The sequence below is a fragment of the Crocodylus siamensis genome, chromosome 1 (assembly GCF_052110815.1).
Source record: "Crocodylus siamensis isolate JL-2025a chromosome 1, ASM5211081v1, whole genome shotgun sequence".
NCBI classification, from domain to species: Eukaryota; Metazoa; Chordata; order Crocodylia; family Crocodylidae; genus Crocodylus; species Crocodylus siamensis.
This window is the reverse complement of record NC_143395.1, coordinates 74,697,904-74,986,261: the sequence shown is the minus strand read 5'-3', so window position 1 is coordinate 74,986,261 and position 288,358 is coordinate 74,697,904. Positions and strand designations below refer to the sequence as shown.

The 288,358-nt window shown below is 40.7% G+C and overlaps 1 protein-coding gene across 2 annotated transcripts; it reads left to right on the top strand.

Moving 5' to 3' along the window:
• Positions 1–58,815: 58,815 nt before the first annotated feature.
• EPHA7 (EPH receptor A7) lies at positions 58,816–268,567 on the top strand. 2 transcript variants are annotated; one of them, XM_090036938.1, is made up of 17 exons: positions 58,816–59,243; positions 63,595–63,659; positions 67,981–68,650; positions 130,294–130,449; positions 131,351–131,686; positions 221,648–221,772; positions 225,375–225,543; positions 240,467–240,575; positions 241,298–241,353; positions 244,879–244,992; positions 250,813–250,998; positions 251,563–251,624; positions 252,564–252,773; positions 254,200–254,349; positions 261,581–261,774; positions 264,536–264,691; positions 266,188–268,567. In XM_090036938.1, the coding sequence occupies exons 1-17, from the start codon at positions 59,123–59,125 to the stop codon at positions 266,300–266,302; spliced, it is 2,994 nt and encodes a 997-aa protein (XP_089893064.1). In that variant the 5' UTR covers positions 58,816–59,122; the 3' UTR covers positions 266,303–268,567. The 2 variants fall into 2 exon arrangements, with proteins under 2 accessions (XP_089893064.1, XP_089893054.1); XM_090036928.1 differs by having other exon boundaries at positions 58,818–59,243; positions 244,867–244,992.
• The last annotated feature ends 19,791 nt before the right edge of the window (positions 268,568–288,358 follow it).

The window sequence follows — 288,358 nt, the reverse complement described above, 5'->3', positions numbered from 1 at the left end:
ATCTGCTCCCCCCTTCACAAACTTGCCTGCTGTGTGCTGTTCCACACACTACCGGGCTGTATTCCTGGCCACCCTCAGGCTGTGGCTGATTGTCTGTGTTTGTGTGCTCCCCTCCCCTCCCCAATGCAGCTGCCCGAAGCCCACACTGGGGTTGCCCTGTGGTCTTTTATGCTGCTACTGCTGCCCCACAGGGAGCAGAGGCCAGATGCAGGCTCCAAAGTCACGTGCATGATTAACACATTAATAAAATTAATATGAACAATGATTAATGTGTTAATTGCACACATTAACCACAATTAATTGACAGCCCTAGTTTGAACCCATGTGTCTGCCTTCCTAACCCATGTGTATCTGCCACCCTGCAAGGCAATGCCCATCTTCTAAAATGTGGGAGGACTCTTCATTCTCTGGTTACAGTTTAGAGACTTATACACCCATTAAGCTACACCATATCTGTAGCTGTGTGCCTGCCCAGACATGGTGTAGCTTAATGACCATATACACTAGCTATGTGAACACTTGTGTCTACACACAGGTAATATTAGATAATAGAATTATAAACTGTGTTACCATAACAAAAACACCACTTACCATATAACACATAAAGGGTAACAGAAATACAGACCATATAAAAGTCTTCCAATTTTTCTTCCATTCCTAAGCCTTCTAGCAGAGCAAAAAATCTAACCTAAGAACAATGCTAAGGATTTCTGTGGGATTCATTCCATAGTAATTTTAGAAAATTATTTTGTAAGGTTCTGATCCAATGTCTACAGAAGTCAGTGAAAATACTGTTTCTCAGTTCACCATCTTATATAAAAAAGGGCTTAGTCTATCCATAATGGTCTTGGAGCACTCTGATTGGTTAGAGAAATAACCACCATGATGGTGGGGATGGAGCGGGGCGGGGGGCAAGGCCAGCAGCACTGGCTCCCCCCCCAACCTCAGCCCTAGTCCTTGGAAGTGGCAGAGTGCCACCATGATGGAGGGGATGGAAAGAACGGAGGAGATGTAGTGGGAGGGCAAGGCCAGCAGCACTGGCCTGCATCCCCACCCCTTGCTCTGTCCCCACCATCATGGTGACACTCCACCACCTCCAAAGATCAGGACTAGCAGGGGTGAGGCCAGCAGCACTGGAGGCAGTGGTGGCATGGGGTGCTGGCAGATGGGAAAAGAGGGGATGGTGAGGCAAGCTTCCCCCCAGCCCCTTCCTCACTCCTAGGAGGCAGTGGCAGCATGGCGTGGTGGGTGGTGGTGCTCCGTCCCTGCCCACCCTCCCCCCCAGTCATTCTTGATGGGCAATTGGCTAGTCATTTAGATAAGGATGTAAGTGCAGGGATGTTATCTCTACTTAGGTTACTTTAGCACACTGCAGAAGATGACTCCTTTTGAATGGTACAGTGCTGGTAGACTAAAGACAGAGCTTTATCTTGAAAAGGTTTGTTCAATTGAATAATTGTTAGTCACCTGAGCAGTGCCACTGACTTCAAAGATGAATTCATATAATAGTTGAGCCCTAAGGTGTGCAGAATTCAGTGTTTGGTTTGCTTTTAGATTGGATGAGGACAGTGAGGCAGTTGCTACAAAGTGATCACTGCCCTTTCTCTGGACTCAGTCCTATGGGCTGTCTGAGAATTTTTTGGAGATCCGCTGTCACTGGTATTTAATTGAGAGTTAAGGATGTTCAATATCTCACTCTAAAATGTAGGATATTAGTCATGTTATATAGCAACCAGGTACATTGATTTTAGCACTTCATTCATGTGCTAAATTATCTGCCATCTCCTGCACAAAAACTCCTTCCACAAGGAAGTTCTCCTGGGCCTTCTAGGGGAGGCCACTAAAGATACTCTGTGTTATTTAGCACCTTAAGTAGATGGTAACTTGGCTGAAGAAAGAAATAGCCAGTGTTTTATTCACCATTAAACACAGACACCTCTTAAACTGTTCACAGTGCATTTTTATTAAACAAAAGCATATTATTGGCTCAAAGCCATTTTACATAAATATTTCTTGGTCAAGATCTAATAATGTAGAACATCCTGAGCAACATTAAAAGAACTACGTAACAAGATGTGTATGTCAGATTATATAAAAAAGAAACATTTAATGTAGATTAGCTGAAAATCATTGTAGTATACAAACAGAATCTTGCTGAAATATATAAAAGTAAACTATGAATATATATGCAGAGGTTATCTATCTGTTCCAGATGTATAGCTTTCTTTTTAGTGCTTATGCTTTCCTTCTATTGAACTCAGTCAGTTTTTTCAGATGCTGGAAGAGGGAAGGAAGGTTGCACCTCAGCAGACGTCTAACCATTATGTAATCGATATCATTCTGTCTATTCTTTTGTTATTTTTTATCCCTTCCTATGAGCTGTGGGAGGCCTGTACATATAAAATAGATATACACGGAGAAGCAATGACCATGATTGGGCTCATGCTGTAGTTTAAAAACCTGTTAAAATAGGGTCTTAAATTCGTTCAGTTTAAAGTGATTTGTTTTGATTAATCTGCAGCAGAACACGCCCAAGTTAAAAACAAATATGGAAACAAGAGACCAATATTAACATCAAAAGCTGGATACAGATTGGCAATTAAACACTTCAACAGGACGTAAGTGGTATTTAGGCATCTACATCAAAAAAATCTATTCAAAATACCCCTACAGTTGATGAAGCATATCAATTCATTAGAAGCACATTTAAGTCTGCAAGGTCCCCAAGCACATAAAATCTGGCTTCTAAAGATTCACAGAAACACTTCAGTCTGAAAAGCTAGGTGCCTAGTACCAACCTGAACTCTTCTTGCAATCCAGATAGAAGGTAGAAGAGCACCAAAACTGCTCCCCAGAGGAGGTGGATCCAGCAAGTGTGCTCTAAGCATGTCTAAGAAACACCAACAGCATTGAGTTCACTACAAAGCAGCCACTTGTCACTTCCTAAAAAGGCTGTGCTACCCCCTTTTATATAATAGCTTATTGGTTGGAACACTTACCTAGAAAATGGCTCTAGGCCCTCCTTTCAGATTATGGATATTCAAACCCACATCTACATTCCCCAACAGAGCAACTACCAGCATACAAACAAATCGGGTGCTTAGGTCACCATCCATCTTTCCTACTGAAGTCTGGCCACTGTGCAGACAAGAATGTCAGTTCATGGTACCAAACTGAAAACAAGCTAAGGGAATATGACATTGTAGCCTGATGTTCAGGTAGAAGACAGAAGTTCTGGATTCCAGTCCCTACTCTTAGGATCATTTCGGGGCGGGGGGAGAAGGGGATAACCCCTCCAATGATCATCTAATATTAAGTACGTAAATAGTCCTGAAAACAGAGACTCAGGCTTTCTCCTTCCCCTGGTGAGTGCCTTTATTGTTAAGCCATAACAATTGTTAAGCCTGCTTCTGCTTGCTTGCTTTTTTCCCCTCGCCTATAGCTCCTATATTCTCAGTGGCCCACTGTAGCAGGAGGGGCATCCTAGGGTCGCCATGCTCTCCCCTAGCACCCCTTATCATGTCCAGTTGGTCTACAAAGTTGGTCCCCTTAATTCTCGCCCACCACGTCTTTGATGTCACATGTATATGGTAGGGAGGCTGCCTCTTCGTCTCCCTGGACATGGTTTTCCTCCTGTACATTAGCCCTTTTTCGTTAATGGGTGTTCCTGCGTACCCCAGCCTTATGGGCTATGCGTGGCTCCAACCATCCCTGTACCACGCCCTAAGTTTCACAGATGTACCGGACATTCTTTAGTCTTACTCAACACCTCACTTTCACAGGGGCTTTCCACACCCCGATCTCTCTCGCCGCACCTCACTGGGCACTCGGGCTCTCAGTGACCTTGTCACTCTCTGCCTTACTCGGCACTCAAAGTTGGCACACGCCCAATACTGTACCCTTTTGGCACTCAGGGTTGGCACACTCAAATACTGCACCCTTTTGGCATTTGGGATCAGCCCACTCCCTATGTTTCCGTTCTGGCTTTCGTTGGTTGCTGCCCCCTCTCTGGGGGCTTTCCTCGCTGCCTCCTCTCTGGGGCTGGGGTTTCCCACACTGCTGCGGGTCCCCTATGAGGCCTCCTCCAACCTCTAACAGCTGTGTAATTGGTCACCAGGGCCTGTGAATTTGGTAGGTCCCTAGTTATGACATCTAACTCAGATGTACCTAAAGAACCAGTTAGGATTTAATCCTGCAATTTCTTGATGACTCTTCAGTGTGTGCTCTAAGGTAGTGTTGGAAGTGGAGCTAAAATGGAAGGAAATGTAGTGATGCTGTAGTGATGCTTACACAGGGTCCCTCAGGAATGGTAAGTTAAGACAATGAATGACTTGTGTACATGAGGAAAATTAATGAGCAGTAACCTGGGATGTGACTGGGCAGTGCACTAACTACTCTACACCAATTCCCCAGGTGGACATTTTAAATATGTATAGGCATTCTTTTGTTTTAAGTAGGTTTATAAGTGAAGGAGGTTACCCCACACTTAATATGCATCAAAATATCCCCAAGAGGCATTAGTGTGGAATAACTAGCATACTGTAAATTCACACTTTAGTTTATTGTGCAGTAGCTTCCATGTCTACACAAGCCCTAAAGCTGTAAAATGAATGCGTGTAACTAAATCCCCATGTAGAACATCTCACTGAGGAGCAAGATGATAAGCTATAGACCAAGCATTATTCTTCAGAGTTATTCAGGGAATAATTAAGCAAATTCTTAAAAATAGTGATATCCTCACTAACAATTTCTTAACATAAAAAGTGAAACTCATCCAATAAATTACTCATGACAAATTTTTCTCCTACTCTAGTTATTAATGACTCATTGTCAAGTTGGCAGAAGATATTAAGTTAGGTCTCAGAGGGGTCTATTCTGGCTTTAGTATTGTTCAATATTTTCATTAATGACTTGGAAACTGGAGTGCAGAATATGCTAATTGCAATTGTGAATAAATACAATGTTAAAAGCAATAAAAAATATTTTGGCAGGATAAGATTAAAATATGTTTTGATGTTCCTAAATTGTAAATTCTCTGGTGTAAGGACTTTGTCTACCTTTGTGTGAGCAGAGACTCTAGCACAAAGACGTGCCAAACTTATCTAAGGACTCTGGATATGACCTTACTATAAATATGATAATTATCGTAAGGATGTTCAATTGGAGAAAATGACTGAAATAAATAAGAATCAATAAAGACAATAAAATACTTCAGATATAAAGGAATAATCCAATGCGTAAGTATAAAATATAATTATCACTAACTTAGAAGTAGAGAGAAGGCCATATGCATTTTAGTGGCTGATGAACTAAATGAGGCAATCATATAGCAGTTGAAAAGTGCTAAACACAGTTTGGATTTTATTAATAGAAGTATTGTGTAAAGCAAGGTAAGCAATTATCTATATAGACAAACAGTAGCATAACTGAGGGAAGCAACTAGGCCAGTGGCCCTGTGAGCCACCTTGGCTGGTGGGGGAGGAAGGGAAGCACAAAGTAGCTGCCACCACAGCAGCAGCTGACCACACTACTCCAGTTGATATGGCAGCAGCCAGCACTGCCCTATGCATCACAGTTGGCCTAGCTGCAAAGCTGCCCTGCTTTGGCTCTATAAACAGACATATTTTGTAGCGGTTTTAAAAATGGGTAGGAGTTCCTGCTTGGGAGCATACAGTAACTGTTAGAATAAAATGGTTACATCCACATCATCCTATAGCCATATGAGTTAGCCAATGTTCCTAACTTTGACCCCCTGAAAAAAACAGAGTTAAAGTTGGATTGGTTTTGCTGTACTTGCATTGCAACAGAATCATGAAGATACAGTTGTTGCTTCATAATAGATCTTATTGGTATCCTTTGAAATCTATAAAACTGTTATATGTGTCCATAGTCTGTGTTGCATTACTTAGTGTTACTTAAGCCTAGAATAGATGTTTTTAGTTCTGCTTGCCTCCCAAAAAGGTGCACACACAGACAAACACACACAAATAAAGTTAAAGGGAAGCAACAATTTAATTAAGTTTGGAAACTAATACTGAATTGGAAGTTTGGGAAATAGGGCATTTTCAGTATGAAAAAATGTACTCTGGAGTATGTAGATACCATAAATGTTAAGTTACATAAATGAATCCTCCAAAGTTGATATATCTTCACAAGTTAATCAGGACTACACAGAAAGTGATAGGGTTAAAACAGAAATTTTAGCTTAAACATTGTGGAAAATGCTAACTGTGAAAACTGACAAAGGAAACAGCTGCCAATAGAGATAATCGAAATAGCATTCTTAGAGATATTCAAGGCTAGATTAAATACATTCCTTGTAAGGATAGTTAGGGAGTAATAAAACAGAATTATACAGGAGGAAAGGGACTCTGTCAATTTATAGAAAATGCTCATATGATCTATTAAATGTGGATTGGTGAACCTGAACTCATTTCTTTGGTGGTCATTAAAGACTATAAAAAGATCCTGCAAAATATTTGTGTACAACCAGATCTTACCAAATAAGAATTCCACTCATATAGAGAAGTTTTTAATTTATATTTATTGTTCCATCTAGTTTTTACTGTGTGTATGTATGTGGGTGATCAGCAGTGTTAAAGAACACAAATATGGATTCATGATTCTCAGGCTGCCCTTATACTGATGATGATGATGATAGGTGATCACTCACAAACAAGTAAGATTGTCTTCTAGGGTCTTAATAGTGAGTCCACAGATGGCTTCATAGCCCAATTCTAAATCCATGTGTCTTGTTGCAGTGAGGATAGATGTTTCCAGGAGGGGTGGGCACTGTGTTGCTGTGTTGGATGTTCTGATGTTCTTTTCACCTGTTCTTTTCCTCTTCTGCAGCAAGACTTGAATAGGTGAACATGGGCGGGCAGTGTGGGGAGGCAGTCAGGAAGGCCAACTGTACCTTGTCATGCATCCACAGATGCATCTCGAGCAGGTCCAAAGAGGTGATCCTCCCCCTCTATGCGGCACCGGTCAGGCCACAGTTGGAGTACTGCGTCCAGTTCTGGGCGCCGCACTTCAAGAGGGATGTGGACAGCATGGAGAGGGTCCAGAGGAGGGCCACTCGCATGATCAGGGGACAGCAGGGCAGGCCCTATGAGGAGAGGCTATGGGACCTTAACCTTTTCAGCCTCCACAAGAGAATCTAGTGGCCTGTTATAAGCTAGTCAGGGGGGATCATCAGGCACTGGGGCCCTGTTCCCCCGAGCACCGCCAGGAGTGACCAGGAATAACGGTCAAAAGCTGTCAGAGGGTAGATTTAGGCTAGATATCAGGAGGCGCTACTTCACTGTCAGGGTGGCTAGGATCTGGAACCAACTTCCAACAGAAGTGGTGCTGGCTCCTACTCTGGGGGTTTTTAAGAGGAGGTTAGATGAACAACTTGCTGGGGTCGTTTGACCTCAGTACTCTTTCCTGCCATGGCAGGGGGTCAGACTAGATGATCTACTCAGGTCCCTTCTGACCCTAGAAACTATGAAACTAGGTTACAGGGGTGGGCTAGCAAAAACAGGATGCACTTCAATACTGACAAGTGCAGGGTGCTGCACTTGGGCAGTAGTAACCAGCAGCACACTTATAAGATGGGAAACACCCTTCTTGAGAGCACGGAGGCAGAAAGGGATCTTGGAGTCATTACTGACTCCAAGATGAACATAAGTTGACAATGTGAGGTAATGGTTGGAAGGGCTAACCGAACCTTGTCGTGCATCCACAAGTGCATCTCAAGCAGGGCCAAGGAGGTGATCCTCCCCCTCTATGCAACACTGGTCAGGCCACAGCTGGAGTACTGTGTCCAGTTCTGTGTGCCCCACTTCGGGAGGGACCTAGTGACAGTCTATAAACTCACTAGGGGGGATCAAAAGGGTTTGGGAGATACCTTGTTTCCCCTAACACCCCCTGGCATAACAAGGAATAACAGCCACAAGTTGTTGAAGAGTAGGTTTAGATTAGACATCTGTAAGAACTACTTCACAGTTAGGGCGGCTAGGATCTGGAACCAACTTCCAAGGGAAGTGGTGCTGGCTCCTACCCTGGGCGTCTTTAAGAGGAGGCTTGATGCCTACCTAGCTGGGATCATTTGAGCCCAGTTTTTTCTCCTGCCCAGGCAAAGGATCGGACTTGAAGATCTACAAGGTCCCTTCCAACCCTACTTCTATGATTCTGCTTGTCAACAAGCTATTTTAAAGGGTTAAGGTCCCTCCCAAAGAGCCTTCATCCATTTTGATTGGTCCTGAGCAAGGGTCTCCCAAGTGTTGATGTTGATGTTACACGTATTCATGTTTGCTTTCAAGGTGTCTTTGAAGCACTTTCTTTGCCCTTTGCTACTTCACTGACCTTCTTTCAGCTGTGGGAAAAAGATTCTCCTTGGAAGGCAGGAGTCAGGCATGTGAACAACGTGACTTGTCCAGCGAAGTTGCTTTTAGATGATCATGGCCTCAGTGCTGTTGGAATTTGCTTTCGCCATGACACTGATGTTTGTGTGTCTATCCTCCAAGCTAATCTGAAGGATCTTGCAAAGGCACCATTGGTGGTATGTTTCCAAGCTCTTGAGATGTCTTCTGTATGTGGGCCAAGTTTCCAAGCCATACAGCAAAGTTGGAGTGACAGTGGCTCTATAAACCAAGAGCTTTGTTTCAGTAAGGATGTCATGATTTAAGAATGCTCTTTTACTCAGATGTCCAAAGACTGTCCTCATACACCTCAAGGGGTGTTTTATGTCCACATCAATGTCTGCCTTTGATGAAAGATGGCTTCCAAGAGAGGTGAAGTGATCCACATTCTCCAGCCATTCTCCATTGATTTGAATGGGGGTGGGGGAGGGTTTTTTCCTCCATTTGGAGCAAGTTGGTAAAGGACCTGCATTTTCCTGATGTTTAGAGTTAGGCCAATACTCTTATTGACTTCCAAGAATATATTAAGAATGGTTTGGAGGATCATTTCAGATTAAATAACAACAGCATTGTCATCCACATACTAGAGCTTCATTATGGATGTTGTTTTGGTCTTCATTTTGGACTTGAGTCTGTTGAGTTTGAAGAATCTTCTGTCCATCCTATACACAATTTAAATTCCAGGTGGGAGCTTTCTGTTGACAAGGTGCATTATGGTGGAGATGAAGATGGAAAACAAAGTTGGAGTGATAACGCAAACTTGCTTCACTCCAGTTTTCACCTCAAATTGTTCTGTTTGATTCCCATTGCTGAGAAGGCTTGATGACATGTTGTTGTGGAGAAGTCTCAGAACACTGATGAACTTGTTTGGGCAGCCAATTTTGGACAGGAGTTTCATTGGGCGTTGCGGTTTATAGAATCGATGGCTTTAGAGTGGTCAATGAAGGCCAAATAGAGAGGTCAGTTTTGCTCACGACACTTCTCCTGGATTTGATGTGCTGTAAAGATCATGTCCACAGTTCCTCAAGATGGTTTGAAGCAGTTTTGAGATTCTGGAAGAATTTTTTCTGCAAGTGGGAGAAGGTGATTAGTGAGGACACAGGCGAGGACTTCTTGTGCGTGACTTCTTTTAGTGTGACGATGTTTTTGCATGTCAACAAACACACGGTCCTTGACAGATAGTGATCTAAGTCCAATGGCATGGAATCTAAGATAACTGGAGACCCTTGATCTGCTGAAGCCTTCATCTGCCTTCATAGCCGCTGAAAAGAGGGTTACACTTTTCTTCCACATGGTCTGCAGTTAAGGTCTTCTTGGATTGCTCTTAGTCAGGAACCTTCCCCTTGACCTTGCTGCCATAGGTGACCATACCAGAAGCATAAAGCTCCCAACAGCCTTGCTCTCAGGATCATTGGAACTCACACACCTCTCCAAGGTGGCGATCCCCAGAGAGGGGCCCTTATATTAGCGCTAGACCAGGCCCTAACATATTAAAGACAATGTGTAATGATTCCAAACTATGATAACCAACATCAAAACGGGGGGTAATCTTACATATGAAAATAGGCAGTGTGGTAGTTCCCAGTCACATTTTGTCCTGACCAACGATACCAACCTCCATTTCCATAATTTGCTTCTCTTGCAGGCATTTTCCATCCTTCTTCTAGGCTGTTCTCAGCATAGAGTACCCTGTTGAGGCCTGAAATTTGCTACAATGTATAGTTTTCCAGTTGGCATATGGAATATTCCTACATGAGAAATTACATTTTTTAATTAATGCAAAAGGGAATTACATGCATAACTCCCACATAGATTTAGACTCAGTTTAATGTAGAGCTGAAGGTTTTCTGGCCATTTGTCTTATTACTAAGTAACTAGTTTAAGGACAGAAGAAAGGGAAAGAAAGGGTTTGACATTTCTCTAGAACATGCTTTTTCACTGTACTTGTTATCAAATATTTAATGATTTGATTATGTTCTTAATGCAAATCATAGAAAATTCTGCTTGTGCAAGGACTGTCTCGTTTGGGTTTGGTGTGGTGTAGCTTCAGTTTGGAGCCATTTTGCAGGGTTGCTTGGGGGGAAGAGAAGGTCTTTAAGCAAATGATGGAAGCTGCCAAATTGCAGGACCTGGCTGTATTAGGACACTTTGGTAATCAGGACATCTGCTGGAGGGGAAACAGTGGTGCACAGGAAGTCCAAAAAATTCTTAGAATGTGTTGGGGATAACTTTTTGTTAGAGCTAGCAGAGTCTCCAAATAGAAGAAAACTCTTCTCAACTTGCTGCTGACAAGCAGGGATGAATTGCTTGAGAATGTGCAGATGGAAGATAATATGGGTTACAGTGACAACAAAATGAAAAACATCACGATCCTAAGGGAAGGAGGGAAGGAAAGCAGCAGAATAAAGATGCCCGCTTCAGAAAAGGAGACTTCTGGAACTGGTAGAAGAATCCCCTGGGAGGCAAGTCTGAGAGGAAAAATCCAGGAGAATTGGCTGTACTTTAAGGAGGCCCTTTTAAAGGGTGTAAGAGCAAGATATACTAATGAAACAGAAGAATAGGAAGTGCAACAGGAGATCTGTCATGCTCCAACAGAGCATACAGGCTAGTGGGTAGAACCTGGAGTGGGTCTGGGGCTTGCAGAGGTAGGAGCCATAGAATCATAGAAAATTAGGCTTGGAACCACCCTTCAGGTATTTGAAGGCTGCTATTAAATCTTCCCTCAGTTTTCTCTTCTCCAGATAAATAAGTACAGTTCTCTCAGCCTCTCCTCATAAGTCATGTGCCCCAGCCCCCAATTTTCATTGCCCTCCTCTGGACTCTCTCCAATTTGTCCACATCTGTTCTGTAGTGAAGGGACCAAAATTAGACACAGGACTCCAGATGTGGCTTCACCAGTGTCAAATAGAAGGGAAGAATCACTTCCCGTGAACTGCTGGCAATGCTCCTACTAATGCGGTCCAGAATGCCATTAGCCTTATTCACAATAAGGGCACATTCTTGGCTCATATTCATTTTATTGTCCACTGTCTCCCCCAAGTCCTTTTCTGCAGAGCTGTGGCCCATCCAGTCAGTCCCCAGCCTGTAATGCTGCATGGGATTATTCCATCCTAAATGCAGGACTTTGCACTTTTCCTTGCTGAACTTCATGAGATTTCTTTTGGTCTAATCCTCCAATTTGTCGAGGTCTCTCTGAATCCTACCCCTACCCTCCAATGTATCTACTACTTCCCCCAGCTTAGTGTCATCTGTAAACTTGCTGAGGGCGCACTCTATCCCATCTTTCAGGTCATTGGTGAAAATATTGAACAAAACCAGACCCAGGACTGATTCCTGGGGCACTCCATTAGAGATCAGCTGCCAACTAAACATTGAGCCATTGACTATTACCTTCTGAGCTCAGTAGTCAGAAGCCAAGTGTCAGGAACCAAATACCAAGACAGGGGACTATCTAAAATCAGGGGTCAGGCAGGAAACCAAGGTCAGGACAAAGCCTGGGGGCCTGGATGCACAATCATGAATATCAAGTCAGAAGCCAGAGAAGTTAGCAGGACAGAATTTAAAATAGAAGTGCATTTTAAATACCATATTTATTGAGTGCTCTAAAATTATTTTGTAGTTTCAGGAGAACACTTTCAGAAGAAAATTGAAGTTATGTCAGAAAGAAAAGTGTGGAGGGTAAATAGAAATAGACTAGTAAAACTAAGATGTAAAGTTAAATGCTCACAAGCAAAGTGGAGAAGGAAAATAATAATTCCAATTCAGAAAGGTTTTCAAGTAACACTTCAACTACAAATTTTGTAATCTTTTCTGGTTGAACACACCTCAAAATCTTTTTCTTAGCAGCCATTTACAGCTGTCAGCTTCTATAAGTAACCTTTTTCAGGTGTGTCCCATGTACCATAAAAAGCAAGATTTGGTAATATCACATAAAAGCTCAAACCTAAAACCTCATAAGTACATCACTAACTTTACACAATAGTCCCAATGAAGGTGTTTAATAGAAGATATGTAAGTGTCAGGCTCCAATTGAATACATAAAAATGAAAGGATTGGAATTTTCAAGCACTAATTACTCTTGTTTCTAATGCCAATTGTTTAATATGTAATATTTTATTGAACTGATTTGGAAACTCCATTGTTAGTGGACAATATAAAAAGGACTTGAAAATGAAGTGTGTTGTTTTAAAAGAGAATTTCACCACAAAAGCTCACTGAAGTTGATAGCTGTTACGTGGCTAAAGAAAGGACTTTTACAAAAGAACACAGTTGTATTGATAAACAGTGTCCACAGAAATCTGTATATGGATAGGATCACAGACTCTAAAATTAAGTTTTCTAAGTTATGCTTTTATGACAGTAGCTACTTTCATAATTAGCAGCAAGTTTTTACAATGCTTGAAAAGCACACTTCATGGGTCACTATTTCTAAATCAGAATTCAAGGTTATTCAAGTCACCTTGAATCACAGGATTAGAAGGCTGTCACATCATAAATCCTGTTGTATCCATAACTAGTATAAACAGTATTCTGCTCCAGCATTACACAACTCTTGATTTTTTTATGGGGAAAAGGAAGTATACATTCCAGAAGTGTTGCAGTGTTAGGAATTTTAAGAGGGTGGCTTTATTGTGTTAACAGTATGATACACATAGAAGTTAAACTACCTATTGCTTCATAAACTGCTTGAGTGTAACCTAAAAGGACATTAAGGACCACTGTTTATTCCATCTATTAGTTGATTAAGTGGATTTAGGCATTTGGGGAACTTGTACACACCACAAAATTGGCCTCTAAAGTGGCTTAAATGCTCTTTCACACCGCTTTAATCTCATTGCTGCTTGCACACTCACTGCCGTTGAAGAGGCAGGTAAGAATCGGACCCCCACCCTTGAGTACATGCCACAGGGGTTTAGTTTGGTTTAATTCTCCCTAAATTGAAGCAGTGTTTTGAAAACCCCACCATTTCAATTTAGGGATAAATAAACCAAATTAAAGTCCCATGGTGTGTACAAGCAGCCCTAGGTGCAATCCTATTTCACTCTGCTAAAGTCCCTGAAAAAATGTTAATATAAAAGGTAGGTGGGTTCTCCTCACTGCTTTTGTGTAACTGAGCTTTAAGGGTCAAGCAATGGCATGTTACAAAAAGTAGATGTATTCATAGATTCTGAGGGATTTTAAAAAGGTTTTACTTGTACTTAAAATTGAACTTAGGCACCTAAGTCTATTTAGATACCTAATAGGTGGAATAGAGCTCTATCAGTAGATAGAGAAGAAAGCTTGTTTTTGGTGACTACATGTTGAGGGCTAAACTCTGCTTGCCTTATTGATCAAAACTGTTCTTGTAAGCAGCTAAACCAAAACAAAAACCATAGTTAGCCACCAGCAAACTTGTTTTCCAGGGAAAAAAATATCTTTGTGTAAAGAAAGAAGACAAACCAACCCATGAATGGCATGTGACCCTGGCGGCTGGAGGGGCACAGCTGTGCCGGAGGTGGCAGGAGCCTGGTGGTAGTGAGCAGGGAGCTCCCGCAGACACTGCCAGTGCTGTCAGTAGTGGGGGGGAGGTAGCAAGTGCTTGCCATGTGTTGGTGACCACCTGCAGGCACCACCAGCAGCAGCGGCAGTGGCCAGGTGTGATCAGGGATCTCCTGCAGATGCCACCACGGTGCCAGCAGTGGGGTGGCAAGCAATGACCGCCCACAGGTACCACTCACAGTGTTGGTGGTGCCTTTTTGCAGGGGGTGCCCCACCACGTGCAGGGGGTGCACATGCACCCCCTATGTGTCACCCCTGAACCAACCACAGGTTTTCTTACCAAGAGACAAAGTTCTGAGTTCAGAGAACATTCTTCTTCTAGGCAGTCACCTCCCTCCTTAGTCTTAAATCAGCTCCTTTTCGATCCCTTCCTTAGAATATCTCAATTGTTATTAACTCCTCATTTGCCAGGGACAGGGTTGGCGTCCCATTGGCAGCAAGTCAGTTCACTAGCAGGAGCAAAATTATAAAGATTCTTAATAGTTTCGTAGTTGGTAGGGTTGGAAGGGACCTGAGCAGATCATCAAGTCTGACCCCCTCCCATGGCAGCAAAAAGTACTGGGGTCAAACGACCCCCAACAAGGTGTTCATCTAGCCTCCTCTTAAAGACCCCCAGGGTCTTCTTAATCATGTGTTGTTTTCAAATTCTTAACCATGTGTTGTTTTCAAATGTGATTTAGACACCAAGAAGCCTAATATCTGTTGACTATCAAACATGTTCATGGAACCAAGGTCTGATTTTTATAGATACCGGATACGTAATTCACCTTAAACTGGGATTTTTTGATGTGTCTGAATGAATTCAATGGTTCTGGAGGTCTCTTCCAATTGTTTCATACAATGTTGCTATATAAGGAATCCCTTCAGATACTTAGCATGTAAAGTCTTAACTGATAAGATAAAACTGGTTTTCACATAATTTTTTTGTAATAAACATTTTTCAGGCTTCAGCTAAGAAAAAGTAAAGTAACCTCTGCCAGTTTCAGAAGCGTCTTTCTCCTCTTCCAACTAAACTTTGAAAAGCACATATACCCCGAAAACAGCTGTGATTTTTATAATGAAATTTTTCAAGCAATTAGCCCATAATGTAGAATAATTACTTTAGTAATTTAAATTGGACAAGATGTTGAGGTTTTAAAGCAGCTACTGCGCACTCTCAGAAATTGCTTTCCATTGGGATGTTTACTGTGCACTAAGTATTGCAGGTTCATAATATGCAATCTGTACTATTATTGCAACACAGCATGTCCATGCTCAAAGGAGCTATTACTGCCGTGTTGTGCAGTAACAAAAGTAGTGATTACTTGTTGTATTTACAAAACATAAGAGATAGTGATGTTCACTTTGCATTTGGTAATGTTGAGCCACCACAGCCATTGCAGATCATTGTACATACACATTCACAATCAGCATGGTAACAGCTCCTGGGAAAATGTGGAAAATTCAGCTATATATTAGTCAATATGGCACATGGGAAGAAGATTGAAAACAGGGTTTCCACCCACCTTGCTTTTTTTTTTAACGATAGTTGGTTCAGTGTGCACAATGCACCACTCATTTTCATGCTTTGTTTTTACTGGTAGCCATTATTATTGTACCCATTGTAAAAATTTAAGCCAATTAAACTCACTAAAATAAAGGAATTAAGAATTAAGCTTTCATCCTGAGTGCTACTCTGGAGTAATGCCAGCAGACTAGAAAGCAGCTACCATGTTATGGCATCCCAATTTCAAATAAAGCTGGCATAGTCAGCTGCTATACCATCCCTGCTGTGGCTTCAGTGCAGGAGTCATAGAGAAGGATGCAAAGAGAGAGAATGACCTTAGTTTAGCAGTGAAAGTAAAAGAGGCATAGCATGTTTTAGAGCAATTTGAACACTGTTGTTAATTATTCTGGAGACAAACCATCCCATAATGAGGTATGAATGGCTTCTAACTCCCCCTCCCCATTCCCTGTTCCCTTGTCCCCCAGTGCTTTGTTCCATGGAATGGAACATACAATATACTAGTGTTTCAAGGCCACTTCAATACCTAGTCACAATAATGTGAGATCATCGTTTATATAGCATTGTTTACCCCAAAGGACCCTAAATCTCTTTAAAATATAGATAGAGGCATCACTGGCTTGCAGTCTTCAGTTCTAGCATGAACTTTAACATTCCCGGCTTTAGTGGGTTAAGTTAACACTAGTTTAACAGAATTCTTTAACTAAGTGATTTAATAATGTACGGGGTCTTCAGCTTAAAAATTGGTAACAGATGGTAAGGCAGGATTCATTCCCAGCCCTGATGAGCACTTTACTATACTTTCTTCTCTCTAAAAGTGATTCAGAACACATTCCAGAAATATAGGTGTGCAGATTGCTTCTCATGGGGAAAGATTGGTTTGTGCAGAATCCCTTTAACCATTGCTTCGCCTCACTACTTTTCAATATGTAAACCTAATCAACAGTGGAGCTCTGGATGAAAATTAAAGAGAAGACTTCAGAAACAGTACATAGTCCTGTATTCTGATATACTTCATCTCAGCAGCATAAATTCTTAATACAGTCACAGGACTTTGTAAAAACTACTTTGATAAATTGGTATAATTTTTTTTAAAGCTTTATAAGTAGTAATATATGTATATGAATGGGAGCATCAGCATTGGCTATGTTTCTGTGTGGGTTTTTTTGTTTGTTTGCTTCCTTTTATTTATTTAGCATCTGGCACTGGCCAGTTTGGTTTTTTTTTCTTGTTTTGTTTTTTTCCTCATTTCCTTTGTCCCCAAAATCCCCTAGTATTGTTCATGGTGTCATATGAGAGAAACATGGCTAGCTCTTAGAATCATGAGAAAGTAGGGCTGAAAGGAACAAGGTAACACAATCATCTAATCCTGCTTAAGGCAGAATCATCCCCAGCAAAACCACAACAGCCAAGTGTCTGTAAGAGCTGCTTTTGAAAACTACCAAGGTGAAGATGACAGTTTTTCATGGGAACCTGTTCCAATGCTTGACCACCCCTTATCACCAGGAAGTTCCTTCTAATCCCCCAACCTAAATTTCCCCTGCTAAAGTTTTAGGTCATTGTTCCCAGTCCTGTCCCCTACCACCACAGAGAAAAGCACCTTTCCATCCTCTCTGTGCTCACCCTTCAGATATTTAGAGACTGATATCAAATGCACGCTGTCCCGAGGAGACGGGGCGGAGCTTGCCCGTGGAGGGGGCGGAGCCCGAGCGGGACATCCGCCACTTGTTTGCACCGGAAGCCGGTGCCCGTGCCGGCGGCCGGGAGCCGGCAATAAAAATGGCCGGCTGGAACAGACGGGGCAGGAGTCGGGAGAGGGGACTCGCTGCCGCGGAGACAGAGGCTCCAGGAGGGGAGCCGGTAGGCGGCTCCGCACCAGGCGGGAGCACGGACCCCGGCGGGGAGTGGCCGCCTGCCCCGGCGGAGGGAAGGACAGCAGCAGCAGCCAGACCCAGGACCCCGAGCAGGGAGTGGCGGATTGGCCCGGAGGACAAGGACTCCAGTGACGGGGAGTACTGGGACTGTGCCCCGCCTGCTCACAGAGCTTACAGGTCTGGAGTTGGTGTGGGGGCCCGGGAGGGCACCGACGAGGCACCGTGAGCGCCTGGACCGGTGCCAGACACCAGCGGCCAGGAACCTGGTGGGGAGTATCCCCCGGAAGGACCCAGGTCGAAAGCTTGGTGCTAGCCGGCTAGGTTTCTTGCCTCGGATGAGGAATCCGGTGAGGAGCATCACTGGGAAAGTCCGGGAGAGGGCAGGGGCCTCAAGTACAAGAGGACCCAAGCGGGTGTGAGGCCAGGGTGTTAGGGGGTGGCGGAGCCCCGCAACGTGTCCATCGGGGACCCCGGGCTATGGAGAACCAGGAGCCGTCCCACTGAACCTTACAACAAGTCGTGGCGGGCGAGAACCAGGGCGGGAACCTGATGACCCTACATCTGCTCCGGACCAACGGCGTCCCAGGGGAATAGCGTCACTCTTCCACCATGAGCCGCTATTCTGAAGGGGGTTCACCCTCCCCCTCCTCTAGCCCGACGGTCACACACGCCTCCCTCCCCCGCCAGTCTTCTTATCTCCAGATTATATAACCCTGGGTTTCATAGAATCATAGAAGTTGGGTCGGAAGGGACCTTGTAGATCTTCAAGCCCGATCCCCCACCTGGGCGGTAGAAAAACTGGATTCAAATGAGTCCAGCCAGGTAGGCATCAAGCCTCTTCTTAAAGATCACCAGGGTAGAAGCCAGCACCACTTCCCTTGGAAGTTGGTTCCATATCCTAGACGCCCTAACTGTGAAGTAGTTCTTGCAGATGTCTAATCTAAATCTACTCTCTAATAATTTGTGTTCATTATTCCTTGTCATGCCAGGGGGCGCTAGGGGAAACAGTGTCTCCCCCAAACCCTTCTGGTCCCCCCTAGTGAGTTTATAGACAGTCAGCAGGTCCCCCCTCAGCCTTCTCTTGTGAAGGCTGAACACTTTTAGGTCCCACAGTCTTTCATTGTAGGGTCTGCCCTGTTGTCCCCAGATCATGCGGGTGGCCCTCCTCTGGACCCTTTCAGTGTTGTCCACATCCCTCCTGAAATGGGGCATACAGAACTGGATGCAGTACTGCAGCTGTGGCCCGACCAGCATCACATAGAGTGGGAGGATCACCTCCTTGTCCCTGCTTGAGATGCACTTGCGAATGCATGACAAGGTCCGGTTAGCCCTGCCAGCCTCACATTGTCGGCCCATGTTCATGTTGGAGTCAATAATGACTCCGAGATCCCTTTCTGCCTCTGTGCTCTCAAGAAGGGAGTTTCCCATTCTATAAGTGTGCTGCTGGTTCTACTGCCCAAGTGCAGCACCCTGTACTTGTCAGTATTGAAACGCATCCTCTTTATGTCAGCCCACTCCTATAACCTATCCAGATCTTGCTGCAATCTTTCCCTCCCTACTAGCATGCTCACCGCACCCCAAATTTTGGTATCATCAATGAATTTAAACGGGTTGCATTTCACCCCATCGTCCAAATTGTTGATGAAGAAATTGAACAGCACAGGCCCAAGGACCGAGCCCTGGGGGACTCCGCTGCCCACTTCTCTTCAGGTTGAATATGATCCATCCACCACCACCCTCTGAGTATGACCCTTGAGCCAATCTGCAACCCATCTGACTGTGCAGGCATCAGTGCCACAGTCGCCCAATTTTTTAATGAGGATGAGCTGGGAGATGGTGTCAAAGGCCTTGCTGAAGTCCAGAAAGACTACATCCATGGCAACACCTGCATCCAATGCTTTTGTGACCTGATCATAAAAGACAACCAGGTTGGTCTGATTTGACCTGCCCCTAATGAAACCATGCTGGTTGCCCTTAAGCATCATCCCTGAGGCCGGCCCATCACAGATGTGCTCCATGATGATCTTCTCAAAGAGTTTCCCTAGGATTGAGGTAAGACTGATGGGCCTATAGTTGCCTGGGTCCTCCCTCCTCTCTTTTTTAAAGATGGGGACCACGTTGGCTATCTTCCCATCATCTGGCACCTGGCCTGAACATCATGAGCGCTAGTAAAGCCATGCCAAGGGCCCTAAAATAACCCCTGCTAGCTCCCTCAACACCCTGGGGTGAAGAGCAGCTGGACCCGCTGATTTGAACACGTCCAGCCCCTCCAGAAGCTCTCTAACCCAGTCCTTCCCAACCTGAGGTCTGGAGGTGTTCCCCTTGAGTCCGTCTTGCATCACAGTGGAGAAGTCCCGGTCCCTGCACAAGAAAATGGAGGTGAAAAATTGGTTAAAGAGGTCTGCTTTCTCCTCTGGTGCAACCACCAGATTGCCCAGAGGATCTTGCAGGGGTCCCACATTTCCTGGTGCTTTCTTCATCCGTCCTATATATTTGAAAAAGGACTTTTTATTATCTTTGATTTTGAACGCAAGTCCTAGTTCTATATCCACCTTAGCTTTCCTGACAGCCCCCCTACAGGCCTGAGCAAAGGAGGTGTAGTCTTCTTTGGAGATAGCACTCCCCTTCCACCAGTTGTATTACACATTTTTGGCAATCAGGCATTCCCTTACACCCTTGGTGAGCCAGGGGAACTTTCAGTCACTCTTGCTCCCCTTGCTTTTTGTTGGGATGGTCACCCCTTGAGCCCTGAGTATCATCTCCTTAAGGAACGACCACTCATCTTGGGCACCGAGCTCCCCTGTTCTCAAGAACCCCAGTGCCTCTCCCACTAATCTCCTCAACTCATTGAAGTTGGCCCTCTTGAAGTCTAGGGCTACCGCCTTGCTGAAGGCCCTTGACACCCTGCGCTGGATTGTTACTAACTAGGCATAATTTTTTAGTCACATCTTTATAGGGTGCAAAATAAGGGGGAGCTGGGTGGGGGCTGAGCTCCACTATAAGAGATGAGAGCCCCCCTGTAAGACTTCAAAGCCATAACCTGGGAGGCGTCTCCAATCAAATTGCTCCTTCACTTAGGTGGACTTGTCAATCAATGAACGGGTTTAATTTTTTGCTGGCCCTCCCCTCCTCCCCCCTCAAAATCAAAGTGCAATTTGAACCCTGGATCTTTCTCTAGATCATCATGTCTAGGCTATGTCTAAATCCTGAAGCTTATTTCTGTATAATACCTCCAAACTCTGGCCTTGAAACATATAAACAGACTTTTCCTACTCAAATGCATTCCCCCATCCTCTCCATTGCATCAACCAGAAGTTATACAGCCCATCCCTACTCCATTTAGTCTCCTTTATTCAGTATTGAGATGTCTCTAATTAGCCTACCAGTTCAATTTTCAAATAACATCTATACTTTGCTTTACACTTTCTCCCTTGCTTCCCTCCTTTTATGCTTCAGAGGAACTCCACATTAGGGCTGTGCGAAATGGCACGCTTCCATTTCAACTTGCATTTTGATGGAACAGTGTTTTGTTTCAAATTTCATTTTGATTTGAAACCGCTGTTCCGTTTTGTTCCATCAAAACACTTTCACTGTTTTGACACTGTTTTAATGCTGTTTCGACGTTTCTTCCATAAGCTATAGTGGGGAAGCTCAAAACAGCCTACAACTTTGTCATTTCTTGCCTGATTTTGATGAAATTTGCAGGAATAGTATCCCCTTCTGAGGGCATGAAGCCTACCAAGCTTCAAAGAGATGGGTGCAGGGATTTTAGAGAACTGCACCTCAACTCTTGAAAGTGAAAAACTCATGTCATGTGTACATGTTAAGCCACAGCAAGGGTCAAAACTGCAGGCTTGCTAGCACCTGCTGAGGTAACAAAGTCTGCCAAGTGTCAAGGAGATAGGTACAGAGGTTTGGGGGAAACTGCACCTCAAGCTGTGGACAAGCAAAACTCATGACATGGGTGACACTGTGTGTGTTAAGGTGCAGCAGGGCGAAAGTTGCAGGCTGCTAGCCCCTGGTGAGGCCACAAAGCCTGCCAGTTTTCAAGAAAATGGGTGCAGGGGCGTCTGGGTTCTGGGGCTCTGCACCTCTGACTGCTGACAGGCAAAATTCATGATATGGGTGCTTGTGGGACTGTGTCTGTCTTGGGGCAGAGATGAAAACTGCAGGCCTGCTAGACTCTGCTGTGGCCACAGACCCATCCAGCTGTTGAGGTGATAGGTGCACAGGGAGTGTGGGTTCTGGGCCCTGCACCTCTAGCTGCTGACAGGCAACACTCGTGACATGGGTGGGTGACACTGTGTGTGTTATGGTGCACCCTTACTCAGCTGACACCAAGGCAGAAAGCAGGGCAGTTCAAACAATGCTGCCTTTTGTATAGTTTTTCTCTCCCTCACCCAGAGCACTGGGATTGGAAGGGACCTCAGGGAAGGATGACAGTCACTGGCCAGGTACACAGTCAATATGAGAGCACTCCTTCCCCCTTCCCGCTCCCTTTCCTTACTTTAGTTTCTGTTCCTTGCAGGCAAGCCCAGATTGAGCTTTGAAACTCAAAACGTTTAAAAAATTTTGAAACGTTTTGACTTCCCTCGTTTCATTCTGAGGCTGATTTCAAGCTCTCTGTTTCATTTTCATTTCGCTGTTTCAAGCTCAAAATGAGTCAAAACAGCGTCAAAATGAAACAGCCAGCAACAATTTGCATAACCCTAATAAACATCTGCAAAACTAATTCAGTATCCTCCTTTAAATCCATCCTTAAAGTTTTCCTTTGCTTGATATCTAGAAGCGCTTGACAATGTTCAGGCTGCTGGTATGCTGATAACATTGCTTTTGATGCTGCCCAGTGTTAGCTTGCTGTTTTCACATAGTTTGTTGTAATAATTGAAGCCTACTGGGGTCTGAATTGTGAGTTACCCTAACTGTGGAAGAGGTGAGGATTCATGCACTGTTACAATTTTGTAACAATATTCCAGTACTCTGACAATCTACACTATAAAGATACAAAAAGACTGACTACTCCAAAAATGAAGAGCTTTTAATAAAACTCATGGATGTATGAAGATCATGTCTGGTAAAGAAAATGAGTGTGGGACTGGAATTCAATGAAGCAAACAAATGAGTCAGAAATTAAGCCTAATTGATGAACAAAATAATGAGCTATAGCCTATTTTTCCAACCACCTTTTTCAAGGCTTTAAAAAGTAAGATTTGGAGGCGGGGGGAGGGAGGGAGGGGGCAGGGAGAATGGGAGAAATATTTCTTTACCAGTGGTGATAGTTGATCATTACTGTTGGACTAGAGAGGACCCCTACCTGATACATATAAAAGGATGCTGTTTGCCCTCCCCTTCTGTTTTCCTCACTTATTTCTTCCTGATTCATCATGTTCTATTTTTCTGTCAACTTTCTGTCTAATCTTGAAACTAGTTGCATCATACAATGCTAGCAGGGTGGGCAGAGATGGCTCAACAAGCTCTGCCCCTCCTGAGAGACCAGTGAAAGAGAAACACTTAACCAGACTACCAAACCAAAGTCTCAAGCTTAGGAATTAAGCCAAGGGCAACAGCTGTCATAGTTTACCTGCCAACCCAAAACATCAGCTCATGACTAACCACTTTGTATCCTCGGAACATCAACAGAAGCCATATTTCCTCCACTTTTTACTATCTTGTTGCCCTCTCACTTTTTACTTCTCTATCTTGTTAAGTTCAAGAAAGTAACAACTATTCTCATACTGATAAATTCAAAATTCAGCAATGGAATTAATGTTTTCTTTCCCTTCAAAAAGGACTGATTGACAGAATGTGCCTGTATCTGCATATTGTCTTTTTAGCAGAGAAAATCTATGCAGTTTAAATTTTGTCCTACATAACCTTCAATTTCAAATGGCTGATCTTTGGTTTTGACTCTCTTCCTCTTGGGCATCTCAAACAATACAGTGCTGAACTTTGGCTTGGATTTTCTAATGTGTCTTCCAAGAGATTAAGCAGAGACCTCTCTGTATGCAAAACCTCAAGACACCTATAACTGCTATATGTTATATGGGAGCAGGGTTATGTTAACTCTTTTGACTCTATGAGCTCACATATTCTTTTGAAACTCCTTCCCATCTGTTGTCTCAGGTTTTATACTTAGGCTGTTAGCTCATGGGCAAGAGGCTGTCTTTTCTTCTGTGCTGGCACAGAGCCAAGCACAACACTGGTCTTGGTGCACAGTGCTACATTAATATGAATAATTATTAACTATAATATTGTTTGAGATAAATATTTCTGTTGTTAGCATTTACGTGCATTGTAGGAGTGACTTCTTCTAGGATCAGCAACCAATTGTGTTTGGTTCTTCATGAATATCTATAAAATTTACTCACAGCGCAGAGCCCTTTTTAACAGCAAGAAAGTTCCATTCCCCATTCCCATTAGTCACACACATACACACATGAGTACATAGCTGTAAAGGAACAAACTGAAATACCTCTCTTGGGCCCTGCAGCCCCAGGTTAGGGGACAGGTGTTTCCAAGAATTAGGAGTTTGGGACTGTAGGAAGAGATGAGCTCATTTCCATGTAGAGAACTTGCCCCCAGGCAGTTCTGTAACTTACTGTTCCAAGTTTTCTTGGGGACTAGCCATCTGTCTTAGGTTGACCTATACTCTGAATAGGTCAGGCTGCCACAGAGCTATTGTCTGTGGCCTTTAAAGTCTTGTATGGGCCAGAAAATCATTGGCATATCAAGCTTATTATTCCTTTTCTTATGAGATATAAAGTTGTCTTCAACATTCATAGATCAAGGTTACGACAAATAACAATTAGAATAGACACCAGTGTTTAATACGATAGAATTTTGCAAAAGCATTCTTCTAGAAAATTAAGTTGTGTAAACCTATTAAGCATCTCTTTGAACACAGCTATGATACTAGATTTATCACATAATCCAATTGTTAAAATGTGTTGGATATTACCAAAAAAAAGCTTGCATGGTTAATCCTGGGTAATAAAACCAAGTATCAGGGATGACAGACCCTTGAACATTTCCAGGGCTCCCCACTTGACTTTCTTTCCCTCCTGGCTTCCCCACTATCCTAGAATTACTCCTTTAATTCCCAATTCCACTAATTTTTCCTGTAAATTCACTCATAAAGTCCTAGGCAGAGCTGTTGTCTCATGCTGGTGTGAAAGTATAGTGTATTTGCCTAGGTTATCACTCTTTGGCAACATGGGTGACATGGCAAGTAGAAACCACCTCCACACAATCATTAAACTGCCACCAGACTGTGGACACAACCAACTCAGAGGTAGATGAAGAACATGCTATCCGTCTTCCAAGCTTTGAAAGCAGAAAGAATAGAAAATTATCTTCTTTCCTCCTACCTTCATATATTTAAAGATGCTACTTATCTAATTATGTTTGGTGTTTTGAATGTGCCTATCACCTTGGTAATAAGTAGAACTGTGTGTATAATTGATTTTTTAGTTCAGTGGCTAAACCAAAAAAAAGAAAAGAATTAATCAGGTTGACCTGAAATGAACATATTTGGGAAGGGAAGGGGAGGGTTTCCACAGAATTATTTTTTTTTCCTGGACTTTTTTAAAAGAAGTGAAAAAAAATGGAAACAAGAAGTTTGATTCATAAATGGACTGAGCTACTGAGAAGACATTTAGCCCCCTTTTCCCCAGTTCATTAGTGATGCAGACCTTCACTTGAGATATGGGTGATTTGTAGACTGTAGTGACTGTGTAATTATAATATATTATAGCATTTGCTTGCATCCACTTGACCAGATTTTGGTAAGAGAATAGGCAAAGAAAATGAGCAGGCAAGAAAATGTCATAGGTAAGAAGAGTTCAGAAGGCATGAGAAAGACAGGTTAAGAGAATTCTGTTCAGGTTCACTTAGAGTTTATTTAGTGTTTTTATACCAGTTGGATCTAGTTTAAGGTAGATGCAGCTTTAAATAAGTGATTAAAATAGGGATTTGTGCTTGACAAGAAGCACATTAGTCAGAAGGCATATTAATATTAATAATGAAATAAACTATTAGATACATCTCTATAGTTTCCAGCCTCATTTAGCAAGCTTTTAAAATTGGGTCAGGCATGACAATCCAGGTTCACCTCAGAATCTTTGTTCTTCAGCCTTGAAATACTGTTCATACAGCATTGTCCATCTGCAAATGAACCAATATAAGGGCTTCTTTGAAATTTTAAACTTGACTTCCTGTTAGAGGCTTTTAAGACTTTAGAACTGAGTAAATCCAAGATTATTCTCTTTTTGTTTAAAATATTAAAATTATGTCATTTTGAATATGTGATTATTTAATTCTCTCTGCTTTACTTATACTGACATATTCATATACTGTTTTGATATCAATATTAAAATGTATATCAAAATCTGCTTAAAATTAGTTATGTGCTTCATTTTGGTGGAATAGTGTCACAGGGGCCTGGTTCCTAATTGTAGGATGCAGAGGCTGACTGCAGAGTTATAAGCCTGCTTCTGGAGAGGCATGCAGCAGGTAAGAGGAGCATGAGTTACAGGGCAGTAGAGCTTCAGTCTGCAGCAAAACACCAAATTGCTCACATGATACCATCAACATGTACAACTAAAGAAAATGTCACTTTGTGTGGCTTAATGGCTTCATAGTGTACATGTGCAATACTTTTGGGGGTTTAAAATGACTTTGCATTATTGCAAACTATACTACATCCAGATGTAGTTGAGTTTGCAATGTTGCAAATTGCAACAATGCAGCTGTCAGCTTGCCTCCCAGTGGGAGAGGCAAGCTGAGTCCACAGAAAAAAAAAAGATAGGGCCCCCTGCCACTTCTGCCTTCAGCAGGCTCCTGCTGAAGGAAGAAGCGATGAAAGGCCAATTTTTTTTTTTTTTTTTAGCAGAGCCTGCTTGCCTTTCCTGTAGCTTGGGAGTGAGCTGCTGGTGGATTGAACAGCCCTTAAGCTGTGAGAGGCCCCAGTCCTTCCCTCTGTGGTGGTGGCACTCCCCCTTCCCCCTGGGACTGCCTGGGCAGGCTGGTAGTGGGCTAGGTGCTGCCCCAGCTCAGGATTGGGGTAGAGTTGAATCAGGCCAGGTGCTGCCTCTGAGTTGGAGCAGCACCTAGCCCACAAGCAGCCCACCAGGTAGACTTGGGGGGCATCACCATCGTGGAAGGAAAGACTGGGGCCTCTTGCAGCTCAGGAGCCACTCAGCCTGCTGGCAGCTCACCCCTGGCTGTGGGAGTGGCAGGTGGGCTCCACTGAAAAAAAGTGTTGGGTCCCTCAATGCTTTTGCCTTCATCAGATGACTGATCCTTTTTATTTCCAGCAGAGCCTGCCCATGGCTGGAGGCAAGCTGCCAGTGGGCTGAGCAGCACCTTAGCTGTGGGGGAGCCCTGGTCCTTCTCTCCACAGTGACAGCACCCCCTGGGACCACCCAGGCAGGCTGCTAGCAAGCCTGGTGTTGCCCCAGCTTGGAGGCAGCATCTGGCTTAATACAACTGTTCCCTGAGCCTGCCCACTGGAAGCCCGCTAGGAGCTGTTACCCAGGCAGGCTTGGGGAAGAGTTGAATCAACTCAGGTGCTGCCTCAGAGTTAGGGCAGCACCTGGCCCACAGCAGCATGTTCAGGCAGCACCAGAGGGTGCTGCCACTGTGAAGAGAAGGACCAGCAGCTCACCTTCTGGCTGCAGACAGGCTCCAGATCTGACCAAAAAAAAAAAAAGAATCAAGCACCTCACCATAATGTGATGGAAAACTGAAATAGTAGGTTTCAATTAAAAACCCACTGTTTCAATTTAGGGAGCATAGAATAAAACCTTGGGGATTAAACCCCCATCATGTGTACAAGCGCCGTAGGTGGTTAGGAGGTCTCTTCTGCAGGGGAGAAAGGATCAGGTGACCAGGAGAGGGCAGAGTCAATTTGCACTAAACAATTTGCTCAGTTTTAAGAGAAATAACTCCTTGGCATGAGCTAAGCTGAAGGGTTATTGTTATTAGGTGCTCAGCAGTCCCTCATTTAGAACAGGTTCTAAACTTTAGGCTAGGTCCCAATGTTCCAAAGGATCTCCATTAATTATGCAGTCAGCTGTATTAACTTTCAGAGTGTCATATCCTGTGCTCCAGTTTAATATATACTGCAAGGAAGGCAGGGCTTGTGAAGGGGAGAATCTCTAATTTAAAGGCAACATTTTTAATACATTTCATTTTATTAATTTATTGTATTTAACTTAGCAACCTAAACACTTAGTTACATTGCTGTTCACAGATAACAAGAAGTAAAGTTGTTTTTTCCTTTCCTTTTTTGTAAAATCTAGTTAAACAAATAGTACTTTCCCTGTCATGGCTGAGAACCCTGCTCAATGAAACAGATGAACTTAAACTATTTGAAAGGGAGCATGAGCTTTTGTTGGGATCTAGCTGACAGTCATTGCTTAGTGGAAGGCAAGATTGCTCTGCTTTACCACAAAAACTTTACAAGGCAAGGAACTTTAAAGAAGGATGACAGCAAAAACTGTTAGAAGATTAATGAGGATCCCCACAGCCTAGTCTTTTATGGATCGCCAGCTTCTCTTTCATCAGCTATATTTACTGGGCAAGTAAATCTATTGCTAAAAAAAATATGAAAGGCTCTCCCACAAGCCTGCTTAAAGGTAAGAGACCCTAAACAAAAGGGTTAACAGCATTCTACCAACAATGAAAAGAGTTAAAAAAAAACAAACTCGGAGAAGTTTCATTGTGCCTGCCAATTAGTCTTTTTGCTATTCAGCTCCTGAACCATTTTTTTCACAAACATAAAGAGAGCAACATAGGATAGTTAATCATATTATTGCAATGGTCTTGTTATTAAACAATATGCTGAACCCCTAAGATTGTTCATAAAATTACAATGAATTTATGACATACAGCATTTAAATGTAGAGATATGACTCAGGTATTGTAAAACACTAAACACTAATGAGATAAGCTGAGACTATTCAAACTTAAAATTTAGGATGGAAAAATGTATGTTTTACAAGTTTTTAACCTCTTTTTTAGGTCCTGACATTAATTTATAATAAATTATATTTTGTAACTTGCTGCAACAGATGCTATTCGTAACATAATATATTTGTCAAGGGAGACCTAATTATATTACAGAGTTTTTCATTTCAGTATGTTACTTCCTTATGTCTTCCTTGACAATGAAGAAGTTCCTATACAGATAAAATGATAGTTGTGGGTTCAGTACTGGCCTCCCTCCACTGTCTCTCTCTTTACCAGTGGGCCCCAATACAGAGGCATTATAGTGGATGTACCTCTACATGAGCACCTCATCCAATCATTGAGGACCCAGTTCTGCAATATTGAAGCATGTGCCATATTTTAAATATATGGATGGTCTTATTGAAACCAGTGAAACTATTGACATACTTCATTTAAGCTATATGCCAAAGCACTCTGGTTCACCAGTGTCTAATTACACATCTGCATCTCTATGTGAGGCTTTTATATTGTTGATATAGTACGTACAGTTGATTCCTAGAGAGAGGGCTTAACTTGCTTTGGTCCCTCAGACTATCCCAACAAAATCAAGTATTCTAAAGAGATGGTTATAAAAACAATGTAATAAAGCTCTTAACCTGAAAATGCTGAAGGTGAGTATAGAACTATACAATACCAGTGATTCATAACAGAGTTATTACAATTACAACCAATCAAATGTTCTTAATTTTGAAAAAAAGATGGTTTCAGATGATAACATAATTAAAACCTGAAAGGTTACAAATGATTAAAAAGGTTACAAACCTGAAAAAATTACAAATGATAAAATGATTAGGAACCCTCAAAAAGGTTACAAATGATAAAATGATTAGAAACCTGAAAGAAAAAAAAAGTGTTACAAAATTGAAATAGAAAGAGAGTTATCTTAATACCTTAAACTAGCACAGTTCTAAAGTTTTAAAATCATTAAGAGGAGTCTGGCTTGATAGGGTAAGCTGCTTACCCAAGTTTCAGAGACTAAGTCCTTTAAGCTAACTATAATAGGACCCTTATGCCATCACTAAGAAAAGGGGCATGGGCTTTATAAAACAGACTGTTTTGCATGGGGACTAGAAGAGGTGAACCTAAGGACCTTGTTAAACAGTAATTTTGGGCAGTTTCTGGAGCTCTTAACACCTGGACTGTCCACATCTGAACTAGTTTTAAGCACTTGTTATGTGGTTTAAAGTTATGCCACTCCAGGGCAGGATTATCGCTGATAGGTCTTACCCAGCTCATGTTACACTAGTGTGTAACTACTCTAGCCTACACTTTAGTGTAAACACCCTACCCACCCCTCCTTCCCTGCTGGCCCAGATTGGGTCCACTGACCCCCTGCCCAGCACTCCAGATCACTGCTCCCAGGGATCCTGGTTTTCCCTGGTTTATTGAAGAAAAAAATGGATTTTCCCTTTGAGCAGAGAAACCTGCAGATTTCTCTCTTTTGTAAAGAGCTCTGGAGGCTGGCAGAGTTCTAGGGGGAAGGGCGGGCTAAGGCTCTCAGTCAGACAAGGCTTGGCTCAGCTCAAGCTGACTCTTTGCTCCTGGAACCTGAGGTAAGTGGGGCTTGCAGAGGGCTGGGGGTCCCCTCTGGCAGGGCTGTGGGGTTGCAAGTCATGGTTGGGGGCACCGGCAGGTCAGGAGCCACCTCCTGCCCTAAGCCCACAGCGGACAGCAGCAGTGGGGGAGCAGGCTCCTACTCCTTCTGCTGCAGCGACTGCTGCCTTCTGTTGGAAGCAGGGGGCTGCAGACCTGGGGCCAAGGCCCCACAGCCCTGGCACCTGGGGGAGCCCTCTGGCAGGGCTGGGGGGCAGGGGCTATGTGTGAGGGAGAGGGGGCATGATCAGAGCTGGGGGGGGGGGCACCAGTAGGGCTGAGGGGAGTGAAGGACATGAGTAGGGCTGGAGGGGCCTTTGAGGGAGAAGGAGGGGCACCAGCAGGGTGGGGGGGTTTCGGGGGGAAGGAGGGGCACCAGCAGGGCTGGAGGAGCTTTGGAGGGAAGGAGGGGCACCAGCAGGGCTGGGGGGCATTAGGGAGGAAGGAGGGGCACAATCAGGGAAGGAGGAGTTGTGGGGGGGCTTTTAATTTTAATCACAGTATTGGAGGGAATTATCAGAGAATTTTTTTTTTTTAATCGGGGAAAACCAGGATCCCTGCTGCTCATTCCCCCTTCCTCCCAACTGTTTACTTGTGGCTACCCAGACTGTCTCTCCCAGGGAAACATGCAAGGAAGGGCTAACCTGCCTACCCAGCTGCCACTGCTACTGCTGCTCTCTGGACTGGATTAACCCTTTCCTTAGGACAGACAGCACAAGTAAGCAGGAGAGAGGATGGTGGAGGTGGGGGAGGATGGAACAGGGGAGCCCTGGGGGCCAGTGGGGAAGACTGGAGTGGGGGGATTCTTACATTTGAGCCCTTCCAGATTCTACTGGCCTGAATACTTGAATGGTCCAAACTCAAGCTAGCACTAAACACCAATCAACATTTCAGCAGGTCACAGTGTAACATGTAACAAGGCCCTAAGGCACACAAGTCCAGCTCCAGTGCAATGAATGGCTCCGGGTCTCCCAGGTGAGAGGAACTCTGGTGGAAATTAGGAGATGCTGGGAGTAAGCTGGCTACAGGCTACATCTGTGATTAACAAGTGAGAACAAGTGAAAGGCTCAGAAGGAAACATGTCTTCAAAGAGGATGTTGTTAGTTTGGAGGACTTCATTGTTATCATTTGTCCTGACCCATAGAAACCTGGTGGGATTCACCCCATGACTGGGCAGTTAACATTAGGGGCTATAGACTATACAGGTGGGATAGAATGGGGAGGAAAGGCGGGGATGTGGTGTTCTATGTCAAAGAGCAATACACATCCTCAACCAGCAGGATGGGGTTTGAGGAGGGGCAGGCTGAAGTGCTCCGGGTCAGGATACAGGGGGGTCGTGGGGAAAGGGACTTAGTGGTAGAGGTCTACTACAGACCTCCCAACCATGGGGAAGAGCTGGACTGGGAATTCTTGGGTCAGCTCGTGAAGGCACTTAAGGCAAGGGATGTAGTTGTCATGGGTGATCTAAATAACCCAGACATCTGCTGGGAGGAGCAGCCAGCCAGGTCTGACTGCTCACAAAGTTTCATTGCCGAAATACAGGACCTCCACTTAACCCAGGAGGTGCAAGGTCCCACCAGGAGGAATGCCCTGCTGGACCTGGTCCTGGCCACAGGCGATGACCTGGTGAGGGGACTCCAGGTCCTCAACCACCTGGGCGATAGCAATCATCGCTTGCTGGATTTCACCGTCCAGCGCAGGGTGTCAAGGACCAGCAGCAAGGCAGTAGCCCTTGACTTCAAGAGGGCCAACTTCAATGAGTTGAGGAGATTAGTGGGAGAGGCACTGGTGTCTTGGAGAGTAGGGGAACTGGGTGCCCAAGATGAGTGGTCGCTCCCTAAGGAGACAATACTCAGAGCCCAAGGGGTGACAATCCCAACAAGAAGCAAAGGGGGCAAGACTGCCCAAAAGTCCCCCTGGCACACCAAGGGCATTTGGGAATGCCTGATTGCCAAAAAGGAGGCATACACCCAGTGGAAGAGAGGGGCTATCACCAAAGAGGAGTATATCTCCACTGCTTGGGTCGGTAGGAGGGGCTGTTAAGAAAGCTAAGGCAGATACAGAACTAGGGCTAGCATCAAGGATAACAAAAAGGTTTTTTTTTAAATACATAGGGAGTATGAAGAAGGCACTGGGTAATGTGGGGCCCCTGCAGGTTATGCTTGGCAATCTAGTGGTTGCACCAGAGGAGAAAGCAGACCTCTTTAACAATTTCTTTGCCTCTATTTTCTTGTACAGCAACTGGGACTCCCCTACCGAGATCCAGGATGGACTCAGGAGAAACTCTGCCAGGCCTAAGGTCAGGAAGGACTGAATTAGGGAACTTCTGGAGGGACTGGACATGTTCAAATCAGCAGGTCCAGATGCTCTCCACCCCAAGGTGTTGAGGGAATTGGCAGGGGTTATCGCAGGGCCCCTGGCATGGCTTTACAAGCACTTGTGGTGCTCAGGCCAGGTGCCAGATGACTAGAAGAAGGCCAATGTGGTCCCCATCTTTAAAAAAGGGAATAGGGAGGACACAGGCAATTATAGGCCCGTTAGTCTTATTTCAATCCTGGGGAAGCTCTTTGAGAAGATTATCAAGGAGTACATCTGTGATGGGCCAGCAGCAGGGATGATGCTCAAGGGCAACCAGAATGGTTTCATTAGGGGTAGGTCCTGTCACACCAACCTGATTGCCTTCTATGATCAGGTCACAAAATCATTGGATGCAGGTGTCATGGTGGATGTAATCTTTCTGGACTTCAGGAAGGCCTTTGACACTGTCCCTCACCCCATTCTCATTAAAAAGTTAGGTGACTGTGGCATTGATACTTACACAGGCAGATGGATTGCAAATTGGCTGAGAGGTCGTACTCAGAGAGTGGTGGTGGATGGCTCATGTTCGACCTGGAGGGAAGTGGGCAGTGTCCCCCAAGGCTTGGTCCTTGGGCCTGCACTTTTCAATGTCTTTATTAGCGACTTGGACAGGGTGAAAAGCACCCTGTTTAAATTGGCAGATGACACCAAGATTTGGAGTGAGATGCGCATGCTAGAAGGGAAGGACAGATTATAGCAGGACCTGGACAGGTTACAGGGGTGGGCAAATGAAAATAGGATGGAATTCAATATTGACAAGTGCAGGGTGCTGCACTTAGGCAGTAGGAACCAGCAGCATACCTTAAGGCTGGGGAACTCCCTTCTTGAAAGCACAGTGGCAGAAAGAGATTTTGGAGTCATTACTGACTCCAAGATGAACATGGGCTGACAATGCGAGGACACAGTCAGTAGGGCTAACTGTACCTTGTCCTAGGGCTAACTGTACCTTGTCCTGCATCCACAGATGCATCACAAGCAGGGCCAAGGAGGTGATACTCCCCCTCTAAGCGACACTGGTCAGGCCGCAGCTGGAGTACTGCATCTAGTTCTGGTGCCGCACTTCAGGAGGGATGTGTACAGCATTGAGATGGTACAAAGGAGGGCCACTTGCATGATCCAGGGACAGCAGGGCAGGCCCTATGAAGAGAGGGTATGGGACCTGAACCTGTTCAGCCTTTGCAAGAGAAGGCTGAGGGGGGATATGGTGGCCATCTACAAACTTACTAGGGGGGACCAGCAGGGATTGGGAGACAGCTTGTTCCCCTGAGCACCTCCTGGAGTAACAAGGAATAATGGTCTTAAGTTGTTAGAGAGGGCAGGGATTGGACTACATCTACAAGGTCCCTTCTGACCCTACATCTATGAATCCTAGAGGAGGAAGGAGTTTAGTTGGACTCTTTGGAGAGCTAAGTGGATTTTGTGTTATATAGTTGTCTGTCTGTCGAGTTGTGTTAATTGGGGAACCAAGTTATGGCTATGGGGGAGGTTTGGAGACCATGCAGCAGGATACCAAGGGGGAGCTTTGTGTTAAACCCTGTATAGGCCAGAGAGACAGTGTGGCGGGGGCCAGGGAACTGAAGCCGTTGACAGTGGGCCAGGGCTGATGCCCTCAGCAAGAGGAAAGGGGCTAAGGCCAGAAGAATGCTGAGGCTTCGTGAAAGAGATTAAGGCCCAAGGGGTAGAGAGTGCAGACACAGCTGGGAAGACCCATGAAAATAATGTTGGAATGATACTTGTGAGGTATGGGTGTGGCTATGGGTTTGGCTGGAGGTCACAGTTAATGCCGCGAAAGAGAGTTAGTGCCTAAGGGCTTAGTTAGGGCTTGTAGAGCTCAATCATCTAGCTTATGGTATACACTCAGGGTTTTTGGAACATAGCTTCCCAATATAAAATACAATTTCCATTCAAGCATGGCAGGTGAGACGGTAAGGAAACTTCTCGGAGTAGCTGTGGTAGTTCAGCCACAGCAACCCTTGGGGTCCAGTCCTGTCACAGTGCCACTGAAGTACCACTGGCAGCCCAATGTTGCTTCATGGAAACTGTCACACCCTGTGATCTGCTTCCTGTTTACAGGACAGGTTACCCAGAAGGCAAAAAGTGCCCTAGGAACTTGCTTTGCCAGCAATTGCTAGCAAGAGGAGCTGCTGGCAGGAACTATCAGCCTACCTCCATGTGCTGCTAATGAGGAGAGAGATCTGAGCTCTCCCTGGGTGAAGGAACTGATCCCCTAAGACAAAAGTAGCAGGGCTCATGCCCTCTCAGACCACCTTATAAAGTGCTTTTGTGTATGTGCTTTTCTTTTCTCTATCTCTCCCTCTCTATTTTGTCTCCATTGGCAGCTATCCAAACAAATTCCCTCCCCCTCTCTCCAATTACTATTGAGTGTATGTAAAGCATGTTTTGTTGAGTGTCTGTTTACATTGCTTCTCAGAAGAAGAGGTGCTAATGACTCCTTAAAGAAGCAACTTGGAAAGCTGTTTGGGCTGAAGCACCCTGGGGCAGCAGAGCTCAGCATGAATGCTAGGGTGCAGACAGAAGTGCAGCTCCCCACTGTAACTGAGAACACTGTTCCAGGAGATGGTTGCAACTGAGAATGCTTCCTGCAAACAGAAGTTCACTGTTGGTTCCAGGGGAATCTAGCTGCTGGCTCAGAGCCTGCAGCTGGTTTCCCCTAGCAATGGCTGCTCCTCTCTCCCAGTCTGTCCCTGTTTCAGAATGGGAGGGGGAAAGGGGAACAGAGGGAACTCATTTTAGGGGTTCCCCAGCTGGTGGTGAAGGGTGAGGTGGATGAATTGGAACCCTCCAACCTTGGGAGGGCTCCAATACATCCACCCCACCCTCTAACAAGGGCTGAAAACCCCCCAGACTGAACTCCCTTCACTCCCTTTCCCACCTCCCATTCTGAAAACAGTGACAGGCTGACAGGCAGCGCAGACAAAAGTTACAGAAGATGGTCTGCATTGAAGCACCTTCTTCTGAACCATCAGCTTTTCACCCAACTGGCCATTTTTTAAGCTGTCTACAGCTGTGCATTTGTGTTTGGTCATGGATACAATCTTTGGCCAGACTGGGCAAAAATTATCACTTCTGTCTGCACCCACTGAGTCCCCCATTCTCTTGTAGGAATGGGGAATGGAAGAGAGAACAACTTAGCCTGGGACGCTGAAGGACCTGTCTAAATGCTATCATTCTATGTATGATATACCACAGTTTCAAATTAAAGCTAGATAGAAACCAGTTAGATATATGTGCTACGCCTTTCAGTTAACACTCTCCTGACTGGTTGGCCAGTTTTATTTTGAAATATTTACTTTACATATGTAGCATGTCTAAAGTTATTGTGAAATTAACCAGTAGTTTGTACAATAATGTATCGTGTATCGGGGACCTAGTTATCTAATGTTTTCCCACTTCCTCTACATCTAGAAATGTCAGACAAGTTCTACCACTTCCTAGAAGGCTTCCATTTACTTCAGCACTTAGAATAACTAGCAGCATACACGAATAATGGATGTATCCGTTCAACTGTTTGTTTGTATTATGGCCACTCTCACTTGAGTAAACGTGAGGGTAGCTTACTCAAGTTTACTGCAGTGAATGCAGACAAGTTACTCTGTCTTCTTGACGCACTGCACAGCTCAGGCTGCTAGTTAACAAGTCAAGTCTATTAATGTCTAAATGTCTGTATTTTGGGGGGGGTCCTCTTTTTTGGCTTGTGGGGGGGGAAGTTGGGCTTTTTTTTTTTACTTTGATTTTTTTCTCCACTAGAGGATCACCAAATCTTTCTGTCATAGTCAGAATGGAGAATTTTCTGTCTATAGTTATTCATAAATTGGTCACCTTGAATAGAAAACAGTGATACTCACTCATTCATTAGCCACCTGACCACAATATTGATTCTATTCCCTGTTTGTATGACTGAAGCATTTAAAACAATGAATAAAATAAGATGACAAGCATAATTATTCTAAATACTTATTTGTGTTGTCATTTCCAGAATTCCACAAATGCTGAGTACCTCCACAAATAGATGCTTTCTGACACAAAACAAATAATAGGATTTCACAAATCATAATGAACTGGATTTAGAACACATTTACATGAATATATTCATGAAACAGGGCTTGAGGCTTTACTATTTGACAAATTCTACTCCCAGTTCTCTGCCAATGTACAAAATTAATCTATGGGTCACTGAAACCAAGCTACTACTCCACTTTTGACATGTATTACAGTTCTTACACCTGGATTCCCCATTCCCCATTCATTCCCCAAGCTCTCCATTCATTCCCCCTACCCCCATTGTTCCCCCTGCCCCCATTCATTCCCCCAGCTCCCCATTCATTCCACCCACCTCCCGTTGGTTCCCCCAGCATGCCCCCACTCTCCCAGCTGCTGCCCTCCCCCACACTCACCGGCAGTAGTAGAGAAGGAGCAGAAGGTTGGAGAGAGCAAGCCAGCTCATTTCAGGGGCTTGTCTCCAGCCTCCTGCCCATTCTCCTGCTTGTTTCCAGCCTAAGGAGGCTGGAGTTGAGCAGGGGGCTGGAGACAAGCAGGGGAATGAGCAGGATATCTGGAGACAGCTCCTGGAGATGAACTGCAGACATTCCCCTGCTGTCTCCAGCCTCCTGCTCATTCTCTGCTACTCCCAATGAGTGTGGGGGGACTGGGAGAGCAAGCAGGGAGCTGGGGGGAATTAACAGGGAGTGGGGAAGATTAAAGGGGAGTGGGGAACAAATGGGGGATGGAGGGAATGAGCAGGGGATGGGGGGCAGGGAGAATGAGCTTCCTGCTCATTCTCCTATTCTCTCCAGCCTCCTCCTTGTTCTTTTGCTCATCTCCAACTTCCAGAGTGTGGCAGTGCACCCCCTCAGAAAAGGTACCACCTACACTGTCAGCAGTGCCGGGGGCAGTCACTGCTTGCCACCTCCCACCCCCACTGGCAGTGGCATTTGTGGGTAGTCAGCAATTGCTGGTGGCCGCAGCTGATACTGCTGGCAGCATCTGTGGGTGGTCGCTGACTTCCACTGCTGCCAGCGCCACCATGCCCCCAGCCACAGGGGGCACATGGCATTTATGCAGGGGACCAACCCCTCCTAAGCAGCCCCCACACCCACAGTCCCCCCACACCTACCCACATACTGACTCACATCCCTTCACAGGTGCTGGTTCCAGGCTCTAGCTCCCCCTGGCTGCAGATCTGAAAGGAGCCAGGCAGGGTTATTTTGCCCCAAGTGGCACAATTTGCTCCCTAACAAAGTGCATGTCCAAGCACGTGCGTGGAGGCAAAAAGCCCTGGCTCTAATTTGCACCGCTTCTATTTGGGCACCCATGAGGTTCAACAAAGACAAGTGCAAATTCTTGCATTTAGGATGAAACAATCCCATGTGCTAATACAGGCTGAGATCTGTTTGACTGGGCAGCAGTTCTACAGAAAAGGACCTGGGGGTTACAATAAACTGAGTATGAACCAGCAGTGTGCCCTTGTTGCCAAAAAGGCTAACAGCATACTGGGCTGCACTGGTAGGTGCGTTGCCAGTAGGTCAAGGGAAGCGATTATTCCCCTCTATTCAGCACTGGTAAGCCCCCTCTGGAGTACTGTATTAAGGTTTGGGCCCCCCACTACAGAAAAGTTACGGGCATATTGGAGAGAGTCCAGCAGAGGGCAACAAAAATGGTGAGGGGGCTGGGACACATGACTTATGAGGAAAGACTGAGGGAACTGGGCTTATTTAGTCTAAACAAAAGCAAACTGAGAGGGGACTTAATAGCAGCCTTCAACTACCTGAAGCAGGGTTCAAAAGAAGATGGAGCTAGACTATTCTCAGAGGTGGCAGATGACAAAACAATGAGCAATGGTCTCAAGTTGCAGCAAGGGAAGTTTAAGGTAGATATTAGGGAGAATTTTCTCACTAGGAGGGTAGTAAAACATATTGGAACAGGTTACCCATCCTTGGAGATTTTCAAAACCTGACTAGACAAAGCTTTGGTTCATAGATTCATAGATGTTAGGGTCGGAAAGGACTTCAATAGATCATCAATTCCGACCCCCTGCATAGGCAGGAAAGAGTGCTGGGTTCAGATGACCCCAGCCAGATGCCTATCTAACCTCTTCTTGAAGACCCCCAGGGTAAGGGAGAGCACCACCTCCCTTGGAAGCCCATTCCAGATTTTGGCCACTCTAACTGTGAAGAAGTTCTTCCTAATGTCCAGTCTAAATCTGCTCTCTGCTACCCTATGGCCATTATTTCTTGTGACCCCCCAGGGGCCCCTTCATGAGCAGAGCATCCAATTCCCTTCTGCACCCCCATGATGAATTTATAGGCAGCCACGAGGTCGCCTCTCAACCTTATCTTGCGGGGGCTGAAGAGGTCCAGGTGCCCTAGTCTCTCCTTGTAGGGCTTGGCTTGCAAGCCCTTAATCATATGATCAGCCCTTCTCTGGACCCTCTCCAGGTTATCCACATCCCTCTTGAAGTGTGGTGCCCAAAACTGCACACAGTATTCCAGCTGTGGTTTGACCAGTGCCCAATAGAGAGGAAGTATCACCTCCTTGGTTCTGTTTTTCATGCATCTGCTCATGCATGATGAAGTGTAGTTAGCTTTGCTGATGACTTTGTCACATTGACAACTCATGTTCATCTTGGAGTCCACAGGACTCTGAGATCCCTTTCTACTTCCTTGCTACCGAGCAGGTCATTTCCTAGGCAGTAGATGTGCTGGACATTTTTCCTCCCTAGGTGCAGCACTTTGCATTTCTCCTTGTTAAATTGCATTCTATTGTTTTCTGTCCATTTGTCCAACTGTCCAGGTCTGCCCGTAGTTGTTCCCTGCCCTCCGGTGTGTCAACTTCTCCCCACAGTTTTGTATCATCCACAAACCTGGACAGAGTACACTTCACTCCCTCATCCAGGTCACCAAAGAAGACACTGAAGAGTATTGGTCCAAGGACTGAGCCTTGCGGGACCCCACTGCCCATGTCCTTCCAGGTTGATACCGACACATCCACTACTACTCTCTGGGTACAACCCTCTAGCCAACTTGCCACCCACCGGACTGTATAATCATCCAAGTCACAGCCTTTTAACTTGTTCACCAGTATGGGGTGAAATACCGTATCGAAGGCCTTCCTGAAGTCTAAGTAAACAGTATCTACCCCTACCCCTGTGTCCAGGTGTTTTGTAACCTGGTCATAAAAAGTAACTAGATTAGTCAGGCTTAATCTACCTGCTATGAACCCATGCTGGTTTCCCCTCAGCATAATTTTTCCAGCTGGGCTGTCACATATATAAGCCTTAGTAATCTTTTCAAAGACGTTGCCAAGGATGGAGGTAAGACTGACTGGCCGATAGTTGCCTGGATCCTCCTTCTTCCCCTTCTTGAAAATAGGGACTACATTGGCCCTTTTCCAGTCCTCCGGGACCTGGCCCATGTGCCACGAGTGCTCAAATATTCTTGCCAGTGGCTGTGTAATGACATCAGCCAGTGCCTTCAGTACCCTTGGATGGAGCTCATCCAGGCCTGCCGACTTAAACGCATCCAGTCCATCCAAGTGACTCTGCACCATCTTAGGGTCAACACTTGGTAGTCTGGTACCCAGCCATTGTCTTTCTACCATCTCATTGTGAACACTGAGGCAAAGAACCCATTGAGGAGTTCAGCCTTATCCCCCTTGTCTGTCACCAATTGCTTTTGCCCATTCAGTAGTGGTCTTACACTACCCTGAGCCTTCCTTTTATTCCCTATATATCTGGTTGGGATGATTTAGTTGGGGGTGGTCCTGCTTTGATCAGGGTTGAACTCAGATGACCTGCTGAGGTCCCTTCCAACCCTAACTTTCTATGATTCTATACTTCATAGGTGCTGGATCCAGAGCCAGACATGGTCTCCACTCCTGGAAGTACCCTGCCTCTGCCTCTGCCTCTGCCTCTGCCTCTCTCAGTCAGGAAGCCAGGGGAAGCTGCCTAGGCTCACCATAGCCCAGCAAGGACCAAACCCAAGGGATGACCACATCCTAGTAAGAAGACTGCCTGGAGAATGCCAGGCATAGCTCTGATAGTCCATCTGGGACCAGACCTACTTGCTGTGACAGGCAATATGTACCAGAACAGAAGGGCCAGCCAGCCTGCAAGATCACAAAGCCCAGAATGACAAAGGTCATATGGGGATGGGAGGGAGTATTCCAGAAGGTCCTAAGGGCACCCAACAAGAGTGAAACCTGGATGGATGGCCCACCACACCCAAACCTGCCTGCAACCCAACCACGCACCTGAAATGCACCGTCAGGGGACATCAACCACATTTGGCCACAAGTGAGCCCAGTGGGGAATGCACAAAGCCCCTGGGAGACCTGGCCAAGAGACCACCAGAAAAAGCCCCAGGGAAAAAGAGGCCAAGTAAAACAGGGGAAAGGAAGGGTTGGGCCTTATGCCTGAGCACTTGATATCGAGCAGCTCAGCATGGAGGCAATGGTGCCCCGCCCACTGCTCAGGATGATTCATGTTGAGATGCATTGTTTCTTGTGTTAGCTTTTTTCTCACAGCATGACAGAACCATGGGAATTCTTGTGATATTTGAGCTTTGTCCCACTGGTGCATAAAACAACCTGTGATGTAATCAAGGTCTGGCCTGGTATCTGTAACACCTGAGTGGAAAGGGGTGGGGTGTAGGAGAGGAGACGCCGCACAGAAGATGTACCAAGGAAGGTGCTCCTGAGCTGGTAAGAACTACTGAGAAACTTCACAGAGGTACTGGGAATACCAAAGTCAGGGCAGATGAGTAGGCTCAGAAGCAGTTCTTCCCTAGGTGGTAGGGTAAGGGCCTGTCACAATCCTCTTCCTCAAATTCTATTTCAGTTAAAACAATCACAATGTTAAATTGGCTTGAAGACAGGATGACATCTCTTAAATTAAAGTTGTATGAAATAGTCTTATGATTTTCTGGGGCACTCATGTTTATATATATATTTTTAGTTTGGTACCCTCAGACTTTATTCAAATGTCCCATTATCCCTAGAATGCCCCATACTGTACAGAGAAAATTTTGCAAGAAAATATACAGACTTTCAACAAAATAACATATTTTATCCTCCATTTGAAGATGGACAGTTTGTGTGTACTTGTTTTGTGCATATTGTGGGGGACGGGATTGTTTGGTTTTTTTCAATCTCTTGTTTCAAAACAAAACAGAAGGTTTTAATTCTTTATTCTCCACAGCATATTCAATATCAATTTGTTATATCATCAAACTGAGTTATAGCATGTACCTCTTACAAATATAAAGTCATCTAAGTAAACAGTTGAAATAAGAGATCATGTATTTTGCCATTCATATCCAGTATCTTTTAAGAAAAGACTATGAGATTCATAATTTGCAGCACAGCAATAATAATGTCATCAATAATAATGTTATTTGAGGCATCCTGTTTTAAACTTTCAGGCAGAAAAAGCTGCTAATCAAAAACAAACATTCTGTTTTCCTTGTGATCTTCATCAGTATGTACATTGATATTCTTTCTAGTAAGCTGTTAATAGTTTTCTGAGCAGTCTGAACATTTGTTTTATTTCAAATTTGACAGAGTTTGTGGCTGAGCCTCTATCTTTTTATGTCTGTGTGTTCGTTTCCATTTTTTGTAAGTTTTATTGTTAACATCTATTCACTTCCAGGCTCTTTAGAAGGGGTTAACTTTTATTATTTCATAGATTTCATAGATTTCATAGACATTAGGGCTGGAAGGGACCTTGGGAGATCATTGAGTCCAGCCCCCTACCCTAAGGGCAGGAAGTCAGCTGGGGTCATAGGATCCCAGCAAGATAAGCATCCAATTTACTCTTGAAGGTGTTCAATGTAGGTGCTTGAACCACCTCCACTGGCAGACTGTTCAAGGCCTTGGGGGCTCGGACAGTAAAGAAATTCTTCCTTATGTCCAGCTTGAAACGGTCTTGCAGGAGTTTGTGACCGTTTGACCTCGTCATCCCTTGGGGCGCTCTGGTGAACAAACGTTCCCCCAGATCCTGGTGGTCACCCCTGATAAACTTATCGGTGGCCATCAGATCACCCCTGAGCCTAAGCTTTTCCAGGCTAAAGAGTCCCATGGCTCTCAGCCTGTCATCGTAAGATCTGTTTTCCTGACCTCTGATCATGCGCGTGGCTCTCCTCTGGACTCTCTCAAGCTTCTCCACATCCTTTTTGAATTGTGGAGCCCAAAACTGGACGCAGTACTCCAGCTGCGGCCTCACCAAGGCCGAGTACAAGGGGAGAATGACGTCCCGGGATTTGCTCGAGAAGCATTTATGGATGCAAGCCAGCGTTTTGGTCGCTTTACTAGCCGTAGCATCGCATTGGTCAATGATGACCCCCAAGTCTCTTTCTTCTGTAGTGCTAACCAACGTAGCACTGCCGAGCCTATAAGGGTGCTGCAGGTTTTTCCTCCCAAGGTGGAGAACCTTGCATTTTTCGGTGTTAAACACCATCAGGTTCTCGTCCACCCATTTGCCGAGCTTGTCCAGGTCAGCCTGGATCACCCGCCTATTTTCTGGCGTGGATGCTTTGCCCCAAAGTTTGGTGTCATCGGCGAACTTGGCCAGTCCACTCCTGACTCCAATGTCCACATCATTAATGAAGATGTTGAACAGGATGGGTCCCAGGACAGAGCCTTGAGGGCGCACCATGATGAGTGACTGCCATCGATTACAACCCTCTGGGTCCAACCACGGAGCCAGTTTCCCAGCCAGCGGATCGTGGTGGAGCCAAGGCCACAACTGGCCAGTTTGGCCAAGAGGTGATCATGGGATACCAGATCAAAGGCTTTTTTGATGTCAAGATATATGACATCAATCTCTTCTCCCTTGTCCAGGTGATAGGTCACCTGGTCATAGAAAGAAATGAGATTAGTCAAACAAGACCAACCCGCAACAAACCCATGCTGGCTATCCCTTGAAATGTTAGCCTGGGCCAGTCCATCAAGGATGGCCTCCTTAATAAACTTTTCTAAGATCTTCCCCAGGATAGAAGTCAGGCTAATGGGCCTGTAGTTAGCCGGATCCACTCTCCTCCCTTTCTTGAAGATCGGCACCACATTGGCCTTCTTCCAGTCTCCGGGCACTACACCAGAGCGCCAGGAGTTTTCAAAGATCCATGCCAGGGGCTGGGCTATGATGCTCGCCAGCTCCTTGAGTACCCTGCGGTGCAGATTGTCAGGGCCGCCTGACTTGAAGGTATCCAGCATCTCAAGATGTTCCTTCACGAGGTCAGCATTTATGGGGGGTAGGGGATCCCCATCACCCAGATCTCCCTGTCCCATAGCAGGCATGGGCGTCCCATGGGACTGATGAAAGACTGATGCAAAGTACCTATTTAATAGGTTGGCTTTTTCCTGGGTGTCAGTTGTCAGTTGCCCCATCTGGTTTAGCAAGGGTCCAACATTGCCCTTGCTTTTCCTCCGGCTCCACACATATCTGAAAAAGGACTATTTGTTGTCCTTGATGCTTGAAGCTAGTTGGAGTTCAGTTGCAGCCTTGGCTTTCCTGGTTTTCTCCCTGCAAGACCGGACCAGTGCAGAATAATTCTCCTTGGAGGTGAATCCCATCCTCCATCCTTTGTAGGCTTTCCTTTTTAGCTGTAGGAGGTCCGCTAGGTCCCTAGAGAGCCAGGAGGGCTGCTGTGCCTTCTTGCTTCCTTTCCTCCGTGTTGGAATAGATTTAGCTTGTGCATTGAGGATCGCTTCTTTGAGAAGCAACCACTCTTCTTGAACTCCCATCTGCCTGGGGTCACGGTCCCTGAGGGCCTGACCGACAAGCCTCTTGAGCTTGTCAAAGTCAGCTTTTCTGAAGTCAAGGACTTCTGTGTTGCTGACTGACTTGCCAACTTTACGGTGGATGGTGAAGGTGATCAGCTCGTGGTCGCTGTCCCCCAGCTTTCTATCGATCACTAGGTTGCCGATTAGGTCGTCCCCCATAGCCAGTACCAGGTTGAGCAGCGCTTTGCCTCTCATTGGCCCATAGAATTCTTGAGTCAGGTAGAGGTCATCCACGCACCAGAGAAAGCTTTGTGACCACTCGGATTTTGCTGAGTGATCTTCCCACGAGATGTCCGGGTAATTGAAGTCACCCATGACAACCAAGGTCCTGGAGCAAGCGGCCTCAGTCAGTTCCCAGGAGAACTCCTGGTCAAGCTCAGGACTTTGAGTGGGAGGTCTGTAGTAGACTCCCACCGTTGTGTCCCCTGTGCCGTTTTTGCCACAAATTTTTACCCAGAGGGTCCCTAGCTGTCCATGCCGGTCGGCAACATCAGCTTGCAGGGACATGTAGCTTTCCTTCACATAGAGAGCTACACCCCCGCCCCTTTTGTCAACACGATCCCTCCTGTACAGGGTATAGCCCTCTATATCCGTGGTCCACCAGGTCTCCATTATCCCAATGATGTCATAATTCTTTGCACTGAGCAGGAGGACGAGCTCGTCCTCCTTGTTACCCAAGCTCCTGGCATTAGTGTACAGGAAGGCAAGTGTGCCCTTAGGGGCTCTTGCCTTGCCCACAGATTGTGCCAGGGCTGGGGCAGGGGTGGTCTCCCTTAAGTGCCTTGGTCCACTGGCTTTGCAGGGGTCACTCTGCAGGCGAGCAGTGGCAGTAGTCCCCCCATCCCCCAGCGGGCTTAGTTTAAAGCCCGGTGGAGCAGGTCAGCCAGCCTGGCCGAGAAGAGCCTCCTCCCCAGGGGAGAGAGGTGGAGGCCATCTCTTCCCAGCAGCTCGCTGCCTCTCTTGCCAAAGAGCGGGCTGTGGTCACGGAAGCCAAAGCCTTCCCGATGACACCAGCTCCGCAGTCTTTGGTTCACTGCGTGGATCCTCCTCTCCCTCCTCAGCCCGTAGCCCGAGACTGGGAGGATGGACGAAAACACCACCTGAGCTCCCAGACCCCTAAGCCCCGCTCCCAACTCCCTGTAGGGCCTCATGACCTGGCTGGGGGTGCTCCGAGCCATGTCATTGGTGCCCACATGAATAAGGAGCATGGGGTAGTGGTCTGTGGGCCAGAGGAGCTGTGGGATCCTCTCCGCAATGTCTCGAATGCGGGCCCCCCCCCCCCGCCCAGGCTTAAGCCTCCAAGGAATTGTAGGAAAACAGGACTGGAAGAGACTTCCAGGGACCATTTAGTCAAAAACCTCACCAGAGACAGAATTATCCCAATCCAAACCATCCTACACAAACCCTTTTGTCTAACCCATTAATAAAGCTACAGAGTCAGCATTTATTAATGCAGCCATGACACACCAGCAAGACATAATACCATAACCTGTCACAGGTAAAGCAGGGAGACAATGGTGGCCAATGTCATGCTACTACAAGGGTTCTTAAAATATGGTCTAACTATCCAAGGGAGAGGGCCAAGCCCCTTATATAAAGAAGGGCAAAATCCCCACAGTCTACCAATCTGACTCTGGGGTAACATTCTTTTCTGACCCCAAATATGGTAACTGAGCTGACCCTGAGAGGCAAGACTGTAGCCTAGCCAAGACCCTCCAGGTTTACATTCCAGCACATCGCAGTTAAAATCACCAGACTTGGTTGCAGCCAACCCCAATGTGCTTCTGAGGAAGGTCAGTGGGGGGAGGGAGAGGGGGCAGGAAGACGCAAGTAACAGCATGTAGGGGAAAAAATCCTTTCTGGCCCCATGTGGCAACCAGCAAAGTCCCGAAGCATGGGAACATAGAATCAAGCTTTCATTAATCTCTTGTATTTTGTTCTTTTTAGTCATAGAACTTTTCTTTAAATATTATACAAGCATAAGAGTTACACTAAACTTCTAACTTCTGATCTCTGCAGTTTTCTAACTCAAAAAAGGCAAAATGGAAGTTTTTACATATTTTTTGGAGGAAAAGATCATTCCAGACTGTACTATTAATACCAAATTTTAATTTGGGTTTAATTTTTATAACTCATATTTAAATCCCTGAAATATAGACTTGTAATGGAAATAGTGACATACCCTTAGTTATTTTGCTGCTGTAATAAAAGTTATGTCTTTTATGATTAATTGAAGATAGCTTTAAAACATCTGTTCTAAAATCATCTCCTTTCATTCTACTTAAAATTCTATATCTGGTATATTATAAAAATAATTTGCCCAATTTTGTCAAGTGTCAGAGACATTCTCATTGTTTGTCCGTAATGATTATCCAAGTTTCTGACATGTAATAATTTACTTCATGCCACTTCAATCAAACTGATTTCACTGAAACAGTGGTAGGAAACCATGCTTGATTTGTAATAATGTTTCTAACTGTTGTTAATCTGTAAAACATAATGGGACTCAACATGGACTTTTAAAAAAGGGATTTCCATTCTAAATGTTACATTTATTGCATTACCACATTGAGAATGCAGTTAGTTTGTTTTAGTGTAAAATGATTTGCTTGTTAATTTGCTATTTCCAAAAGGTGTTTGGAGATGCAGCTGCACATGCAAATAGGATCTTGTAATAATGAATATTGATGAAGTTCCAAATTTCCTTTTTCCCAAAGGAGCATTGAAATTTCATAACAAATCTTTAAGAAGAATCTGAATTTTACTTGTTTCATATGTAAGTGATGTAGGCTGTTTATTAATGAATGTTTAACAATGCAATTACAGCTGTTTTTAGTCTCATCAGATAACACAGATTAATAAATGACCTACAACTAGTGAAGTGTATAGAAAGGGTAATGAATGGTTTTCATCAGCACATTAATTTATTAGTAATAAACAAAGAGCAAGATGAATTAGGAGAATTTGTAGACTTTCTGAATATTGAAACAAAAATTTCCAGATGAAAGCTTTTAATCATACAGTTTTCATTCATTTATTTATCTTTGTGTATTATAATGAGTTGGGATTTGCCTTTTTGTGCTACATTAAACAGCCCATCTAGAGCTCTATGTCTATAGTTTATGCAGGTTCACATTGATCCATCTTGTATTGCTACGCATCAATTTTATTTACAAGTGAAGGTGGTATAAACTTTGATGTGAACTAATTAAACTCTTTCCCTTTAGAGAAGAACAGCTTAATGCAGCTCAGCAAAGCACTGCTGAATTAGCCTTGTCTCTCAAACTGGCCTTAACAGCATTGGATTCAGTGTGAAAATGACACTCAGTTGCAGGTAGAGGGAAGCAAGCAACTCTAGAAGTAGCGTGATTAATGTGATCTGCCTCTATCAGTTAAGCAGAGTTATCAAGCATATCTACATGCTACACAGACATAACAATTAAACCCATAAAAATATCATTTTGAAAAAAAAAGTCTTAGCATTATAGCCTTTTTACAAACTCCTCCAGCATTCAGTCATACGGATACAGACACTTTTTGTATTTAAAAACTGCATGTGAAAAGTGAAGTTTAAGTCTAACTAATTTTACATACTTGTGTCAGGTTTAAATAATTAGATAGCAATACAATGTGAGCTCCTCCACTGCTGTATATCAATATATACCTATTGTCTCTAGAGAGCTACATTGATTCATACTATGTGAGGATCTGGTTCACAAGCCTCAGACATGTGGAAGGAAGTTAGTTCCACCCAGAGCCTACAGTTATAGAACCAGTACTGAATCACACAAATCTCTTAGTGATTTCTATGACAGTTATGTCTATGTAATGAGTGCAAGGTCAGGTCTTAAAAGGGTCCAGTGGCAGATGCAGCACTTTGTGGGCATATCAGAAGATGATATTAGGCTCTTGCCTCACAATTCCCTGCTTCAAGGCTGTGAAAGCAGCAACGAACAGGGAGAGCAGAAGCCATGCATACCTAGAGAGGTACTGATTTCATTAAGTAATGAAATCATCATTACTTACAGAGTGCAAATACATGCCCCAAATCTAGCACAGTCATGATTTTGATATAACTACATTAAAAGACCTGCCCCTTTCTTTGTATATGAAAATATGTTTATGTAGCTGTATTCTGTTTAAGAACTAAGGGTTACAAAATGAAACTAGTAGGTAGTAAGTTTAAAACTAACAAAAGGAAGTTCTTTTTCATACAGCATTCAATTCAAATGTGGCACTCATTGCCACCAAATGTTGTAGAAGTTGATAGTTTAGTGAGATTCAAAAAGGGATCGGACAAATTCTTGGAGAAAAGGGGCATCAGTAACTATTGAGCATGGGAGTTAAGGATACAGCCTATGAATCAACACTTCCTAGCCATTAAACGCTAGAGGCTGCAAGTGAGAGAGGAACAGTAGAAAAAACCCTGGTCATACCTAACTCACTCTCCATTTCAGCATCCACTCACTGTTTGCCACTGTGTGACACAGGATACTGGGGAAGATGGACCTATGGTCTGACCCAGTAAATGACAGTTTTTAATGTCTCATGTAAGCCCTTACGATATAAATCATGTATAACAAAAGAAGATATTTTCAATTTGGAATTTTACGAAGACAGAACATTGTTCTCCCAAATGCTTTCAAAGTAAAAATAGATATGGAGGTGAGTTACGTGAGCACAGGCTCTGTAGATGATCTAAAATAAAGTCCAATACTGCTTCCTTTATTTATCCAAAATTCCTATTTAAGTTCTGTGGGAGTTATGCATGTGTATATAGACAGGTTATACATATACATGCATGGAAAGATTATACCCCAAAAGGGTACACTCTAGCACGTATTCTGAAAGAATAAGACTTTGGGTTCATTCCTAACAAATCCCAGGTTCTGATGAGACATCCACTTCTCTCAGGCTCTGACAGCCATAACTGACATGTACAGTAGAGGCAGTACCAACCTAGAGGTATCTACTGATTTCAGTGGGAAGTGATGTGACAAAAATGTCATTTTGCTGAGCTTGAATAAGTATCCCAAATCTAGCATAATTAAGCTATGACTGGCTGCATGCAATGAATAGCAGATGGCAGGATAAAAAGACTGGAGCAGTGTGAAAATTTCTAAAAGTACTGATTCTGTCAAGAGGAGGAAACCCCTGGCATAGGTATTATGGAGGATGGTCTTCAAAATAACCTCTGTGCATACTGGTCTAGGGGCATGCTAGGTATGGGGAGGGGTAAGAATAAGGATTCATAGATTGTAAGGCCGGAAAGGACCTTGGAAGATCATCGGGTCTAGCCCCCTGCACCAAGCAGGAAAGGAGAAGCATGCTGAGGGAAGATTTCAGCATATAAATGAGGTAACCCCAGGAGGCTGCCAAAACATGTCTAGCCCCTCAGAGCTATCTAAATTATGTTGACGGTCTCTTTCAGCTCTCTGAGCAGACCAGAATTGGGAGACCAACTGGGACAATTCACAACTTGAAGTGCCTTTAGCCTACTGTCCCCCTGCAAAATCCATGCTGCACTTCTAAGAGACATAGTACAGAACCTCATCACTAGTGATTTGTGTAAAAAGATAAAATGTGAAACTTCTGCCTGTTTAACAGGGAACAAGTATCACCTTTCTAAAAAGATGTTCAGAAAGAAACAGTTTAAAACTGAAGAGGGGACAGTAGTCTCTAGTTTTGCCCCCAAAAATCGAATATCAGATGTCTGGTGAAATGTTCCTGGTAAGATCCAGTGAGCTGTAAAATTCCATTAAAAAAATTATAAATATAAAAAATCCTGAAACTTCAATTAGGCTTCAAGTTCATCTCCTATTGCGGTGATAATTATTGTAACATATTGGTTATGTAAGTGTGCCCAGTAGTTTGGCACATAAATATACATACAAAAGACAAGGTCAAAATATTTCAGGTTATTCCAAGGTAGTTTAATTCTGAATTTTCTCCTTCTGTAGATTTCAGTCAGCCTGTTCAGAAAATATTCATTTATTTGTTGTGGTTTCATTTTATTTGAATGCTTTTGGTTGTATTTTAAAAAAGACACAAAGAACAAAAATCAAAACAACGTATAATAGAAGACACTGTTAATTCATTTGTTGTGGTTTCATTTTATTTAGCCATCTGAAGTCAGACAAAAGTCAGGGCAGGATAGCACCTTAGAGACTACCTTGTTTAGAAACACGTGAGCTTTTGTAGGCAACACCCTACATTATCAAACTATCTTGTCATAAAATCTGATGAAGTAGGCTGTCACTTATGAAACCGGTTAGTCTTTAAGGTGCCACCCTGCTCTCCTTTTAGATAAGTGACAGGGAGGCAAAGAGCATTTATGGTCCATTTAACTGTGGAAGCAGGTGTATCAAGGTAATGTACTCTGACTAGCATTGTTTAATATATTTATTGAAGACTGCAAAAAAAAAAGAACAGGTGGCAACATTTGTAGATGACATAAGATTATTCAATTTAGTCAAGACTAGAATTGGCTGTCAGGAACACTAGAAATCCTAACAAAATTAAGCAACTGGGCAACATGATGACAGATGAATACGGTGTAAACAGCTGCAAGACTGCATATTGGGAGGGGAGGAAGTCAACTATTATCACATTGACTGGCTTTACATTTATTGCAAATACTTAGGAGCTGGATCAAGTGAACAGTGCAAACACTACAGTTCAGTGACATCTGCTTACAGTGCCATCATATAGCAGAATTTATTAGATTGTATTAAGAAAGTGATATAGAATAATGCTGAACATATAAAACTTCCTATTAATCCAGAGTGCAACTTACACAAATAACTGTTTCAAATCTGATTAACTTTTTCTTAGTAAGTATATACCTGAAATAAAAAAGATCCAAAAGTGGACGTTGAAAATGACAAGTATCATGGAATGAATTCCATCTGATGAGGCATTTGTTTAAGGTGTGATTCTGTTTTTCTTACTAAGGCTGAGGAATACTTTGCCCCCATGGACCTTATTGCTGAAACTGGGATGACAACAAGGTCCTTATAGTGGAGATAAGAAAGAGGGAACATGATAGCAGTTGATATACAATAATGAGTAGAATAGGCACTCAAGTGGTTCTATTACTCTATGCTATAGGAGAAAATAATCACTGATATTAAGGTGAGCAAATGCAAAACTGAAAACACTTTTTCTTTACATAAAGCATTACTTATCTGTGGAATTCACTGTCACAAGATAATTTGAGTAATATAAATATCCACCATTAAAGTAGATAGAATAAGTTGTACCAGGGATATAAAAACTTCATGATTCAGGATATCTGGTAAATGATAAAATGTTTCATGCAGAATTGTTAGTAATCTGCCTAGTTCATCTAAAGTCTAGGAGATTGCTTTTTATGGAGAGGAGAAAATGGATTGTGTGGAAGAGGTCAGAACCGGTGGCGTATGATGCTGAAGAAGTGATGGGGTGTGGGAGTGATGAGGAGGACAAGAAAAAGGTAATTATGTAGTGGGGTAGTTTTCTTGTGGGAACTCATTGATAAATCATTTCACTTCTGAGAGAGAGAGAAAAGGATTTGCTTTAGCATGGAATTCAGAGACAACGAGGAGGAGGAAGAGATGAGTCATGAGAGGCACAAGAGAGGAGTTAGCTGTGAGTATTAGCATTATGTAAACTGCTTGCTACTGGTTCTTAAGCTTCTAAATGATGCAGGTGGCCCATGGGAGTGCACAGTGAAAAAGCAAACAGTTCTAGAAAGAGAGAACGGTTAGAGAGAGAAAGAGTGTGTTACAGGTGAATGGCTGCAGTTTCAGTGGAGAGTTTGATATTTGAAGACTGGGACAATGGCACTGTTTGAAAACATGGGTTGTTGGGGGGGGTTGCTGAAATGTTATTCTTAGTGAAATTCAAATTGTTGATGAAAATAAATCATGTAAGTTAGAAAACGTTTCCAACCATTTCTAGGAAAAGTCTGCAGTGAAGGCTAAAATGACCATTGGAAAAAACTATTTAGAGTACCATAGGCTACTGTAGTGTTTCCCAACTGTTTCCAGCACAAGGCACACTTACATTAATAAAAATTTTCCACAACACACCTGTTAAGGCATTCCCCATCCTTATACTTATGAGCTCATGGTAACTCATTTCCATGGCAAAATTCTGCGGCACAGCTCTTCAGAGGCTCATGAACTGTGCATCCCCCACAGCCAAAACATGCACAGTAGATTAATTTCCTTCTGCTTGGCTGGTTTTCTTTCTCACCCTGATAGCCAACACATGTGCAGGTCTTTTGTGAATATCTCATTGATGTGGCACTAGGCGCTAAGATCTGTTAGCACTTGGTGGCTGGAGAACTTTCTTCTCATTAGTCCAAAATTCTCACAGCACACGAGAGAGCTCTTTGCAGCACACCGGTTGAAAAGCACTGGGCTAGTGCATCCTTATTCCCTAGCTATGCATACAATATGTTTAAAAGGGGAAAAATACCCAGATAATAACAGTCACTAGAAGAGCTTTTTAGAGTAAGACAGACCAATTCACCAAAACTCATAAATATATTAAATTCTATACACACTTTAACCACCTTCATTAATTTCTCACATACTAATACCCTCAGAGTGGAACTTATGCACTAAATCACCTTATCTATTCACTACCGTACATTCAACCATGCCCCATCACACATTATTCAGATCACTCATCAATACCTTCCCCAACATATCTACAGAAGAGAACATCGCAACTCCTGTCACAGACTGGCTGAAAGAGGAAGCAACAAAAGGAACACAAGCTGTCCTGATGATATGGCCTTCACCTCTGCTGAGCTGGGTAGGAAGCTGGGAATGCCAGAGTGGGGAGGAATTACACAGAAGTAGTACTGACCTAGACAAGAGCAGACCACAACAATCATGTTATACCAGGTAAATCCCTGCAATCCACTAGGTGAATAACCAGTAGCTTTCATAGAAAAAAGGAATTACATTTCAATTGTAAATCAGGTTCCCTCCCCCAGCCTCTTATCCCATGCAGTGCAGGGGAAGCTCACGATTAAACATGAACAGAATTAACTACTCTAATTAACTACTTTTCTGCCATGCATAGTTCTACTTAAAGATTACATGCTTATAATCATTGAGATAATGGTTACAATATGACGAACAGACAACTTAATGCCCTATTTCAGACTGTTTATACAGTAATACTGAGGTCTATCATATGTCAGCCCCTGATCATCTTTCCTATAGCATTTTAGGACAAAATAATGAGGGTCATACATGTCCAGTAATTCACAGGTGAGAATTAAAAGGCGCCTCCTTTGAGTCTGACATCTTCAAAAACTAACCAGCTGGATGAGTACACGAGACACATGGTTTCCAAGAGGAGTTTTCTGGCATATTCAGATATACTGACAAACTTCTGAAAAGGGTGTTGACTCATAGAAGGGCAGCATATGCTCAAAAGACTTTCATGCCTGGGTAGAACAGCTTGTATATCTAGTTTTATCATGGTAAAAAAATCCCCCAGGTCACAGACTTAATTTTCCATTTTAAGATAATTTGTTATTTGGATTTAAAATACTGTTTTGGATTGTATTATAACATTTGATAAACAATTACTTGCAAAGGTAGGAAAATGGAAACAATAAAACTATAAAAAATGTAAAAGGGAATTTTTAAGGGCTAATATTAAATACATCCCATATACATATAACACATGCAATTTCTTACTGCTATCCCTCATGACTGGTGAAATGAACTCCAAGTCCAGATGCAATGAAAGTTCAGATCTTCCCAGCTCACATAGGCATTTCGAGTTGTATCTGGACAAGGAAGCTGCAGTGGTTAGGGTATTAGCCCAGAAAATGGAAGGCCCAAGTTTAAAATCTCTACTACACCTGAGACTTCTGAGGGATCTTGAGCACCTTGCTTAATCTCTGTCCCATAAAAAGTTGGGATAACTGTTGCAGCTGCATCCCTAGTAGCAATGAATGGGACATCTAGCATAAAGAGAATTCTTGAATGCTATTTGTATTATATTACGCCATCCTCTAACAGCTCAGAGCTGCAATGGTGATAGCACCTGTGGGAAAACTTGTGGGTGGGATGGAGAACTAAAGCACAGATAAGACTCTGGAGACTTCCCATGCACCATATGTGTTTTTAACTGTTTTAAAGTACAGAATACCACATTTGCTCCATACTGCTACTTGTGGACAGCATTTTTTAGTGCTGCTGGAAGAATACTTTTAAAAAGTATATCCTGAACTGAACTCTAATTAGAACATAATGTACCTTTGAAAACCAGGAAACAAAATGTTGGCACTGTATTGTGTTGCTACCATTTGAGATAGATACTACATGTTAATTTGGGAGTGTGAAGCTTTTACAGCATTATTTTGCAATTTGTTTAAATGAAAAACACCAACAATTTCTGGATTCTTTTTATATCAACTTACTTTACAAAGCAGTCATCTCCATTTGCTATAACCTCTAAATGAACTAGTACTGTTTATTTGTTCAATATTCATTATAACAGGATTTCAAATGGAAACTGAAAAGAAAATCTGTCTCTTACCAAGATTTGATATGCTAAGACTGACTTTTAAAAGCTAAATGCTACAGGGTTCGTTTGTTCATACACATGGTGGTTAGGTTGTACGCATTTTACATTAGAGTTAAAATATATGTTCTGTGCAGTTTGTATTTTTGTACAAAAGTTCTGTTAGTGCGTGCGCGCGTGTGTGTTTTCACAGTATGCCTATATGCTTATTATATATGCACATGTACATGAATATATGTGTAAATGAATAATTTTCTTCATGGTGAAAGGATTGTTTGCATTTGGACTAAAATCACAAATAAATCACAGTTTTCTACTTTTGCTGAATTGACACTGACTTCTAATTGTCTTCAGTATTTCAAAATATAAACCAGTTTCTTCTCATAATTGGTTTTATAGATGGTCATGTGGGCAGTCAAGGCCTGTGCTCAAAACTATATTTACAGGTTTGAAATTTGTTTAGTTTTATCAACAAGGGCAAAAAAGTGTGTCCAAGATCTGCTAAGAGAGGAAGTCTATGGGAACTGAATTTTGAAACTGTTTCAAATATGTATTTTTTTCCACATAAAATTGTGTAACCTTGGATCTTCCCTTATTTTTCCTACATATTTCTGCCACAAATTTAGAATGAATGATGTGGTAAATGTGCATTTACCCATTTATTATGGGGCTAATGCTCTGGTCAGTGGGTTGAATTCTGCTCAGGTGCATTGATGTCAATGAGCATAGCTCAGTCTCAGGACAATTGCTCTACATTCACACTGACATAAATGAGAACAGTATCTGGCTTAATACATATACAGTTTCAGTCAGCAAAAGGATTAGCTTAAAAAAATCCCTTTGATTTCATTGTTTCAGTTAACCATTTAATTTGACGGTGTCTGAATGTTAACACATTGAGTTGTATGAGGCTTCTAGTTGCTTTTTTTTTTCAGGGATTTCTATGTGAAAATTGATGATTATAGTCTATTCCTCTTGGGTATTTTAGTTTACTTGTAGGAAATATTTCCTCTTTTATAATCTGTTCTTGTTCACACATGGTAAATAGCAACTACTCAGCAGGATGAGACCAAAGAGACTCTGTACTGTTTACAGAATAAAATAAAGTTTTAAGAAACATTATCAAGAGGCAGGGGAGAAGGAAAAATTAAATTAGCATAACATTGTTTCAACTTTTGTGTATATTACATAAAGATTCCATGTGTTAGAAGCAGAGTAATCTAGATGTATTAATATCTTTCTTATCCATATGACCATAAAGAGGAGGAAAAAAAGCAGGAAAGCTTCAAGATATTTTACTGTTTTTGTTGATGTAACTATGAATAACTCCACTACTGTTTTCAGGATGTATCAGGTTCCTAAAATGTACAAAGGATTTCATGAAACTACTGGCTTTAGCTCAACTTCTGGTAATCAGACAGACAGATCATTTGAAAGTGGAGCTGCTCCAAGAAAAAAAAAAGAGGCATTTTTTTTTAGAAATACAGTAATTTCACTTTCTGTCTATTTCTCTCTCTCCTGCTTCATATACATACCTACACATGGCTACATGTAGTATTTCTGCTAAATTTTGAAATTATTGTACTTTAGCAATGTTCACATAATGAAATTGGCGTTATATATTTTACATATGTAATATAATATGAAAAACTGTAAAACATGAAACAAATGGTAATAAAAATAAGTTTTTAGTTGTATTACACCAAGGGCATGTATAAATCTAATTAGAATCCTATTCCTTAACATCAATTATTACTTTCCTCTTAAAAAGATTCCATCTTTAGCTAACTCAAGTTCTAGCTGCAATTTAGGTATCAGTTTCAAAAACAAACAAAAAAATCCCACAAACTCTGTAGGTGAAAGTTGCCTTTTTGACTTAAAGATATTGCAGTAAAATAGTACCAGTTCCACTAGGAAACTACAGAGGACTAACTAAGTTAAGGACTTTTTATATTTCACCTTGTTATTATTACAGCTTATGACATTTTGATGTTTCACGAAAACCAACTTTACTCATGAAAAATTGCAGGGAAATTACAAAATACCTGTGCATATAGATTTCAAATAAAACTGTCTAAAAAAATGTACAAGCAAATTCATTGTTACAACCTCTGTCGTGTATGTGTGTGTGTGTGTGTGTGTGTGCATGCGTGTGTGTGTGTGAGAGAGAGAGAGAGAGAGAGAGACAGAGACAGAGATGGAGGGAGGGAGAGACAGCAGAAAAACAGAACCAGATAGCAACCTTGCCTGTATTAATCATGGTATCTGCATATGCAAAAATACTGTATTAAAGAGTTTCTTGAATTTATTTAAGAAGTATTCACATTCTCATCAGTGAGTATTAGTTACTCAGTAGATGAAAGGGATGCAGTGAACTTTAAAGGCTACCTCTACCTCAGAAGTAATGAGGAGACCACTGGGAAAGTGCTGAAAGCCTGGAGGATTTGGTGGTTGCTTATCAGACAGTGTTTAATATATGATTTTTTTAACGCTGATTTTGTTTTATCTCCTTAAGAACCTAACTCCCCCCAAACAATCGTACATTTTAAATTTCTATTTATAACACATCATTTTCTCTATCAGCCATTTATTTAAGGATTGTTTCAGATTCTCATATAATCTTGTCAGTGAGTGACAATTACATTCCCTGTGTTTTCTTATCTTTATCCGCATCCAAGGCATAATCAGTCATCCAGTTTACATTTTCTTTATAACTTTTAGCAGGGCACAGCTATGATTTCTTGAAAAAAATCACACAGCTGATAGAGTATAACATGTTTCTTGCAGCATGGAAATTATGAAATTAAAAAAAAAAAAACAAGCTGAGAATTGCAGAGACAGGGAACGGCAGGAGAAGACCATTTCATTTCCTCTGGTGTCCTACTATAAGCTCCTATGAAAAGCCGAGACACTTTCCTCAATAACACAACTTTGTCTCTCACCATTGTTTGACAAAATACGATTGTGTATTCTACTCGGACAAAGGCCATGAGAGAGAACATCTCTACCGCAATTGTCAGCAACACTTCTGCTTTCTCAAGTCTCCCTTTAGGGGCAGGAACTTTTTTTCTGATGCCATCCTTTAAAGAAGCAAGGTATCTATACAGATGTATAGTAGAAGGAGAGTGTGGGAGGGTTGGGTGTCACCGATAATGGTTCATCTGCTTGGAAGAGCACTTCTCAAGTCAGTAGGGGTGAACTATGACAAACAAAGATTTGATGAGTTTCTTTCTTTCTTTACTTTCTTTCACTTTTCCTCTTATGCTTTTCTTTCTTTTAATTATCTCGTTGGATGCCCCTGGTTTCAGATTACACCCTTGGGGGGGTGGGGAATGTCTAAGAGCCACCCGGTTTATGTTCTCTTTAGCTAGTCCTTTATAGTTTTTAGGGACAAGGGCCAGAAAGCTGAAGATACAGCTCATTTTTGTGTGGCGCCTGCCCATGGTGATTTGTATTTATTTTTTTAAACAGACAGTTGTTTTAGTAAATAAAAGACAGCGAAGAAAGAAAGTTTGGATTTTTTTGGGGGGGGAGGGGGGGACAAAACATGTTCTTGCTCTTTGTAATGGACAGAGGCAGGGAAACATTTTGAAATATTACTGTAAGGCACCGGGGAAACAATGAAGGTATAATGCCGAGGGGGTTGGACTGGATACTTTTTTTTTCTCCTGTTCATTCTTTTGGAAGCTGGTTGTCAGCACTGATGCTGCTGCCATCGCTAGAGTTTGTTTGAAAATCCGAAGGTTGGGGTGCGGGGGGGGGCTTCTTTGTTGTCAGGAACTTTTCGGAAGGCTTTATCCACCCGCCAGCCTCCCGGGGAACTTCTCTGAGGGGAGGGGAGGCGCGGACACGCACACAGAAAAGAAATCCGGGGGACGGAGGAATGAGCAAAGTTAATGTCGAGGGAGGGGCGGAGCGGCACCGACTCGCTCCAAGCCGCGGGCAGCATGCTCGTCTATTTGCACCGGGGGGCTGCAGCGCTCTGCACCTCACCCCCGCCAGGGAGGCTGCGGGGGGAAGAGGGCGCTTAGCCTAAGCATCCTACAAACAACCTGAAGGGAATCCCGCACCCGCAGCAACCCGCGCACGGCCCCGGCCCCGGCCCCGGCCCATTGGGCGCCGCCGCCGGCCCCGCCTCCGCAGCCGGAGCGATTCATTCCCACCCGCAGCTCGGCCCCCGGCGGCGGGAGGCCGCTCCTCTTAGGCCGGCTGCGCCTGCCAGTCACTTTGAGGGACGGGCCGCCCTCCCCGTTCCGGGCCCGCCCCTTCCCCCCTCCCTCTCCCCAATTGATATTATTGGAGTGTGGCGCGAGCGGCCGGGCTGCAGTCGGAGCCTCGCAGGCTGCAAGCCCGGTGCGAGAGCGAATCGGGAGGCGAGGGGCGGCGGGCGAGCGAGGAGCGGAGCGCAGCTCCATGCAGACACAGGAGCCGGCAGCGAGCGGAGCAAACCCTCCAGCGGGTGGCGGTGCCCGGCGAGCGGCGGCGGCGATCGCGCGGTCTCCAGCCCCATGAAAGCAGCCGGCTCCCGCACCATGGTTGTCCGGCCCCGGCTCCCTCCGTGGATTATCGTCTGCTCCGTCTGGCTGCTCCGCTGGGCTCGCACGGGGGAGGCGCAGGCGGCGAAGGAAGGTGAGGGGCGGCCGGGCACAAACTTTGCGCGGCGTCGGGGGCTGCTCGCCAGCGGGCGCCCGCGGGGAGCGCGGGCGTGTGTGTGTGTGCGCGCGGGGTCGGGGCAGCGGCGCCTCATCGAGGGGAGCGGGAGGCTGCGGGGCATCAGCGCACGTGATGCAAAGCCGGGGGTGGGGGCAGAGGGGCTGCTCCCCCCCTCCCGGGGGCACCCGCTGGACTTGGTGCAGGGAGCACGCGAGCCGGGTACCACATGCCAGGCGGCAGCGGAGTTGCAGGACTCAGGACGCTCCCCCATGGGGTTAGGGACTCTCTTTTTTTTGCAACCATGGCTTGGTGGGGGCGGCTGATGAAGTCCACTTCCCCGCTGCCTCCCTCCCGGCCCGGGCCTAGGGCTCTCCAGAGCCCTGTGGGCTGAAGGGGGGCGTGAGGATGTGGGCTGCGGGGCAGAGGGGGCATCTGTGTGTCATGGCCATAGGGCCCTTGTCCTGCATGCATACGCTGTGCATATGCGTGTGTGTGTGTGTCTGTGCGTATGCGTGTGTATATGCATGTGTGTGTAGTGTATCTATATATGTGCGCGTGTATGTATATGCGTGTGTGCCTATCTGTATACGCGCGCGTGTCCCCGCGTGTGTTTGTGCGCATGGGTGTGCGTCTTTGTGTACGCGCAAAGTATGCGCGCGTGTGAGAGTGTGTGTGTGCGTGTGCGCGCAGCGTGCTCCTGTGTGTGTGTGCGTGCGTGCACACATGTGCGGAGCCGCGGGTATTTGTATACGCGGGGGGAGCCCGCGCTCTTCCCCGGCGCTGCCCGGCCATCTCTCCCGAGGCACCTCTGAATGGGGAGATGCGCGTGGCGGATATTTTTGCACCATCTGCGTATCGCAGACAGGGCATCGGAAATCACATCCAGCCAACGTGAATTTCTCTCTCTCTCTCACACGCATCCAGCAAGCAGATGCCTGGCCTGTGCTCTCCTTATGGACACAGCTCGGGCAGTTTTCCATCAGCGAGTCATTGACGCGACCCCCCTTCCCCCTCCACCCCACCCCCGCAAAGAAAAATCAGTTCCCTAAGTCAATGTGGGGATTATCCCCAGGGATAAAATCCTCTTCGCATCTGACAGCGGGAGAATAATGTCGGGGAGGGGGTGGGGAGGAAGGGAGAGGGTGATTTTTATTTCTATGTTATTATTTTGGGGTGCCCCCAACTAGATACGTCAGTGTTTCTTCCTCTTTTTTTTGATTTGCACCATTTATAGGCTGAGGTTTCAAAAAAGAGCCTTCAGAGAAGACCGGGGGGGGGGCACGCGTCCGTCCTCGGCAGCATTTCTAAAGTTGAGCTGAAGAGACTTTGGGGGAAAAAGCGGATAATCCAGTGGGGAAAGTGGGAGGGAGCCGGGAGCAGAGCCCCGCTGGCTGCCCCGCAGGGGAGCGGCCGGCGCGGGGGGAGCGGAGGCCGGCGCTCGCGGCCGCCCGGAGCTGCGACCTGCTGCCGGGTCCCGCGCTGCGCGGGCGGCCGGGGCTCGCGGGGCCGCGGGGGGTGGGAAGTTCCCCAGAGTTGCCCTCAGCAGCAGGCACGGGCTCCCTGCGAGCCCCGAGGGCGCTGCCGGCGGGGGCCGGGGGAGAAGAAGCAGCCCCGAGCGCGGCGCCAGCCCCCGCCTCGGGGCTCGGGGCTGGCCCGGGGCCGCCGCTGATGCCGCAAGGGGGAGCGAAGCCAGACCCCCCGCGCGAGCGCAGCCCCGAAGCAGAAGGCGCGCGGGCGGGGGGGGTGGGGGAATCCCGCGTCGGTCGCTTGGAGGCGAGATGCGGCTGCTTCATGGTCCTCTTGTGTCGGAGAGTCCGGGACAGGGAGAGGCTTCTCCCTCCCCGCGTCCCCTGCCGCATGCCTGAGGTGCCCCCCCGCAGCCGGCTCGGGGGTGGATGCAGAGTAGAGCCGAGGAAAGCAGCCCCCCCCTCCCCCCAAGTCCCACCTTTCCTTCCCCTTTCTTTGCATGATGCAGAAAGGTAAAGAAAACATCTTGGACTAAACTGGGGTAAAGATGAAGTATAGGACTCTGAGGGCTGACTGGGTGCTTCATGACACTGTTTGAGGGAAGTTACAGCCAGGCTGACTTTTGTCTGGCAAGCCCCTGCAGCTAGCGGGGCAGAAGTTGAGACACTCACCTCCTGCTCCCTCTGAGATCTGCCCAGTGAGCTCCAGGGTGGCCTAGTGGGCTTGGCCAGGTTCCATCATCTTGGGAAAGTCTCCTGAGCTCCACCCTGGCCTCTTTCTTTGTGTGTATGTGAGAGACTGCTCCTTCCCACCACAATCATTTCTCCACAGTACAAAAATGCCTATAACATTTTGGTAGTGGAAGAGCCACATTGTGGCCCTCATGGTCCAGAAGTGATGGCAGAGGCGAGGGTGAAGGCTTTTACTGGACCCGCTGTGTAGCTGGGACAAAGTTAGACATGCTTTTGAATGTAAGACTTTGGTTTTGCCCACCGAGAGCACGGAGGAAAACAAAATGTGCCCTTTCCCACTAACTTAATGCATTGAGGAGCACAATGCACACTTCTGGAATTGACATTCCTGTGTTTATTGCCCTCGGCTACTTTTTCAGCAAATGCTGCCAGATTTCCAAAATTTGTGGCCCTGGAATAGTGCAGCGGTGTGGGGAGGAAAGGGTTAAACTCACTAGGTACAAATTTTTTCAGCTTATCAGCCTTATCCTTGATTAGCAAGTGGACACACATGCTCCCATACCATCAATTCTTTTCTAGGTGGTGTTACTAGCTAAAGCCCCTGGATAGCTAGATTAATTAATTAATTAAGAAGTTAATCTATTTAAAGAGAGAATAGCAAACTTCTTGATTGACTGGCTTTAGTTCCTGTTGAAATACAGGAATGGCGTTTCTAGTTTTCTTTTCAACTCATGGTTTACAGTAGTACTTTCTTATGAACTCTTTATATTCACAAGAAAAAAGGTGTCCTGATAAATTTTAAAAGATTTAATAGATCATCTTTAAGAGTAAGGTCTGAATCAGAAGTAAAGACTTCACCCCAAAGACTTAACAAAAGTTAATTGTACTGAAATCCGATCAAGGAATTGAATGGACACACTAAGAGAGATGCAACTGTTAACACACATTTCTTTTACAGTGATGTACGTAAAATACTGAATACGTCTTAAAAATAAAATAATGTATTTTGAAATTTTTTTTGAAAACGGAGTGTAGTTCTCTTTTAAAAGTGGTGCTTTGATTCGTTATTTGGTGAATACGAGGTTTCAGGAAAATAAGTTTAAATCAAACATATATCTAGAATATTATTTGTTAATTGCGATTTAACAAGATAGTTCATGCAGTAGTTTAGAAATGTCAAGGTTAAATACCTAAGTGACATTTAGAAATTTTCTGGAAATGTATACAATTGTATGTTTTAAATAAGAATGATGTTCATAATTGAAAACAAGCACAAGGCTGTATTTAACAAAGCATCAATCTAATTTCATCCAATATTTAAGGAAGTGGACATTATATATATATTTACTAAACAATTTGTGTATTGGAGTAAGTTTCAGGAAAATGTGCATTAATTTGTTCTACCAGTAAATAGCGTCTGTATAACAGAGCTCTGTATGACAACTGAGAACTTCTTACAGGAAATCAATTTAATATGTATGTACATATTAAAATATGGAACCAAATCTTTCAATACAATTAATTGTATTTAATTAACCTGTATATATTGTCTCTTGAAAATATACATTGCTATACAAATGAAAGCCTTATTTTGTAGAATTCTGTTCATCATATATTAACTGTTTCAAATTAATCCATTAATCAATATTATTATACTTTCCTTTGAATATTCAAAAACTAGAGTTGACTTCAGAGTGGGACTTGCAGTAGATTGTATGGTCAAATGTGTCAGTATCAATTTGAACTAATGGTATAATTTCTAATGGTTTTTTTAAATCTGGCTTTTAATTACAGGTATATGGGAATTGAACTTCATAGGACAAAGACATTCCAGAAATATGGCTCCATGTAATTAAACCTTAAAATCTGGGTGAGCTTTTTGGTAATAAGATAAGCGTAACCATCTAGACAGTGATGCATACAGATGTTAAGATTACGTATTTCTGCTTAAGACAGATGGATGTCATCTCTTATATATGTTTTGAAAAAAAGTGACAAGCAGATATCCAGTGATAAACATAGGAACATTTTATTGAATGAAGAAACAAATAATTTTCACCGAGGGGAAGAAATCTAGTTCAGTTTACCACAAAGTTTTTATTTAGGCTTTTACTTTTTTATTCCTAAATTCTTTATTTAATACATAGTGGAAATTTTTTTTCTTGCAGTAATATTACTGGACTCTAAAGCACAACAGACAGAATTGGAATGGATTTCGTCTCCTCCTAATGGGGTAAGTACTCCAAAAAAACTCATAAAAACACTACTAAATATTTCACGTAGGCAAGTTTTCAATCTGCTTTAAAGTAGCTGGTATTCCCCCAAATTTCTCTCAGCAGTTGTAGCCAATATTTACATTTGTTCAGGTTTTACTCTGAAAAGAGGCATGCCTCAAGTTACAGTATCTACTACATATGAGAGCTAATTACAAGAAAAAACTCTTTTCATTACCTCACCTAAACCCGTTTTAGCTTTTTACAGTTTTACGTATTGTAAATCCTTTTTTGCCAAACCAGAAGTCTTTATGTATTTATGCCAAAGTAGTTTAAACATCTCTTTTTTTTAACCTTCTTGTTATTTATAAGTATTGAAGGCAGCAGATATTTGTTTGTGGAAAATGCCCGAGAAAACAGTTTCTGTTGGTAACTTATGTACAACATATTTGTTGTAATTCAAAAGTATAGGTTGAAGGGCTCTGAAATGTAAACATTTATGTTGAAGATAAGTCTGAACCAAAAACATACCCAGATTTTGAGAATTTTTGAAGCTTGCATCTCCATGCAAATTTTAGTGGTAAAGTTTACCTCCAGTATCTATACAGTTACTTTTACAACAGGCTCATTCTGAGACTCTCTGTGAATCACATCAGTGTACAAACACATCCTTAAAGTGATAAACTTACCATCTATAATATTATGAAGTTGTAAAATAACTAGCTTCCACCTTTATTTAGCAGTTGTTGGGGGGAAAACACATCTCTCATTTTTTTAGGAAGAATATTTCAAGAAAAGAGAATATACCTTATTGTGTTTACATTGTAACTTGGTAGTTATTGTACATGCAGGCAGTCTCACTGAATTCAGCAGGACTACTTGCATGAATAAGAACTTTTGGGATCAGGCCCTTAATCTTCAGCATATTAAGAAATCTGGAGCTAGAGGAGCGTGAAGTGTGAGTGGGGATATAAAAGTGTAACAAATCCTTTAAATAAGAAGAATGAAAATCTGAAAGTGTTTTAGTTTAAAAGCAAGATCGTAAAATCAATACAAGCAAAACTGGAAACAAGTCTAAAGACTTTTGAAAGTATGTAATATGAGCTGAATGCTTATGATGGGTAATAACTTTGGCATTAGCATTTTGCATCGACTGAAACCTTTTAATAGCGGTGTCTGAAAGATTAGTAAGAAAGGAATTACCGTAGTAGCATAGAGATAAATACACACCCTTAAATCAACATACTTAATGACGGAAGTTGACTAATATTCTACAAATGGCAAAAATGTTAGTTAATAAAGTTGGAAATACAATTTCAAAGGAAACTTGAGAACTCAACATCTGAATTATGGTCAGCAGGGTTGATTTAAAAAGTAGTTCTTTCTAAAATAACAGTAAGTGCAATTTAATAAGTGTTTGGAACAAAAAATACAACCCCATTTTTCTAAATTAATCTGCATTTAATTTTTGCCTTTCAAGGAAAAAAAAAATCAAGAAAAAGCACAAATGAAAGAAAAAGAACTCAAGAAAAATGCATCATGACTACTTACAGTATATCATCCTTGGTGGTTAAATTATATATTTCATATACAAATCTGTGTGGCACTAGAGATATTTTGGTGTACTATTATATATAATATTGGTAATGTAATACAGCAGTGAAAGAGAGCTGCTTGTTTTTTCACCCATATACAATATGAATAAAGCAAAAGCAAGAGATAATTTAGTCAAGTTAAGTGAGAAAAAAGTAAAATATAGGACTCAGATCATTTTTCGATTATTTAAGGAGGTATATATTCTCAAATATATGTTTGAGAATCAAGAAATACAACCATACCCTAAAATATTGATAGACACAAGTTATAAAACAAAAGATGTTTGCAGCCTGGCAGAGGGCTGACTGCTGCATAGAACTTGATTTCTATGGTTGTGACTATTGACATTTTTCATATAAACGTAACAATAATTGCATATAAACTGTTTCTGTTAGTTCCTCCATGGTTTTTGAAAGATGCGGAAGATTAGATGTTGAGTGTTAGCCTCAGATATGATTTTGATAAGAATTTATTTTTTGAGATAAGAGATACCTAAGTTATGTTAGGATTTTGTACTGGTATCCATGACTAGCGTCTGAGCATCTCCAGTATTAATTTAGTTGGTGTAGCACGCTCTTAACAAACTCTATGGAATTTCTGGTTCTTCTGTTTTGTATTATAGAAAACTCTGTGTAGGGTAGGGTTTTATTTGTTTATGATCAGTTTGGTTTTAGGGGAAAGGGAGGACAGAACACAGTTGGCTCTAGAACCTAATAGGTCAGATTCTGCTCTTGGTTACACTACAGTAACTCAATTGACTTTAAATGTGTTACGCTTTTGTAACTTTATGGTTTCTGGTGGCAGGATTTGGCTTAATAGTAGGAAAATTGCTTACATGAGATACATATATAATAGTCACTGTTTAACTGAGAATAAGATCAAGAAAGCTCAAAATCACGTGTCTTTTTGTTATTTTTTTCTTGCATTACTGTCATGCCAAAAGCCCCAATCAAGGCCCTCCTTTCCTGCCTTTTATTTTATTTTATTTTATTTATTTATTTCCCCCATTCTGTCATAACACTTCTCTCTACAGGGGAGAAACAGGTATCACTAATTCATATATCATAAATATATGACGATAGGTTTTTTTTTCTTTTTAAGATAATTTTAGATTTCAGTATGACAGTTCTGTTAAATACATTTCAGTATTTACAGCTTCTGTTCATTTCATCATTTATGACTGTAATATAAGTTGCAGTAATAACTTCCAGCATCAGTTCATCAGTATCTGCTTTCCCCTCAACACCTTATTGGAGCAACAGACCCAAATTAAAATGGCCTCATTTGCTGTCAAGTAGGCTTGTGAAGCACTGTATACTATATAAGTTATCATCTGGCAAAACAAATGTCTTAGTGTTTGCTTTTCCTGCCTGAATAACAGTGTAGGGAATAATCAGAAGGGGCCTGATCCTGCACGGTACTAACCGCTCTAACTGATTTCCATAAGGTATTTAATCATATGGTTAATGTTAAGCGCGTGGGTAGTATCCTTGATGTTAGGCATGTGCTTAAATACTTTGTTGAATGGGGAGCCAGAGTGTTAAAAGCTTTGCAGGTTTGATCCATAGTTGCCTTTGCCTTTAGATAAGGATAACACTTAATTTTATTTATAACTCTTAAAAAAGATTCCAGTAGTATTGAAGTTGCAACCTCTGCTAGTCATTGGGAATTGCTTGAAATTAATCATTACTGTAAGGGCCAGACACTGCTTCTAGTTTACAGCAGTGCAAATATGCCAATCCTAGCCCACTGATGGCAGTGGAAGTTTTGAGGTTGACTCTGTCCCTGGCATTTGTACTTAGCTTTGTTAAAGGCAGAACTACTCTACATTTACTGCTTTAGCACCTAGATACCATGGCAACAGAGGAACCAAAAAAGGGAAGAAAATGGGTCTTGAACATGTAAGGTCTTACTCCTGTGACTAGTCCTGACTCAGATATGTAACCCCACTCACTGCGTGGAGTCCATTGAATGAAATGATATTAAATCATTTAAACAATGGTCAACAGCAGTATTCATGTGAACATTGCGGGTTCAGGTCTGTGGACTGTAAAACAGACTAGAAGTGTTCCTAAGGAAATAAACTGATACAAATGGAATGCTTGTCTTTGTTATGTATATACATATATATATATTTTCTTTTAAAATGCCATTTTCTTGGTGAAACATCATGAGGACTGCAAGCGGAGTAATTAAGGTGCAAAGATCATAACTTCATAGGCAATTATAAATAAGGATTAAAGGCTTGGTTTTGTTTGTCTTGTGTACTCTTTGCCTGTGTGTTTGGTATTCAAGTACTACAGTATTAGGAGCTCACAGTTTCTAAGAGATATTCCTGTTTTTAGATTTATTTTTGATCCTGCTTCTTTAGTCTTTACACATGTAGAGTTTTCATTGACTCTGTAGAATGTATTATCAATTCCAACCATTAATCGATGTGTTGGTTTACTTTATGGAAATTTTCTAAAATTTGTAATATAACAGTAAATGATTTATACTATAAGAAAAATATTTTTGAAGTGTACTTGTTACATGACAAAGAAACAAATAGAGATCCACTAAAATCCATTTGCCTCTCATTTTGAAGGGAAAAAAACACATTTAAACAATACTTTGTTTCATGATGCTTCACTGTTAAAACAAGAAAGGAGGCCAGATCTGTGTGGCAGAATATTTTAAAATACGTGTTGATTTTTTGTATGTGTTAACATGTTAACTTTGTACCACTATTTCTTATTACTTTAGTGGGAAGAAATTAGTGGACTGGATGAAAACTATACTCCAATACGAACATACCAGGTATGCCAGGTCATGGAACCTAATCAAAACAACTGGCTTCGGACTAACTGGATTGCAAAAGGCAATGCTCAAAGGATTTTTGTAGAACTAAAATTCACTTTGAGGGATTGTAACAGTCTTCCTGGAGTACTGGGGACATGTAAAGAGACTTTTAACTTGTATTATTATGAAACAGACTACGACACTGGCAGGAATATCCGAGAAAATCTATATGTAAAAATAGACACTATTGCAGCAGACGAAAGTTTCACCCAAGGTGACCTTGGGGAGAGAAAAATGAAACTTAACACAGAAGTGAGAGAGATTGGACCTTTGTCCAAAAAAGGATTTTATCTTGCATTTCAGGATGTAGGGGCCTGCATTGCTTTGGTTTCTGTCAAAGTCTACTACAAGAAATGCTGGTCCATTATTGAGAATTTAGCTATTTTTCCTGATACAGTGACTGGTTCAGAGTTTTCCTCTCTAGTTGAGGTTCGAGGAACTTGTGTCAGCAGCGCTGAAGAGGAAGCTGAGAATTCTCCTAAGATGCACTGTAGTGCAGAAGGAGAATGGTTAGTGCCTATTGGAAAGTGTATCTGCAAGGCTGGGTACCAGCAAAAAGGAGACACATGTGAACGTGAGTAAACACACACATTTTTATAATCTCCTATATTATAGAGTATGTTTTTCAGTCTCATTTTTATTATTTTTGCACCAAAAATTGTTCATCTCATTCTAGTGGTTTGACCATCTGCATCTATAAATCCCACATTGGTTAACTTACATCAGTAAGTATCTCCTTTCCTTTCAAGGATAGAAGACAGCAATGGCATATTGTGTTCCCATATATAAACTATATAGGCAATTGACTGGTCAACATTTAATGTCCATAGAGCAGTTGTGTGTATGTAAATACAGTTGTAGGAATTACATTTGACAGAAAAAAAAACAGGTTAAAGATCACATTCTCCATAGTGCTTCATAACACTCCTGAGATCATATTTTGTGCAGAAGACCATATTAGAATTCTTGTGTGAGAGAATTACCTATGGAGTTTTTTACTTTATATGATTTGTGATGAAAAGTTATAAGAAAAATAAAACCAAGAGATAAGGCATATGAGATGAATCATACATTTGAACCAAATTACATTATAAAGTTCTGACTTTTCGTATTATTGTAATACAAATGTAATAGTTTTATTCTGGATGTTTCTTGCAAGCGTAATACATCAAAATGCCATAGCCAGAGCATTTTTCAGTCGATACTTTTTCTGTATAAAGTTGCTCAAACCAAGACCTTAACAATAGGACCTTTGAGTTGTCTATATGTTACACTGGTCTAGTTATATTATTCAGAAATCGACAACATGGAGAGCTCTTTTTTAGTTTCTTTTTTAACAGAATTTGTCACAATTACTCCTACTGAATAGAACAGTACTTTCCTCTTATACAAATAGCCCCCATCATTTAAAGGAGTTGTAAGAAGGAACCTTTTTGAGTGAATATTGGTGATCAAATCTGGATGCTTTTGTTTACTATAAAGGTCTGAGAACACCGGTTATTTTGTCTGGTGAGTTATACTTTCTCAACTGGAAACTGGTTTATCATCTGATTTTTTTTTTTTCTTTTAGCATATGGCAGAAGTGTTTGTAGCACCAAAAAGTTACAAAAATAAATGCGAAAGTGGGAAAACTTTGAAAACGAAATCATTATTTGTATTTAAAACCCAAATCAAGGGAGTAATTCAAGTAAAAAAAATATGACTGGTAGAAGGCAAAACCATATTATCACTGAATTTTTAAATGAGGGTTATGCCTATATAAGAACCAAGAAAAAGCCTGCTTTTGGGTTATGCTTATAGGAATAGAAAAAAAAAGCATCCCATAGTGTAACTTCAGTTACTGGTATAAGGAAATGCATATGATGACTTTCTGTAGGAGCTTATAGTAGAAAATTTGGTACTATTTGAAGTGAGTGGATTTGATCTTTCCAATACTTTTACCCATCTTCAGTATTGGGTGTGGGGAAGAGGGAAGGTTGGAGGGTGCAGAGAGTTTCCTCATTATGGAGGGTGATTTCATTAAAATTGTAATGTGAAAACCTGCCCACACAGATTAGTTCAATAGCTGTGTCTAGGCTCAGTTAAAAATATTAATCACTCTGTTCCCATCATTGCACATTCTGATATCTTGAAAGGTTTTCATGAGTGACTCTGACTTGTTTTTTAGCATCCTAGATAACTCACTTTTGATTATATGAAGTATGAATAGGTCTGTAACTATAATACTAATTTTATCTGACTTCCAATAAAGGGGGTAGAGTATCCAGAAAAATAGAAGCAAGGGAAAAAATCAGTTTGGTAATTGGAATTCAAGTAAATTGTTTAATAAACAGGCTTCTTAATTTCTAGCCACAGTGATGTTGACAAAGGAGTTAATTGATAACTTGTACTTGAGTATAGCCCTGTGTTCATTTGTAAGAACACTTCCCATTTTTGGCTTGCTTCCAAAGCACTAGCTAAGAGAATATGCTACTCTGGAAGCAGTCCAGAAGCTCGTTTATAGTATTTCTTCTCCTTTCTTTCAGTGATCCTGTTAAGAGTTTGAAAACAAACTTTGGCTCCAGATTGAGGCAACTTAATGTATTTGTGAGAAGGAGAAGATTGGAGTCAGCCACTTTCTAAATGAATGCTGTTTAGCAGCTTGAAGTTAAAATCTTCTAGGTGACTTGGTAGCTCTGTGTAATAGCTGCTGTCTGTGATACTTGTTAGGATTTTCTGAACTCAAGGATGTTAAGTATGATCAACTACGTAGTGACCGATAATACAGCTGGCATGCCGATACAGTGACTTTGTGACAGATATTGAAAGAAATTTATCTGAACATTGACACTAATGCAACTGGCTATCTGTTACTGTCAAGCTGTGTAACAGAGCAAGTTGAAGCAAGTTTGTACGTGCCTCCTTAACCCAAAGCTTTTATGGTCCTTCCTAAAGGCTTAGTCCTATGAAAACTCAGTATGTGACATTCTCATTTGATTTGTTTGGAAATATTCATAGTAGTCAGCATTGTACCTTTTGGCCTTGTCTTGATGGATAAAATACATAATATAACATATAAAAAGATAGATGTAATATTTTTATCATGGCAGCTCAGTCAAGGTAGCTTCACATGGCTGTAGACTTGTGCTAAGTTGTGGACTAACTCATTTGAAAATGCATTATTTGGCTCTGTTGAGGCTAGCTGAGAGCTTCACTGTGACCATATAATACTTTTCTAAATACGTTGGCCTGCAGCTTAATGGAAATATTGTGTTAAGCTAACTCAGTTAAGTTATGATTGAAAAAGACTTCCTTTTCACCCATCAATTAATCTCTGAGTAAGAATTTGCACTTTGATTCTAAAAATGACTTCTAGTTTTTAGTTTGGATTTACAGTAGATACTTTTTTGTATTCCAGATCTATTTTGGAGGTTATTTCCGAACACACTGTGGGTGCATCTACACTTGCTATTAAGGCACAGCAATAACCTCTAGCTCTGAGCTGGGGCAGAGCAGCCCCTGTGCTGGTACGGGCTTGGGGAGTCAGCCTCATGCTCCTGGTATCAGCATTGGGCAGCGAAGAGGCTAGCTGGGCACAAGAGTGCTAAAGTGCAGGGATAGGTGGCAGACAGCCTCTGCACTTCAGGACTCTCATGCCCCAGCCAGCCTTTTCTGCCATCTACATGTGTGTGTCAGTGCACATAATTACCCCACCATAATGTACTATACTGCAGAGGAGTTAATTTACTTTCCCAAATACCAGCACGTGTGTAGACAATGATGCTTTACTATAGAGCTAATTAGTTGGTGCTTCAATAAAATGCACATGTAGATGTACCCACTAACTTTCAGTAACTCAGTAGTATTAAAAAACTAGTTTATATAAGTTAAAAGTATGTAACCTCACTGCTACATATCCTTTGTTTTGAATCTTTCTGAGTTGGTTTAAAGTATATATATTAGTGTTGTTGTTATTATTACTGATCTAAATTTCAGTAGTGCTTAGAAGCCTATATCACCTCCTCCGTCTTTTATGGTATTGTACAAACAGAATGTTGAAAAAATATTTTCCACCCCAAAGTGTTTATAATTAGACTTTAAGGCAAAACATAACAGCTAGGTGGAACAAATAAATTGGAAGGACTGGTTAACAAGCTCATTTGAGCTTTCTGTTTCAGATTCTCAGCTTGTCACATACCTAACCATTACATCTGGTGTTACTGTGTGTAATACATAAGGTAATGTTGGGATAGGAAGGGTTAGTTTTGAGGGCTTGCTTCTGAGTGCTGCTCAGCAAATGTTGAGCCCCTGAACCATGACAGACTATACCTACTCCTGTAAATCCAATGAAATGTTAACACTACAAAGAACTCATTCCTTTAAGTCTCATTTTTGTGACACTCATAGGATACTTTAACTAAACAAGGACCGCACTGGGGACAATATTGGAATTATTGCTATTGGAAGTTAAAAAAAAAATCTTTGAAAAGTTGTAGTGTAATCCACTTTCCATATGTTTTGTGTTAATTGAGGAGAAACTATACCCATTTGCTCCTGAACAGGAGTATGATATTTCAGAAGGTAGGAAGCACCTTTCAACTTGAATGAACTGAGAAATATGTATGAAAGAGAGCTGGCACCAAGTCTGAGAATTCCGGCTTCTAGGGTAAGCCAAAGGGTACAGTTCACTGTTAACCATTTTATGACAGATTGAATATAAGAAGTTACTTTGTTGTGCTTTTTTATCCAGAAAAGAAAAAGATTATACCAATTTATAGATTTTTTTTGTCAGTTCAGTAAAAAGGATGCTACATATCTGATGTCTATGGTGCAACATGTTGCAAACTGCTGCTGTTCCTATATAATTCTTGTAGCTCAAACTTCTTTGACAGCTAATGTGACCTGATAGAAGATCCAGCAGAGAAGTTACGTTACATCTGGCATTTTGTGATATGGCATATTTTAGTTAAATTTTCAGGGTTACTCCATTTGTCTGCTCCAACTGAACTGAGCTGAAGCCCTAACTTACTGATAGAAGAGCCATCTGAAGGGGTTTTGAAAACTAACTATTGTCAGAGGTGCACCGATACATTGGTCTGATATAGAATCAGCTTTGATATAAAGAAAATTGTCTGTATCAGAAATTGGCCTGATGCGGCCAATAATTTCACTGATAAACACCCGTGCGTGCGTGCAGCCACAGCACAGCACATAGGCAGCGAGGAACACAGCCTGGCAGCTTGGAAAGCTACGTGCAGCTGGTAAGTTTATTGTGGTGGAAGGGGTGTGGGGAGGCAGATCAAGGCCCCCATGGTGAGGAAGGTGGTAGGGCAGGGGCTAAGGCAGGTGCTACCCGGGCAGGGCAGGGCACAGAACAGAGCTGCAGCTCATCTGGTGGGGTAGGGGATGTGTGCCTCCTGAATCTGCACAGGGTGGGGCGGGTGGGCTGCAGCTGTGGGTTGGAGCCGGGCCTGCGCTGGTCTCGGCAGGGTGGGAGGCGGCACTGCTGGGAGGGGGCCTACAGGGAGGGCTGCAGCCATGCCAAATTTTGCCCTAGCCCTGCCCAACCCCCTTCTCAGCAGTGCCGCTGCCTGCCTGGTGCAGCCCTGGCTCATCCCCCACCTCCACCCATGCACCAGGAAGAGTTGGGGCTGTGCCGGGCAGGTGGCGGTGGCACTGGGAGGAGGGTCTGTGTAGGGGGGTTATGGTGAAATTTTGTGTTGCTGCAGCCCCCCCCCACCTATAGCCCTGCCCCAGTGCTGTCATCGGCCACCCCGTGCCCAGCTCCCACCAAGAAGAGACCGGCACAGCCCCAGCTCCAGTCTGCAGCCCCTTCCCTCCCTCCCTCCTCTTCCACCACAACAGACTTAGCAGCTGGACACAGCTGTATCAGAAATTGGATCAGTATCGGCCAATATGCCTCCTTCAAAATCGGGTATTGGTATCTGCCCCCAGCATTTCTATTAGTACACGCCTAGCTATTGTACTTTTTATAAAAATAGGTTGTATTTGTCTCTAAATGTCTACCTCAAAAGTTGTGGTCAAAGTCCAGTTTGAAAAATTATCACCTTCGGAAGCAGCCATGCATATTCCAACTGAGTACAGAATAGATCACATACCAAGTGTTCCTCTTCCTCATTCTAACATACAGACCTTGCACCACACAGCAGAGCAAGATGCACAGGGTTCAGCTATATTCTGTACAGAACTATACATTTAACTGCAACAAAGACAATTAAGATGCTTTTGATTCTACTTATTCTGTCTAAATAGTGCTGTGGGTGAATATTTTCAATATGAAAATGCAAGAAATTTAGTCAGACTGGATATACTTGGAATGTCATATGTACATGTATTCTGTCTTCCCTTTTAATTGCAAGAGCAGGAATGATCTTGATTTTTTTATCTTCCATTCCAGAGCCTCACAGTTGGTGTTTATAGAGTGAGTTTGTGAATGTTTCTGGCTAACTACAGACATTCAAAGAGTCCAAGGTGGAATAGATCCAAGTTACACAGTTTTCTGTAAGTGGCATAGTTTAGATAGGTAGCAAACAGAACAAACATTTGCCCTTTGGTTGTGGGAAATGGATCTTATACTGGGTTCTGCCATTTTTAAGTCAGTCTATATGTGCCAAACTTCTTTTATGGGTCTAGACTGGTTTTGCATGCCAAACTTCTGTTCTCTTATGGGTATAAACCAGTTTCTGATCAGTCAGTAGAAGTATAATGTTTGTAACTGGCCTCTGCATCCTATACCTTGCATAAAAAGCATCTTAATTGCTCTGAAGAGGAGGGTCTCTGTGACATCAGCACTTCTATAGATCATTCTGGTATCTTTTAACTGCTTCACTATTGTCTCAATCCTCCAGCCTTTATCCTGTTGTGAATGGGGGGAGGGGGAGTATTTTATTTTATTTTGCTACCTTTCTCAGGCTCTTTTCTCCAATGCATACCTCCATTCTTGTGTTCGTTAAAGCTTAGTAACTTTAAAAAAAAATTGTCAGCTTCGTTGGTGGTCATAGGTTTAAAAAAAAATTCCCCAGAACCTTAAAGGAAAGCTTAATGAATAAATACAATTATTGTAAAAATAAATGAATAGATGCTTCAGGTTGACTTGCTTGCTTGGTTAAGTTCCCTATCTGTTTTTAAAGAGTTAATTTTTATGCACAATAGGCGCTATAAAAAAGTCAAGGACTCACCAAACTCAAACCATCCATTGGGTTAGCAAGCTTAAGGAACATCTGTTGCCAGGGGCAACAGCACAGAAAGAAATGATGTGTCCAGCATCACATTTAGATATGTTTGACTCCCTGTCCTGAATGACAGGTTGGGTTTAAAGCTGAATTAATGGGGGGGGGCAGCTTTAAACACAAGTACATACTTTGAACTCGTATTTCTAGAGCCATAGTAGGATGTCTTAGCTACTTTGCCATCACCTGCCAAATAGCAGGTACTATAGACATGTGCTGTTCATGTTGGTATATTCATGTCCTTCAAGTAAGTGTGTTCCTAATAGTGAAGACATGCAATATATTTGCAGGCAGAACAAATACTAGCTGTGTGGAAGCTAGGCTGGGAGATCTTTCTCAAGTATGCCGCAATTAACTGTAGACAAAGCTAAAGATTAGTCATTGACTGGAAGTTGGTCATGTGTTTAAGCCATTTAGATCCTCAAACCAATTCCATTGCTTTTTAATTTTGAGACTTACATTTTGGAACGTAAATATTTTTATGGGAAAGTAACTGATAAACAGTTCTTCCCTGATTTGCCTATAGAGATCTGAAGGAATGTGGAAACTAAATGAAAATATCTACAAGCCTAAAGGTGAACAACAGTCAACATGATCTAATGCAACACTTGGTTTGCATTACAAAAGGTAGAAGGCAACAAAAGTTACATGTGCAAAATATTTATGTAAGTGTTATGTAGGTAATATTTTGTTGTTTTAAGTACTTTTTTTGGATCCCCAAACTTGGACAGCTGTGCGAGATGAAATCATGTTCTCATTTTCCTCAAGCTGTCAGTTTATGTGTACAACTGAATCTATAGGAGTTGTAAGAATACCTGTATCTTGAGAAATACTGCAAGTTGTACTTTCTTTGGTCTTTATCTGGCCCTGCAGCTACTATCATATTTATTAGCACTTAGGATGATGGTGTGAAAATAAGTGATCAGGTCCTCACTTTAAACATTACTAATATGTGATCTCAATGTTTTCCTTCTGTTCCACAACCTGATATTACAATGGTATTTTAGTTGATTAAAAACAATAAAATATTCATAGAATATGGATAAGTTTTCAGTTAACCTGAAAAATTTGGAACTATTTTATTTCAAATTAATGTATCTGTAAAAGAAGCCCTGAAACTTTCTAAGTGGATTTACTTACTGAATTGTTTCATAAATTGGTCATAAATTGAGCATGGTTGTTTTACCTTTTATTTTTGTTCTGTAAATACTAGAATTCATGTTTTCTTAAATAATACATTCTACAGATACTTTATTAATCAGAACTCAAAGAATTAAACAAAAATGAAAACTGGATTTGTTAATTAAATGCATGAATTCAGGAATGTTTAGTAACTATGCATTGTAATTCTTGTAATTGGAAAAACTTCATCTTTGAAACAGTCTTTTTTGAGTGTTGTGATCAAGTCATTTATCAAGCAAAAGAAACAGAATGGCCAACTCTTATTTAATTCAGTATTACTCATCATAAACTCTGAGCAGTGTCCTGTTTGCAAGAGTTTGTTTACAAGATGGTGAACTTCCCAATATTTTTGGCCCTAGGCTTGTAGAATAATGACAGAAACAACCATCAAGATATTTCTAAGGTCTATATTGTTTTTAGTGTTACACACTTACCAAAATTGTAATTCTCATTGCAAACCCATTTAGCGCTCTCCATCACCAAAACCAGATTCAGTCCATCAGATCAGTAAAATGAAAAATGGAAAATGATCCATTTGGGTTTATGATGAGGGGGATGTGCATTTCTGCTGCAGAGATTCTATCTGTCCTGTAATTTATATCAGAAAGAGAAAGTATTCAGAATATCCAGGACCCCTTATTCAACTGCTTCTCCACAGATACATCTGTGCTTTGTGGGGTTCTTCTTGCAGTGAAGAAGAGTTTTTGACTGCTGAAATTCTTTGGTAGAAAATATCGACCCCTGCATTGTAAAATAATGTATTGTTGGAATGTAACACACATCTTTCTTTTTTTAAAAGTATTCTCCAATGGAAGTAAGTGCTTATACTCTATGAACAATAAGATTATTCAAACTAAAAACTTTAGGGATTGGGCCCAATTTTATTCTAATGTAACAGTAATGTAAATCAGAGCTAACAAAAGCAACAAATTGTGCAACTTGTGTGAGATCAAAGTTCAGCCCTGTTGTTACACCCTCCAGGGTGCTCATCTGAAAGTATTTTATGCTATATGTGACATGCCTTAGGCATGTACAAGTAGCACTGTTAACTTTAGATGCCTTGTAAATTAAGGCACACCTGTAAATAAGTGTGCATTGAAGGTAGTGCTAAGGAGTTTTTTCCTTTGGTCTTAAATCTACTGCAACTTTATTAACTCTCCACTATTTCCGTTTTGCAGTATGGCTGTATATCTTTTTTTGAAGGTAGAAAAATCTATTAAAATTAATACCAATGAGCCACTTTTAATCAGTTGATAATCATTAATTAACAAATTACCAATTTTCATATTTTCTGACACTTCATATTCAAAAGGTTAGGTTATTTCTGTATTTTGGTTTTACATGGAGTTTTTTTCTCATTTTGCATAAAAGGTATCTCAAAGGCTGTACTAACTGTGGGCTAAGTATTGTGGCCAGATTTTCAAAACTTGTATTTTAAGTGTCTATGCAGAGTTTCAAAGGCCCTTGCCATGGAATGGGTTGTTTATTTTACCCTTATAATATTAAAGTCTCCTTTTAAAAACTTTTAAAGACTTAAAAAAATGGTATAATTTACCATAAATGGTTTGTAGCTATGGTACACTTACTATTTTGGAGACATGTCTCTGGTTTTTTTGTAAGTAATGCTTGCAGACAATACACATTTTAAATCAAAGGGGCTATGAGCTATACAGGTCAACAGTAGGTCTGCCATTGATGTCAGTGGGAGTGGTCATGCTTATTATTTAAATACTATGAAGAAAAAGTGCTTAAGTTAAAGTCACATGTGACTTTAAGCACTCATGCAAGTCCTACTGGCCTCAATGTTAAGGGAAAGAATATATTTAAGTCATTATCTGAATTGAGGCTTGTGTGTTGTGACTTCCAGAGATGCCTCTTCCAGGCCTACAGGTGCAAGTTTGCCAGTAATCATAGAGCAGATAGCTTTTACTCACTGTCAGTTGGTCAGTCCAGTTGCTAGGGGAAATATGCCAGGGTACATACAAATGCAAAGCTCTCTAGAAAGCATGCATCTTTATACATGTAACCATCCAAACAAGCTAACACATGGGTGTACGCAACTAGCCTTTCTCTTGTCTATCACTGTATTGCCATTCCAGTTCACTTTCCACATTCCTTGACTGCCTGCCTGATTTCCATATCAGTCAGGCAGCTGCACGGTGATTGAGATGAGAGACTATTTGCAATCAGTTCTTAACAGCTTAAGGCTTTGGCACCTCCCAGTCCTCCCAGGGTCTTCACCACATTCTTATTACATTCCTAGGGAGTGTCCAATCATCAAGCAGTCTCTAGAGGGCTTTCCTAACACGTACACTGTGTAGGTAGAACAAGCGTATGGTGGTAAATGGTTACAGGACCAATTTGTGCAGTCACTGGATTCAGCCCGTGGATGTGGGACTTCAGTGGTGTTTGGCACCAGGGGCTTCATCTGTAGGTACTTTTCCTGTGTAGCCACAGGTAGACTCACTAGCTGCAAGCCTTATGCTGCTGAGGGGAGTGCCTGCTGTGAATGCTTTCCATGTGTAACTGGGGAGAACAGCACTGGCTATGGGCAAGTACAAGCACCTACCTGTATCTGACCTGTGGTAGATCTTTCTGGCTTACAGCTGGAAATGTTTGCCTACCTCTGCGCTAGGTCATATAGAGCATATCTACATGCGATATTAATGCACTGCAAGCTTACTGCACAGTAAAATGTGCAGTTAGCCTTCCCTGGAGAACATCTACACATGCGTCCCTTGGGAGCAAATTTACTCCTGATGGGAGAAGTTCAGTGCAGGACTACTTTTGCCATGCTCTGTCCCCCTGCAGCAGTCAGGGGGAGCTCTAGGCTCCCCTGAGTGGCAGGCCTGAGCTTGCAGGGGACACTGGGGTCACGCCTGGCTCCAGAGGACGGGGAGCGGGGGAGCTGTCCTACCTCAGGGGAAGCTGTTTTGCAGCCCCACATGCTGATCTGTCGATTGGAGCATGGGGCTGGGAAATAGGTGCCTGGGGGAGGGGACAGTTCTCCATCCCCCTGCTTCCTGGGCTGACTGGAAGCAATTTGCTCCTGGCCAGCTATCTACATGTCCACTACTGTGCAGTAGCTACTCTGTAGTTAATCTACCTGTATCTACAGGCAGTAGCCAGCCATGCATTAGATTAATGTACAGCATAGTAAATGTTGCACATATGTAGACTGTGACACTTCTAGACTACTGTGCAGTAAAGTGTCTCATGTAGATATGCCCGTAGTATTTATACAACCACATAGTTTTAAAAAAATATTGCTTTTTGACTTGATTTTTGTCATGTATCTCTTTTAAAAAAAGCTTCTTATGCAGTCCTTTCATCTGTTGTTGAATGTTAATGTATTTTGTAACTGGCTGATTAGTTATTGTCGAACATGGTCAGAAGCCCATTGATATTATATTAATGGTTATCTTTTTTGTTTACACCAGTTTTGTAATATGACCAGGGACCTTATAAACATTTAACTAAAATTGTATGATCAGTCATGGACATTGGATTTTTCAGGTTTCTGAAGGTCAACTTTTTTCCTGCTGAATTTTTAAATTTTGTCAAAAAATATTATTTAGATTACTGAAAAAGTTGGAACTGTTCTGTTGGTTGTAAGTTATCTTTGTGAATCTGGCTCTTGTGCAGTAGTAATGAATGTTGATTTGTGTGTGGGGGGCATGCACTATGGAAAAAAATACTGTGTTTCTTTATTTTTATGCTTTCTGTATGTGAAAAATAGACTTACCCAATGTACAGGTAGATGAAAAATATGATAAAGTGCCCATTTTTCCAGGCAGAAAAACCTTACACATTTTAGAATAACTCTGGTATCAAAAGAAAATGGGATCGTTTTAACTGTCAGCATATCCCGACACTCCTTACTGTCACTTAGTAATTAAGTCTGTTTGAGAATTCTACAAGTGAGTTAATGTACAGCCTGCTGCTCAGAGGCCTAAAAGCATCATAGACTTAAAAACATAAGCAAGATACTTTGCCACCATGGTCAGTTATGAATAGAAGATTACGCACATGAACCCTGCTTTTCTGTTTCTCTCATTTTGCTTCACCTTGTTTGCATAGTCTTTTAATTTGCTGATTTTGAAACCATATTCTTGGCCCTATAGGTATTTTTGTCTGTCTTGATATGTCAATTTAAAATAAGTTGGTTTCTCTTTCTGCCTCACCGAGAAGAAAATTTTGTCAGTGAGATTGTTGGTGAATTATGATGAGCAATGAAGGAGAGTGGAATAATGTTTTTTTAACACACTTTTTGGCTGTTTGTGAGAAGGGAGGAGGAGAGTATGACATTTCTCCTATTTGATCTTTAAGGATTTCCTGTCATATGTACAAAGTTGTATAGACACAGAATTGTCTGTTAGACTTGTAAAAATGCATATTCAGGAGTCTGAATGTTGTGCTCATATGCCATGGCTGAGACAAGGTTTGCTTGTTAGGAAATAAAACACTGATATTTAGAGTGGTTCAAATGAAACAAATCTTTCAGTACAGATTTTTTTCTTGCTACTCATACAGTGTGTAAGATGAAAATACAGTTCAAATTCCTCTGATTAAAATGCATTTAAAATTCCACCATTTAAAAAGATTTATGTGTATTTAAACAAAGACAAGTGGATTCATTATTCATTAACATTCAGTAGATAACTGACTGCCAGTTGCCAGTCAAAATGGAGTCTAGAAGAATATTGACATTGATTGATGTACATTCTCAGAGAATATGCACAAACAGGCTGGTCAGGTCATTTGATCACATAAAAACACCAGAGCTTGGCTCAACAGACACAAAAAGATTCTTTGCCTAAGCTTTCCTTTCCTCTAAAGTATCCCAGAGTATCTGTGATTCACTTGATTGATAAGGTAAACTGTAGTTTTCTAACACCATTGTCATCAATTAAGAAAAGTGTCTAGTTTCATTTGGTAAATAAGAGCAATGTGTATTCATGCTGCTTCTAGCTGTGAGTTCTCAGTATCTAGGGGGGATTTGGTGGTTAATCATTCAACGTGACACAGTCTCTTTATTTTTGGATGTTGCTTTTAATTGTGTATTATATGGAGGCCTAAAGATTGGCTTTTACCAGGATAAACAAAGGAACATACTATTCACTTCAGAGATGGAAGAGTACGGATGCTGATATTGCACCACACAATTTTATTTTCACTGCAGCCTTGAGCCTGTCAAATGGTACAAAAATGAACCATATAACTAGTTTTGTAGAGTCCCTGACTAGTTTGGGATAATAATATGAAGGACCAGATTGTGGCACTGCCCCAAGGCCAGGGTAAAGGACATTTTGGCGTTTGCGCTGTGTTAAGTGTGTAGTGTTAATCACAATGTGCAGTTTGATTTCTGATTCTTATTTATTCCAACAGGGAGGTAATCTGTTCTAGTCTTATACCTGGCACACATTACTTCTACTCAATGCTGGCTCAGCTGGGTGCTGAGGAAATGGAGCTCAGGCTTTGTTCACTCTGTTGTGCTGCATACCCACACTCATGTAGGGTTATGAGAAATGGTGTGATGGAGCCCCTGCACCATGACCTGTGATATGGTTGGCCAAAGTAGAGGAGCATGCCATCATGTTGCACCCTTTTACTACTTGTAGGTGACAGCTGTGCTTAGCCTGACTTGATACTGTGCACTCCATTATAAGAGCTAAATTATTATGCTTATTATTCTCTTTCTTCATCTTAACATTTAGAGGATACTTGCAAATCGATCATATTGACGGACATTAGTAGTTAAAGGTTAAACAGAAGGTGGACTATTCATTAAGATGGCAAAAGGGAATCCTTTGTACTAGAATATATCCAAATGATTACTATGGGAAAAGAGCCTTAATGTACATCTCGTGAGCATGTGGTGAACTGCATACCCACACTTTCAATCACATTCATTTGTGGGCCAAGACTCCATATGGAAGCCCTCTGCTTCCAATCTTATTCTGTGTTCCTACAGTCAGAGAGGGTTGCTCTTCTGGGACCTCCTTTCTCACTGGGGTTTCTGTAGCATGTAGAGCAATTCAGTGGAAGTAACCATAGTCAAACTTCACATCTACACTGCTGTCTTCACATCCACACTCTTCCATCTTCATGGTACCAAAATCTCCTGAAGCATCCCTTAGGGTTGGGCAAAGTATACTGCAGACACAGTATTCCCTACTTCTATAGTGGGGCAGGGGATCACAAACATTTTATACTAAAGCTACTTACTTTTCCCTTGGGAAAAATCCTGCTTGTTTTATTCATGCAAAGAATTAGTCCCATGGGCCTACATGTATGAATAAGAAGAATAGAGTTGGCCCCATGTCATAAGCATCTGTTCTTAACACACAGACCGAAGACCCAATCATACTGTCCTTTCTAATGCAAAACTCCCACTTCTAATTGGAGTTACTTTGAATATGAAAAATGCTGTTTTTCTTTTTAATGTAACTTTCTGTAAAGTGGTCAAAAAGGTGACTACCAGCATTGTGAATATGGGCAGAAAAATCACATAAACTTAATATGTTTTCAGTTGTAGCATGTTGCATAAAATGAACATTCTAATTTCAAGGAAATATGTATGGCAATATTTCTAGCAATTACTTTCGGTTTAGTCATGTATCCTTTTCCACAACAAAGCTGTATTAGATTACTGATTATAGTCATATACAGATTTCCTTTCCACTGAGGTAGACTTTTTTCCCAAATACAGTTGGTTGGAAAATGAGTGTTTTTATCTGTGGAAAATTTTGACGAAAAATAAAAAAATGAAATAGCTTGTTTAGAAATGCAGCCATGATTCCTCCTGGAATTGTAGTTTGTAGGGTCCCTCATGGAGGGTGGGCCCGCAGAATACAATAGGGTATTCAGGTTTTCAGTTTTGTTTTCATTTGTCTTTCCCCTAACCACAAAGTAATCTTTATTACTTTATAAGTAATCTTTATTTTTAAAAAATAATAATTAAAAATCAGTTTAAATGCAAAATGTTTTGATGGTTCTATTTTTAACTAATTAGGAATACATCACTGAAATAATTGAGATTAGATAAATAGCAGCTCAGATCTTTGGTTCTGATGAAGGGGTACTCACTACAGCTAACAGTTTTATGAGAGCTGTTCTAGCTTGTGCAGGCTGCAGAAAACACCAGTGTGCCAACAGGGCCCATGGATAGTGACAGGGTCTATCTTCTTATGGTTCTTTGCTCCTGGCTGTTCACTAATGTTGGCCACAGTATAGTGGCATATATAGTGTTCCACATTTTCAGTTTTTACTGAATTTCACTGGTAAATTACTGGATTTTTAATTGAAGTTATTCATTTTTTACTGATTTACACCTGTAAATTTACAGAGGAGAGTGACAGTGGCCAGGAGATGCTGGCGGGAACTGCTGCTTGGGGACAGAAGGCTCCTGGCTCTGACCCTGGGCCAGGTGGGAGGAACCATGGGATTCACTCCCATAGTGGGTGAGTCCCCAGGTGCACCTGGTGGCTCTGGCTGCAGCCCCGCCTGGGTGCTGAGAACTGTGAGCCCCGCCGGGGGGACAGGCAGGAGAGCCTGGCCCCACTCCCTGTGGCAGGCACTGCACCTGGCCTCTCTGCACAGGCCTGTGGGCTGCCCAGGGGCGTGGGGCTCCTGGCTCTGACCGTGGGCAGGGTGGGAAGGGTTGGTGCTGATGCTGGGGTCAGGGCCCCTCGCTTCTGGTCATGTGCCACTCACCCCCTCACCCCAAGCGCCAGGGCGGCCTGGTAGCAGGCTGCTGCACCAGGGGGGAGGGGCATGGCACAGCCTGTTCGCCACTCCTGCAGCTGCAGGGGGGGAAGCAAAGAGGGGGGGACCTGTCAGTGAGTGCGGGGCAAGGGGTCCGGGGTGCTGAGCTCTTGTTGCTGTGTGCCCCCTGGAAGGACTGCGGGCTGGGGGGCTGTGCCGGGCTCTTCCTGGTGGGCACATGCTCCTAGATCTGCACATGGGACAAGAACAGGATGTCACTGGTGACTTGGGCTGGTGGTGGCACTAGACTCTTCCCAGTGCTTGGGGCAGGAGGCAGCCTACTCTTGCTCCATGTGCAGATCTGGGGGCACACGCCCCCTGGGAAGAGCCCAGTGCAGCTCCCCAGCCTACAGCCCTCCCGGGGAGCATGTAGCACCAAGAGCCATGCTTCCCTGCCCCCACCACACACCCACTTACAGCTCCCCCCCAATTTGCTCCCTGCTGCTGCCCCAGGAGTGTATGATAGGCTGTGCTGCGCCCCTCCCCATGTCCCTTCGCTAGTCCCAGCCTTATTCCAGTCCTTCCCTCCCTCACTGCCGAGGGAACATATTATTGTTTTCCCTGCTTTAACTGATTTTTTTTTTTCTTCTTCCTTTTATCCCAATTTCAACTGATTTTTTAAGTTTGGAAGATAAACCCTGAAACATTCCCTGAATTTTTTTTGAAAATAAAAACTGAAAATGTGGAACACTATGCATCAAATTTGTTACACTTGATTTGACTGCGTGCCTCAAGAGGACCAATCTTGCTGTGGCCATCTATACTAGTTGTAGGATCCTCTTATGCTGTTATTGGATGCCCATACAAGTGCTTCAGGGCGGGGGTTGGGTGCGGGGGTAGTGCTTTAATCAGAGTGGCTCTCAGGACTCCTGCAGCTTTTTTAAAATGGTGGGGGTGCTTTAACAAAAGCTTGTTTGGTGAGTTTTCATTAAAGTGAAATTTCATTTCACTACCATTTTGAAATGTGGGGTGCTGAATACATGAGACACTATAGCACACTGGACCATTTTGATTAGTATGCTCCAGCAGACTTAATTGCTTGAGTCTGCTCTGGCACATTGTAATCCGAACACGTTGGAGCACATATACAAGTACCCAATATTGTGACTAACAACAGATGAAGCAGAGTCTAGAATGAGGGATAGGGTGTGAAAATTGTAGTGAGAGGCTAAGTGTTTCCATCCCATATTCAGGCACATAAAAAGGCTGCATTGGATCAGTCCAGTGATTTATTTATTATGTATTTCTGACTGTAGCGAACAGCAAATGTTTTGCAGCAGTGAATCTCAATGAGGGTGCCGTAAGATCTTTTTCAGGGTACCTCAGGTTGCCACAGTGTTAATACTGTTAGACATGCAAACACAGTTTATAAGATAATCATAGGTGTTGAAACATTATGACTTGTTGGGTCTTTGAGTTCTCTGTCATGGAAGAACTGCTCTATTATTTTTGTGTAATAAAAAAAAACCAGTGAAAACTAAGAACTGGCATTTTCTGAGGGGTGCCTCCAATCTAAAAAGGCTGAGAACCAATGATTTAGAGGAATGTGCAACAATGCAGGAATGAAGGGGGAAGGATTTTCCCCGCTTCATTCCTGAAGTGTTCTGTTTAACTCTAGCCTAGTTCTTGTACAATTTTACAACATTTAATCACCATGGTAGCCAAATGTTGAAGGATTTAAATCTCTTTGGATTTTTGTTTAATTCTATGTCATGTGGCTGGGAATATTCTTATCTATCTTTCTCATGACTCTTAAGTCGTGGCCTCATTTTATCATTTTTGTTATTTTTTTTTTCAGATTTCCACAGGCTGATTGTGTTGCATTAATTTTATCATTAAAACATCAGTTTTATGTTTATAGCCTTTCAAGTTAATTTCAAGTCTCTTTGATATTCTAGTATAAGAATGTAATTATTGTTCCTGTGCACAGACAAGTATGACTATTGAAGTCCTAGAAAGTCCCTCATTTATTGGGACTGCTTATCAGTGAAATTCATTTATCTAGCTAGTGGGATAGGTTGTTATCAAGAGAAACTTGTTTTTTTTATTATTATAGTAAAATTATAGCTGTTTTTTTCTCTGTTTAAAAGTTCTTTGATGTATGAAGGGGTTAAACTCTCCAGGCAAACAACATATCACTTTCCTTAAAATGCCATTGGGAAACTGAGATAAATGGTAAAGCATTTTCGGTGTTGACATGATGTTCGCCTGTCCGATTGCATCCTTCCCAACAGACAGCAGAGAAGCAATTACAAAAAAAGACATCTGTGCCAAGGTTTGGCTAGCCAAAGAGGGCAAGCTCTTGTGTTTAAAAGGTATAGAATCCAATCGATGAAAATGTCTGGACCTGTTAGCACCAATAAAGCTGAAGGCCATTGGGAAGCTCAGAGAGGGTCTTTTGTTGTGGAGATAGAAAAGAGGCTGAAACTGTGACACTTAGGGAGGAATAGGGTCAGCTAGTACGATCATCCATCTTCCTCCGTGGCAGCTTTCTGTCAGTTTCTAACCCTGCTCAGCAGAGGATCTAAACCTCTATTGTTGACACCAGCCAATTCTCAGCCAAGTGTAAATGAAGTTAATATTCACTGACCTTATGCATAGCCAATGAAGGCTCTTGATGTCATTTTGGAAATAATGTTATCTGACACTTCAAAAAGCAGATGCTGGCAGGTTGTGCCTGTGGGGGGGTTTTGGTTTTTTTTTTACTAACCAAGTAAGCAAATGTATATTGTTTAGCCACCTCACATTTTTAACCGATTCCCATAATAACTATGTGCATGCTTTTTTTAAGACTTTGAATCAACTTTGTTATATATTTTAGAGATCATTATATCCTGTCCACACAGCCTAAATAACCTGTGGTAAATGATCTAAGAGAGATAGCTGAGTTTACCATGGTACGATGCATAGGAGTCAGTGAACAAACTGTATACAAACTAATACACTAGTAGAAAATACATCAGATCTTTTCATAAAATCTACTTCTCTTGGTGGTACTTTTTTGAAATCCAATGACTTAAAATGTAGAACAGCACTGATTTGCTGATTACTGCTTCATATGCAACACAACCACAAACTTTTTTTTCTTTTTGTGAGACATTAAAATGAATTGTTTAAAGTATCTTTGTCTTAGTAAGGACTGTCATGACTGAACTTGTTGATCTAATAGTATTTTAATTACAGAGAGTCAAGAAATATTCACTGATCCTGATTTACCAAATATACATTTGAGAGAAAAATGCCAGCAAAAGCTTTCACAGAGGGACTTATATTTCAGTAAAATACAAGCTAATGAGTGGCCACAGAAGGCAATATACAAAAACTGCTTTTTTGAATATGTGCTTGTGAGTGTTGATGATCATGCTGATGATAACTATGTATTTATATAGTGCTTTTCGTCCAAATGGATCCCCAAACACCTCACAGACGTTTACTGACTGAATGCATACACACACTCTGTGTGTAAAAAACAACAACAACAACAAAAAACAACAACAACAAAACAAAAAAACAAAACAAAACAAAAAAAACAGTTGGAGAACAGCTACCATACGTCTGGGATGAAGCACTACAACTGTTCTTGAAGTACAGAAATGCTGCACCACAATCTATGACCCTGACTGAAGCAAGCATTTAAGCTTATGCATGAGCTTAAGTGAGTTCATAAATAGGGAGGCCTATCACAGGAGGTAAAGACTAGCTTAATAGAAATGTATACTGCCCCCCCGCCCCATTCCCTGGAGGTATGCCAGTTAACTACTGTCCCGTGTCAAGCAGGCTTACCTTACAGGGGCTTATGAGATCACAGCTTGTGGTAGCAAAGTTTAGCTGCAGGATGAGTATCTATTATTAATCAAGGATGTCCAATTGTATTCACCAGCAAACTTCGTACAGCAGCTTTTACTTTTGTGAACAGAAAGTAGCAGTAGATAACAGAATTATTTGTAAGTATGCCACCATAATAGTTCTTTTTCAAACATTCAGAAGAATGGTTATGCTATTATTTTCACTGTTCAGTGTATAATCCATAGCAGTCCCTTTAAGGAAGCAATCCAAAGCCCTGGTGCATCTGACAAAGAAGGGGTTAATGGCTGAACTGAGAGTGCTATAATCACAGGGGTTGCTGGTAGGTGATTATCTGACATGCTGGCTATTATGAGAATTACCAGAACAGATCTGCATCTAATTGACATCACTCAGATTTGATCTGAAAATAAACAGTCCTGGATTTTTTGGAAGGTATTTTATTGATTGTGTTCGCCTCATCAGTTTTGTTTATTTGTACTTATTAAAGACATGAACATGCTTCCTGTAATAACAGATTTACTTCGACAGCAGTTGATCAGCTAGAGGTTTCACTGTATACCTTTTGCTTGATATTAACTTAAATCAGATGGGGAGTTTCAAAAGAAAATGAGTGCAGCCATGTTCCTGGACTGAATTTTATGAAATCCCCAACTGAGTTTTGTTTAAAATATAAACTGTTTCAATTGCTTTTTTCTATTCATCTGCTGACCAAGATGCGTGCAGACTTTTTGATGGTTCAGACCAATAAAAGGTCCATTTTTACTTAATAGAAGTTCAGTTTGTACAGGTAAATTAATTAGAACAGGGTAGTTTCACTCTCAGTGATAGTTTCTATCTGAAAATAATTCTCAAGTTGCCTGGAGAAACAAGGGAATGACTGCTTTGTGCATTAGGGGCCTGACACATGATGGCTTAAGTCAATGGGGCATTTTAGTAGTTTTGTTGTTTTTTGGTTTTTTGTCAATACCAGGGATCCTGGTTTTCTCTATTAAAAATCCAGAATTCCCTGATAAAAAAGCTAAAATGCTTTGATTAAAACCCTCAAAATCTGTGTTTTTCCACAATTAAAAATGACATGCCACTGTATAAGTATCAGTTGAACACAATGTTTTATTGATATATTTACAATTTTAAAGCAATTTGGAAGCTTACCAGTGCCTCAATTATTATAATAAAATAAATTAATTCTAAATGCTTCAATATTTTGGCTTTTGATTATGGTTTGTTTGTTTTTTTATCATGGAAAATCAGAGCTCCCCCTATCCCCTTCATTCACCAGGATGTGGGTCCAGCTGTGGCTGTCACCTCTGCTGCTTTATGGTGCTGAACAGCCCAGCACAACCTGCAGGCAGAGCCAGCCTTATGGGTGGGCGGTGAAGGCAACTGCCCAGGGTACTGAGGTGGGGAGGGAGAGAGGGACATTATGGCACCCCAGGGCAGGCCCTGTTTCAGCTTGGGTAGGGGCAGAGCAAGCGGATGTGCTTTTCATTCCTGACCTGTAGCCACGAGCCCTGCTGGAGGGGCCCCCCAGCTTGCCCCTTGCCCAGGCCCTAGCCCCCTAGTATGTGGGGCAGCGGAGAGGGCATGTGGGGATTTCCTGAGCTTGACCTCTGCTCCCGTGGTGCAGGGCTGGTCCAGACTTGCTAGAGCTTGCCGTCTGATGGTCCAGAGTGGCCTTGCACCACTGGGGCTGTGTACCAGCACCCCTGTGCTATTGAGGGCCTCACTGATGGTGCAGGGCCAATTTGGGCTTGCCAGAGCTTGGCTCCTGGTGGCCCAGACCAGCCCTGCACCAGTGCAAGGGGGTGCAGGATCTGCATGTCTGCCTGCCCCCCATGCTTATTAGAGCGCTGCTGATGTGGAACGTGGTGGGGACCCTGAGGAACTGCAGCAGGCGTTGGAGGTGCTGCTGCAAAACACCTTTGTGCTGCCCTCTGCTCTGCACAGAGTATGAGGCTGTGAGTTGGGAATGAGGAGCACCCCTGGCTTGCTGCCTTCTCTGCCCTGAGGTGTGGCAGGGCCCTGGGTGATGGCTGTTGCTGCCTACCCTAAGGCCAGCTCTGTGTGCAGGGCTGGTGGTAGCAGAGCAGGGTGGTGCAGGTCATGCTGGGAGGGATGTGGCTTCAGAGTGAGGAGCACCAACATATCAGGACTTTTCAGTACCACAAGGCAGTGGGGAGGGGGGGCAGCTGCAGCTTGACCTGCGTCCTGGTGAGCGAAGGGGTTGCAGATGTGGGACTGCAGCAAGGTAGGAGGACACAACAGCACCAACAATGTCTCTTATAGTGCTTTTCTGCCCCTGCCCCTGGGCCCTGACCTTGGCCTCCTCTTCATTGTGGGCGATGGCTTATGCCAGGCTACAGCTCTGTGCCTTAATGTAGCATAGAAATCTAGGGGGCTAGATGCCCCTCCTGCACCCCCAGCATGTCACCAATGCAACCATGCATTATTTATGCCCTTTCCTGCCACCCCCAACTTACCTGCAGGCAGCTGTGGGACCTGCTCCCACCACCCTGCCTGGCTGTATTGCTGGGTGTTTTCCTCCTTTAAAGAGGAAAATCTGCATTTTTGTGTGGGAAACAGAAAACCCAGATCCTTGATCATGACATAAAACTTCAAATTACCACACGCAAGACTTTGCAAAGGATGTGTTTCTTGCATGGGCAAGATCCAGTATTGATTACATTCTGGGTCATATTCTGATCTTAGCTATATTTCGGTGAATCTATAAATTCCTGGCTCAGCTTTGATGTCCTGTTTCTTTGTCAGAAGAAGGTGTGTATAGCCAAAAACCAGACAACCAATCTTTTCAGTGTCATTTTCTATCAAATGACTGGATATTGGAATATGATACTTTGTTTCATATTTCCAGTGTGAGATTTGTTTCTTTTTGAGAGAGAAACTTGAATTTAGTCATGGGCAGATGGATTCATTTCCTCCTTTCGCTATTGAATAGTGGTCCTATTTTAGTTGAAGGTTTGCAGAATGTTAGTTTACAATGGGCAGGGAACTGGACAAGTGATCCAAAAATAATGTAAATTGAAAGTGTTTGGTTTAATGTTTTTCTGTTTGTTTTTTCACTGTTAAAAAACAAAAGCAAAAGATAGATCTTTGTACTAAATGTCAGTGGAAGATTTGCTAGGCCAATAGTAATGTTGCTAGCTGCATACTGTGGGTATGTGAAGAGATGGTTGCTTTCTCTTTGTTGTTGTCTGAAGGGAGAAATAAGCCTGGCAGTACCAACAGCTGGTTTAACGTTGTCACTCTGTCCAGCTGCTCCTGTGGAGGAAGCCAGGCAAAAGAGCATGCAGGGATGGGGAATATAATGCTCTCATTGGGAGCTAAGATGATTTTACTCTTGATTAATCTAATTTGTAGGGGGTAAGGACTTCAGAGGTAGGTTTTGGCTCATTTCTGTTATTCAGAATAATGGGTAATTTTCACCTCCTACCTTTGGGTCTCTGTAGAAATAGTCGGTATGGATCAGGGTTCATTTTGTATTGCACTGTCAGCATAGCTGTGATTTTCTTTGACAGTTACATCAGTGTGGATGAGAAGAAAGGAATTGGGCATGAAAAACCACTTTGTTCTTTGGAGTTCTCTAGATTTTGAAGCTGCGTCATATCTTCAGATGAATACAATTGTAAAGAATAAACATAATAGCACTAAAAATGTAATATTGCAGAACAAATTAAAGACTTGAAAGAACAGACAGAATATATTTATGGTGAGTAGCATACCTTATTCAATAAAAAACAGATTTATATTATCATAAACATATCTCTCTCATTGTTCCACAAGATCAAAAGGCAGGACAGCAGCAATGTGTTCTGTGCTTCCAGAAACATGTTTCTGGCAATCTCTGTGGTTCCTGAAGCTGCTTGGTGGTCCCAATCCCAGGACCACACTGGAGTGTCCTAGCTTTGCTTGCTTTGAGAGACACACTCCCAGCAATCTCCAGGGCAGGACTCTTGAAGCAGGAAACCCCAACGTTCCCTGCTTCCAGACTTGTGAAATGGAGATGGCTGGGGGTTATGGAAGTGGGGAAAGCTGGGCAGGCACTCCGGGGACTTGAAGGGACCTGGTCCTCTGCAGGAATTCCTGGGACATGCAGGACCGGGGCCCTTAAGACCCAGGAGCATCTGCCCAGGGCGGTAGGTGAGTGCAGATAGCTCTAGGCTGCTTTTGCTCTCCTGCCAAAAAGTAAATAGAAGTCTATCACAATAAAATGGCACAATTTATTACCATTTGTTGCAGCCACAGCATGGCCACAACAATATATAGTAATTTATTTGCTGTCAATTTATGCTGCCATAAGAACGTATATTCAAAGTTCTGAAAAAGGTCTGGCATGATCCACTCTCCCTCAGAATAAGAGGAAATCAGGTGTGCAGTAGCGTGTCTCAGAGAAAATTGTTGCTCACAGTTCAGTTCCTGATCTGCCTCCATGGCAGATGTAGTCCCCTTGTTCTATCAATCCAGGTCCCCATAACTGAATATTTAAAGATCAAGAATTGGTGGCTTTGGACAGTGATAGATGATTAACAAATACTGACATTTCTAAATTTGGATTTTTACCTGTATTTTTTAAATATTCCCATAATTTAAAGTATAATTACAAACATTCAAAACTCAAGTCCAGCCTCCAGATTGTGGTGACTAGCTTAAACCCCATGATTTAAAAAACAAAAAGAATCTTGTTATTTATCCTTTTACTTGGTGTCTTGGTTCTTAACTTTTAGAAAGCTGTCTGATCACATTTTCAGGTAGATTATCTCAAGATCATGTGACTCCAATTACTGGGCTTTATGGGGAGTACCAAGCAGTGAGATCACTGATGAAATCATAACTTAAAATATATTTTTATTCTGAAATTCTCAAATATAAATGGAACGTTCTTATTGAATGAAGAGCTCCCATGTTTATAGTCAGCTCATTGCCTTTTCCTGTGGTTTTTTTTTATTTGTAGAGCCAACACACTTTAGAATACTCAGCTTATTCTCCCTATTACATCTGATCTATCACTAAGCAGAATTATTTACTGACTTCCATTAGCTTATACTTGTGCAAACCCATTGAAGGAAATATGTTGTGGAGCGCTCAGTTAATCCAGTGTGGGTGCACAGATATAATTGAGGGCGTAGTTTAGCTTACAGGAGCTTCTTTACTACTGATGTCACATAAAATGGAAATCAGCTTCACTTTCAGAGTTCAGTAGTCCAAGTTGAGTTTGCATGGCTACCCTGCAGACCTTTAACAATACCACCTTTTACTTGCAAACTGAGCACATTTGACACCAAAGTTATTGAGAAACTGTAGACGTGGAGCTTCCTCATTATACTTTTCGAGGGTCTTTTAGAGTAAAACCAGTGTGTGCTGAATATGCCTGTGGATAATTTGCTGTTCAGTATATTATCATCTGAATCCTACAAGTGCTTTCAGGGTGAGCATGAGAAAGCTTGATGGTTGCATTCGAGTGCTCATGTAGTTAAGCAGTATTTTCTGCACTGAGCAGAAATAGATTTCAAATCCATGCACACCTCCTCCCTTGTGTTTAAGAGTTCAGGGTAAGAAAGGAAGAAATAACTGATGGAGAACATGTGGCAAAATCAGGTTAAACTAAGTAAGGTTGAAAGACATTTTTTGTTCTGAAATAAGTATGTACGCATGAATGTAATCAGGAATTGCTACCCAAGTATAAACAAGAGTGATCCTTAACTTTCAAATGCTTAGCTACATACTTTACCTGTTCAGCCTTACTCCTGCTGCTAATGGAATAAAATGGTAGCTATGTAGCAGCAGTCTCATCATTTAAGAACGATATGTGCTGTTTCTTCTGTCCTGGATATCATCATTTACTTCTGCTTATATACACAGATCACGCCCTATAAGTTTAGAATTTTTTTTTCTTGTTCTTAGATCTTCTAATATCCAGTCCTATTTGAATTGTCAACCTCAACATTGTACTGTCTGCTATGCCTATATTGATGACATCCCATCACTCAGTAAATTTTATTGGTACAGTAGGTGGCCTAGAAGAAATTTAATTTCTAACCCTACAGCTTCATTGACCATGATGTATCAAGTGCCTCTCGTTATACTAGGTGCCATTTTGACTGACTCAGAAAAGTCCGTTGTTGCCAGATTTTAGCATTTTATCATGCGTTTTGTGATACTTGGTGGTTTATGACCCCCTCTTCCTCTTTCCCCAAGCTTCAGTTCCTAGATTATAATCATCAACTTTCATGTCTCCTTTTTTTTTAAAGTAAAGTGTCTGGATTTCATGTTTATTGAGAAATACTAGAAAACGTGAATCCAGCATGTCCTCAAGTCTCAAACACCAGACGGCAAAGAAAAGAACTCCATGTTTATTGAAAAAGCTCATAATTTCTTGGCAGGGAGATCTGACTCATTTATTTTTAATAGGTATGACTTTCAGTACTGAATATTTCCTCTTATCCTTCCCTTGTATAGAGTTTTCTTTATCTTGCTAGTGTCTATCTGGTTCCTTTTGCTGAACATGAGCTCTTGGGATTGGATACCAACTGCACTAATTTCTTTGATTTCAACACAACGGGTGTGTCTACATGAAATGTTTGCTGCAGAACTGACTAATTAGCTCTGCAGTAAACTTGTCAGCATTTACATGTGTGCCCCTATTAGTGTGCAGGACACTAATAAACTCTGCAATAGGGTAATACCTGTAAATACAAATACTGCTGTACTACAGAGTTTTTTCATGCACAGCAGTGGATGTGTAGACACTGACAAGGCTGGCTGGGGCACAAGGGTGCTTCACTGTCGGGGGGTGGGGGTAGGTCTCTGCTGGCTAGCCCCATGCTGAAACACCCTTGTGCTCCAGCCAGCCCCTGGGCAGCATACTGAGCCCAGTCGGAGCAACTTGGGCTGCTAGGCTAACCCTCCAGAGCCCCTTGCCAGCTCCATTTTTGTTCTGTGAGTTTCCAAAAGGAATTCTCCTAGCTTGGAGGGAGAAGTAATTCTTTTTGGTTGGAGAAATAAAGCAGCTTTTGTTTCATGTGGACTGTCCTTCTCTTTTTGTTTGTAATCCTTAGCTTGTTACAGAGGTGGAGGTGATTCCTTGGAAAGGGAGGAAATGTTTTTTATTAATAACAAATAATGCATTTTATTTTTGCCTATCAGTAAGAGCATCAGAACTATCTGCACAGACCTATCCCCTTAAACTCATTAAAAACACAGAATAGGTTATTGCCACCACAATATGATAACGGCATGCAGAGCTATTAGTATTTGGCTATTGTACATTCGCAGTAAGTGCATTGCTAGGTCAGCACATATGTTACTTTTATGTGATAAATGAACAATATTAACATATAAGGGCAAGAACAGCTTAAAAATATTTAGTAGGTCAGCTTTTTATTTTACATTTCATTTATTTTTCTTGTTACTAAAACAATATGGTAAGTGCTAATTATATGTTATATTGTGGAGACATGTTTAATTTTAAATATTTTTATTTTTAATCTGAAAAAAGTGAAATATTTTTTCCAAATATGCAAAACAGAATTTTGTTTTTATATACGTAAAATAAGGCTTTACCTCTCTGCTGACCATACATCCTTTAATCCAGTTTCTTGGGCTTCTGAGGTTACAGGCTTAATATAGCCTGCTCAGCACTGTGCAAATAGTATTCAAATAAAGGTTCAGAGCAAGGCAGGGTGATTTGTAACTAAAGAACAAGCAAATAAGCTTTACATTTATTTGGAATGGCCCCATTTAATTTAGAAATTAAGACAGCTCATTGTTAAACTTACAGGAGTTATTGAAAAATATCACTTTAAAGATGGTAAAGTTTCCCACAGAAGCTCTGAAAAACAATCTGCAATCTGTTCCTATACACAGCGGAAAAAGGCATATATTTCTGCTCCTCTATTTTATTTTGAGTGGTGGGTTTGCTTACATTCTTTAATAAATTCAGGAAGAAACATGAAATCCAGACAAAATCCAAAGAACAAACAGAAAAAAACCCAGCTGTTCACTTGATTCAGTTTCCAAATATTTTTAAGAAAACTTGATCTCTGTTGCTCAAATCTCGATTGATTGTCTTCTTAGCTAAAGTTAATTGGTGAAATCTTGTCCATGGTAAACTTAATGGCAGAAGTCCTACTGATTTCAGTGAGGTTAGGATTTGACCTCACTACCACATAATCATCTCTATGATAATTAATTGTGATGTCACAGATGGTTTGCAATAGCAGGTAAGACACAGTAAGTAGAGATGAATTTCTAAATAATATATAGAACCTGTTCCATAAATATGTGTTTCTTACAGGAAAATAAAAATCAATGATATGTAAATCAAAAGTTTTTCACAGGTTTCCAAAATGAGTCAACAACTCATTATTATGTAAAGGAATATTGTATACTAGTATAATGAAGAACAAAACAAAAAAAATTGTCAACTTATGCTATATGTTGAAAAGTTGTTTTTTTTTTTAAGTGTTCCATAGTAACAAGAGAAGTGAACTTAATAAGAGATATGGCTTTGCTTTGCATCCATGCAGAAGGTTACCCATTGTAAAGGGTGGATTTGTGAATGAAACATTTGTTTTCGACTTCCTCATAATATTGAGTATGGTTGAGCCTGTTAGCTCAGTTGGAATAATATGCTGATTTTCTAAGGATAAAGAGAATGTTATCCCCTTTCCCCCTTTTAAGTTTTCCATTTGGTGTTTCCTTAGATTTCACAGTACCTGTCTGGTTTTAGCAGCTCTGATTTCAGTCTATCGCTTTCCCTGGCTGAAGTGTAAAAACTGATATGCTCTCCTCCTTGAAGGAGAATATTCAAGAAATGCAATCCTAGTGAGAGGGCTGTTTCCAGCAGCAGGGATCCTTTCTTCCTGTCATTTTCTTAATTCGGTCTCTGTTTCAAATCTTTATCAGCACCTGTCCTTTTAAGGAAACAGATTAAAATGTCTAGGGTTAAATGGAGGATTGATATGGTGTGAACATAGAGCTTCTGTGCTTTTACAATGCATGCAGTTATGAACAAGGGCACCACATGTTTTAACACTCTTATTGGTTCTGTGTAAGATCAGTTTGCCTTGCTTGTTCTTTTGCTTTTACCCGTGCTGCTTCTAGTTCTGCCCTGCACATTCGAGAGTTAAAATGATTGCTTTGAAAAAAAAAAAAGCAAACTGTTATTTTGGGGGGAGAAGACAGTTGTTTGTTAAAACGTTCAGTTGGCTAATTTTATCTATGTTATGAACAGTAATGAACAATGATGAAGTATACAAACATTAAAGACTAGGGCCAGATGGTTTATTCGAGATGAATAAAATTTATTTCAAGGTTAAAGAATTTATTGCCGCATGCTATACCTCCAAGTGTTCCAATGGCAGCATTTTTAGAAGTTAGAGATAAAAACAGTAGATATACATTCCCTCTCTTTCTCTTTCTCTGTCCCTTTTCTCATTTGATTTCAGTGTAATGGTGAGTCACATAGACATCAAGATTTATATGAGTCTAATAAATAGTTGGAACAGAGAGTTCTAGGGATGGTTGTAGCACTTGCTGGAATTCTGTTTCTCCTGACTTTGGTTGACATTGTAACTCTTGAGTGTTGCAGAAGCTGTAAATTAAAAGATGCTAAGAAGCCTGATTTAAAATTTGTATCTTATTCGTCAACATTTAACTAGTATAGAGAAAAAAGATGCATATATAGGTCGATTATTTTTCTAAATTACCAGACAGGAACAGTACTTCTTTGCACAATATTTCTCAGTGGAAATTTCCTGAATAAGTAGCAGTGTCCATCAATCAGAAAGTGATTTGGAGAAAATAATACATGAGCATCAATTTTGGAATATGGTTAGAGAGTTTCAAGCATCAGTTTTCAACTCAGAGGATTCCTTTCCATCAGTGATCACTGTCAAGTGGACAGGAGTAGATGAGTCTCCTTGATTCACATGGGAGGACTGTTTCAAGCACACTGTAAATGCTGATGGCACTAATGCTGACACAACAGATGCTGTGAAAGCGGCCACCTCTTTCTCTTGTTGATACCTCTGGAAATTCTTAAGAGGAACATCACAAGGACTTTTACAGTTGCTTTTGACTACAGAAGGAAAAAAGAAACCCTAAAGCCTGTTCCTGTGAAGTGTCAATTGTTTCTCTGATGCTGCTGGGAGCACTTATCTAACATGATTGGCAGTTGAAGACATTCAGTGTCTTGAGGATCACAATAAAAAAGTAGAGTGTAGAGAAGTATCTGACACACCTAAAATGTTTCATGATTTTGTGTGTCCGCATAGTCCCTGGAAGCTGCCATTTTAATGGTAACCCCAGAAAGAAACGTTTAATGATGACATGCAACTGTGGCAGTTAGGCACATAGGGCACTATATGTACTTAGAAACACAGGGGGACAGCAGGTAATTTCCAGTGCTCTGGATAGATAAGTCCGATCATTACATGAAAACAGGCCGACCCTCCCCTCCCCCCGATCCCCCCCCCCAAAACAAAAAAACCCCCAAAAACAAGTGAATACCACGTTCCTTTCTGTTTCATAGTTTCTAGGGTTAGAAGGGACCTGAGTAGGTCATCTAGTCCGACCCCTGCCATGGCAGGAAAGAGTACTGGGGTCAAACCCAGTACCCAGTCAGCAAGGTGTTCATCTAGCCTCCTCTTAAAGACCCCCAGGGTAGGAGCCATCCCTTGGAAGTTGGTTCCAGATCTAGCCGCCCTGACCGTGAAGTAGCACCTCCTGAATATCTAGCCTAAATCTTCCCTCTACCAGCTTGTGACCATTATTCCTGGTCACTCCTGGCAGTGCTCGGGGGAACAGGGACTTCCCCAGTGCCTGCTGGTCCCCTCTGACTAATTTGTAACAGGCCACTAGATCCCCCCTCAGCCTTCTCTTGTGGAGGCTGAACAGGTTCAGGTCCCGTAGCCTCTCCTCATAGGGCCTGCCCTGCTGCCCCCTGATTATACAAGGAGCCCTTCTCTGGACCCTCTCCATGTTGTCCACATACCTCTTGAAGTGTGGCGCCCAGAACTGGATGCAGTACTCCAGCTGCGGCCTGACCAGTGCCACATAGAGGGGGAGTATCACATCCTTGGACCTGCTTGAGATGTATCTGTGGATGCATGACAAGGTACAGTTGGCCTTCCTGGCTGCATCCCCACGGTGCCGGCCCATGTTCATCTTGGAGTCAGTGATGACTCCAAGATCCTTTTTTGCCTGTGTACTGACAAAAAAGGAGTTCCCTAACCTGTAGGTATGGTGCTGGTTGTTCCTCCCCAGGTGCATCACTTTGCACTTGTCGGTGTTGAATCCCATCCTATTCTCATCCGCCCGCCCTTGTAACCTGTCTAGGTCCGATTGCAGCCTATTCCTCCCTGCTAGCGTGCCCACATCCCCCCACATCTTAGTGTCATCAGCAAATTTGAACAGGATGCTTTTTACCCCCTCGTCCAAGTTGCTGATGAAGATGATGAACAGTGCGGACCCGAGGACCGAGCCCTGCGGAACCCCACTGCCCACATCCCTCCAGGTCTAAAATGACCCATCCACTACCATTCTCTGGGTGCGGCCCTCCAGCCAGTTGGCGACCCATTTGACTGTGTGGGTGTCGACACCACAGCCCCCCAGTTTCTTAATGAGAACAGGGTGAGAGACAGTGTTGAAGGCCTTCTGAACGTCCAGGAAGACTATGTCCACTGCTACCCCTGCACCTAAGGATTTGGTGGCTTGGTTGTAGAAGGCCACCAGGTTGGTCTGACAGGACCTGCTGCTAATGAACCCGTGTTGGTTGCCCTTAAGCATAATCTCCCCTGCTGGCCCCTCATGGATATGCACCAGAATAATTTTCTCAAAAAGCTTGCTCAGGATCAAGGTAAGACTAACTGGCGTATAGTTATAGGTAAGACTAATTGCCCTATAGTTTCCCGGGTCCTCCTTCCTTCCCTTTTTGAAGATGGGAACCACATTGGCCCTCTTCCAGTCTTCTGGCACCACACCAGAGCACCATGAGTGCTCGTAAAGCCATGCCAGGGGTTCGGCAATGACCTCAGCCAAGTCCCTCGGTACCCTAGGGTGGAGATCGTCTGGACCAGTTCTCCTACTCCCCTCTAAATCCAGTGAAAGAGATATGGAAATCCACTGATGTTTCTTGCCTTGTTACATTCATGTCATAAAGAGAAAATTATCCAGCTACTTCCTACTTTATTATTTCATAGTTATGTTTTTAACTATATTTATAGCATTTAAAAGGAACACATTAACATTTATAGTTACCTTTTCATTTTATGAACTGATTAGAAAGTATTTTTTATTCGTATTAAATAGTACAAGCTTTTTTTATGAAGTTCTATGTATTTTACTGAAGAAAAATTACTATTTATTATAGTAATATTTAGAGGGCTCAACCCATTCTGTGGCCTCATTGTGCTAGGAATTACCATAGTAAGAAACTGTCCCCACCAGGACTGAAATGCTCACACTGTATGTAAAAAGGGGAAAGGAAACATACATTGCAAGACACAATGACTTGTTTGAAGTCATACAGCCAGGGAGTGGCAGAGCAGGGATAAGAACCCAGGTTTGAGTTGCTAGTCTGCTGCCCTACCCATTAGACCATGTTGCTTCTAAATCAATTCATATGGCTAAAGCAGATTGCTACCACTGCAAAATTGCTAAATATAGTACTTAGCAGCGACATCTTGAAAGAAAATCTGGCTTGAATTTGTAATACTCTCTCGCATACTCTACTGCTCAGCACAGAAAGAAGCACAGCTTATATAAGTAATTTGTCCAAAGAAGATAGTACTTGGCAATGATAAAAATAAAATAAAAAATGTCAGTCAAAGCTCCACCTATAATGGAGATATTTTGCTGTATCCAACATTCAGGAAGTTGTTTTTGCTTTCATTTTACTAGTGGCACCATTGGGTGAGTTTGTATTAGAAAATGTATTCCTTATCTATCTATCTATCTGTATCAATATATATTTTTATCAGTATAGATATAGAGAGAGAGATGCATTTTCACAGGAAGGTCAGTGCTTGTGCTTCTTTGTGTTCTGTAACACTTGGACCATGTCTATGCTGCCTCCATGCTGAGCTGTGGCATACAAGTTATTGTTTTATGACTGTCCCTAAGAACAAGCTGTCGCTCTCTCTCTGTGGACACTTAGGCCTAGCAGTTTGGCATAGAAGGGTCTCTCCAGCGCTGCTTTCAGCCTTTCTGTTGGTTTCATCGTTTGAGTTAACAAAGAATATATTTTTCTTTTATTCATAAAGTTCCTTTCCCCCTATTTCTTCAACATAACTTAAAAATGTGTGAAATTAATAACACCTCCTGAAAGTTAAAAAAGTTAAAATTGTAGGTGGTGAATGGCATGTGTAACCTTTGTTAGAACAGTGAAATAAACAACAGGAGTCATGCCTGTTGCTAGATCAGGAATCATGCCATTGCACAAGCAGAGAGTTATGCTTGTCCAGTCTTTATCAGAGCATATAGGTCCAAACTTACTGCTTTCCTAAAGCTTGTCTTTATTATTAAATTCAAGCCAATAACAAAACATAAAGAGAGCCAACATAACCAGTGGATTTATCTCATTCTCTGAGCTTTGCTGTGATTGGCACTTCCCTTTGTATCTTTTTTTGTTTTTATTCCCTGCCCCACCCAAAAGAGAAATTTCTCAGTTCTTCCTATCTTGGTAGGTTTTTTTGGATCTCCTTGTCAGCGAAATTCAAGAGTAATTCCCTCAAATCTTAATATAGAATTTCCTCAACTGAGCTGAAGGTAATAGAGTGCAAAAAACCTAAATTACTGTGTTTATAATCTGCTGCCTTGGTGCATAGCATTCCAGAGAGGGCTGATAATTTATTTTCACTTGTTGCTGGGCATAAATAAAAATGTTATCTTAAGTTGTAGGAGGGACAATTGATATGAAGTTTTAGGAAGCTATAACACCAATTAGACAATGGGGCAGATTTCTAGAAGGTTTCTAGAAACATTGCTGTAGAGGTCAAGAGTCTAGATAAGATCCTTACACAGAAACGTTAGGCATTTCTAAACTGTAGAACAGTGTTCTTGAATTCTGCAACATTGCTGTGAAGACTTTATAGCAGTTTCAGTCGAAGTAAGAGATAGAGGCTGTATTTATTTTCGTATTTAATTAATTTACAATCAGTACAGCATTCTTCAGGTTACTTATTTTCACTTTAGCTCATGTGAAAAGTCGTACTGATGACAAGGTATGTTGATGTTTGCAGAATTGGGTCCTTTGTGCTTCTGTAGGTGTCAGGTGAATGTTGTATATCTTTAGCATCTTACACCATGTTAGAGCTAGCCAAAGTTATTGTTTTACTTGGCAGAATTATCAACCATTATAACACAAATTATATCCTGAAACTTGAACACAATTTCCAGGTTAGTCCATTTGTGGACTATATTGGATAATGGTAGTGAAGGTAAATACAAAGAGGCTTTGTGAATTGAACAGGGGAATTAATGACTAGACAGTGGAGCTGGCAGGCTTTTCAGTGCAGAATGTGGTGGTGGGATCTTAATTAGGGATTCCCAGAATGCCAGCAGTGCTGTGCTTAATCCTTATTGTGGCCCCATGGACATAATGGCAGAGAGCCCAATATGTGGTGTTGCATCTGTGAATTCAGTGATGTCATATGCAAGTATGTCCCAAAATTAAAAAAAAAATTCTAAATATAAAAAAAACAGATAAAATATTTTAATCTTCCGAAAGATTGGTGATAAAGCTATTGATAACTAGCCTTTTCAAGATTACTGTCTAGTGGTGTTTAACTTCTTGTGGTTTTGTCTAAATTACGCATAAGTTCCTATCTTTCCTTTTTTTGGAATGATAAAACACCAATATAGAATCATTTCATTATCTTGAAATAACAGCATATTTTAAGACATATTTTAACACTGTCATTGCTGTTGCGTATTACCATTGTTTGTGAAATGGGGGAGAGAGAGAGAGAGGTTTGAGTGAGACATAAACATCTTTACAGAAAATACTAGTCAGCAATGCTAGTAAAGATTATGGTACTAATCCAGCAAACACATGTTTAACTTTATGTACACAAAGAGTTCCTTTGATTTAAATGGAACTACTTGTAAATTTAACTGTTCATGTGTTCAAGAGTTATTAGAATCAGAGTTTGTGTTGAGTTAGTAATAATGAAAAATGGCAAGCAAGACACTGCAGGATATAGAAATGAAATAACCTGGGGGAATGCAGTGAGGGTTTTAGAAGATTAAATTATATTTAGTAAGCATATTTCTTAAAAATCAAATGAACCCTTTAAAAAAAATCATAATTTCTAATTTGTGAAATACCTCTGCTTAACTTCAGTGGACATAGTATTTTTTTCAACATCGCATAATATGTATCAGATGAACAGTGAGTCTGAAAACAAAGAAAACTTGAATTAAAATTTCCTTTTTTACCTGTTCTCTTAACAATGCATTATACTCCCTATAGAAAATCAGCTTTATTTTTTGAACTCTGGCTTTCTCCTAACTTTATTTAATTAAAATTGTAAGCCAAGTATGTAATTTACCATAACCTGGTCTTTTTTTTCTGGTCCTGTTTAATAACAGAATTCATATCTTTTAAGTGAAGAACAAGAATGAGTTTTGAAATTCCTCATAAATCCTTGGTACCTGAATATCAAGAATATCTTGTGATGTTCTCTTTTTACAACATATTTTCCTAGTTTTAAATTTATTTTTATTCCAAGAATGAATATGTTATAGGTTTTTTTAAGACACTCAGTTTTTTTTATTATAGTGTTTCCAGTTGACTCTTCTGGAAGGACTGGATGAAATTTATGTTTTATTTTTATTTTTATGTCACATGTAAGTCAGTTCCTTCAATTTTTCTTCCAAAAGATGTATATATGCATTTATTTCAAAAGCCCAGTGAATGGAAATACTACACATTATAACCTGTGGCATACACATTATGAATTCCATTCTTCCTTCAAAAATTATTTCCTTTCACATAAAAACTTTGATAATTTAAAGGTAAAGGTGTTTAAGTGCATACTACATCAATGCAATAATTGAAAATTCAGGAAATTGCCAGATAAGACAACATTTACATTTATAACAACTCAGTTTTGCCACAGAAATATTGTAATATCTAAATACATTCACCGATGACTCAGCTTCACTACAAACTGCCTTTTAGTTCTCACAGATAACTAGACACAATGCACATGCCCATTTCTTCACATTCATGCATAGACATGAATTCCCTTGTATAGACATGTATTATTCTTTTCATTTTAATCACTGAATATTTATTTATTATCATGACAAGCTATGCAAGTGTTGTCAAAGAACATGCCAAAGAAGAGAGAGAGCGAGCAACATTTGGTGTTTGTCAGCAGACAGCATGGTCTGCCCAGGACAGGGTTAGGCACTTTGAGGCGGTAGATCTTTCTATTCGTCACACCCATCCATGCTTGATCTGGTGGCAGATAAACTGTAAAAGGAGTTATTTGCATACAGAAAGATGCTAAGTAGAAGGTGACTTTGTGCAGTTGACTATGATTTTCAGGACCCAGATACGTGTATTGCAGTGGGCTATATAAGGTTGGAACTGAAACGCGTAGCAGACAGTAGTTGAGTGTTGCGAGGGCTCCATAGTGAACACAGGTCTCCTGTGTTCTCAAGCTCCCTTGTCTCTGCTTCTGCACCTTATTGATGCATTCCCTTCCTCTCAATAAGAGTTTTTGCTAAACTTTCCTGGGATATGCTAACACTCTGTAGCAGATGTCCTGATTTAATAACAGAGATAATAAAAACAAAACTCAAGATTCCTCATGAGCAGATGTTGCATGAGTCCAATAAGACTTTCTCTTGCTTTCTCTTGGAGCATTTTTTACCCCACCAGAGAGGAGACTCATTTGGACTGAAATGTGGGGTCTGTTGGATTGGTACGGACTGGATTTTTTTTTTTTTTTTAAATAATATTTATTTTAAGGTAACTCTTTTCTTATTTTTTTTTTTACATATTTAAAATTGATATTAAGAAGAGGGAAGGGAGGACACACAGGGTAAAGGAATGAGGGAAGTAAGGAAGGGGGCTTCCCTTTGTGTAGTGTAATGGGGAGGCAGACAGCTGTACAGTTAGGTCTGACAAGATAGCCATGGCTGTACCTCCCTTTGTATCCATCAGCTTCCAGCCATGATGCTTATGTCTTCTGCAGAATGTATTTTATGTTCTTCCTTGAGACAGTTCACATATAGGAATTAACTTGATGACCTGTCTTGATTAACTGAAGGATTTAAGATCTGCTTTAAATAGAAAACTAAATACTGACTTCAGCTGTGTATCTTGCATAATGACAGAATTGGGTTTTTGACGATAGCTATATTTCAATAATGCTATGTGGACTGTGGGAGTGTCCAGGCTGAAATTCCTCCTGAGACTGCAGATCAGATACACATACCCTCCCTAGCTTTATAGCTTTTCACTCCTGTTGGGGTCAGTGCTACCTTTTAAACAAGACTGGCTTGTCTAATTGTCCAGCTTCTCAGGCAAATTTTGCAGCTCATACTGAGTTCCCTGCAGTCACAGTTATACTACTAGCAGTGATCAAGTGAGCTAATATTTTATCTATCACTCTATCTATCAAGATCTAAATGAATTCAAATAACCATCTGGATCCATTCCCCAAAAGCTTGAAGCAAACTCATGGAAGTCAAAGAGGTTCCCACTGACTTTCCTGGGTTTGGATCAGGCCCTTAGAGCCCAACTTATTCATGTGAGTAACTTTACTCATTTGAATATTTCCATTTTGAAGTTCCAGTCCTAAAAACATGCACAGAGCTTTATGAATAGTCCTAGTAACAGTCCTTATATATACATTTATGTAAGGATGTGCATATTCTTAAATATTTGCAAGAATAGACCCTTAAATTCAGATATACAAGACAGAGTGACAAGATAAACAGGTAAAGTGAAAAAGACGTATTATTATAAGATATTAATGTAAGAAAATGCCAGAAGAAAGATTTTGGCTAATTTCAGAGGAGAAGACTCTTAAGTTATCACTCTTCTTGGCTTGCTTTGAGAGTGACTTAGCTAACTAGTTAGAATAATTAGAAATACAAAATGTTCTAATGCTTTCAGTCAAGAAAAACATTTTTTCATATTGTGAATATCCTCCTGTCTCATACAACAAAAGTAAAGTCCATGGCTTCAGTGTCTGCAACGGTGGCAATTAAATGTTTCTTCAGGTACATAACTCCTCCGCTTTGCATTGGTGTTTAATCACTTAGACAAGCTGTTCATTGCATCATACTATTCATCCATTGACTTTATCCCTTAATTATATACTGCTAAGCCCTTTTTGACTATGCGACATGTTGTTTGTTCAGATGCATTTACAGATCCATTTTCTTATCAGTTCTTTGCTGAACATTTACACAACAGGGTGCTGTTTAAGTATGAAAATAAACCACTTTAAAAAAAAAATCTTGTTGACCCACCCACCTGGTCTCCATCTGTGATTATTCTTTCATCACAATCTGTTGTCTGCTTTTTCTCAGCATGTTCTTCATCATTTCAGATGGGTGCTGTCTTTGAACTGCCTTTCTACCCCTCCCTATTTTCTCTATGCTTAGTATGAAGTGACACTTCCAAATCTTTAGGATCAGCCAGGCAGATTTGATACACTACAAGCTATAAGACACATTTCTGATCAGGGTGTGCAATTAGTAAAGACAGCTTCATCCTCTAATAGCAAGTCTTGTTTTCATGTTTGAAACTACATATTTAGATTCTGGGAAGTTTCCCTTATAAAAAACTAAACAAATCTGTCCATTTTCAGAATATTTTTACCACAAAATTACAAAGGTAAAAACAGAAGTTTGTTTACTTTTTATTCTTATTCCTTGGGGTAGTTGTATCACCAAAGTAATGTTCTTCCCTTCTAAATTTCCTTAAAATGAAGACAAGAGATTTGTTCTCTGTATATACTGCTGCCCTTTCCTTTAGAAAGTAAAGGTTTGTTTTTTTTAATAATTGCTATTTATTAGTATTTTACATGTCATCTTACAAACGTATTCACAAAATGAAGTTCCTTCAAGAGTGAGTGGCAAAAGTCCTTTTGGATTTCAAAGGGATGAGAAGGGGAGCTATACTTTGTTCTTTTCCTCATGCCCACTAAGCATGCTGAACCAGGCATAGTATAGGTAGTTCATTTTACTCTGTTTCCTCCATAAAGTACATCATACAAATAAATGTACACATCCTTAACTGATATGCATGTGAGTGTTCATATTGAAGTCAATAGAACTATCTATCCATGGATTAAAATTAAGCCAAGCTAGTGTGTATTTTCAGGACTGGGTCATAACATAGATCCTTTGTTCCCTGGTACAGAGGTGTACAGGATGGGCTATTTAGCCTTTACTTGTTTCAGGGACCAGGCCTTTGAGTGGGTTGGAATGCTGTGCAGTGATGGTTGTATAGGATACTGGGCACATCTACATGTGCACATTTACTGCCCAGTAACTGAATTACCAAGCACTATGGGTGCATGTCTACACATGCATACCTGTACTGTGCAGTAAATATGATGACTTATGCTGATTTTAGCATCAATTTGATACCTACATCATGCAGGTATCAAATTTATGCCTGATTAGTTACTGCACAGTAACACATGTGTAGAGACACTTTACTGTGCAGTAATACTGTGTGTGTGGACTGACTAGGGACTAACTTTGGACTAACTTTAGTCCCTAGTCAGTCCACACACAACGTTAATGCTGTTTAACGCCTGTACTTCTAGACGTCGGCTTATTCCTGTAAATTACTGTGCAGTAAATTTAAGCCGGCGTAAAGGCACACCCACTGAGAAGCAACCTACTTTTTTCCTGCTGGTTCAAGGTCTGGAACCTTTACAGTCATTCACTAGCCAAAGGAAACAAAAATGTGATATTAAATTATTTTAATTACATTTCAGTTAGAAAGCCTATAGACATGTCTGCTGCTGTTTTATGTACAAATAACCCATCCAGATTTATTTCTCGCTGGCTTACCATTATGCATTACTACAATTAAATTACAAATCCAATTCAAGTGTATTGCCTCGAAACACAGACACACACTCTTTATATGTATTGTTTTCTTTATAACATTATTTTCTTTATAAAATAGTTTACCAAGAAACAGGCTGTATTTCAGATTTTTCAAGCAAATTTCCATAATTTGCTCTTTGGCAAAGGGATTTCATAATGAAGCAGAATTTTGAGATCTATGGAGATCTCAATGTGAATTCTTTTCTATGTGTAGTGAGGAGGCCATTTGTCCTTGAAATAGTTCTCTAGTAGGCACAAAGTGGGAGTTCACTCAGAAGTTTATAGATGAAGGTATATTAACACTTGAAAGAACACCTCTGAGTAGTGAACTGCCTTTAAAAAGTTCTATGGGCTGTTCCCACTGGGGAGGCCCAATGTCAGCTTGCCCCTGATGTGAACTGTGCTAGGAGAGAAACAGTGGACAGGATGGCCATTAGGCCAAGTTTCCTGCTACTACTGCAAGGAGAAAAACCTTCTACTGTCTGCATCCTCCTTTTGATGAGAACTTGGAACAAGCTTTACAAAGAGAACATCACTTTTTTCCCCCCCTAAGCCAACCCTTTGCTCCCTCTCCAAAGTTTTCTTTTCTAGCAGAGGCTATATTTGCTTAATTTATTCTCCTCTTTTTTCCCCCTCCCTCTGCAGAAGAGGAGGCATGAACTTCTTGTATTTCTGTAGTCCCAGGGCTGTAGTAAACAGAGAAGAAGGGGTAGAATTCCAAGACGTTATATGGATATCTGGAAAAGGTGAATATGCGGTCAATGTTAGTTAGGCTCCTTGATTAGATGTGTTGAAAACTGAAAAATAAAAGAGGCCTTGCTGCTTACACTTCCTTGCTACATTACAAGGAAGGTGACAGCTTTTGGGACAACCTCCTTGGGTAACTGTTTCACTTAAAAAGAATCAACCATGTGCGAGCCCCCATCCGGTGTGTTCTGTGACATCATTTTCCTGTATTCATTTGCCCCGGATATCAGTCTTTGCAGAATGTTTGAGTGCAACCCCAGGAAAAATGGAATATTGGCAACAGCATAATGCTTCAACTATTAAGTCTCACAGAAGGAGCCATTCTCCCTTTGAACACAGAGTTGCCACCATGGCTGTGTAGCAAGGGTCAGCTTTTTTAAATTTCAGAATGAAATGACAGATTTAGAAAAACTGTTTCAAAACATACAAACAAACAAACAAACAACAACAAAGTCCTCAGCTGGTTTCAGATCTTGCTGTGAATATCTATCTGAACTGTCTATCTTTAATGGTGTGTATTTTAAAGCCTTTCTGGGTGAAATTCTGTGGCTTGTATTATAAAGGAGGTCAAAGAAAATGATCATAGGGTCCCTCCTGGCCTTTAAATCTATAGATGTCTTGCAGTTTATTTTAAAGCCTTTGGACAAATATAACAGTTGTGAGTTTTTTACTGCCTTTTTTATTTCTTCAGAAAACTGATTTATGGGATTACATACTGCTGTTTGTTGAATTCTGGCAATGTACTTGGTTCTGTCAAGGGTTTAACCTCGAACAATTTTAAGTCTATAGCCTTGAACATGCCTTGATAGTCTCATGGGATAGTACCAGTATGTATGTGTGGCATGTTCTTCTCTTTGGGAAGCTTTGAACAACTTTGGTAATTCAAACTGCAGTCATAGGATGGGGATGCTCTGAGGAGCTGCAGCTGAGAAAATGCTGAGAAAAAATATTATAATTTTATGTATTAATCATTGGTAATTTTACTGCCTTTTTGTTTGTGATTGGAGATAGTTCTGCTGATAATTAAAAAAATACTGAAATGGGTTTATGGCATTTTTCAGCATAAATTCATTGTGCTTCTATTTAAAGAAGAAATCCATAGTTTTACTGAACACTGATAACATTTTAGTAATGTTTGCTGACTGGGTCTAGTGTAATTACATGATCTGTCTGCCCTTGTGTTATATGATCATAAACTTTACACTCAGAACAGAGTAACTTCGAAACTGATTCCCTTGATTTCACACATGAGGGATATCAACCCTTGCTTGCAGAGATAGATAGAACCCTTGGCAACACCCCTGATGTCCTGGACCCATGTGAAAAACCTTTTATAGAATGATGACCAAGGAGTAGGGTGGTGCAGTATAAGTATTTACCAAAATTTGGGGTGAGATGAGCACACTAGTAGGGAGGGAAAGACTGCAGCAAGACTTGGATAGGTTACAGGGGTAGGTTAGCAAAAACAGGATGCACTTCAACACTAACAAGTGCAGGATGCTGCACTTGGGCAGTAGTAACTAACAGCACACTTATAAGGTGGGAAACTCCCTTCTTGAGAGCACGGAGGCACAGTTAGGGTGGCTAGGATCTGGAACCAACTTCCAAGGGAAGTGGTGCTGGCTCCTACCCTGGGGGTCTTTAAGAGGAGGCTTGATCATTTGAGCCCAGTTTTTTTTCTCCTGCCCTGGCAGGGGGTCAGACTTGAAGATCTATAAGGTCCCTCCTGACCCTACTTCTATGATTCTATGAAGCATGAGGGCCAAAGCAGGATTGGAAAGTGAAATGCGTTTTATATTTATTATATATTGATTGTCTTCTGTTCTTCATTCTTGACTTTTCAAGAGTAAGAGCAAATGTGGAGGGACAGGGCCTCTAGATCAGTGGTCTCTAAACTTTTTTGATCGTGCACCCCTACCAGTAAAAAATTTTTGAGCATGCACCCCCAATATATGTATATTTATTTATTTATAAATTATATACATGTACTACTTGGGTACCATACATGACACGTGACCATCTGACATACGGACCGAGTGAGGGCACCAGTGTCAATCCATATATTAAATATTAGTAAAGCTTAATTTCTTTCTTATTTTTTTAGATAAAAATAAATATAAATAGAAGTTCTAATATTTTCTTCCTGCACCCCAGTAGATCATCTTGTGCACCCCTTGGGGTACGCACACCCCCACTTTGGAGACCACTGCTCTAGATGAATGGTTCAATTCTCTTGCAGATAATTTGGTTGCAGCAAAATCCTCTCTTTCTTCTTGTGGTTTGGGTGGAGTATAGTTTTATACCCTTATATAAGTGAGACCAATTTCACCCAACCTCTCTGATCTTATCCTACATAAAGTCTAAATAATAAAACTGTCTATACTGTCTGCTAATAGGAATTTTTCCCAAAGGATAAAAAGTATTTCTTTAACCTACTCTAAACATATGACAAATAATCCATTAAAAATTCTAGAATCTTTAGTCTGTATATTCTGAAATACATCTGGTTCACCTATACTAGATTTTGGAATATGTTCTAATTTACATGTCAGCTAACATGTTTTGTTTTTCTTATCCTAGCCCACACAAAGTCATAGTAAGTAGTGCTACATATTTTACTACTTATTCTACAGCCTGAGTTAAATCTAATTTGCAAAGGAAACTTGTTTAAAAAAAAAAATTATTTTGTATGAAAGCAACCTGAAAAGGACATTATTATATGGTTGTTTTATTTTCTTTAGAAATATCTCAGTAATGTCAAGTCTCGTTTCCTGTTTTTCTCTGTTGAAGTAGTTTCCTTATTATGTCACCCAAAGAGATAGCAGAGGATTTCTCAGTTATTGCTTTAGCTAGTCAAAATGGGAAAGATTTTTGCGAAAGTCTTCAGGAAAATGTGTTTTTTGTAGAGAACTTTCCCTGCTTACCTTAAATACTAGAATTTTAGTCTTTTTGGGTTTCACATGTCAAATATTCACAGTTACATAACATGACATTGAAAAAAAAAAAGAGAAAAAACATTCAGGAGAATTTTTACTTTCACTGGAATTTTGCATTTTGGCAAAAAGCCTAAGAGAAATCTGAATTAAGAAAACCTTGAACAAGTCCAACTGCTAGGTGACAGGAAAAAGCTTATTGTATCACTAATAGTATATTTTTGTCCCAGGTTTTTCATGTAAGTAGGAATTAAAATAAAAGCAAAACCAAAGAGTATCAACTGTATGATTTTTTTTTTTTTTAACTTTTTTCTTAATACTTGTCATGCCCATTAGTGACATCTCTAATTAAGCATAGGGTCTGGGATATCCTGCTGTCAGAATAGCAAACATTTGTTTTTCTTGTGTCACATCTGCTAAGGAGTCTCTCATTCTTTTGGACAGTACTTTTGCCATCAATTTTCAGTCTATGTTTAAAAGGGTTATTGACTTCCAGTTGCCAAATACATCTTCCTTTCCCTTCTTGAATACCCAAATTACCTCACTTTCTGAAAAATCCTCCCCTATTTTCCCACTCTCAGTGGTAAGATTATTTCCTGGTATGTCTCTACTATATCTGTCCCCAGCCATTGCCAACATTTTACATAGAATTTAACCAGAAGCCCATCTCTTCCTGATACCTTCCCTCTTGCAAGCTTTTAAGTAGTCCTCCATCTCTCCTCCTTAACTTTTCCTTTTTTTGTTCTTTTCATCCTCTGTTCCTCCATTTATCCCTTCAAGGAACACTTTCCTTTTTCTTCCATCCACTCCTCTTCTTTTATACAGCTCTTATAAAACTCTGCTGTTGTGTCTAACACCTTTGCCTTCTCTTCTATTCAGCTTCCTTCTTCAGTTCTTGCTGATTTCAGTTTCTTCCTTCATTTCCTCAAATTTGCTGAAAAATATTTACACCGTCATGACTCCTCCTCCACCCAAGGTGCTCTAGTTAGAAAGATTTTTCTCATCCATTTTCCTTTTGAATCAGTCCATTGCTTTGTCTTCCAGTTCTTTTTTTACTCATAATCCTCTTACTGCCTCCTTTAATAATTCCTGAATCCTCGCTTGAATAAATCCTGCTTCCTTGCTTGCTTTTCTAGCTCTTCCACCTTCTTCCTTGCTTCTCTTTGACCAGTATTTCTGAAAAATTATCTTGTTCTTCTCTTGATCTTTGTCCACCACTCTCAGATGCTTTTATAGTATCTCTGCAGTGTCCTCCATCTCTTATACAGTTCCACATATTCTTGACAGGTCTTCTCATCTTGTAATAACCAAACAGTTAACTTCCACATCTCTTTCCCCCTACCTTCACTTTTATTTAAACTCACTGCCATTCTCAACATCCTTTGATTACTGAAGGTAACATTTAAGATCTTCTTTCTAACCCCTAGCCCGTTTGACATTAATATAAAATAAATCCTTGACACCTGCCTCTTACTCACTTACATCCTCCTACTCACTTTCTCACCAGCCCATACATCTTTTAAGACTCTTTCTCTCATGTTAATCAGTATTTTTTATGAGCTCCCTAGCTCCCCCTCCCTTCTGTCCCCTCTCCTATCCCCCTCCTCAATAATGCAGATGAAATCTTCCACCAGAATTTGCTGCCTACTTCTGCCTGCATCAGGGGTGGGCAGTTATTTGGGCTGGAGGGCCACTTAAGGAGTTCTGGCAAACTGTTGCAGGTTGGATCAGCCCCCTTCCCACCTACCCCCCTGCTCTCAGGCTCCAAGCAGCTCACAAAACTTCCTAAGTAGCTCTGCCCCAGGGCCTGGCTCCACATTGTCACTGCCTGGTGGTCCCTGGGCCTCCATGGAATCTGGCCCAGAACCTACACGGACAGGGTGTGCTTGGCCAGGCAGATAGGCAGGCAGGGAGAAGCATCCAGGAGTGGGATGGGTGGGTGTGTCTGGGGCCACGTCTGGGATCAACATTGTGGGGTGGTGACGGTGCAGGGCTAGGGCCTGGGGCAGAGCCACAGTCTGCTCCCTGCATGCCCTGCCAATGGAATTGGCACTCATCACAGGGACTTGTGGGCAGCAGGTCGTGGCTCTGCCCAGGGCCCCAGCCACACACTGTCACTGTCCCAAGATCCCAATCCCAGCCCCAGCCCTGGCCCTGCCCCCACTCACCCATTCTGCTTCCTAACATCACTCCCTGCCTGCCCACAGCTCCATCCCATCCACATGGCCAAGCACTCCCTGCCCATGCTTGTCCTGGGTGGTCTCCATAGAGACCCTACCCACCAGCTCCATCCGGCACCCCTGACAGAAGGTTCAGGGTGGAAAGCTGGTCTGCCTGAGCAGTGGGGCTGGGTTGGATGGCAACAGCAAAGACTAGCTGCTGCTGCAGGGGTGGCTGGGAAGGGGGTCAAGCAACTGCACTGCTCCAGCCCCGCTGTGCACCCAGGGCTGGCAGGACCAGCCACATGCACCATGGCCCAGGCTACTCCCTGAACCTGGTTTGTGTGGGCAGGGCTGACAGAACCATTGTGGGCCAGATAAAAATCCTTGGTAGGACAGATCTGGCCCACAGACTTTATTTTGCCCACCCTTGGCCTGCATACACCTTTAATTTCTTAAACACTGCAATGCTTCCTTCTTTTTGAGCTGGCATGTATATATTAAAAAACCCTAACCTCCTGCTGCATGTCTTCCAAAAATCCTTATAACTTTCTCGGCTCCAGTATGAAAATCCCCAAGACTTGCAGTTAGGAAAGGGGCCAAGGCTATTTAAGTATTCCAGTCCGATTTCTCTGTTTTCTTTCTCCTGTTAATACTGCTGTTATTCTCAGGCACAGATTACCTGCCGTTCCGTCTCTCACTTCCATCTCTTTTTTCTTTGTGGGTCTAGCTTATTCGTATTAGTCTTCTCTTCAGGCACTGTTTCCTTCCTCATTTCTCTCTCCTGACCTCTTTACTCCTGGTCTTCTTGCTGACTAGACTCTTCCCTCATTGCGTCCTTCAGTAAAGCATCCTCCAAAACTGCCAATCCCACCCCACCTTTCTTTCCTACCGTCTTTTGTCTCCTTTTCCCTAGCTTTGTTCATCGTCTGTCAATCTTCATTTCCACTCTCCAATTCACTTCTCATCTCTTGGTCCACTTTACCTTCTATAGCTGCCACTCTCATCTCCCAAAGTACCACCAATGCTGTTCCAGGGTCCAAGAACTCCTCCTTCTCTTCCATCCCAGCCCTCCATCACTACCCCCTGCCAGCCCCATGCTCCTGGCATTGATCAGGGCAGCTAAACTGGGTCTCCAGCACAGTCCCCCTCACCACCAGCTCTTTTTCAAATCATGGTGAACCACAACATTTGCAAATGTTTTGGCTTGTTCATTCCCACAGCTGAGCTGTGCTTTTCTGTTTCCCATGATTCCTGTGTATCCATCAGCCTTAAATGCCTAGCAAACATCACCAAATGAGGCTCCAAACAGTTCATTCAGAAGCCCTATACTGCAGCCTTCCTCAGTTTGGCACATGTGATTAGTGTGGCCCCTCCTCAATGAGGTGAAGCCAGACCAGGTTGCCTTGTGCCTCAACTGCATATACGTTTTTGGAGCATTCCAGGACTTGTGACAAGAATACACCGTTCCTTTCATGAGTAGTTAGCACATGGCTCCTTTGTTAGGGATATCTGCAGTACACACACATAGTGAGCAGTGCTGGGCTGTGGGGTCACCATGGCTTGAAATGTTGGCTCTGGTGGGGCCTAGCCTAATGTTCTGTATGGTAAATCATGAGCCTTTAGCATTGAACTAATATGCATAGTTTGTACTTGCTTTCAGTCCACTCCATGCATTGACCTGGTATTGCAGTGCTTCCAGGACCGGTGCAAAAAAAGCAGAAAGAAAAAAAAAAAAAAAATTGTACTTGCTTTCAGTAGGTGCTGTAATGCTATTTAAAAATGTGTGTATTCCATGCAAAAGTATAAAAACTTGCAGCAGTAAAAAAAAGTAACATGTTTCAATCCTGGATGAATGAAGTGCATGGGTACTATATGCAAATTGCTTTAGCCATGTTTAGTTTCAAGAAATTTGTTTTCAGATTTGTTTCTTACTTCCATGTGCCCAGGGAGGGCAGGATTTGACAGTAAGGAGAGGGGAAAGAGGCTGTCAGGGGAAAAAGTTGGGGGGAAGCAGTGACCCCCTCCCCCCCCCCGCCAGATTTTTCTCTGCTGTAGCAGTGGAAGAGGGACAAATTCAAGGCAAACCTCTAATAATTAGATTCTGTACCTGGAAAATTACAACAACTTTATAATTTTGCTGTATATAAAATCTAGTTACTAGGGAGCTGCCTTCTAATCAGGGTCACCTATTCAGTAAATATGGTATTTTAAGCAGATGAGGAATGTGGTTGAAGTAAGCCTATTTCAGGTTTGATCCTCATGCTATCATAAAGAAAACAACAAGGACTAGAATAGATATATTTTCTACCTTCCCATCCTCTTTTCCTGCTCACCTTCAGAAAAAGATTTCTAGCCTCTGTGGGTTTTACGGGTTAAATTTTCAAAGCCATTCATCATAATTTAGTTGTCTGATCTGCATGAAGGTTAATGGGAGGCCATATGTTTAAATTTCTGCATACTTCCAGAATGTAGGGATAAACGTTAAGTAGTAACATGAATGCAACTGTTAAATTTATCCAAGCATTTCATTAGACTTAGGACTGCACAAAAATCACTTTAATTATCATTTACATGCACTCTTTATTAAGTCCTCCTCATTCATAATCTTTAGCTTCTGAAGTAACGTTATTGTTACAGCTGAGTGAAACTATATGCTTTGACTAACAGGCGGCTTTCCTTCTAATTCTTCATAGTTTTTCTTGATAAAAATAAACTATTGAAACTTTCTAAAGTATTGCATTGTAATATGTCTCTAGACATCTAGAGAAGTTAAATGGTCAGGATCCTGACATACTCAATCTATAGGAAGAGTCTGAAGGCAGTCAGATTTTTCATTTAATCCAGTGGAAGACTCTAAAGTCCCCATTACTATTGCTTAAATAGTGTTCAGTCTTTGGATGCTTATTTGTGTGAATGGTGGCATGTGAACATTTCTGGACGGACATTAGGAAGGCTCTTGACAACAAGGATATATTGGGTTTAGGAGGTGACTATCAAGTCTGAGAGATTCCTGACAGACAACAGCAAACATTCAGCTGGCGATGGTATGCAGCCACAGGACAGGCCTATTTAGATATGTCATTCGCACTGTTGCTAAGGCACCATTAAAAGTCTTGGTTTACTTTGTCTAAAACATACAATGTAATTCCTTGATTGAAACATACATAGTCTTGAGACATTATTGCAGTAAAAAAAAGCAGCATAAACATCTTCAGTTATAAATTTATCATGTATACTAGTTAGACAAATATAATACTACCATCTGAGATCCTTATAAAACATAGTATATATGTGTTGCCATAGAAGGCACAACAGATGTCATCTTAGACTATAAAAGTAATTTACACTGTCAAACTTAGGAGTGGGACATGCACATGAATTACTGGAAAAGGGGATCAGGGGTTAAGAAGTCTCTCTTTGTTGCTGGATTATTCCCTTTAGCTCTGAAATCCACATTTGCAAATTATTGTGTGATGAACTGCTTTCATTTACCTATCTATGTACCCAAAAGTGCCTATGGTTATTGTTATGATCTGCTAGCCAAGTCTGTATTGTTAGGGATTGAACCCCCAAATTCTGTCTTTTCAGACTTCTCTTTCTGGCAATACAATGTGATTTTATATTTTATTTCTTGATGTTTCCTGTGCCAAATTGTCATATGTTTGCAGCAGGTTACAGAAGGGGGCTCACAAATCTTAATACAATTATTACACAATGTTGTTTTCATCCTCCTTGTCTGCTGTTCATTTTTGTTGTGAAAAATCATAATATATCAGTGACAGGAGGTCTGGATTTGAAGCTGACTGTTGTAATTACTCCCACTGAGGCACTGTCAATAGGATTAAAATAAGGATTCTGGACCTGTCCATCCTAGATGAGGTCAGCAACACTAGCAGTGGGAGTACTGTTTCTGCAAGCTGTGCTTTCAGTCCAGAATTATAGAACCATAGAGATTAATATGACACAAAAATTTGAAAGCTCAAGTGAAGAAAGACCTGCCTCTTTTTGTATTAGCTGAAATGTCCATCTGTAGTAAATAATCTAACAATATCCATCCAAGTCCTGAACATCCATGTATGTTAATTTTAAAATGTATCAAAACCCTAGAGAGTTTCAATTAAAGAACAATCCATTTTCCATTTTATAATTAATAAACTCTTTGCAGCTGCAAACTTCAGCCAGGAAACATCTGCACAAACTCCTAGCGTATACACAATTACATGAAGGGCTTAGTGCAATTGTTCTTAATTTCTACAGACTTGGAAAAGAGAGTTTAAGATAACACAAACCAAATCACAAAAACGGATGTTTATATTAAGCAAGTCCACATTTAATAAAAAAAAAAAAAAAAAATTTCAGCCACGGCCTATAGAAAAAAATGGCATTCATGAAAAATTAAATGAAAATCTAAAAATTAAATAAGGGTTCTTATTGCCAACAGTTGACACAGTTTATTTTAAAAAATGACTGGATTAGACAACCCAGTGTAAAAATCCTTGGCCCCTTGAAGTTCGTGATAGTTTTGCCATTGATTTCTATTAGGCCAGGATTTCATTCTGATTTCTTAAGCAAACTGCCAACAGTTGAGCCCCACTCTTCATGTAACTTTTTCTTGCCACTTCTAACTTCCTAAACATAATAGCTTATTCTTAATGCTAATGAAAATTTGAAAAGTACTTCCACACTATCTATAAACTGTGACATTTGTGCCAATATGATTTATATCTGATGGGAAGCACAATTAAACATGAAAGATCAGGAATTAACAGGTGAAGTCTCTTATTCTGATATTCTTCATATTTTGTTTCTCTTCCTGATCTGCATTGTCTGTTGAGTAAGTTAAAATTGCAACTTACCTTGTTTCATTATTTTCACATATTTTCACATAGGGCGAGAAAATACGATAAAAATGTAGTATTCAGTTAAGTGCCCTTCATGCTAAAAATGGTTTAATGACTGGTTGTCTTCCCTATAGGTCTTGAATTTTTGCCTAGCTGTAGCAGGAACCCTTGAAGTTTTTATCTCAAATTCTAACCTAACTGCTTTTGTTAATTCCTTCAATTTTCTGTATAAAAATAATTTTCCTGAATTAAAATGCCATTTCCCCCAGTCTTTCTGTTACGTTAATATTACTAATCTGTTTTTTATTGAATATCCCCTCTGCTTAAAACCAGACCCCCAGTTATCCTGTAAATTTTAAAAAGAATCTTCACAGTTTTAAACATGTTTTAAAGTAACATAAAAAAACAAAGAATACTTAAGTACTTTTCTTTTTTCCTTTTTCTGACCTACAAATGGGACTTCAGAATGCATAAAATAGCTCTCCACATCTGCTGCTTTCCTTCCTTCAGAATATCTTGCGAAACATGTCATCCCCAATGCAAAATGAAGTTACAGAAATGGTTTGATCATTGTTGGCTCTCAGGTTGCTGAACCATGGGGCACAGCTGACCATTTTTCTATATCATACAGTGGTTCTCAAACTCTGACAGACTGTGCACCACCAATTTAAATCAATACAACCTTAAGTAACACCAGGAAATTTTTGCATATAAAGTAGTTACAATAAATCATACCACTGACAGGTTGTCTGTGTACCATTGGTGGTACTCGTACCACAGATTGAGAACTACTGTGATACATGGTCAGAACCAGGAGGCAAGTGCTAATGCAGTATTGCACTCTAGATGTAGGAGAGGAAGCCCTAATATTTTGTGCATTATCATAGGCTTTTGCAATATTTATACCTCCAAACAGTTAGCTCTGAATGGCTCCCTAAATATGTTTCCTTTAAATTTAAAAACATATGTCTAGGTTACACTTAAGCATAGTTTACATCAGATTCTAGGATTAATTCTGAGTATATGTGGTCAGCTAAGTCTAATTGTGCAAAGTGGAATCTTATGGAAAATCTGTGTAAGAGGGACTAAATGCCAGTTCTGCCCTGGGAGGCAGGACAGAATTTGGCCAGGAATTAGACATTTAAGTGTAACTTAGATGTGAAGCTTGCAGGATAGAATTTTGTCCATTTATATAAGAGAGCGATGATTTTGCCCATTTATATAAGAGAGTAATGCAGTGATCTGTTAGTGCCACCTTTCGTTTCCATGGGATACATCAGGAGTGCTGAACTCCTGGCCCTCAGGGCAGATCTGGATCCTGGTGCCAAATCTGGATCATGCCTTTGTGGCTTCCCACAGATTCATGGGGAGCCTCATGGGCCATTACCCTATGTGCTGGACTGGGCTTCTGTGGCAGTGCTGGGCCTGATCCCAGTGAATGGGGCTGAGCAAGGGTGGCATGGGGCCCAGTCTGGCCCAGGGATGAGCCCTGTGAAATTCATTGGGCACAGAGGGCCGGAACCTTGAGAACCACTGTGTTGTATCATCCTTTAGTCTGTGGACAGTGGGTATGCAAAGCGAGAGCATGCCAAAGAAGTTTTACTAATGCAATCTTCACTGACTTTTCTATGAATAGAAAGGGGTAGTTACCTATGGTAGTCTCAAGCCCCTGTGGGCTTATTGCTTTGTTGCTTTCTCTAGCCCTCACTGCCTCTCTCAGAACTCTTTCTTTTCTTTTCACACCCTTTCATGTCTTTTGTATTCAAATTACTACTTATATTTGACAGCCTGTTCTCTATATGCCCTTGCATAACTTACGATAAAGTGCGCTGTGGTTTATGCATTTCTGATTCTGTCATAACAGGGATGGCCAGTCTGCAGCACACTTACCACAAGTGGCACGGGCCAGCAGGGCAGGGAAGGGGGCAGGCGGCAGATAGGAGAGAGAGCAAAGCAGCAAAGCAAGCAGGGCAGGAAGCAGAAAATAGAACAGCAAATCAGGTTGGGGAAGAAAATATGAGTGGCACTCAAGGAGAGAGTAGTACTTAATTTGTGGCATGCCTGCCAAAAAAATCCACCTTCCTGGCCCCCACTGGCCTATAAGGTATATTTTTACCTTGCCTTCTGCCTGGCTTTTATATGTATAAAGGGTACTCTTTCATTGTACATACTAATTGTACAATATATACTTGTATATATAAATTAGGCTTTTTCATTCTACATACACAACATCTAGAACATTACAATATACCTTTTTATCTTAAGTTATAGGAACTAGAGTAGTTTAAATATAAATCAACATTATCCACTTCTGGTAAAGACCACTGCTCTACAACACAGGGCATCTCCCTCTGAAAGTTTTTTTTTGTCCTGCCAAAGAGAACTATATCAGTTCTTCCACAATAGGACTCTTTATACTTTTTATGAAACAGATTGGAGGGTTTGCAGTTATGGCTATTACAGATGAACAAACAAATAAAAAAGTAGTTCTTGGAGGTCACTAGCAAGTCCCTTACTGTGGTAAGGCAAGTGGTGAGTTTAAATGAAAACTGTGACTTCCTTTTCATTTTTATTGTACTGATCACAATGAGGCCAAGATCTTGTAGTATAAATATTTAATAATGATCTTTGTGTATTCATTAGTTTTAGGTTATTTTAGAAAGTGCCACTGGTGTCTTTCTGCTGCCTCTATGCTGTTCAATAGTGTGGCTGGTGTTGATTTGGAGCCCCTTCCCAGAATGTATACTTACTTACAATTACTAAGATAGTCTGGGCTTTGGAGCAGCTGCTTGACAGTTTAGATCCTTCATTTGGGAAGAGCTGTTCTATTAAATTAACAGCTGTGAATGACACGTAGAATTGGATGAAGGTAAATTTTGTCACCCTGGCTTTATTTTCCTTTTTTTTTAATGGGTTGTGTGCCAACTGTGTCAAGAAAGGGCTTCAACTTGGTTAGTTTATAAATTTAAGCAAGCTTAAACCTAGTTAGACCAGCAATACTTGGGAATATGGCTTCAAACATCACAATGCTACTTCTCCAGTTACAGCTTAACCTGGCTTTTGTAAACTAGTCATAATTACTGAGTTTAATATCATTATCTGAGTTTTCTTTGCCATTTGATTAAACAAGTTATATGCCACTACAAGTTGCAGGCCAAAGAGTTAAGTAGAGCTTGTTTGTAAGAAAAGGGTATTTTCCCCCGTGTCATTTAGAAGGTAAAGTTGCTTGCAGAAGTTCCTAAATCTGATTTCATCTTGCTCTGGTTCTCCCAGGTATCAATTCATTAGATTTAATTAAGTTTGAATTAAGGTATGTTTAGCCTATCTTACACAGCAGTTTTCAAATTACTTTGCCTCCATATCCCTTTAACTGCAAAATATTGCTGCTCCTACCTCCACACTCAGTTCATCTTTGCATGTTCATTCTTTAGGAAGTGTCAGCACTGATATCAGCACTCAGCGACATAATTATTTGCACTGCCCAATCAGAAGCTTCACTGTCATTATGAAAATTTAGGTATGTACCCCTTGACAAAAGCACTATATACCCCAAGTGGTATGTGTACCTTTGCTAGAAAGCCACTGGTCCTCACTTTCATTTCCATCTCTGTGACTGATCTTAGGGAAGTCAATTCACCTCTGTGTGACTTTTTTCCTTTCTCAATCTCTTCTATGTTTTGTTTTGTTTTGCTTAGGACTCTCTCTTTTATGAGTGCTAGCGAGTGAGTGCTTCTGAGTGCTAGTGTAATGTGAACTATAGTCCTTATGTTCTACATGCTACATTTTAGTGCTCCTGTCTTCCAGTATTCAAATGTTTTTCAACCAAACAAGGCATTATTGTTATTTTTCAGGACTTCCATATTTTCAAATTCACAGCTTTTAAAACAAAGTTACTAATAATTTACTTAATTCAGTAAATATCTATTTGGATATATTGAAGAAGATTTGATCAAGATAAACTGTGCCATGTAAACCTTAGATAGCATATTCTTTTAAAGCCATAATATTCTGTATCTATTGCATGTAGATTTGCATATATGCAAATCTTCAATAATTATTTGGCAAATGGTTATTCACAATTACTGGCTTTTTAATGTTGCACACATAAGTAATAGCAGAACACATTGTACAACAGCTGTCCTTTTGACCTTTCAAATATTGAAGAACTGAGTATTTTTTCATGCACTTGATCAGAATATATTTAATTTGTATTGTATGTAACTTCAAGCAAATTATCAATGCCATTTCAGAGAGGGAAGCCTAAAGGAAAAACAATGCAGGACATTATTTTAGACCAAGAGAAATGTTTTTCTCTGAGTTTAAAAGACCAAAAGCCACCTCAGATCTTGCTGATTACATCAAACATTTAACCTCAGGGGGAAAAAAATAAAATAGGCATCTTTGTTTAATCCCACAAAATAAAGAGTAATACCTCCCTTTTACTTTATATAGTGATATACAATACTTTCTACATACCCCTGTTAAAGAACTATAAATGTTTTTAAACCTTTTTACACAAGATGCTGGTAACAGTGCTACTAGGGTTTCTGTTCTAGGGGGGTCCTTTTAATGCTCTTAAGGAATACATTTTAGGAATAATGTTGCCCTATATTTATGGGGTGTTTCAATTGAAGGAATAATTTAATAGATGTTGTCGCATGGACCTCCTCTTAGAATGAAAGATGATGGAGATAGTAGCATGATGCAATGAGTGTCTGAACCTGCTGCCTCTGGTATGCCATGCACAAGAATAAAAGGCTTTCACTCATGTAGTCTAGTAGCAGACATTCAGATCCTTTGAACTATAATAAGAAATGCATATGTACTTTAAATAACAAGTGCCTGAGCATATAAATGTCTAGATCAAGCCATCAGAAAAAAATATAAAGGGAGTTAGGGGTTTTCTGTTTATGTTTTGTAATTTGTGTCTGAAATCTCTATTTCTCTCTCTGCTTCTTTGCTTTGTGATGTTTCCTGCTGAGAGGGACAGACTGGAATCACAGTAGGCATTTTTCTCTTTCAAGTTGCTCTTTGAATGCTACAAGACCCAGTGTGTTTGTCCAGAATTTTTTGCAAAGGAACTTGACTAGCTAGGACAAGACAGGAAGCTATTACTTGGTCATTTGGCTGAATCTTAAGTAGATATGCCAAGACAAGGCCAGACCAACAGACATATATTTAAAGCATTCATGTATAATGCTGTTAATATATTTACAAGACATTTCATCTGCAGTGCTTTTTTGGTAATCTTTGGATAATCTTCAATGAAAATTTAAAAAAAAGACAAATTCTGAGTCAAATATGGATAGCTAGCACAATTTGTGAATTCAGTAGGTCATATTTGCTCCCTTTTTTTTTATTGTGAAACTTACCCAAATCATTGTTGTAAAATTTGTTCTTGCTGTTGTTATTTTTGTGAATCCTGTTTGGCATAATCATGTTATATTGTATTTTCCTACAGCGACACAATCAATGTATAACAATGATTTTTACAAAAATGGTGGTTTGGGGTTTTTTTTTAATATTAAGATGGAGCAACTTTTATTAAAGTAATTTTGGATTTGTGGTAATTTAGACCAGCACCAACTTTGGCTCCTACTCTATAATTTTTAAAAAGTAAAAACCTTAAAATGTCATGGTGATTACTTTTAGGAAATGGGTATCTTGCTACAAATTATACAGAACCAGTTTTTTCCTCTCACTTACATGGATTAACCCCCTTTATGGATTTAATTACTTATGGATAAAACAGTTGATAAATTATCTGAAGTTTTAGCCTTTATTTCTTTGTTTTCATGGGAATAGTGTGGCCAAAACATGACACTGGGGCTGATTCGAAGCCCCTAAAATCAATAGGAATCTTTATTGATTTAAGTGGAATTTCAATGAGGCTGTTACGTCTAGGTGAGGCCCATCATTACGGTATCTGAGCACCAAAGCCATATGTAATTTTTATAAATATCAATGTCTTTGGATAACTCAATTATGCACCCTAAAAAAAACAGCCAAAAGTGAATGTTACCAAGGCAAATATCTTCTCTCTGAATTTATGATGACTGCTTAACCAGCTTTAATAATTTAATAAGTGGTAGTCAACATTACTCCCAGTAAAATTTCTGCACATATAGCCGATGACTAAGAAAAGTTAAACCATCAGTGCTTTGGATGACTGATTTATTGGAGAACTTAAGTGAAGCCATGGAACTGAAAGTGCCTGAGTTTCATTAGACGTTTCTAGAGGAATTCTGTGCACTTGTGTGCTTTCTGTTGACAGTGGTTGCTATGTTAGCAAGTGTGGCCCTTTAACCATCTTCTCCAAAGGTGAAAAAGGGTCAGAGTCTATTTACAATTGGTGGCATTTCCTTTTGTTCAATATTGTTTGGAAGATTCCATCAGGTTTACTAAAAAAGAAGATAATTTTGAAATAACCTGTTTAATACATAGCATAGGTTAAATGCTCACTTTATAGTTCAGTAAAGATTAAAAATATATCCATTAACTACATTAATGTGGACATTTTATAGTTTTTCCCCTGTACTGCTGTAAACAAAAAAATGGATTCTATTATAGCTTAATAAATATGAAATAAGTAGGGTGATTACTGAAAGTGTATTTAAAAATATCAGTTTACTGGCTAATGCAAGAAGATAACAAATGCATGTTCCTACTTAACCATGGGTTCCTACTTCACCATGTCTTCAGCCTTGAAATGGTGGGTGCAAAGGGTTGGAATTGGGGATACAGTGAGCCAGTTTCTATGCTTTGTATCCTTTGCCAATATAAAGGACATTGAGTATAGGCCATTTGAGACACTGGCAGGTGAGGCAGGTAGCTATTTAGATCATGCAAATAGCAATAGCCATTTGCCAAATCCCACTGATTTCAATATTAAAGGCATCTCTTGAGCAAATTTAAGTATGCTGGCTAATTGGTGTGGGAACAGTCTGCTCTCAATGTTTGCATCTCATTAGGAGTCCTTACATTGCTACTCAGAACATCTTGCCTCTAATAGCAACCTTGAAATTAATAGGACTTAATAGCAAAGCACTGACAGTGGTTGAGATGGGTGAGAAGGATTAACTGCCTACCCTGCATATTGGTCAATTTGTGATTGCCAAAGGAACCTGCTACAGGCAGTTACAATTGTCCTTGAAATGTTCTTTCTGGCTGCGTTCAGATGTGCGGTATGTGGTGCCACAAACCTGTCTGCGGAGATCCTGGTGTCAAAAAATCCCACACCGAAAAAAGTGTGGCAGTGCACATGGTAGCAGTGCCTGCCACCCAAAACCAGACCCTGGCCAGCCAGAGCCACACTCCGGTTGCCAGCTAGGCTCCCAGCTGAAGCGCCATTGTGGCTGCAGCCCTGTGAGGCCCACAGGACTCAGGTAAGGCTGCTGAGGCCAGCACAGTTGCTGGCTCCAGCCTCCCCTATCCCACCCAGGGTAACCTGCCACACACCCTCTGGGGCAAGCAACAGCAGCACAAGCTGTTTCCCAGGGAAACAAATGGCCATGCTCCTGTGGACATGGCCTGAGTGCATCCTGAAATACTTAGACAACTGGGTAGGTCCCTTTCTCCTGCTGCCACTGGTGAGCTTTGTGAGGGATTGTGTCTCCTTCTTATAAAACGTAGCTAAATCCCACAGTCAAGCCTTTTTATGTACATATATGAAAAAAACAAACCAAAACAAAACGGTATGTATGGACATACAGATATAGGCTGAAAGGAGATTTAGCTTTCCTGTGTTTCAGCTGCCCTGTGTTAATGTACACATCCTTCATTCATTGAGAGCTAAATTACTGTTGGTTAGGTTTCATTTACTGTGAGGTAAGAGCATGTAAGCCGGTTGCTAATATCAAATAACTGATCTGTGATAAACGTCCACCTCTTTTAGCCTATGGTAAATTGTCTGGATTTCCGTATCCCTAGTGCTACACTTGCATCTATACTTCCTGTTGTGTGCTAGCCAGATATTCAGTGGACTGGCACATTTGCTGAGTTAAGTTGCCTGTGGGTACATTTGCACCCTCAGATAGGTATGTATAAGGTCAGGCTCTTAACTAATGTAAATCAGCATTGTTCCTGTCAGTTCGAGGTGAGCGCACTATTTTATTAGTCCTTCTCTAGTCATCTCTTTAGAAACAGCTTTATTGCCATTAGTTTTGAAGTAATGTTGTAGTATGTTTGCTGCTCTTGGCACACCCCCTGTCTTCTAGTCAGTCATCTTTCCATAGAGTCTCTCGGTTGCAGCCCTTTTGCTTACAAAACTTGTTATCAAACTGGCCCAAATATGTTTTGCACAAGTAAGCTCTTTCCTTCCAGGGCTGCAGCTCTTTAAAACAAAGCATTATTTATTCACTCAAAGGTTCCAAGCCAAAGGATAAAAAACAATAAAGGGCTATAAATGTGTTTCCCCTCACCTATATCTTAATCTTCCTTTACAAGCTTTGTAAATCCTATTCTGTCCAATTACCACATCCCTGGAGCCGGAGAAGCAAATTGCTGCTGCATCAAGTTCACTGAGTCTCATAGTTTGCCTCTGTTAGTGTCTTCCTTTGGACAGCTAGGCCAGGGACAGACATTACACATAAACCAGTTTAAGTGATCAGAAACTGGTTTAAACCTGTAACAGAACAGATGTTCAGTGCACATAAACCAGTTTGAAAATGGCTGAAACTGGTTTGAGATAAACCTGGTTGAATGTAGTATCAGACTTAATTGATTTGAGTCAAGCCGGTTTATGCAATGCCCAGACCCCTTGTTGGTTTACATTAAATTAGAGTCCCCCAGCATCCCAGCATGCTCTCTGGGCTGGGTGGGGCTCTCTGCTTCACAGCAGGGCTGGCCCCTCCCCTCTGGCTGCTCACCCCTTTCCCCCTCACCACTCCCTGCTAAGCAGTGACCAAGTCTCATAGCATTATAGTTGGAGTTAGAAGGGACCTAAACAGATAATCAGGTCTGACCCCCTGCCCTAGGAACAGGTGATGGGGTCATATCACCTCAGCCAGATATCTGTCAAGCCTCCTCTTGAAGGCCCCCCAAGGTATGAGAGAGTACCATCTCCCTTGGGAGTCCATTCCGGAGCCTCACAGCCCTGATTGTAAACTAATGTCTCCTGATGTCCAGCCTGAACCTTCTAACAATTTGTGACTGTTATTTCAGGTAACCCCAGGTGGTGCCTGGGGAAACAGAGCCTCCCCCAGCCCCCGCTGGTCCTCCCTGGTGAGTTTGTGAACTGCCACTAGATCGCCTCAGACTTCTCTTGCGGAGGCTGAATAGGTTCAGGCCCTTTAGCCTCTCCTTGTAGGGCCTGCCTTGCCCTTGACCATGCGAGTGGCCCTCCTCTGCACCCTCTCAATGCTAGCCACATTCCTCTTGAAGTGCAGCACCCAGAACTGGACGCAGTACTCCAACTGTGGCCTGACCAATGCCACCTAGAGGGGAAGGATCACCTCCCTGGACTTGCTTGTGATGCATCTGTAGATGCATGACAAGGTGTGGTTGTGGCCTTACTGACTGCTTCTTCGCATGGGTGGCTCGTGTTCATCCTGGAGTCAACAATGACTCCAAGCTCCCTTTCTGCCACCATGTTGACAAGAAGGGTGTTCCCCAGCCTATAGGTGTGTTGCTGATTCCTTCTCCCTATATGCAGCACTTGTTTTTTTTTTAATTCCATCCTATTCTCATCCACCCACCTCTGTAACCTGTCTAGATATAGCTGGATTCTGTCCCACCCCTCCAGCATGCCCGCCTTACCCCACAACTTGGTGCCATCAGTGAATTTGGACAGCCTGCTTTCCACACACACATCCAGATTGCTGATAAAAATGTTGAACAGTACAAGCCCCGGGACTGAGCCCTGGGGGACTCCACTATCCACATCCCTTCAGGTTGAAAATGATCCGTCCACCACCACTCTGTGGGTGTGGCCATCTAGCCAATTTGCCACCCATCTGACTGTGTAGGCATCAGTGCTGCAGTCACCAAGGTTTTTTTTAAGAGTATTTAGTGGGAAAACATGTCAAAGGCCTTCTAAAAGTCCAGGAAGATGGCATCCACCCTGACACCCTCATCCAGGAACTTTGTGATCTGATCATAAAAAGAAACCAGGTTAGTCAGGCAGGACCTGTCCTCAGTGAACCCATGTTGGTTGTCCCTGAGCGGTACGTCTCTATGCCAGGGTTCCCGCTATGAACCCCACTCTCCCCTTCCTGCTGTGTCTCCCTCCCTTCCCTCTGCCTTGCAGAGAGGTATCTGTGTATTAGTCAGCAGACCACATGCTGGCTATGGTCTGTGCTGAATCAATAGGCAGAATCAACAGGTAGCTGGTAATGTCCCTCTGTTGTTTTCTTAATGGGGTTATAAACACTGAGTTTGGGGTGATGCACACTGTTATTAATTCCCTGCTGGGCTGATCAGAGCATCCTGCCGGAGCCTGGCCATGTTCCCCTTCCCCGACCCCCGGTTAGCTCAGTTCTGTACAAGGGAAGGGAGGGCTGCTCTAGTGTCTCCCAGATTCTACCCTAAGCCGCTGCAGGCATGTGCCTGCATTTCTGGGATGTTTGTGCAGTTACAAAGTGATTCAGCCTAGCCAGGTTAGATTAACTTGAAAAGATTGAATCAACTCAGGCTTTTTGAATGTCTGTCCCTAGCCCTAGTGACAACTCAGCCTTTTCAAGGCTTCATTCATACTTCAATAAATGAGTATGCTCTTGGATACTAGATTCAGATTTGGGAAGAATAAACTTTGCCAGCTCAATTTTAGCTAGGAAAAAAACATTCCTCAGTTAATAGCCCCTCATTATTTCTTTGAGAACCCTTGTTATTTTCAGTGATAGCACCTTATCTTTGCCATTGTTTCATTTCCTGTTAGTTTCCATCTCACAATCTTCTTGGTTCAACTTTCTGCAGTTAGGAAGTATTGTAGCATTCTGGTAAAATGAGGCACACGGTATAAAATACAGCATTTTCCTCAGCTGCATCACTGGGTTTAGCTAATTTTTATTAACTGAGGTTCCACAGCTTGCTTTGTTTTCTATGTGCCCAGGAAATGAACTACTTCCCTTGTTCTATTTCTTGTGGCTTGAGAGTGAAAATACTCTGCTGCTGAGGCAATTATGTTTTCATTTACTGCTAATACCACAAAATCAGGTAAAGGGCACAAGGAATTGATTGGGTTTTTTTGCTATAAGCCGGCTAAGCACAATTGCTTGCTTTTGGTGCAGTAAGTTTATGAAGATAATATGTATGTTGTGGAAATGTAGTCTTAGTTTCATAGTTGGTAGGGTCAGAAGGGACCTAATCAGATCATCAAGTCTGACCCCCTGCCATGGGCAGGAAAGAATGTGGAGGTCAAACGCCAACACTAATGCCAAGATGGAGACGATAGCAGAACAGGAGCACATGCTAATTTTATATGTGAATTTGTTTTCTTCTTTTTTAGCTTGTGGTCGTGGGTTCTACAAATCCTCTTCACAAGATCTTCAGTGCTCCCGCTGTCCTACTCACAGTTTTTCTGACAGAGAAGGATCTTCACGGTGTGATTGTGAAGATAGCTATTATAGAGCACCTTCTGATCCACCATATGTCGCATGCACAAGTGAGTCAGTCATCAGTTTAATAATAAAATACTTTACTTAGCCAGCAGGTACAGCCATTTGTAGTTAGTTCTCAGTAGTACTACTACTAAATGGACTTTAGTGCATTTGAAAACTAGTTTTACAATGATAAATGAATTTGAAGTGGTATGGGGAAAAAGTACACAGTGAATGTAGAATCAACATCAATATAATTTTCATGTTTGTCCTCAATAACCTTGAGACAGATGAAATGCTGGGCAAATACATAACTAGTTGTAACAGGAGGAATGCAAGCACAGTTTTCCTGCAGTTGTAAAATTGTCACAGACAATGTGCTCAACCTGATATAACACCACAATGAATAAAATGCAGAATGAAAAGTAACCTGTGTGGATTTGGGCTTTGATTAAACTGTAATGGGATATGGCTTAACATTCCGTCTGTAAATAGACTAACGTACACAGATTGGTGAGTCAGGTAATGAGAATCTCCAAAATACAAAGCTATGCCCAAATACTGCTGCAAATCATATCAGAGCTTATTAAGGAAAGTCTAAATGCATTTTGTGCTGTGAGTTTAAAAGGACAGTATGTGTGAGTGCAGGAAATCCCAATGTCAGGAATGCTATAAAAGTCAACTTCTGAGGTGCACTGACTGTTCTTTTTAATTGTACAGAGGAAAAATAGCCAAAGTCAGTTGCGGTAAATATACAGACAATTGTTATCCTGATTCCTTAATGGAAAATAAATAAAACTCCTGCCAAGTGAGTTGAAGAAGGCTTTTATGTAGGTTGTAGTAAATGTAATGAAATGTTTATGTGAAGAAAAATGCTTCAGCTAGCCTGTCTCAGTTATTAAAGTGCTAGCTAAATGCCCCATACTGATTCTATATATTTAGTGTTTTATTTTTTGTGTTACAAAGGACCACCATCTGCACCACAGAACCTCATTTTCAACATCAACCAAACTACTGTGAGTTTGGAGTGGAGTCCTCCTGCTGACAACGGGGGAAGAAATGATGTGACCTACCGAATTTTGTGCAAGAGGTGCAGCTGGGAGCAGGGTGAATGTGTTCCCTGTGGGAGTAATATTGGATATTTGCCCCAGCAAACTGGATTAGTAGATAACTATGTCACTGTCATGGACCTGCTAGCTCATGCTAACTACACTTTTGAAGTTGAAGCTGTAAATGGAGTTTCTGACTTGAGCCGTTCCCAGAGGCTCTTTGCAGCTGTCAGTATCACTACTGGTCAAGCAGGTAAGTTTTCGTGACTTAAAATTTTGAAAGTAGAGTAAGAGAGAGATTGGGAACTTGCAAAATGTAGGTACAGATTGCCAGGTGCATGTTGGATGTATTTTTTTCTCATGACTCTTCTTCTCATTTTGCTGGCTAATCAACATGTGTTTCTGTCACAGCATGATATCCTGCTGCTGTGTCTTAGCATTGTAATTGCTTTCACAAAATAGGAAAGTTTTAAAGAATTGTGCTTATCTTTTCACGTATCTTTTCTTCACTCTGTAAAAACATTCTCATTTCTACCTCACTCTAGTTCTAGTGCCCTAGTACCTGAAGAAAGCAAATGCAATGTGAAGGTCCTTCTACATAGGCTCTTTCTGAATATTTTCAATTTGTATTAGAATCTTTGGTCACTGGAAGATGGCTTGAGTATCTGACTGTTTTCAGTGTTCATGTCTTCCCTTAGGATTATTCTTCCAGTTTATTTAATATTTCCAGGTACTTGATGATAAGATTCAGTGAGAATACAACAATTATGTTTCACTTCTTATATTTATCATAATCTGACAGGTGGATGTCAGGGGAAATAAAATTAAACTAGCATATTGCCCAGGGGAAAATCTGTTTTGGTTGTATTAGTATGGAATGGGAAAAAATGGGATGCCTCCTGTTTGGTGCAATAAAATGAAAAATTGCTTGTTGATAAAAAAAAATAAAATAAAATAATAATCATGGACTACTGTATTACTTCTGTGTTGTTGGCATAGGACAGTGTGATAAACCTTTGAGAAAACTAACCATCTGTGCTGTAAGCATAAGTCTTAACCCATGTGGTAATTCTGTTTTCTGCTTTCTGAAAAAATGCTGAAATGGAATGATGAGCTATAGATTGAGTCAAGAACTATTGTTAAGTAATACTTGAAAATATTTCTTGTACTTTTATGTTTTATAGTACATTTTATGGAACATAATCATTTTTAGTGCAAATGTTTTTTATGTGGAAGGATTTCATATACTACTGCAATGAAATTAAATCAAGAACTGTGCTGAGGATAGTGAATAACAAGAGGAAATGTAGTGATAAATTTGCATTTTGAGGGCCTATTTTTTAAAAAAGTGTCCAGATATTTAAATTAAAAACAAAGCTGAAATTGTCTGTATTTCCCCTGAATCAGTTGTTAGGCTCTGTTTGGGAAGTTCAACTTACCTAATCATGCTTTGGGAAATATACTTCAGTTTTTATCTGTTGGGCACATTTCTCCAATTAGAAGGTAGTTCTGCTTCTATGGTTGTTCAGTCCTTGGACCCTCTCTTGACCTTTAGAGAGAGAGATTTGTCCCAATACTTCTTATCATTTCAAAACTTTCACCATCTTGGCACCTTACCTTACAACCTTCATATTGCTTTTCTCAAATTATTCAAATTGCCATCTCTTTAATTAAATGTCTGGCCTATTTCAAGCAAATTGACGGACAGTGTTCAGCTCTGTCTATAAATCTGTACTGAGTTACAGTATGCTGAAGAGGATTAGAGTCTCTGTTATTCATCTAAATCAAATGGACCTCTTTAAATGTACCTTTATGATCCAGATGATCTAATGGTACACTAAATAACTTAAGAGGCTGTGTGATCTAATGATTGGAATCATTTATGAAGAAGATGGAAAGATTTATTAAATGATGCAGGCAGTTTCTCTGCCAGATTGTTCCTTACAGTGTATTCTTTAATACTTTCATAGGCAAGACAAAAAGAGATCATTTTGATCATAATAATGTGACCTCTTGCATAACATAAACCATAGAATTGTGTCAAGTAAGTTATAGATGTTAAATTCATAATTTGTGATTGAACTAGAACACATATTTTAGATAGAAAAAATACCTAATATTGAGTTAAAGACTTCAAGTGATAGAGAATCCAGCATGCCTTGAGTAAGCCTTATTCTAGAAATCAGGACATGTGGTTGTAGCACATCGGCTGGTTTTGTGACGTGGAGCAAGACATTTAGGGTAGTATTTTCAAACATCCACTAATTCTGATGACCTACATGTTTCTTGTTGGCCACTGAAAAACACACATGCTTGAATTTATGAACTGATTTGAAAATTTTAGTTTTAACCCTTTGGTGCTATAGTTTCCTCCCCTCTAAAGTTATTTATCTGTCTTTAAAAAAAAGTGGTTTGACATCTTCTATTGAAAATGACTACATAAATGTATAGTGTTTTTCCATGTACAGGATAAAATGCCTGTTAAAGAAGAAAGGCCAGTTTCCTTTTTGACATTTTTCTAGAACAAGGAAAATCTTTATTTGCATTATTTTGTACCCACATTTTGGAGGATAATGCTGATTTTCTTTGGTTTTGTGAGGGGAAATATTTTGGAGGGGAGAGATTGATTACTGTAATTGAACAGAAAGACTGGTCTCTCAAAGGAGAGAGAGTGTAATGCTGTGCTCTTATTTTATTTTTGCCATGGAGAGAAGGAAAATGTTGGATTTATTTATATCCAAGTAAACTAGGATTCATGCAGCTCTCATTTGTGACTTTGTCACTGTTCTATACTGCTTACAAAAATGGTTCTTTCTGTGCCCATCTAGCTTTTTTTTTGTGTAAATGTGTCTATAACTAAACCTTTTGTACTTGTTATTATGTTATCACATTAGGTGGCTACATATAATAACCAGGCACACCACATGCATGGAAACATGCAGTAAGATTTGCCTTTTGTCCTTTTTGTTTCAATGAATTGATCCCTTAGGGTCATATTCACAAAAATTCAAATAACTGAATAATGATAACATGAAATTATTTAAATGAGAATAAGCTTATGGAATATTTTCAGCTCATTAACCTGCTTTTCTTCTCCCCTTAGTGGGATAAAGAGAGCATGCCATGAAAAAGAAATGTCATGCCATCTAAAAAGAAGAAACCAGACTGTTAAGGTCAAGCTGTTTGTGTTTTTGAAAAAGAATATTAGTAGAGAAGGTATATAAGCTGATAAGTGATTTTCCAGGGACCATGACTCCTCACAATATGGTAAATGTAGGATACATGCCATAAGATTTGATGTTTAAAGTTATGTTGCGACTAATACAGCTGTTGCTAAATGTTGTGTTTTTAAACTGCGTCCAAGGGATATAATGCAGCATCATTACAAAAACAAGAAGGTTCAAAACTAACTCTTACTCTACCTTTAGATGGATAAGTGCATTTCAGGGCACTTATGAGATTTTAGAGCTACTGCCCCAGAAAGTTCTGTAACTTGTATGTGCAGTAAGCACCCAAGAGTAAGCTAATTGTTTGCTGCATCAAGATGCTGCGACAAATAGAGGGTACAGTGGAAAATTACACCCCCATGTTGCAAGTTGTTCTGAGCGGACCTTGTGCACTTACGTCAACGTAGTGGATGGATACCTTAGAATGATGTGAGTGACAGGCAGAGGAGTGTTGCAAGCCAACACTGCAGGCACATAAAGAAGGAATGCTAGCTGAGAGAAATTCATTTTTGTGCACAGCGCTTATTTGCTATTTAAATTTCATTTACATCTTACTTCAGTGGGAGATTCACCTTTCCATAACCCTGGATATCCTTCTTTCTGACTCATCATACCATTTTTCCAGTTTTCTGACTATTCCCTCCAGCGCCCAAAAGACTAAATAGGTACCTGTGGTGCCAGTTTGGTATTTCACAGTCATGCAATTTACACTACTTTGGCACTTATGTCCTCTGATGAATTTAGGCCACACTACTGGAGTTCTCCCTTAAGATTATATATATATAAAAAATACAGATATATATCAGAAAGCACATTATTTACCTAGTTGTGTCATTATCAGGTGTTTAAAACTTATCTTTCGAATCCTATCCACACAACACTTACAGGTGGATTATTCTCTAATTGATGAGCAACAAATTTACCTGCTTTCCCTCAAAAGGTTCTGTTCGAATATCAAGAATTATGTCTGGTATTTGCCATTTTTCAGCAAGTGAAAGTCACCCACTACTGATACTAGAACAGTCACTAGCTACAGTTTTATTCCGAATGCATCATTGCCCCCAATTCACAAAACATGAGATTACACACAAAAAAGTTAGATTAAAAAAAAAAAAAGGATTTTACCTTTTTATTTACCTTGTAATTTTGAGTACTTTGGGTTCACTTTTTAAAGCTGTTTCAAGTAATTTTTTCTCATTATTTCTATTATGTTTTTTCCATACATGTCTAACATTTAAGTAGTAGATCAGGTTAATTCTACTGAAGTAAAACTGCACATTGATCTCAGATCACTTCACCTCAGATTATTCTTACAGATGTTTGACAGGAGGTGGTAGCTGATTTCATGCCTGAATTAAGCTTATGGATAAAAACTTGATAAAAATTCCTGGCTCTGTGTTGTAAACATCATCAGATCTGAGAAAACAGCTTGTTCATTCACCGATTATATCAAGTAGTATTTTAATATAGTCAGAAGTAATATTTTAATATAGTCAGATCCACAAGGTTATAGGGATAATTTAGGTATACAAGATAGTATATTATTATAATGTTGTTAAACATTATAAAATATTATGGGTTTTAAGCCTTCTGCAGTAAAGTAATCCCATGGAATTTTGATCACAATAAAATATTGTATTCCAAATGTTTTCAAGACCATTTCTGATGTTATAAATAAATTAAAGAGACTGAAATGGCAAAGATTGTTTTTAGAAATCCGGGTAATAACAAGATATACCCTTTATTGCTTTACTGTTAGCCTAATATTTCTATGATATAGGAAAGAAGTACGAATGGTAGATGCAAGTCATAGTGCTTATGACCTGCTCCTGTTTCACTGAAGTCAAAAGGAACTGTGTTATACATTTGGCAGGATTTGACCCTAAATGCACTTCTAGAGCACACTGAGTGGCAGGATTTAGTGGTAACAGAATAATTTAGAAGCTTTTAGTTCATGTCATATCTTAGTCTTGACTATTCCTAACCAATTTTATCCTTTACATTTCATGTTCCAGGTTGTAGAAGAATCACAGACACAGACAGGGAGGCTGAAATATGCAAGATTGAAAAATTGATGTCTCTGTGTTTATGAATACCTGCCTGTCTGTCTATTAATTTTTATCAATATTTTTATTAGAAATTGAATGGACAATTGCCATAATTTTTATTTTTTTGGAAATTCTTTCCCAAAATCTTCTCTCATTTTTTTGACAAACTTTGTCCTTTCACTTTTCTAAAACAGGGTTCCTAGAAGAAAAGAATAATCCCCCACCCCAAATTTGTATTAAAAAGTCCATGTGAAATAGGATTATTTAAAAAAAAAAAAAAGATTACTCTGACCTACTTCTAAAAAGCTATTTATAAATTAACTGTAGAAAGTGTCTCTCTATTGTCCAACTATGCAGAACCAAGCAGTAGCGCAGAATAGATATAGTTAGTTCTGGTGATATGATTGTTGAATATTCAGTCTTCCACACTAACCTAACCTTCACTGGCTTTTGTTTCTTCACTTTCTCTTCTAACTTGATAATGAACTAATGTCACTAAATTATCTGTGGGACACACAAGAGCAACATATGTCAGAGAACCTGGCATTGTTTATGTACTGTGAAATGCTAGCTCTTGGCAGTAATTTCATCTCAAGATAAAAACACTTTCACTTTCATCTTCACCTTTATGTAAATATATTTAAATGGGGCTGTGAGAATTTACACTCCTTAGACACTTTTATGTTTTTATTTTATTAATTTTAGTTTAAACAGAAGATGGCTGCATACAAAGAGGTGAACTGGTTGGCCAAGTGATTTAAATGAGGGATTCTAAAGATATTTGTTATGATGGCTTTGCCTTATGGAGACAAGTCTTGGAAAAACAGGCATTGCACAAATTGTACATCTTTAAGAGGCAGTCTCCCCTCCAGGATGTCACATAGCTAGAGATAGGTGGAACTGGACAGAGCCAAGGGGGAATTTCATGAAAACTTAAGAGGTCTCTCATCTTGACACATCTTTAGTCAGGGGCAGATCTAGAGGAATTTCTGTGGCATGGTCACACATGGTTATGGACCATGCCATAGGAGTATCACCTGAGGACTTTTTAAGTTGCCCAAAGCAGATAAGAATTGCTCCTTCTCTTCCCCTCCATGCTCAGTAGCACAGCACTTCTCCTCCTATTTCTCACCTCCCCTGCTGTCCCAACTGTCCTTTCCCGACCTAGGATACAGGAAGCTCCAGAGCCATTGTGGCCCTACTGCAGCTGGGCTGTACAGGAGCTGGGCTCAGCCAAGGACAACAGCAGCATGCAGGGTTACCTTCCCTGCCCAGCTGCCCCCAGTGTTCCCACCACCCCAAGAGCAGGCTTAGGGAGGGAGAGCCTGCCTGCTGCTGCTGTTTCTAGCAGAGCTGAGGAAAAACTGGGCAGGAGTGGCTCTGGAGGTGCCCTGGTCAACAGGATTCGACAACAGTGGCAGGCATTGGAAGGGGGAATAAGAGGGGAGAAAAGGTGCTCTTGAACACGTAGGGGAAGAGAGGGAGTGCAGGGACAGGGGCAGGACTCTTATGTGATTTGGAGACATTAAGAAAAGTCCCTAGCTGCTATGTTGTGGACTGCCTGTCCTGGTGGGGTGCATATATTAATAAGATTTTCATAGACAGTTATAGTTATTCATATTATTAGTATCATTGTAGTGCATAAGAAGTGCTAGGCATTGATCAGTATCCCTTTGTACTGATCTGTTCAAACACAGTACAAAATTAATGGTCCCTCTCCCATTTGCTTTCCCTCTCCCAGATGTCAGTGAGAAGCAATGGATATTTTGGCAGTAGCTTTTACTGGACTAAATGTATAGTTGGGAGAGATGCTAAAAAGCTTGTCTAACATCTCTTCCAACTTGGACCAGTAAAAACTATCACCTCCCCCCTTGCTTCTCACTTAGTTCCTATACCATTGTGACCACAACAACACTCCAGCTCTAGTTTAATTTAATTGTAAGACAAGAGATGAATAGATGGATACACCCAGAGAGACAGGCAAATATAAATTAAAAATGAGAGACGGCCAGGCAGATGGGAAAGTACAAGGCAACTATGAGATGTTACTGGTCCACATGACAAACTGTAGTTTCAGCACACCAGCACCCTAAATACTGTCAAGGAGGATTTTAACAAGGATTTTGAAGAAAATATATTAACTTTGTGAGTGTTCCTCCTAAGGGGTAGCTTGAAAGTGCTTGTTTGGAAGCTTCAGAAATAGGTGATAGAAACATAACGGTATGCTTGGTTGAGGTTATAGATATAGTTTTGGTACAATTTTATGTAGTTCTATCCAGTTACGTGATAATTGATCTACTGGGGTAATCTTATTTGCACTGGAATTCAGCAGGAAACAACCATTATTCAAGAGTTTTTGAGATTTTACATTTTTCATATCTAGAAATGGAAATAAAAATTGAAATGCTGAAAATAATCACAAATCAATAATCTTATAAAAGGTCAGCTGAGTAGTTTCTTTTTTGTAATTACTAACTTTTCATTTTGATTATTTTTTTTTTACATAAATTAACTAAAATGTTTTTTTTTTAACTTCCCAATATGAGGCTTTTAAAACATTTCATTTTGACAACATGCATAGTAATAAGAAAAAGGCACAAAAGATCAAACTCTGGTCATAAGCCTGCATTGGTGCTAGATAGGTTCAAACATTTTTTGTAATAAATGTTTGAAAGATGCAAATAGGTCAGAGCCTCGTGTAAATATGATTGTTTATTTGGTATATCTTATATATGTTGAACCATGGAGTGTTAAATAAGATGCCACTGAAACCAGTGAAGTACTGTAGGCCCAATCTCACATTAATTAAGAACTCTAACAGTTGCATCGAACCTAAGTATAGGGGAAGGGTGATACTGTGAAGAAAAAAGTGGGATAGGGGACAGGTGATCTTGGTTCTAGTTTGACTCTGCTGTGAAATTTGCTTAGTATATTTGTTTTCTTTTTCTTATCAGTAAAATGGGAATAATACCCGATGCAGCATGCCTGATAGGAATGTTGTAAGGATTATTTTCTTAGTGTTTGTGAAATACTTTGAGATCTTCCAATGAAAAATGTTCTGGAAATTTGAAGTATTATTATCAATTAACATACTATATTTGCTCAAATATAAGATGAGGTCCTCCCCCGCCAGTCAATCTGGGTAAAAAGCCCCTTTTCTTATTTTTGCTTTTGAAGAGGAGAAGGGGTCGGCAACTGGTATGGCTCTGACTCTGTCTCTGAGCCTGGGTAGGGAACACGTTCAGATCCACAGCAGCCCCCTGCCCACCACTCTACTTTCTGTCTGCAGATTTTGCCCCCTCACCCATTCCCTTCCTTCCTCCTTACTCTTAGGTGGAGCTCATCTCCAGCTAAGGCTTGGGTTTCTCCTAGGCATGGAGCACATAGAAACTTCTTACTGTACCCAATCAGTCAGCAGCACCAACACTGCTGCATGGCCAGGCAAGGGCTGAGCTTCCATGTGCTTTGATCCAGGGTAGAGCATCCTGAGCAGTATCTGACAGTAAGGGGGCAGAGGGGGAAGAGCCAGAGAGTGGGGGGGGGGGGTGCAGAGACTGGGTGGGGAGTCTGGGAGGGAAGCGGCAAAGATCGAGGTAGAGGAGGAAAGGGCAGAGGCTGTGGGTACCTGTGGGTGGAGGAGTGCAGGTAGTGGGGGGGCGGGGTGCAGGAGGAAGAAGTGGTCAAGGCAGAATGCAAGTGGATCACCTGACACCTTCCCCCCCACCCCCTCTGCTTCCACCATGCCTGCTTTCCCTGCTGTAGTGGGGGGGGGTGGGGGGTAGAATTCAGGACAGACCTCCAATACGTAGATCCTTAATCTGGAAAATTATAACCATTTTATAAATTTTCCAGGAATAGAATCTAATTATAGCATGGTTGTCTTTTATATTTAGAGGCATCTTATATTCAAGTAAATATGGTAGTATAAAAAGTACAGCTTTTCTTTACTTACTATAAATTAATTAAACCTCAAATATTCATGTAATTTCAAATGTCTGACTTAATTACTGAGTCATTTTTTATAAAACATATTTTACTCATACTTTTGCCTGCTAAGAGCAGAACTCTGAGAAGATTGCTGGTTCATAAATTGTTGATAAGGTAATGTGTGAAGTTTTGCCCCTAATTTTAATGATATTTGAAGTTTTATATTGCATCCTTGGTTTCATTTCAGTATCATTTTTGTGCATATATTTTTGTTTTGTTTTAAATCAAACAATGTGTTTTGTTTTAAATCATAAAGTCTTGCAGCTGCTTTTAGATAAGCAAATGAATATCACTTCTGAAATCTACTATTGCAAATGCATAAGTGCCCTCATATTGGAGAACCTAATTGAGCTCATATGTTGTAAATTAAGAATTCTTTAACTGTAACATCTCTACAGAATGAAGCATTTGATGGCAACATGGCATAGAGCCAGCATACTGTAATGACTCTTCCTGTAAAGAAGAAAAAATGGCTCTTATAGGGACAGCTAAAGAAGTTTCTCTCTTAAATTTAAATGATAGAACAGCTATGTCTGCAACTTCTAGAAGGGATAGATTTCTCACACCAATGCCTGTTTAATGACTGGAAGCTTACTGTGGTGAATCTGTCACAGCTGGTGCAGTTTGATGCCAAATGTGCAGTGTGAGGTAGAAAGATTGAGAGTGTTTTGAGTTACGTGCTTTCTTAAGGTGAAGCCAAGTCTACCGCCTAGTGACAAGGTATGTAAGTTTCAGAATGATCCTTTAGTGCCTGATATTTGTTAATCACAGAATATCCAGCATCTCACTGGCCATGCCAAATTCTACTTAGTAATAAAATAAGATATGCTACTGTTGTTTAGGCTGAGTTTTTTTTTTTGCTTAAGTGGTAAAAGTGGTTCCGTTTCATGAAAGGAAAGGTTTTTTGAATGGGGTATTGCCAGAAGAATTGAATAAGTATGAGTTCTTCAGCCATGCAGAGAAGATGGTAAACACTTTGGGGATGGGAGAAAGGATACATCTTCCTCATTGCATTCCCCTCTGCTTCACAAGCACTTAGGGACTTGTCATCATCAGCAGGCCCTTGATTCATGGATGACAGTCTTCCAGTAAACAAGGAAGTCATTGGTGAGTTTGGAGATCTCTGAGGAGGCTGCATGTTTGACTGAAGACATGGCAGATAGTTCCAGGTGAAAGGAATGGATGCTGGTGATGTCAGGTCACAGCTTTTCTTTTGCATCTGTCATCTGTCTGCCTCCATAGTGAGGGAGGTTTCTTCAGAATGATCAATGCCTTGTCGTAAATCACCTGTGGGTGATTTCGTGTTTGAATCTCCCAGGAATTGATGATGATGTCACATTTCATAGTTTCATAGTTATTAGGATTTCTTCATATTTGCCTCTTTGCCTACCTCTATAGTAAAATACTGAAGGGATTTTATTTCCAAGCCATTGGTTAGGATGGTTGCTGTCATGTCAGTGTGAAGAAGTCTGGGAATGGTCACAAATGTTGTCAGGCATCCAAATCTCATCAGGATCTTCCATCAGCCTCCCTCTTGATTGAACTAAAGGCCTTAGTCAGGTTGATGAAGGCCACATAAAGATCTTGGGTTTTGCTTGTGACACTTCTCCTAATGCTCCTCTTTGTTATATCTATGAGCAGTTTGAAATCCATTGTGACTCATGTAGAGATAGTCTGTTGAGAATAAGGGTAAGGATCTTCCAAGCTATGGACAGGAATGCAATACTGTGATAGTTGCTGTAAGCCAATCTATCTCCTTTCTTCAATATGATAATGATTCTGGCATCTCTCAGGTCACTGGGAATCTGTTTGTTTCAGAATAATGTTGAGAGCTGGTAAGAGAGCTTTTTTTCCATTATGCATATACATTTTAGCTGGTATTCCATTAAGACCACGTTTTGTTATTCTTTATCAGCCTAATGCCTCTCAAGGCCTATTTTAATTTGTGGTTCTTAAAAGTAGTCCTTAATGGAATGTTGTGGAATAGCTTTGATGGTATTGCTTGCAACATTAGAATCTCAGCTCAGAAGGAGCTCTTGAAATGCTCCTTCCACCATGAGTTGATTGCAAAGCTGTTTTTAAAGAGCATTGATTGATCCTTGGACCTTAGAGGGTTTGTTTCTTGTGTGCTTGGTTCGTAGATGGCTTTGGTTGCACTGAAGAAATCATGCATGTCATAAGCGTCAGCAACTTTTGTCCTTCCACCACTTCTTCTTTCACTCTTGAATTTTCCTCTGAGTTTCAGTTTTAATATGGCACTAAGGCTACTTGCAGATGCTAAAATACCCCCCAAAACACAGCGCTTTAAACTTGGTGTATTCCTGCACTGAGCCCACTGCATGCCGAAAAGAGACAGCACCATAGTTGGACCTGACTCTTCAGCATCTGTATAGATTAGGTGCTTTAGTGGGGCTTTTTTGGTGCTTTTCTCTAATAGGTAATTGAATCAGCTAGAGGTGCCAAAAAGCACTGCTGAGGTGCCTGATCTGTACAGATCCTGCAGAGCCCAGTTGCCGTTATGTGCTCCTTCTTCTGGTAAAGCATACTTTGTTTTGTTTTGTTTTTAATGTCTGTAAGCAGTCCTGCTTCTTTTTGGAGCTGACATAATTTTGCCTACCTCTGAAGGCTTTCTTTCATCTAAAGACCCCAGTTCAGAACTTTGCTGTCTTCAGTTTTCGTTTTCTAAGGCTCTACCCTGAAAACTTGAGGCTACAATCCACAGCAGCCTGCATGACTTCTAGCTCTCCCTTTTCTGCTTCCTCCTTTTGCTTAAAAAACCCATTCCCACAGAAGGGATAATGACCTTCTTTATTATACTATTTCATTGTTTGAAGTCTACTGCTTAAATGCATAATGTATTCCTTCACATTCTCCTCTACTGCGCTGCCTTCAAAAAACTAATGGCTTAAGCTAATTGTGACCACTGTCTATTATGCTGACCATTACTGTCTTATAATATCTTTGTAGTCACACTTCTGCTTGTATCCAACTGTAACCTGTTGTCTTAGACTTAGATTGTGAGCTATGTGAGGCAGAGATCTTTCTGTTCTGTGTTTGTACAACACCTAATGCAATTGGATTCTGGGCTGATTGGGACTTAAAAACATTTAGATAGCAACAAAGAGTACTGTAAAGTTTCAGACAATACACTTTGTGGCAGCTAAGTTGCTTAGATGAATGACTTAGTATAGGGGTGTCAAAATTACAGTCTTCAGGGAAGGGACCCACCACTGAAATCCAGGGCACAGAGAGTCTACTGGTGCACGTTGGGGTGTGGGGAGGGGGGGGAGCTGAGTGAGTGACAGCTGCAGCTACCACTACACTTGTTCCAATTTCATTCCATGGTCCAGATCTGGCCCAGGATGTAGGGTGAGAGTGACTTAGTATGACTACATTATGCTTTTACACCATGAAGAATACCACTAGTTTTCTAGCAACCTAAATGTATGGTGCCTAACTTAATTGGTAAATTGTAAAATACAGGCAGCTAACTCTAATCAGTAAAGCCTGAAAGGATTTATAACCTGCTGTTTTTAGGAGTTTCCCATGCCTCACAGCAGTAGTGGGTACACAGACAAATATAACCAATGAAGTAAGGTTATTTGTCATACCTCTTCACTAATATTTTGAAAAAAAAATCTGTTAAAGATACAAAAAGGAACTGTATGAAGTGGACGCAGAAGTGAATCCGGGATTTCACGGAGGGCGGTGACTGGTTCAACAGGGATGACTGTCCCCTGTCCCAACACTCCTGCCCCCTCTTCTCCCCCTCCCCCACACCCCAACTTCCCCCAGGTGGGCAGACCATAGCATGGCAGCAACAGTCAGGGACATCTTCAAGTAGATAAGAATTCTTCATTTTCCCTCCTCTCCCTACTCCGAGGCATGTCCCTTCCTTCCCCTACACACCTACAATCACCATTGCTCCTGCTGTCTGTGCTGTGTGGGGATTGGGCCTGGCCCAGGACAGGGTCAGCAGTGGCAGTGGAAGTGTGTGGATGGGTCCTTTATAGGGAGAATTGTCTTTGTATAATTTGACTTTTATATTATCATTCATTAGTGAAGTCAAAATATGTCATTTGGATCTATATCTAGGGCAAATTCACCTGGCATTTTACTGAGAGAATCATGGTTGTTGGCTACAAACTGACAACAATAAAGTTGTTATCCTGTGTTCAGTGTTTAAGGCTAAGATATTAGATGCTGATTATTGCTTTATTTGTGATGGATGGAAATAGATTTGATGCAGAGAAGCAGCATGGTGGAATGATGTAGAGCTATCTATGAACACATCTGTACTAATCTACCAATCAAGTAAATTATAGCTACAAGCAAAATACATTGATCTAAAAGGATCATTAACAGCTTTAACTAACTGATCCAAGTAATAGGATAAATGACAGACCATTATCAAGATCTGACTTTTTAGAGCTGTCAATTACAATTACTAAAACATGGTTGCTACTATTTCAATTTCAACTATTTTATGACTATGTTCACTGTGTTCTACTGTGGGTAGCCAACAAGGATCAATTAAATGGTAAAATCCACAGGAAAAAAATTACCCAGTCGTCTTGCACTCCATTTACCAGGAGGTCAGTCACAAAGGGAAAGATAATTGCTGCAAGCCAGCAAAATTAATCGGGGATGAGCCAGAAAGGATGATGTATGTTCTGTGACAAAATACGTGACAGAGATGTACGTACAGACCTGTAGCTCCTTGCCTTGTTGAGGTCCCAAGGACAAGAGAAGGAGACCTGTGAAAAACAATTTAACATGACTTCAGCGTGAACAATTCTTAATTATCCATAACGTGTTGACATCAGATAATTGGTGTCCCAATTTTTAACAATATTTGGTCATTAACTACAGTAGACTAGAGAAGATCAAGAGCAAAGCCATTTGTCTGAGCTAAGTGTTACATAACTGCACCCACATGTGAACATAAGTCAACTCAATCATGCTGATGTAAGCAACACGGAAATCATCCTATTGTGAGATTGATTCAAATTAACTAATTTGCAGTGTGAATTAAACTATATTTTATGCCCGTCTAAGGTAAGATGTTAAAGTTGATGATACCAGCTAGCCCAACAAAAAGCATCTGGAATAGTGTTGCAGTTTTATTCTCCCTCTGTTCATTGTCTTTTTATCCTTGCATTACTCTTAAGAAAATTATTTATGGCAAAATATTATAGCTATTATCAGTATTAAAAATATAAATAGTTATGAATGATCTACACGCACATTCAGAAAATAATAGTATTTTATTTAACTGCTTATTGCTTATTTATTTATTTATTTATTTGACAGCCCTGTGGGATGCCCCCATGACCCCTCTCCTCCTTTCTCTGTTTATGTCTCATGCACACGCACATGCACACACACATGCATGCCCCTGGAAACACAGAAATTACTTGATTTTTCATATTATACTGGGCACATCCTGTGTCTCCTAATCATATCAAGTATTAGTTCCCAGTTAAATCAGAAGAATCTGGTCTTCATATCTAAATCCCTATTCTCCCGTCTTCTCTCTTTAGTGCTGAATATTCCAGACCCTTTCATAAGCATGTAGAGTTTTGTTGCACACAGTTCTCTATTTGAGTTCAATGTGACTGTTTTAACAAAATCAAACCCTTCGTTTTCTTTTCCTTCCCTTTCAGATCTGTCCTGTCTCTTATTCTGTCTCTCACTTGTTGGTTTTCTCTGCCTTTGCCATGCTTCTAAATTTTTCTCCCCGGAGTTCCTGAAATGCTATTTCTAAACAAGAGCTATTGTTGGCCTGTACTCAGTGCTTGCACTCAGGGCTCTTGTAGCTGCGTTAGGGTGGCTACATTGTCCCATTCTTGGGGCTTGATGTGTACAGAGCAGGAATGACTAATTAAGGTGTGCTTGTCACTGGTGTCCCTGGGCTTAACCCAAAAATGGTGTAGGCAACTCATTTTTTATCATTCCACCCCAGCTCTTTTAAATCAGCACCTCAATAACTGAGCCAGATTCTGATTACATTTACTCTGCTGAGTATATTACTTTGTTGTAGAGCTTATTGTGATTATAAGAACTTGTGTATGAAAAGAAAAAATGAATTATAACAGTTCAGAGCCCTTATACATTATTCTACATTAATTATCTTTGTTCCAGAAATCTTCATTGGAATTACTGTAGATTTCTACTTGTGTGGCTTAGACCAGGATGAAGTCCCTCTTTTTAGTTCTAATTTCTTTAGCTGTAATTTGATTAATAAGGGAGAGGAAAAAGCATTGAATCCTTTTGCATTAGTAAAAGGCCAGGAGGCTTACTCAAGTGAAGAGTTCTAAGTGATGTGTTCTTCTCTTTAATGTGTACATTTTAAGTCAGTATTTGAAGTCTACTCTCTATTCTTATCCAAACCTCAAGGTTAAACATTTGCTAACATTCCATTTTCCCCAAGAAAATACTTAGATGTATGGAAAAGCAAACAAAATATATTCTATATAATCAATGTTTTAAAACACTATGAAACTCTAATTTATTCATTTATAATCTAATCATATGATTACTTTAAATCATTAAGGACCATTTAAATAATTTGTTTTTGACTAAATAAACAGAATAACATTGTTTGAGTATATGAATATATAAGGATGTGTTAAAGACTAACTCAATGATTTAAATGCATATATATATATTCATAGGCATTTAAATCATCGAGTTAGTCTTTAGGACATTCTTACATATTCATATACTCAAAACATGCTGATATATGTATCTGTTATGTTTACATTCAGAATGCTAATAAGTATAAAATATTGTTTTATTCTTTCTGTAATTGTAAATGACATCAAAACGCTCGTATTGATAAAACTCTTGTTGACTAAGAGTTAATCAGACCTGTGATAATGTAGCAATGACCACTTATCAGCATTATGTTCTCATATACAGGTAATAAATTAACCAGTCAGCCAGCAGCATTAAATAATTATGTACAAATAACCTTAACTGGCTAATAAATCAGAGCAACAGACCTTTTCCCCCAACCTCCTTCTTTCATCTTAAAGTATCTAAAAGTATTTCAGGTTCAAGTTACTTTAGAACAACATGGGGATCAGGATCGAGAGGCCTGGAGCCCTTGTCAAGAAAGTTTTCTTTGTCACCACCTTCTGGAGTGAAAACAGGGAGATACAGTAGTGTAGTTGCACCTTCCTTTGATTCCTGTTCCCCCCAAACTTAAAAATCATCTACCTAGGAGGTGCGGCAGCATTTGTATTTGGGCAGTACTGAAGAAGTCAGTCTTAAATGGAATACTGTAGTGCTTAGACCTCTAGCATATTAGTAAGGCCTCTGGTTTCTCATTAAGTGGATAAAAACGTGTGTTGTTTTATATGTGATGATGCATCACATCATGTACTCCTCTGTTTTCAAAATCCTAGATCCACCCATGGCCACCTCTGTTGTATAATGAAAGGAATCAATTTGGAGTACCTCTACTGACTGCAGGTGTCACAATAGGGATTGAAAATAGAGGCAATTTTCCAGATAGTCCATTTCCTGCTTTACCCACTAGTACGCAGCCAGTGGAGATCCAGGAACATTAGTTACGTGTTCTCCCAACAAATTGCCCTGCTCATTAAGTGAGCTGCTCTCTTCTGCACTAACTTTAATTTCTAGACTGCATTGTAATAGTCTGATGTTGAGGATAGAAAGGCAAAGGAACTTCTTGCATTTACCCTTGAAAGAAAATGCCTACAACTACTATGCATGGTGCATGTGCTTAAGAGGCTGACATGTTTACCAGTATAATATGATAATTTACTTAACTGGGGCTCTAGAATCCATCCAAAGATGCAAACTGTAGTGTCCAACTTTGACTGAAGAAACACTTTAGTCAAAGGGGCTGATATTTCTTGTCCGGTTTTATACCATCTGCAGATCTTGATCTGGGTCCTTGATGTTGTCCAGTTAAACTTGAACAACCTTGTTGTCATCTAATTCTGAACCTCAGCTATATTTTCTACATTGGGTAAGGTAGAGGTGCCTGCCTAGTTGCCTGTCTCCAGCATACCGAAAACACTATGCTCCAAATCACTGCACTCCATTGCCACTCTTCCTGGTAGCCTTTATTTTCTTTTGAACATGAGGGGTGACAGTCACTTTGTAGGCCTGAACCCTTGAAAGATCCATTTTTTGGGGGAAAGCAGAAGTAGTAATTACCCAGACCTATCTGTAGAGATGCTTCCAGACTTATCTGTTGAGATCTTTTCAAGACATGAGATAGAAGCCAGGAAGCAGCAGCTCATTGTCACCAAGGTCTGTAGATGAATGAACATCCCCATTGGATCAGTGGTATGGAAGGTGGATGATTGATCTAATATCACCATAAATACACATGAAGAAAAATCCTGATTATGAGCATATATGGTTTTAAACCTCAAATGGGTTGCTTTCAGCCTTTAAAGGAAAATAAGTGTGTAATTTATTCAACTCAGATTAATGTGAATTGAGTTAGAATTTTGTATCCAAAAGTAGAATAACTCTGTATTCTAATTTTCAACAAAGAGGAACTGCTTGTTGCCATATTAGAAATTCTCAAAAATAGTTGTGCTTCATGTAAAACTGACATAACATTTAAGGTTTTGATTTTACAAATCTATACAAAGGTAGACTAATCTGTCATAAAATCAGTGGAACTATTTGTATGTTTTTTGTATGGAGGTATCTACAGTATCAATACCTAAAAGAGCAGAACATAATTCAGTGTTTTGGTAATTAATATTCATAGAAAAGAATTAAAAGAGAGTCAGAGTTCAGCTTTCTTTAATATAGGGCCAGCACTTCTAAGTCCAAACTGTTATGTAAGGTAAAATAACTACCATATTTCATGGTGTATAAGTTGGGTTTCGAAGCCCACATTTGGTGTCTTAAAAATCAAACCCAACTTATTCACCATAACACTTCAAAAAATTGTTGCTGACAAACCACTGCAATCGGCACCAGGGCTAGGGATGGGGACAGGCTCAGTGCTTAGCTGGGGATGTGCCATTCACAGGGGACGGGGATGGGCTCAGTGCTTGGCTGGCTTGGCACCATCCCCTGTAAGCGGCGCCAGGCTCCCAGGGGATGGGGCCTTGCCAGCCAAGCACCAAGTCTGGCCCTATCCCTACCCCCTGCAATGGGTGCATCCCCAGATGAGCACTGAGACCGGCACTGTTTATAGGGGATGGGATGAAGCAGGGCACAGTGGTCAGCTCGCTGCTCAGGGCTCGGTGCTCAGTGTTCATAGGGGATGCACCAGTCAACCGCTAAGCTCAGCTGAGCACAGTTCCCCATACTTACCTGTACAAGCGTTCAGCAGCATAGCTTGCAGTGGTGGGCTTGGCGCTCAGCTGGTGTGGCCCAGTCAGCATTGCTTGCAGGGGATGGGGCGGTGCCAGCCAAATGCCGAGCCTGGCTCTGATTTATACACTATGCCTATGCTAATCCTAACTTTTTGGTTCAGAAAATTTAGGTCAACTTATACATCGTGAAAGACATTTCTCTCCCCCACACTCCCCTTAGCCCCCCCCCGCCAAAAAAAAAAATCAAAGTCTAGGGTATTTAAAAGTATTTTTAAAAGATGTTTTTAAATAGTTGTTGGTCTCTCTGTTTCTGTTTATTGTAGGTTTAATTCCCTGCTTGAGTTCTGGAAATTTTGTTGTTTTTTCCTTTTGAGCTACACATTTTCAAGTTAGGAATACATCAGATAAAAGCATTTCTAAATCAGTCAAGGAACAGCAAAATAAATTAATTTTAGACTTTAATGGCCAAATGTTGTCTTCCTGTTTGGTCCTAAATAAATGATTATTTAGTGCAAATTAAGAAATTCCCAAATACACATGTATGTTTTTAGAATCAAATCTGGTATTTTTCACAATAGTGGTAATATGCTTGAAGAGGATCACACTGAGAACAAAGCAGAAAAGCCTTTAAACAGTCCAGCACCTCAGAACAGTTTTTAGTTTGGAAAAAAGCAAAATGGTACCCCGCCTGCTACCACCAGGAGCATGAAACTGAGCCCCCAAACCCCCTCCCAGCCTGGGCGTGCTCTACCCTAGCTCAAATTGCTGCTGTCCTGGGTGCATGTGTGGATGCTGTGCTCAGGAGCATTTTACTCTGGTGCAGACAGCGCTGGAGATTATTGTTGTGCCTTAATTTCATGTGTAGAAATTTAATTCGTAACTACTTTTTGCAGTTCTTATGTATCTGATATCAGTTGAAGAATAGATTGGATTGCTTTTCCCCTCCTCTTCCCCAGAAATAAATATAATATTGTTAAGGATTGGGCCATCCCATTTTAAGCTTTACAACCTTTTATTTAAATTGATAGCAATTTTGCTGCATCAGCCTTCTAGAGCCTTAGTTTTTTGTTAAACAGCTTGTACTGACTTCAGTTGAAATAGAAAGAAATGTGTGTGCGTGCACGTGTGCATGTACCAAGTATTAAATTCTTGGTATATTTGTCTGTAAAAGTCTACAGAATTAAAAAAAAAAGGGGGGGGCGTTCAACAGAGTGGAAAATTGATACAGTCTGTACATAGATTTTTTAAAGTTAATCTGCAATACAAAAAGGGAAAACATACATCAGATAGATACAGGTGTTCCATATAGAAAGTTGCTAAGTCACCTTCTATAAGCTGCTTTTGTGTTTCTTTTGATGTTGTGATGTTTCATTATTTTCTGAGAGCTAGGAATGAAATGGATGAATGAGTCTTAATTGCAGTGCCCTGGTGACTAAATTTTGGACTGTTGTTGAGACAGACACTGGGTGATCTGATAAACATCAACCTCTTTTGCTTCATGATTTGATTGGGATCAAATTACTAGTTAAAACATGCAGAGAGAAGAAAAATGCTCTCTTTTTAGAATGTCAGGTGTTTAAAATAACTCTTTAAAAAGTGTTTAATTGATAACCATTTGATAAATAAAAATACACTTGTTTACCTAATCAGTAACCCCATGGTATGTTTTGGTACGTTGGTTATTGAACCGAAACTGATTTCAAAGATTTTATTAAAAACACATAAATAAATAAATAATGGAAACTCTGAAGATTTTCTTTCTCACTGCTTTCAGTTTTAAAAAAAATTTTTATCTGACAAAATCAGGTAGTGTACTATTTTTAAAGCAGAATTGTGATTACAAAATATTTTCAGACATGTAGTATGTAAATTTAAAATTGTCTTTCCAGCATATTATCTAAGCAAAATAGTAATCTGTTTTCAAAAAGTTGTCTAGCCTTTTGTGAGCTCTCAATTTTGTATGAAAAAGGGAGAGAACTTGCATGTGAATTGTGCTTTTTTAAAGAATGAATTCAATTCTTTTTTAAATATGCAGTAATACTTTCTAGGTATGCAGGGACATTTTAAATTTACATTTTGGAGAAGGTATGAATGTTTTGTTTCAAGAAATCTGTCTTACTGTCGTAAAAAGGCTGTCTTAGCTTCAGCAGTATTTACAACCTGATCCAAAGTAAATTCAGTTCCATCATTTGATTTCAAAGGCCTTGGGATTAAGACCATCAAGATGATGATGACTTCAAATGTATAAAGAGTGGGCCACAATCCTGCTCCACTTATTCAAATACCTGAATTTTTAGGAGTTATGCTAATTTTACAATGGAAAATACTGATCAAGAGGGAAATGTACTTGTTTTAGAAAGGAAGGAAACAGCTGTTAATGACTAATTTCTATATTTCCATACTCATTTACCAAGCAGATAATAAATTAAAAATTAGCCTTTCTACTTTTACTTAAATGTGTAAATAGAGGTGGATCTTGGAAACCATTATTCATTCATTTAACTTCACTTAAAACAAGCACTGTATGTATATGTTTGCATTTGTAGGATCTGGCAGTAAATTTAGGACCAATTCTGCATTCCCCCGTGTTCAAAAAACTATTTAGTTCAATGTATCCCACTTAGTGTCTCTCAAGGGTAGCTGCTTGTTGTGCAAGACCCTCAAAGCTGTAAAAAGTAGAAGTCACCAATATTTATTAAAATCCCATTGCTTATATCATTTGCCCTGTTGTTCGTATGATGACTTCCTTTTACTTTTATAATTTCTAGATTGTAAATAAATATATCAATGCAAAAGAGTTAATGATATACTGAGTAGGACTATATTTAATAATTGTGAAGAGATACATTTTGTGCCATTTGATTTACCTAATTTATAGCCCCATTTGATTACTGCAGGATTTCTTTCATCTGTAAGGATTGTACTCAAGGGACTAGTCAATTTATTAATTCATCACTTGCCTTCTTTTATAGCTACATTACCCCATTATGACATAAAAGCAGAGAGATGCACTAATCTGAAAGCTGCCAGCCAACTGTTTTCACTCTAGCTGACCTTTTTGTTTGCAGGCACAATACTGATAAATTTTCTATTGGTTTCCTTTTCTTGGAGATTACGTTACAATCTATCCTTTTGTTTTATAGTGCCATGATGAGAACAAGATGACAGCATTGAATCCAATGGCTGCAGTTACTGAGGCCTCTAAAGAGGAAAGGCCTTCTTCAAGTTAACCTGTGGCTTTTTTTTTAAATGCCTTTGGATTTATCTGTCACCTGATCCATCAGCAATGAATAATTTTCATGGAAGGTGCACTTTAATTACATTCCCATTTGACTTGCATTATCATGCCCTATCTAGGTAATTAATCTCACCAAGTATCCAATTTCGGCCTTTATTGCTGGCAGGCAGGCCTTCTGAATTATGTGTGCTTGAATGGGCATTGGGTCAGCTGTTAAACCAAACAGGCCATGAAACAAATTTTGGGTCGTCCAAGCTTTCTTTAAAATGTGTCTACTGAGAAAGAAGAGTATTGTAATTGGATTGCTTTGGTGACATGATCAAGTCTTCTAGAGTTTTCAGAAACACGAGACTCAGGAAAAGGTACTGACTGACACATTCAAACAAACAAAAATAGCAGAAATTCCAAATGCCGTGCTCTCTTTGAAAGAATTATTCAGCAAGCAGCAAAACTAGGTATAAAAACAAAAAAGTAATTTTTAGTCTTTTGAATAATTTATGGAGTTCATTGAATGGGCTGCACGTGGCAAAGGGCTGCTTTGAGTTGGTGCATTCAGAAGGTATATTAGTATTTCTACTACTGTTTTAAGATTAGGAATTGAAATTGTGTTGAATTTTGAGTTTCATTGCTCTGTGAGGTGAAAAATAGAGTTTTAAGCAATGTTGTGCAGTTGAACCAGGAGATTAACTTACATGGTAATACTCTTGTAGAGAAGGTTATTTTTATTTCTTCTTCCCTGCTCTCTAGAAATTGTAGCTAAGGACAGCATTGGCTAAGAGCTATAAATAAGTGTGTGTAAAACTGAAGAGAATATAAAGTCTTGAGGTGCAAAAATTAAAACACTATTAGAACCTTAAATTTAGGCATTTACTTTGATGGGAAAATTCTGTATCCATCTTGGAAATACCTTTTTAAGCTTCCTCTAGTATTCTTTTCTTTCACTGTAGAAAAAGAGAATTATTTAGTATGAATTTTAGTTAAAAGGAATCTAATCTCAATGTCTCATACTTTAATAAGAGAATGGCAGAAGCATTCTAGTTTATATTTAGTCTGAAACTTCTCCAAGGTTTCTTCTTCCAGTTTGGTTCAGTCTTCACAAAATAATTTTTTGATCCTGTAAGCACATATATACAGGCAGAAGTTTACTTTATTCATTCAGTGAAGCTAATGAGACTGTGTAAATGAACTATCTTGTCTTATTTTAAATGAAGGATTAGAGTGTAGGTTTGGAAATATTTTGGAACTACATTTTATATGTATTAATATTTCTGTTTATAGAACTTTCATATAAATCATTGGATTCCCCATACATAAGAGAGCTTATTTTAAATATTTAAATAAATCCAACTATTCTGTCACCCATCCCAAATCCATCACTTGGAAACTTTTAAGGAATAAAATTGTTAGCACATTTATTTCATACTGAGATGCAAATTTTTTTACCACTAAATAATGAGTTCAGATGTAGTGCATCGTCACTGACAATCCCTTGCAGTTGAGGATGATTGTCTTCTATGAGTTCCTTATCTGTGGGTCTGAAGAAACCTGACAAGGCCAGTCTGGGATTGACAGGTTCTGTTGCAACTCAGGCATGTGTTTCCATGCAGAGTGGGTGGCTCTGGATTCTTGATTTGCTCTGTGACATGTTGTTTTTGCCATTCATGTTTTTCTGTCTTCTGTTGTGGCCATGGGGTTCATAGTACTGAAATCCTTGCAGCAGAATTCCTCCATTTGGAGTGGTCCTGGCCGATAGTCTCTCACGAGTTGATGTTGATACTGCATTTTTTTCAAGTTGGCCTTGAGGATGTTCTTGAAGAACTTTGTCCTCCTCTTGAGCATATACCTTGACTGGGAGAATAAAACTTGCTTTGAGAGTCTGGAGTTGGACCTCCGAATGACTTGGCCAGCCCAGTGAAGTCCATGTCGGACAATCATCACCTCGATGCTTGCGGTGTTTGCAAGGGAACACTAATGTTTGTGCATCTGTCTTCCTATTGGATTTGAATAATCTTCTGCAGGCGGCGCTGATGGTACTTCTGCAGTGACTTGAGGTGTCTCCTGTACATAGTTTACATCTTAGCTCCATACAATAAGGTAGAAATCATGACTGCTTCATAAACCATGAGCTTAGTTTTGAATCTGATGTTGCAATCTTTGAAAATCTGTTTTCTGAAGCATCCAAAGGCTCCACTTGCACATTTGAGGTGATGTTGGATTTCTTTACTGATGTCAGCCTTCTGTGAGAGAGAACTTGTGAGGTATGGGAAATACTCGGTGACCTCCAGAGTCACACTGTAAATCTGAATTGCTGGACCTGGGGACTACTCATTAAGAGCTTGTTAATGAAGGACCTTAATTTTCTTTTTATTAAGCACCAGTCCCATTTTCTGGTATATCTTGGTAAAGACATTGATGATTGCCTGAAGATGTGCTTCCAAGTGACCACAGACTACAGCATATTCAGTGTACTGGAGCTTGATGATTGAGGTCGGGGTGTCACCTGAGTTCGAGCCACAGTTGTGAAGCAACACTGTGGGCATTTGCTATTTGGATTGTTCATGAGGGTCCTGATGTTCCAGGTCTTAAAGTTAATTGTGTATCTTCATTGATTTTGGTCATAATAAAGGTGCAGTTTCTTGACTAGGTGCAATTATCCAGTCAGGAAAAAGGTAGGCAGACTATGTTTAGGGCATGTTTTCTAGCCCCCTTCACATGTGGGGTGAAGAGAGTGGATCCTAAAGATGTCTGCTCAGTTGCAGTTACAGCTGCTGAATCACACTGCTGCCTCATCCAAGTATTAGACAGCCTTCTCATAACTGCTACCTTCATGCGAGTTCATGACTAGGAGTTTCCAGGCCTCTCAGTCCTGCTCCCTTCATCACTAGCTGGTCGTCAAAGTGCTTGAAAAATGTGGTAAAGCCATTTTCACGGAAGACAACTGTATGTCATATCTTTTTTTTCTGGAAAAGCTGCTTCTCCACAAAAAGCTGCTTTACATCAGCTTCCACACAGTTCTTACAGAATGGAACCTTGATCCAATAGCAAGGAGGCCACAACAATTGGAAATATCATTTTGCTGCAGCCTCCATCTGCCTTTGCAGCCATTGGGATTAAGCCATCTTCTTCTGCCTGCTCTGGATATATGTGGCTTTTCAGGAGAGAGAGCATTGACATCTTGTTCCCACCACATCCTGGTGGTGTTGCTGCTGCTTGGTACGTGACTGCTTATTCATTAGAGTTACCCTTGCTTGTCTTACAGCTAACCTTCCCTGAAGGTCATTCCACTATCCGCCACCTGTGGACATTCTGGGTAGCAGTACAGCTCTGCCCTCAGAGACCTGGTGCACCTAGATCAGGGGTTCCCAAACTGGTATGCATACCACTGGGGGTACACAAGACATCTCTGGGGAAATATGTGGGCGAAATTGTGTGATGGAGGATTTAATTGTCATTATAATAATAATTGGCATTAAAGACGCTAAAATAAAATGTATACTGGTAGGGGTATGCAGGCAGTGGATGAATCTGGAAAGGGGTACACCTGAAAAAAAAATATTTGGGAACCTCTGACCTAGAAAATGACAAGAAATTGTTAACATCTAGAAATTGCTTTTGAGCTGTGTGAAGTACGTTCACCTCTGTTCACTTCCTAGTGCATACATATAATAAAAATGGCACTTTTGCCAGTTCCCAGAGACAAGAATTAAATGTACATGACCCAGTGACATTTTTCACCCATGGACATGATACTTACAATTGGATGCAGTGCATGGAGGAATTCTACAGCTCCTGGCTTTTGTTTGCCTATTTTGTGGATAAAATAATACCCCCCCTAGTTTTTTGGCCTTGAACTTCAACTGCAAATTCATTAAATAGAATATTTTATTTCTAAATTAATATTTTTATTGGTGTTATTTTTTTTATATTTATATCCCACGCTGTTCAAAATATTCAAAGCAGATCTGTAGTGATAGATTCTGCCATAGTATGTATTCAAAATATTCAAAGCAGGTCTGTAGTGATGGATTCTGCCATAGTATGCAAGACCAATGTCTGTCACATTTTTGATGTTCCTGGGATCTTCACACACATTACATTACATGACCAATGAAGAGAATTAAAATGTACTACTGTCCAGTTAGCTAAATTTTAAGCATATTTACTATAATTTGTAATTGCTGTTTAGTGAATTATTAAAACTGAGACAGTTCACTTAACTGAATATAACAAGTTAAAAATAAAAACAGTAATGGCTTTCCCTGGATTCACTGTTTATTAGTTTTATTAATTTCCCATCTTTTGGAATGCATGCACACATACAGACACAGATACATACTTTTAAGTACCCCCCCCTGCTTTACCCCAATATATAACTTATTTCCTAAAATCTAAATATCTGTTGACTTAAAACCTGATGAAATGGGTATCCCTCAGGTATGGATGGTGTCATATTGTTGAGCAGTGGTTGGCACAGGAATTTTCTGTATCTCTTTAGAAGTAATCTGTCTCCCTTATTGCTAAATTTGAAGCTAGAAGTAATAATTAGTCTGAAAATGTATGTGACTTACAAATATTCAAAAGTTGTTGCAGAGAAATATATAAAAGCCCTTTAAACTTTATTTTCATAATGGATTGGTTGATACCTCTTTTGTGAGGGACAGTAGAACTAAAAGTATATCTAAAATGGCCTCTTTGAAGGAGCACCTCAGGCACTGTGTGGCAGCTGTGCCTCTTGGAAGAAGAGGGATGGATTGCTCCTTAAGGCACTGGACCGGGACTCAGGAGATCTGTGATAAATTACGCTCCAAGTCCCAGAGGCTTCCTGTGTTACTTTGGATAAATCACTTAATCTCTCTGCACTGCTATTCTCCATTTGAAGAATGAGGATAATACAGCCTGCCTTCGTTACAGGAGCATTGTGAAGAAAAATCCATTAAAGACTGCAAAGCACTCAGATACAGTATTGCTGGGGGCTATATGAGTACCTAGATATGCGAACATTCTCTATCTTCCTGCAGATTTTTCTTTTTTTTACCCATAAAATATAAAATAGAACTAGCTACTCCCCCCCAGCCCCCCTCCAGCTTTTTGGGGCTGTCTTATTCAAGTAATAATCAGGGGCCCCTCTGCTCTTTCTCTACAATTTCATTATGTCCTAAATGTAGCTTCTCTATAGGGGTCCTTGTGCACTAGTGTGAAAGGGGGTTGTAAGCTGTTTTGGGACCATGTATCCAAAGCTGTCAGAGAAGCTCAGTAGCTATAAGTGTCTACTACAGTCATAAGTTGTCAGAAAACTGGACAGAGTAGCTTTGACACCACTCTTTAGATTAAACAGGGGGTTGGGGGAGGGAATCTCCCTCTGCCACTACCCCTCCACTGAGTAATTTCCTTGTGCATGGTCTATATACTGATGCAATACACAAGTATCAGGATTTGCCCCTAACCATTTTCAATACATTCACTTACTTTTGAGAATCTTGTGATTGTGACCTTTTGCAAAATGTGTGTGGTTGTTGGAACTTTGCTTTTGATCACTAATCATTTTGACATTTTTTGGCAACCTTATCCTTGTGAATCTTTCTGTACTCTTCTTAGGTCAGTCTCATCTGGGAGAAAAGTGAGCCTTTTAATAGCATATTTGAAATTGTAGCACCGATGCTGTCTTCTATTCCCTAAATGCACCTTTATGTAAAGCTCTTTCCTATTGTGGTTAATACACTGGTCACCTAAAGCACTTAAATAACATTGGTCACATTAAAGCAGTCTACCATCTTCCACATTTTCCCCTTATAATGGGCAACAAGGGAAATAATTTGACTAAGACCATCATTGCTCTTTATCTATTGTGGGAAAAAGTCTTACAATGATACGTGCTATAGGTATTCCTAAAACTTGGGTATTACCTTTCCACTGCTTTGCAAAGTTTCACCATCTACTCACGCACCCATATGAGGGTGCAGTAAATTAACTAACTCCACCATAGGATAGTACTGCCTGAGATGCATACTGTCCTATGGTGGAGTCATTAAGGGCACTGAAATGCACGTGTAGACGGTGATCGAGGCTGGCTGGGGCATGAGAGTGCGACAGTGTGGAGGCTGCCTGCTGACTAGCCCTGCACTGCCGTGCCCCAGACAGTCCCTCTGCAGCATGTTGAGCTGGAGTGGAGCAGCCACAGGCTGGCAGGATGACCCCCTGAGACCCTTACTGGCCAGAGCTGTCTCCCCTGACTCAGTGTGCTACAGTCCCACAGGCATGTGTAAATGCTGCTCCCAGGAGCAATAAACTCAGGTATGAACTGTACTGGAGTTCATTGCTACATGCTAATTGTATGTGTAAATACACCCAGGATATACCAACAGGGGTACAGGGGTTAATTTCCTCAAATTCTCCAATTTTATTTATTTATGTATTTGGTCTCTGAAACTAAAAATACTTGAGCAAGATTTAATTGCAAGCATTTTGGCCCATTTCATATCAAATGTGTAATGCGCAGCATGGTTTCTACTGTAATGTAGGCTCTTGAAGGCTCAGATCGAGCGAAAACATTTACTCAATTGTTTAATCTAAAATAGAATAAACCCTCTCATCATTTTCTCCCCCGTATACCCTTCTGCTCATGACAAACCTGCCAGTACAATACTCGTAAACGGACGAGCGCCTGAAGTCATTTGAATGGTACTCCTATGCTTCCCTTTAGCTAGAAACAGGCATCACCTGACATGTCACTTGTGCTGCCATAAACAATTTTGTGGCAGCACAAATTGAGAGCAAACAGATGTTGCTGTATTTTGTTGCATGACGTCAAAAGAAAATCAGTGGCATGAAAAAAGATAGTAATAGACCCTGCCACTTTATTGAGGCAGATGTCAATTAGCAATGTGACAGGAGATTATGGGCAGCCTGAGCTGCTCCTATTCTCCAGGCATCCTGGGCAGGTGCTTGTGGTCATAAGGGCCCCTCAAGCTCCTGGAGCACCTGCCTGCTTTCCCTGCTTACAGGGAATGCTGGGGTGCCTCTTCATAAGCAGGTAAGTTGGGGTTCCCCACTCAGCCAGACCCATCCCTCACAAGCACAGGTGCGGGTCTGGCAGCCAGACCTGCTCCCCTGTGATTGTCGGAGATGTGTCTGGCTGAATGGGGAAAGTGGAGAGATGACATAGTCCCAGAGGTGCTGAGATGTGAGGGTCTGAGGGCCCTGGCCCCACTCAGGAAGTGGGCTGTCACCTAAAATGCATCACACTTGCCATATGTCCATCATCTTAGCCCCCACTCCCTCCCCTCTCCCTGGCAAAAATAAAAGTCACCGCCTTTGCGTAGTCCTTTGTTCCATACCATCAAGGCTGGGACAAGGGCAGCATGTGCTTCACACAGTGACACATCATGGCAAAGCTGATTTGCTCCATCCCACGGTGTGTAGTTCTACCCTTTGAGATCTGACTTCTGAATATCTGGTCCTCACTTTACGTCCTCCCTCCCCTTTGCAACCTTCTCCCTCACACTGTCCTGATTTTTTTCTATGCCCATCCTGTTGATAGGTTTCTAATTAACAGCAATACACTGGGTTATTATTTTTAAAATTACTCAGCTTTACCAGTAATATCCAGAGGTTGACAAATACAAACAATTACAATAGCATTCAAAAAGTTTTCAGTAACATTCTCACTACAGTTGTGGATAGCATTTGAAGGTTGTAGTGCAGCGCTAACCCAATAATATTAGCCTGTTTTATGTGACTAGCCGATTTCATGTCAAAGCAGTAAATTAATGGAATAGTTCACCTTTTTTTCCATATAGTACAGGAAACTGAGGAAATAGAATATCACTAGCTGGGAAGAACAACATTTCTGTAATAGTTTACAGGCTAAGTGAGAAGATGGAGTAAAAGCATTATTTTTAGAAAGGCAGAAATTGTGCTCTCTTTATCTTCTCCTAAGCAATGTGGAAGTATACTCAGCTTAATGTATTGCCATGATGTACACCTAAACCATCAGATTTCTAAATATGAACCATGCATCGTGACACTACTGAACAATGTACTGTGTACTAAGACAGTGCTATTAGTGAAGGTTAAAATATTTAAATCCTACCTCAGTCACCAAGGATCCATACGAATTTGCATTATGCTTTTAACCTTGAAACTGGTAGGTTATAATCAGGTGATGCCCTTCCTGTTTTGTTTTGTTCTTTTAAATAACTTGTACAATTGCATAAAAGGTTCTCTGGTCTGTTCCATTTGGTAGTGTTCTCCATGTGATTTGTTAGAATACAGTAACTGTGACTTGGGCATACACAAGTAGCTGAATACTGGAAAACATTTATTGTATTTTTTTTTTCAAACGAACCTACTACGAGGAACATTTTTGTCCCAGTTTTATCAAGAATTCTTTTTTGCTGGTCATAACTTTGCAGGTGTATCTTAAGCCAGTTAGGTTACTAATTATATGACTGTACAAACTAAATTGTGGATATAAAGCTGCCTAGCATTTCTCTGCCCACAAATTGCACTGAAATGCAGGCTGGTGTTTGAAAATCTGGCTATAACTCTTCAGTACAGAATTATAGTTTGCTATGTGGTCATTCAACAAATGTAATTTCATAGTAAACACCGAAACATACCATATTTTAAAAATACTTTAACCTCCTAAGGTTATCATTGTTTCTAGCTAATAGAGTATCAATTATAAACCCATTTAAAAAAGACTAAATAATTTAAAGCTAAGTGTTACAGTAGATGAAATATTAATTTTTTATGTAGGAGATAGGAAATGTAAGGCATAGCCAGACAAATCTGCTCAGGAAAATTTGGAAGTAGCTGTTTCTGGTAACAGATTGTACTTTGAACAAGAACCTCTCTAATATCCTCAGTGCATGAAACATCTGTTTTCCTTTGTGAACATATATATTACATAAGGGTTCAAAAATAAATATAGCTTTTGTACACATTTAATATGTGTAATATCTGTGAACATGGGCTATGATAAAATAAAGTTTAGAAAGCTTAGGCTCTTACACATTTTGAAAAAACATGGTCCACAGTTTCTGGATTTCTGGGATAATTTTAATGAATCCAAATATTATTTGGGGGTGTAGAAAGGGGAGATGGGTGGGTCATAGAATGGAATTCAATTCTTCTGAAATCTTGGTGAATTAAGTGATGTGATTTCATGCAGAATGGGTACAGCATGAACACTTGCTATTTAATCAATACTTTTTTCCCCAAATGTTACACCAATGTGACTTCCTCAAAACTCGGACAAACTTACAGCATCTGATTTTGAAAGCATTTTATCCCTTTGTACTGCTTTCTGAGAGAAGGGGCAGCTGCAATAGTAGTTTTGTGGACACTTGTTAGTGGGTCACCTGTTCATGCTACATATATGGCTTCAAGCTCTACCTAAACACCTTAGTCCTTTATATATTTGTCATTGCAACACCCCTGTGAAGTTATGAGGTGAAAATTATTTTCATGGATGAGAAATTGAGAAACAAACAAACACAAAATAGGTCTAACTTAGGCACCATAACCTCAGAGTAGAAACTAGACCCAGAGATTTTTGCCTAAGCAGTCCATGGGGACAGAGAAAAGATTCAGAAGAAAGGTATAAAAGCCGCAACACTGAGTGGGCAAGCTGCCAAGAACTAGGCAATTGAGAAAGCTACAATGATGGATGGAGGTTAAATCTTGTCATTTTCCAGAGCTTAGGTACCTACCTGAAGCCCTGGGTTATGTACCACTGTCTTCATGGGATCCAGAGCCTAGGATCCTCTCCTGAAGTTAGGCTCTTATATGTATTCTTTTAAAGGACTGAGCAAGGCACAGATTAAAAAAAAATGATGCTGCCTTTATATAATACCCTGGTGCTCAGGAAGTGGGAGAGACAATTCCTGCTCCCTGGAGAGCACCATAAGTGCTAGCCAACAATCGTTCTCCTATTGTTTTCTATTTTTGGCTCCATAAATCTTGAATTCTTTTCTGCACAGTGGCAAAACTTCAACAGGAAAGGTGGAAAGTGCCTCCCCAGATTATACTGTTAGGTCTACAAACAAGGGAGTATACAATGGGGAGGGGAAAATTACTATGTATGCTAAAAAAACAGAAAATAAGTATGAATTGGTCACAAATATATTTTGTGGAAATCAGGAAAATTCCAAAATATCAAAACAGGGAGGTTCTGGAACAGCCCTCTAATTACAATAGTGGGTAAACCTAACTAGTTTTTTAAGATGACACTTGATCAGGTTATTAATAGGATTGTATGACATAGCTGCCTGCAGTAGCAGGGGACTGGACTCTGGTCCACAAAGTCCCTTCTAGTCCTATGTTTTTAGTTTGTGGAAAGTGTTTGATATTACCCTTCTCCAGTTTTTCAGAAATATATCAGCTATGATAAGTTTGTGGAATTCTCAAACACTGGAAAGCGAGAGTAAAGAAAAGAAAAAAGCCTGGTTGATGTTGTGTAAGTTTATTAAAATTACATGAACAGGGCACTGTGAAATACACTGTATTCTATCCTATGTGTAGGAATAGGAACAAGAGGGACATTGTTCACATTGAGACTGTTAGGAATTATGTGCAAATAATATTGGCAGTTATCTTGCTGCTTTAATATTGATGTTTCTGATATAACCTAAAATATTTGTTGTTTTATTTTTTTTTAAATCCTAGCATAAATTCATTGCCAGAGCAAAAACTGTCATCAATTTGTTCATTTTTTCAAAATTAATTATATATTTTTTAACCTGTAAAGGTTTGTAAATTCTTCATGATTGATACTAAATATGCATTAGTCTCTACTGTGACTTCATCTTTTTTCTGGGAATATTTTTGTATAGCTTGTGATGGACAAATGATTTGGTTATATTTTAACAAGTAAAACGAATATTCAGAAAATTTGATTTCTTATTTAGATTACATATACATGACCTTATGTTTGGACTTTAAAAAAAATGGTTACATTACATACCTCCTTCACCCTTCTTAAAGAAAACTTTATGGACCTTAATGATGATTGACTCTTAAAAGGTATATTAATGCTTGGCCTTGATCATTATGTCCTGCATAATGAGAGAGTTGTTATTATTATAACTTTGAGATAGGAACAGTATAGTCAGATGTGTGGTTTGGGTCTAAAGGCTACTTTAAGAAACTGTGTATTCTGTTGCTGCTAATGTTACATCTCTAATATCTAAAAGGCTGCTGCCTTCATATGCTGTGCTGCTAATGGTTCAGCTGTGTGCTAGGCAATGAAACAAAAGTATACTATGGATAGTCAGGTGCTATGATGGGGGTGGGAAAAATATGGCCCATGGAGGGTCTTTGTCTGGCCCACATTGTGTCCCTCGGTCCTGCCTGGCCGAAGTGCCATCCAGCCTATGGCATATCCTGCCACCCCCTGGGCACAGCTGCTTGCCCCAGCCCTGTGGTACTGGGAGGGACTTGTGAGCACAGCACTGACCCCAACCTGCCCTGCACCTGCTCCGCACCACCCGCCCATGTTGAGCAGCAGCAGCGGCTGGGCAGAGGCTACTGCTCAGTATGGGAGCAAAGCAGTCCCTCACTGTTGCTGGGCAGTTCTTGCTGCGCTGCCTGGAGCCCATGCTCAGGCTGCCGTACAGTTCCTCTGCACTGTCACTGCTAACCTGTGGTGACAGTGCCAGAGAGGAGCCACAGGGCAGCCTGGGCATGGGCTCTGGGCGGTTGTAGCAAGAATGGCTTAGCAACAGTGCAGGGGAAGGGCTGCTTTTCCCCTGCACCAGCAGCAGCTTCTGGTCAGCCACTGCCGCTGCTCAGTGTGGGTGGGTGGTGCAGAGCAGGTGTGATGTGGGCTGGGGTCAGGGCTGTCCACTGCTTCATATGAAGGCAAGCAGGTTCTGGCTGGTCTACTGTGGCTGGGGCAAGTCCAGAGTGGATGCAGGCTGGGCTGGGGTCAGGGCTGGGACTGCATGCTGTTGGTGGAGGAGTCACAGGGCACGCAAGCTCTGGACTGTTGTGGGGGGAGGGGTGCTGGCTGGCTCACAGGGGTGTGCCCACTGACTTACTCATGCGCATATGGCCTCCCCTGGTCCAGCTCCTTTGCAATCAGCCCTTCTCCACGTGGCAAAGCTGTGCTAATCCTGGGACTTGGAGGTGGCAGCCCCAGGAGCTCATGAATGCCACCCCCCCTCCTGGGTCCTGCAGCTGCTGCCACAGGGTCCCATTGGCTTCCTTAGCAGCTACAGAGTGGGAGGGACCATGGCAGGCCTGGGTCCAGGTGTCTTCGATCACTAAGAGAATACAGAAAGGAGGCTCCAGTATCTGTGGCTGTGGGTGCTACAAGCCACTGTCAGCAGTAGCCACAACCCTAGGGCTCAGGGGGCCTGTCTGTATGCCACAAAGACCCCACCATACCCACACATCCTCCCCCCAAAACCCCACAGCCACACCCTCCCCCACACAGAATCACACCCCCACAAACACCACACACCCACACCCCTCCAGACCTCCCCTACAAACCCACACAGCAGCCCCCCACAAACACATCCAGACCCTCCAACCTCACCCTACACACAATATACAAGAATGAGACTATTTTGAGCTATTTTGCGATAGCCTATACACTATGCAAAAACACATAAATAAGGGTAAAAGTATTTTTTAAATAAAACATGTTATCATAGTTTTTTGATTTTTAGTATATGATTTGATTTTTTTTTTCTGGTTTCAATATGGCAAAGTCCGCTTCTCAAAAGGAGTACTTCCAGGGGCAAGGGGAAGGACTTCTAGTGGCAAAGGTCAGGGGTTAGGGGCGGGGCTTGTGGTTCCAAGATGGCAAGCCAGGGGTGGGGCTACTGCCAAGGGGCAGGGCTACCCTTGCAGCCCTCGACAGCTCACCAGAACTCATTAAGCAGCCCTCCAGGCAGATCCATAATACTACACACTGAAGAAGAAAAATCCTGCCTAGACCCAACATGCTCAAGATACAGAACTAAGTATAGAAAGTTTAAAATGTGACCTCTAAATTTATGTACCTTAGTTTTTTGGGTGTCCAGTTACTGATGCCTACCACCCAGTTTTAAAAAATGACTGAAGAAGGCAACTATAGCTTTAAGAGGCTTTGGGATGTGCCACTTGGAACTGGTTGTGTTGTGGAGAGACTCATAGTATGCAGTGTGGTTAATCAGACACTGAACAAAGCTGAACTCTGTTGGAGCACTTGGGTCTTATGACAAGATTCAGAGGAGAACCATAGGTGCCTCCAACTTAGGTACTAGCATCCAGGTGCTGGGTACCTAAAGCATAATTCAAAGAAACAGCATCTAAGCTTTTCTGAAGTCAATGGTAAGAGTCAGGTGCTTCCAAAGGCTCATCTACAAAATTTTGCAAGCTGAGCTGGGAGAAGTCAGAGCTAGCTTGAATTTCCACTTGTCTCTGGAGCTTAGGTGCTTCTGTCTAACAAAATTTAGAACCTAGATTACTCTTGGGAGGACAAACTACTAAGTGCTCAGGACTTACTTTCTAAAATGTCACGGTGGCAGGAGAAGTTGTTATTGGTGCTACCCACCTAATCATAACGGCTAGAACACCAGCCCAGCATTTGAGAGACCTGAGCTATAAGCCCATATCGTCTTAAAGATGTTTAAACTCACGTTCCCTACCTTCAGGGGAAATGGGTATGCACTAACCAATAAGCACAGCTGGGTTGGGGGTTCGGTGCACTCCTGTTGAAGGTGGGCTGCTCTGAAGCTGAAAATGTAAGAATCATTGGGTCAGAAAGAGAGCAAGCCAAATGGAATGTGACTATAACAACTCACAGCTTCAGCTACCGGTATAACTGATTAACATTCATGAATATCTGGCTTGAGACTCAAAAATGGAGGCACCCAAAATTGAGGTCACATTTCAAATGTGTGTCTTAGTACATATTGTAGTGATCATTGAGTTCATTAAATACAGGCAAACAATGACTGAGAAGACCTAACAACCATGAACTTTATTGTGGAGTCGTAGGGAACCTTTGCAGACTTTTGGGGACTTGTTGCACATACACATAGTATGTGTTAAATATGTGCAACATTAAGGTTAGAATGTGCTCTGAGCAGTCACACAGTAATGTTTACTATGATCTCTAATATGTACAGCTGGCTGATTGTTGGTCCCAGACCTGAGACCCTTTAGATGCTGCTGGCACCTAACTTTCAACTTGATTCTAGAGGTACCTGACAAGTGAGAGATCCAGGATGCTTCCTCTTGGCATAAGTGGCTTTCCTTATCTGTCCTGGAGACTTGGTACAGCAGAGGGGTCCCCGGCTCATAGGATTGCCGGTGAGGACCACAGATTGATTGTATTTCTTCCATTGAGCAATCCGCAATAGTGGAATGTGTTCCTTAATATGATCTGGAGATAACCTTTGAGCAAAAAGTTGTAACTTTGCTATGATATGAGTGCGCTTAGCATGTTTCATTGCTTGAATGTGCAGTCACTTGTGTTTTAAGTGCATTTAACACATTCAGTGCATGGCATGGCCTTTGGTCTCTCTCTCTAACTGGGGTGCTGCCTAACTGAGGGACCATCTTCCAATTATCAGTTCCCTGGGACTCCTTAGAGAGCATCTTTAAATTACAACTTCTATCAGTACACATACTACTTACGTGCAGCTATGTCCTCATCTTTCTAATTTGGAGACTTAAAGGAATATATTTTTCATTTTTGCTAAAAAAAAAAAAAAAGAGAGAAAAAAAAAAGAGATAGATGTGAAAGGGATCCTCTTTGGTAAGTAACACAGTTATATGTAGTTCTTCCCCAGAAATGTCCTTACAATGTTTATAACACTTATAACTCTAACCATTTTACTTTCTTTTTTTGTTCTTCTTGTATTTATATGACCTACAAACTTTGCTATTTTAAAAGAAATCCAGCCCTGTGTACATTTAAATAATAAACCAAAGCCTTACCTCAATATATATTCATTTTCAGTTCAATAGGTACAGTAGGTTGCAGAATATTGTTGCAGGATACAAAGTTAATGCTTCTCTGATTAAATTATGCACAAGTTTGAGTCATGCTTATTCTATAGCTTTACCACCTTTGGCTATTATTGCCTCAGATCTCAAGCCGAGCAGGATTAAGACTGGAGTACTTGCAATGAAAACCTGCTTTGAAAGAAGTAGATATTACTTTCTCTCCCTATCATACTGAACACATAGTCCATTATGGGGAAATAAATTATGCCACTGGAGTTTCTGCCTTTCAATTGAGACATAGAACTAAACGCCTGTCAGCTGTAGCCTTGGCACAATTTGCAAGAATAGAGGTGTTAACCTCAGTGTCCTGAACAAATTCCAGTTTGAGTAATTATGTCTTGCATCCCTGACATTCCTCCTGTAGTTTCAGTTGGGTAAGCTATTCATTTCCTGTCACAAACCATTGTGTAGCATTTCCATGTGTTCTATAACATTTTCCACATTTTACCCTAGAGCTAACAGAAGTGATCTTTCACTCTGTTGTCCCTGTGCACACACAAAGTAATTGCAAAACCCTTTGCAAGCTCATAGTGAATCTAGCCAAAGGCCAACTCCAAGCCCATCTGATTTAAGCTAATATTCTAGACCTAACACAATCTGAAGTCAGGGCAGAATATAGGAATGAAGTTGCTTTAGTGGTCTTTTGTCAATTAACAGAGGGCTGGTATCCGTTCATCCTTTTACAGCTCTTTATAGCAGGGGTAGGCAACTATTTTGGCTGGAGGGCCACTTCTAGAATTAGGGTGAGCTTCTGTGGGCCTGGGGAGGGAGGGAGGGGAGAGGGGCTGACCTGGCCCAGGGGGCACCTCACCCTGGTGGTGCAGCCAGTGTGGGGCTCCTGGCAGCTGGGACCAAGCCTCCCTGCCCCGCTCTGCTCTCCTGCTCTGGGTTCTGTCCACTGGGCTGTGGAGGCCCGCAGGGAAAACAGCAGGGTGGGGGACCCTGAGCCTGAAGCAGGCAGCCCACATCTGCCCTCCACCCCACATAGATCTGGGGGGCATATACGTCCCTGCTCAGGAGTGCACACTGTGGTGGAGAACCAACACCCTTGCCATCCACCGGACGTGCCGCTCATGGCTCCATCCTGCTCCCCAATACTGGGCTCCACATTCCTGCCTCAGGGCCAGACCCCATGCACTAGTTTGGCTGGGTGGCATCCCTAGCCCCAGCCCTGTCCCACTTGCTCCCTCCCTCACTGGGGGCTTCAATGAAACTGCTTTAGTGGCACTAATGCATCCCCCCCATAGTGAGAGAGGGAGTGAGGCAGGGCTGAGGAATGGGGAACTGCCCAAGTAAACTGATGCCCTTTGCACTTCCCATAGACTTATATGGAGGAAGCTCTCCATGCTGCCTGGCACATGCATGTAGTGCCCCCTACCTGATTGCCCTTCTTCCGCTCCCCCCTAGCCCCAAGCATCCCCTTGCAGGCTTGAATTCTGCAAGCCTGCAAGGGGAACCTTCTGTTTCCCACTTCCTTCTGTAATTTTCATTGTAATCGGTTGACATTCACAAGTGTCTTTGTGCCCCCATTTTTTATCATTGCTACCTCAAATGGGATCAGGATGCTAAGGTTGGGAACCACTGGATTAAGCTGTTTTTTGTCTCATTTATCAGTAACTAACCTGTAAATTTACTTGTAACCCAAGTAATGACTCCTCCCTCCATCTTCCCTTCCTGCCCTGCTCCATGGGGCACAATGGTGCATCATGGTGCAGTGCTGGGGGAGCCCACATCCTGGGGTGCCTGAGTGGCATGGCACAGCAGGGGAGCTTGCAACTGGGAAGGGTAAGTCGGGGTGCCTGAGCACTTAGTGCAGCAGGAGTGGAGTGGGGCCGGGGGAAGAACAGTGGATGGGTGCACAGTGCAGCAGGATGATGCCTGGGAGCATTGTGCAGTGAAGAGGCGTAGGAAGTAGCAGTGGCAGGGGGTGTGCAATGTAGTGGCTGAGGACACTTGAGCACAGGATGCAGCAACACTGCAACACACTGCAGGCAGGGTATGTGCAGTGCAATAGGGTGTGCATCTAGGCACACTGCAGCATGGGGGGCACGAGGCTCATGGAGCACATTACCCTTACAGCTGTAACCCCTACTAGTGAAGCATCAAGAGTCTCGCAGCCACCAGTCGCTTTGAAATTGGATTACCCTAATGTAAACTATCATGTGTCATCCTCTTTGACTGCAGGAGACCATGCATGTGTAAAGCATGTACATATATACGTGTATGTTTGTACACGCATCTATAGATACATCCTTAACTTACGAAACAAGCACATAAATTATACCAGATGAGGATTTGACCTGTAAATCATGATTAAGTCTTGTTAGATAAGATGGCTGATAAGCCTTTGTTTTAAAAGAAAAAAAAGTGCTGCTGACATTTTTAGTTCTGTCAGAACTCAAAGATATAATGAACAATACAGTGTCAACTCTAAAAATCAATTACAACACAAAATAATATAATATACTGTTACTTTTACTTAAATTTAATTTATACTTGCTGTGTGACAGAGATGTTGACATTCAAGGGAAGAGTAGAAACTCACTATATATCTATCTATTTATATATATGTGTGTGTGTATGTGTACACACACGTGGGCACATCTACACGAGATGCTTAATGCGCAGTAGACAAAGTCTACTGTGCATTAGCACATCATGGCAAAAATCATGCCTATGTGTAATAGAATTAATCTACTGCTCATTAAGCATCACAAAAAGACCGTGCACCATTGGTACTGTGCATTAGCATCAGTTATTGCATTTATTTGCATTCTAAATTTAATGTGCAGTAGCAGCGGCACATTTAATGCACATGTAGATGTGCCGTGTGTGTTTCAGTTTGTCTTTTTTTTCTAGAGATGCATTGAATCCATTGTGGCACTTTGTTTAATTCAATTGGATTCTCTTTCTGGGAGAAATCGCACAACGTAAAAATAATGGACTGAATGGGTGCATATTGTTCACTAAATGCCTAGATTAATACAATATAACAGAAAAAGTTTGCATCTTAGTGTACCATTGCTCTCACCTTCCCTGGAAATCTTCAAGAAGCGACTGGATAGGCACTTGGCTGGGGTCTTATGACCCTCCCACCCCCAGTCTTCCTTCCTGCCCATGGCAGGGGGTCGGACTAGATGATCTGTCTAGGTCCCTTCCAACTCATTGATTCTATGATTCTATGATACCTTAAGGAACAGCTTTGCCAGACACTAGGTTTAATTAGTTTAATCTCTTTTGAAGGTATTCTGGCTCAGTCTCCTGTTTTTGTCTACCACCTTAAAAAAAAAAAAGGTTCTGTTCTGATTATGTCAATTAGTAACCAGGTGTTGCGGCCCCAAATCTTTAAGCAAGAGCCTGATTCCATAGTGATGATCTTTGGTGCGTTTTATTTTTTACTTTCTAAGAAACTTTACATTTCAAAGCTAGTAGGAATCAGGAAGTAAGGGAAACCTCACACAAAAGTCTGATCTTATGATAGTCCAACACTGAAGAGGTTTTGAGAATATGATTAAAAACTTAATTTCTGAATCAACTACCATTAGCAAAAAGCCTACTTGAAGGTGACTTATTTTTTATTTATTGTTTTTAGAAGAATCTGAAGGTGTGAGAAACACTTCTATAAGAAAAAAATATGTTTGGGAAAATAGTAAAAAAAAATTGCACCTTCTAATCATAGGTTTCATGCAGAGTGTTCAAAGAATGAATCTTATACCAGGGGGCTCATTGGCTTCACTCCTATTTTTGTTTACATTAGCATAACTCCATTCAGTTCAATAGGCTTACTGGGTGATTTGCACGAGATCCTTGATTTGTCTAAGTTAACAAAAGTCTGATAGCCAGAAGGCTATCAGTAGCACCTTCATCTTCACCTTCACTTTCACCTTACATAGTTTTGCCATTCAGTTACTTTATATTACTGCATTTGTTTTCATTTGTATATGATCCCTGACCCTGTTTCTTTCACACATTTCCAAATGAATTTCAGTGTGGATCGCTCAGGCTTTCAAGTTAGATACATTTTCAACCATTGTTTTCAGTTTGCTCTCCGGAGAGGTCTGAGGTCATGTCAATTCTGATGCAAAGAGAATTTAAGGATTCCCTAAAGTACCCACTTGCAAGCACTGGAAAGCACTCACAAGACAAATTTTCCAGCCTGTTATGACTGTTTTTTGGTCTTCCATTTATGCCTTGCCCATTGTACAGTCACTATCTAACATTCAAATGTGCATATTCTAACCTATAATGGAATTTTGTCTGTTTCATACATTAATTATATTGAAAAGTGAAATAAATATAATAGCTGGTACAACGTTGATGTTATTATCTCTTACTTCCACATGGAAGCTGGCAGTATCAGCTACCATTCCAACAATGCCCATGTTGCCTAACAGGAAGAAGAGAGGGTGGTGAGGAGAATAGTGGTTGAATACCTGACTTAAATTATTTAATTTGGAGCCAAGTTCCTACCTTCAAGTCTTTGCAGAGTAATGACAAAAAATGTCTGCATCCAGTTTCATCTGCGTTTTTACTGGTGAATTTCTTTGCGCAGTTAATTGTGAGAGTATCAGATTTGTTTTTTTAGAAAAAATGGCTTAGTCCCAGTTCTAGAAATACTTACAGACATGGCTAAACTTCACTACTAAGAGTAATCCCATCATAGTCTATTAGGACTATTCACAGTGGTAAGGTTAATTGTGTTTTTATTTGCATAATAAGACCTTAGTAGAGAAAGGCTGAAAAGGTTTTATCAAATTTGTATTTCTGCATTACCTTATTGGTTCATCCTTGCACTAATGTCTTCTCCTTGCATTTTGGAAGAGTGCATGGATGTCATTTCTATCTAGCTGTACACATGCACACACACACACACACACACATACATATATGTATTTATATGCAGGTGTATGTATATTCATATTCATGTATATTCGTGTGTGTGTGTGTGTGTGTGTCACACACACACACATATACACAAACACACGATGAATGTGTATGTGTATTTGTTTTAGTTTTTTCCTAAAAATATTCATCAGAGGAATAGAAAACTAAAGGAGCCACCTGGAATTCAGCTTTTAATATTTCAGTTGTTACAAACCAACTCCAAAAGCAATGCTTTTTGGTTTTTTGTGTTTTTTCTTTCCCTCAGCAGATTTGGTGTGAAAATGTTTAGTGGAGCAGATGGAGCCACAGCTGGTAGTGTACATGTTTATCAGGATAGCTGGTATTTGCTTCATCCAAAACTGATATCAAGCTAAAGATGCTAAAACGCAACAGTGACTGGAAGCTGTGATGATACTTCATTTGATAACTTAGGAGTGAAATTCTTTAGTTTTCAGTGTTGCAACCCCATAGGAGTAATTTTAATCCAGAGGGAAGATTTAAATGAAAATAAAACATAGAAAATTATGTCAAATAAAATATTTAGGATTTACTCCTACTCAAATTTAATAAATAGCATGAGGATTTCAGGTTATAACCCTACATATACTGAAGTTTAAGACCTAATTAACATATAACAAGCATCTGTAAATATTTAATTTTCATGTATGTTTTACAGGAAGAATCTATGTAGTTTGTATTTACCAACATGGTCTCTAGTTCCACAAGAGAATATTCAACTAGTTTTTAAGAGGGTTACTTCAGATTAAAAAAGGGAAGAAGAGTTGAATGATTACGAATGAATTGCTCACATTCTTAGTGGCATTATAATAGCACAGAGCCCAATTGTGTTAGGGACCAAGCAGATGTTGCGCGAGGGGCTTTGTCCCAAAGAGCTTTTGGTCTGAAAAAAGAAAAGAGGTACACGAATGAAAAACTCAGTTTCAAGTTAGGAGTTAAAATCAAAACTACGTATAAAAACCTGAATACATACAAATGAAACAAATCCTTTTCACCTCTTAGGTACCTCTGTGCCACTTGGGTTTTAGGTAATAAAATCCCTATACCATTCCATCCAGTAGCAGGCATTCTGTTAAGGAGCTTTCTTCCTTACGTGCTTATTTTAGGCATCTTCATTTTTGCCTTGTTTTCTAAAACGCTTTAGGCAACTAAACTTTTGTATTGTGCATTCCCAGTAGTAATCCACTACAGCCATCTAATAGGGGTGTGTGAAACAGGCCATATTCGATTTGGATTCATCCTGAATTGGGATCAGTGATTCGATTTCTTGATTCAGATCACTGTCTCGATTCAGTTCAGCCAAATCAAATCTGAAGATCCGGTGCTGGTTCAGAGAACCAGCGATTTGGCCATAGACACAGAATTAAATGTTTTTTCTGCATACCTCAAGGTACACTAGTTCACGAGCATTCCTTGTGATTGCTACGATGGTGGGGTAGATGGCGCATCCCACAGGAGTTCAGGGAGCCCCTGCCCGCATGCTCAGTGGCGGACCTGGAAGTGGACCGAAAGTACTTCCGGTCCACTTCCGGCTCTGCCACTGAGCACACAGGTGGGTCCCCCCTGTATTAGCCCTCAGCTTGGTGATTGGTCACAAGAGGACCCCAGGTGCCCCTCCAGACCCAGGAGGAACCAGTTGCTGAGTGGGGGGAGCCAGCATGCTCCCTGGTGGACCCAGAAATGGACCAGAAGTGCTTGTGATCCACTTCCAGGTCTGCTGCTGAGTGCACTGAAGACCCCCCCCCCCCCCACGCTTCTGTGGGATGTTCCATCCACCCCACCATCTCAGCATTCATGAGCCGCCTGGTACCTTGAGGTATGTAGAAAAAACATTTAAAGCTGTGTCTATGTCTGAATCATCAAATCTTTCCGAATCGATTCAGAGGGTTCCAATTCAGTTCAGAGAGAGTAAAGCGGCTTCTGATTCAATTCAGATTTGGAGATGTGGCCACTGAATTAGGTCAAATCTCCACCAAATTGAATCAGTGACTGAAAATTTGCACAGCCCTACTACCTATGTGTTTATCATTACTTATACTTTGCTGATGTCCTGTTGTATCTGGGAAAGCACACACATTTGGAATAATTCCACTAAATTTTGGATGGCTTAGACTAGGTGATACCTCCTTCAGCAAGGGGTTGGTCTCTTTCTGATTCTCTTATTTTTTATTCTTGAATGGAAAAACACAGTGTGGTTACACTCCCTTTTGGTTCTGGTACCCTAACTCTTTTATTCTTAACTGCTTAGTGGTCCATCTTCAAGAGAAGGAGCTGTCTCTACTCCAGCTATCTACCGTATTCTCTTGGGGCATGTGAAATATGTGTCGAAACCTCTTCAGGGTGAGATAGGTTAGCACCCAGGTCTCCCAGTTCCTAGCCAAGTGTCTCAATTAGTAAACTGTTGGGAAAAATATGGACTGGCCCTCATCTTTCTTCATTGCCAGGCTGACTATTAATTCAGTTTCTTGGTGGGCATCTCATGTCTTAGGAAGTTAGAACAATTTAAATCCTAACCAGGAGGAAGCACTGTAGTAAGTATTCCCATTAAGAAAATAGGTGAGGCAGGTGCACATCTTCTTGAGGAGAAGAAAACAGCCATTTTCTAGACATGCAAGGGCTGCTTACTGTTTATCCACAGAGAGAGAGAGCTATGCATCTTTGCAGAACAGAATAAATTAGACTCTGTGGAAGTGTGCTAGACACTTCAGTGAGCCATCTAGGCAGCTGAGAGGTAAAATGGGATCAGGAAAGTGCCTAAGTTTGAGGCAAGCAGCAAACTAAATCAAAGGTGCCTTCAAGGCAAAATAGGATTTGGGCTTATGTTTCTGTATCCTGGGCTAAACTCACTTGTGATGCAGAAAAAATTAATAAAACTGCTTAATTAAAATTACACTAATCTATACAACAACTTCATTTGAACTACTGACTTTGACAGTATTGCAGGAATAAACAGTAACAAGGACAAACAGTTCAGGAATAATAATTTTTTTCTGGCTACAGTCACTGTACTGTTTTTTCCTCTTTTGGGTAGGTTGCAAGCATAAAACCATTAGAAGAAAATTCCAGCAGGTGCATTTGGGTTTTCCTGATCTCCATAAGAAACAGTTGTCTGTATAGCATTATGGTATGCATTTTTTCTCATCTCTTTTTATAGGATTATTCCTTAAGAGTCTAGTGTTCATAAAGTAAGGTACAGTGTCTGAGATGTATTCAGTTATATTTGAATCCTATAAACAGTGACGCTGATTTCACTTATTTTGTTACATTAAGTTCCAAAATATTCTACTTTATGCCCTTCCAATTGTACAAGTGGCAGAGAAAAGTGCCGCCCTGAGCATCTGAAGTGTCTGCATTGTAAATGACTGACTTAAATGAAATGTTCTGCTGTCTTATCCTGAACTGTAATACTAAATGGCTACACACAGATGCTTATTCCCTCTTTGTCAATGAGGCATGGATGCTACTATGTATTAAAATGTGATGTAGCCCTCAACAACAAAGACAGCAGTACAAAACAAACAGGAACACTTGGAGCTGTGCAGCCAACAGGGCATACCTGGAGACTGTTTTTCAGAAAGGCTTTTAGGGTTGTCTGAGTCATAGTCTAGGATTGAGAGGTTCACAAATGGCTTTCAGCCAACTTAATCCTTCTTTTTCTGCGATATAGCATTATAAAAAGATCAGCATCTGCAAAATTGAGGCTTCCTTCCTGCCCTGCTTCCTTGCCTTCCTGAAAAAATTATACTAAAATTAAGTAATGTTATTTAAGGATCTGATTCTGAAAAAAATGGACATCTAAAAATAAATCAAACAATTAAGTTGATCATAGCCCTTTTAAAGAATATATATTCTGCACACTTATTTGATAGAGCAGTTGCATAATATTGTTATAATTCTGCAAGCTGAGTGAAATAATAATGCCTTACGATGTAAATAGCTATGATATTTTATAAGGCAATAACTACCTCACTCATATTTACGCTTCTATTAATTCCACAGAATATGAACATGTGAAACCCATTAAAAATGTGATTATGCCGCAGTGAAAATACAGATTCTTTTTGTAACATGCGGTTCAGTAACCTTACTCTTATCTTCCCTTTTAGCTTTTTAATGCTGTCTCAGGACTTCACTAATTGTGTTGGGCCATACTGGCTCCAAAGTGCTAAACATAACTGCAAGCATGCAAGCTTTAAATATGATTTGGCCAAATTATATTTTAGACTAATGCTTATGCAGTTTAGTACATTATGGATAGATGGAATAAGTGAAAAGGAAATCCCATGTTCCTATTTTTCAATTTGATAGCATGCTTAAATTATATCCAGACTATATTTTTAAATAAAATAAAAATAAAATAGCTATTATAGGACCTAATTATGAAAAATATATTATATGAGCTCTAAAAGTATGGAGTATGTAAGATGATTGTGTTTCACTTAGGCCTGGGGAACTTGCATTAAAATGCTTTGTGTAGCAATGAATATACTTCTTTAAAGTAAACCAGTATAACTTGTCTCCAGCCGTATTATAGTAACATAATGTTCATTTTCCACAAGGCTGTTTTTAAAGGGAAAATTATGTGCAAATGGGCTCTCTCAATAAGCACGTTCACTAAAACTGAAGCATATTAGAAATATGCTTGTTTTTCTTTTCCAGTGAAAACTAACACTTTATAAGCCACTATTTATCAAAAGAAGTGCAGGTGTGAAAAATATATATTTTCTTCTCTCAGCATCATCTTTTTTTTATTTTGATGGTAGCATGTGGTGTATATCAAGTTGAACTTCAGCAGATAGACATTGAGCTCGATCCAGATGCAGTTTCCACAACTAGTTTTGAATACTCAAATCGTAGTAAATATAGGAAAGAAATGTGCAAATGAAGACCAAATCTTGTTCACCTAGTTTGTTTCGTGTAAGTTTTACATGACCAGCAGGATTTAGGTCTTGTAAAAGGAGATCAGAATAAAAAGAATATTCCAAACTGTAGTGTTCAGTAGAGACGACAAGAATTATTCCTGCTAGGACAAAGCCTATATTTCACTTGAGCTTTGTAAATAGTTTGTAATCCATGATTGTGATTGAAAAAATGAACTAGACTGGTAGTAGGTTTAGTCATTATTATAAGAAGAAAATAAAAGGCCTTGTAAAATCAATGCGCTATGATTAAGAGTTGAAGATTAAAACTTAATATGGCAATGCATGAAAAAATTAATATAAATGTATTCTAAGAAAAAAGTTCTTTTCATAGTTTCATAGACGTTAGGGTCGAAAGAGACCTCAGTAGGTCATCGAGTCTGACGCCCTGCCCTGGGCAGAAAAGAGCACTGGGGTCAGATGACCCCATCTAGGTGCTTGTCCAGTCTTCTCTTGAAGACCCCCATAGTAGGGAAGAGCACCACCTCCCTTGGAAGCCCATTCCAGATTTTGGCAACCCTTACTGTGAAGAAGTTCTTTCTAATGTTCAACCTAAAGCTGCTCTTCATCAATTTGTGGCCATTGTTCCTAGTTACTCCAGGGGCTGCCCTAGTAAATAGAGCATGTCCTATACCCTGCTGCCCTCCCTTGATTAATTTATAGGCAACCAGAAGATCACCTCTCAGCCTTCTCTTGCAAGGGCTGAAGAGATCTAGGTCCTTCAGTCTCTCTTCGTAGGGCTTTGCCTGCAGGCCTCTAACCATATGAGCAGCCCTCCTCTGAACCCTCTCAAGATTCTCTGCATCCCTCTTGAAGTGCAGTGCCCAAAACTGGATGCAGTACTTCAACTGTGGCCTGACCAGTGCTGCATAGAGGGGAAGCATCACCTCCCTGGTCATGCATCTGCTAATGCATAATAAAGTGTGGTTAGTCTTGTTGATCACTTTGTCACATTGACGACTCGTGTTCATCTTGGAGTCAACTATGACTCCAAGATGCTTTTCTGCTGCTGTGCTGCTGAGACGGTCATCCCCCAGCCTGTAAATGTGTTGGTGGTTCATTTTGCCCAGGTGCAGCACTTTGCACTTGTCTTTGTTAAACTGCAACCTATTTCATTCTGCCTGTTTTTCCAACCTGTCCAGATTTTTCTGGATCTGTTCCCTACCCTGTGGTGTGTTAACTGTCCCCCATAATTTGGTATTATATAAACTCAAGGGTTTTTTTCCTCCATATGATTATACCTTGACATACCTGTTTTCTTCAGTAATGTCTTAATAGGGAAGAACTAACTAAAGCATGCCCCAAAAATGCCAAGATGGTCATTGCTGAGCCAATGGGAGTGAAGATCCAAATAGATCTTTTCTTTAGTGCAAAGTTTAATTTTACAGAAACTATAAAACAGTTGTTAGGGGTTCTTCAAGCTACTTTCTCATCCATCTGCTTCTCAAGTGAAGTTTGAGCAAGGGAGAGCTATTGAACAGTTCTTTTACTGGTCAGTCTTAACTTAGGCTGTCTCCCTCAAGTCGGGAAAGGGAGCTTAGCTTACAGTAGCAAATGTGCCCTTTTTTAGAGTAGAAAAAATGTTGACAGTTAAGACCTTTTTTCTTTTTCTTTTTTCCATATACTGCAGTGAACACAAATAGATCTTCCTCTTGGACAATGAAAATTAACTTGGTAGCATTCTAATGTCTCTAACTATAGACCTGGAAGATTATCCACAGACAGTAAAAGAAAAAGATTTATCTCAGGGCAAAGCCTTTTATTCTGGGATCCTACAGATGTACAAACCCATTATTCCACTTTAAGTACTTGTAAAGTTTCCAAGATAACACATTTTCCATGGGACAGTCATGACTAATTTAATTGCCATTCAAGCTGTGTGTGTAAATGCTTATCCCAAATCTGTTTTCATGCAAGTCCAAAGCCAAGACCAACTACCAGGGGCAGGCAATTATTTTGGGCAGAGGGCGGTTTACCGAGTTTTGGCAAGCCATCGAGGGCCACATGACAAACAGCCCAGAGCAGATTAATATTAATTTTCTAAATTTTTTAGCAGCCGTGTGGGCCAGATAGAATGGCTTGGTGGGCCGCAGGCAGCCATGGGCTGCAGGCAGCCCACCCCTGAACTAGACCATGATAAATCAGATGTCTCCTTTTACTCAGACCAATTATTCCAGGCCCAGGATGCTCTAGAAGAAATCTACTCTCTTTGTTCTCAGAGTTAAATGCAGTGGTGCCACATCTCGCAATAAATATTACCATGAATCTTTGTATTTTAAAATTCTCAAAGCTTTAGCTGCTGGATTGTTAGTTTGTCAACCTTTACTCTTAGCCATCCTGTTTATGGAGAAAAGCTTGAATATATGAAACAAATGTAATCTAGTGGTTCAAAAACTGTAAGAAAAAGAGTTTTCATTTTTTTTAATCTCATGATTTTTAAGTTAGTTTTACAGCTTTTGCAGTCTGGGTATCTGGAGGAGGGGCAAGACTGCAATGTAATGTAATGCAACCAGCCACAGAGTTTTTTTTTCCTTCCCACAGTAAGTCAGAATCCCAGGGGAAAGCTATTTCTCAGACAGTGAAAGTTCAATATCTAATAGGTTGCATGCAAAAGTATGGTACCTTCAGGATGGACTGTAAGTAATAATTGGCCTAAATATGGTCTTCTTACCAATTTGTGGTATAAACACATTGGCTAGATGTGACTTTATGGCCTTGCTACACGTTCAAATTAAAGCTGAATAAAAAACAACTATAGAGGAGTTATACATTTTCAAGCACTAACTTTATAGCTGGTTGGCTCTTTTTCTAGTTGGATAGTTATTTTTATGTGTGATAATTACTTTGCTGGCTGGTGGCTGGTGTAAATTTATGATGCGACTAACCAGTTAATTGTGTGATAATTACTTTGTACGTGTGTCTGGTCTTAATTTTCATGTGTCACCAGTCTAAATCTATTGCATGATTAACAGGTGAATTGTATAATATATGTAATCTGTAGCAGAGGCCTTAAATACATAGATTTGAACTTCAGAGAAATGATATAACATTTCAGATTGACACCGCAGTGAAATAAATATAGGAGCATGTATATCATAACAATTGTGGCTGGGTTTTCATGGTGTCAAAGATGCCAGTGCACTGATTTAAGCCTGTTTCACACTGGAAAGTTTTCCTTTCTTATCAGAAAACTAATATCCATTTATTTTAAAAATGAAACATTATATTCTGGAAGATTGTTATGCAGCACCTTCCAAAGTAGAGGAGGAAACAAATCATTAAATTGGTTAGTTGGTAGGTCCTCTAGTGTCATCAACTCCAATCCCTGCGTTTTATTCCTAAATGTGTACAGGGTCCTGTGTATATTAAATCCAAGTTAATTATGTGATGCTTTTCTAAAGCAGCAAAATTAGTCACCAAAGACGAGTCACTGTTTCTCTAATTCTTTCATATTCTGAATTTATCAGAAGTTTTGTGACTACAGACCATGATGTAGCCTGAAGTTAACCTATTTACTCTTACATAGGTGTATAGATTTTAACAACATAAGGCAGTATTATGATCATATAGGCTTAATCCTTCAATAAATTAAACATTATAGGTTCACCTGTAATCTAAATATTAGATTAATAATATTTTGGGTCTTAAAAACTTATATTTACTCTACCTTAAAAGAAAGAAGTATTTTAACCATGCTAAAACATACCTTTATATACATTTTTAACTAAAGTAATAAACTCTTTTGAGCATCAAATGTGACGGAAAAGAAAACTGATATATGAAAAGAATACTAAAGGGAAAACACTATTTTATTTGTATTTATCCAGAATATAGTAGTTAAAACAGTTACCTCAAAGGAAAATTCTTAAATAATAAATATTATTCTGTCATCAGGCTAATATGTTTAATAGGCTTCTTCTGTGGTCTTCATTTATTTTCTTCTTTAAAAGCCACTAACTTAACATGCATTTTTTTTCTGTTAGCCATCATTACAAAGTAATTTTATATCCAGTAATATCCTGAGTACATTATAATCGAACAGGGACTGACTAGCAGCATAATCAAACAGGTTTTCTTTGATTCTCAATTGTCTATCATTCCTGTACAAATATAGTGATTTAAAGGATGGACTAGCATGATTGCTTCTCAAAATACTTGTATTATGTCAGGCTTTCCATACTAACCGGGGAGCGTGTTTAGGTTTCTCTTCGAGAGAATTCTTACCATTCCCCCTACTCTCCTTTGCTTCACAATTCCCCCCAGATTGGTAAACTTGATTATACTCTGTTTGAAGAAGAACTGGGAGAAAGAAGGGTAGAAGCATATACTGGGATATTCAGGGGAGGAATGCAGATTCCTTATGAAATCTCTATTCCTCCCATTGGCCATCCAGAAGAGAGTGGATTCTCTCTCTTCCAGAATTTAAATATCTGTCTGTGTATTTGAGTGTCTTTTTGTCTACTTGTCTCCAGTGATATAGACATAGTACAGATAGTACAGGAGTCAACTTACAGGATGCTGCAGAGCTGACCAGTTATCAATTTAGGGGGGAGGGTTCAATATTGTTCATGTGGTGCTGTGAAAGACTAATAAGGAGAAAGAGGCAGGGTGAAGAGAATCTAATTCACATTTTGGTTAATTATGGTGGGAACTATTAACCCTGACACTAGACCCACTTCAGAGCCTGGTGTTTAAAAAAATCTGAAGGCTGAAGCTTACTAGATCAACTGTGTCCACTACATAGTCTTGGTTCCATGGGTTTACTCACATGAGTAAGAGCTTGCAAGGTCAGGCACAAAGGACTGTAATGAGAAATTATAAAGACTTATCACTTCTGAGTCATTTAAACTTAACTAGCCAGCTGCTAATTTTTTAACAGTTGAATTAAACTAGAAGTGTTACTGGGAGTGACAATCATAAGTACCTATTCTGTTGTCAAGAATGTATTTCACCAGTGCATGCATAAGACATTTGATGTTGTCAGAATCAGACAAGCTGTTCGTGGCCACAGCAGTTTGGGCAGATTCTGGGCTTCATTTGGTAAGTGGTGATCTTTTCCTTATTTTTTATTGTAGTTATTGTTGTTATTTCAATTATAAAGTGTTTGATAAGCCAGATATACACTGTACTTTTCAGAGATGTGGAGTGTAAAGTATAATGTGGATGAAGTAGCATACATCCAACAATAGTTTTGAGCTATAGATGACTTCTGTAAAAATTATGAGTATACCAGTTGAAAACTTTTTATTGGCATAATAATTTTAAGTCAAAATGCTCCTTTTCGAAGGAAACTCTCAGTCACATAATCATTTCCTTTTGAAATCTGTCATATCTGTACAGATAATATATCCTGTATTTTGTTAAAACTATCTTTCCAATGTAAGTGGTTATGGGTTTTGCCCTTTCACACCTACAACAATTTGGGCAATTGGAAGGAAGCAATGCAGGAGAGGCTAAATTGATCTTTAAGAAATGGACTTGAAACTCAAGAATCTCCCAAATAGGCCCTCAGTTTGAAGCTTTTATGGATTAATCACTTATCTTAATCACTGCTGGGAAGTTTGTTGAATCAGAGCCAGAATAAGTACTTTACTTATTTATATAATTCATGCTCATGTTCTTGAGCACTTACACACCAGTGTTGACTCCTATATGGACACTCATATCATGTTAAGATTATTTTTGGGAAAACTAAACTAAATTTTTGGGTGGGGTTTGTTTTTTTGTTTGCTTGTTTTTGTTAAGCTCAATAAATCAAAATGAGTCTCATTTAAACAATAGAGTTTTTCAGAATACTCTAGAAGAAACAGTGATCTTAAATCTGGCTTGTTTTTGTGTATTCTTACTCTTCATTCATTTCTTGGAATGAGGTAGCTGCTTTTTAAAGCAGAACATGTTTTAGTGTTTTGAAGAATTTAAGAAATTAATGCTTTTCTAAATGTAATCCCTTCCAAGAAGAAAAAAGGTAAAGGTCCTCACCAAGCATTTATTCTGTTAATGAATGACTGAATGATTTATAAAGTAACATTCAAACTAATTTCACTGAGGAGGTCGGAGCAGATCACATCCTGAATTCATTTCAGGTTAGGCTTGATTAATCTGTAACCTGGTATTCTACTACCATTGAGATTTGTAGCTTTCGAGGGTTTGTATTATTTTGTTGTGATTTTTTTTTCTTCCAAAGGTGGATTATTTTGATTTAGTTTGGGAAGTGAATGGAAGTCACATTTTTCTTTCTGAAGTCTACTGTTAATAAAGGGCAGTCCCTGCACAGGTCTTTCATTGGGTTTATTGAAACCTCTTGCTCTTGCCAGAGCAGGTGATGAAGGGACTATGTGAGCTCAGTTCAGTGAGCCATTGAGAAATAGGTTATAATTTTCAGGAGCAATAAGGGTTTGGTTTGGTTTGGTTAGGTCGTGAGTTGGAGCTTGGAGTTATCATGTAGCACATCACTCAATAGTGATTAAGCCTCAAAAGCTTCAAAAGAGTGACCATTTCATGAGAGAGAAAGGATACTTTGTCTCCTTGCACCCCTTCAGCTTTGTGTGTGACCTTGATACTGGTTTCTCATCTGTTTTTTAAAACAATGCAATTAGAAAGCTTTATCCTTTTCTATTCTGTAGTCTGAGCCCCTACAAAAAGCACACAAATCTATATTTGTAAGAAAGAAATGTTGATATTCAAGAGTGAAATACAGCTTTTCACCATTTTCATGCAAACGCAGAGGGCAGAATTTGATTTTATGCATCTAAACGGTAGAGTTCTACCATAAATAGCATTTTTGCAGTTGTACAAAGGTTGAGACCTGAGCATGCACAGTAAGCTATGCATGGGCCAGGTACACAGCTATGTATGCATACCATTATGAACACGTATGTGTGTCTAAGTTAGGAAAACAAAACTGGCTAGAAACCTGGCCACCCAGAGGAAGATTGAACCTTCACCTTTAACCACCATACCCCAAGTTAGGCACTACCCAGTCCCCTGTTCAGCACTCCTTTTGCAGCTGCCCTGCTGGGTTCCTAAGAGAGAGAGCTATGTGGAATCAGGAAGAAGAAAACAAAGTAGAGGGTATGCATCTCAGTGGGTGTGTCTACACGTGATATTAATGTGATGCAATAAGCTCCGGCACATTTCACACTGGAATTTATTGCTCACAGGTGCATTGTTTACACATGTGCCGGAGACCACAACATGTTGAGCTGGAGTGGCACAGCCTCAGCTGGCAGGGGGCCCAGCAAGGTCAGCCTGCCAACCTGGAGCTATTCGCCCCAGGAAAATGTGCTGTGGAGGGGCTGGCTAGGACACAAATGTGCCCCCGTATGGAGCTAGCCAACAGGCAGCTACTGGACTGTAGCACCCTCATGGCTCAGCCAGCCCTGTCACTATCTACACATGCTGCAGCAGGTAGGGTAGTACTTGTATCAGGATTACTCTTCTACGGTAGAGTTCATGAATTTACTCTGGCCTAATAGGGGTGCACATGTAGATAGTGGCAATTTACTGTGGAGCTAATTAGTTGGTAAAGCCTCTCTTGTAAATGCACCCAATGAGAGACAAACAGACCTACAAGAGATTAGGCCCTGAGTTCTACCTGTGACCCTTATTTCTAGTGGAAGTAGAACTTCCTCTAGCTATTTTAGCCGGTGACTCTTAAATGAAAACTGCAGTAGCTCAGCATCAAGAGTATTCCCAGGGTACACATCTGCAAGCAAGAAATACAGGGTTCCCCATTTGGAGTTGTCCTGCAGAATCAGGCTCCTGAGGCCCCAGTAGTGATAGGGGCCTGTCCCTGCAGGATAGTGAGCAATGCCTGTGATGCCCAGTGAAGAAGACTGGCTGTGCTGAGACACACCTTTGCACAACTGATCTTGCTCCACAGGCCAGGTCTCTTTGTAGCCTTTGATGTAGCAAGCTAAGGGTTCATTGTGAGAAGGATAACACCTATATGAGAGTAAGAAGTAGGAACTTCTCAAATCTCTCTTCAAGGCTATCTGTAATGTGGATTCAGGCACTTAACTGTTCAATTCACCATCGATTATGTGAATAGAGTAGGGAAGGATATGGGATGAGCCTCCTCATTGGGACTACTTGTAAGTGCTGCAAAGTCGGGGCCCAACATACAGTCTTCTAATTTAGTTGATGCTGAACACAAATTGAGCTGTCAGAACTTCCTGGAATGTATTTAGTTCCATTGTAATGGTAGGGTATATTCTGGCATACTTAGGAGGATAATATCAAAACCAGAGGATAAATGATAGCTGCACTTCAGCTTGCTTAAAGATTTCCATTCTAGCTCCCTTAATTTCTTGACTGAAAATTTCCAGACCTGAGTCTCTGAAGAAGGTAAAATTTTGTTTGTTTGGTTGGTTCCCCTGCATATTTGAGGGGAATCGGTGGTGTCAAAAGAGCACATAGAGGGAAAAATACACTTTTCTGATTAAAAAAAATCTTTTGCTGTAATTTAATCATTTAATCATCATTAACTACAAGATGAACAATGTGATGCTGCAGTTAGTAAAGTGACCAAAATGCTGGCTTTTATCCATAGATGCATCTCAAGCAAATCCAGGTATGTCAATCTCCCCTTGTACTTGGCCTTGGTGAGGCCGCAGCTGGAGTACTACATCCGGTTTTGGGCTCCAAAATTCAAAAAAGGATGTGGAGAAGCTTGAGAGAGTCCAGCGAAGAGCCATGTGCATGATTAGAGGTCAGGAAAACAGATCTTACAGTGACAGGCTGAGAGTCATGGGGCTCTTTAGCCTGGAAAAGTGCAGGCTCAGGTGTGATCTGATTGCCACCTATAAGTTTATCAGGGGTGACCACCAGGATCTGGGGGAACGTTTGTTCACCAGAACACCCCAAGGAATGATGAGGTTGAACAGTTATAAACTCCTGCAAGACCATTTCAGGCTGGACATAAGGAAGAATTTCTTTACTGTCCGAGCCCCCAAGGTCTGGAAGAGTCTGCCATCAGAGGTGGTTCAAGCACCTACACTGAACACTTTCAAGAGTAAATTGGATGCTTATCTTGCTGGGATCCTATGACCCCAGCTGACTTCCTGCCTTTTGGTGTCACAGGCCAGCTGGGCACTGTGAGTGTATCAATTCTCTCACAGGCCAACTGGGCGCTGTGAGGGTATCAGCCACTGGGCTGTTTGGTTCAGTTTCGGATCGAGGAGGCAAAGTTGGGAGTGAAGTAAAAGCAAATTTATTATAGCTTACACACACAGACCAGTTAACAGAAAGATAAATGCGATAAGCAGATAATGCAGTATTAAAGAGCTAATAGTAAATAATAGCAACAGATGATAACAACAGATAGATGGATCAGTTCTGTTGCAGGCCAACTGGGCACTGTGAGGTTATCAGCCACCAGGCTGTTCAAAACAACAGATAGACAGACATGGGTTGGCAACTTATAAGTAGTCCCTCGATGCCTAGGTACATGTCAAGTGATTCCAGGGAAGTCAGGTGTCCCCAATCAACACGGTCGGAGGGATTACCAGGGAAGGTCCCTTGATCAGGATCCCATCCTCACTCACATCGGGAGTCCGGGGTCCAGGGGTGGAACAGCAATGATGTTCTGTTCCCTCCTTCCTGCTGGTCACTTGATGCACATGCTTTTTATACCTAGTCTTATGCTAATCTGTTGGCTTTAGAGCCACTCATAATCATGCCCTATAGCTGTTACCCTGTGGGATTAAAAGCTGTTAAAAATTATCATAAAAGGTTACTACCTAGACTCGGATTTATCCAATAAGCAAATTACAATGCAGCACCTTTAGGTCTGAAATTGACATTGCTCTAAGCCCTACCCCTTTTAGATTTCTCTAAATATGCTTTCCTGGAATGTGTTGGGTGTACCAAATGGTTAGATCCAGTTTTGTCATCAAGGCTGAACCCTGAGCAAAAAACCATTAGGTCAGCTATCTTGCAGCTGCAGCTTTGCCTATGGGGCCCAAACAGTTCCATGAACAGTTAATTTATCATTTTGGTTAAACTTATGAAAAACAAGTTACATTTACAGGTTACGAATGTACAAGCTTTATATTAACTAATATTACCTGTTTAGGCAAAATACCAAATGCCTCTAAGAAGCACATATTTATTGCTTATTAATCCCTTTGGTTCTGACCATCCCAGGGCTGGACTCGATGATCTTCCGAGGTCCCTTCCAGCCCTAATGTCTGTGAAATCTATGAAATGGCTGTAGCACCAAAATGGTATGGTGTAGAAAGCTGAATTTGCTAAGGAAATAATCATCACTAATGTTCCTCTGAAATTGGGCTTTCATCTGGCACAGTCAGCAGCCTTTGGAAGTCGCACATCATGCACATGGAGTACATTTTGAAAAGCCCTACCTCATTCGCTAATTGTTTGTACATTTATGAACTCTTTTTGGCAAGCGCAGAGTTATAACTATTAATAAATGTTTTCTTTGTACAATGCATAGCATGGGATCTACTGGATACATTCCTTCTACTGATATTAATATAAGCATTTGTTTCTATTTGCAAACTGTGCTACAGGTACAATATGTAGGTACAATAATGTAGGTAGAATAAGTTTAAACTATTACTATTACTAGCCAGAGGCATCATATACCAAAACCTGTTGCAGTTCCCTCATGCTTTCTCCCTGGGACGTCAGTTTAAAATTTAGAAGGTATACTTGTATCAAAAGCCATTTATCAATTTCTCCTGTGCCCCACACCATTTACAATATTTCCTGTAGTTTTGTGATCTCCCCAATCCTTTCTGGTTGATCCCACAGGAAAGTTATAATCTTGAATTTATGATAGTCTGCTGGAAGGAAAATGACTGTGATGTCACAAACCACCTTTATTACTGCACAACAGGATCAAGGTAAATCACAGAATATGGAAAGAGAAGTCGCTTGCCTTTCTGCAACACTGGTATCTTTGATAAATTGATTTAAGTGTCAAGAAGTGTTGGGCAATAACACAAATAAATAGATTTAAGTTTGATAACTTTTATGAGTGGAACATTTAACATCCATACCATACAAAGTAGTTTCTTATTTTCTGAAAGTGCACTTGAAAATTTCTGTGTGCTGCCAGGCTAAATCAGAGTGCTGTTAGTTCTATGGAAGAACGGAGACCAGAGTCATTATTTAGGTGTATACATATTTAAGAAAAAGCTCTCTGTTATGAGGGTGTAAGTTGTAGCCATGTTGGTCTAAGGACATAGGCAGACAAGGTTCTTTGGATACATTTGATATTTTTTGTTATAACAACTGAAATAGTTGGAAAAAAAAATTCTTAGCCAGAACCACCCATCCTAGCCTTCAAACAAGCACCGAACCTCACTGACCTCATCACCAGATACAAACTTCCTATGGCCCAAAACACACCAAATGGATCCAGACCATGCCATGACAAGAAATGCAAAACCTGCCAACATATCTCCAGTACCCCCACAATTACTACACCCCACAACAGAACCATCAGCATTCCTGGATCTTAAAGCTGTACCTTCAGAAATGTAATGCATCTTATCCAATGCACCAAATGCCCCATGCAAAATATGTAGGAGAGACCAAACAACAACTGTGCACCAGAATGAACGCACGCTGGAAATCTATCAAAGACAAGGATACCCAGCTTCCTGTGGGGGCACATTTCTCACAAGAAAACCACTCTGTCTCCAATCTCTCAGTTGTAATCCAGAAAGGGAATTTACAAAACCTTTTCCACAGACGAGTCTATGAACTCATTTCATCAACCTCCTGGATACAAAAAATCAAGGACTAAATATAGTCATTGGATTTATGACACATTATAACCTGCCTGACATCTGACTCCCCAGGTACCTCTCCACTATTTACCTCCTACATTCACCCCCCTTCCCATCTACCCAGCCTGTCTCTCATACACTGACTCCTCAGTTTACATCTTCGCTAACTGCCTGTCTTGCCTGCAGCCCAGCCTCTGGCTTCTTTACTATTCAGTCAGTCCAGGAAGAGCACACACCAACTGTTGATGCTTCCTCAGCCTGACGAAGGGTTTTTAAACCCGAAAGCTTGCTAAGAAAAAATGTTTCCTACTATTTGAGTTGTTCTAATAAAAGATCTCAGATTTACCAAAAAAACCTTGTCTACGTTACAGGGGCACTCTTCATTAGGGGTAGTTTGAAAGCCTCATGCTATCACTTATGCCTTAGTATGGCACAGGGAAGAAGAAATCTCCCTCTTCTCTCACACTCTAACATGGGACTGAAAGGCAGAGAAATTTGGAGTCGGTAAAACACGAGAGGTGTGGTGACACCTCTTGTTTCTTCAAGTGAGGAAGTTGAGCAAAAGCCATTGGAGGTAGCTGCTGATATGCTTCAACCAGCCTGATAAAGTGTGTCATATATCTGGAAAATGAAGTTTTGGAGGTTGAAAAAGTTTAATATAATATGTCCACATAAAACTGTGTCATTCCCCAGGAGAACCAAATGGTGTGAAATGATTGTCTTCTTTTTAATAGATTTCTGGATAAAGCAAATAAAAACAATTGGCAGATAAATGTTCTCATAACACTGATTTATAATTTTACCATGAGTAAGCTTATTGCAAAAATTTACAGTGGTATCCTTGCACATGTTCATAACTTTAGATAAAAGATGAAAATTTTAAGAGATACAGATTTTATAAACAGTTGTTTTGGTACATTCTTAACCTGGCTGCTGATGGTGCTTTTTTAGCTTCATGTAATGTAGGTCCATTATTCTAGAACTTCTTTCAAGAAGTATTTAATATATCAGCATAAGTATATATAAAGATGAAAACTGGATTAAATCTGAAGAGATGAAGGGTACTTTAATGGATTCTTCTGTTTTATTATTAAGATTATAATGAAGGAAAATATATATCTTAATTCTGACATTTATGAGGTGAAACTAAATCTTCCTTCAAAAAATCATACCAATATAACAACTTAATTGAATTTGGCTCGCTGTACTAAAAATCAGATAATATCATACTTGTATATATGAATTAGTATATGATACTTACTTAAGCTATTCTGATTTGCATCATCAGATGACCTGGCCCTGAGTATCCATATTGAATCAATAAAGTAGGAAAGGCCCCATCAACCTAGGATGCCTAGACCAAGCCAATACAGAGTCATGACCAAATCCCAAACTACTTTTCCTCTGGTTACCCAGGTTACCCGTTCACATGGAATCTGAAGACAAAGACTCTTTTTTGACTAATAAAGAAATGGTGATGCTTTAATTAACATATAGTATTTTTAAGACACAGATGTATTTGAGATATATTCCCATTACTTCTGTAAACTGGCAAAATTTCAGTGACTTAAGTGAAAGTAGGGCTAGGCCCCAGTAGGAAATAACAGTGAAAATCTCATGTGGTTACTGAGTTAAAAAATTACTACAATGTAGACTAATGGATCCTCAGTCTGCATTACACTCTCTTTGGAATAGCAAGAATCTCTTCAGGCAGAGTCGAGAAAGAAAAGATAGACTTTTTAATCACCAAGAGAAAGATGAGTAACATATGTTTGGTTTGTTAGAAATAGGAAAGCCAGCAAAGGGACACAGAGGGGGATGACATAATTCATCTTTGCAACTCTGCTCTCAGCAGCTGCATTTTGGATTGATTTTGCACAAATCAGTGCCAGATTATTGTCATTGCTGTTCATTTCTTGATATCTGTTTGCTAGAATGATTGTTCTTGAAGCCGACTATCCTTTGAATGGCAAGTTGTATAGTGGAAGAGTCCTAAATGTATGGAGAAGAGCTCTGTATGAAAAAAATATTTCAGTCCACAGTTTTGTTACTTCTGTATTTATTCAATATTTTTCTCTAGATTGATGTTTACACTTCATCAGACATAGCTTTTAGGCATTAGTACCCTGAATTCTCCCCTTAATTTGTGGGGGATAGGCACTGATCTCTTCATTTCTGATGTGTTCAGAACTGTGGAAATAAACATTTTATGAAGTAAATAAAATCTCTTTAACATTATACAACAAAATGGAGTTTCATTTTATGGAACTACTTAAATGAACCAATTGGATAGGGTGAGTTCCTTCTGTTAGTTTTACTCGAGGCAGCTGTGTTTGGACCCAGACACTGGATCCATGTTTGAAACAGCACACTTAGTCTTTTGGCCTCCCTTGGAATGGGGCAGGTTCCAGTGACTGTCTCTGCTTGGGCCCTTCAGACATGCTTCTAAGATACAGACTGCATCTCGTGTCATCAGTGAAGCATAAGAACCATAGTACAGTTGCTTTTTGCTAACAATACCACTACTATATCCCCAAGAAACCCCATTCTTTCAAAAATCCTTATGCACATTCTCATTTTTAGTTTAGCAGTGATGTTTCAATGACTCAGGGCAACAAATTCATAGAATCATAGAAAATGAGGGTTGGAAGGGACCTCAGGAGGTCTAGTCCAGCCCCCTGCTCAAAGCAAGACTATCCCAAACTACTTCATCTCAGCCAGGGTTTTGTTAAGCTGGGCCTTAAAAACCTCCAAGGATGGAGATTCCACCACCTCTCTAGGTAACCTGTTCCACCCTGTTAGTGAGAGAGTTTTTCCTAATATCCCACTTACATCTCCCTTGCTACAACTTGAGACCATTGTTTCTTGTTCTGTTATCTGTCACCACTGAAAACAGTCTAGCTCCATCCTCTTTGGAAACACCCTTCAGATAGTTAAAGGCTCCTATCAAATCCCCTCTCAGTCTTCTCTTCTGCAGACTAAATAAACCCAGTTCCCTCAGCCTCTCCTCATAAATGTGCCTCAGCCCCCTAACCATTTTTGTTGCTCTCCACTGGAGTCTTTTCCAACTTGTCCACGTCCTTTCTATGGTGGGGGACCCAAAACTGGACACACTACTCCAGATGTGGCCTCATCAGTACAGAAATTAAAATTAAATCAAAAGCATGCCAAAAAAAAAGAGAGGAATCAAGCAGTTGGTCTTGAATAGAAGGACTTTATACTATCTTCATTCAGGATGTTTGGATTAAAGAATGTCCTAGTACTTACATGTGTTTGTTTCTATGCTGCGGCTATAAGAGAACACAAACAAATGTTAAAATTGAAGGTAGAGTGACTAAATAGATATGTAAAATCCTGTCTCAATGATTTTAGAAAATGAGAGAGAAATAGTTTTAGACTATAAACTCTGTTAAAAGGTTGAAAAGTAATCTGAGGAAAAACACAACCATTAAGATTTTGAATAAAACCTGGACAAAAAGCTGTAGTTTAGATACCACTGCATAGGAACAAGAAGAAGGAAGATAACAAGGTACACAACATGTACCTTTTTAGATTACTATTTCATGCTATTTGTATAATTGTTGCTTTCCAAACTATGATATAACACTGGGTTTTCTGATTCATTTTCCAACATTTCATAGGCCATCCCAATTTCACCACAACACACAAACCTACTTTCAGGTAATAATTATTGGCAGGTGCTCTAGACCCCCGCTAGGGACAGAAATGACACACAAACTGGCATAAGTGATTGGAAATTGTTTCAGATCTGTAACACAACAGAAGTTCAGTGCATATAAACTGTTTTCAAAATGCCCCAAACCAATTTAAGATAAACCTGGATAAATATAGTATCAGACCTAACTGCTTTAGGCTAAACTGGTTTATTGAACTTCTGTGCCAGATCCCTTCAGATTCAAGTTAACTTGTAGTCCCCCAACCTCCCAGGTTGTTTTGTACCTCCCTGTAAAGCCCACCTTCTTAGGGTGGGTGCGCTTAGCCATGGCCCAAGCTGTCTGATCCAGCAGAGCAAGGAAATGTGCTCTAGTGCCCCTTGGCTTCTGGCCTGGCCCCTGCAAGCATGTGGCTGCATTTCTGGAATCAAAAGTGAATGTCTGTTCACTTGCTTATTGTTTCAGTCGACACAGTTTAGGCTAATCTGTGAATGTTGAATTGATTCAGCTTCAGGCTTTTTCACTATCTGTACTTAGCCCTAGTGTCTAAATCTAGAATAATTTACACTTGATGAAAACATAATTCCCTCAGGCTTGGAGGGATGCAGTATTTTTTTCCAAGGAAAATTATGACTTCAGAAAAGAGCAAGTGAAAACTGCGATCTAGCACTGTTCTAGTCGAGTGTTTTGCAAATTATTTTGCGTTGAACCACACAAAAGTAATCAACACCTGTTTTTGGATTGCATTCTGCATTCTTTCATGTGTAGGAAACATGTTCTTTGCCCTTTCCTCTCAGAGAATGGTTTGAGGAGATCTAAGACTATACCTTGCTAATAGCTCCTCTGCATGGTACGGTGACTTGGGACCTCCTCTGTCTTGGAATCAACGTGCTTTAGGGGAAAGGCCTGTAGGCTTCCTCCTTCTTTATCAAGTTGACTTTGGAGCAGGATAAGTGGGCAATCAAGACTCTTTTTCCCTTTGAATAGTTCCTCCAGAGTGAAATACTGTAGCCCAAGATCCTTCCCCATACCTCATTTTATGGCTTCAGTGGGATTCAACCTCTCCCCCAAGTTCTACTATCACCTTATTAAATTTTCATAGTCTCTATTACGCTTCAGAGTGCATCATGCATACAAGCATATGAAATTCAAGTGGTATTTGGGTCAAAGGTAGAAACATCAGAACATGCATTTCAGTTAAGGAAAAGTAAAAAATGGAAAGAATCAAGGAATGCTATAAAGGGTTGCAAGCAGTTCAACAAATTTCTGTCAGAGAGCCATAGGGAGAGAGAGGAAACAGGCATCAGACTGATCTTTCCTCCCATCTTGTTCATATTCCTCTGGGGAAGGAGAAGAGAAGAACTCCCACTGAAGTCAGTGAAAAAATCCTTCCTCTATCACATGAGAACCAGATCAGGCCAGTGAATTTTTTGATAAGTAAAGTTATGATTTTTATTCTCATTTGCAATGAATATCTTCTGATATCAGTATTCCATTTATGGGGAATGATTTCCCATACAAAAGAAATCTTTGCCTCTTGCATAATTTCTTGACTATCACAACTACAACATTAATCTTACACTTAAACAAAAATAGCATACTTGGAGAGATGCCACTGCATGGAAAACAAGGGACAGCTTGGCAAGCTGTACTTTAAGGAAATGGTAACACTGTTGATCCACCTTTAATTCTAATGATTAATAGATTCATTAGATTGTTCCATTCATTTTTAACCTAAACTTTACAGTACCACAGTGTAAAGTGTCACTAATTTGATTTTGTTTTATTTCAGCTTTTTAAAGTATACTGTTGGAACCAAAAAGTATTTTATACTCTGGTATGAAGTTTGTTTTTATTTAGGTTTTCACCCTAGGGACTAATTCCTTTGTGGTCATCTTTAAAATTAGCTGTCTGTTAATAATGGGCTAAATGCTTTAAGTAATCAGCTGTTCATAGAAAAGCATCAAAGAACACCTACAGTGACTTATGGTAATAACCATCAAACTGTCATAGACTAAGGTGACAAGCAAGAATGCTTGCAAGAAAAGAAAGAAGGCAATCTTCTGAAAAAAGGAAACAAAATCTAGTATTTATAAAAGAGACTCTAAAAATGGTTAATGCTAAACGTGTGATGTTTATGCCAATTGAGTGAGTCAGATATGCTTCAAGTGAAATACTCTATTATAAGCAGCCTAATGTCACCAGTGCCTACAGGGACAGGTTGCTAGCGCTCCATGAACGTATACAGGAAGCTTCTCAAAAGAAATTTCCATTATGCAACACTAGAGCTTTAAAGAAATCCTCCTCTGTTGATCTGGTTTGTGCTTGTTAAAGACTTGAGTCATAGACCAAGTTTTTGTTATATATATATTGATACTATATGGATAGGGAGAATGTCTGTAGTCCTGCATATTAATTTGCATTAAGCTATTTGTTTTCATATTACACCTCACAGAGCTATAGTAATCCAAGTTACCATACATTTAATAAATATTTTTTAAAACAACCCAGAGTTGTTTGCAGAGTTTTGTAGTGTGTTTGTGTCTAAAGGATGAGTGTTGTCTCTAAGGACCTCTAAGGCAAATTTAAGGTTGTGTCCAGAGGATGGGCAGAGTGAATAAAGTGGGGAATACAGCATAACTACCAGTGAAAAGTGAGCATCATATACCATTAAGCAGGCTTTGCAACAAAAAATATTAAAAAAACAGCCATCAACCAGCCAGATGACTAAAGTATCAAGAAAAATCAAGATATAAAGGCATTTCATGTTCAAGAAGGGAAAGTTTCATCCTTTCCATATGTAGCAAGAGAATGCTACCTAACCGGCAGCCCATGGCCTGCACACAGCTCATAAGTGGGTATTACCTATCTCAGGCTCCTGCTTAGCTGCCCCTCATACAATCACTCCTGCCACTGCTTCCGTTGGAGTCTCCAGCTTCCACTTCCTGCCCCTGGGGGTGTCCGTAGCCCATGTGTAGTGTGGCCCTTGACTACACAGACATTGGACAGCACTGTAGAGTTACATTCTGACTTTACATAAAACCTGTGCTGGCTGCTATAATCAAAATTTGGTTTAAGATATGGACACATTAACTAAGGGGTACCAGTTAGCAGAGTCACACTCAAACTCAGATCGCCTCCATGTTTTATACAAAGAAGTTCTAAAGGCACATTGATCCCATTTAAGCTATGCAAATGAAGTGCGTAAGAATCTTGTTTCCTAAAGGATAAAGATTCTGGTAATTAATAAATGTCTAGGAATATTAACAGATTTCAACAAGGCACCTCACAATCTCTCATTCAGCTAAGAAAGAATGGATCAATGGGGGGAAAAAAGGAACTTCAAGAAGATATTTAAAATAAGATTTGTCCTTATGATCACCAATTTTATTTCATGACTAATTCAGTCATTTGTAGCTCATCAGAACAAAAGGTGAGTTTTTCTGCTTCTTTTATTATATGAGAGTCCTTTGTGCAAGGCAGCTTTCACTGAATGCTTGAATAACCTTCTCATTACTATTCAGCCAGGACTCGAGCAAAGAAGCCTGGCTTCAAGTGTAAAAAGATGACTTCAAGTCTAAATCTGCATCATAAGATAAGCTAGTGAATGGTTTTATTGCTCTAGAGTGTAGTTTCTAAGACCCAAATCCAACTCCACCTTTGGACATGTAAGTAGCCTTATGCGGCTAACTTTATTGGGATCTATTATATGACCATTCATCCATTTTTTAAAGGAAAAAACAAAAACATTTTTGTGGGTAGAAGCAAGGGCTGGAAATCAGGGTACCCTCCCTTGCCAGGTCAATGCCTGTCTCACTGAGATGCACACAATCTCTTGTTTGCCCTCTTTTGAGCCCCATATACCTTCTTTTATTTTCCAGTTTCAGTAGGGGCAGTGTTGGTACTTTGTTGGAAAGATTAACTTTGTTGATTAACTCCTTCTAGGTCATGGGGTTTGGTACTGAGTCTCCCTGGACAAATGCCAGGGTCAGCAATGTTTTCTGACACAGCTTAGGTTGAAGATGGAGCAGCACTAGGATCCTGCCATCACAGCTTCTCCCGGCTCCTACTTCTCCATTTTACCCAGTCGTGGATATGATATGGGTGAAGCGACAGTCACAGAGCAGCATGAGGAAGCCCCCAGTGTTGAACGCTGCTGAAATCCCCATTCCGTAGACTAGATCAAATGACTCCCAGATCTGGCCTATGGGTTGTTGATCCCTGTTCTTATGATTAGGCTAGTTGACTAAAAGGTGGGAGGGATCTTCCCTTCTCTTTCTCCTTCAGTCACTAGTTATGTTTTTTCTGTGACTAACATTTTAGAACTTACACAGGCTTTACACACCTCTCAGAATAGCATTGCAGCATGCCATTATCAGAAAGACGAGGTCAGTTTTGCAGCAAAAAATTGCACGTTGGCCACTACATAACTAACTTTATCTGCTTAAAAGGGCATTGCATTTGAACCTACCATATTTATGTGAATATAAGATGACCCTGAAATAAGATAACCACCCAATAATTAAATTCTATATATGGAAAAACTGTAAGTTTATTATAATTTTCTAGGTGTAGAATTTAATTATTGGAGGTCTGCCTTGAATTTATCTCCTATTTCTCTAGAGCAAGGAAAATAAATATGAGGTTCAGGTAACCCCCTTGCCATCTGCCACCCACAGTTTCTCTCCTTGCACCCCCTTCCTCCATTTCTTACTGTCAGACACCACTCTCCTTCAGCACATGAAAGTGAGAGGCAAATTTGAAAACACTGACTTTGAAATAAGCATACCTATAGTAACTTGCTGTGGCAACCTGCCACTTTAAGAGGTTTGAGCAGGCTGTGGAGCAGCTGGCATATGCAGTGTGGTTTAATGAGGAAGGCATATGACCAGAAGGGTACTCCTAGATTGGAGGATGGGGCTGAGCAGCCTCACTGTAAATCCAGGCCCTCCTGTAAACCCAGGGAGCCCGAGAGAGAACATTGCCCAGCCAGAGCTGCTGTTACCAGAACACCTGGTGCCTAAGGGTGGGAACTATGAGGGTGGAGGAAGTTCCTGGTCCTGGGGAATGACCTGAAGCTACACACTCCTAGGTTTGGATGGTGTGTTGGGGCTGCTTGTGGCAGGGTGGTCCCCAGGAAATGCCACACCAGTGCCTCCCTAGTGAAAGGCAAGAATGGGGCACCGTATAGCCTCAGCCCCCAGGACCTGGTGGGTTACCCCATAGAAGGGACAAACGAGCAGTCCAGGCACATCATCAGGCCTGAGGCCCAAGGAGCGTAAGACTGAGAGCCCCAGTGAGGGGGCAGAGTAGTGGGCCCATGTGAGAAGGCTGCATAGAGTAGGATCCATGTGGGCAGGCCTGAAAGAATGCACATGGGCCAGCTTTGATTGACTAAGCTAAATTTTGGGGGGGGCAAGAAGGTGGACCCATATGAGGGAGAGGGGGCAAGTGGCTCATTAACCTGACTAGAGAAACTCTTGACTGGTTAATGCTGTGGCCAGGACTAGAACAGTCAAAGGGTCAAAGTGCCCACTGTGAGGGACACCTAGAGGTGAGGCCAGAGCCTGAGTGGCCAAAAGTCCCAAAGGAGGCCACTACCGAGAGGGAGAAGGGTTCAGGGAACTTGGTAGATCAGTATGAGGGCAGAGATTAGACCACATGAGAAGGAAGGATCCAGTTTGGGTCCAAACACCAGGCAAGTAGAGAAGGAGGTCCATCATGCGTCCAGAGCCATATAGTGATGCCATCTGTCAGGCATGGGGCATAGTATAAGGGGAGGTTTGGAGCCATGTATTATGCCTTTGGCATCAGGCATTAAAAAGTTCATCCTCCCACCTTGTTAACATCTATTTCAGTTGCATCAAAGGTGTGTCAGGAAAGGCAGGTTGGCAGACCAATAATTTGACCGCCCGTGAGATGACCACCTGTCACACTTGCATATAGGGAAATTATTACAGGTACCCATACATTTAGTTCATCAAGAATTGATGCAGTATACCTCTTTTGAAACTGTTGCAAGTTAGCACAGGTATTCCATAAATACAGTTTTAAGTTACAGTTTTGTTTCTACTTATATATAAAAAAACTGTGCATGGTATTGGTTTGCAACCAAAAGGCTCATGTAGTGCACTGGGCTGAGCTCCATCAGTGTCAACAGTGTTTCAAGCCATGGTGACCCCACAGCTCAGTGCTGCCCAGTATGTATGTGTACTCCAGTTACTCCACCACAAAGGATTTTTGTATTAATTAGCTCCCAGCCATGACTGGAACCAGGAGTTCTTGTCACAGGTCCTATGATCCTCCAAAAATTTATATGCAGATGAGGTGCATGGCTACTTAGTCCAGCTCCATTTAATGGAGGTGGGGCCACATTAATCATATATGACAGACTGAGAGATGAGGAAACAAAGGGATTGTGGGTGAATTGTATGGGACCCTGTTTGGTGTTGTTTATCAAACATTTAAGGCTGGTGAAGAAACAGGAATCACTGGAAATGGGAAAGGTGTAGCTCAGCTGTCGGGATGAAGAGGAAGTTGAAATTTATTCAAATTAGTGGCCCACCATTATTTGAAAGAGTCAATGCTGAGAGGGACAACAACAGTGGGCATTATTATATATCTTATTCAGATGGGCTGCACTAACCTAATCTTTTGGTAGGTTTCCATCAGTATGTTTTCCCTACATGGACCATGTGTTTTATAGTCATTCTCAGTGTTGGCTGCATTTAATCAACTTCATAATTGGTTTCCATTACTGAGCACATGCTGCTTTGGCAGCAGTCTAGTGATAGAAAATGTGTTTAATGGGGTTTCCTTGTATGCAAATGTAAGACAAAGGGCTTTCCCCTCCATGCTGACTGTGGCTGGAGGGGGGGAGGTGGGAAGGGAATGTGAACACCTCGTCTTGTATTCAAGCAAATACAGTATATATTTTAGCATAGATACAAAGTTTTTACATCCATATGTAAATGACAACAATAATCATATATTGTTTATTACCTGTTCATGTTACATTGAGAATTCTAATAATTCTTTTTCCATGTCATACAAAGACCAGTATTGAGACCATTCATTTTAATACTTTAAATTCAGGAAATAATGTTATAGTTGTCAAAAAACCTTACTTAGCCAGTGTGTATGCATATATTATGATTATGACATATAACACGTAACAACAGAAAGCAATTCCAAAGAGATGGGTCAGATGGGCAGAGACCAGACTAAAATCAGATTTTACAGTTTTTATTTCTGTCTCTATTGATTTACTCTGTAAGTCACTTCAACTTTCTGGGTATGTAATACTCTTTTAAATGTGGATCAGACTGTTTACTATTTCTAGCAGCATTAATCTTGTTGATATCTGTGAATGGCAAGTGTTTTAGAAGCTCTAAATATTTTTATTTGCTTGATATCAATTGTGAATGCAACATTTTATGATATAATTTTGTATATTTAAAAGAAAATTGAATTGTAGTTTTGGGGCCTCTTTATGTGACAAGCTGGTAATTGGAAAACTGTTCTTGACAGTGTACATAGGAAAATAATATGGTGGTATATCTTTTTGGGTGCGTCTACATGTGTAATTAACGTACACTATTGCTCAGTAGCTAATTCACAATTAACTTACTACCTGTATTTAAAAGTAGTAGAAAAACACACAGCCAAATTTACTGTGCACTGTGCAGTAGATTAGTCTACTTCACAGTAAAGAGTCTTGTGTAGACATAGCCTCTGTTTACAATAAAACATAGTGCTTAGTTTTAGACTTAGTTCTAATATATGTTACAGTATTTTTTATTTTGTGGTTTCTCAGAAAGATGTGGGTAGCATATGAACACTAGTAGTTCAATATACCATACTCCCTTAACTTCAGTGCATGTTGTGGAAAGTTTGAGGGAAGGAAGTTATGCCTTGCTTGCCTAGTGCACACTCCTACTGATCATGAGATGCTTAAGCAGAGTGAGTGTGGAAGAAATACATAACCAGATCGAAATTTGGTATAAAATTATTTAAAATAAGCAAACCTTTACTAAACTATCAAAGATGTTCTGAGGGATTTTTTGGATATTGTCAGTCTTGTACTACCGAACACACATGGTGAATATTTTTGCAGTGAACTCATGTTTCTGTAGAACATTTTTTACATTGTTTTCTATCCAAAACTAAGTCTAAAATGCTGTAACATTGTAAAATATATAGAGACCTGATCCTCATCTCACTCAGATTCAGTGTAGTTACTTTTTATGTTCATCAGTTTAAATTAAGAAGATTGGGTCTATTGCTGGTGGTTGTTAGCTTATTGTAAGGTGGGGCTATTTGGCTGTTGTAAAAATACACATATATATTCTTACTTAAGTCTTCTGTTTAGGAATATTTTCAGCATGAAATGGATGTTCTGCAAGTGTGATGCTGCATTTATTTAATTAGTTAAGTAAAAAGTTAAGTTTATAATGAGCAGCTTTTAAGGTATATGTAACTGCAGTATTACATCTACATTACCATACTTGGAAGCTTTGCTGTAAATAGGCCAGCATGGGAATTAAGACTTCAGAGCAGGTTTGGACTAATTATCCATAAGTGTATAATTTATAAAAAGATTTAAGTGATTGAGGAACACAAGTACCAAAATCCATATGAAGTCTTCTCCATTTACAGATGTCAGGGAATTTTAAATGATAGTTGGTGCTAGCTGATGAATGACAGATAAACTCACAATCAGTTTTAGTAATTACATTTTAAATTACTTCACTCCTAGAACCTGATTCAAGTCTTATTTACATGTATTACACTATGGAAATAAAACATATAGCTGGCATTTTCATATAAGCATTTAAATGGGAGTTAGGAGAAATGTAGTCACCTAAGTCTTAAAAATGATCGAGATCAACCCATAGGTTCTGGTCTCTGCTGGCAGGATTATTTCTGACCTAATGTAAAATGTGTAAACAGCCAAGGCAGCAAGGCTTTCTCTTAGGATTTCTCCCTCCTTATCACTAGGCTACAGAGCCCTTTTGCTTGTTTTCCTTCCAGCTCCATGATTCATGCAATCTTGTTTTTTTACAGTAACCCAGCTGCAATAGTAGGTGTGATGAGGGACCTGATCCATGCTATTGTTTAGCTTAATGGTTAGGGCACTTTCCTGGGAAATGGTAATTGTAAGTTCAAGCTAAGCAACAATTCAGGCTAAGGAAGGCCTAGAAACCATTTTTCCAATTTCCTAGGTGATTGTTCTAATCCAGGGTGGGCAAAATGTGGCCTACAAGCCATTCTATCTGGCCCACAGGGCCCCTAAAAAAATTTTGAAAATTAGTATTTATCTGCCTCAGCTGCCTGTCACGTGGCCCTCAATGGCTTGCCAAAACTCAGTAAGCAGCCCTCTGCCTGAAATAATCACCTGCCCCTGTTCTAACCACTGGTTTAAGTGAACATCACCCCCAACCACGCTTGAGAGTAGAAGTTACTCAATATGCTTCATTTTGAATTGAGCTCAGTGCTGCTGTCAGTGTCCATTAAGGTCGTCCCCTCTGGGAGCTCTGAATCCTGAACTGATAGAGGCCCCACCCTTGGAGCCCTGAGTCAGGTACCTGAGCCATGAGAATGGACTCGAGTTCAGATGCAACCCTGTGTCTGTTATAACCAGTTGACCAACTTGAGGCACGTGCCCCTTCTCTAGTGACTGGGGACACTGTGTCACCCTTTGGAGACTCTGTATGGATTGTATGATGATACTTAATTCTAGATACCTAATTCTGTCTGTTCAGGTTGTCGTTCTGGTCAGGGCACTTATTTTTATATTTGGTTATTGCCGAAGTGGAGGCACCTAAAAGAAAGATTTTGTTTTGGCCCACCCACATTTTTGGTTGGGAGTGTATACACAAGAAATTAAGCTTTGGACAGGTGGCAAATTCTCAAATCCCTTAGATGAGCATTTGCAGCAGGGCACAGGAAGGGTGTAGTGATATGATAGTCCTAGTACCTTTAAAATGATTTAGTTAAGTCTTTCACTGCATCATTGAATTCTGTCTAATCTTATATGCTTTTACATCACACTAGTCAATGTGTAAGAGTCTCCTGTAAACAAACCACGAAGGAAACAAATTACTGTGTGCACCCAAATGACTGTAGGCTGCGTAACCTCAATGACTTAGGAATCAAGGTCATACTGTAAGTCAATTAAATTGAAGCATTTTTTTTTAAATTTTAGTAGCAGTGCATTTTCTATATAATAGGCACATCAGACACACTGATTATGCTAGATATATTTATGATTTAGATATATGAATGCTAAGGATATTGGGGGAGGTTTCAGTATAATGGATTCAACATGAGAGAGCATAATAAACGTCAGATATTCACATAATATTTTTTTGATTATGTTAGTTATTATTAAGGGACTTTATATATTCCCTTTCTGACACTGTGTGTTACTGTGTTTAAAGATACACAATAACAGGTACTGTTAAATATACCTTGTCAAACCAGACAACACACTGACTACTTATTCCCCTAAAGTAGTGCATTTTCTCTGTGTCAGTTTCCCTGATCTAATTTTTTTAATAGCTAATGCTTGCGCTTAAAATGAATTTCATAAAACATTTAGTTTTAATAATATATCTTACTAATGGAATTTCTAACAATAGTCATAAGATAAGTATAGTCATATATATAAGGCTCTATCCCTTCTCTGTGAACACCATATTCACACTGGTGAGCAATTACTTACCAGAGCAGGGGTGGGCAAAATGCGGCTCGCAGGCTGCATGCAGCCTGCCAGGCCATTCTATCCAGTCTGCGGGGCCCCTAAAATATTTAGAAAAATAATATTTATCTGCCCCTAGCTGCCTGTCACGTGGCCTTCAATGGCTTGCCAAAACTCAGTAAGTGGCCCTCCACCCAAAATAATTGCCCACCCCTGCACCAGAGTAACCTCATCATTTAAGTAAGTAGTAATTTGTCATCATTGTGAGTTTGGCTAGAGAGCCTGATCCTCTCATCATCGACATTAGTTTACTACCTGTAAAGAATCATTAACTTCCGTGGAGTTACTCCTCATTTTTAATCATGTGAAAGAAAAGATTCAGGGCAACAACATGAAAAATTGCAAGTCTTCTGTGCAAAAAATTCTCATTACAATCAATGGGAGTGCTATCTGCAGTCCTTGCAAAATGTGTCTGTTGTTATTAAAGCCCCATATTTGATATAATTAATGCAGTGGTGTCAAATTCAGTTGTCTCTATGGGCTGGTGATTGGCATGGGGCAGATCCACAAGCTAGATGAGACCCAAGGACCACCCCTCCCCTCCCATCTGCATGCTTCATTTATTGCACGTGGCACCCGCCCAGAGTGGTCCTGGATGCTGGCCTGAGTGAGCACCACATGTGGCAAAGCCTAGGACACAGCTCTAGTGAGTGCTTCATGTGGCATGGTCAGGAGGTACAATATTGGCAGAACCAGGGAATGGATTTTCATAGTTTCATAGTTTCTAGAGTTGGAAGAGACCTGAGCAGATCATCTAGTCTGACCCCCTGCCATGGCAGGAAAGAGTACTGGGGTCAAATGACCCCAGCAAAGTGTTCATCTAACCTCCTCTTAAAAACCCCCAGGGTAGAAGCCTGCACCACTTCTCTTGGAAGTTGGTTCCAGACCCTAGCCACCCTGACCATGAAGTAGCGCCTCCTGATATCTAACCTAAACCTGCCCTCTGCCAGCTTGTGACCGTTATTCCTGGTCACTCCTGGCGGTGCTCGGGGGAACAGGGACTCCCCCAATGCCTACTGATCCCCCCTGACTAGATTATAACAAGCCACAAGATCCCCCCTCAGCCTTCTCTTGTGGAGGCTGAACAGATTCAGGTCCCATAGCTTCTCCTCATAGGGCCTGCCCTGCTGTCCCCTGATCATGCGAGTGGCCCTCCTCTGGACCCTCTCCTTGCCGTCCACATCCCTCTTGAAGTGTGGCGCCCAGAACTGGACGCAGTACTCCAGCTGCGGCCTGACCAGTGCCGCATAGAGGGGGAGGATCACCTCCTTGGACCTGCTCGAGATGCATCTGTGGATGCATGACAAGGTGCGGTTGGCCTTCCTGACTGCCTCTCCACACTGCCGGCCCATGTTCATCTTGTAGTCAATGATGACTCCAAGATCCTTTTCCGCCTCCGTGCTGATAAGAGGGGAGTTCCCTAACTTGTAGGTATGGTGCCGGTTTCCTCCCCAGGTGCATCATCTTGCACTTGTCTGTGTTAAATTCCATCCTATTCTCATCCACCCACCCTTGTAACCTGTCTAGGTCTGATTGTAGCCTGTTGCTTCCTTCTAGTGTGCCCACATCCCCCCACATCTTAGTGTCATCAGGAAATTTGAACAGGGTGCTATTTACCCCCTCGTCCAAATCACTGATGAAGATGTTGAACAGTGCGGGCCCGAGGACCGAGCCCTGCGGAACCCCACTGCCCACGTCCCTCCAGGTTGAGAAGGACCCATCCACTACCACCCTCTGGGTGTGGCCCTCTAGCCAGTTGGCGACCCATTTGACTGTGTGGGTGTCTACACCACAGCCCCCCAGTTTCTTCATTTTGGGCCCTGAGGTCTAGATTCGGCCCACGGATCATGTCTGACACCCTTATCATCATGAATTTCAAATGAACATGGGAAAATAAAATATAAATTGTATGCATTTGAGGAGGACTAGTAAAGTAAAACAGCCATACAATTATATCCTTGAATGTGGTAATTTGATCAAATCTCTGGAACTGCAATAATTATTATTTTCTGTTGACGTCTTTATGGAATACTTACACATTTTGCAGTTAATATTTGAATAAGCGATTTATTTTTTTGGCATGGTGTTGGTATCCAGATTTTTTTTTGGCTATAACTGAAACAAAATGCTTTGTTATGAAGCTGGAATGTGTTCAACTATCCCTTGGACATCCTCTGCTAATAAACATAATCATAGTATCGTGCAGTCCTCTCAGGCCATAGTTTTATTCATCAGGTATCATATTTCACTTCAGCAAATACTACTCTTATTTTTAGGCAAGTTAAACTTGGATGGCATTACCCATTATACAGTAAAAATAGTATGTATTAAGATACTTTTTCCCATGAAGAACATCCTTGAAGTTGACATCTTTTTGTGGCTGAATAGATGACAGCAAGAAATTCAATTACAGCAGAGCGACTTTGTCGTTACACCTGTCCCCTTCCACCAGAAATGATTTGTAAATTGTGCTTTATCTTTCTATCCTATAAAACTTGTGTCCATAATTGACACTTGTCACTAGAGATGAATAGTAACAGAAAAAAAACATAAAGGAGATGAGTAGCCCACCAGGGAAAAGAATGTCCTTTTCTTTGGGAGCCGTTTATGAATTACATTACCTATGGGCCAGAGTTTTAATCTACAGGCAGGTGGCAGATGTTTTGCTTTTCAAGAAATCATTATGAGAGTTGCATCACAATAAAGAAAGGAACAAAAGAAAAAGAGCCCTAATTAATATAGAAATATTTCTTCTGTGAAAGAAAACAAATAGTGCCAGAAAACAAAAGCCTCTTTCTGTTACTTGTCAGGCCAGTTTATTACTCTTAACACATTTGTAAGAATCTGACATGTCACAACTCATTCATGAAGCAAGAGTTGTGGATGCCTTGGGAGCTGGTATTGTCACTTGTTACACAACTCAGCATCAGTTCAGTGTTGATTGATACCCAAGTTGGCAGTTTTGGAAAAAATGGGACACAGAGATGACAATAATATTTGTACCAAATGTCAGGCAAAAGAAACAGGGGAGTTCATAAAAAGGTTCTAGAAACAGATTTTGGCCAGAAAAATATGACAGACAAACTGTCAGTTCTGATCTTCGTAAACAACCGTGTTTTGTTTTATGTCTTTCTGATAAGGATTTTATTCCTTGTTGCTTGCTATCCCAAGCTTTTTTCACTATAGGGAGCACATATTGCTGATCTCATTATGGGATTATAAAATTTGATAGTAGGATTTAGTCTGTCTAATTAATCTCAATAGTTCAGCAATAACAAATACAGGGAAAGTTTGCAAATCATTGCTCATCAAATAACATGATAAATAACTTTGCCAAATTTAAACAGCATAATTTCAAGAAAAAATCATACTAATATAATTACACTTAACTGATATTAGGAATAATTACATTTATAATCATAGCTTACAATCTTCTGCATCTTCTCCTGACTCCTGATTTTTTAATTGATTTGCAGAGGTATTCAAACAACTACTGTGCTTTTGCTCCCCATAGATCAGCAGGTAATTTGGGAGTTTTTCAACCACAAAACAATGGCAAAAAGCTGTAATAGAGTAGTGCAGTCAAGTATTACTTGAGTCTGTTGCCTTTTACCATCTACTTCTTAAATCCCCAAGTGGCTTAGTGAGCCAGTTGTGCCTCTGCTCACAGCTTACAGAGCACTGTAAGCACAGAGTGTTATATTTATGAGCCGGAAAGTAAAATGTGTCTGAGAGGAAGCTAAAGTGGCTTCTCTGTTGGATATTGTTAGTGTAAAATAACTGATTTATTTGGGTCTCCTTCTGTATACTGCAGCTTGTAAACACAGTGGGGAATTTCTCTGTCATTGATCCAAAGCAATAGGTACTAATGGCATAATACAGTGGTACTCAATAACCTTTTATCATGGGTTGCTTTGTCATGTGGAGATTTAACTGAGGGCCAGAGAAATATATCTTAAATGAAGTGAATGTGCTATATATTTTTGTGTTCATTTAAAAATATTCAGTTTAAGAGCTGTTATCATTCTGCTGCCACTTTTGTATGCATTACGTTGTGATTTTGGTACATTAGTGCAGGCATGAAGATGAATGTAGGCAAATGTTTCCAAACATCCTTAGGAAGAGAGGTAGAACAGATAGCTATCATAAACTGAGTGTCATCACTGTATTTTAGCACTCTGGTATGTATCATCATTTTCTTAATGCAAATATTTTGTATATTTTTAGGCAATCTAATAAACAAATGAGGGAAATACCTGCATTAATAAAGCATATGAAGTCCCACGATCCATGCCACTATAAAACAGATTTGGTTTCACTTACATCCATGTAAGTCCAAAGTAACTCTTTGGAAGTAAGTGCCAGAATGTACACTGGCCATGTCTACACAAGACGCTGACTGCACAGTTGCTTGTTACTACTGGCATAAAGTGTGACACAACACTAGTGCACAGTAGTAACAAGCTACTGTGCAGTCAGCATCACCAAAAAGCTGTTTGGGGACTCCTGTTACTGCATAGTCATTTAGTACTTTTGTATGCAAGTACTACATGACTGTGCAGTCAACATCTCTTGTAGATGTGGCATCTGTGGATGAAATTATAGCAGTAGCTTCAGCCCACCATAAGAAATGTGGTTCCTGCATCACCTCCCAAAACTTCCTGAGTTCATGGAAGCAGATAAAGCAATTTGGTAAAAGTTATAAAGGGAGCCAAGGACTCTAAGCAAACCTGGTTATTCCTATGTGCCTATATTTCTCCAGAGCTTACTGGTGTGTGATAGGAGGCAGGAATATGACTTCACTTATCTTTACCTCATGGGGCCAAATTATTAACAGTCCCTGAACTCGAGCTGCTATTTTGAACAAACCATACAGGACTAATAATGGAAAAATAAAAGAGGTTTTTATTACATCTCTGAACAACAACATACGTTATGTTACTGTATTCGTATTTAATTCTTTTTTTTTTTGTATCCTGTGATCATCTGGATACTGGTCTCCATTAAAATAGAAGGAAATCCAAAAAACTCCACTGTCTAAAGAAATCGATTTAGAAAACAGAGACTGTGTATATTTAGAAGAGAATTTATAATTAGTGTGACGATTTACACTTTTTTTTCCCCTTCTTGCTTTCATTATTAGAATTGTTTCCTTTCCTTTCAATACCCACAGGATCGACATCTGATTCAGTATGATGTTATGGAAAATGTTGCTAATATTTCACGTAATTTGTTTTACTTGTATTATGGCTAAGACAAATGTTACAGTGATGGAAAATGGAACTCTGCTATTCATTACAAAAAGTTACTGTCTCTGAATGGTTGTAGCATGCCTTGGGGGCATGGGCAATTGGGCTGTGGGGGCACCTGCCCCCCAGCAGACAGTCAGCAACCAGGGTGGGCTCCCTCATGGCTGATCCCACAGACCGGGGAGGGGGGTCCCCACAGCTAATCCCGCTGACCTGCATCTGGCAGTGATGCACAGCTGGCACTTCTGGGACAGTGGGTTCGACCTCAGGGGGACTGCTTCTCCAGGCGCACTCCCTGGCCGGTGCTCTCAGGGGGTGCACGTGCACCCCTGTGCACTACCTAGGCATTCCCACTGCTTGGAGGTGCTAAAGAGGAACAAGGCTAAAAGCCAAGTGTCTTTAGCTTTCAAGAGGTATTCTGAGGGTCTTCTTTGGCAATCCCTCGCAGTCAAGGATGATTGTCTTCCATGATTGTCTTATCTGTTTGTCCGAAGATGGCTAATGAGGCCTATCCAGGTTTGGCAGACTCTACTGCAGCATGGACATGTGTTTCCATGTGGGGTGTGTGGTGCTAGAGCACTTATCCAGTCAGGAAGAAATACAGAATACTGTATTAGACAAGCTATGTTTAGGGTAGCTTTTTAGGCCCCTCCCTATGTGGGGTAAGCAGAGTGGATTCAGAAGGCAGTTACAGCTGCCAGATTGCACTCCTGTCTCAATCAAGTGCCAAACGACCTTCTTGTAACTGCCACCTTCATGCCATTTCATGACTAGGAGCTTCCAGACCTGCTTCCATTGCCATTAGCTGGTTGCCAAAGGGCTTGAGAAATGTGGTGGAAAAGCTGTTTTCAAGGAAGATGCCTGTGCATGACTTCTGTCATAGAGAAGCTGCTACACATCGGTTTCCACACAGCTCTTGACAGAACAGGACCTTGATCCAATGACAAGGAGACCAAGACAACTGGGATTTCATTCTGCTGCAGCTTTCATCTACTTGAGTAGCTGCTGATATTTTAACATCATCTTTACCTGCTCCACCATTGAGAACTTGTAGATCCATGGTTGGGGACTGTGCAGGCTTCGTATAGTGGCGACCTGCACTCACCATGTCACAGCACTGTCAAAGGATATATGTAGCTTTTCAGAAGGGAAAGCATTGCCATCTGCTCTCCTCACCATACTCTGGTGGTGCTGCCCCTGCTCAGTTCACAACTTCTTATTCATCAGTTACTCCTGCTAATTTCACAGCTAACCTTTCCTGAAGATCAGTTGACTATCTGCCACTTGTGGACACACTGGGTAGTAGTACAGCTCTTCTCTACAGTACTGCACCATTAAAGTAAATGGTGATTTCGCCACTGGTTTCATTGTGTACAAAATCAAGCATGAATTGTTTTAAACATCTCAGTACTATTATGAAATAAAGAAATTTATAAAACTAAGAAAACCAGTAACTCCTGCTTAGTTATTAGAACTATATATTTATAGAAATGCTGCTAACTTATCAGGGAACCATAGCTCTGTCCATGTTTCATAGTTTCATAGTTGATAGGATCAGAAGGGACCTAAGCAGGTCATCAAGTCCGACACCCTGGCATGGGCAGGAAAGAATACTGGGGTCAAACGACCCTGGGTAGGTGATTGTCTAGCCTCCTTTTAAAGATCCCCAGGGTAGGGGTGAGCACCACTTCCCTAGGAAGTTGGTTCCAGCTCCTAGCCACCCTGACTGTGAAGTAGTGCCTCCTGATGTCTAGCCTGAACCTACTCTCAGTCAGCTTATGGCTGTTATTCCTTGTAACTCCCAGGAGTGCTTGGGGGAACAGGGACTCTCCCATTGCCTGCTGGTCCCCCTTGGCAAGTTTGTAGGTGGCCACCAGATCCCCTCTCAGCCTTCTTTTGTGGAGGCTGAACAGGTTCAGGTCCTGTAGTCTCTCCTCATAGGACCTATCCTGCTGCCCCCGATCATGCGAGTGGCCCTCCTCTGAACTCTCTCAATGCTGTCCACATCCCTCCTTAAGTGCAGCGCCCAGAACTGGAAGCAGTGCTCCAACTGCGGCCTGACCAATGTCGCATAGAGGGGGAGAATCACCTCCATGGACCTGCTCATGATGCATCTATGGATGTATGACAAAGTGTGGTTAGACTTCCTGACCACGTCCCTACATTGGCATCCCATGTTCATCTTGGAATCAGTAGCGACTCCAAGATCCTTTTCTGCCTCTGTGCTAACAAGAAGGGAGTTCCCCAGCCTGTAGGTATGCTGCTCGTTTTTCCTCTCCAAGTGCAATACCTTGCACTTGTCTGTATTGAAACCCATCCTATTCTCATCCACCCACCTTTGTAGCCCATCCAGCTCTTCTAGCGTGCTCACTTCTCCCCACATCTTAGTGTCATTTGTGAACTTGAATAAGGTGCTTTTCACTCCCTTGTCCAAGTCACCGATGAAGATATTGAACAGTGGGGGCCCAAGGACCCAGCCCTAGGGAACCCCACTGCCCATGTTGAAAATGCCCCATCTACCACCAGTCTTTGGGTGCAGCCTTTTAGCCAATTTGTGACCCATCTGACTGTGTAGGTGTTGACACCACAGTCACCTAATTTTTTAATGAGAATGGGGTGAGAGACAGTATCAAAGGCCTTCTCAAAGTCCAGAAAGACTACAGCCACCATGACACCTGCATCCAGGGCTTTTGTGACCTGATTGTAGAAGGCAACCAGGTTGGTCTGACAGACCCTGCGACTAATGAACCCATGTTGATTGCCTCTAAGCATAATCTCCCCTGCTGGTCCCTTGCAGATGTGCTCCTCGATAAGTTTCTCAAAGACCTTCCCCAGGACCAAGGTAAGACTAACAGGTCTATAGTTTTCAGGGTCCTCTTTCCTCCCTTTTGTGAAAATGGGGACCACATTGTCCCTTTTCCAGTCCTCAGGCACCTCACCAGAGCACCAAGGGTGCTCATAAAGCTGTGCCGAGGTTCTGCAATGACCTCTGCCAGTTCCCTCAGCACTCTGGGGTGGAGATCGTCGGGACCTTCTCATTTGAACATGTCTGGTCCCTCCAGAAGTTCTCTTGACTAGGTCCTCACTGACTCTGGGCCTGGCTGTGCCTCCCCTGGGTCCGTCTGGATTCCCAGTAGGGGGGATGTCTCTGTCCCTGCTCAGAAAAATGGAAGAAAAGAAACTGTTAAAAAAACTAGCTTTGTCACCTGGTGCTACCACCATATTACCAAGCATGTCCTGCAGAGGCCCTACGTTACTTGGTACCTTCTTTTTACCCCCTATGTATTTAAAAAGGGACTTCTTGTTATCCTTGATCTGGGTCACTAGTCCCAGTTCCACCTCTGCCTTAGCCTTCCTAACAGCCCCCCTACAATCTCAAGCAATGGAGGTATACTTCTCCTTGGTGAGGGTCCCTCCCTTCCATTGGGTGTAAGCCTCTTTTTTGGCTTTGAGACATTCCTGAATGCTTTTGGTGAGCCATGGAGGCTTTTGCGCCCTCCTGCCCCCTTTGATCTGCATGGAGATTGTCACCCTTTGGACTTGGAGCATTGTCTTCTTAAGGAACAACCACTCTTCTTGGACTTCCAACTCCTGACCCTCTTGTATTCTGACCCAGAGCACCTCAGTCTGCCTTACCTCAGACCCAGTGCTGTTTGCTGAGGATGTGTATTGCTCCTTGACATACAGCGCCACACCCTGACCTTTCCTCCTTGTTCTATCCCGCCTATACGGTCTATAGCCTTTGTTGTTTACCACCCAGTGATACATTGGATCCCACCAAGTTTCAGTGAGCCCCACTATGTCTGGATTTGTGTTTGCTAGCAGGAGGGCAAGTTCCTCCTGCTTGTTCCCCCATTCTACAAGCATTAGTGTAGAGGTATTTAAGGTGTATGCACCTTCCCCCCAATCTCAGGACTACACGGGCCCCTGTCTCTTAACTGGGTATTTCTTGTGGTTGTCACCTGTCTTGGTTGGGCTGTTCTTGAGGGTGTCTTCTGGTTCGGTGTTCCGTGGCTCCCTTGGTCCTCTTTCTCCCCCTCCCCAACAAGCCTAGTTTAAAGTCCGCCGGCAGAGATCAGCCAACCTGAAAGAAAACACATGCTTACCTTTCGGGTAGAGGTGGAGCCCATCCCACCCAAACATGTCTCTTGTTTTGAAGTGTGGGTCATGGTCCAGAAAGTCGAAGCCCGCCTCGAGACACCATTCCCAAAGCCACAAGTTGACATCCCCGATGCAGGTCTCATGGTATCTTACATGTCTGCTCACCGGAAGTATTGATGAGAAGACAACCTGTGCCCCTATCTCCTTTAGCTTATTAATAAGGATACAAGCACAAGAACTTGCAGTATTTACTTATTTCAATTCTTTAAGACTCTTCATATAAAACTTGGATGCAAAATTGAATGCCTTATTCTATAAGGATTTGAACAATTTTGTTTCATTCAAATTTCATTCTTACATGAATATTTGGTTCCAGAATATGGTATTTAAGATAGATTTTGAATAAACATGCATCATATTAAAAGTTTATATGACTCATGCTGCTCAGTTTAATAGTAACATATTCATAATATGGAATTTTGAATCTAGCAAATGACAGAGAAATGGCAGAGTGATTCTTTTGTGGAGTATTTTTGAATACTGTATTTTCATTTGATTTTGTCCTACAAAAAACAACATAGTAACTTTTTTGCTGATATATAGGAAACTTCAGCTTCCCCTGCTATCATAGTTTTTTTGAGGGGTGTACATATTTCATTTCACATCAGTCTTTGGAAACATTATCACTCTGTAGATTGAGGAAAAGTCTAGGACTAAGAACTACAGAAAATGAAGTAGCTGAGGATACAGGTTAAAAGCATGGCCATACACCTCATAAAACGGTATTTGCAAAACTTTTTGGCAAAAAGCACTAGTTCCTAACACCATAATTACAGGTTTAGAAACAGAATATTCACACATATTATTAATAATATACCTTATGGTTGGCTTAGTAGCATGGATATAAAAATTGCCTTACCAAATACAAGGTTCCCTCTAAAGTTAAATATTTCTTTGGAATATCCTGCTCCTTTTGACACCTCAGTTTTAATTTTCTCTACAACTTGATCTGAAAATGATGACCAGCTTGAAATCCATATAACTTGAAGGCTTTATCAGTAAAGCCCAGCAGAGTTATATTTCTTTATGGCTAGATGTTGAAACCCAGTGAAAAATCAATTTTTTCTTGTCCTAAATGGTGATTTGAAGCACTTAAAAAAGGTGAAAGGGTATGTGGAGTGCCCGTCATGCTCAGAGTGCTTTCTTATGTAGCCTGTGTATGTACATTTGCCTGTTAGCCCTGGCAGTCTAGTCCATTTGATACACTGGATGTTGTGTCACTGAGATGGAGGGAAACAGGAGATGAGAAAGCAAGTTACTAGTGTTCTGAAAAGCCTGAGTTCCCTCAGTGTAATTCATTATGGAAATAATGATTCTGAGAACCATTGCTTCATACAGCACCTGTATTGGTGCAATGGGAATTGCTCATACTCAGCACCTCTCAGGATTAGATTTATAATTTAGTAGAAATGCTGTAGGAAATATGTTTATCACAAGCAGCTTTGTTATGGATCCTATCAGGAGTACTAGTTTACTGGAAGGGAGAAATATTGACACCAGCATTTCTTTAGCAAGTAATATAGTCATCATTTATGTTTGGTTTTGTTACTTGGAATTTTTTTTTTCTGTATAGCACTGTATTTCAGGTACCTTTTTCGGATTGGATACCATGCTTTGACTACTTTCCTAACTCAATCAGACTTTCACCTTCAAAATGGTTACTAATGGTTTAAAAATGCTTTTAGGTAAAACTGTGGGAAGAGACAAAGAGTGGGTTTAAAATATCAGAAAAGAGGCAAAGAGTTTAATTAAATGAACACTTGGAAACAAAACACAGTTAAAAAAGGGGAAAAAAGGATATAGAGAGTTTGCAGGAAAAACAACAGGGGCCAAATGAAAAAAAGAAAAAAAGAAATACTGATTCCTAATCATGAGGTGTAGATTAGGAAATGCAGCAAAAGGCTAGTTGTAAAGATAGCTTTAAGTCATTTGTAAGCCTCCTGAATTCTGAGTGCATCCCCTAGTGTTGCTTTTAAGAGCACAGGAGCAAGCTATCCCAATGCAATGGGAAGTGCAACAGGTGACTGGCTTGGCTAGACAGCAATCTCTTCATTGAGTAGAATCTCGAAAAGGAATCCTGAAAAAACAAAAAAAGGTAAATTAGTCATAATACTAATGAGCATCTCACAGCCATGGAGGGAAAACCTTAGGAAGGCCAAAGCACAATTTTAATGTATTTGGCAAGGGACATAAAAGGCAATAAAAAAAGATTCTACAAGTATTCCAGAAGTAAGAGGATGGTCAGAGAAACTATAGGTCCTTGTGGAATATGGAAGCTAATATAATTGCGGGTGATTCAGAGAAGTTTCAGGTATTTAACACCTTTTTTACTTATCTTTGCTAGTTGGGGCAGGTACCAGATGACAAGTGCAGTCAGTAGCAAGGGTGAGGAAGGAGATAAACAGAGAGTAGTAGAAGAATAAATTAGGGATTACTTAGGGAAGTCAGATGGTTCAAGTTGGCAGGGCCAGATAGGACACAGTCTAGGGTACTGGTTGAGGTGATTTCAGAGCCGTTGGCTATCCTCCTTGAGAATTCCTGGAGGTTGAATGAGTTGTGGGATGACTGCAAAAAGGGCAAATACAGTGCCCATCTTTAAGAAAGGGAAGAAAGAGTATCTGGAGAATTGCAGATTAGTCCGCCTGACCTTGATATCTAGAAAGATCATGAAGCAGGTCCTCATAGAATCTTTTGTGAAGAACTGAGAAGAGAACAAGGTGATCAAGACAGAACCAGCATGGACTCACTAAGAGTCCATTTCCGTCTGTGATAAGGTGGTAGGTTGTGCGGATGTGATATGCTTTGACTTCAGCAAGTCTTTTGACACTGTCTCCCTGGAAATTCTCATTAACAAGCTATGAAAATGCAGACTAGATGAAAATACTGTAAGGTAGATACATAACTGGTTGGCTCATTGTTCTCAATACGTAGTCTTCAATGGCTCAAGGTGTAGTTTGAAGGAGGTCTCATTTGAGGTTCCCCAGAGGTCTGTCTTGGGTCCTGTGTTGTTCAACATCTTCATTAATGATTTGCATGATTTTCACTGTGGCAGGGCACTACTGGTGCCTGCCACTTTAAGGGCTGGGTCAGGCATCCAGCATGTGCCTAATGGCAGCAGCCATTTTGAGAACCTAGTACATAAAGGCTGTATTCTGTTGCTGCCAGCCAGGCAGAAACTTCACCTGGTGGAAAAGCTGTATGAAACATCTTGAAGGTAAGGGCAGGAGCTTGTGGGGATGGGTTGAAGGCTCCTGGTCCTGGGTAAGACCTAAAACAGCACCCTACCAGGAGTGGGAGGCCTGCTAGGGATCCCAGTGACATGCAAGCTCCCAGGAAATACAGGGCAGTTACCACCCTGGTGAAAGGCAGGTTAGGGCACCTTAGCCCCTAGCCCCCACAACATTATGGGTACAAGGTGGCCAGGCATGGCTACAGCCATCTCTGCCCAAAGAGGGTGTAAGACCCAGGCAGGGCCAGACATGGCTATGGCCATCTGAGTCCCCAGCAGGGAGGGAAGCCCTGTGGCCCCGGTGAGGGGGCTGAGATATGGAGCCCTAGTGAGGGGGAAACCAGAGGGCTGAGAGCCCAGTATGTGTGTGTGAGTATGTATAGAGTTGCCCTGGGAGGGGCTAGGGCAAGCTTGGCCCCAGTCAGGTAATTGGCTGGCCATTACTCCAGTGAGGGTCACAGGAAAGGCCCGAAAGACAGTTCATCTGCCACCCAAAGTGTGCACTAGGTAAAGCCTATGGCCAAAGGGGCCCGCTCCGAGGGGGAGCAAAGTGGTACAAGTTGTCGATGCATGAAAGAGATCCTGTAAGAGGGGGTGGAGCATGAGAGGCCCTAGTGAGAGGAGGGCGGTATGTATGTCTGTGTGTCTGAGGCCTGACAATGAGGGCTAAGCTTGGTCTGGCTGTAGCCCAGGAGCATGATGTCACCCTGATGCTAACTGTGAGGCTTGGGCTGCAGTGTAGGGGAGGAACGGAGCCACAGATAGCACTCCCTGGCATTGGGGCAGTAATGAGCCATCTCCCACTTTATACCAATAGTTTGTGGAAACGACAGTCATGACAGGAAAGACTGGGCAGATTGTCCATAGAAACAGGTGGGTGGGCAGGCATGAGATCTGGCCCAAAGCTTGCCCGCCTGTTACATTCATGGTTAGCATATTTTCAGATGACACCTAGGTGTGTGGAGTGCAGACCCTCTGGAGGGAGGGCCAGGATCCCAAATGATCTGTATAGACTGGAAAATTGGTCCACAATCAACCACATGGAATTCAACAGGAACAGGTACAAAGTCCTGAACTTGGGATGGAATAACTGCTTGCACAAATACAGACTGGGGAATGACTGGCTAGGTTGCAGTACTACAAAGAAGGACCGGTGGGTTACTGAATATGAGCCAACAGTGTGCTCTTGTTGCAAACAGCATACTGGGCTGTATTAACAAGAGCAGCACTTACAAATCAGGGAAGTGAATCTTTTGTTCTGTTCAACCCTAGTGAGGCCTCACCAGTACTGTGTCAAGTTGTGGGCCCCACATTTCAAGAAGGATATGAACAGTTTGGAAATTTTCAAGATCCTGTTAGACAGATACTTGGCTGGCATGGTGTAGTTGAGGATGATCCTGCCTTGAGAAAGGGGAAGCCCTATTTTCCTATAATCTTACATGCATCCTGCCCAGAAGTGAACATTGTAAGCACAGCCACTTCCATATAAGTGGATTTTTTTGTTCCAAAAAAAAATCCAGGCCTTCAAGTGGCGGTATAAAGTGGTTTAATCTATACACCCCCTACCCCCGCCGGCTGTCTTAAATTCATCCCTTACACTGCTACAGAAGGGAAAGTAAAGAAAGGAAGACAAGAAGGAAGTGCAGATAGTAGAAGAGAGACAGTGGCTGTGGCTCCAACTCAGAGCTTGGGGGTTGTGGCTGGAGCTGGAGCTTCAGCAACTACTGTTCCCTTCCTTGTACTCAAATCCAAGACAAGGGACTTTCTCCCCCATCATGAATGAGGAAGGACGCATAGCTTGTTTTTCATTCAAGTAAATACAGTAATCATCAACTGAAGGCATCACTAAGAGATTTGGGTCCTTTCTTGTCCTTGTATTTCTTGCAAGTGCCTGAAAGAAGCTAGAATGCAGCTCAGAATCAAAGTCAGAATGTCTTTAAATATATGTCTATAGGACGCGTACAAGTATTATCTGAGCTTTAGGGCATATTAGGTACTAAAATGCAGTACAGGGTTTCTTTTACTTTGGGGAGAGGAGGGTGGGAGCATTATGAGTGAGGGAAGACTTCTTATTAAATCATTCTTGGAAGAAAACTATGGTGTCAGTTAACAGGAAATAATGTTTGCTACATCAAATTTGATTTACACACCCCCAAACAATGCTGGCAAGGTTTGCAAAGCATTTTGTTTCTATTTTGTTGCATTTTTTAAAAAATTGTTTCTCTTAAGAAGAAAATGAATGATGTCTTTTTATTGTTACGCTTTGTGCAGAGGTTAAATGGGATTCATGCCTGGTGCACATTACTCTTCCCATCCCCCCCAGATAAGCAAGGTTAAAAGAAAATAAATATGATGACCAGTGAAATGAAAAAGTTAAATAGGATAAAACTGAAGGGAGTGAACATTGGGAATAATTTCAGATAACCTCACTAATAAATAATCCTTTCAAATAAGTATGCACATTAACAGTTTTGGACATCTAAAAATTTAAACCAGCAGTCTGTAAACATTTTACTGGATGGGATAGAACATGATACATGATATTTAATGACGCCTCTGAAATTCAGCCAGCATGCTGTGCAACTCATTTAGACAAAGTAGACAACTAGTTAATCATTGCAAAGAAAATTAGACAGAGTAAATTGGTTTGCTGCATTCCACAGTTAGCTACCAAAAGGAATATATGCCACTAATTAGAATGAAAGTACTCTGAGCATTCAGTTATCAGGAAAAAGAGATATCCTGGTCTACTAAACCATGAAGTTTCCATGATTCAGTGATATGATTTTATCAGTTCAGCAGTCTATACTAAGGGGCTTCAACTTTGATTATACTGAGTAAATGACATAATAGGCCATAATAAAAATAATTACGGATAATTTGAAACCTTTGTTTCCAAGACAGCCGAACAGTGTCATGAAATGTAAATAAATTAAAATTTAAAGACTCCTTATATGTACAGTTATTTTTTTTAAGTGAGAGAATAAAAAAAGTTTAACAACTTGACAATTACTATAAAAATATATTAGGAAATGACGTAGGTAAGTTTTATAAAGCAACCGTAACTTAGCCTACTATACGTATTTTGACTTGAGCATTATATTTAAACATTTAATGCTATGTTAGCATGCAGATATTGTAATTTTCTTATTCCTTAAATAAGCATAGAAAATATGTGTGCTTCCTAATATTATAATAAAAAAAGGTGTAAGTAGCCACTGAGGTGGATTGGGCACAGGAAAGTCAAGTTCATTTATTTGGTACAGCCAAAGGTCTTAGTTCTTCAGCTAATCCTTATGGATAGACACTTACTCCCAGTGATGCCAATAGGTTAAAGACAATTACTTATGTGGAAATATGCATCATTTAACACAGTGTTGGTTTTATCTGTGCATCTGAAAGAATTAAACTCACCAGAATGCCTATAGCAATGGATGTTAGGTCAGAGGAAGGTAACATTAATTTTATCTTTATATATGATTTATCAAAGTTATGTATGGATGCACTGCTGTGGATGGACTCTAAATATGATCCAGTTTCCATATATTTGTGGGGGGAGAGAGGGGATCTTCTCATTAATTTCAGTAGAAGGCAGGTCAGACCTTCTCCGCATACGTGCTTTTATTCTATGTGGAGTTGATATTTCACTGTTAAAACTAATGGGATTATTTCCCTTGACTTTAATGGGAGCAATATCAAGACCTGTACACTTGGAGAATTATGGGTTTCTTTTATCTTTCTCCAATCTCTCTTGAAGTAGTAACATCAAATGATGCAGATAGATCTGCTGAAAATATATAAGAAAATATTCCACTATTCAGTATCATAAGACAGAAATATCTATGAGTTATGATTTATGCAAAGAATGTAGGTCCATAGTAGGAGAAAACAAAATTACTTTGGAAAAAACTATTTTACCTCTTCAGTCACTTAGAGTTTAGCATTGTACTCACTGTTATTTTCCCTCAAGTGAAGTGATAGTACTACACTTTTCTAGACTGTTTCAAGTTTCCAAATTCACCTGTTTCTGAGTATATTTCTAAAGTGTGTATGACATGAAGAAAAGTTTTTGTTTTCTTTCTCTCTCTCTCTCTCTCTTTCTCCTTCACACAGAAAAAAAAGTTTATTGGATTTTCTCGAACTTCCAAAAAGCATTGAAACTCTGCTCAGATAAGAAGAGTGTTTCTGAAACTTTGGAGTGAGGGAAAGAAAATGTTATTATCAAAATAGTTTTGCAGTCTTTGCAGTCTTTTTCACAAGCAAAAAAATAATATACGCTAATAAAAGAATCTATACATAATTGTTTGAACTGAGTTAGAATTTGACATTTACATATGTTTTCTTTCTATTCACTCTTCTTTTTATAACTGTTGTAGAAACATATGCAATAAATATTTAGACTTTTAATTTACCACAGATTAATCTAAAAATCTACTTTCTTAGCTTAATTAGAATTCATTTGCTTAATTGTCATTCTGATCCCATCAATTCAAGTTTTGCACTAACTTGAACAGTGCCATCTTTTGCAGTTTGCACTTTAATTTGATTTCTATTATGGTTTATGAACAGTAATAAGGTCCTGCTTGAATATTCATTAGCTTTTGAATTGTGGCCTATGAAAAGGTGCTTTCTTTTACCTTAATGAAAGTGGCACAGCATGGGACTGATCAGTAGTGGCATTTGATTTGAAGCATCCAATGAATTTGTCCATTGTTTATTGACACATCTTGTCCAAACAGCTCCCTCGCAAGTTAGCGGAGTAATGAAAGAGAGAGTGCTACAGAGAAGCGTGGAGCTTTCCTGGCAGGAACCGGAACATCCCAATGGAGTCATCACTGAATATGAAATCAAGTATTATGAGAAAGTAAGTGCTGAGAGCATCTAAATGTACAACAATGGGCCATTTACATCATGTCACCCCACTCTGCGGTGTGCAAATTTTAATGTTGTGATTATACCAACTATTATCTCTTGGTATCACTTGACATTTGTAGTTGATTTTACCAATTTTATTTTCTCTTGCTTTTCTTGTCTTTGTATGTTCTGTATTTTTTATTTAAAAATGAAAACAGCTACTTGACAAGATATTTTCTTATTTGCTTTTATTTTATTATAATAAGTCTGGCTGAACACGTTTTACCAAACAATTTGTGGCCTTTTTGTTTTTTTCTACCTTGTTGCTAATCCCTTTATTAGGTACTTATATAACATTGAAACTTTGCTCTTGTGAGGAGGCATAAAATCTCCTTATTGCTTCTGGTAGTAAAAGGACTTACTTTTCAGGAGTTGTAAATGATATGTCTGACATCTTAAATCTTCCTAAATTTGTCCTGTTAATTTCAGTGGGTAAATTATTTTTCATTTGCCCTCATAAACTTCCAGTAATGTGAGAGCCATTTTTACATGCCCTTTTTAAAATAGGAATGTATTACTATCAAGTGGTCGCTGTTCAGAAGTGAGTGAAGTGAACCCTTTATATGTTGGAAGAATTGATGGCCCCACTATAATCAATAAGGGGCAGGGGGTAAGGATTGCTGTTTATGTCAGCTGGGCCAGGATTTCATTCGTAATCTGTAATAATTTTGGAATAGTCTAAAATGGAAATGTTGCATATACATAAGATAAGAATTAGTGCTATAAAAATTCTACAGAGAAAACTGAATTAAGTTATAAAAGATACAATAAAAAGGAGCTTCTCTTGATATCAAATTTGAACTCCACATGCAAAGTAAGTGAATATATATTTCAGAGCTGAGTATGTAAGCATACTATACAGCGTGTGATTAGAAAAATTTAGATCACATCAGATCCAACATTAATTATCTTATCTCTGAATAATACAAATATACTTATCTAAATAGCTTTATGTGACTTTAAAAAGAAAGTAAAAATGTAATTAGTTCACTGATCATTACTCCAAGTAATACATTATTTAAGTATTCTTATTACAGAATTTGTTAGAGATGTGTATATTTCAACATTGTGACTTTCAACAGGAATTTTATTATTTCAGCTAGTGAATTCAGGTCTTTCTTCCCACAACCTAAAAAACTAAAAACTAAATTCCAGCTTAAAATGAAACACAAAATGTCACACGTTTACCAAAGACTGGACTGTATTATTTTAGTTTTGTTTTGTTTATTCCATATCCAAAGTGGGTTTTTTGTCTGTAAAATTATCATTACTCTTTGTGAAAAATCACTGAAAAAATTCTAGATGGAGTTACAGAACTCTAGGTCATCATACACAAGTCTTGAGCTTATTAAATATAATATTTATATGTATGTATATGTGTGTGTAGGTATATATATATATGATATACATGTATATATGTATTTTATTGCTAAGTTTCTAACTGTGTGCATAGCTCAAGAAATATTATTAAATTACTGTTGCAAAGAAACTAGCTACATATATTAATTCATAGTTATAATTAAATTCATAAGAAAAGACGGCTGTTATGCTGCAAGCAGTTGCACATAAACTGAATTCTGCACCTGCAAATAGTTCCTTGTCAGTGGGAATACTCACAATATATAAAGTTATGAATGCACTTAACACTGAAGGTTTGAGTGTGCTTTTGAACTTTATTTCAAAAGAGTAAAACATTTTATATAGATGTATAGATAATTTATATGTGTAATACATACAACATCTTGAACTTTCTGCCCAGTTCACCAAATCAAATCAAATATTTCTTGAGGTTCTGAAATGTTCTGAAAGTGTTTCTGTGTCTGATATCTGGCTAGGACTGGAAATAGAAAGTACCAGAAATCTCACAAGTATGTTTGTTCTTATGAGCTTTTTCGCTTTACATCTCTGCGTTTCTTTTTCAAACTCAGATTTGCACAGTTCAAATAAACTTCATTTATGTATCAGGAGCTAAACTCTGAACTATTAGAATTCCACTGGTGTCCACAAATCCAATAAATCCATTCACCACACATGCACGCACACATGCTTTCCACCATTCTCTTTGTTTAGATGCCATTTATTTCTTCTTGGTGGAGATATGAAAATATTTCACATTAACTGACGTGCTTAGTCAAAAGACAGCATGGATGAGCAATGGGAGCAGGCATCATCAGATCCTGTAAAAGAAATCTGACACACTACATGTAATTATGGGTTTCTGTATTTCAATGCAAGGGCTTTGTTGTTACCCTGAAATACAATGGGCAAAATTCTCCATTGGTTTAAGTGAACAAAAGATCATTGAAATCAACAGAACTGCACACATCTACAATGCAAGACAATTTAGGCCAGTCAATGTAATGTGTAAGTATAGCCAGCTGCAGTCCATCAGAACCTGTGTAGCAGGTTTTAAAAAAGAGTTGATACATATGGATTTTGTAATTGTGTTACTTTTAATTTTTGTGGATGATATAGTGAGCAGTTCACTTTCTGCTTGTTTTGCCTCACGCTGTAGATTTTGCCTCCGTAAAAATGGAGTAAAAACTAAGCAATAACTTCAGAATTTAACCAATATCCAGTTTATTGCTATTGGTGCTGTTGCTGTTGAAAGGAATCACATAGAACTTCTCTGATAAAGAAGGTGGAGGGAGCTATTTAGGATTGTGGGAAGTTAGTCAGACTAAGGAATTTGCTATAAGGATAATTTGCCATGCAATGATATGGGAAGACATTTCAAACCCAAGAGCTACATTATTCAAGCACCATTTACATTTCTGATTCTTCAATAGAAAGCAGGTTTGGAATTCATCAATGAGCAAACTTTTCATAGAATTGTAGAATCATAGAAAATTAGGGTTGGGACCTCAGGAAGTCCAGAGGTTCCCAACCACCAAGCCACGAAGGGTTGGCTGCCGGGTCATGGCATGAGGCTCCCACTTGGACTCCCATCTGTCTGCCCGGACGAGTGGCTTCTCCCACCAGCAGTCACATTCAGGGTTAAAGCTTTGTGGTGGAACAGCTCTGGGAGGGAGGTAGCTAACTCCATGCACACCATCCCACTCCCATGCCAGTCCACAGTATAAAAAAGTTGGGAATCACTGATCTAGGCCAACCCTCTGTTCAAATGAGGACTACTTGCAACTGTATCATCCCACCCAAGGTTTTGTCTAGTTATGGTTTAAAAACCTCCAAGGAGAGAGATTCTACCACTTCTCTGAATAGCCTGTTCCAGTGCTTTACTACCCTCCTTCCTTGGAATATTCTTATACTGGAATATAAGGAAAGCTTAATAAGAGACACAAAACCAATCATTTTATTGCTGGATTTATATTACTGACATGTGCTTTATATATAAATGTTATATCATTTTAAGCACTCCTCAATGAACTGACAGTGTGGTATAATGCCATGGTGTGCATTACATTTTTATGTAAAAAGAGCATGGAAAATTGAAATAAATGGGCAGGAATATCTGTCAGTAGCTTATGTGCAACAATAATGAAATCATATCTGTAATGTCATTTATTTATTTTTTTGTATTATTGTTTCTAGGATCAAAGGGAGAGGACCTATTCCACAGTAAAAACCAAGTCCACTTCAGCTTCCATTAATAATTTGAAACCAGGAACAGTATATGTTTTCCAGATTCGTGCTTTTACTGCTGCTGGTTATGGAATTTACAGTCCCAGGCTTGATGTTGCCACACTAGAAGAAGCCACAGGTAAGTGCCATTCACATTTAAATACAATTAACATATTCAGTAAAAAAAAAAGTGGATACAGCATGATATTACCTGAAAGAGAGAATGGAAAATGTATACATATGATTTTTTTTTCTATGGATGAAATCAATTATTCTGGACACATGTCAACTGCCATGATCATACTTTGGTATGGGTAATGAACTGAGTGCTGTGTTTTATAATGGCACTAGAAATTAGAATCCTATAGCAAGAAGTAGTTAGCCCAGCTAGTGTGAAGGTAGGTAGGTGGTAGAGCAGGGTGGCCAAAAGCTGATTGGGGTGTTGGGGAGGGCATGGCCCACATTCATGCCCTATTTCAATTGACCACATGGCATGAGAAAAAGGCAAAGGCTTTTTTTAAAGTTCCTGAAGCAGATAAAAATTCCGTCCTCTCCATGCTCAGTGACATCTTCCCTTCCCTTCCCTGCCTGCTTTCCTATGCACGGCTCCTGCTGTCTCTGCCTGCCCTGGGGATGAGGGCAAGGGGAAGCTCCAGAGCTGCTCTTCCCTCCTCCAGTCAGCTTTTGTGCAGATCTGGGTGGAGTCAGGATCAGCATCAGCAGTGGGTGGGTCCCTATTTTCCCTCTCCACCTGCAGTGTTCCTTGTCAGCCCATCCACTGTCACCCCTGTCTCTAATCAAGTCTGGCTCTATGCGAAGTCCAGATACAGCAGCACTGAAGCCCTCCCCTGCCCCCAGCTCATCTTGGGGTACTGGTAGCCATAGAAGGGAGGAAATGGGAGAGCAGGAGAGCAAATGTGCCACTCAGCATGGAGGGAAAGGAAAGAGGGGAGGGCAGTCTTTTATTTGCTTGAGGAACTTAAAAAAAAGTCTCTGTTGCTAGTCTTCCGGTGTGGTCTGCTTGCCCTGGTGGTGTGGCAGGGGAGGCTGGGAGTTGAGGTACAGTTATCCTTGAAGTGAAGGTCTGTGAGGTCACAACTCACACACCCCACTTTTGAAAATGCTGAATCTGCCCATTAGGGTGGCCTACTTTGTTAGATTCATGAATTCACAGCATCTGAGGAAGTAGGCCGTAGCTTACGAAAACTCACGTGTCTCTGAATAAGGTGCCACCCTGCCCTCCCTTCTAGAAGGTGCCACCCTGCCCTCCCATGGTTAGAGAAGTTTCTTGGCTCCTCTTCCTTGATGTCCTCACTCGTTAAAGAGCCAAAAACTATCCTTCATCTTCCTCACATGAAAGGAAAGGGTGAGAGGATGAAAGACTCCATAAGACAGGGAGGGAGTAAGAAAGAACTTTCACACTCTGCCCCCCCGGAAAAAAAAAAAAATCAGGACCCTGACAGATACACTTAAGACTTAAGATGTGATTAAATGATTAATTATGTCTTAAGTCAGGAATGGACAAAATATGGTCCATGGGCCGAATATGGCACACAGACAGACTTTGGCTCATGGTGTTTTCCTCGGTCCCACCTGATTCAGGTGCTGTGAGGCCCACTGCCCCCTGGGCATGCAGCAGGGCTGGGATGACTCAACAGCTGGACTGCCTTTCTAGGTAACCCAGGTGGCGGTGGCTCCTTTCGGCTGCTGCCACCACTGGCCCCAGCCTCCTGGTAATGGTGGGGACCCATGTGCACAGCCCTGACCCAAGCCTGCCTCGTGCCTGCTCCAGACTCAGCGTAGCGGAGAGGATCAGCTCCAGACCAGACACAGCCTCGACCCCGGTCCACCCTGGAGATGCTTAGGACTCGTCCATCCACAATGAGCAGTGGCAGTGGCTGGGCACTAGCTGCTGCTCAGTGCATGGGAATAGCAGCCCCTCCCTTTCGCCACTGCTGAGCCCTTCTTACTGCAGCCATCCAGAGCCTGTGCTGGGGCTGCTCTGCAGCTCCTCCAGCCACTGCTGCTGCTCAGTGTGGGCAGGCAGTCCAAAGCAGGTGTGGGGCAGGCTGGGGTCAGGGCTGTGCACATGGGTTCCAGCTGGTCTGTGGCCTGGGTAAGTCCAGAGCAGGTGCAGGGCAGGCCGGGGTCGGGGCTGGGGCTATGCACCGTTGGTGGTGTTGCGAAGGAGCTGCAGGGCACACAGGCTCCAAGCTGTTACAGGGGATGGGAGGGTGCTGACTGGCCCGTGGCGGCTCCCCAAAACTGCCTCTGTGGCCCGCAGGCCACAATAATTGCCCACCCCACGTTAAGTAGTGACCAGGACACGCATTCAATCAGTTAAAGGTACGATAAAATGAGGAATAAGCCACAAAGTTATTACACATAATATGTGTAATAGCTTTGTGGTTTGTTGCTACCGTGCCTTTAATTGAATGTATAGCTAGTGACCAGCCACTGGAGCACATGGGAGCCTTTCAAGACTCACATATGCTCTTGAGGCTGGAAAGCTCCTCAATGGCTTGGGGCTCCCAGCTGGGGAGTACATCATGTGCTCCTGTGGCTTAGAGCCAAGTTTGCTACTTGCCCTTGCAGGGGGAGCCCAGGATTCCACAGTTGCCCCTCCTGCCATGCACATGTGTTATGCCCTATTATAGGTATTCTTCATCAAATCCTGTTGTGCTTTTACTTCAATGTCTGTTAGAGGCCATAATTATTTTTCCTCCATTCACCCAATATGCTTACAGGGCATAATTATTCTTGCATGTTTTGTGGACCCAGATGGGAAAGGAAGCAAAGTGCCTGAGAGCCCTGCACTCACTGAGCTTTAGACGCAGTTAGCTAAACTACCTAGCTCCTGACAGCTCTGTGACTTAGTTGCCAATCCAAAGCTTCTTTGTTTCTGGTCATCTGCTTGTCACCTGGTCATCAGGTGACATCTCTAGTGAACAGATCAGCTGAATGTGGAGTCAGACAAGTAATTTGCAGGTTCAACAGTTGTGACTTTAGTAAGATCAATTTGGACTTTCTGTATTTTGTGTTTTGAGAGGAATTCTGCAGACACAGACTGTGCCTGACTTCAACTGTATTCACGTATTACCCAAATAATTTACAGCCATTCTTGAGACACAGGAATTTAATGTTTAGGTCTTATTTAGGAGGAAGTTAGGCATTGTTTGGGAGGAAAAAAATGCCTTGCTACTACAAGAAAAATAATAAACTTTTATATAATATTGTCATCCAGAAATCTCAGAGTGATTAACAAGAAGGTCAGTGTAATTATTCCTGTTTTACAGGTAGGGAAGCTGAGGCTGAGAGTGGTAATATGATATTTTGCTTTGGATAGATTTCTACTCATAAATTAAATGTACAGTCCTTTGTCATTGAGGTACCTACCACCTTGATAGCACATAAAAGTGTTAATTACTAACATATCTCTAATTTACTGCCTACAATGGATTTCATTTTGGCTGACCAGTCAAAGAGGAGGTTTCCTAGCCCAGAATAGTTAGTGAAATATGTAGATATAGTTTTAAGAGTAATCAGGTTTTAACTGGAACTGCAAGTATCAACAGCCTTGTCAACATAAGAAAGACCATGAAATGCAAATATAAATAAAAGTGTCCTCCTTTTGTACCTCATCTGTGGCTCTTTTAATAATAAATTGTATTTAGACAAACAATACTGTGCATTTGGCCAATATATACTGTAAAACTTTGGAATTAGAGCATGCAAAGCACATCATAAGCTAGATTTCTGTTCTGACATGCCATATTGGTCATCTTACATAGTCATGATAATATGGTGTCATTTTTTTCACTGTATTGAAAAGAATGCTACGTGACTAATTCTTATAAATTATAAACAATTTCTATTCTCCTTTCATATATGGTTTTCAGAAACTTTTAATTAAAACAAAGAGAAGAATTAATTTGGGTTAAATTGAATTACTTGGTATGTGAAATTATATTACTTTGATTTGTGATCTTACCAGATAATACAATCTAATCAAACTAGGGATTTGCCAGCATATAAAAGAGGGGCCTCCAGAGAGAATTCAAAATATTTCTTGGAGATAAATAAATCATTTCATAGGTAATATTCTTTTTTCCAAGTGAGTATACCAATATGATGAGGTACTATACAGCAGATTAGGGTTTTGTCCACAATTTCTGACCATTTTTGGTTTCTAAACTCTCACAGTATTTTTTTTAAATAGTGGTGTTAAGATCCTTAGGATTCATTAGTCAAAAATAAATACATTTTGCCATCCTAAATTCTCCCTAGAGAATTTAAATGCCTTATTAGTTTATTATATTAAACTTTTAGGTCAGGGACAGGCAAAGTCCAGCCTGCGGGTCAGATCAGCCCTGTGGTGAATTCCATTTCCCAACAGTGCCTTCTCATGTTGCTGCAGCCAGTTTCCATGGAGACCCCAAGAGCGTGGGGCCAAGACAGTGCAGGGCCAGGGTTTCCATGGAGACCAATCCCAGCAGCCTGGGCAGGCTATGCTCGTGGGTGGGAAGCTGCTCTGGGTCTGGGATCTGGGGTCAGTGACAGCGTGGTCTGGAGCCAGGGCAGAGCCCAACTTCAGGCAGGGGCATGTGGGCAGCAGATCACAGCTCTGTCCCAGCTCCAGACCAGAGTCACTGCTGTGAGATCTGGGCCTCAGCCCTGAAGCAGCTTCCCGTCCTGCCGCACGCCCTGCCAGCACTGCTGGGGCTAGCCTCCATGGAAACCCTGGCCCTGTGCTCCTGGAGTGTCCATGGAAACTGCCTGCAGCAACAGAGGCAGGGGCTACTGAGAAATGGAATCTGGCCAGATCTACCTTTTTGCCAATCCATGTTTTAGATTCATTAGTAGTTTTATACCGTTAAATAGATTTTGTGGTTCATTCTGGATGGCTGCTGTTCTTTAGTATTGGGCAAAGTATACAGTACATATATTTTGATGACAATCTTAAGTTTATTTGCAGTGAACAATGATTAATAAATACAAGAAATTTTATATGTTGTATGGTGTATGTAAGACATCAAAATGCATGAGCCATTGTAATTTATTCATTGATTAATAAAGACCAAAGTCTTCCTGGGAGTATTATAAATCCACAAGATGTCCCTCAAGTGATAACTTTATCTTTTGAATCACTCTTTGCATTTGGTTTATTTGCTTATAACAGACCGGTTAAATCACATGTAGCCAGTGGATCTGAAGGTCATAAATTCATAGGCATTTTTTTTAATCAAAAAGTATGAATAGGAAATAAATTAGACTATATTGTAATCCTAAATTCAGGAATTCCTGGTTTTGAAATATTGATGGTACTTTCTATCCAGGATTTCAATAGGAAAGAAAAGCCAAAATATTTGGGCAAATGTTCATTAAAACTTTGTTTTGTAACCAACACAAGAAATACACAAATATCTCTGATATGTTTAAAGCCTTCTTCTTTTTCTGTAAACGACACATTGCTTGAGATCTTTCAGCACATGGGGCACTAGATTAGAATATATGTTTGAATATACTTGAGATTGTCATTGTCAAAGTAAGATTTTTTTATTTACTCTCAGGTACTGTGAAACACTGAAGGTATGCCTGGTCTGCCCTATCTGGCAGATTTTATCACGCTTTCAAAAATGATCCACATTGCCTCCATGCCTTAGCAGCCTTTGAAAGCAGTGTGCAGCCTTGTGCGCCTGCTACTGGGCAGACCAGGCAGCGAGGAGGCACATGGCATCGAGGCTCTGGGAGAAGCTTGCCTGAAGGGCCTGGGGAGCAGAGCAGTTCCCCGGAGCCAGCAGAGCCTGCACAGTGACTGGATCAGCCCCAGGCCCTGTCCCCACCCCTGCCTTGCCTCGGGGAGGAGCCACTGCCTGCCCCGCACTGCTCTCTCTACCCGCTGGGATGCTGACGTGGTGAGAAGTGGAATGCAGCCAAGCAGTAACTTACTTACTCCCAGTACCTCCTCCATGCTCTGGGTTTCTAGAAAGCCACAGCCCAACTTCTCTCTGGGTGGGTGCGCAGCATTACAAAGCTAATATGTGGCAAGAGTTTTTTTGTGTGTGTGGCCGTACATGCACAGACCTTAAAGGGAACCTTGCTGGGGCTCCACTCACCTTAGCTCTGCTCCTGTCTCTGTGGCATTCTGTCCCTCACCATGGGGGCTTCAATCTGAGCCCCATTCCTTCCTTCCTTCCCCCAAGGACTGCCTTGCTGGGCTGGGGGTGGGGCACATGCATGTATATGCACACTCAGCGCCCCAGCCTCAGATTGACTCTAAGAGGGTTCCAGAACAACCAGTTGGTGACCACTGAGCTAGATGATTTGCAGCTTAGTGAGATGAATACTGCTCTGGAAATGCGGGTGGGGTGGCACTCTGAATTGTAACCTAGCCAGCATCTTGCTTTGAATGTAGGCAGGATTTCCCTATGGCTCTCCATCCTTTTTTTTCCCAAAGTCTGAAATGCAAGATGCAGCGGCTCAGCTGCAAGAGAAAGGCCACAAAGGGCTTTGGACAATGTATGTATTATTCCCTGGTGGTACGAGTGCCATGCTGGGAAGTCAGAGTGATGATGTTTCAGACCTTCATGTGGTAACAGGGGCCTAGAACCTGGGTCTTCTGCTTCCCAGGTAGTGCCTTACCCACGCAGCTCTTGGAGCTAAAACATGGAGAACTGCTTCTTCCTCCTCATTTTTTCAGGACTTATGATCTGGTACATGTATACAGAGCTTTGTGCCTTGCTGACCAATGTGCAGCCTACCATGCAAGCTTTGTGGCCACAAGGATGTGTATGTGTTTTCACTGCATGTGGAGTAGGATTGCAAAGTATACATAAGTGACAATAATATCATTTTTGCAGATAGAAAACTGCCATTTGGGCACTTAAAAAGGATTCAGCCCAATGATTCCACATTTTTGGTAGGCATCTGAGATCAGAATCAATTACTGAATATCTAAATGTAGCCTAATTCTTGGTATAAGAATTCCTGACTATATCAACACATACAATGGAGTCTCTTTGCTCTAAAATTAATATTCAAAATGATGGGTTATGATGAAAACTCTATCTAATCAATAAAATAACCTACTCCATTATTTCCTCTTAGAACTTTGAATCCGTATGCTTACAGTTCTATTTTCCACTACAGAGGTAGTCCATCAATAGCCACAATTGTAAAGCTCTTTTATCTGTTAAAGCATAACCAAACTATAGTTACCAATGATCACTTTCAAAAGTTGTAAGCTGTAAAATATAAGTTATGCCTTGAGAATGTGTCACTGTAGCTGTCTGTCTATAGGGAAGTACATACATTTCAAGTGCAGAAGCTTGGGTGTTTTAAATATGAAAAGCAGTATCTCATGGTCCTGTTCCAAATGATAAAGAACACAGTAACTATGACCCTCCTGCAGTTCCTTCTAATTGCCTGTGAGAGAGCAATATGGAAGAACCTGGACAGTGTACAACCTGCTACTGTTTCTTGAGCTTCAAAGTGACCTTTTGTGAAGACATTTCTTTTCATTCTCTTCAGTATTTTCCTTCATACAAGAACAAATAAACAAAAAAGGGACAATGGTACCCCTGTACTTGTCTTTGTGGTATCTGTAGCCCAGGATAGGTATCAAGTCCATTGATAAAACTGAATTTCTTGAGCCAAATAACTTAGTCATCAAATGATTACCCAGGTAAGCAACAGGGGCCAAGGCAATGCTGAGATTAGGGGGCCTCAAATGCCTTTACACAAACACTCATAGTATTGGAAACATTCAGGAGAAACTTACCCTCCTGCTAGTGTCACCAACTCAGACATAGTGGGGCTCACAGAAACATGGTGGGACCCAACGCATGAATAGGTGGTAAATATCAAGGGCTATAGGCTGTACAGGAGGGACAGGACAGGGAGGAAAAGTGGGGGTGTGGCACCCTACATCAAGGAGGAATACACATCCTCATCAAGTAGCACAGGGTCAGAGGAGGGGCACACTGAAGTGTTCTGGGTTAGAATACAAGGCAGTCAAGAGGAAAGGGACTTAACGGTGGGCGTCTACTACAGACCACCCAACCAAGGGGAAGAGCTAGACTGGCAATTAGATCAGCTCACGGAGGTAGTTGGGTCAAAAGACATGGACATCATGGATGAACTTTCCAGACATCTGCTGGGAAGAGCAGTCAGCCAGGTCTGACCACTCACGAAGGTTCCTAGCCAGAATGCAGGACCTCCATTTAACCCCAGGAGGTGCACAGCCCCACCAGGGGAGACACCTTGTTGGACCTGGTGCTGGCCACGGGCAACGACCTGGTGAGGGGGCTGCAGGTGCTCGACCACCTTGGGGACAATGATCATCACCTGCTGGAATTCACCATCCAGCGCAAGGTGGCAAAGGCCTACAGCAAGGCAGCAGCCCTAGACTTCAGGAGCATGGACTTCAATGAGCTAAGGAGAATAGTCAGGGAAGCACTGAGGTCCCAGAGGGGAGGGGACTTGGGTGTCCAAGAAGAGTGGTTGCTCCTTAAGGAGACGATCCTTCAAACCCAAAGGGAGGTAATCCCAACACGGACCAAAGGGGGCAGGAGGGTGCAAAAGCCCCCATGGCTCACCAAAAGCATCTGGGAACATCTAGCTAAAAGGGAGCCGCACACCCAATGGAAGCTAGGGGCCATCACCAGGGAGGACTATACTGCGGTTGCTCAGGGGTGCAGGAGAGCGGTCAGGAAGGCCAAGGCGGAGATGGAACTGGGACTAGCTACCCAGATCAAGGACAACAAAAAGTTCTTTTTTAAATACATAGGGGGCAAAAATAAGGTATCTGGTAACATGGCACCCCTGCAAGACACTCTAGGGAATCTGGTCATCACACCAGACAACAAAGCAACCTATTTAACAACTTCTTTATCTCCATCTTCCTGAGCAGGGACCGGATCAGCACCCACACCGGGACCCCCTCAGCCCCAGGGGAGGCACACCCAGGCCAAGGATCAGTGACGATCCAGTCAGGGAACTTCTGGAGGGACTGGACATATTTAAATCAGCTGTTCCTGACGATTTCCACCCCAGAGTGCTGAGGGAATTAGCTGAGGTCATTGCGGGACCCCTGGCATGGCTTTACAAGCTCTTGTGGTGCTAAATGGCTGGAGGGTCGCACCCAGAAAGTGGTGGTGGATGGGTCATTTTTGACCTGGAGGGATGTAGGCAGTGGGGTTCAGCAGGGCTCAGTCCTTGGGTCCGCACTGTTCAACATCTTCATCAGTGACTTGGACGAGGGGGTAAAAAGCACCCTGTTCAAATTTGCTGACGACACTAAGATGTGGGGGGGATGTGGGCATGCTAGATGGGAGGAATAGGCTGCTTTCAGACCTAAACAAATTACAGGGGTGGGTGGATGAGAACAGGATGGGTTTCAACACTGACAAGTGCGAGGTGATGCACCTGGGGAGGAAGAAACAGCAGCATACCTACAGGCTGGGGAACTCCCTCTCATCAGTGCAGAGGCAGAAAAGGATCTTGGAGTCATCATTGATGCCAAGATGAACATGGGCCGGCAGTGTGGGGATGCAGTCAGGAAGGCACCTTGTCGTGCACCCACAGATGCATCTTGAGCAAGTCCAAGGAGGTGATCCTCCCCATCTCTGTGACACTGGTTAGGCCACAGCTGGAGTACTGCATCCAGTTCTGGGTGCTGCACTTCAAGAGAGATGTGGACAACATGGAGAGGGTCCAGAGGAGGGCCACTCGCATGATCAGGGGGCAGCAGGGCAGGCTCTACGACGAGAGGCTACGGGACCTGAACCTGTTCAGCCTCCACAAGAGAAGGCTGAGAGGGGATCTAGTGGCTTGTTACAAACTAGTCAGAGGGGACCAACAGGCATTGGGGGAGTTGCTGTTCCCCCAAGCACTACCAAGAGTGACTAGGAATAACAGTCACAAGCTGGCAGAGGGTAGATTCAGACTAGACATCAGGAGGCGCTACTTCACTGTCAGGGCAGCTGGGATCTGGAACCAACTTCCAAGGGAAGTGGTGATGGCTCCTATCCTGGGGGTCTTTAACAGGAGGCTGGATGAACACCTTGCTGGGGTCATTTGACCCCAATACTTTTTCCTACCATGGCAGGGGGTCAGACTTGATGATCTGCTCAGGTCTCTTCTGACCCTACCGACTATGAAACTATGAGATGTGAGAGAAAGTTTTCCCTTGATATCTAAGTTATTTCAGGACTATAAGGAAATCTGTAAAGTGCACTCAAGGAAGGGCAAATAATAAAAAACGGTTCTATGAGCAACAATATGATATGACCATTTTATCCATGACTACTAACATTACAATGCGCCAAAACTCCAGCTGATAGAGATCAGGGATTCTGAAAGAAGTCTGTGCGATAATAGAAGAACTTCTTTTTGAGGACTAGGGCTCTTCATAAACTGAATAAACAAAGCAGTCCATTCCCTCAAAGTTTCAAATGCAGTGCTGAGATCTGTAGGGATCTATACTCCAGTGCTGTACCTGAGTTTTTGCAGTACAGGGTCATGCAAAAAACACCCTATTCCCTCTGTAATCAAATGCAATATCTGTTCTGAAAGTGACCCTCTTATATAAAAGGGTATGTTTGATTTTCCTCCTCAACTAAACATTTGGCTAAGTCTATGGGTTTGACTGAGGTATGGAGAGCAACATCATTACTACTCCAGAGCCAGTCTCCTGCTGAACATGTTCAGATATTAGAACCAAGAAATGGGTGTGGGAGATCATCTTCCATGACTATCTCATTCCATTACTTCCCTTGCCCCCTTCCCTACCTCACTTCCATATTTTTTTTCAGGGACCCTCCTCAGGAAACCCCTTTACAAAAAAGTGACCTTGTTGCTTTTTGTAGGAGCTATGGAAGAGATCCTGACGGAATATCTATATTACCAATATTTCCTTAGTCTGAAGAAGAAAAGGGATCTCCTAGATCTGAGGAGACTGAACAAATTGCTGCCTCAGATTGAGGATGGTAATACTCATCTCAGTCATTCCATTACTATAAAAGTCAGGATCGGTTCATGACTTCCTATTTACAAGGCATGTACTTCCATATTGCAATCATGAGTCCTCAGGAAGTATCTGAGATTAACCATGAGGCAGAATCATTACCAGTATAAGGCACACCCTTCTGGATTCTCACATCACTGAGAGTTTTTATGACATGCCTCACTATGGCAGTAGGAAACGCAGAGGAAAAAGGATGTCCATGTTAATCCATAGTTAGATGACTGGCTTGTCAGATAGAGATTACATCAGGAAGCTAATAAGCCTAAACTGTGCTTTGGTTCTTTGTTCATTTGGTCGGGCCTCCTGATGCACTGTGATATATTATGTTATCAAGGTCAACAGGGCCAGAACAGGTGTAAGAAATGACTTACAAAGTAGAGGACAGATTCGTTTGTGTTCAGTCTTTAGTCAACATGGTAATGTCACATTGGACTGTGACATTATAGTTTATTTTACATTACAATATTGCTTATTCACAATATTGTGCAACTATAGGTGATACTGTTTGCAAAGAAAGTTCTAATCCTACTTCATTCCCATCTTCTTATCAGTAATTTGGTGGCTGCAGTGTCCCAAAATGATAACATTCATGACCTTGTTGCCATTGTTAGCTATAAACACATTAGGAATGGGCCAGGGACCATTTAATGGTATAAAGACCATTGGCCCCAGAAAATGTGGAACTTCATATACATGTCATATACCTAAGAGCTATCAGATTGGCCTGTATGTTTTACTATGACACTTGGTAATTTAGATACATAAATCAAGACTGGAAGGGGGGTCATGCTTCTATAGATTGTTGAACAGAATCTGAATTCTGTACAGAATTGTTGTTCATGGAACCTATGGAAATCCTATCGTGGGCTAAATATTAGGGCTGTGCAAAACTTCAGTTGCTGATTTGATTCAATGGAGATTTGTGCTGATTCGGTGGCCAAATCTCTGAATCCAAATCAAATCAGGAGATCCCTTAATCTCTCCGAATCGAATCAGAACCCTCTAAATCGATTCAGAGAGATTAGGAAAGATTTGATGATTTTGACATAGACACAGCTTTAAATGTTTTTTCTACATACCTCAAGGTACCAGGCACGGCTCATGAATGCTGAGATGGCGGGGTGAATGGAGCATCCCAGAGGAGCGTGGAGGGGTCCCCAAGGCACTCAGCAGCAGACCCGGAAGTGGACCAGAAGCACTTCCAATCCACGTCCAGGTTCGCCACCAAGCATGCGGGAGGCACCCCTGCACTCCTGTGGGACACTCTATCTGCCCCACCATCGCAGCATTCACGAGCCACATCTACTACCTCGAGGTATGTAGAAAAAACATTTAAAGCTGTGTCTATGGCTGGATTGCTGATTCTCCAAATCAGCATGAAATCCTCATATTCAGATTTGGCCAAATCAAATTGGGACAGTGATCCGAATCAAGAAATCGAACCAGTGTCCCCAATTTGGGCTGAATCTGAATCGAATACGGCTTCTTTCATGCACCCCTACTAAATATAACCCTATTTGCTTTGCATCTGCCAAGAGACAATAATCATATGATAGACTTATGAAGCACTCAGTGTGCCACCAAGAACATGTGGTCACTGAAGAAATCCTTCACCCCTTTCCATCAGTTTTGCTAAACCTGAGAGTGATTGCCTTTAGGATTAGCTGGTGAGATCAGGCAGTTCTCATTCTTGTAGGTCCTAGTAGCCAACACAATTTTGATTTGCCAGTGCAACCTCCAATCAGACTGCCCAGACCTGGTGTTGCAAGATAAGTCATCTACTCACTGCAAATGACTGATATAACTGGTAGATGAAGACTGGTTGAGCAGCATAGAAAGACTGTCCTCACATCTGTTTGTGACTACAGCAAAGCACTCCATGGACTTAGCTATTTAATTCCCAAGCTTACAAAAATAGATAAGGCAATATATCTTATCTCTGTTACCAGTTATCCAATAATCCTCACTTTCCATGTACCAGAAACCATGCAATGTCTTTGCCTACTTTTGAACCATGTCAATATCTGAAATCTGAAAGGTTGCTATGCAGAGCAGCACATTCACATGCACCAATCTGCAAGCATTATGCACTGATTTTAGCTGCTAGATCAGATGCCAAGGTTGGGAGAGTAGTGTTCCAATATCTTTTCAGCTGATGAAAATGAGAATTCCTGTTCCCATCATCCATGGATGATATTATTTGCTAGTCAGAGAGGGATCCATACACATCTCCTTAAAACAAAAAACAATGGTTCCCCAACTTAAATAAACCATTTTTCTTATAAATGTTGCACTCCATGTGAATCCCGCAGTCTGTCTTTCGTTCCTCACTTTAAGACTTTGAATGGCAAGGGAGCTGAGGGAGGATCACAGCTGCTCTGCTATTTATGCCTTTGCATGAAAATATATAAAGATCCAGGGTACATGGCTCCAATGGGCGTTCCTGTTATATAAATTCTATAATGAAAACCACAGTGACAATAGTTTCTCAAAGCAAACATTCATTTCTGTATGCTAAGGATTAAAGAGAAGACATTTATATAAATAATGAGAATTTCCACAGGTTATATGTTATAAACTATATATTTTGGAAGTGCTTTGAATCCTCATGTTTATACATTCTTCATACTTTCAAGGCTTAGGAGAACAGTTTCAAAACAGGCAGGTTACTATCTACTGAAGAGTTTGTTGCAAGTCCCTGGAAAGCAGCTGGTACTGGTCACTGTCAGAGACAAAGGGATCACATTGATGGGCTCACCTGCTGTCAAACAGAGCAAAGAAAACATCTGTGTTTGTTTGTTTCTATGGAAACCTATGAATTCTGCAATAGGAACCTAAATCTGAGGTTCTTTCTATGGCTACAGGCTTGTGGAATTTGCAGAATTCCTGATATATGCTGTTTTCTTAAGTTAGCAGTACAAAAGGTTAATCATATAAATGTGCTATCTCAGATTCACGTAATCAACCATCACCTTACTTTCTTGCTCTTATCACTTCACTGCTTCCAGATGACTCACACTTCCAGAATATTTTTTTTCCCCAGCATCACTGAGTGATGTGGATTTTACACTTGTTGGGTCAGATTCTCAGCACTGGCAAAGCAGCGTAGCTCCAAAAATTTCATCAGAGCTCTGTTAATTTGCTGTGATTTAGTGTGTGGCCCCCTTTGTGTATGGAAAGCAAGCAGCATGTTTTACAAGCATCAAGTTTTCTTAAGAAGGGTGTTTATAACCTCAGTGGCAAGATGCTGACCTCACAGTTGTTACTGTGCAGTCATTTACTACTTGCATACACAAGTATTAAATGTCCGTGCAGTAATCAGCATTACTGTACAATAGTATTCCTGAATGGCTTCTTGGTGATACTGACTGTATAGTAGCTCATTATTACTGTGCAGTAGCACTGCATCACACTTCGTGCCACATGGCGCTACTGCACAGTAGTAATGAGCTAATACATGGTCAGCATCTCATGTAGATGTGACCAGTATACATTAATGTGGCATACATATATTTGCATAGGTTAATGGTATTGGCATAATTGATTACAAAGAGGAGTAATATACAGGTTTATTGAAGGATGAGCATTTTGAAAGAGACAGTATCTTCCTTTGTATTTGGAAAGTGCCTCATGCTGTGGATGCTATCAGTAAATAATAAATAATAGCAACAGTTATCATAAAATTAAAAACAAGACAAAGCATAACAATGGGTAGACTGGGTTTTTAGGTTAGCTAGATCGGATTTCTTTAGGGTCAAGAAAATAATTATTGTATGCTTTTCAACTAAAATATCATCTCACTTTTTAGGATATTGTTCCCAATAGATTCTCATTAGTTCACTCAACATTTCTAGCAAATTTTACGATAGGTCCTTTCTTTAGACTAATCTTATCATAACATTTAATGTCTACTCTTAGTTTCAAGTTACATAAGAGGTAAACTATCAGTCTGTGATATACGAGGGTTTATTTAACCTTTGCTGTCCCTTTATACAGTATATTTTAAAATTAACCTCTGTCTCTACTCTGTTTGTAGCCACAGCCGTTTCCAGTGAACAGAATCCAGTCATTATCATAGCGGTGGTTGCTGTGGCAGGCACCATCATTCTGGTCTTCATGGTGTTTGGATTTATCATTGGACGAAGGTATTATACATTGTGTGGTTGTAGGCATTTCTAGCCTTGTTGTAGCATTATATCAGTCTTTATCTTATTGTCCATAAATGGAAATTAAACGCTGTGTTTAATCTGATAATGACATTTTAGATATGAATTCCATTTAAGGATAAAAAATTATCTCGTTTGTTTTTCATTTAAAAGTAGCTCAAGACATTTTTTGTCTTACTGTGTGAGTATTCTAAATATAACTGTTTGCAAGATTCTGTGACCAGATCCCTGAAAGTCCATTTTCTGTTGAATTCCTCACTCATGGAGAAGTTTGATATGCTGCCATTCAAATAAGATTGCACGTGGGAAGAAGAGTTGTGGTAATAAATTTAAGAGAGAATCATTAAAAAATAATAAGAGAAACAGACTACTGCTTCTTTTTTCCAAACCTGTTAATCTGCAGTTTGTTTTACTCATAGCATCACAGAAAGTTCTTTTAATGAGGACTAAACTTTTGTTGCTTAAACCTTAGGACTCTTCCCAATAATTATTAGATACAAAAGTCTTTTGATTAGAACTGTTCATGTTTTATTTAAAACACTGCTTTAATGAGAATTACAGCTGGGATTTTTAAAGGGCCTGGGGGACATTGGTGCTCAATGACTGAAAATCCCAGCCTGCAAAATGGAAGCCAGTAGAACATTTTAAATGTGCAGAAGTAAATCATTATTTTCCAGTAAAACTAGACTCTTTCTTTTCAGGCACTGTGGTTATAGCAAAGCTGATCAAGAAGGGGATGAAGAACTTTACTTTCATTGTAAGTGTTTTGCTTTTTTTCCCCAACCCCCCTCAGGAATTTCTAACCCAATTATAAGACATTGGGATTGGCAGTAATGGAATATGGACAGTACTAAAACAACATTCCATTAGAGAAAGGACTATAATAAATCTAAAATCCTATGTAAACAGCCAGTGTTAAGTTAAAAACCATAAAAATACATGACCTACACAGAAAAGGACACAGATTAAAATCACCATTGCTCACACCATTCTATATATATTTGTATAATATACAGATGTTTCCATTCTGCATTTTTTTCTTTGGTTGCTTGTTGAATAAGTGTTTCACACCATCCTAATGATCCCCCCTGAGATACTATAATTGATAGGTCCTTAGCAAACTGGTTATCTGATCTTTACCTCAGGCAGACTTCTGATTAAGAAATTGAGGGTTGCTGTATCACCCCAGTAGTGATGCTGTTCTGCTCAAAAACTGTTTTCTGCTACTGTGAACTCTGTATCTTCAACATCCATAACCTGTAATATTCAGAGAGAATAGTATACGTGATGGGAAAGAAAGCCTCTGCTGTTTAGTTACTCTGCATATCTTCTCTTATTCTACTCTGCCTCTAGATTCAATTGTTGAGTTGCAAATTAGCACCCAAAATTGTTAGCGCCAAATTCAGTTGTGCTGGTTTGGCTCATACAAGGGCTGTGTGAATAATTAATTAAATCCATTAATCTATTTTTTCATCCACTGTGATCTCACTTTTCAAACTCAATGAAAGAAAACAGCAAAAATGAGAACAGTTTTTCAGGGACTCGGGCAAAGTAGAATAGCCTCACATTTAAGCCACTGAGTCCCGTTACATTCCTAACAGGCAGCATAAAATCTGGCCTCTTGTCTTCAGATTGTTTTAATACTTTTTATTTTAAAAGTTAACAAGAGTTTTAGATGAAAATTTGAAACATCTCATTTTCAAAAATTGTCCCAAGACTTAGAAGAAACACAGACAAGTTTGACAAATATAGTAAAACTAGCTAAAAGCATATGTTTAAGGATGTAATACAGCATCCTGAAATATGACAAAACTGATTTTAAGTTTTAATGCAGAGCAGTTCTCTGTTAACGTCAGCATACTTTTTGTCCTTGTAACTTTCCTATTAGTAGAATTCTATTTATTCATACTGTGCTACAGCTAGTCTTTATTTCTTCCACACACTGCTTCTGTAGGCTTAATCCAATAAACATTTTGTATTGCTTGTATTAAAACTACATAGCATAATCTTTAATTGGAGTGTGCAGATGAGACGGGTACCAGGCACAAAACATATGTTCTAGCATCTCCTTAAAACAGAATTCTTTAAATTAGGAGTGCTTTCCAAAAACGTGAGTCAAATTGTTGTTAGGGTTTCTATCTGACCTTTCTGGTATGACAAAATTAGATCAGCCTAGATTCATTCATGCTTCCTGAGTTGAGATGAGTTGCTACTTAAAATCACTTCATTTTTGTGCAGTGCATTAACCAAGTAGTGATATTGTTATAGTCTCAGTCAAACAACCTGTGATACTATACGTAAAAGGTGTTAAATACTAATGGAATGAGTATGAATTGTCACATATTCTTCAGCCTTGTCTTTTTAAGAATGCATCAAAAATCTGCTGCTGTTCAGATATAGCGACTGGGAGCCAGATGTTTGATAATTGCCTCCTACCGTTTTCAGTAGACTTTATGCTTTCCAAAACATCCACTTTGTTTTCACCTTTTAAATATCATTTATATTTCTGAGGAAAAAAATCAATTGCATTTTATTTTATTTGCCTGTAAAGGAAGAGGGAATATACTGGCAAAAAAATTCTAGTCACCAGTCTTTGTTATGAATAGTCATCTTTAAGTTCTGTGATTCATAGAAAATGTAGAGGAATAATAAGGAAACTGGTGCTGATCAAGGCATTCTGAGACAGTCTTCCTTCCTGAAAATCTAGTTATCTAAAATCCAATAAAGAGAAACTCAGGACAGTTAATATACAATATCTCATTTACACTGTAGCATGAAGTATTATAAATCACTATTTTACCAAAATACTTTTTTAATCCCTGTTAATCGAGCGTTTTGCATTTAATTTGATTTGATGATCATATCCAGAGTGAGATGAAACACCAGCGCCATGGTCAGTAGCTATTTACAATTTGGTGTCCTTTTGTTCCTTGGCATCAAGGCAATTTTCTAATATGCTAAGACACCAGATTGAATTTTCACAGCAACTTGAAAGCAACCATTTAACTAGCTTTTAGAGAGTGAATTTAATAGAATGTCCAATCTTTTATTTCAATCCCCCTCAACTTTCCATGGCCCCAAGTGCTGCATTTAAGATATAAACACAATGAAGGAGTTTAGTCATACAATTCCAATTTACATTTTGTTTCCTCCTACCATTTTCTTCTAACAATGTCTTCAAATCCAAGCCAGCACTATTTCACATTGGTATGCCAAGATGGCTTTGACCTGTCAAAATGTTTTATGACAGCTTGAATAAAGAACTATCAGAGGCCCATTAGAGATTCACAAGGTTACCTCCAGTCTAGGTCCCTTATCACAAACACAAGAGGATGGCTTACTCTCCGTTTCCCTGCTTAAAAGCACAGTGTAGGAGATTAGCCAGTTGCTTTCTTCTCCCTCCATGGTCTTCTTGTTTGGCAAAAATGAAAATAATTGTTTATCAGCTCAGAAACTTGAAATGTTTCTGCTAAAAAGCAGCTAAAATTAATTCCTCAGAAAAATCTTAAATTATTTTTGTTGTAATTATGGTAATTGAGTTAATTCTTCAAATTCTGTCTCTCTAGTATGTGTTCATTTTTCCCCATTATATGACTTTTCAATGATGTTTGAAACATACCAGGACACACGCCACACAAGTTCCTTTTCGTTATGTGACCAGATGTAAAACAAATTCAGTTTTAATAAAGAAATTACAAAGTAACCATGTGCTAAAACACCAGATTAAAGTAATCTATGTATTGAATTGGTTCTTGATCCATTTCTTGTATCTCAATAATTCATAGTTTATCTATAATGGTATTCTATAATCACTGTTACATTCAGTAGGTTGGGAAGGTTTGAAACGTGGGAGCTCTCAATGCCCGCTTAAGGTAGTAAGACAGCTGTGTAAGGGAGAAGTCCTTCCCCAAGATTGGAGAGGAGGGTAAGCTCTCATAAATGTTTACAAAGGAAGATGTTGCTTCTTTTACCCATTTCTTTCTTTTTTTTTTTAGATAGCTTTTCATCCATAGATCTCCACTTAGTATCTTTTACTACAAACGAGATATAATTGCTAATTTTGGTCATTGTTTGAGATAGGATCAGGCAACTGTGTCAGGAAACTTGCAAATGATGGCTAAGCCTCAGATTGCCTCTTAAAGCTGCTCTGATTCAGGTGGTGTGGAATCAGGTTCACTGTTCCAAGGAACACTGCATAATGAAATTCCTGGGCTGACTGCACAATAAGTGTTTTGCTTCATCACAGTCATGCTTTCTTACATCATTACAGTTAAATTTCCAGGCACCAAAACCTACATTGACCCTGAAACCTACGAGGACCCAAATAGAGCTGTCCATCAATTCGCCAAGGAGCTAGATGCCTCTTGTATTAAAATTGAGCGTGTGATTGGTGCAGGTAAGGCTGCTGTGGCTTCCTTATTCAACTGTTCCATTTAGCCAGGATCGAAACTCATACATCATAATGACAGGCAAATAATTATACCTCTAGTATAGAACTTTTTGCATTTACCAGAGCGGTAAGGAGCAATGAAGCTGCACTGTTAAAAAAAAATTAAATAAAAAATGAAGAAGCTTGCATGCCATTGAAGCTTGTGAGCTTCTAATTCTGTATCTGCTTAAAAAAAACTGAAAACAACATTTTGTGAAAAGCATTGATTTTGCTACCTATTATTCATTGTCAGAGTAAAGATGTTGGACATGAATGCAAATCTTGATCCCTGTCTCCCATAAGGAGTCCTTTTAACCGCTCTGTGTTTACTCATATGAATAAGGATAGTAGGCCTGCAAACTTACATATCAACTAATGAGGTCTTGGTTTTATACAAGATCTTCTTTAAAACTGCTGTTTCTTGTATTTTCTTTTTTTATATATTTTATTATCACAAAAAAAGCTTTGTTTTACCTCTCGTGACTGATTATAACTGTACTGGCATTTCACTGCTTTTCTTCCTCTTGAACTGTGTGCATCTACTTAAGCCATGGTGTTTGTGCTCTATAAAAGCAGTTTCATTTGTTTGCACTTGTGACATTTTTATGTAGTGAGATTAAGTTTCCATAGGGAAGAAAAAATATCAAATGCTTTGGACTTCCAAAGGAAACATTCTTTTGCTTTCCTCTTGTTCTATAAGTAATATTATAATATCTTTAAAAATCACCCTACCATAGTTCAATATACATTGTAAATGATATACAACAATTATATTTAAAAATAAAATCTCTAAAAATGTTATATTTTAAACAATAAGAAATTTACAGTGCTTCAGATTTGTTAATAATCTGCTCTCAAATTCATATTGCCTTATTTACATACTTACTTGCATTGAATGATATCTTACTTTAGGAGAAGTCCCACTGATATTAGTAGAACTGTTTCAGAAATGAGTTATTGCTAGGGACCTACCGAATTCATGGCGGAAGTAAAGTATGTGACAGGTCCTTTAAACTTCCATATTCCCCCATGTACACCTCGCCCCTCTTCCCCCGCCCCCCCCACTGTTGATTAGTGGAGGATCCTACCACTCCCTCCTTATCAGCAGGGAAGCTAAAACCACGGTTTTAAGCATTACGCCATTTATGCCTCCTCGTCAGTTAGCAGCAAACAGCAGGGTTGTCCAGGGCCCCTCAGCTCATCAATAGTGGGAGGCAAAAATGGTGCCGTATTTAAAACTACATTTTTACCTCCCCGCTGATCAAGAGCGAGCCACAAGCAGGCCTCTCTACCAATCAGTGGGAGGAGGGGAGAGGGGCCACAGTAGAACCTGCAAGATTAAAGGAGCCACAGTGCACCCACTTCTGCCAGGAATTCGGTAGTTATTACTCAAAATGGGCAAGGCCATAGGAATCTAGTTTTTAATAATCAGCACTTATTGCAGTACTAGTAACAGCAGTGTGTTTGTTTTCAACGTAGCATTATTTTTATGCTACAAGGATCGCATCCTTTGTTGCAGGGGTGGGCAAACTATGGCCCACAGGCCAGATTTGGCCTGCCAAGGGATTCTATCTGGCCCACAGCGGGTCCCTCAGCCCTGCCTAATCCAAGTGCAGGTGACAGCCCAGGCTGTGGCATGTGTGGCTGGTGCTGCTGCCCCTGAGTATGCGGCAGGCCAGGGACAGCACAGCAGCTGGACTCAACTACCTGGCAGCCCCTGACATAGCAGCTTGCTCTAACCAACTGCCAGTGTCAGTCGGCTTTGTATCTACTGCCAGGGGCGCTGGAAGAAGTGGATGGGCAGGCAGGGCCTCCATGGAGACCAGCCTGGGACCCCTGTGAGCAGGGGCACTCAGCTGAGCACATGGGATGGAGCTGCAGGTGGGCAGGGAGCAGTATCCAGAAGTGAGATGCACAGCCAGGGCCAGGGCCAGGATCGCAAGGCGATGACAGCATGGAGCCAAGGTCTGGGGCAGAGTCACAATCTGATCCCCACATGTCTCTGTCTGCAGAACTGGTGCCTGTTGCAGGGACATGTGGGGAGTGGATCACGGCTCTGCCCCAGGCCCTGGTAGTAGGTCTGGGGTAGATGGGCCTATGGCCAGATAGAATCAGTTGCCCCTTCGTCCACTCCCAAAATACCTCAATAGCTCACCAAAACATTTGAAGTGGCCCTCCATCCCTGCTCTATTAGTACTTTAAAAACATTCAATTAGACATTTGTTGGTTTGGAATAAGAAACTGCCACATCATCAATTCAGGACCTAAGTGTTTATGTGGCTCTTCTAGAATGTTTTTAATACACTCACTTTGAGCAAAAAATTAGAAAAAAAAGAATACCCTTAAAAATAATATAATTCATAATGCAGATTCCAGTTCTTTTCTCTGTTACATCAGTGTAAATCTAGAATAAGTCTATTGGCTTTAGTGGACTTACTTGGGGTTTACACAGACATAGGCAAAAGCAGACTTCTCTGCATCAGGAGTGAATGTAAATTAGAGGCAAATTCTAATATGGTACCAGAATCATTTGTGCTGGGTTTAGCTGTGATTCTAATCAGTGGGTGGTGTTGAAATAGCAGGACTGAAAAAAGGTGATTCATAGACGGAGGCTACCATACAGCATACATTAAAGAAAAGTATGGAATATTTGCTAGCAACAGTCACAAAAGCATCGTTTGACTATTCCAAGCTATGACAGCGCATTGATTCTTGAGCAGCATTGTGCCTACCTCAGACCAGTGGGGTGCAAATCTGCATGCACTAAATTTTCAGGAGGGTGGTATGGTTTTCTTGGCCACGATTTCACTGTTATCCTGCTACGCACAGGAATGTCACTTGTTAAACACAGGGGTTAGTGTGTATGGTGAGTCCCTGTTCAGGCCATAGATCTTTTGTTTTAACCTACTTCATGCTGAGCCAATGAGCATTTGGCCATGCAGTGTTGCATGAATTTCTAGCCTTGTCTTTTGGGATCTTCTGTGAGGATCCTTTTAGCAAAATGTACTGTTTAGTTGGGAGAGAGAAAGGAAGATTGTAGAGATGTATGATTCAGGTAGTGGCCTGGGACATGAGAAGCTTATATTCAGTTCACTGGACTTGGCCACAGATAACAAGACTCTTCTCTCAATAGGGCAAAGCTGGGTTTCTGCCAAGCTGTAAAATGTGGCACATGGATATGATGTGTTTTCAATATGGGATGAAAATAAATATCAATACCTGGAAAGTTACTATGAAAGAGGATTGTCCTCCAATCAGCTCTAGTGGCTGGAATTACTACTGAACTGTATTTTAAGAATTGCAGAAGGGAGGCTATCCTAATTTTAAGGTGTCCTGTTGCCCAGGGGAAATGAAAGCTCCAGGTTAGGTATCTGGGATCCCTACGCAATGCATGGAGAGATTTAGGCTAGTAAGTTGATAAAAGGACAGTGAAGTGTTTAAGCTCATACAACTGGGCTGTCAGCCTGCACCACCATTTGCTCAAGAATCTCAAATATGACCCTTCTCTTGAGTTGTGATCCTAAGACAGGTCAGTCCCTTCCATTGAAGAAAATATGGAAATCAAGGAGAAAAGCCAGAAAGATAGAGATCCCTATTGGATAAGCCAATTATTTGCAAAGTTGGAGTCAGACTTACATCCCCGATGTATGGAATATTTATTTGTACAAAAATAAAATCTTCAGGTAGGAGAGAGACTTAATGCCTGATAGTTACCACATTCACCAGGTGTGTGGGAAAATGTATTTCAGCTTGCTCTTCCAAATCAGGCAGAGTGAGCATTTGAAAATGGGCTCCCATTTCACAAGTGAGATGTAAACCACTTGTGAAATGAAGTTCACATAACCTCAGTAACCACTAAACCACTGCTGCTCAACCTATGGTCCTTAGGCTAAATTCAGCCCTTGAAGGGACTGAATCCAGCCCACAGCATAGGAGATCATCAGCAAGCAGCTGAACCCAGTGCATCCCCCTCCCTTGCCCTGCACCATGGTGCTGATCCCCTCTACATCCTTCCCTGCTCTCTTTTTTGCCCCTCCCCTGTGGCAGGCACTGCTTACTTTCTCTCCCCCTCCCAACCCCATCACCCACATCAGGCTCAGTTTACTGGACATAAGCTATCTTCCTCTCATCCCGCCCCCACCTCTGACATTGGCAAGTAGCTCTCTTCCTCCTCCTTTCTTCCTCTCTTCCCCTACCAGAGGAGAGTGGCTTATGGAGCAGCCAGGTCAAAATCTCCTGGCCTGCTACTCTGCACCACTCTGAACCTATATGTGTACTCACTGTTTCAGTGCTGCTATAAACAGCATCCAGAACAAGCAAAATGTGTATGGTGGGAGGAGGGGAGGGGCATTGGGTTTGAAAATCTCATTGGGGTTTACGTAGGAGCTTGGATTCTGGGCAATCTGGTGATATCAGGATTTACATGAGTGCATGCATTCCTAATCAGGAGCGGAGTGAGATGGAACTCAGTGTTGTCTAAATATTGTATTTGGTGCCAGAACTAGTGCCAGGGATACTCTTAATTTAGTTTCCTATGGACAATCTACACTGCAGTAGTGATGTGTCCACTAACTATGCCCCACCTACCTTTTCTAACTCAGACACTTAAATTTAGAAATATGTCATTGTAGACACTTTATGGTATCCCTCTGCTACCATACTTGAGCCCTCAGTATCCAGCATACATAGGAATAACTCTGGATCAGCTTCAGCAGCATATTTCTGGGGCATACTAGACTGTGATAAAGATGTGTCCTAAATGCCTTTGTGGATTGAGTAATGTCTCCCATTTATATTACTGTGACATAGGTTTACCACCTTTTTGCCATGACATCACACCTTCTTCTTATGGCCTTCTTTCCTGTTTTAGGCTCTCTGCTTACTTCTCTCCTATATTATGGTCATTTAGGTTTCACAGGTTATTTGGCTACCTCTTCTTACCTTCTTTCCCAAATCAGATTATTTAACAAGCTAAAATGCCTTTTGTAGAATCCCAAGAATATCACCATGTGCATTTGATTAATTTAATTCATATTTTCCATTTCATAATCCAGAACGTATCTATTTTCCCTTCAGATAATTTTGTAGAGCTTGATTCAGACATTATCTCAGAATAACCCAGTAGCAATGTAAAAAAACAGGTGTGAGGAAAGTACCCAACCTAAAACAGCAAAGAAATGGGGCAGCAGAGTTACAGTTCCCTAGAATACCAATAAGGCTCTTTATAAACCTTTTTAATATTTATATTTCCAAGAAAAAATGCACAAATCATGTGTTATAAAGACACATGTATTGGTTTCTTCAGAATGGTTTGTCAAAAAGGGCCAGATCCTGCTCCACCTCTTGAGCACCAAAGTACATTCCTATTCCATCCTGTCCAAGTCCCTGAAATTCTTACTGCAGAGGGTAGGTTGGTCATCATCCTACTTGTCTTCCATGGCTTCATTTTAAGACTATGATGACAGTTTGCTACACAGGTAGATGCACTATTGCATTTGCAGGGACTTGAACAGAGTGGAATAAGTTCATGCTTTGGTGTCTAAATTTACTTAGGTACATAATAGTCCCAAGATATTTGCAGCATAAGACCCTCATTCGGCAATGTATGCTATTATGGGTGTAACTTCAGGCTTTTGAGTAGTCTAGTTATACCCAATGCTATGTAGATGTTGGGCATGTACTTAAGTACCTTGCTGAATCACAGCCTAAGAGAAGATGCTATGTAGACATGTGAGTATGTGTGTGTGTTTCTTCATGGTAATTCGTAATCAATCTGCTTTATTTTAGGAGAGTTTGGTGAAGTGTGCAGTGGGCGTCTAAAACTTCCAGGCAAGAGAGATGTTGCAGTAGCCATAAAAACCTTGAAAGTTGGTTATACAGAGAAACAGAGGAGAGATTTCCTATGTGAAGCAAGCATCATGGGGCAGTTTGACCACCCCAATGTTGTTCACTTAGAAGGGGTTGTTACCAGAGGTAAGCAGTGGCTAGATATGTCATACAGATAATAAGCTAAATCGCAGAAATTACTTTAATTTATCCATGGTCAGGGATTCAAATTATAAATTGACTGCATATTCTTAATGGATTTTCTCCTCAAGCGTAACTAACTGAAACAATACTTACTTTATGTTACAACCTGAGGAAAAAATTAAGATGCATGCCTGATTAAAAGATGAAGTACTTTGAAATATATTATTTTTCTAGTTCCATTTAGCCTCAAAGACCATGCAGGGAGATAAGCTTTTGTATGTCCTTCTATATTATCTGCAGTGTCATTTTGCCAGAGTCCTGTTCACACAGCAGGAGTCAGGAGAACACACTGACATTTTGATTTCTATGGTTTAATTTTATGAATCATGACCATGCTCCATGGAAACATTTAAGGACTTATTAGAGCCTACTAACAGTGCTGGAGGCTTCAAGAATGCTCATGTCTCAACTATTCAGTTCTTCAAAGGAGCAACATGTGCTTTATCAGGAAAAGGCACTCAGTTTAGATTATTGTTTCTCAAATAAAATGTGCCTTTTTTCTTTTAGGGAAACCAGTCATGATTGTAATAGAATACATGGAGAATGGGGCCCTAGATGCATTTCTCAGGGTGAGTACCAAAAGAAAACATATACAGTACCAATTTAGTATAATAAAACTTTTTTCAGGCTAAAATGAAATATGGCATGCAAAAACTAGCAGATCTCTAAATTGTCATCGAAAAATCAGATTATAAATCAGAAGACCAAACTGAATCAAACTGACACAATTCTAGACCTGTAAGTGATTCAATGTGATATAGAAATAATGGTTTTGATTACTATCCTAGTGTGAGGTTAAGACCACTGACACCTGAAGCCCTATCATGTGAGCACATGCTGTTTTAGAATAGCATTTTATTTTTTCAGTATGATAGAAGTCACTGCACAGGAATCCCTAAATGAAGTACAGTAGTGCTTCAGAGAAAAATGAAGGAAAAGAGGGGGAAAATGCACTTTGCAGCAATTTAGCATTTGCTGAGTGAGTTCTCTGAACTGCCAAGCAGTCTCTTCACTATTTTAACATCCCATGTGTACAAGACAGAAGATGTAGAATGACTTGTAATACTGTTGAGCAAGCAGAAAGATGATGTTCTTTTGATCAGTTCTATGTAATAAATAAATCTCTTGTATTTAGGATAACCTGAAGTGTTGATCCCAGAAGTGTAATGCAGTTTATTTTCTAGATAAATTTCGTCATCATAAACGGTAAAGAACACGTAGGCAAACTGTAAACAAAGTTATATAAAATAGTTCATTTAAAGAAGAGTCAGTCTTGCCACAAATTAACTAGGATTTTATACAGCAAGTTAATCTGTACAGTTAGTTCTAATAGATTAACTATTTGTACCTTTCTCAAGAACCTTTACTATTTTGTTTGGAACATATATATAGTCATTAAGTTTATTCTTACTGGGGGAACAAGTAGTAGGGTACAGATGGGCAAAGCTGATTTTCATTTCCCCCCTCAGTTATATTAACAAGTTTTGCTACTCTGATCTTCCTTCCAGAAACATGATGGGCAATTTACAGTCATTCAGCTAGTGGGAATGCTGAGAGGAATTGCTGCTGGAATGAGATATTTGGCTGATATGGGATATGTACACAGAGACCTAGCAGCACGCAATATTCTTGTCAACAGCAACCTAGTTTGTAAAGTATCAGACTTTGGGCTGTCCAGAGTTATAGAAGATGATCCAGAAGCTGTCTACACCACTACAGTAAGAAAAGCAGTAATTCTTATGAATGCAGATGTCCTTATTAGTAAAAGAACAATATCCTCTTGAGGATACAAATGGGGCAAATGCAAATGCCTGAGGAATACTGTGCAGAAGCCTGGCTATGAGTAACTTATAATAATTTCTAATAACATAATCCTTTATTTGAAGCAATTCTTGAAAGTTTGTAAAACTGTTTGTTACTATGTGTCGTTGTTTTGGTTTTTTTTGCATGAGAGTTTGAACTATGAATTACAGTGCATCAGAGCAGAGCATCCAGGCTAATTAGCATGCTCTAGCAGTCTCCATGTCTCGTTCATTCAGTGTTCCCACACTTCAAAATGGCAGCAGGGCTCCCCAGGCTCCCTGCCAGTCAAGCCTGCTCCTACCTGATTCAATGTGCTGCGCTCCCAGGCTTAAGTGTAAACACGGTGCCCGGGAGCAATAAACTCTGGCGAAAACTGTTCCAGAGTTTATTCAGTCAAATTAATTGCATATGTATATGCGCCCAGAGGGATCACTTTGCTACAGTTGGGGCAATCAACTCCCTTACTCGTGTGTCTTGCCAGTTTCATTTCCAGTCCCTTTCTACTCTCAGCCTGCATGTTCACTCATGCTATGGACAGTAACATCTGTATTGAGCCTGTTTTCAACAATCCAGAGAGAGGGTGCAAAGCTGACACTTATGTGTTTAGCCAAAGCTTATATCTGGCTCCTATGGCTAGGACAAAAGTTACACATAAACTGGTATAAGTGATCGGAAACCAGTTCAATTCTGTAATACAGCAGAAGTTCAATGTACATAAACCACTTTCAAAATGGCCAAAACTTGTTTAAGATAACTTGGATTGATGTAGTATCAGGCCTAACTGATTGAGGTTAAATTGCTTCATTGAATTTCTGTCCTAGATTCCCTCCAGATTCAAGTTAAGTCACAGTCCAACAGCATCCTAGGAGGCTTTGCACCTCTCATACAGCCCCTCTGCCCCCTCACAGGGTGGGCAGGCTAGCCTTGGCCCAAGCTGTCCTCTCCAACTGAGTAAGGAGATGTGCTCTCACACCCCATCAGCTTCTGGCCTGGGCCACTGCATGCATGTGGCTGCATTTCCAGAATCAAAAGTGAATGTCTGTTCACTTGCTTATTGGTTCAATCTACGCAGCTTAGACTAACCTGTGAAGACTGACTTGATTCAACCTCCGGCTTTTTGACTGTTTGTACTTAGCCTGTGAATTCAGCCAAAGAAATAGTGAGATTTCAAAGAACCCTTAAGGAATTTCAGTAGGTTTTAGACATGTGATTCCTTTATAGTCTCTTGAAAATTCCAGTGTGGATAGCATATTTTTGATGTTCCAATTAATGGAAATTTGAAACTGTTGCTAAGGAAATGCTATGGAAATTTTGTTTAAAAAAGATGTATTTTTTTAATAGGGTGGGAAAATTCCAGTAAGATGGACAGCTCCAGAAGCCATCCAATATCGCAAATTTACATCAGCCAGTGACGTATGGAGCTATGGAATAGTGATGTGGGAAGTAATGTCTTACGGAGAGCGGCCTTACTGGGATATGTCAAATCAAGATGTAGGTTATGTATACATTTTTTAAGTGTGTAAGCCTACATAGAAATATATAAGTAAAATACTTTTACTTTTGCACAGGTATGGAAGGTAAAGAACTAGCTAAGGTAATGTTCAAAGGGGAAATATCAGATTGGAGGGAGATTACTATCATCAATGCAGAAAATAATTGGATTACCATAGAGAACAAATTAGATAGCCTTGAGACCTGAAATGGAATGAAATTCCAGGTAAAAAATACAAGGTCCTATAGTCGAGGCCCAATGTCAAAAAATTCAGTTACAAGCTAGGAGCTCACCCATTGGAAAAGACCAAGAAAGAAAAAAACCTTGGTGTATTGACTGATTGCAAGAGTTGACCACAAGCTGCTAATATGCTGCAGCTGTGGGGAAAAAAACCAGCTGTAGTCCTAGGATGTATTAGGTGAGATATTTCCAGTAGAGGTAGTTTAATTGTACAAGGCACTTGGGAGACCTTATCTGAAATCCAGTGCACAATTTGAGCCACTTGTGTTCGGGGTAGATCCAGAGGGGGTACAGTGGTACAACCACACCACCCTTTCTAACCATGCCACAGGAGCAGCAGCCAAGGACTTTTTTAAAGCCCCCCAAGCAGGTGAGAAATCCCCCACTCCCTTCTCCTTCATGCTCCGAAGCATGCCCCCTCCTCCTCTCTTCCCCTCTCACACCTGCTAATGCTGCTGGTCCCCACTGACCCAGGACGGCAGGGCGAGTTGTAGAGCCACTCTTGCTTGCTCCAGCAGGGCTGTGTGGGAGCCAGACTCAACCCAGGATGGCAGTGGCAGTGAGCAAGCTCTTGATCAGCCCAGAAGCAGGCACAGGGAGTGGAAACCACCAAGCACCACCACTGTCCTAGGCTGAACCTGACCCCAGCCATGCTGGGCTGAAGCTGGGCAGAAGCAACTCTGGAGCTTCACTTGCTTTCCAGGACAGTGGGGACAGTGGCAGGCAGGGGAGGGAATTGGCCTCTGAGCAAGGAGGAGAAGGGTATTTCTACCTACTTGGGGGACTTAAAACAGTCCCTAACTGCTGCCCCTGTAGCATGGTTTGCCCGTGCAGTGTGGGGGAAGAGGGGAAGGGAGGAAAGTTGGAAGCAGGCAATTCTGTAGTGCCGATTACTGCTCCCACACCTCACTTTGTACAATCCCAGATCCACTTCTACCCATGTTCGAGAATGAAAAACTCAGACTGAAAAATATTTAGAGAAGGACTGCTAGGATGATGATGAGAAAGGAGAATCCATTATAGGAAAGGAAGCTGAAAGAGCTCAGCTTGTTTAGTTTAGCAAAATGAAGACTGAGAGCAGGTATGTTTGCTGTCTACAACTGCAACTGAAGGATAATTTTGGCACAAAAACAAATGGATATAAACTGTCTATAAATAAATATAATGCTGGAAATTATAAGGTCCCAAACCATCAGAACTGTTGTTTTTTGGAACAATCTTCAGAATAGTGGGGGTAAAAACTTACCTAGTTTTAAGATGATGCTTAATAAAGAGATGAAATGATGTCTGCAACACTAGGAGACTAGAGTTGATGACACGAGAGAGCTTTTCCAGGCCTTGTTTCTATGTGCATACCTGCACACTCATGCATGCACGTGCACACACACACACTCAACTGTCTTTTCAAAACACAATTATAAAAATAGAAATATTCTAAGGTTCATATGCAGTGAAAAAATATCAAGTTTTAATGATTTTTCATTTTCTCAATCCCTGCATCATTAATTTGCTGTACTGATGGACTGTTTAACCAACAATACTGAAGCTGTATTAATTTCGTTGATACAAATTTCAGATTCGTATTATGGGCCTAAAGCAAGAGGGGGGGCTCCAGAAATAGTAACAAATGTTTGGTAGAGTTGTTGTTTTATTACTTGAAGCTTAGTGCTAATGAGATTTTTTTTTGTTTAAATCTTAGTTTCTTGAACTCATTATTAGTCAACTGGAAAAAGTTGAAGGTCAGAGAAGCCATTAATGATATGCTCTTCTAATTTCAAGTTAATATTGCTGACTTAACTATATCCTTGTATTCGTAAAATGTGTCATAGAACAACTGCTCATCAGTCATAGATGAGATTGTTATTAATTTTCTTATTAAAACATATATTCATAAAGATAACATGCATTTAAAAAGAATGCATCTGGTGGACAGCAATGCCAGATAGATTCTCATATCAAATTATTTTTTGATTGAATGATCGACATCAAAGTTAAAAAAAAATAAAGAAGATAAAAGTCTAAATGATGAGTCAGTTTGGCACAGTGCAAAGTTGTTAATATTTGACAGGTCTCAGTGTCAAAGATTTCATGGACTGTCAAAATATGGGCAAACAAGTCCTTGGGGCAGAGAAAGAGAAATATTTACATTCCCTAGACACCCAGTAGAGTTTCATTTCTTTTGACACCTTCCTTCTGTACTAGATTCAAACATAAAAGGGGTCTGACAGGAATATAAGATGCCTCAAAGGCAAGCCTTATCTATCTTTCAGGAAAGAATAAGGGAAAACTTTAAAACTGGGTGTGAGGGGAAGGAGTCTATGTATGCCTTTTAGATTTTTTTTTATTCTTTATTTTCTTGTATTGTAAACAGCTGAGTGAAGTACATGTATTATCCCTGTTAAATAAACAAGGGAATTGCAGCTCCTTGCAATGTAATCTCTTTTGTTACTGTACAATATATTCTATTTAGTATATAAAGTAAGGATCTGTTGACTGTTTTAGGAAAGGACTGACTGCAGATATTTTTGTGTGTTGTGATGGGCATGTATGTTTGAAAAAGAAAGAAAGACTTTGACTTTTAAGAGATGTTTATTCCGGGGAGGGTGACAAATGGGGGGCAGTAGAGATCATGTACAGGTAGGCCCAAAGATCTGGGCCTCGAGGAGAAGGCCTGGGCTCATGGCCTGCGAGGCCTGCCCGTACACTCTAGACAAAAAAACAAAAAAAATTCCACAAAGAACAAAGAAAGAAAGAATTACAATCACCCAAAACAGACTGATGAGACAAAAAATTTTAATCATCCTGTATTTTGTGTAGCCTCAGTAAATTACAGAGACAAGGAATTATGAAGAATTTTTAGATGTCTGCCAGATTTGCCCAAGCAAATAAGAAGTTTATGTATCTGAATGCACCATTTCTTAGTATGAGTGAATGTGGCTGCAGACTTGATATCCCTTTAAAAATAATGCCATTCTGATTTTGTTGGATTTGGTAGCTGTTTAAATTTCTTCTCTCTAGCCTCATGTAATTTAATCCTACACTAACCTTTTCAACATTTTAGCACGTGCAGAGCAGCACAAGTGTGATCCAGTTCCTGCTTTTACTGCGTATATTCCTGGGAAGTACCAGTTCTGTATTTAACCTGTAAACAGTCCTACAGTCACAGAACGGGATGGCTCAGAGTGAGTGGCACAGAACCTTGCTTGCTTCTTGCAGCAGTGCAGTGCCTCTTTTTGCCTACTGCTGGCTACCAAAACCAGTGGATAGTATTCACTGTTTAGCACAGAATCCCTCTCTAGTATGGTCAGGTATAACTTTTATAGGATTACTAAGGGTAGTGCTAATGTGGGCTAGTTTCTTGTGACAGAGAGCAGGACCTGTCCCTGTAAATCAATGTCTTTTTCTTCAGCTACTCTACTCTGGCTCTACTGTCCTCTACTCAGAAAAAGACTGTCCCCATCAGTGAGATGATACGGCAAACAAAACATTGCATTACATAGTTATCCTTAATTAAAAACATCTTTGTTCCCTATAGTACTGGCCCCTTGTTTGCTGCTAGAGCATATGCTAAAACAGACCTGGCGCTATTCTAACTTATACTGCAGCCATGCAGACCTTCAGACAACCTGGAAATTGAAGAAGCATAAAAATGTCTTAAAGAAACTGTTTCTGGGCTAAACTGAAATGGAGGAATAGAGAACTGGATCAAATCAAAGTAATAATTTGTTCCCCTTATTACGAATTTTTGGTGGATTCCATTAGCAAGGGGACACTTGCCTGCCTGTACACTAATGCCAGGAGCCTGGGCAAGAAGCAGGATGAGCTCATCCTCCTGCTCAGTGCAAAGAATTATGACGTCATTGGGATAACGGAGACCTGGTGGGACTCTACCCATGACTGGACCATGGGTATAGAGGGCTATACCCTGTACAGGAGGGATCGTGTTGACAAAAGGGGCAGGGGTGTAGCTCTCTATGTGAAGGAAAGCTACATGTCCCTGCAAGCTGATGTTGCCGACCGGCATGGACAGCTAGGGACCCTCTGGGTAAAAATTTGTGGCAAAAACGGCACAGGGGACACAACGGTGGGAGTCTACTACAGACCTCCCACTCAAAGTCCTGAGCTTGACCAGGAGTTCACCCAGGAACTGACTGAGGCCGCTTGCTCCAGGACCTTGGTTGTCATGGGTGACTTCAATTACCCGGACATCTCGTGGGAAGATCACTCAGCAAAATCCGAGCGGTCACAAAGCTTTCTCTCATGCATGGATGACCTCTACCTGACTCAAGAAGTCTATGGGCTAACGAGAGGCAAAGCGCTGCTCGACCTGGTACTGGCTACGGGGGATGACCTAATTGGCGACCTAGTGATCGATGGGAAGCTGGGGGACAGCGACCACGAGCTGATCACCTTCACCATCCGCCGTAAAGCTGGCAAGTCAGTCAGCAACACAGAAGTCCTTGACTTCAGAAAAGCCGACTTTGACAAGCTCAAGAGGCTTGTCGGTCAGGCCCTCAGGGACCGTGACCCCAGGGAGATGGGAGTTCAAGAAGAGTGGTTGCTTCTCAGGGAAGGGATCCTCAAGGCACAAGCTAAATCTATTCCAACACGGAGGAAAGGCAGCAAGAAGGCACAGCAGCCTTCCTGGCTCTCCAGGGACCTAGTGGACCTCCTACAGCTAAAAAGGAAAGCCTACAAAGGATGGAGGACGAGATTTACCTCCAAGGAGGATTATTCTGCACTGGTCCGGTCCTGCAGGGAACAAACCAGGAAAGCCAAGGCTGCAACTGAACTCCAACTAGCTTCAAGCATCAAGGACAGCAAAATGTCCTTTTTCAGATATGTGTGGAAACGGAGGAAAAGCAAGGGCAACATTTGGACCCCTGCTAAACCAGATGGGGCAACTGGCAACTGACGCCCAGGAAAAAGCCAACCTATTAAATAGGTACTTTGCGTCAATTTAATGGGTAATGTTGTCCAGATGCTTTTTTCTTCATAATTCACTGATCATCTCTGCAAATGTGACCTGTTGAACACTGCTTCATATGCAAAAAAATCAGTTTGATTTAATTTTATAATCCTTGTCATCTTTCTTCTGATGACCACAATTTTGCTGAATTTTGTTTTTAAAGGTTTTTATATTTCATGCTTTAAAATGCTTTCCCTTAGTACATAGTACATCTCTTTCCATTTCCATCCCATCCCACAATTTAACCTTCCTGTAACTGCAGCAACAATTATAGTGTCACTTATAGAGTCATTTAACTAGTCTTCAGCACAATCTAAGATACTTACATACCCCCCCTTCCCCACCCCCTTTACTGAAGGAGCTGGGCAACTTACAATCCTTAATGTGTTTATTTTCACAATGCACCTGTGATATAGAGAAGTACTAACACCTTCAGATTAGGTGACTTGCCTAAGGTCAGAGAGGTTCTCTGTGGCCAGTCAGAGAGTTGGGCCCATGTCTAGGGCCCAGACAAAAAGGCATTATCACTAGGCCATGTTTCGGGTCTTCCGTATACATCCCTTCCATAGAGGATTTTGACACAATCGCTGATTCCTACCGGCATTCTGAAGGTCATTCCACATTCTTTGCAGTTCCCTCTATTTTGCAGTTCAGTGCTTTTGCACTGTCTCACACATTTTATGGATTATTTTATACCTCATATTATTATATTCACTAAACTCTGGATATTCACCAACGTTTATTTATCATACCAGCTTTATTTCCTAAGGTGAAGCCCAGAACAGTTTCTGATCTTGGTTTCTCTACAAACTGAGAAAGGAGACAGTCCTATCCTCTACCCTTCAGGAACAAGTACCCTTCCTTAGCAATTCTAATACTGTTATGTCAGTCAATGTCACTATACTTGAAATCCCCCATGAACAGTGTTTTAGCCCTTTTATACAAACCTTTCTTATCTGCATTGCTTCCTGATGTGCTTTCTTATCCTGCCCTCAAGGTTTAGAACAGTTTTCTGTGATTTTCTTTAATCATTTGTATCTTTCACTTAAATCCAAATGGGCTCAGCTAAAGAAGCCAAACGGTGGATGTAATTCTTACGGTAGACATTATGTTCTTTTTCACATGTATTGCCACATACCACCTTTTCTTAGTAAGGCTGAACTTTGTTTAGATTTGTTGGAGCCAGCGTTTTTGGCAGGCATGCCACAAATAACTTCATACCCTATTGAGTGCCATTCCAGTGCCCTTCCCCTGCCTGATCAGCTACTCTGCTTTCTGTTCTTTGCCCTGTACTACCTGCCCAATCTGCTTCTCTGTTTTCTTCTCCCTACCCTATCTGCTGCTGTGCCGCCTGTCCCCTTCATAGTCTAGTACTTGCCACACACAGGTTACGGTGCCACATGCCACAGATTGACCACTCCAGTTTAGATGACACATTTAGATATCAGGCAGCCAAGCTTTGTTCACAAACACACATAACATTGTTTTACATTTTTTTTTCCCTTTGTATGCCTCTAAAAGTACAGATGGGATTAAAATACAACTTTTTTATTGAATAAGTGATTTCCAATAAATATTTCCTGAGTTCTTTAGATAAGGTTTATAGGCTTTTAGGAATTTATACATAAGTGTACAGCATCCTATCCCTTTATAAATTATCAGCTTCTACTATTGGCTCTACCTCAAAAGGCTCTGAGCAACTAATATTGCTTTCTACAAATATCTCCATTTGTCAATCTATCTATTGCACCCTTGGTGAAGTTAACTGCTGCTCCCTGCTGCTGATTTGACTAGGTAATACAGCATTGTTCCATACACCGTAGAATAATATGTTTAATAAGCACAGAAGATAAAATCAAGAGGGATGTATAAAAAATATGAATACTGGTGTCAAAATAACAGACTCCACTTTCATAATGCTTTGACAGCTTAATTTGGTTGTTTGATTTTCTTACTGGTTATGACAATTCCTTCCTCAGATAATTTTACCTTGACGATTATACCATTGTTTTGACCAATAGGTTATAAAAGCAATTGAAGAAGGCTATCGTTTGCCAGCACCCATGGATTGCCCAGCAGGCCTTCACCAGCTGATGCTAGACTGTTGGCAGAAGGAACGTGGTGAAAGGCCAAAGTTTGAACAGATAGTTGGTATTTTGGACAAAATGATTCGGAACCCAAATAGTTTGAAAACCCCCCTTGGAACCTGTAGCAGGTAAGAAAAATATAGCAAGTATTTCTGATACTGTAAACTGATATTCCCTCTAACTAATCAGATTGGCTGTTTCATTCCAGCTCCTGTCCATAGGTCTCCCCTCTCTTTCTTCCTTCTTTCCTCTCCCTGTTCTTTCCCCTGCCCTGTATTAAATATAGTTTAAAAAATAATGTTTTCTTACACATAGCACACCCAAAAATAAGATGTGCACCTTGCTTTTGAAAGGCAGTATGAAGGAAAAAGATATTTCCTTATAAGTAACTGGGTGTCTACACATGAAATTGAATGCAACACAATAAACTACGGTGCATCACACTGGAATTTATTGCTCCCAGATACAGCATCTTCATGTGCGCCCAGGACCGCAGCACACTGAGCCAGGTTGAGGCAGCCTTGGCTGGCAGGGGTCTGCATGGTCAACCTAACAGCCCAGGGCTGCTCTGACTCATCACAACATGTTGCAGAGGGGCTGGCTGAGCCATGAAGGTATTCTAGTGCAAGGCTAGCCGGGAGGCAGCCCCCACATTGAAGCACCCTCATGCCCCAGCCAGCCGTGTCAGCATTTACATGCATGTTACTGTGCACTAAAAAATGCCACCATAGGATAGTGCTTATATTTGCAAGTACTAATCTATGGCAGTGTTTATTAGTATCCTGTGGCCTAACAGGGCCACATGTGTAGTTGCTAAGACTTTACTGTGGAGCTAACTGAGCAGCTTCACAGTAAATGTCATGTGTAGGTGTGTCAACTGAGTAGCAACAGCGAGGGAGCTGAGCCTGCTCATTGTTCTCATGTAGCTACTTTCACTTTTTGCTGGCAGAACCTCAAGCAGCAAAAACTTCTGTTATCATGTTTCCTCACTTTTACCATGCACTTCAATTTCAAGCAACTGGTGGGTGTTTTTTGGGGAGGGGGTTTTGGAAAAGTGTGTGTTTTATACAAGAAAATATTGTGAATAAAACCACCCAGAAGTGGCTCCATCAAAAACAAAATCTAAATTAAGGGAGAAAGCATCATTCATGGAATTAGCATGACTATTAATATGACTGTGTAAGCTGGTAGTGTTAAAGTAATGGTGCAGCCATGATTGTCCAGAAATTGTGAGAGAGGCAAGAATTTTTTTGGTGGATACCTTTTAATGAACCAACTGCATAATTGGGATAAAGTTAGGCAAGCTGTTGAATGCAAAGCATTCTTCAGTTCTGAACAAAGTTTGTTTTGAATGCTTGTCTCACTTTTTCCCTTCTATGCAGTTATTTCAATTAAATATATCAACCAAAAATATCCCTACCTATTAGAAAGTATCACTGTCCACTCTACTTTACATCTGTCTGTCTCCTTCACTCACTATTAGTTTGTTGAGTTGTCAATTCTTCCAGACAGGGAGCATCTTCTTTTTTCTTTGCATGATGGGGATCTGGCCCCAAATACTATTGTAACCCAAGCAATAATTTGTGTCATAAAGACTAAGTACAGACAGTCAAAAAGTCCATGATTGAATCTATTCAATCTTCATAGGTTAGTCTAAGTCACTTAGACTGAAGTCACTTAGACTGAACCAATAAGCAAGTAAACAGACATTCACTTTAGATTCTGGAAATGCAGCCACAGGCCTGCAGTGGCCCAGGCCAGAAGCTGGGGAGTGCTAGAGCATGGTTCCCTGCTCAGCTGAAGCAGACAGCTTGGACCAAGGCTAGCCTACCCACCCTGTGGGGGGTGGGGTTTGCATGGGAGGTGCAAGGCATCCTTGTATGCTGGGAGACTTGAATTAACTTGAATCTGTGAGTTAACTTGAATCTGGATGGGATCTGGGACAGAAATTCAATAAACCAATTTAACCTAAATCAGTTAAGTCTGATACTATGCTCATCCAGGTTTATCTTAAATCAGTTTCAGCCATTTTGAAAGATGTTAATGTGCACTGAACTTCTCTTGTGTTAGAGATTTGAACCTGTTTCCAGTCACTTATATGGGTTTATGTGTAACTTCTGTCCCTAGGCAAAAAGAATAATCATAACACAGCATGTACATAATCAGCATCTTTATTATTGTTCTGCGATAAACTCTACCTTTTTCTCTCCAAAGGCTGTAATTCCTTTCAGATATTTAAACTTATTCTTAGTCAGCCTTTAATACGTTCTTCATATAATGTGTATGTTCCCATGAGGCACTTAATCACAGCTACCTTTTGAACAGATGACTAAGAGACTTGTTTTAGGGAGTTAGGGGACCTGCATTCGTTCCCAGGTCTGCCACTGATCTGTTGTGTTACTACTACGGATGCCACTTCATCTCTTTCTATTTCTATTCCCCTCATCCTTGTTATATCTTTTTCACTTGTATCACAGGCTCTTTGGGGCAGGAGCTTTCACTTATGTGTTTCGACAGTGTTTAGGAGAGTGGTACCCTGACTTTGTTTGGCTCCCTCAGCTACTGCAGTTATATAAATAATAGACAATAAAGTTGTTTTCCAATTTTTAACAGTAGGGTTCATTTCACTCTCTCTAACCTTTCATTATATCTAACAATATGCTTAGAAGATTTCTACCATGAGTTATAGAATAGTTTTATATCCGTGATTGCTAACTACTGCAAAGGGATTGATAAGGTGAGGGAAACTGTGTGTTTAGTCCTGCCACTTTCTATTTCTGTAGGTATTTTGAATGAAACAGCCCACTTTGACTCTGACCTTGCTAATACCCCTTAATGTATTTTTTTTAATTTTGGAAACGACTTATCTTCCTGTTTTCTTCTGCCTAGACCAATCAGCCCTCTTCTGGACCAGAATACCCCTGATTTTACCACTTTCTGCTCTGTAGGGGAATGGTTACAAGCTATTAAAATGGAAAGATATAAGGATAACTTCACAGCAGCAGGCTACAATTCTTTGGAATCGGTAGCCAGGATGACTATTGAGTAAGTTTATACTGGACATTTCTAATTCACATTTGATGAGCTAATAGTAAAAAGCCATAGAGTTAAGTTCCAAAATATTACCTTAAGTACAAACTCATCTCTTAGGACTAGATTGTCTTCTGTCCTGTGGTGCCCTCAGTATGGGAGCAGAAGTCAAGCCATCAGGGAGAAGGCATACTTTTGAGTTGTCTCAGCAGCGTCTGTAACCTATACCAGCCAGTAACAGTCACTTAAGCACTGTCTAGCACTTGAAAACAAGGAGAAAATGGGCATTAGTGATGCAGGAGCACTCTTTCTTTATTCCTCAGTGTTCCCTTGTGCTGGGCCTAAGAGAGCCTCTTAGCCTGAAGCAGGCCATGCCAATTGTAAGCTGTCTCCTGAAAGCTAAAATTCTCAGCTGGCATATATGTGTTTTACATTGGATATGTTGGGTCACCCAAACAGTACAAAAGGTTCAGATTGTCAAAAAGAATGTTGGAAAAAGTGCCTATTTTTGATTTCTACAAAAATAAACCATTACTACCCAAATCACCCACTCCCAAGGAAAGCGTCTTTTTGGGAAGGAAACATAACAATTTCTTCCAAATTCTTGTGTGGCGAATGTGTTGTGAGAGAAAAGTGTTTTAATTTCTGCAAAAAAGTTCTTGATGCAAGTACAGTAAAAGATCCGTTATCCGGCATCCCCTGGGAATGGGGGATGCCAATTAATCAAATATTCCGGTTAATCAAATGTGCACCGTCTGGTTTGCTCACCAGTGTCAATGTGCCCGGGGGGCCCACGCAAGCTACTTTTTCCCACACAGGCTGCTTTGTCCTGGGCTGTGGGCTGAAAAAGTGGCAAAGAAAAGCTCAGCTTATAGCAGCAAAACGGGAAGTCCCCCAGAAGTGGTACTTCCAGTTTTGCTTTTGCCGCGTCGCTCAGATGCCAGTTAATAGAGTTTTCTGGCTAATAAAGTGCCGGTTAACACAGCTTTTACTGTATGTATCCGGACTGGCTATACAGTCTGTTGCTAGTTTTCATGGATCCAAAACCCCAGGTGCTACCTATTCCACTGTCTTCCCAAAGAAACATCTGTAAGGAATAATCAAAAGAGGCAGCTGCTCCCCTGTTCCCTCTGCCTACCTACTCCACCTACGCTCTAACCTCCAAATCTGTTTGGAGGGTTCCTCCATACAAATCTCAGTGGGCTAGAATGCAGTCCCAAGTAATATTTATGCAATGTCTTTATCCTGAAAGCACTCTTACCAAAGGAGTGTTTCTTCAGTACACTGAGTTTGTTCAATAATTACCGTTAGAAGATGTGCAAAATGCTCCCAAACAGTTACACATCTTTGTTATGTAAAAAGTGAGTAGTTTTATGCATGCTTCACAGCATTGACCTAAAGTTCTAGTATAACTTCGACATATTCATGCTAGCAGTAGAAGATATTGCTTAAGTTTAAATGACAGTTCTATAAGTAGAGCAAATAATATTATACACATTTATCTTTCCTAGGGATGTAATGAGTTTAGGGATCACACTGGTTGGTCATCAGAAGAAAATTATGAGCAGCATTCAGACTATGAGAGCACAAATGCTACATTTACATGGCACTGGCATCCAAGTGTGATAGACATTTCTCCCTTATGAGGGAGGTGATGAACTGGGAGGACAGCACTGGCCTTCAGTATATATATACATGAAGTGCTGCTAGAAGACACTTGATTTCCTGGGTCCTTCCTGCAGTGACTAGAAGATCTACAAGAAGCACCTACAGACTTGAACTCCTAAGTGCCACCAGAATTTACTAGAAGGGAATTAGGATCCACCAGTGGTGGCAAGGAAAACAGCAGTGACAATAAACAAAGTACTACCTGAAACACATACAAACACCTTGAGCTCTCTAACCTCCTTTTTATCTAAAAGACTTTTTAAAATGTACATAAAGAATTTAAAAAAGAATATATTTGTCAGATAAAATCATGATATTATTGTTAAATTCAACAAAATATTTTCCTTAAATCTGTGATTTCTGAATCTTTTTTTAATCATTTGTGTTCTTCATAAAGACTTTCTTTTAGTATGATGTTTATATCTTTGGACCTTTTTAGTGCTAATTCTATGACACATTACTAAACTGGGTACCTCTGAAGGATTATTTGAGATTTTAGAAATTTAAGAAGCATGACTAAGCAAAGTATATGTGTCTGAACATTGGTATCTTTTTGTGCCATTTTATTCTGTTATATCAATTCTGTATTGACATGGTTTGTTAATTGGCAGGAAGTCAGGAAAATGCGAGTTGCCAAGAGCTCTGATATTTTTTAAAGAGTTTTTTTTTTTTAAGGTTGAACATATACTATCTTTTACAAGAAAAAGGAAAGCAATAATGACCCCTAAGTAGTCGGCACTTTTAACAAATTGTTTGCAAGATGGTTTTAATGGACTAGATTTCAGGTGAGATTTTCAAGGGACTAGAACCGCAACTATAAACCTACTGAGACGCTTCAGTGAATGGATGATCGATTGTAGGAGTGTCTCAGAAGATGGGTGCAGTTCTCCAGTTTTACCTAAACATATAATCTGAGCACATTAGGTTTTTTTCAATACTCTGCATTAACTAATCTGAGGGAAATAGCTGGCATATATTTTATAAGAATTTCATTTGAATGCAGCCAGCTGTGAGAATAAGGGTTTAGATTTTTATATTACAACTGTAGAGTATGTGGCAAGGGGCAGTTCAGAATTTTCATATTTTTTTATAAGCTTTTGCTGCTCTGAACACACACACACACAGCTCTGAGCACACCTGAGTGCATGCACACACTTTCATTTGGGAACACTAGCGGAAAAGTATTTGCTCAATAAAATACCTTTTTACACCATTTTTATTTATATATGTACTTTATTTGATTAATATATTAAACTACCATAAGCAATAACAAAGTGTGTCTCTATCGATAATACAGGAATGTATACAAAGCAGAGAGAAATGCTTTAAAAATTATGAAAATGATGAACTACCCAGCAGTGAAATGCTGTACATCCAAAGAGAATTGGGCCACGTCTATTGATGTTGATAGAGAGAGATCCCAGGGATCAGTCATAAAATAGGTCTTGTTTGATCATGTGGGCATCCACAGAACAAAAGAAAAGAAAAGAAAAAATCCCACAAAAAATCCTACCAACACCTGTAAATGTTCCTTTGTAAAACTTGTAAATTTTATTTATACTGTCTTGTTTTGTACACACATTTCTGTGTAGTGAGCTCTGAATACATTGAAAATGCACTATATTTTTCTATTTTACTTGCAGAGCATCACAAAAGAACATGTATATTCAGTGCTCCATAATGTGTTTTCCCACATTTAGGACCAAAGATAGCTACCGAATACTTAATGGATCATTCCCTCACCCACTCACCTTTTTCTCCCGTTTAGATCACTGTACAGTGTTATATTTGTCATTTTATTTATTTGTTTGATTAGAAAACTCAGTTTGATTATACTATTTTTTCTCCCCCACCCGATTGAAGAAAATATGTAAAAAGATTTTAATTAGCATAATCCAGTTACATAGACACTTCCATTTGTAATCTTTGTAATAGACTGTAAATATATTTTTGGAACTATACTGCAATGTGCATAAGGGTTATTTTTCAGTCTTCATATATATGATTGTTTAAACAATTCATAGTAATTTAAAGTCATGTTGAGAAATATCACTTGTTGCTGGGCTTTGAAAAGGAAGAAAAATATGAATATTCTTATTTCATATTAGATATTTAGTAGAAATTAAGTTACTTTCATATGTAAAAATCAAGAGGTCTTTTTCTTTTTACTTTTAAAGTTACTTTGCTAAAATATTTTAGAATTAAAAGATAAACTATACTGAATGCCCAGTTTTCAAACTAGTGCATCTTGTCTCTTAGTCTGGAATGTAAATTATCACTTGGTATACTAAGTAGTCATCTTGGCCCTAAAGCCTCATCTAGGCTAAACTTTTCAAAGGAACTTAATGTATTTGGGTGCCCATCTCTCAATATATTGCAACTGGATTTGGGTGCCAGTCTTTCTTAAACTCTTTTGAAAGCCCCAGTCCTAAACTATTGGCCATATTTTAAAGTGTTGTCTCTCCTTCATTATGCAGTACTTTATATAGCAAAGCAGTTAGGCATGAGCTTGATTTAAAGATTTGTCAATAGGTTGTAGGCACATGCTTAGCATTAAGCGCATGCTTAAATATTCTAAAGATTCTGCCGACTAGGAAGGAACCGAGAGCTATGCTTACATTTAAACAAGTGCCTTACCATATTGGGCCCTCAATGACCAGCACCTAGAAGGTGCTAAATTACTTTCAAGTTACTTATTTATGTGCGCAGTTATGATTACTAGAGTCTTAATTTCCGGTACCTGTTTTTTAGATCTTAGCTAGGATGTCTAAGCACTTGATCGTGTGATATATTGTGCTATTTCTGGTATTGTTCAGTACCCAAAAATTCCAGCCCAGCTAATTTAATAGTAGGAGTTGACAGACACTTTCCTCTTTCAGGAATGCTTGGTATCCTGCAGCGTGGAGGTCCTCAAAACAATTTAAATCAACTTTTGAATGTGAGTTTTCAAAAAAGAGTTCCATAGAAGTAATTATATCTCTTTTTTATCACTATTAAATTCATACCTAAGCCATCTTTTTTGAAGAGATCTAATACTCATTGTTTTTCTGTACACTTTGAATGCCTTAAAATTGTTACAGATGTTTATACCTTTGAAAGGGGCAGAAGAAATTCACAAAGCACAATCAAAATCCACATTCTTAGTATACCTTTCTGTAATATGGTAAATGATTACATTTTGAAAACATATATTCAAATCTATTTTGACCGGTAAAGTATCAACAGTATAATGTTGATTGCTAGTCTCTAGGCTGTGGAAAGAGGACAATATAAGAAATCGTGTTCCAAAAAAAATGGAAAAGCAACGTGGAACTTTTCACTAAGACAAATAAATACTTGGGGATTAGGGGAAGAAAGTGTGACTATCAAAAAAAAGATTCCAAACTGACTAATGATGAAGCAAATCAACTTTGCCTAGTTCTGATCTGAGCTGCACCCCATCCAACTTCATGGAGGTCAAGTTTTGCACAAGGTAGAAGTTAGGATAGAGTTGGACTCTGTGCTCCATATTGTTTTCCATCTATTGGGTGTGCAAGTGGATTTAGGTGTTTGTGTGAACCTATTTCACCCTGCTTGACTCCCTGACAGTTAATGCAGAAGATGGGTGGGTCCTCCTCACTATTTTTTGTGACTCATTATTAAGTGTAAAATGGCACTGGGTTATGAAAATAGAATAGTAGGATGAAATAGAAGCATTTAGGTGCCTAAATCCACTTAACTTCTTAACTGATGGTAGAGAATCTGGCCTTGTGTGTACACCTACCTTTTTTAGTTTTTAGCTTTAAAGCTAAGCAAGCGTTTCCATTATTCAGATTTCCTTAAAATTGGGTTTTGTCATGGACAATATCTCCTTTCAAAGATTTGTGACAGATTATCTAACTGTAACTATGAAGTGAGTTTTTAATTTTTTATAATTCATATTGATAATCCAATGCTAACCCAACAGGTCAATTGGTCAATAACAGGTCTGACATCTAAATAATTTTAAATGTTCACTAATGTATAACTTTACTTAAGAGGCTCCGATTAGTTAAGAGGTTACGCATTATAGTTATTGTTTATAAAATCATGTTCAACTAGCACACTGGCACTACCGTTTGAAAACCTTCAGGAAGAAAAGACGCCAACATATATAAAAAATGAATGTTTTCCTTAATATCTCAGTCACTGAGATCTGTTTGTTTCATCCTCTAATTAAAATTGGGGGGGTTGCTTAAATGAGATATTCGCTTAAAGTGGAGATTTTCTGGCATGCACTGAAGTGCTTTAAAGAAATTATTTTAAATTAAATTTGCTTTACTCCACTAATAACAATTCACAGTAAATAGTTTTCCATGTTTATAACACGTTATTTGCTTTCCAAAACATTGGTATGTAGCAACTTTGGACTTATTTAACTTTGTGTTCCTAAATTAAGACTTGATGTCACTCTGGCATATTCCCTAATTCCAAGTGATACAGAAATACATTACCCCAGTGGCACTGTCACTTGGCTTTCAGTTTCTAAGCAAAAATAATGGATCAGTGTAGGGCAGACTAGCATACAGAAGGGCTGCATGCTAGCATAATGGTGCTACTGAACCAAAGTTTGGCACTTTGTTGTTTCACTGTTTTTAATATTAAAATGTAGAGACCTATTCCTGCATTTTTTAAAATCCTACTATGTCATAGGTGGAGTTAAAAATTATATAACTACCTCACAACTATTTCTGATTTATTTATCATTTTAAAAAGGATGGAAGAAAGTGAGAGGGAGAGGACAGTTCCCAGGTCCAGGAACCCAAGTTTAAGACAGATAATACAGATGTTTTTGTAATGATCTGTGGCAGTCAAACTAAGATTGTGATACTACCAAACTTTCCTTTCAGCCATTTGACCTTATGAGTTGCTGAGCAACTGCACAGTGAGAACTGTTCATGCTTGGCATCTCCCAGTATTGCAGCTCTGGTTGTGGACACAACTCATTTACAGCCCCTGCAAGCCAGGAGTAACTATCTAATGGTATAAGTTACACTACTGCACATGTCATGTTTCCACAACCTCAGTCTGTTTTATCCCAAGATAGTTGGTTGTTAATACAAATGGGTTGTTTGAATTGAATAATTCCTTTCTATGCCCCTCACCACCAACTGTTGGTGAAGCACTATAATGGGACCTATTGTATGCAGTCCCTTCAGAGAGCTGATTGTCTGCCATCCTTGGACATGAGTGCCACTTACATTGGTGTTCAAATCATTGTGATGTCAGTGCGTAGCCCCCACATGATCAGATCTATTAAATGATTGTCAGCAGTGTTAAACAACAATTAATTCTTTCTAGCAACAGAGGAATTGTTTTAGACAATTCAAACTGACATGAATATAGCAGATTCTGGAGTAAGACGATAACTCAAAACTTCTGGTTTTCAGATTCCCCTTTAGTTCTAGTAAAACAAATTCTGAGCTGCAGCATTTTCCCTGTTATTCTGTTAAGACTTATAGAAGCCAGCCAATAATTACTTCAAACAAAAATCTGTATTGTTTGCATAGCACAGCTTTCCACTTTCTTAGGAATATGCTGTCCTGTAATTAAATTTCCCTTGAAAAACAATGGTTTCAAGGACAAAGAATCTTTTGGAAAAAAACACAGGATTTGATAAAACCCAAAACTGTAAAAAAGAAAGAAAAACAACCAAAACATTACTTTATGAAACCCAAAACACTTCTTGTTTCACTTGTCCTTAATGGGACCACATTCCATGTGGTGCTTTACAAAACATACTGGAGCATATTAAAACATACACACACAAAAAAATGTACCCTACAGCTGGGTAGATTTGCTCTCTTAAAGCAGACTAGATCAACTTTAATTATTTTTAATTCCAAAATTGTTAAGCTAGGATGGCTAGCTCACATGAAAGGTAAAGTCTTCTAAAGCCTAAGGGCCAAAACTGAATGTCTGATATCAATAAAACTCCAGGTGGGCTTTTAGGACAGATAAATGGTATGCAATTGGACAGTGAAGGACACAATTTGAAGTTTTATACGATTAGGAGACCTTGTAGGTTATGTTCAGTAAGATTATGGAAAGCATTAAAAGTTAAAAAGCAAAAACCCAAATTGAGTCTTGAGCTTAACTCAAAGCCAGAAAGTGCATGTATTGGAGGGAGAAATGTGAAGATGCCTAGAATGATTGAGACTTAGTTGCAATGCTCTATAATAGAAAGTTTTAAAAGTTTGCAGTGAGATCAAGAAGCATCACCATTTTTTTATTTAAGTAAAGAGGCATTGTTAATAAAATATAGCAAATAACCTAGTATGGAGTGGTTTCAGTACTGTGATTTTTCCTAAGGCCAGATTGGAATTTGTCAAAGAGTCTAAATTGAGACAGATGGGAAAGCAACTGGTAACGCACAGCGCGTTCAAGCAGACTTCAAAGAGATGAAAGGAAGATGTTCTATTAAAGGCATGAAAGTGAACTATGATGATACTTGCTCTCAGAGGACTCTAGAATGGATTTCTTTAAGGCTGGGGTAATGATAGCAGATTTCAGTACTGTTAGTATACAGAGTTGGCAAAGTGACCCATTAGAGTGACCAGCAAAGAACCTTCAGTTGAGAAAGAGTTGATCAAAGTCTTCAGAGTATGGAGAAGATGAGCTATAGTCCTAACAAGCCAGCCAAATTAATGTTGGATGAAAATGAAGGAATATGATTTCAAATGCCAGAGGAACTGCACATTTGTTCATCCATGGGCTAAACTTTCTATGTCAAATTGAATCAAATGCTTGATTGTTGTAGTGCCACTCTGTGAATAATTTAAAATGAATGTAATTAATATACTAAGTAAGAAGCAGTAATCTGAGTTTCACCTAAAGAGCCATAATGTGGCTAACACTACAAAACACACCCAATTGATACAAAACTGAAAGCCTACCTGTGCCACTGAGATTAAAACAGGGTACCAGAGAAAGAAAACCCAATTAGTAATTAAATTCACCTTCCCCTCTTCCTACAGCTTCTAACCCAATAAACTATTGGAATCACCCATGCTGTGAAGATATTAAATTCTGATTATTTATATAGTGTTATTAATATACATGTGACTTTGTCCAGTACTTTGATACACATGTCCCTGCCTTAAACACCTAATGTGACTCAGAGCAAAGTTAAGATCGTATTGATGTAAAAGGAAGTTCTTTCATTCATTCCAGGGTAATCAGGATTTAGGCTTGAGAAGATGTCAAACAGGAGGATTACAAAGAAACACTTCTTGTCTAGATTTTGTGTGCGTCTCTCTCTAGGTACCATATCCAAACAGGACATTGGTGACCATAGTCTTCCACATACAAAATTTCCAATGTCAATATATTCATCTATTTAGATGGACTCTTCACATACGTCAACCTCTGCCTTCCATGATCTCTCCTTCCTTCAGTCTTTCCAGTTACAACCAGGCTTTCAATTTCCTCTTTCCTCATAATGTGTCTGAAACGCCAACTGTCTTTCTGATGTTAAGCAGCAGTTACCTCCTGCAGCCTGCTCTTAACAAAATATCTTCATTTGAAGTCTGACTTGTCCAACATACCTTCAAGATGTATTAATAGATGTATTACTCAAGAACATTTGTGACTTCGGGCTTTGTTAGTTTGTACTAGTCTGTCATGAAGCTTTAGGCCTTCTTTTGAAATAAATGTTTCTGAATGCATGTTTCATGGGCTCAAGGGCACAAAAACCTCTGGTTCACCAAGAAAATTGCCAAGGCCAAGAAGAGACATGCAGCCAGGAAACCCAAAAGATCCAGTGATTCTCTTCACTTAATAGTTTCTCCCACTGGTGTCCTTTTGGATCCATAGCTACAAAATAAAGCTGCTCTTCACAGTGAAGATGCAGTAAACCCCTCTTCAAAATTGTGGTCTTTCAAGTAAGTATATCTTCCTTCTAAATAAATAGTCTTGGACCCTTACTGGTCTCTGGATTTTTTTTTTTTCCTATTTTTATGTTGAGGGTTATGAAGAGGCAACAATTTCCATAAACTCCCGTCTGGTCCCTATATGCTTTCAGCAAGGCTTCCTTCCAGTATTGTTCTTAATCACCTAACAGAACTTTTACTGTACTGCTTTCAAAGACGAGTAGCAACATGGCAATGGGGAGTGAAAAATATTAATGCTGCACTGTCTGTACAAAATGTATTAGTTTTCTAAGTATGGCAGAGATGTACACTATTCCTTGCCATTCCCTGCCCCCTCCCCCCACCTTTCTGCAAAATACAAGAAGAACTCCTGTTCTGCATGCTTCATTCAGAGGGACATCCAAGCTTTTCACGTATAGGATGTGACTGCTGAGCCTCTTCTTATTCTCTCTCTTCTGATGCCCATCATCCACTAGGACTCTTTGCATAAACTGTTTCTGTGTGTAGGCCAAGGAGCAAACCCTAATTAATAACAGGAAAAATCAATGGATTGACAAAATGAGAAAACAATGACTGGCACAGGCTGAATATTGAATTGTTGAAACAACAGTGAACATAAATGAGCTGAGAGAGCAACAATACCACTGACAACATGATGTAGTACAACACCTTAAGAAATAATGACTAAATATGCAACATCATGTTCAATTAAATAGCACTATCAAAACACTAAAAATTCTGGTTAGTTTGCAAAAGAAGGGTATCTTGGTATATTTCCCCTTCTCAGTAATTTTTAGATTTATTCAAATCAGCACATTTGTAGTTAAATTAAATAGGGGAAAAGCTTTCTCATTCTTTTTCCCTAGGCCTGAGCTAGCATCTCAAACTTACTACCTATGCATTTTATAGTAGGAATGTACCTGGATTAATGAAAATTATATGGAAACTAACTCTGTCCCTATGCTATCTATTTCTAAATTATTTTATGAGAAAGCAGAAGCAGGAAGAAAAAGCAGGATTTGCATTAAAATTAATATTTTAGCTTGAAGATACCCATAGAGAAGCTTCATGGTCTATATAGGGAAAAATATCCTGATAACTATGCAAAAGATAGCTGCAAATCATTATTAGTCTTGCACAGAATCTAATACTTTCCTTATATCAATATTTTGAAATAGGAGAATATGAACCTGGAAGGGGGGGCAGGGTTATGTTAGAGATCGTGAAATATTTTAGACTGAAAATCCAAGCTGGCCTGCAATTTTAAATTTTGTTTTCCATGTCTACCATACCTATGGCTGATTTTTCAGTTCTAAACTCACAGTTTCACTTCAGATATTAGTGAAGTAGAACTCATATATCATTCTCTATAGCTGTGTGGTATCCTGACTGGCATTAAACCAATTTAGCATGTACTAGCTTAGCAAATATTTATATTAAGTATCATTAATCCTTCACCTCCTGTACGTTTTCTTACTTATTTTCTTTTAAAAATAGATGTTCACATTTAACATGGATGTTCACATTTAACAAGTTCACATTTACCAATTTTTTCCTTGTGTGGGACAAAGCTTTTGCCCAACATGCAGCACCGGGCTCAATGCTGAACAGATGACCGGGGCTCAAGTTGGTAGAAACCCCTTCTGGAAACTAAAGGTCAACAACACACAGCAGCTTCTCACCGTCAAGAGTAGAGCTACAGGTGACTGGAAGGGTGGTATGGAGGGGGGCCCCCCCCTCCCCCCCCCAAGATTGGCCTCTGACTTGGCACCTCTCAGAGAACAGGGCAGGTTTTTTGCCGTGCAGGCCAGTGGCATGTTAGGCGAGGGGGGCATTGAGCCGTGGTACAGAAGTATAGAAGTAGATATGGGGCTTTTGGCCTACCCCTGGGCCCGCCCACAAATTGTGCACCCCCCCACCAGGAGGCACCAGTCACCCCTGAGCAGAACCAATATTTAATTTCCTCTTCTAGATGTGAGCACCAGAACATTCAAAAGATCAGATCTCCACCTCCCCCACAATAGCAACAAGCCCACATCTAGAGCAAGGAAACACACAGAACAAAGGGAACACCATCTCAGAAGACAATGCCTGTTCAGAGCTCCTTCATGCAAGTATAGTACACCAGTTCTGCTTCCAAGAAGGCCTACCAGGATTTGATTTTTGGTTCATGTTAGTTTTGCGTGGGATCCATTGGGCCAGAAAGAGAGAACAGAGAATCAAGCAATCCTTCAGTCTGATAGCTGGGACACTCACCTGAGTGGGGCAGTCCTGGTTTCCAGTCCCTGCTACTTAATTTTGAATTCTATGTAAAGAAGAGCAATTTCAACAGGAGGGGCGATGATCGCTACCACTGTCCTTGAATAGACTATAGTCTGATGGTCAGGCCACTGCTGTATTAGATGTGTATTTGTATCCTATCAGCTAGAGAATCAGCCTCCCACCAGGTGGGTGAGTGCTGTCACTACCAAGTTATTTAATAAAGATATGGTATGACCTGTGTCTTGAAAGAAAGGGGTGATCCAATACTTCAGTTCCTATATTCAGGAAAAAGCTATGATTCCCAGGTTTTCCACTGTTCAGGTAAGTGCCTTAACTACTGGGTGTAATGGGGGCAAGGGAAGATCCATGGGAAGTGAAGAACTGCAGCCACACCCCCCTTTAGCTGTGCTGTGCATGCACAGTGAGCTCTGATGTCACTTCCTGGTCAGCATGGAATCCTGCCAGAGCTCTGAAGGTAGAGTGAGCTCTATGACCTCAACAGCTGTTCAGCATACATTCTGGCCTAAGCTATTCCTTTTGCAAACCTCTAGAGCTCTGGGGATAAGTACTGCTACTGTTTTCCCCCGCCCACCGCCTGCTGAATTTAGTGGCAGAGGAAAAGGGATGAGCAAAGATGGCACTCAGCTGCTGCACTTTTGAGCCATGCAAAAGCTTGCACCAATCATGGATAAGGTCACAGAGCTCACTGAGCCTGCGGAGCTCCATCAAGAGTCCATGCTGATGTGGTGAGCTCAGAGCTCACAGTGCACACATGACACAACCAAAAGGTGTGTAGTCACAACCCTGTCACCCCACTCCTGAATCTCCTGCTGAATGGGGGATGTATATCTCTCCATTTTTTATGAGGACAGTCCTTAGTTATAACCCAATTGATGAGTGGGTTCGTAACAGAAAATCCCTAGTGGAGGTAAGTGTCTGACTAACTTTGAGGGCCAGGCATAAGCTGTGTCCCACTCCTCAACATTTTCTACTAGAAACTTAGGATAGATTTCTCCCGACTGTCCCATTTTTAGGTGTCTAACACTTCATGGACTTCAAGACCTTGGGCACTTACCTTATTTACTTGAATCTAAGTTGACCCTGAATTTAAGATGACCCTGAATAATTAGATTCTATATATGAAAAATGTATACATTTTTTCCCAAGTAATTATTGGAGACCTGTCCTAAATTTGTCCCCTTCACACTGCTACAGCAGGGAAATTAGGGGAGTTAGGTGTCAGGGGGGCGAGGGGGGTCAGATAGCCATCTTGCCTTCTGCTCCCCTACTTCTCCCTGCAGCCTTTCTGCTCCCCCCTACCACCAGCACTCCCCCATCTCCATCTCCTCACAGCTTCTGCCTCTTCTCTTCTACTTCCCATAATCTCTGCCCTTTCCCCCACTCCCCGCCCCTTACTGTCAAATACTGCTCTAGCCTCTCTTTCCTCCCAGAGCACAGCACATGGAAGCACAGCTCCTGCCAGCCACTCATTGATGTTGGCACTGCTTGTTGACTGGGTAGGGAACAGAGTTTCCCTGTACTCCATGCCCAAGTCAGAGCTCATCTGCGCCTGACAGTAACGGAGGGGAGGAGATGAGGGGTGGGAGGAGACAGAAACTACAGAGGGCAAGCATGGAGAAAGGAGTAGGACAGGAGGCTGCTGTGAGTCTGACCCTGGCCCCACCCCAGGCTTAGGGCCACAGTCAGAGCAATGGCAGCCACCTGTCTCCTGCTCCACTTTGTACATGGATCTAAGGCTGGGAGGAAATAACTTGTCTTAGATTTGAGTAAATACAGTAAATGGGGTCTGTGAATTCCACTGTGTAGGAGAACACCCAGAAGTGAGGCGTTGCACTGCTGAGTGATGGAATACCTATGGATCTATATGGATTTAGCCCTGGGTTCCTAAATACCTTTAAGATCTGGGTGTAAGTTCTTCTTGACACCTTCATGTCTCTTATATATGAATACATTTATGTATCAGTTGCTTACATAAATTCAAGGAGCAAGTGACTTGCCTTTCAAAGAAGTACAAATATCTCATTGTCAGAGAGGAAAAATGTGTTGACTTTGACTAACGTTTCTGATAGGATTTTTTTGCCACATTCTTTTTCCATGCATTCTCTGTGTTACAGATGTTTCAAGGCCAGGTGCCTTCCCTCCCAGGAGGGAAAAAAAAGACACATGTAGTATGGATTTATCTTAGCTAGAATTGTCTCCCACTGTAAAATTAGTTGCTATGATACAACATGGGTATAAAGTTTTCTCTCCTGGTCTGATAACTTCTCACGGTTCTCTTTGCTAAACCTCAAACTTGTATAGCTCCTACTATCAAATTCTCTTATGAAACATCTGCTCTCATTTTGTCCACTCTGGTGATTGAGATGTATGGCATGTTATAGTGTATTAATAATGTTCTTTTCTGTTTGTAAATGGGGATCTTCCCTTTGATTCTCACCGTTTAATGATCTTGTAATCTGTGTGCCAGAATGACAACCAATACTTTGGAATCCATCCTAAGAATATTGGTTAGAATGGCAGGGGGGTACATTCCATTGCTGGTTTATTTTTCTTTAGTATTAGTGTTACATTGGCTCATCTCAAAGTCTAATAAATTGCTTTTCTCTCAGGAATTTGCAAATAATTTAGTTAGGGGATTTCTAACCATATGTTTAATATTTTTTATTAAATCCTGGCCTGAATCCATCAGTCCTTGAGCTATATTATTTTAGAGATTTCATGTGGCTAGCCTGTCACTGAAGGTAGAGTAAAACCTGTTCCTTTTGGGGTTGTTACTTTTGGCAAACAAAGTCATTTAAATAGTGTCTTAGCATGTCTGATATCATGTAAAGACTGAGACAAGTTAGCTAGTTAGAATTCCTGACAGGATTTTTCAGTGATTCTTCTTTTCCAAAGTATCAACTTCAGTGAATCTGATAACTTTATTCAGGCCAAAGGATCTTCTGCTTTCCTGGGATATGTGCTAATGGTTCTAGTTTGTTTTCATTTCAGTGTAGCTTAGAATAAATCAATCCTCTTTTAAAGTGGCATCTAAACTAGTTATTATACACACAGATAGAATTTGTCTCATTTTTTTGTGTGAAATACATCCCAGTTTGCACATTTTCTGTAACTTCATATATTTCCTTTACTCCAAATCTTCAAAATGATGATAATTAAGGTATGCAGCCCATTAGAGAGACAGTTAAATTTGGTAAAATGGGTCAGTATTTGGGTCAATAACTCAGGAATTTTTGGTTTTATCGGATAAATTCAAGGAGAACTTTTGAAAAATTTGACAAAAATGGGACAAAGTTCCTCTCCTTTGTGATATCAACATTCTGCTATGCTGCCAATTTCATAATTAATATTATTTATTTGTTTGACAGCATCAAAAAACATTGTGCCCTGGTACTATACAAAATCTACAAGAAAACAGCTCTTTTCTAAACAGAAATGGTATAGTGACAGAAAATGGAGACAAAGGGAACGTGTCAGCGGGTCCGCCAAGTACCCCGTCTATCCTCGTAATTCCTTCCTGCCACGACTTGGATCTTAAAGAAATGAATTAGGGAGGAAGTGGTTGTTATATAAAGAAGTATCCGCAGGAAGTACTACGCTGAATTAAATCTATTTTTCAGTGCTTTTATTCAGTGAGTCTCTGTTGTTTACAGGAAACTCCCCTTGTGGGAGGCTGCAGTCCAGCAGACTATTCTTGGGGTTCACAGCCTCCTGGCCAGCCCCGTTCCAGTAACACAGTACACGGATGCCGCGCCAAGTCTCAGTCTCTGCCGCTACTTAACCTATTGGCAGCTTGTTATGGCTGCCCTCTGTCCCCTCTTTGCCAATAATTATTCAATTAGCAGCTTGTTACAGCCGCTGCCTGCGGCTTTTCCCAGCAGAGTCAGCGTATAGGCTCCACGGCTCCTTCCCAATCTGGCTGGCCCTCTCCGTCCTTGGCATTTTCTCTCTTTTCCTAGGGGCAGGGCAGGGTTCATTGCTCCCACCATCCTGTCAACTTTCTGTAGTCACCCTGTTTCTTAATGCTAGCTGCAGCTCCAGCCCATGGCTTGGCTCCACCTCCCCCCGCACTCACCGTCGTTCCAACAGTCTCCGGGAAAGTCCAGACAGGGTTGGGGTCCTGGGCTTTCCTATCCCTAATCCTCCTTTCCGGAGTCTTGCTCCAGCCGCTTCTCTCTCTTTTCCTGTGGTGCCCGTAGGCATCCCTCCTTCACCTTCTCTTCTTCTTATCCTCTGAGTCTGGTCGCCACTGGCTCTTTAAGGGCCGGGGCCCACCCCCCACGGGGTAATTATTTCCAGCTACCTCATTCCCTTAGCAACAGGGCCTCAGTGGAGACCCTGTTACAGAACAGAAAAAGAAAAGGATAAATGTTGTAAACATAATGTGTGAAATTGGTTTTGGAAGCTCGTTAACTTTCAGGAAGTGAATTTTTTTAAGTTCATAAAACAGATAGTGTAGAGATGAAAAAATAATGACGAGAGGATGCATAGAGAATAATGAAGGTCTCATTTTGGAAACACTGAAAATCTGTACTGATTTTTTTTTCCCCAAAAGATGAAAATATTTCATTTCAAATGTATCTTTTTCAATAAAATATATTATCTGTTATAAATTGTAGAAAGGCTACACAGATAATAGCCAATCACCATCCTCCTGATAAGAGCTCTGTATTTGAAGATTGGCATCAAATCTTCCTTTAGTCTTCTCTTCTCCAGACTAAATAATTCCAGTTCTTCCAACCCTTCCTCCTATGTCATATATTTCTTGACCCTTTCCTTGGACTCTTTCCAATTTTTCTATAGCTTTCCTGAAGTGTAGTGTCCAAAACTAGTCACAGTACTCCAGGCTAGCTGTTACCAATGCTAGACAGAGTGGAACAACTGCTTTTTGTGGTTTGCATGCACTGCTTCTTTTAATACCACCCAGTATGCTATATGCTATTTTGGCAACAATTAACTCACATTCAGTTTGGATTATACCATAATACCCAGTTCCTTTTTTTTGCAATAATGTGACCCCAATTGTTCCCCTATTTGTATTTGTGCATTCGCGTGTACAATCCTAAGTACAATGCTTTAAACTCACCCTTATTGAATTTCATCCTGTTAATTTTAGAACATCTTCCCAGGTTATCATTTTATCATAAAAAATTAGGTTGGTTAAGCACAGTTGCTTTTGATAAATCCATGTTGGCTATTCCTTATCACCTTATCTTCTATATGCTTCAAAATATTCTTCAGTATCTTTGAGTATCCAGGTTAAACTGACTGCTCCATAATTATCTGAGTTCACCTTGTCCATCTTTTTAGATAGATAAATATTTGACTTTTTCCAATCTTATGAGGCCTCACCTAATTTCCATGCATTCTCTCAAAGGCAACAGTCAGTGACTCTGCAATTACCTCTTTGAGTAATCCATCTGGTTTAAGTAATCTCTGATCTGTCCTTTCTTTGCTTGCCCTCCTATAACTGACCTTCTTGGGGAAAGCCAAAGTCAAAAAAGGCATTTTACACTTCAACCTTTTTCACAACTATCAATGAATTCCCTTCCTCATTGAATGAGGAACCCACACTTCCTTGGTCTTCCCTTTACATCTAACATATTTCTAATATCTACCTCTAACTTCCAGTCATTAAGGAATGCTTTTTTTTGCCACTTATGTTCCTTGTTAGCTGGATCTCAATTTATGACTTGGCATTTCTGATTGCCTCCCTAAATCCTTAGCTATATGGCCAAGTCAGTGTTGACAGAACTATTATGTTCTTATGACACAATTCAAGTTGGTCAAATCAGTATTTTCTAATGAAAAAATAGTTTCATTAGAACTTTTCCAAGCAGATCTGCTTGCAAGGTAAGCATTCTTGGAAGGTGGTAGGAAGAAAAGGCACAGGGCAGATAAGCTTGCCCTTCCATGTCCCTCTCATCTCAGGACATATGAAGCTGCTTTTCTTTTTCTGGGATATGTAGCTATCATGTTGTAGCTATCATGGTCCGGGAAAATAAGACCTTTATTTTCTGGTCTGATCAATCATTCCTCCCCCTGCTGAGATGGAATGCAAAGGAGAAAACCACTGAGAGAAGGAAAAATTCCAGTTTCTTAATGAGGCTTTAGTTATATCTTCACACACAAAAAATGTGTTGTCACAGACAGGTTTTTCAGCTACCCTCCCATCCCAAACTCTTCATTGTAGTTGGGGAAAATAATCAAGCAGATTATTGTGAAACAGGTTCAGACACATTTGGAAACCATGCATCGTTTTTGTTACCAGTCACATATGCTTTATGGTATGCTATGCTGGTTAAAGTATCGAGGATCTACTTCAGGAGACAGAAGAAAAACACGGATTGGTGTAAGCTGTTTTAACACTACACATGCAGATAAAAGCATGATGGTATGTAATGCATGATCCACACAATCACACTTCTTGCCATGCCTCATGTTCATGACAGGAAGCATGATTGTAGGATCACAAATCAGATCCCATTACACCTTATTGCTGGTGTAGGGGGAACCCAGTCCTGAGTTCCCCCTGCACCAGCAAGAAGTGATCTCCTGTTTCTGAGAGGCCCCCTCAGCTGACAGGGCTCCCAGCCATGGCAACATAACATATGCTCCATTGAATTACTCCTGGATCTGCTGGTGATTCACTGTGTAGCCATGAGTAAGTCACTTCACATTCTTTTGTCAATCTTCACATCAGAATAAAACTGAATAATGCCATTTATTCATCTGCCTTCTGTGTTTCATAGGTTCATAGATTCATAGAGTTGGAAGGGACCTCAGTGGGCCATCTAGTCTGACACCCTGCCCCTGGCAGGCAAGAAAACAGTCACCAACCCTGGGGTCATGTGATCCTAGCCAAGTGCCTGTCCACTCTCCTCTTGAAGACCCCCAAGGATGGGGCAAGCACCACCTCCCTTGAGAGCCCATTCCAGATTCTGGCAACCCTGACCATGAAGAACTTTTTCCTAATGTCCAGCCTAAACCTTCGCTCTAGTAGCTTATGTCTTTTGTTCCTTGTTGTTCCAGGGCGTGCCCTAGTGAGCAGATCATCGCCTACTTCATGTTGCTCTCCCCTTATGAATTTGTGCACTGCTGAAGAGGTTAAGGTCCCTTAGCCTTTCCTCATAGGGCCTTCCCTGCAGGCCTCTAATCAGATGAGTGGCTCTTCTTTGGACCCTCTCCAGGTTGTCCACATCCCACTTGAACTGCAGCATCCAGAACTGGAGACAGTACCCCAGCTGCAGTCTGACCAGTGCCTCATAGAGGTGGAGAATCACTTCTCCGGACCTGTTTGTGAAGCACCTACGGATGCACGACAAGGTGTGATTGGCTCTGCCAACTGCTTCATCACATTGGAGACTCATGTCGCCATGTGTTCATTGTAAGAATTCATTGATTAATATTTGTATAGAGTTTTAGAAACTGTGAAAGCACAGGGGAATAGATTCAATGACCTAGTTCTATGTTCCCACATATAAAGTGTTATATACAAAATTATTCATATGTTTAACAACCTTGACTTCCATCTCTAGTTATTTTTATAGAATTCTAGAAGAACTTGTTTCACAAGAGTATGTTTGACAGAGTTTTCAGACAGGGAAGACTAGGACCTAAACATAGAGGTTGAAAACCATAAGGTCAGTTTTGACTGGATCAGGATGGAATGCTGAACTTAATTCAAAGACCACAAGATCTGGTAGGGAAAGAATACATCTCCTTCCCACTAGATTCCCTGTCACTGGAAGAAAATAACACTTTCAGTGTTTCCTCATCAGCCATATTTCCTAGTCATCTAATTTTTTTTTCACTCTGCAGGACTTGTTCCAAACTGTTCACATCCTTCTTGAAGTGTGGGGCTCTGTAACCAGGGGACTGTCTCAGGGTCTGTCTGCCATTGGCCTGCCCACCTGTTTCTGGGCCAACCGTCTGCCTCATTACCTGCCATGCCTTGTTGTTACATAATGAAGTTGTTAATTAGGTCGGAGGCTGCCCATTCTCACTCCTGTGCCAGGGGGTGCTATCTGCAGCTCTGTTCCTCCCCTATACCACAGCCCAAGCCTCGCAGATGGCATCCACAGTTCTTAACATCACTGGTCCCACACTGGGCCCCAGAATCCTCCAATCTGGACCCCAACCAGTTCCTTCCAATTAAACAGCCTACTCCACCCTCATTCTGGGCCACCTAGCTCCCTGAACGCTTCCCCCTCTTGGGCGTGGTCCCCACAGGACCTTTGGCTGCACAGGCCCTGGGCTAACCTCCAAGACCAGTCAGAAACCCTAGCACCTCAGCTCTGGGCATCCCTTGCAGTGGGCCCCTGGCCCTTTTGACCGTTCTTGTTCTGGCCCCAGCATTGACTGGGCAAGGGTGTTTTGAGTCAGGCTTGAGCCTTTAGCCCACTCCCTAACCTGGGTATGCCTTCTTGGCCCTACTATGGGGAACCCACTTGGTTGCAGGAGCTGGGGTTATTAAGGTGCCCTGACCTGCCTTTCACTGGGGTGGTAACTGGCCTGGCATTTCCTGGGTGCTCCCTCACCACTTAGAGCCCCACCAAGCCACCCACTGCTGGCAGGGTGCAGTTTTAGGTCATGCCAAGGACTAGGAGCCTCCAAACCATCCTCTTAGCTCCTGCCCTTACCTCCAGGATGTTGCATACAGCCTTGCAGCCAGGCAATGTTTCTGCCTGGCCTGCCAGCAGCAAACTGCTCTTAAAGATGGACACCATATTTGCCTTTTCCAATCATATGGGATCTCTCCTAACCTCTATGAGTTCTCACAGAGGATAGCTAATGGCTCTGAAATAACCTCAGCCAATTCCTTCAATACCCTAGGCCACATCCAGATGAGCACAGACATTTGGTTCCCTGGAGACAACTAGCAGTAGGACACTTTGTGCTGCTGCTAGTTGTTCCTGGGAAACACCTGTGCCATACACCTCTGGAGCATGGCAGATTACCCCAGGTGGGATCCTTGCACTTATAGCACTACAGGGAAATTTACAATATACTTATATTTTATGTACACTGCACTACCATGGTATGAATTGTCCCAGTTCTAACTATGTATGTATTATGGTTATGTCAGTAACCTAGTGATCAGGTAGAGTCTGAAAGTGTATAGTTTTATACAAACAACAAGAGAGAATGTTGTGTGGGTATTTGTAACATATTTTAAATACTAATGGAGTAAGTAATATAAGTGGGTGGTGACTGACATTTTTGTTTGCTGAGCTTAGCTGTGTCTTGGATATTTGATGCGAAGAATGAAGAGCTCTTTTCTTTTCATTTTGTTTCTCCAGTGATCCTTTCCTTTATCTGGGCTAAACAGTATTAGTAGTAGTACACTTGGTCTTATTCTTAATGTTAGGCATATTTTCCTCAGTTACAGAGCTAATTATTTTAAAAAACTGTAGACATTTGGCAGATTAGTGAGAAAATCTGTTGTGAAAGTTGTTGAACATAGTTCGACAAAACATGATTTCAGTGTATTCTGTTATAGTGCAAATATCTGCCTATATACATGCCTTGAAAAATAAAAAACAGCAATGAACTAAACAAAACAACCCCCTTTACCAGCTACAAACTAGCAGCTTATCAAATTGTCATGTGCCACACATTTTTCATACAATGAATGAACTTTTAAGTGTATATTCAAGGACAAATAATAATTACATCTCAAACTGTTCATATCTCAACTGAATATAGGAGTTTGTTGTCTCCATGTTAACACTGCTTCTTCTCTTTTTGTATTTTGTGTTAGAGCTAGTTTATCCCCCTTTTAATGTGGTACATATAAGTGGTACAACAAAGGAATGCAACTAAACAGGAAGAGAAAAGAGATAAAGGAGGAAGAGAGAGAGGGGTCAGAGAACACAAAAAGATTCGTAACACATTTTGAACCCTGTCTCTCCTTGCATGTACTTTGCATAGACATTGAAACTTCTGCCACTGATGTGTTCTTGGCAGGAATAATCAATAAAGTTCACATTTATGTACCTTTTGATCAATATTGTATCTTTTGACATAAAAAATATTCCAAATAACTTTGCATGCACTGTGGAGGTAAGATGTATTATGTCATTCAGAGCTGATAATTCTCTGCAGTTGGTCATTATAGTCTAAGAATGTGGATTTTGTAAAGTGATTAAATCTTTGCAGGAGAAAATAGATTTTTGCCTATACCTTTACAAAAAAGAGTTTTTCATTAGCATTTCTTAGACATTCACAATTTTGGGTTTCCCCAATTTTGTCTTAAATTAGACACTTTTGTCTTAAGTTAGACACTTTAAAAGAGTCCAGTTATGTTCTGATCATATGTCCTCTGAAAATCAGAATTTTTCATGGTGTCACAAACTGAGCATGCAAAAGAGAGGCTCCCAGATCATTAAATTCTTCTGGACAAATGTGGTCTTATTTTAATGTAACACATACTCTCATATACTCCCTCACTCAAGCACACGCCAACACTCCTTTCTGGATCCCTCAGATCAAAGGGCAAGATCTCTGTCCTCTTTGCTAACATGATCTATAAAACTTTAGCCAATGGGCAGGTATTTTATCAAAGGGGTATTAGGAAAACAAATTGAAATGGTCAGCTTAGAGGCAGGATCTGTAATGAATACTAAAGGTTGGCCATATGCTTCATCAAATACTTGATCAGCTGTGAAACTTTAAAAGAGGATGCATTCTTGTCAACCACAATTTGTTTTACTTTGGATAAGACTAGTTTAAATTCATCTGTGACCCAGTGTTCAGAAAACTGCTTTGATATATAAATAATGTAATAATAATATTTTTTTCACAATTTTATAGCAACAGTCAGAGACAGCAAACTTGGGGCAGAAAATTTAATATCTGCATTATTTTTTGTAGAACATTTAAACTGTCAGGAATTTGCCACGTAATCTGTAAAAATATATAGAGCACAGCATATATCTACATCTCTTTTTGAAAACTTCATGCTGTCGTATTTTTTAACTCTGTCAAAAATTCACAGTTTAAGCATAATTTACATAAATCGTAAGCAAAGGCTTATGGCAAAGCATAGAAGAGATGATATTTCATCTAATATGAGGATAACAAATTAGCATTGTCTCCCACATAAATGGAGGATTTTTTTTTCATACTGGCTCTGATTTATGGTCCATTTAGTAGAGTATCCCACCTTTCGAAGTGTTCAAATGGTTTTAGACAGTTATAAGTACAAGAAACACTACAGTAAGTTGAATAACTATGCCCCCTCATACTAATGTTTCTAATTCCACATCTCAATTAATTGGTATATGTAGCTTAAAATCCTTAGGAAAAAGAAAGCTAGGAATTTTTATGAGAGTATCATAAATAATAGTCTCTTTTTATATTCTGGTCAATATTTCATACATTTCCTTCATGCTTCTCTACCTATTAAGTAAAATCAGTAGGAAACATCTTTTAATTTAGTTTTAGATACTGCTTGATATCATTGTTGAACCTATAGAGAAACCTTTATAAAAGATGTGAAGGCATTTTCTGGCATCGCAGAGCAAATGTGCACTTAAGTGATGTTCTTGCTGTTCTAATTTAAAGCACCTTCTTTATTTTTTGAGTGGAAGCACATGATATTCATCTTCTAATTTCCCCTCTCTAGAGAAGATCCATAGAAACATTGAGTAACCATCTTCTTATGTATTTTTATAAAGAGAGGTTGGTAGCCATGTTAGTCTGAAGCCAGGAAGAAGGCAAGGTACAGATGAACAAGATAGACTAATTAAATCAGAGACGCATTAGCATCAGACAAAGTGAACTATGGCTCACCAAAGCTCTGATTCAGTTAGTGTATAAGGTACCAGAATATATTATT

Coding starts and splice junctions, on each gene's coding strand:
- EPHA7 (XM_090036928.1), top strand. CDS start 59,123: ATGAAAGCAGCCGGCTCCCGCACCATGGTTGTCCGGCCCCGGCTCCCT. Junction 252,774..254,199: donor AAGCTGTCTACACCACTACA/GTAAGAAAAGCA, acceptor TTTTTTTAATAG/GGTGGGAAAATTCCAGTAAG. Junction 254,350..261,580: donor GGGATATGTCAAATCAAGAT/GTAGGTTATGTA, acceptor TTTGACCAATAG/GTTATAAAAGCAATTGAAGA.